This window comes from Pelmatolapia mariae, linkage group LG18 (assembly GCF_036321145.2).
Source record: "Pelmatolapia mariae isolate MD_Pm_ZW linkage group LG18, Pm_UMD_F_2, whole genome shotgun sequence".
Classification (NCBI taxonomy): Eukaryota; Metazoa; Chordata; class Actinopteri; order Cichliformes; family Cichlidae; genus Pelmatolapia; species Pelmatolapia mariae.
In genome coordinates, this window is record NC_086243.1 from 3,527,758 (window position 1) to 3,800,000 (window position 272,243).

The following is a 272,243-nucleotide window of genomic DNA, read 5'->3' on the forward strand; positions in this document are numbered from 1 at the left end:
ACATGACCCCCTATGAACAGGCACTTTGGTGAAAGTGGGAAGGAAAAACTTTTAAACTTTTAACAGGAAGAAACCTTTGACAGAACCAGGCTCAGGGATGGGCGGCCATCTGCCGCAACCAGGTTGAAGTGAGAGAAGGAAGTAGTTGTAAGCTTGTAAGAAGTAGTTGTTTAAGTTCACTCTCAAGTTCACGTTTTAACCCAACCCACAATCTCTTGCTAACCTTCAGCAAGCTCAGCGAGCGGTTGTGGCTCGGGTGGGTTCCACCAGTTGGAAGGTAGGTGGTTCACTCTTCAGCTTCTTCAGTCCACATGTCAAAATGTCTTTGGCTAAGGAAATTGAATGCCATATTGTCCCCAGTGGATCCATCAGAGTGTGAATGTGTGTGGTGGTTAGAAAGTACTTAAAAGAACACCAACAGAGTAGAAGACTGCTAGTAATTACCACCATATTTACCATATCGGACCAAACAGATTTAGTTTACGTTTATTAATGATGATGATTATAGTAGTAGAGGATCTTCTACCTTCAGGTGTTCATTCCTGCAGTAGGATTTCAAAGACTGGCAAGGTGCACAGAAACTGACATATACCAAAATGACTCCACCATTCTGCATTCATCATTCATTAACAATGCTGTTATTAAAAAGTCAGCAGCTAATCTTGAACTAGTCAACTTAAACAGCAACTACTTCACAAAGCCAGACTGCAGATTTTGGTTTATTTTTTCAGTGTTTCAAATCTGACTGATACCATCAACAGAATGTGTTCAAGATAAAACATAGAGGTTTTGGAAAATCTGTATTTTGTGTTCAAGAGATATCAGCTGAAGTTGAACTAGTGCTTGCCTTACTTTTTCTTACTTTTTCATAATTTACAAGTCATTAAGAATACATTCTTACATATATTTACAGTGGCGACTTGGAAAAAGGCAAATATCCTTTAAGAAATTAGGATAACGCTAAAAAGAAGTTTCCATAAAATTGAAGTTTCCATGTTATATTTGTAACAAATTCATGGCGATATTTATCATTTAGAGTACAGTCAAGTAGAAAAAGAGATTTTTCTGTGGTCTGTAAGGGATTTGAACCCTAACCTTGTGATTACTCCATAGGAACTAGAACTGACATGAATGCGGCAGTCTAAAGCCAGGCATTGTCCTCAAGCGTTGAAATAACTGCTCTTGAACAGCTGATGTGCATATGATTAGCTGAGTATATCAAGCAGATAAATTTAAAGATTCATTCACTCATTCATTCGTTCTTTGAATCCTGTGGATGTGTCAGCTTTGTTTTAGTGAGGCTAAAGGCAGGAGGTCCTGACAGAGTTGTCACTGAGGAATCAGTGGTAGCTGATGACAGGATGCCAACTACATGTATCAAGACCACCCTGCAGTGTATACAATAGGGCTAAAGTTGGGCTATGGTGAGTATGTGGTAATAAGAGAAGGGTTTAATTTACCCATATCACTCAAACACTTAACCCTGCTATCATACTGGAGGACTAAAGTGAAAGCAATTTGCACGCAGTGACATGTCACACCATTCTCTCTGCTGTGTCCAAAAGACAAAGTAACGTCAATGTGTGGTTTCAGAATGACAGGTTTAATAATGCTTACAAATTAGTCACCCAAAAGTTAGACTTTCACAAAAGTAAGCACTGACTAAAACTACAAATTAGACATCTTAGACCATAGGCCAACCCAAGCTTAAGAGTGATGTTACCAGCAGTCATTAATGCTTGCTTAACATGGTTCTTATAGTTGCACAGAACAAATTCACAGCATTGAGGACATAATTTGTGTTTGCCCACAGAAACCATCCAAGTAACACAAGAACCTGAACCTGGTGACATTAGCTGGGGTGATGTTACTTTGGGCTGGGCTACTTTGAAGATGGGGAGCAGGTCTGTTACCGCTTGCAGACAGTTGCTGTCTTTAAAGTGATTGTGGTGCGTCAATGCAGTGCTAAAATAGCAGTAATGCAGCCAGTTTCAGCTAAATTGCGTCAGGTTTAGCAATTACATCTGTAATCTGTTTTTGATAATGTTGTGACTAACTGTGATAATCAGTGAAAATTCCCTGCTCAAAAAAGGCCCAAATTCCTGACTTTAATTTTATTACATGTTAATTTTCCATGTAAAAAGTACAATGTAAAATCTGGTTAAAAGAAATTTACATGATCGATCTTACCACACGTGCACGCGCACTCACCATCAGCACATCTACGACAGCCTCACAGTGCACTCAGACATATAGGACACACACACACACACACACACACACACACAAGCGCGCAAACGCTTGCTGAAGTTAATATCCACACACATAATCAGACAACACCACTCTCGTCTACATATTGCACCTCTATGTAACCTCGTGCACTTTTTTTTACACTCGACTGATGTCTGTCTTTTTTTCTCATTCATTTGAGCATCACATGTAGCGTGCAACATTAGCTATACACACACAAGTATGAGCATACTAGTCACATGGAATGTGCATGGAGCTGTTTAACCAGCTTAAAAAACTACAGGCAGACAGACTCATAGACCTGTCACAGCTACAGATGAAATTAAAACATGATGAGATTTTATAGATCATTGCTAAAAGATGAAGATTTTATTCAATATTTTTGGGCTTAGACAGTGATGATGTGCCTGAAACATCAGCATCTGTTCTCTGGGAAGCAGGGAAAGCTGTGATGAGAGGTAAAATAATTTCATTCTCATCAGATAAAAAGAAAAGAGTTAACAAATGTATTCAGGAATTAGAAGAAATCATCAAATCCTTAGAAGAAGTCTGTCTCTTGCCAGGGACAGGAAATGCTGAACAAAATACGTAAAGCAAATCTAGAATTAAATAAAATTATTAACATAAAAATTTAATATGAAATCTTTGCTTGCAAATATTTGAACATGGTAATAAATCAGGTTGATCTTAAGTGAACCAGTTAAAGTGAAAATAAATAAATAAAAAACCTGTTTAGTTTAGACAATGGGAAAATAAATAAGTTAACGACTTATCTGGGAACACAGTATATGACCCTAAAAGAATAAATAACACCTTCAGAGACTTTTATAAGACTTTATATTCACTCATGTAAACCCATCTAATGACGAAATTGATCAGTTTCTTGATGTTTCTTGACATAAACCTTCTGAAATTATTAGACAGTCAAGCAATAGCACTGGAATTACCGCTGACATCAGGTGAACTCCAGGAAGCCCCTGTTTACCCAATAATAAGGCTCCAGGTCCAGATGGATTTCAAGCAGATTTCTACGATTTCCTGCAACATTCCATGTTGCAGGAAATCAAGGAAAATGGCAGACTACCACTAAATATGAATTCTACCAAAATTAGTCTCCTGCTAAAACCAGGAAGACCCTGTATTTCCTATCAGCTATCGCCCAATATCACTTAAAATAATCTGCAAAGCTCTCTCAAAAAGATTAGTGAAGATAACCCCCCTTTTAATACATCCTGACCAAACTGGTTTCATAAAATCATCCTCCAGTAAAATTATAATTCATGTTGGCAGCAATGACACTCGGTTACATCAGTCGGAGGTCACTAAATTTAATGTCTTTAATGTCAGATACTTCATCACATTAAATGTCTTTCTGAAAGTGCTGTAACTAAGTTTAAGAATATAATCCACCCACTGTTGTCATCTTCAATGCCCTGCACCAACACAGAGCAGCTACCTGAATGCTACTCCCACAGAGGTTGATTATCTTGCTTATAACTTTGCCTCCTCACCTTGTATGACTCTAGATACTGTAGATCCTGTGAAAAATAAGGCTTCACATCAAAAGTACTTGACTCTGTGGTATAATTCTCAAACACGTAACTTAAAGCAGATAACTCGTAAGCTGGAGAGGAAATGGTGTATCACAAATTTAGAAGATCATCATTTAGCCTGGAGAAATAGTTTGCTGCCCTCCGTAAAGCTAAAACATCTTACTATTCATCACTGATTGAAGAAAATAAGAACAACCCTAGGTTTCTCTTCAGCACTGTAGCCATGCTGACAAAAAGTCAGAGCTCTGTTGAGCCAACCATTCCTTCAACATTAACTAGTAATGACTTCATGAATTTCTTCAAAAATACAATTTTAACCATTAGTGAAAAAAATTACTTATAATCATCTCACAGATGTAACATTATCTACAGCTACTTTCAGTACCATTGATATTCATTTAGAGTCTTTTTCTTCAATCGATCTTTCTGAGTTAACTTCAGTAATTACTTCCTCCAAACCATCAACGTGTCTTTTATGCTCAAAGAAGTCCTGCCATTAATTAATGCTTCAAGCTTAAATATGATCATCCTATCTCTAATAATCAGCTATGTACCACAGAACTTCAAGCTAGCTGTAGTTAAACTGTCTTGACCCAGCACCCTTTAGCCAATTACAGAATAGACTTTATTCCGTTTGATACATTAGTTAAACAATATGGATTATCAAAACTGGATTTGTTGAATGTCAAAAAATTAAATCTATTTTAAAAAAGAAATTTAAGCCTAATCAAGTGAAATTACAAACAACAAGAAAATGTGGTACAATTCCTTTATCTCAAGACCCCCAAATTACTGTCTAAAATATACAGGACACTCTCCAAAATAGATGAATCAATATCTCTTCCTATTGCAAAATGGGAGTCGGAAAACTTCTGGTCTCAGATACGTTTGAAACCTTTAAATTGATTAGAAATTCCAGTCTACAGTTACTACAATACAAAATACTACATAGAGTGCACTATACAGGTCAAGAGAGCGTAGTTGTCCCCTGCTTTGGTTATTGTTGTTAATGTGGCGGGTGGGCGGGGTCGTTTTTTTGCTTGTTTTTTTTCAGCATCTGTCAGATCTGGAGTTTATAAATTAAACAGTAATACTTGCAAAGCTTGACTAGGAACGACTGCAGTTAGTGTGATTTGCGCTGTGATTTTTTTGAAGACACATTGCCTCCAACCTGGCGACCTGTGCAGCTGCTTTGCGACTGAGTTGCCCTGAGAGTGACCAGTGAAATATTTCAACAGAATCACCGAGCATAAACAGATATATCTTAATCACAAGGAGGTCGCTTCCTATTTTTGCTGTATAGTGACTGAATCATAAACTTAAAATGAAAGTCTGTCTTTGTAAAATCCATTTGATCTGTTTGTGGTGATTACAAAAATAGTCTGACTAAAGCAGAGGAAGTTTGGGGTGGGGTGAATTTCACAGAGTGAATGCAGCTGTGAGAGGCTTTAAATAGACCAACAAATCACTTCAGTGAGGTGTGATGGGTGTAAGAATTTGCTACCAAGAATAGCATCTAATAATACCCTGCCTGAACTGACAGACACAATATCATTAATACAACCAATACTCTCAGAAATATGTTTTTGTACTTACAATGAGAATGGAACTAAAATCCTTGAGGTGGTGATGCAGTATAGCCTCCTCTGTTGGCATTAATTTGCATATGGCCAGGTGTTAAAAAAAAAGTTTTTATTAAACTAAGAAATAGAACATTTCAGGATTGCAGTTTTAAAATTCAAGTGTTCAGAAGGCTATCCTGTGGATGATTTCAGTATTACTATCAGTCACAGGTTAATGTTCAAACATCTTTCAGTGTACTCAGAATTGAATTAGACATATTTGAAAATTTTATTTTAATGTAATTTTGCTCATGCTTAAACATTCTAAATATTTTCAAGTTTTAATTTCATATATAGAAATGTCATTCTCGCTCCCGCTTTCTCTCGTTACAGTATACTCATCATCTATAAGGATCCATAATCTACAAACTCTGAGTGTGCAGAAGATCTCTGAGACATCTTGTGAGACATAATCAAATCCAACCACATGTAAAATCAAAAGTGGAACTTCCTGTATAATAACTGAAAAAATACAACTGTTATTAGAAAGTGTATTAGAAGCCCATGGCTCCAAGTCGTCTGTCACTTGTTCACCATCAGTACAAGCTTTGGTTCAGTGAGTCATTCCAAAACACTCACCACTACTGAATCACCAACCTAAATCCAACCTCTTCCCAGAAAAACAACCTCACCTAGAATCAAAGGGGGTCATTTAATTGCTGGAGTTTAGGCTGTAAATCAATCTCTCTGTGCCCCTTTGATTGGCACAGAGAGCATTGTAAGTCTTTACCTTACAATATAAAGCATGTTTAGTTGACTGCTGTTGTGATTTGGCACTATATGAACTTCTAATTGTTCTCGCACAATCTCACAAACCCTTTGAAACAGTTGTATCTGTCAAAACCAGATTCACCCCACATGACATCAAAAAACAGAATGTTCAGAGCTTGGAAAAGCTTTTTAATCCCATGGGGCTGTGTCGGAAATGTAAAAACCAAAAAAGATGTATACAGTATCATGCACAAGATTTAAGCCGATCTATGACTGATAGTGTTCATTGCGTGTTTTTCTATCCAATGTTTTTACTGCATTGGGAGTGTGTTTGGGATCATTGTCAGACTGAAAAATGAAGCTGTTACCAATCGGGCACTTTCCAGGTGGGACTGCAGAGTGGATCAGCTAATAGCTCACTGGAAATCACCTTGAGCTAAGTGCCTTTTGTATGCTTTGAATGATTCATAGGTCAGTCTTCAGTGGCTTAACAACAACAACAAAAAACATTCCTTTGAAAATAGTCTGTTACAATGACTTGACTGAAAAAAACTAACAAAGCAGTCAAGACCTTCAGAAAGCCTAAAAAACTGTTGCTCATGACGAGCCTTTAAAATAACAAAAAAAAATAAGCAAAGTGTTAGAAAAAAACGGGGTGGCTCAAGTCTTTAGCAAAGTATATCTCTATCTTTAATTTACTTAATACTATCCAATTTCACTTTTTACTCATCCAATATAATTATAAAACCTAAAACATGAAAAAATATGAGAAAAATGTGAAAGGGCACACTTTCCTGAGTATCTGAAAGTCCAACATGTATTAGTCTCATACTATACCAGGTCTGTTTTCATTGTCATTCCATGTAAAACTATTTCAGCTTAACATGGTTATTGGCTCACATTTAATCTGAAATTACTTTCCCTTAGTTTGTTTTCAGTCGCTGGTATCAACCTTGTGTGCAGAGCTGTGCACTCTGAAGTGCATCAGTTGTAACGAGTCATTATTAACATCATTCGCGACAAGTGTGAACAGTTCTGAGTTGTATTTTAGAAATGACATCTGTGATGTATTTTTAAACTTCCTTTATTGTTGTGTCTCATGTGTAACACAAACATGTGTTTAAGACAACCTGCAAACTGTGCCTAACTGGGTGAAAACTGTATAATGTTTTGCTAAGATTCCATCTGCTCTATGGGCTGCTGAAAGTTGGACTGGTGACAAGGAGAAAAGTCCAAGCTATGGAGGTGCACTGCCCATGGCAAAAATGACTGAGTCATTGTAAACTATAAGTAAATAAGGTGGCAATTTGTGCCTTTCAAGTGTCATTCTGTCCTTTTCGCCCCTTCTGCCCAGGCAGTAAATGGAATCTGGTTTCCATCCATGACTAGTCCCCACTTGGAAGAAGAATTCAGTGCAAGAGATGACAGGAAAAAAGTGTGGCAGAATTAGAGATAGAGAAGCTATGTTTGGGTGAGTCACAGATGAGTTATGCTGCAGAAAGTTCCTGGCAGTGTTCCCAAAAATCACATTATTTGGACATGAGAGGTGGAGACAAACAAGCAGAGAGGGCAGCCAGACATCATGAGAGCCATGGAGAGCCCTGTCATAAGTGATGAAAATGATGGTGGTTACCAAGTAAGTGTGTGTGTGTGTGTGTGTGTGTGTGTGTGTGTGTGTGTGTGTGTGTGTGTGTGTGTGTGTTGTCAGGTCAGGGTGGTGCCCTTGGCCTTGTAAGGTAGGGTTATCTGGGGTTATATATTTGATCCCTGCTTTGCCTGCAGGTCTACCAGCTGCTTTCTCTTCACCTGGCCTCTGTAAGTCTGGTTATACTTTGCATGCTGTTATCATAGTTTATTTTCCCATTGTCCAAACTAAACAGGTTTAAATGTGGTGTTATAAGAGCTTCTGGTCCTATTTAACACTTAGCTAACACTGGACTGGTGTACTTTGTATGGCTGTGGTAGGTTATCTACTAATCTAGAAGGTTACTGGTTCAGTCCCTGGCTGCTACATGCCAAAGTGGGCAAGAGACTAAACCCTGAGTTGCTCCCATCTGAGTGTGAATATTAGATAGAAAGCACTTAGATGTAGAAAAAATACTTGGGTGACTGAGACACGTTGTATTCAGCACTTTAAGTGCTTAAGTATTGTAGAAAAGCACTTTATAAGATCCAGTCCATTTACAAGACCCAAAAGGATGTTGCCGAATCTCATTAAACACTCTTTTTCTCTGGTTACTGCAGGTGAACCATCATTTCATACAGTGAAGTCTGAGCTCACTTGTCATCTGAGTTGAACCCATTGGTAAATGATCTTTCTTTAAAGTTTTTATAACAACTTATATTACAGAGTCAATTATATGGCTATATATTTCCATCAGTGGAAATTCTATATATGGTTTGGACAAAGAAAATAAGTTAAATTTTCATTTGCATAAGTGTGGAGTGCAGTAATTTTTTAAAGAAAAGAAAGAAAAAGTATCAAGCTCTGAACCAACTCTTTGCATGTATATTAGTGCTGTGATGGGGGATGCAGAGATGTCTGTGTTTGGGGCGGCTGCCTCGTACCTAAGGAAGTCGGAGAAGGAACGTATGGAGGCCTCGACGCGTCCTTTTGACATTAAGAAGGAATGCTTTGTCCCTGATCCAGTAGAAGAGTTTGTGAAGGCAACCATCACCAGCCGAGATGGAGACAAGGTCACTGTAGAGACCCAGAATGGGAAGGTTAGTTCGTTGCTGTTTTCAGCATTTTGTTTGCCCTCATTCTTATCGCACAGTGAGATTGCAGTTAAGTCAAATATAATCTTACTTAGCCTACCTTACATACTGTAGTGGTAGGCAATCGATTGCCTGGTCCACTTGATCATTCAGTACACCACTCTGTACCATAAAACTAAATCTATCAGGTGATTTTGATGAACTGGAGCCACTCCAGTAACCAGGTCAGTTAGAATACAGTACAATACAGTTTTATTTATATAGCACATTTAAAAACCCGAAGGCACACCAAAGTGCTTCACAGTAATATGGAGAGTCAGCATAAGTCAATAACAGGGTACAAATCAGGCACTAGCACAGACAGGATAGAGGCACTAACAGACCAGAAGAGTTAGATAAATACAAAATCCGCTAAGAAGACAAAAACAGCAGTAAAATTAATAATAAAATAATAAATTTAATAAAATTTAATAAAAGATTTAAAAGTTTAAAATTTAAAAGATTTAAAAGGGTATTAAATGGTCAGGAAAGCCAAGTCAAATAGATATGCTTTCAATCTTGATTTAAAGGATTGGATAGAGTCCAAGGCTCGAATAGAAGCAGGGAGGCTATTCCAAAGGTTGGGTGCAGCTGAAGCAAAGGCACGATTGCCTCTGGTCTTCAGTCTAAACTTAGGTTGGGCCAGGAGTAATTGACCTGATGATCTTAATGTACGACAAGGAGTGTACAGATTGAGGAGGTCAGTGAGGTAGCTGGGCGCAATGTTATTCAGGATTTTAAAAGTGAGTAGCAAGATTTTAAACTCAATGCGATATCTGATTGGTAACCAGTGTAGATCAACAAGAGCCGGAGTAATAGGGTCAAATTTTCTAGTTCCAGTAAGAAGGCGAGCCGCAGCATTCTGAACGAGTTGCAGCCTTCGAAGAGAGAAGGCTTGGAGACCACAGTAGAGAGAATTACAATAATCTAACCTGGAGGTCACAAAAGTGTGGATAAGTTTTTCCAGGTCCCTGTGTGGTATATAATGCTTAGCTTTAGAAATCTGGCGCAGTTGAAAAAAAAACAAAACAGATTTAACTACAGATGATACTTGCTTATCAAGCTTAAAGGAGCTATCCAAATAGACACCCAGGTTACGCATAGAGTCAGAGAGAGAGTTCGCTAGGGGCCCCAGCAGGGCAACAAGCTGGTCTCGAGGAATATGGCTGTCGAACACCACCAGTTAGAGCAGCACAGGAAACACATTAGATGTGAGTGCATATGAGTGCATGTCTGGGAGAAAGTGATAATCTGAGTGCAAATCTATGAATGATTTAAAGTGTTGTCCTTAAGTGAGTGTCAGGACAAGTTCAAACGGAAGCCTGTCTACTAGTGCAATTAAAGTCTCCACTCACAGCACAAAGCAGCTGAGTGATGAAGCGAGGTATTGCTGCCATCTGGCAATGACAGCCTGTGGTATGCACTGTAACACTACACAAGTAATGCTGACAATAACAGGGCAGAACAAGCAGGTAACACAGACAACAGGAGGTTAATGTTTGGTTTCATAACCCAAATCATCAAAACACATTTTATTTTCTTCCTTCCAGACTGTGACTGTCAAAGACTCGCAGATTCTGCAACAAAATCCTCCAAAGTTTGACAAGATTGAAGACATGGCCATGCTGACCTTCCTCCATGAACCAGCTGTGCTGTTTAATCTCAAAGAGCGTTATGCAGCATGGATGATCTATGTGAGTAGTCAGCAAGTCAAAAACAAGGAAAACCTGGTAAAACCTATTTGCAGTCATTTACATCTGGTGCTTTCGCCAGATGAGGAGCAGCAAAATGTTCTGAAAAGAACAGGAATGAGATGGCATTGATTAAATCAGACACAGCATGAAACTGAAGAGATTGGGTGTAAGTGGGTTGCAAAGAGGATAGCAGATGTGTAAGAACTGTAGGCAGGCAATAAGCGATCGGCTGGGGAACGTTGGCATGAAGATGACCTATGAACTGTTGTTAAGCTTGATATTGGGGGCTGCCAGAAATATTCAGAAGCTTCATTTTTTTCTAACTTTGGCAAATATTGTATTCCATTAACTAGGAATATACTTAAAATGTTAACATAGAAGCAAGAGCTTTTCCCCCCAAGCAGTCAGAGCCCTCAACTCACTACCACCAAAGGACAAACGCAAACACTTTTACAAACACCTTACAATACTCACCAAAAAACTCAAAAACTTCCACAAATCTACTACAAACTAGGAACAATATGCTTATTTGCACACCTCAGTCACATAGTTACTAAATTACTGAATCTAAATTATACTATATTTGCACATTTTGCATCTTGCACGTCTTCGTCCTGTCTTGTGTACAATATCCTGACTCACAACTTGAACCTGGTGTTCATTCCTACTGCACAATCATCTCACTTTACTGTAATTGCACATGACCACTTCATATTGCCTCTGTCCTGTCTTTGTTTATTGTACATAGATATAGTTAGTAATAGTACTTTTTATCTCTTAACTTTACCCAAATTTAGTGAGTTATTATTTATTTGTAATTTCTAGTCTCATATCTGTTGGAGATATGTTTTTTATATTCTTATAAATGCACGACGGGGGGCTTGGGGTGAAGTGGCATTTTAGTACACTGCATTGACAATAAAGACCTTGAATCTTGAATCTAGACACAACAATGTTCTAGGAGTTACCATCAAATGATTGTCCAAAGCTTGAAGCATATCCAAACACAAAGTTCTAAATTAGAAATAGAAATGCATTTATGCCTTAACAGCAATGGTTTTCTTTATATTCTCAGACCTACTCTGGGTTGTTCTGCGTGACTGTCAACCCCTACAAATGGCTGCCAGTCTACAATCAGGAGGTGGTTCTTGCCTACAGAGGAAAGAAGAGGAGTGAAGCGCCTCCTCATATCTTCTCCATCTCTGACAATGCCTACCAGTACATGCTGGCAGGTACAGATGGATATTAATAGATACAGTTTGGGTTAAGTTTTGGGACATATACTGAAATAACCTTTGCAAACGTACTTTTTTGCAGACCGTGAAAACCAGTCAATTCTGATCACGTATGTAAAGTCTTGGATACACAACACAACATTATTCTACAATATGGTGCATTTACGTATTGATGAGTGACTTTGCAATTACAGTGGAGAATCTGGTGCAGGAAAGACTGTCAACACAAAGCGAGTAATCCAGTATTTTGCAAGTATTGCGGCTGGAAGTGTTAAGAAGGACGCAAATGTCAAGGACAAGGTAAGTAATAAACTCTGTCTTAGGTCCAAGAGCTCATCAATGCAAATGCAAAGTACCTCAAACCCTATGTTATCAAAACATGTTAGGCTTTTTAAAATTGTTCTTCAGGGTAACCATGGAAAACAAGTAAAGAAATAGATATTCTAATTGACACTAACCAAAAGAATTTTTCACTTTTAACCAGGGTGACAGGCTTGGATTGCTTCTCATCAATGATGATGGCTTAAGACCTGTAAAGACTACAAACGTTTCTCCTGATTTCATATAATCTGCTCGTAAAGAGATTCTTAATTTAAAAAAAAGAAAAAGAGATAACCTCTAAATATTCACACATTTAACAACCACAGTGTTCCTTTATGACAGGGCACCCTGGAGGATCAAATTATCCAGGCTAACCCTGCTCTGGAGGCCTTTGGCAATGCCAAGACCATTAGGAATGACAACTCCTCCAGATTTGTGAGTGTCAAATATTTTTACAACTGAACTGTGAATATTGTGAATATTATGTTTCTATGGAATTAGTCAGTAAGAGGATAAGTTATCAAGGAATATTTTTAAATGCAAATATTATCTTTTCAGGGTAAATTTATCCGAATTCACTTTGATACCAGGGGAAAACTAGCCTCTGCTGATATTGAAACATGTAAGAACAAACATTCTTTCAACACTTATATAATATTTATTTTGTCACACATAACTCGATATACAGTATATTTAACACATGGAAATACCTTCTACTTCACGTTTGTCAGACCTTCTGGAGAAGTCTCGTGTGATCTTCCAGCTCAAAGCAGAGAGAGATTACCACATCTTCTACCAGATTCTGTCCAACAAAAAGCCTGAAATCTTGGGTTAGTGCACAGAATGGTATAAAAAAAGAGCTCAAACATAGGCTCTATATTGTCACGTGCCCACCTTTATCACCTTTTTTCATTCATTTTTGTGTCTTCCAGAGATGCTGCTGATCACCAATAATCCCTATGACTATGCCTTCATCTCACAGGGGGAAACCCAAGTGGCCTCCATTGATGACGCTGAGGAACTCATGGCAACAGATGTTGGGCTCTCACTTATTGCTATTTTGTAACCTTTAACTTGAATTTAATAAGTCCATATGTCGGTCTAATAAAGCAGTCCTTAAAGTTAAAAAACTTTTAGAAGTTTTGGACCGATTACTTAAAGTGATATTTTCACTTTAAGGATGTTGAGACATTATTGCATGCTGTTCTACAGAGTGCCTTTGATGTGTTGGGCTTTACGCAAGAGGAAAAGAACTCTGTGTACAAGCTGACTGGTGCCATCATGCACTATGGTAACATGAAATTCAAGCAGAAGCAGCGAGAGGAGCAGGCAGAGGCTGATGGCACTGAAGGTACAGTGTGGTTCTATTTGGCAGTTTGGCACAGAATCAAACCAGAGAGTTTCAAAATATTCTCTTTTTTTCTTCAGATGCTGACAAAGTTGCATATCTGATGGGCCTGAACTCTGCCGACCTCATCAAAGGTCTCTGTCACCCAAGAGTCAAAGTAGGAAACGAGTGGGTCACCAAAGGACAAAATGTTGCCCAGGTCAGAGAATAAGAGAAGGCATATTTAAGTACAGTTATCTCTAAATGGTTAGATTTAGATTCAAAAGATTTTAGAATTAAATGAGGAATACACCCTCCTTGCTTTGTGGCTTCTTGTATGGTCCTTGTGTTCCCATTCCACAGGTGAACTATGCTGTTGGTGCTCTATCAAAAGCTGTTTATGAGAGGATGTTCCTGTGGATGGTAATGCGAATCAACCAGTCACTGGAGACCAGGCAGCCTCGCCAGTACTTCATAGGGGTGCTGGACATTGCCGGATTTGAAATCTTTGATGTGAGTAATCACAGTAAACTGCATCTCTCCCAACATAATATGTACGGAAAGATTAAAATTGAATACATTTTCTTTCTTTATTTATTTACAGTTCAACACCTTTGAGCAGCTGTGCATCAACTTCACCAATGAAAAACTGCAACAGTTTTTCAACCACCACATGTTTGTACTGGAGCAGGAAGAGTACAAGAAAGAGGGCATCGAATGGACTTTCATTGACTTTGGCATGGATCTGCAGGCCTGTATCGACCTGATTGAAAAGGTGAGACCCTGAACTATTACATGTTCAGCTCAAATATGGTATTTCAAAAAAACGCTCATATTTTGCCCTTTCACTCATAAATTGCAGCCCATGGGTATCATGTCCATCCTTGAAGAGGAGTGCATGTTCCCCAAAGCCAGTGATGCCACCTTTAAAGCTAAGCTCTATGACAACCACCTGGGAAAATCCAGCAACTTCCAGAAGCCCAGAGTTGTCAAAGGAAAACCAGAGGCTCATTTTGCCCTGGTTCACTATGCTGGAACTGTTGATTATAATATCAACAACTGGTTGGTGAAGAACAAGGATCCTCTGAATGAGACTGTTGTGGCATTGTACCAAAAGTCTACCCTCAAACTTCTTGCAACTCTGTTTGCAAATTATGCAGGAGCTGACTCAGGTACAGCTGGATGAATGTCTAGTTTGAAGATATTTGTAGGGTTTCTTGTCTAGAACTAACACCACATATTTTCTCAACAGCTATGGCTGAAGCTGTCGAGGGAAAAAAAGAGAAGAAGAAAAAAGGATCCTCCTTTCAGACTGTGTCTGCTCTTCACAGGGTACTGCTTATGTTTTATTTTTCTTGGACTAAATGGTTTTTACGTACAACTATCATTAGTATTTTTAAATATCTGTTTCACCTCGTTAAAGGAGAACCTGAACAAGCTGATGACCAACTTGAGGTCGACTCACCCTCACTTTGTACGCTGCATCATCCCCAACGAGACCAAGACTCCAGGGGCCATGGAGAACCCTCTGGTGATGCACCAGCTGCGCTGTAACGGTGTGCTGGAAGGCATCAGGATCTGCAGAAAGGGTTTCCCCAACAGGATCCTCTATGGAGATTTCAAGCAGAGGTATTACCTCATTAAGATCACAGGTTGGAAATGCTCCCACATACGAGATACCCAGTCCACAAGAAAAACAAACAATCTTTCATACTGTCTAAGATGTCTAATATATGAAATGGGATCTTGTTAGTGCTGTCAAGAACAGTACTAGTTCTTGTGTAAAATATTTTACTGCAAAAATATTTACATTGACAGATATTGTGATATGCAGCCTAAATTAACTAAAAAACCAACAAAATAATCCCAAAACAAAACTGTAAAAGAATACCAGAAGGACCTACTAAGGATTGTTGGAAAGGGCCCAATATAGGCTTTAACTGATAGGAGCTCATGAGTAACTGGTTTAGAGTAGTTGGATTTTTTTTTTCACATTAAAGTATGTTTCATTTGTAATTTAAACCAACCCTAATGAGCCACAATCTTTACAGATGTATTTCTAAAATATCCATGTACAGTCTTTGAAGACTGAAAAATTGAAAAACTCATTTAGTATGGACAAGCTAGATGAGTTACCTAAGTTGCTAGCTTTAAGCTCTTTAGTGCAAACCCATACTCAATTTCTTGAAAAACTATAAAGAAAAATGCTTCCAAATGAACATGTCATCAAGTTTTCAAAAAGAAAAAAAAGTTGAAAAGTATATGAGTACATTCAGCACAGATTTTCATACTTAAAAATATTTGAAAGTAGTAAATTTACCTAATACATTAAGAAATTCACGTTCTGTTTTTCAGACATGTATAAAGACCCCTTGTTGACTCTCACACCAATTTAGAAAGAATCAGACATTCCATTATGAAATTACATGAGTTCAGAGTATTATTTTGCAGTTTTTTTCTTTTACTAATTATGCAGTAAAATATTTTTATACAAGAAGAAATTTGATATATTAGACACCTTAGAGAATATGAAAAACACTCGTGTGCTTCATTCTACTTTCAGTAGGGGTATCTCAAAACTTTGATAGCATTTCCACCGCACTATAAGCACAAGTTTACATCATCATTTTCTAGATATCGCATCCTGAATCCTGCTGCCATTCCCGAAGGCCAGTTCATAGACAGTAGGAAAGGAGCAGAGAAACTTCTTGGGTCTTTGGATATTGATCACAACCAATACAAGTTTGGGCATACAAAGGTATCTTCTCAGGTGTTACTCATATCAGTAAAAATGTCCAAAAATAAAAACAGGATTTTCCAACCTTAAAACCCATTGCTGTTGTTAGGTGTTCTTCAAGGCTGGCTTGCTGGGTCTGCTTGAGGAGATGAGAGATGAGCGTCTTTCCAAAATCATCACAGCGATTCAAGCCAGATCCCGTGGTCTTTTGTCTCGCATTGAGTATCAGAAGATGGTGGAACGCAGGTATCTTCTACAGCCACGTGATACTGGTCATGAAACATTCAGTAGTTACTGTTTTGTGATTTTATTCTTAACTGAATCCCTAATTTACTTGAAAAAACTTCTAGAGATGCTTTATTAGTAATCCAGTGGAACATACGTGCCTTCATGGGGGTTAAGAATTGGCCCTGGATGAAGCTTTTCTTCAAGATCAAACCTCTGCTGAGATCTGCTGAAGCAGAAAAGGAGATGGCCAACATGAAGGAGGAATTCCTAAAGCTCAAAGAAGCTTATGCAAAATCTGAAGCTCGAAGAAAGGAACTAGAGGAGAAAATGGTGACTCTTCTCCAAGAGAAGAATGACCTGCAGCTCCAAGTTCAAGCAGTAAGAATGACACCATAGTTGTATATTGTTTTAAATGTGTCATTAAAGTGAGCACTAACAAGAATTCTGTTTGGTAGGAACAAGACAATCTATGTGATGCTGAAGAAAGATGTGAGGGGCTGATCAAGAGCAAAATTCAGCTGGAGGCCAAAATCAAAGAGCTGACAGAGAGGCTGGAGGATGAGGAGGAGATGAATGCAGAACTGACTGCTAAGAAGAGGAAGCTGGAGGACGAGTGCTCCGAGCTGAAGAAAGACATTGACGACTTAGAGTTAACTCTAGCTAAAGTGGAGAAGGAGAAGCATGCCACTGAGAACAAGGTACGACTAATTTGATATAATCTGACAACGAGGGTACGAAAAAGAGTCATGTGTCTAACCTGTGCACAGAATTTGTAATACCATCATTTACTTGCAACAGGTCAAGAACCTTGTTGAAGAGATGGCTGCTCAGGATGAGATTATTGCCAAGCTGACCAAGGAAAAGAAAGCTTTACAGGAAGCTCATCAGCAAACTCTGGATGACCTGCAGAGTGAGGAAGACAAAGTCAACTCTCTGACCAAGGCCAAGACTAAGCTGGAGCAGCAAGTGGATGATGTAAAATATAAACTTTTTGAAATTATGCTACTTAGATGACACTATATTGGGGATTAAGCTATTCAAAAATGCTATAATATTTCATTTTTGCCATAAGCTTGAAGGATCTCTTGAGCAAGAGAAAAAGATTCGAATGGACCTCGAGAGAGCTAAGAGGAAGCTAGAGGGAGATCTTAAGTTGACCCAGGAGTCTGTGATGGATCTTGAAAATGACAAGCAACAGCTGGAGGAGCGTCTGAAAAAGTAAGCATTCATCTCAACATTGTTCAGTCAGTATCATCACTGAATACCATGTACACTGTTTTGCTGCCTAACACTGACAAGAAAAAATGCTGCAGGAAAGACTTTGAAATCAGCCAGCTGAATAGCAAAGTTGAAGATGAACAGGCCATCATTATTCAACTGCAAAAGAAACTGAAAGAGCTACAGGTGACAAAATGTGCACTGTTTTTGTCTTAACTGTATTTTTTAAAGTACTGACTCATTTCAACATGTTATTCTCGCACCAGGCTCGTGTTGAGGAGCTGGAGGAAGAGCTCGAAGCAGAGAGAGCTGCTCGAGCCAAGGTGGAGAAGCAGAGAGCTGACCTGGCCAGAGAGCTGGAGGAGATCAGTGAGAGGTTGGAGGAGGCTGGAGGAGCGACAGCTGCCCAGATTGAGATGAACAAGAAGAGGGAGGCCGAGTTCCAGAAACTGCGCAGAGACCTCGAAGAGGCCACTCTGCACCATGAAGCCACTACTGCCACACTCAGGAAGAAACAAGCCGACAGTGTTGCTGAGCTGGGAGAGCAGATTGACAACCTGCAGAGAGTCAAGCAGAAACTGGAGAAGGAGAAGAGTGAGCTCAGACTGGAGCTGGATGATGTGGTCTCCAATATGGAACAAACTGTAAAGTCTAAGGTAAGTTTAAAAATGTGGTTGGTCACTCTTCAAATAACAGATTAACATCGAGACTGTCTGTGAACTGCTTATATTTCTTTAAAGACTACACTGGAAAAGACCTGCAGAACTTTGGAGGATCAAATGAATGAATACAGGACCAAGTGTGATGAATATCAAAGATCCCTTAGTGACTTAACCACTCAGAAAGCCAAGCTTCAAGCAGAGAATGGTTTGTATTATCCTGTGTTCACTTAAAATGTCATATGCATTTAATACAGAACAATGGAATATAATGAACTTGAACCTCTTTAGATGAGCTTTTAAGACAGATGGAAGAGAAAGAATCTCTCGTTTCTCAGCTGACTAGAGGAAAGAATTCCTATAACCAACAACTTGAAGATATAAAGAGACAGCTAGAAGAGGAAATAAAGGTATGCAAAACTAGTATAGATCCAAATAAATTAAAAATAAAAACCCAAGCTGCAAGATAATTGCCCCCATTATACATATATTATATATATATCCATCCAGGCCAAGAATGCATTAGCCCATGCAGTGCAGTCTGCTCGCCATGACTGTGACCTGCTCAGGGAGCAGTATGAGGAGGAGCAGGAGGCTAAAGCTGAACTGCAGCGTGGCATGTCCAAGGCCAACTCTGAGGTGGCTCAGTGGAGAACCAAGTATGAAACTGATGCCATCCAGAGGACCGAAGAACTAGAAGAGGCCAAGTAAGTTAAATACAAACAAGAATATTAATCCAAACTGTGAAATATGATAAAGTGCTCAAAAGAAGAACAGTAAAGATAGGACCACGTGCTTTAAGGCCTGTTTATACCCGTTTATACTATCAAATGGTGGCGTGGCATGTTGTGCACGTCCCAGTTTTTACAACCTGCTGCGCGGGTACCACGGATGGGTTGAAGACACGAGTGTTTGATCTTTAGTGCCATTTCAATAATGTATCAGTACAGAAGCTCTGAGATTTCCAGATGATAGGTAGAGAAGGTATACGTGATAAAGCGAGATCTTCTGGAGGAAACTTTGAAAGCAGTTACAATTTTTTTGTATCTTTTTTTTACTCCAATACCAACGCTGGTGCAGAAGACTTTGCTGAGTGGCGACAGCTGTGATGACGATAATTATGTCTTCAATGGTTTGATTTGAGTCGTTTTGATCTAGGAGTTCAAGTAATGAGCATACACCCCAATGTCCACAGTGCACATGGGGTCCTTTGCTGGATGTCGTTGCCCCAGGATGACAGAAAAACAACAATACTAGTTGGTTATATTCGAAAGTTAAAAAATGCCGCGTACATAGTTGACTTCTTGTGGTCATCTGAACAAATGTAAAATCTAACATTTTCTGAAAGGAAAGTGTTGTTCCTGAAGCTCCCTTTCAGGCAAAAACAAAACAAAACAAGCTTCTAATATGTAATTGGAAGCAAGCATAAGCCTTCGATAGATTTTTATATCTACAGAAGGCTACAGAGTACAAATGTTCAATAGCTAAATAATGGCCCAAAATATAAAAACACTTGCATTTCACTTTTAGAAAGAAGCTGGCTCAGCGTCTGCAGGAGGCTGAGGAGGCTGTTGAAGCAGTGAATGCTAAATGTTCCTCTCTGGAGAAAACCAAACACAGGCTGCAGAATGAGATTGAAGATCTCATGGTGGATGTAGAGAGGTCTAATGCTGCTGCTGCTGCTCTGGACAAGAAACAAAGAAACTTTGACAAAGTATTTTTCATATTTTATCGTTAAACTACTGCAAACATATTAATCATTAAAATCATGCTTTCTGTTCTTCATGTTGAACTATAAACCTGGCATGTCTGTGACGAATCTTGCTTTGTCAAAGAGTTGTTACAGTGCAGATACAAGGGAAACTATGGAGAGGTCAGTGATTTAAACCTAAATTCATACCATTTCACTATCTCAATGTCTATCTCAGATTCTTTCTGAGTGGAAACAGAAGTATGAGGAGTGTCAGTGTGAGCTGGAGAGCTCCCAGAAGGAGGCGAGGTCTCTCAGCACTGAGCTCTTCAAACTGAAGAACTCCTATGAAGAATCTCTTGAACATTTGGAGACCATGAAGAGAGAGAACAAGAACTTACACGGTAACTGAATGCACAGTCACAACACATGCACACACACACATACAGGTACAAAAGAAAAGTACACTGAACACAACCACTTTCATACACAGAGGAAATTTCTGACCTCACTGAGCAACTTGGTGAGGGGGGAAAAACCATTCATGAGTTGGAGAAGGTCCGTAAGCAGCTGGAGCAAGAAAAGAGTGAGATTCAGTCTGCCCTTGAAGAAGCAGAGGTGCAACTAAAACCTAACATCCTCCAGTCTCTTATGTATATACATGTATAACTTTAAAAAGAACAGTTCAAAATATGATTTCACGACCATCTTAGGGTTCTCTTGAGCATGAGGAGGGCAAGATTCTAAGAGCTCAGCTTGAGTTCAACCAAATCAAGGCTGACATGGAGCGTAAACTGGCCGAGAAGGATGAAGAGATGGAGCAGAGCAAAAGAAACCTGCAGAGGACCATCGAGACCCTGCAGAGCTCTCTTGAAGCTGAGACTCGCAGCAGGAATGAGGCTCTGCGGCTGAAGAAGAAAATGGAAGGAGACCTGAATGAGATGGAGATCCAGCTAAGCCAGGCCAACAGGCAGGCAGCCGAGGCTCAGAAACAACTTAAGGCTGTTCATGCGCATCTGAAGGTAAACTAAAAAGTAATTATTTCTCATGTTTCTATTTCTGTAATGGATTATTTATAACCAGAGGATCTAACATTTTTCTAGGACACACAACTTCAGCTGGACGACTCTCTGCGAGCCAATGATGATATGAAGGAAAACATTGTCATTGTTGAGCGACGCAACACCCTGCTTCAGGCTGAAGTGGAGGAGCTGAGAGCAGCTCTGGAGCAAACGGAGAGAAGCCGCAAACTTGCAGAGCAAGAGCTGCTGGATGTTACAGAGAGGGTGCAGCTACTGCACTCACAGGTGACACAGACAGAAAGGTTCATATTAAATTGCTGACCAAAGGTACTGCATATCATACGACATCATTTGTCTTTGTTTATTGTATGCAGAACACCAGCCTGATAAATCATAAGAAGAAGCTGGAGGCTGATACATCCCAGCTTCAGAGTGAAGTGGAGGAGGCAGTGCAGGAGTGCAGGAATGCAGAGGAGAAGGCCAAGAAGGCCATCACTGATGCTGCCATGATGGCAGAGGAGCTGAAGAAAGAGCAGGACACCAGCGCTCATCTGGAGCGAATGAAGAAGAACATGGAGCAAACCATCAAAGACCTGCAGCACCGCCTGGATGAAGCTGAGCAGATCGCCATGAAGGGAGGCAAGAAGCAGGTGCAGAAGCTCGAGGCCAGGGTGAGCACTTCTTTTACATATCTGTGTTATTTCTGGGAAATTAAAATTTTCAATTCTTGAAAGAAATTCTTTGGAGAGTTATCTGTATTTCATGTCCCCAACCAGGTAAGGGAACTAGAAAATGAGGTGGAAATGGAGCAGAAGAAAAGCAGTGATGCTGTGAAGGGGGTGCGTAAATATGAACGTCGCATCAAGGAACTCACCTACCAGGTTTGTGGAAACTATCAGCATCCTTTTCCCAGGTTGAATTAAGCATTTTTTGTAAGTTTGAAACCATCCATCCATTTATTTTCTTCACTACTTATCCAGTTTAGGGTTATGGGAGTGATTGACAGAGCCCTTACAGAGTACACCCTAGACAGGTTGCCAATCTTTCACAGGCCAAATGTGTAACCTTGTTTCTCATTTCCACAGACTGAAGAAGATCGCAAGAACATCATGCGGCTTCAAGATCTAGTGGACAAGCTGCAGCTGAAAGTTAAAGCCTACAAAAGATCTGCAGAGGAGGCTGTAAGTGTGGTAATGTTTGAGGTGAAGTCTACACGTGGTGTCATCTTCTGTCTCCAAATACTCAGGTTTGTGTCATTAACCTTAACAGGAAGAACAGGCTAATGTTCATCTTGGCAAGTTCCGCAAGATGCAGCATGAGCTGGAGGAGGCTGAAGAGAGAGCTGACATCGCTGAGTCTCAGGTCAACAAGCTTCGTGCCAAGAGCCGCGATGTCGGATCCAAGGTTTGACGCATGCACTTTGCAGCATCTGACCCTGACACGTGCTGCCCTCTAGTGGCTGATTTAACTCGTTTGCTGCTCTGCTGTTCGTTCTTTAGCACAGATAGAGTATGTGTTCTGTCAGTTGATATCACTTTGTAATTATATATATATATGTGAGTTGCTTTGTTGCACTAAAGCCGCACTAATCTGGAGACCTGACAGCTGTTTCTCTTCTTCTTTTCCAACCTCCCCCGGCTGCTACAGAAAGGGTTTGATGAGGAGTGAAGCTTTGGAGTCAACAGAAACCCCTTTGTCTGCTGTGTGTTATAGATCCCCTCAACTATCACTATTTACAACCTGTAGTGCTAATAAAATCTCATTAAGCTGTTGCACAACATTGTATTCGTTCTGTTTTTTTCAAAGTGGGTTCATGACAAATTGTACAAGACTTGAATGACCTCTAACACATGCAATATAATGCAACAGTACATGGATTATACTGTATTAACTGGTAGTTAAAAACATAAAATTTTATATATACCCATTAATGGTGAAAATGCAGCTACAATGTTCTAGCTGCTAAAAAATATTGATGTCAAATACATTTGAAGGCGTCCTCCCTTCACTCACATTTACAGTAAATAAGTATCTTTGAAGTAGATTATAACATAAACCATGAGTCAGGTATGGGTTAGTGGCTCGTAGTTAACACATTTAGGTTTCATGTGACACATCCCAGTTGGATTCTGGGAGTAGACACAGGTCCATCCACAAGGGTTCACAAGCTACTGTGGATAGATATATGATAAATGATAAATGGGAGAATTGCTTCGGGTCAATCCAACAGCTGAAAGTACCTGGGTGTGGTTGGGGATGGATTAATCTCGACTTCTCAGCTTTGTTGTCTGCATTTGTAATTGTACACTGGATTAGAACACACCAGTGTACAATTACAAATGCAGACAAGTGTTCAGTTAAATCTATAATAGTGAAACTGACCAGACCATGCTGAGGGGAATACACCATGAACAATAATCACTTTTAATAAAATGCGATAAGGAGAGGCTTCAGAACAGATTCTGTCAGCGCTGTGAAAACAAGGAAACAGCAGTTGTCTACACTTGCAAAATATTGGCTATTGCAATAACATTAAAAGCAAGTAATGTAGGTCTGTAGTTCTTTACTGGAAAGGTTTAAGTCACGCTAACACATGTGCTATGGTGTAAAATCCAAAGCACTGGCATATTTCAAGCTTTAGGCCTAAATGGGAAAATTAGAAGTCGAGTGAAGAAGTAGGAAATAATAGAAAAGTTAAATAGCGAGATAGTGATGATAACTAAAAGAGACGAGAGAAAAAACAAAATTCATGTTCTTAAAATAGAGGTCAAGAAAGCCCAAGAGCCTGGACCTCAAGGTCAAACATAAACCAGTGCTCATACTTGGACCTATTGTAATACCGCCTGTAATCACTTGCAGCTGGTCAGTGAATCCCTGCCCAGATCTGTCTGTTCCAAAGGCCTGGGGAGAATTCCAGAGGATTAACAAGCAAACATCGACAGAAAAATAAACACAATGGGATGCAATACAAACTGCACGTCAGGAGCTTCATGCTTAATTTAGCAGGTTCGACTCTGTTGGTTTATTTACTTTTTAAGCAATTAATGTATTTTTTTTTTTTTTTACAGTATCTTGAACATAATGTTTGAAAATGCAGCTGTTTCTGATCCCTAATAGTTGCAATGGTGTAGAGGCACCATTGCTTTTATCATTTACAGAAACTGCTAATCTTACCTGTGAGCTTTGGGGAGCTTTGCCTTGGTGCTGCTGTCAGGTCTTAGTGGTTGTTGTTTCCGCTGGAGACTAAATATTGATATGAGGCAGGAGAGGAGGAGGGAGGAGAGGGAGGCCCCAGACTCCCTTTGTGTGAATTTTAGGGAGCCCTTTGTCTTCTCTTATTACATCCCATATCTTTAACTCCCTGTTTGGGCCCACAGGTACAGAGGTTTGTCTATGAGCTAATGAAAGCAGATTCACACCTCTGCTCACACCACATACAGCACAGCATGCGCTGAAGATTATCGGTGTGATTAACAAGATATCGGAGCTCACGCTCGAGTGATTAAACAAGCCATGAATGACACAGCAATTCCCTGCTTCTGTAATTAGACCACATATGAAGCTATATATTAGACTGTACCTTGAAGTTCTCAATAGAATCTTCTCATTTTTTAATCTTCTAATTTCATCTGATCTTTCATTGTTGAAATTCTTCCAAACATTTCTGGTTCCAGATCTAGACAGACTGCGAAACTAACCCACAATGGCAGTGATAACTTTATTTACACAGCACTTTTATAAATACTTTACAGTGAAATACAGAGTAAAGCACATTAAAAACATTGTTTTTATGTAAGTGGGCTTTTTTCTTTTAAAAAATCATAATACTCACTGGTACAGTTTGCAACAATAGCTGCCTGTCGTGTGGACGTCCTCTGGGCCCAAGGCCAACCTTGTATTTAATTAAGTGTATGCGGTGACAATGTGTATTTGTTGTGACATAAAGAAAATATTTCAGTCACGTTTGACCTTTAAGGTTGATGTTATCTCCACTTGCTCTTTAGCAGGGCATGGAATCTCTCACTTCCAGCTGACGCCAGCTGTCAATAAGAGGGCCGGGGAAGTTATCAGAATGGAAATAATCTCAGCTCTTGTCAGCAGCTGTTGACCCTTCTTTTATCTCTTAACCTTTCAAGGAGCTGTTATTACTGGTGCTAGTGGATGGCTGTGATGAGTGCTATGCATAATGTATGCGTGTGTGTAAGTTGCACAATATTAAACAGTATTATATTGTTAAAGTTATACAGATAACATTTAATGGGACTATATATCAGTAGGTTTGAGTGGTGGGATTATACTTAACAGAGTTTTAATGCATTCTTTTTTTCTTTGTTACTGTACATACCATATCATTATTATGACCTAAAGTAAATCGTGCTACAATGTTGAAGGCAGTTAAGCTCCGACTCCACAAAGAAGCAGGGACATTCTCACTTGATAGGCTGTGGGATAATATCTGTCACTCTCAGGAGATTTATGTGAGACTGAGATCAGTGTGAGACCATCATCTGCTACAGTTGATCCAGGCTGCAAGCAATAGCAGCACCCTGAAAGCCTCCGTGGCTGTTCTCCTCGATCAAGTGCCGCGTTCTCAGCAGGAATTTCACACAGTTATCTTTGTCCTCAAAGTTACAATGCCATTTAAACGGGGCTGTAACCATGGGGCCAGCTTTTGCTAGCTGCTGCCTGATAATGGGAGGTGCCTTTTACAGTAACCTTTGCACAACACGACCGATTCAGTGCGATGCTGAGCCCTCTGGTGTGTGTCATCATCATTGCCTTTCAATGAATCTCAAGCATGTCACCTGTGGCAGACCTCTGTCTGTGTTACTCCGCACTTGTCGCCTAGTTGAGCTCAAATGCTTATGCTCTTTATTTAGACTGACTCACTCAGTATGTGATGTCTGTTTTTGTTACCACAAAGCTCATTCTGTGATAACTACACACAATACGATGCCTCTCCCTAAGCTCCGAGAGTAATTGAGAACCATACATAACATACTTCTCTAAAATATCTCCCCAGATACGTTGTGCGCCGTCTTTTGTGTTTCAGCAACATCCTTGGGATGGGAAAATATTCAAAGGATGCTCTTTTGCTCTAAGCAGGGATTACATGGTTACACATTTTTCACTAAGGCTTTATTTGGGGTTATTTTCACACTTTTTCTCATTTCTGTTTCCACTGTTGTTTCAGTTTTTATTTTTTATTGCAGTTAGCGTTTGTTTTTGGTGGGTTTCGTAATTACTATTATCTAAGGGTGTTTTTGTAAATTTGCACAATTTTTAGAAAAATAGATAAAACATAAAAACTACTTCTGGCTGCACCACATATTTGTTTTGGCAGTTTTATAGCAGATACTACAAACTACACGCAAAGCATTTTTTATAATAATTGTTTTAAATTGCTAAATGACCTATATTTTGTAAGTACAAAATTTTGCTTCAGTTCGTTTTCATTGTTAAAGTTATTATTATTAGTTACTACTACTACTTATTATTATTTTTATTTAAATGATTTTTTTCACACCTAGTTTATAGTTGGGTTTTAGACACTACAACTACCTTGGGTTTCATGATAAATAGATAATGCTGACTTATTTATGTTTCAATCTGTAACTCGCTTATTTCTGATCATATCAGAGTAAATTATTCAAAGAATACACAAACAAACAAAACTGATACATAATAACTAACTTAAATCGCCTCCACTCTGAATTTTAGCAAAAAAAAAAAAAAAAAAAAAGATAAATTCAGTGTTGTCATCTACTTGTCTTACACTACACTGACACAGACACACACAGGGGGTTTTAAAACGGGGGTTTTTCCAAATCCTTTTTTATGAAAAAAAGGATAGCACTACTAAGAGCACGCCAAGTACAAGAGTTTATCCAAAAAGTCTAAAATGTTGTAGAAAAGTTGATGACAGGAGAAATCTTTTTTCAAAATCTCATGTATGTGTGGGCAGGGCCTTAATAAGGATTTCATGATCTTTGTTTTTTTTTATTTAATTTTATTTAATCACCAAGTATAACAGTGATGTGCACAAAGAACAGCTTTATGTTAGTATTTGTCCTATAATGAATATATATATATATATATATATATATATATATAAATATAAATATATATATCTTAAGGTTTTACTAAAATATATTTTTGGTAAGGGTTTTTAGACCCCTGCAGGATGTGTGTAATTGACACATCATTTAAATACATTTAAACATTCTTCACCCTGTGCTAGTTCTGCCTGTCTTAAATGAGGATGTCGCTGTTCGGTACGACATGTATTGTTCCTGCAACACAAGCACACTTAAGGGATGATGACAGAGGAATTCCTCCCCATGTCTATTTAAAGATTGAATTGTGGTCCCCTGGCTGCTTGAGGATACCTATGATTAATCGCCGCACTGCATGCATGGAGCTCCTAATATGGCCTCGTTGGGAGACTCCATCACTGATAAGACTCTATCCCGCTGATTTCTATATTACCCTCCACCACTCATTAACCACCTCCCTTCACTAACTCCCAGCCCAACCAGACACAAAAACATTCCTGGGCCTTAAAGCGCTCCTCCATATTTGGCAGAGGGGCTTTGCTTATAAGGAGAACTCATGGTGAAACTCCAACAGGTCACCATTCTATCTCAAGGTAAGGCGTGAGGACGGGTGCTTACAAACAGAGAAATTAGATCTTGATGCTATAGGCTTATCTGTGCCGCAGACCAGTCTCACCATTTTCCATTATATCTTTCCTCAGGACCAGTACACCTCAGTCTTCTCAGTAAGGATAAAGGTAAGCGTGTGTCCAAATGGACACTGGAGAAAAATGGAAATATAACGTTATATAAAAAATTTAGGAAAAAAAATCTTTATCTGCAGCATAAGTAATTTGTCCCTTTTTGTTGTACACAAGGTGAAAAATGGGTGATGCTGCCATGAAAGAATTTGGGGCAGCGGCCCCTTACCTGAGGAAGTCAGACAGGGAGCGTCTGGAGGCCCAGACTCGCCCGTTTGACATGAAGAAGGAGTGTTTTGTTCCTGACCCCAGTGATGAATATGTGAAGGCTTCGATCACCAGCCGTGATGGGGACAAAGTCACTGCTCAGACTGAGAAAGGGAAGGTGAGTGATTTGTTGGCACAGCTGCTCTTCATACAGCTGGTTTCCTAACTAAGACCAAAATGGTGTGAACTTATTTTTCCTTTAACAAATGTAGTATAGATACAACCAGAAAAGTCATTTTCTCCATGACACAGCTGAGCTCAGCTGAACATATATATGAAATTTTGTTTATTTTGTCAAACACACTCAGAAGCAAGAGTACAATAAAAATATATTTCAATCAACCTTTTCCCACTTAGGATAAACTTTGACACCTCAAGGTAATTATGTGTACCATTTTTAGGACCAAGTAGTAAAAGGTACAGCTTTACATAATTTCTTCTATATTTTGAGATGCAATATCAGCAGACGGTGGCTGTAGCCCAGGAGGTAGGGCAGGTCATCTACTAATTGGAAGGTTGGCTTTTGGTCCCTGGCTGCTCCAGTCTCCAGTATGCATGCCTAAATATCCTTGGGCATGCATACTGAACGCCAAGCTGCTCTCTGATGTGTTCACAGGAGTATGGATGTGTGTGAAAGTTAGATTTTCCTTGGGTGTAGAAAAAGTGCTTGTATTAATCGGTGAATGAGGCTTTGAATGCTTAAGTAGAAAAGTGTTATATAAGAAATTTACTATTTTACAGCCTCTGTTTGGCTAAAACACACACACACACACACACAAAGAAAAATATGTAAAATATTTATTTTTTCCTTAAATGTTAAGGTTCTTATGCAAAGTGGATGAAAAGCATTTAAAAGACTCCAACAAGTTCACACTGTAGCCTTGCAGCTGCGAGGATCTGCATTAAGAACTTCCAGACTAGCTGGTTAACTCTAAGACATGAAACGGATAAAGCTTTGAGTCAACAATAAGACTAGACAAGAGCCAGTCCAACCATGAGTGCATTTATGTAATGAATGGGTACTTTTGCAGCCTTTTTAACAAGCCAATTTTTGTATTGTCACATTAAAGTGGATAGCCATAATTAATTATGGCTGTCAAAGGTACAGCAGTCCTCCAGTGTACTCCTGTTCACCGCACTGACCTACTGTGTCCTTTTTTGCAGACTGTCACAGTGAAGGAGTGCGATGTGCACCCACAGAACCCGCCAAAGTTCGATAAAATTGAAGACATGGCGATGTTCACCTTCCTCCATGAACCAGCTGTGCTGTATAACCTCAAAGAGCGTTACGCAGCGTGGATGATCTACGTGAGCTGACAGCACAACACGCTAACTGCCCTCCCACAAATTCTACATGTTTAACACTTTGCTCTTCTCTTTTCACCAACTATTAGACCTACTCTGGGTTGTTCTGTGTGACTGTCAATCCCTACAAGTGGCTGCCAGTCTACAACCAGGAGGTGGTCGTTGCCTACAGAGGAAAGAAGAGGAGTGAAGCTCCTCCTCATATCTTCTCCATCTCTGACAATGCCTATCAGTACATGCTAACTGGTAATTTACCTTCCATTGTTGAAGTTTGTTGAAATTAAAATAAGATTTTGTAGTAAGAGTTGTCCTAAAATACTTATATGTCCTGCTCTTTTACAGACAGAGAAAATCAGTCAATTCTCATCACGTAAGTCATTCATTTTGACTCCGTTTGTTTGATCTTGGTAATTACAGTAAATCATACAGTGAGAATTTTACTAAGTGGCATCTGGAAACCTTTCAGTTTTTGCTGACATGCTCGATGGTCTACTTAACCACAGGAATATTAGCTTAAGTGGTACTTTGTCAGTTTAGTATGTAAATGAAGTCCTTGAACAGAAGATCTTAGTATGATATATTGGAAAGATTTAATGTTGGCATCATTTCATTAATTTAATAGGAAAGAAATTCAAAAGAAGGCTTTAAAATGTCGCTAATATCTCTAAAACAGTTAATACGTATTGCATATTCTAATGAACTCATATAGTGCTTTTCACTTGTTGCCATAGACAAATCAAGTACAATGAGAGAGGGTGGCTTATTATAGAGATGATTGGATTATCTACTTGAGTTCAAGGCGAGGCAACGGGAATAGGGTCTGAGTCCATTCTGGCTTGCTTTGGTGAGGGACAGGCTGACAGATAGTTAGGTAGGAATCTCTGTGGACTGTAACGTTTGCAGGCAACACTGTCATCTGTAGTGAAAGTGGGAGCTGTTGGAAGAAAGTCTGGAGAGGTGTGGGTGAATGAGAGCGAGACAGGCGGAAAGGTGAACATACAAGGAGAAGAGATAGCAAAGGCAGATGAATTTAAATACCTGGGGTCAACCATCCGAAGCAATGTTTTTGTGTACAGGAGAGGCGAACAACAGAGTGCAGGCTGGGTGGGTGGAGACGAGAGCCAGGGGCGATTTGTGACAGAAGGATTGCAGCAAGAGTGAAAAGGAAGGTTTCCAATTTGGTAGTGAGACCTGCTATGATGTATGGTGAATAGTTTTAGGTGGCAGAGTTGACAATGCGAAGATTTTCTTTGGGAATGACCAGGATGGCCGAGATTAGAAATGAGCACAGCTCAAGCTAAGCAGCTTGGAGACAAAGTTAAAGAGGCGAGACTAAGATGGCTTGAACATGTGCACAGGAGGGATGGTGGATATACTGGAGCTGACGTGCAGGGAACAGCCAGAAGAATAATGTGTCCTGTTTGTTTGATCATTCTATTTGTGTTTTCAGTGGAGAATCTGGTGCTGGGAAAACTGTCAACACCAAGAGAGTCATCCAGTACTTTGCCAGCATTGCAGCTGGAAGTGGGAAAAAGGACACAGGCTCTGAGAAAAAGGTTTGAATCTTCAATTTACAGGATGTAGAGCTTTTCCTGCAGTGTAAGTGTTTTGAATAAAGGTTTTTCTTTTTTTTTCTTAGGGTACTCTGGAGGATCAAATCATCCAGGCTAACCCGGCATTAGAGGCCTTTGGGAATGCCAAAACCATCAGGAATGACAACTCCTCCAGATTTGTAAAGTTTTGTTCATAACAGTAACTCATTTGATTGTTGTTTTTATGCTTAGGCTTGTACTGTATCTATTTGTCTTGAGTTTAGACTAGTCAGTAATCAGGCAGAATGAAACTCATGCCTGGAGTGTTACCCTTAGCCCGGATTTTCTAGATGGAAATCTATGTGGGGAGGCTCACCTTTATCACTTTACTAGTTACACTTCCGTCACTACCTGCAGTTACCATGTTTCACAGCTTGGTGAAGTTGTCATACTTCTGAAAGTATAATGTGGTTCCTAAATACTCCAGGTATACAGTAATATTCTGACACTTGGGCTCTTAATGTTTTTTTCCTTCGTACATTGCAGGGTAAATTTATCCGAATTCACTTTGCAGCCAGTGGGAAGTTGGCCTCTGCTGACATAGAGACATGTAAGTCCCTTTCCTGTGCTTTCATCCAATTTATTTCTATGTTCGCAATGATCAGCTACCTACATAATGCAAACATCTTTACAGATCTGCTGGAAAAGTCCCGTGTCACCTTTCAGCTCAAGGCTGAGAGAGATTATCACATCTTCTATCAGATCTTGTCTCAAAGGAAGCCTGAGCTTCTCGGTAAATAAAAACCTGAGTTGCGAGAACCAGCAAAAACACTCCTGTAGAACTAAAATGAAAAATCCAACTTTGGTTCTCCTTTTCAGAGATGTTGCTCATCACCAACAACCCTTATGATTATGCCTTCATCTCTCAAGGAGAGACAACAGTAGCCTCAATCAATGATGCTGAAGAGCTAATGGCCACTGATGTGAGTAGAAATGCAACAATAATATGCAACTGTGCCGCTATTAAGTCATATTAGTTCAATTAATACTTTGGGTATTCTACATTTAAACCTGACAGGCTGTAAATTCAAATAACACACAAAAAAATTCACTCCAGATGTCAGCTTTAACTTTATATTTCTTTTAGGAGTATTTATAACCGAGTATCATTAAATCATGAAATGTGAGCGAATACAACTTGAATAGACTGGATTAAATATCTGATGTCAGATGACAGTCCTAGTTTAATGCAGGATTTTGAAGGCTCAGAGAGCAAATACCATGTTATCCCCGGATCTTCCCTGTAACTCTACACTGTACACTCTGATACTATGTAAAAATAAGTAAGAAAATACCCCTTTTCTAATTTAGGATGCCTTTGATGTGCTGGGCTTTACTCAAGAAGAAAAGAATAGCATTTACAAGCTGACTGGTGCCATCATGCACTATGGGAACATGAAATTCAAGAACAAGCAGCGTGAAGAGCAGGCAGAGGCAGATGGCACAGAAGGTGAGAGGAGCTCTTTCAAAGCCTGAAAGTTAAAAGTGTCAGTATCTGATGCTTACATTGAAAGAATTAAATTTGCATGTTTTTTCTTCAGATGCGGACAAATCCGCTTATCTGATGGGCCTGAACTCTGCTGACCTCATCAAAGGTCTCTGTCACCCAAGAGTCAAAGTAGGAAACGAGTGGGTCACCAAAGGACAGAATGTACAGCAGGTAATAAGATGATCAACAGCTGAATAAGGTTTACATTATGGGTTTATCTGTAAATTCTAAAGCTACAGGGGGATTTCTGCATTAGGTGTACTATGCTATCGGTGCACTGGCTAAAGCAGTGTATGAGAAGATGTTTCTGTGGATGGTGGTGAGGATTAACCAGTCCCTGGACACCAAACAGCCCCGCCAGTACTTCATTGGTGTGCTTGACATTGCTGGATTTGAGATCTTTGATGTAAGAATCCTCAATTCAACAACAACAACAACAAAAGAAATAACACAGACAGGACAAACACTAGTATTAAAAACGAGTATACTGTTGTCACTTTATTTACAGTTCAACACCTTTGAGCAGCTGTGCATCAACTTCACCAACGAAAAACTGCAACAGTTTTTCAACCACCACATGTTTGTACTGGAGCAGGAAGAGTACAAGAAAGAGGGCATCGAATGGACTTTCATTGACTTTGGCATGGATCTGCAGGCCTGTATCGACCTGATTGAAAAGGTGAAACATTGTACAATTACATGTTCAGCTAAAACTAATACAAATATAGTCCTTAACAAACACTTATACTTTCTGTCCTTTAGCCCATGGGTATCATGTCCATCCTTGAAGAGGAGTGCATGTTCCCCAAAGCCAGTGATGCCACCTTTAAAGCTAAGCTCTATGACAACCACCTGGGAAAATCCAGCAACTTCCAGAAGCCCAGAGTTGTCAAAGGAAAACCAGAGGCTCATTTTGCCCTGATGCACTACGCTGGGACTGTTGATTATAATATCAACAACTGGTTGGTGAAGAACAAGGATCCTCTGAATGAGACTGTTGTGGCATTGTACCAAAAGTCTACAGTCAAACTGCTTGCAACTCTCTTTGCAAATTATGCAGGAGCTGACTCAGGTAGGTTTTAAAAAATTAGTAGCATCTTAGTTTACAAGTGATTATTAAAGCATCATGTAATAAGCTACTGGCCCAACCCTCCCCTGCCCACTTTCCCACAAACAACAACTGTATCTTACAGCTGAATCTGGTGGGAAGGGCAAAGGTGGAAGCAAGAAGAAAGGTTCTTCCTTCCAAACTGTATCAGCTTTGCACAGGGTAATATCAGTATAATTTTACATATTATAAATTGGTTAATAGAAACATTATTCCTGAATTTAGGATATTAAAAGTCATTTCGAATTGTAATGTATTTTGAAGGACAATGGCAATTCTTTTCTCTATGATGTGCTATCAGGAGAACCTGAACAAGCTGATGACCAACTTGAGGTCGACTCACCCTCACTTTGTACGCTGCATCATCCCCAACGAGACCAAGACTCCAGGGGCCATGGAGAACCCTCTGGTGATGCACCAGCTGCGCTGCAACGGTGTGCTGGAAGGCATCAGGATCTGCAGAAAGGGTTTCCCCAACAGGATCCTCTATGGAGATTTCAAGCAGAGGTATTGCATTCCACTTCTTGGTCATGTGTCTTTTCAAAGAGAGATTTTAATCTCAAAGAGCTTTTGGGTTAACTGATGTTTATTTAAAGAAGAAAAGGATCACATATTATACAATTCCTTAAAAAATTATAATACTAAGCTCCTAGACACTTACACCTGTGATTTTACAGATATCGCATCCTGAATCCTGCTGCTATCCCTGAGGGCCAGTTCATCGACAGCAGGAAAGGAGCAGAGAAACTTCTTGGGTCTTTGGATATTGATCACAACCAGTATAAGTTTGGTCACACTAAGGTATCAAAAAAGTCTATCTATCTATCTATCTATCTATCTATCTATCTATCTATCTATCTATCTATCTATCTATCTATCTATCTATCTATCTATCTATCTATCTATCTATCTATCTAGTAGATAGATAGAGAGTTTGAAATATCTGGTAAAAAGTAAAAGTAATTCAACTCTTCAACACTAATACATTAATGTCATTCGTGCTTCTTAAAGGTATTCTTTAAAGCTGGTCTTCTTGGCCAACTTGAAGAGATGAGAGATGACCGTTTATCCCTCATAATCACGGGAATCCAGGCTCGATCAAGAGGTCTGCTCGCAAGAGTGGAATTCCAGAAGATTGTTGAAAGGAGGTCAGACAGACTTAAATATAAATAAGCTGAAAGGAGCAAAAAAACTGTTATTGATCATAATGAGTTTGGTTGTACTAATGGTTGATCTTTGACAGGGATGCACTTCTTGTGATCCAGTGGAACATACGTGCCTTCATGGGGGTTAAGAATTGGCCCTGGATGAAGCTTTTCTTCAAGATCAAACCTCTGCTGAGATCTGCTGAGGCAGAAAAGGAGATGGCCAACATGAAGGAGGAATTCCTAAAGCTCAAAGAAGCTTATGCAAAATCTGAAGCTCGAAGAAAGGAACTAGAGGAGAAAATGGTGACTCTTCTCCAAGAGAAGAATGACCTGCAGCTCCAAGTTCAGGCTGTAAGTCTAATCACAGTATTCCTTATACACTCAGCCATGGATATTGTATCTTATACGCTAATGAATATCATCAAATATTAGGAGCAAGATAATCTTGCAGATGCCGAGGAAAGATGTGAGGGGCTGATCAAACACAAAATTCAGATGGAAGCAAAAGCCAAAGAGCTCTCTGAGAGGCTGGAGGATGAGGAGGAGATGAATGCAGAACTGACTGCTAAGAAGAGGAAGCTGGAGGACGAGTGCTCCGAGCTGAAGAAAGACATCGATGACTTAGAGTTAACTCTAGCTAAAGTGGAGAAGGAGAAGCATGCCACTGAGAACAAGGTACGACTAATTTGATATTTCTATTTCTGACAACAAGGGTATGAAAAAGAGTCATGTGTCTAACCTGTGCACAGAATTTGTAATACTATCATTTACCTGCAACAGGTCAAGAACCTTGTTGAAGAGATGGCTGCATTGGATGAAATCATTGCCAAGCTGACCAAGGAAAAGAAAGCTTTACAGGAAGCTCATCAGCAAACTCTGGATGACCTGCAGAGTGAGGAAGACAAAGTCAACACTCTGACCAAGGCCAAGGCTAAGCTGGAGCAGCAAGTGGATGATGTAAGAATTATAATGAACTTACCCACTTTAGTTTAACTTTTTGATTGGTGAACCAATTTCCTTTGTATTATGGAGACATTAGTTTGCTTCTTTCTAATAACATTCAGCTTGAGGGTTCTCTGGAACAAGAAAAGAAGATTAGGATGGATCTTGAAAGAGCAAAGCGAAAGCTGGAAGGAGACCTGAAACTGACCCAAGAGAGTCTCATGGACCTTGAGAATGACAAGCAACAACTTGAGGAGCATTTGAAAAAGTAAGCACATTCACATCCTAATAGTTCCAAACAGATTAAGTAAAGATATATAAGTAGTGCTATAAGTGATCTAGCCCTTCCTTCTTCCCCACAGGAAGGACTTTGAGCTCAGCCAGCTTAATAATAAAATTGAGGATGAGCAGGCCATTGCCATTCAGCTTCAAAAGAAACTGAAAGAGCTTCAGGTAACGACTTACTAATATGTGATGCTATCACTGGTTTAACACTTATTAGTGAGCAAAGTCTTTAACAGTGATTTTGGTCTAGGCTCGTATTGAGGAGCTGGAGGAAGAGCTCGAAGCAGAGAGAGCTGCTCGAGCCAAAGTGGAGAAGCAGAGAGCTGACCTGGCCAGAGAGCTGGAGGAGATCAGTGAGAGGTTGGAGGAGGCTGGAGGAGCGACAGCTGCCCAGATTGAGATGAACAAGAAGAGGGAGGCCGAGTTCCAGAAACTGCGCAGAGACCTCGAAGAGGCCACTCTGCACCATGAAGCCACTACTGCCACACTCAGGAAGAAACAAGCCGACAGTGTTGCTGAGCTGGGAGAGCAGATTGACAACCTGCAGAGAGTCAAGCAGAAACTGGAGAAGGAGAAGAGTGAGCTCAGACTGGAGCTGGATGATGTGGTCTCCAATATGGAACATATTGTGAAGACAAAGGTGTGCTAAAATCATATTATTTGGTAATTTTTTTCTCCAGTGTTAACATAGCCATGTTGACATAGATATAATACATGCATATTGAACATTTGTGTTGAATTTCAGACTAATCTAGAGAAAGCATGCAGGACACTGGAAGATCAAATGAATGAGTACAAGACAAAGTTTGAAGAGGCTCAGCGCTGCATCAGTGACTTCAACATGCAGAAAGCAAAACTTCAAACAGAAAATGGTATATTTTTCCTTTACTACAACCTACATGTAGCTGGTTTGTATGATAGAAAACACTATCCACTTCAATTTTGTATAAAAGTGTTTAAACCTGGAAAACTCAATTGTTATTCTGAAACCAGACAAGGATTTTTGTGTTCTTTGGGTCTGAACAATAACAATCTACATTTACCATAACATTAGGTGAGCTCTCCAGGCAGCTGGAGGATAAGGATTCTTTGGTGTCTCAACTCACAAGAGGGAAAATGTCCTACACTCAGCAGATTGAGGATCTAAAGAGACAGCTGGAAGAGGAGACCAAGGTGAAATAAAGTTTCAGTGCCGGCTGACAGCACCAGACAGTTATTTCCTAAAAACTGTCACCGCTTCATATAACTTTCTTTTAACAGGCAAAGAGTGCTCTGGCCCATGCAGTGCAGTCTGCTCGCCATGACTGTGACCTGCTCAGGGAGCAGTATGAGGAGGAGCAGGAGGCTAAAGCTGAACTACAGCGTGGCATGTCCAAGGCCAACACTGAGGTGGCTCAGTGGAGGGCAAAGTATGAAACTGATGCCATCCAGAGGACCGAAGAACTAGAAGAGGCCAAGTAAGAGTCTGAAATTTAAATAGATGGTTTATTATCCTAAAGAAACTTTACCGTTCGTCTATCAGATCAGCTTTTTGTTTGTATTATGTTCCTACTAAAATGTAAGACGAACAAAAAGTTTGTCTGTTGGATGACCAAGCAGCCACTTGTAGCAGTTGAATTCACAGTTTAGTTATCCACCACACAGCTGCGTTTGAATTAAACAGCTCTGAATAATGATTTCTTAAGGAAAAAGCTGGCTCAGCGTCTGCAGGAGGCTGAGGAGGCTGTTGAAGCAGTGAATGCTAAATGTTCCTCTCTGGAGAAAACCAAACACAGGCTGCAGAATGAGATTGAAGATCTCATGGTGGATGTAGAGAGGTCTAATGCTGCTGCTGCTGCTCTGGACAAGAAACAAAGAAACTTTGACAAGGTGAAACACACTGAAGTGTTTGTGACAAAAGTATCAATAGGCAAGGTGGCTTCTAAAGCCTTACACTAGAAAAAATCTCAGCACCCACAGGGGCTATTTAAGCTGAATATAAACACACGTAGTGCACAGTGTGGTAGTTTTAAAAATCCACAACAGGCTGCCCCCTTCTGAGCACGTTTGTTAAGATTGAATGTGAACGTTATAAATGCTGTCTTTCCTTGAGTACTGTTTTTAATATTGGAATAAGTGGTTTCATCAATCTGGCAAACGCAGACTTATTGTTGGCCTTTGTTACACTGCAGGTTCTTTCTGAGTGGAAGCAGAAGTATGAGGAGTCTCAGTGCGAGCTGGAGAGCTCCCAAAAGGAAGCGAGGGCTCTGAGCACTGAGCTTTTCAAACTGAAGAACTCATATGAGGAAGCTCTGGATCATCTGGAGACCATGAAGAGAGAAAATAAGAATTTACAGGGTAGGATCTGCTGGTGGTGTTTGTGCACAGGATCTGTAGACACAGCAATAAACTTTAAAGTCATCCTAATCGCAGTGTTTGACATCCCATAGAGGAGATTTCTGACATCACTGAGCAACTTGGTGAGAGTGGCAAAAGTATCCATGAACTGGAGAAGTTACGGAAACAACTGGAACAGGAGAAGAGTGAGATTCAGTCTGCTCTCGAGGAAGCTGAGGTACACGCTGTGAATAATTAATAAGACATTTTTAAGTAAAACTACCTGCCATTATGTGTAATTCTGCAACTTCTTGCCCACTAGGCCTCTCTTGAGCATGAAGAGGGTAAGATTCTAAGAGCCCAGCTTGAGTTCAATCAAATTAAAGCTGATATTGAACGCAAACTGGCCGAGAAGGATGAAGAGATGGAGCAGTGCAAGAGAAACCTGCAGAGGACCATCGACACCCTGCAGAGCTCTCTCGAAGCTGAGTGTCGCAGCAGGAATGAGGCTCTGCGGCTGAAGAAGAAAATGGAAGGAGACCTGAATGAGATGGAGATCCAGCTGAGCCAGGCCAACAGGCAGGCAGCCGAGGCCCAGAAACAGCTTAAGGCTGTTCATGCGCATCTGAAGGTAAACTAAAAAAAGTGAAATAATTTTCAGATGTTTTACATTTAAACTGGGTATAAATTTTAATGTGAATAATGTTATCTCATCAAGGATTGCCAAATTCAGCTGGATGACTCTGTTCGGGCCAATGATGACCTTAAAGAGAACATTGCCATTGTTGAGCGACGCAACAACCTTCTTCAGGCTGAACTGGAGGAGCTGAGAGCAGCTCTGGAGCAAACGGAGAGAAGCCGCAAACTTGCAGAGCAAGAGCTGCTGGATGTCAGTGAGAGAGTGCAGCTACTGCACTCACAGGTGAGTTCTGTTTACTGCAACCATGCAGATGTATGAATACTTTTTCTAAAGTGCAGATGGACACTTTTTCTCATATTCTTGCATTGCATACCTTAATAATATACAGAATACCAGCCTGATAAACCAAAAGAAGAAGCTGGAGGCTGATACATCCCAGCTTCAGAGTGAAGTGGAGGAGTCAGTGCAGGAGTGCAGGAATGCAGAGGAGAAGGCCAAGAAGGCCATCACTGATGCTGCCATGATGGCAGAGGAGCTGAAGAAAGAGCAGGACACCAGCGCTCATCTGGAGCGAATGAAGAAGAACATGGAGCAAACCATCAAAGACCTGCAGCACCGCCTGGATGAAGCTGAGCAGATAGCCATGAAGGGAGGCAAGAAGCAGGTGCAGAAGCTCGAGGCCAGGGTAAGAATCACAAGTACACAAATGTGAAAAATCACAGGTATTTTTTTTTAACTTAATTTAGTTTACTGTCTTTTAGTTGATGCGTTTTTATTAAAATTGTAATAAATGTTTATACTTAATGTATGCAGCTTTGAAATTTGTGGTTGACCAGAGTCTTTGTAGAAAATGATTTTTGCATCTTTTCAGGTGAGGGAGCTTGAGAATGAGGTGGAGTCGGAGCAGAAGAAAAGCAGCGAGGCAGTGAAGGGAATCCGTAAATACGAGCGACGCATTAAGGAGCTCACATACCAGGTCTTTTTTTTTTAGACATTTTGATTACATAAATAATTAATATTCATATATAATCATATACTTTAAGATAATTGACTCAGTCAGTAATTTCTCAAATCAATTATTATTATTGTGAAATCTACACAAATGAAAACCTGCTATAGTTAATTTTGTACATTGATTCAAGTTTCCTTAACGTCAGCAGCAAGTCCAGGGTGTGACTCTTATTAAAGAATTTAATATCTTCACATTTTTACCTTTACTGTGTTTCAGTTTCAGCAACAGGAAGTTAATAGCACATTTAATGTATAGATGTGTGATATGAGTAAAGGGGTCTTACTTGACATAAAATATTAGACGTGCTGCTTTATCTTAGGCAAATATACATTTTCAGCATATACCAGTCATAGGAGTCCTCTTATCTTGCCCCTTTATACACAGATTAATAAAATAATTCCCACAGAGTTTTCAGAAATATTACAAAGGTTCATTATTTTCTCTCATCTGTCTCCATGGCTTACTCAGACTGAGGAGGACCGCAAGAATATTCTGCGTCTGCAGGATCTGGTTGACAAACTCCAGCTCAAAGTCAAAGCCTACAAGAGAGCTGCAGAGGAGGCTGTGAGTTTATTCCTAACAAAGTTGTCTCTAATAAGTTGTGCACTTTGATTTTTTCCTCTTTCTTTTAACCTAAATATTCCTTCCCATACATATACTTTAAGTTTTCCCAGTTTTAAACATAGCTGTTCGATACATGCCATATCATATTTTTGCTGCAACACAAACATTTTGGCTACATCTGTGCCTACACCTTTTATTTTACGATCATGTGGCTTCAAGAAACGTCGACTCCCCCATGCCTCTTAATATTGTGAACTGTGTTGTTTTTGAATCCTGTAGGAAGAGCAGGCCAATACTCACCTGAGCAAGTTCCGTAAACTGCAGCACGAGCTGGACGAGGCTGAAGAGAGAGCTGACATTGCTGAGTCTCAGGTCAACAAGCTGCGTGCCAAGAGTCGTGACGTGGGCTCAAAGGTAAGCGGCTACTCTAGTTTTCAACCCCTGTTATGATGTTCATGATAACTCACCACGTCATTATCAGTTCAACACGATCAATTTCAAGTTGTTTTTATTCTGCAATTTGTAAAATGGCTCATTAAAAAAGGACACAATAAACACATTCGAAGCGATGCTTTAAAAATCCATTTATTTTGAGTTGTATGGTTTGTTTTAGTGGCATTTACATTAGTGGTTGGTTAGTGGTGCAATTTATTTTATTAGTATTATTATTATTTTATTATCTCACAGAAGCCTTCTTCATTTGTCTAATTCAGGTGACAGTTTTCACTAAAAATATGTAGTTTTACATATTTGTTTTTTTACGAAGTTAAAAAATAAAAAATATAACAGTATATGAGTCATAAAAAGGGCGGAGGTTGGATGTAACAAACAGCTTTTAGCTATCTCCTGCCATCCACTAAATATATGTATAGTTCTTTTTAAAGACCTCGTGATTAATTTGTGTGTTTATATATTTCCAGCTTTTGGACAGATACTAATTTGTCCTCTTATGCAGTGAGTGAAGCTTGCTAAAATATTGTCTGTGTTGCTTTACTTACCCATATTTTTACCTTCTTAAAAACAAACAAATTAAAACAACAACAACAACAACAACAACAACAACAACAACAACAAAACAAACAAAAACGTCTAAATTTCCAGTTATAGCACCATAATTCAGATTTGGAATTAGCTAACTCAGTGAGTTAAAGACACACCTTGAGCCTTAAATGTGGACAAGCTTTTCAAGATTTTTCAGCTACATTTCTTGTCTCATGAAACATTCGTGTTGATTTTGTCCAAGCCGACATGATGCAATAACAGAATCCTGACCCACGCGCTGATGTTGTTTTTGCCAAGTGGTTGTTATTCTATGATATCAGTGCACTGGACAGCGATCAATGTTGCGATGTCATCATAGAGAGTCCTGCTGATTTATGTTATTTGCTTATTTTACTTATTTATTCTCAAGCCTTCCTTATTGGTTAGATTTTGCAGTGTGATTTAATAACATTGTATTCTCTGCAAATGAAAATGGTCATTCTTGAAAAAAAAATCAATAATAGTCTAAAATCAAAATATTAATCTTGTAGATTAGAATAGTTGAAGAAAATATCAGTTTAAATGTCAAAACAATAAATTCTTCTTGAGGTAGACACTGATATGATGAATTGAGGACTATTATATATAATATATAATATTATATAACAAAGAATAACAGAACAAGGAAGGTTAAGATGTATTTGACGGGCGGAGGCTTTTACAAATTTCCCAAAAGTGCCCCAAATATCCCAAACTCAAGCACAGCGGCAGACAAAGCAATACTTTATCTTCATCAGTGTCATAACTGAATTTTAAGCCCAGCTCTCACTGTTGGTGCTACTTGCAGTATTTTCAGTGAATTTGTTGAATGTAAGATCATTGCTGGTATTTAGAATTTAAACATGAAAATAAAATAAATGTCTTTTGAGTAAAATGTTATCTATGATAGAAGTAGAGATAAAAACACATTTTTGGCTTAGCTGTAACTTTTTAGCTAGGCAGGTTATAAATATTAGTATAGAATGAAATGATAAGTAGAGACACTCATCAGCTACACTCAACTATGGAAGCCTATGCTTCTCAGTGAATAAAATTCGTTTCTATTGAGCTAATATGTATTTTAATATAACAGTGGTTAGCACTGTTGCCTCACAGCAAGAAGGTCCTGAGTTTAATTCCACCATCAGGCCGGTGTCTTTCTGTGTGGAGTTTGCATGTTCTCCCCGTGTTTGCGTGGGTTCTCTCCCGGTTCTCTGGCTTCCTCCCACCGTCCAAAGACATGCAGTTAGTGGGGATAGGTTAATTGGAAACTCTAAATTACCCATAGGTGTGAATGCGGGAGTGAATGTGAGTGTGAATGGTCGTCTGCGTCTATGTGTTAGCCCTGTGACAGACTGGCAACCTGTCCGGGGTGTACCCTGCCTCTCGCCATAAGACAGCTGGGGTGGGCTCCAGCCCCCCAGCGACTTTGATACAGGATAAGCGGAAGCGAATGGATGGATCGATGGGAATATTAGTTTTAAGACAGCAACTACTGGTGTACTTATTGTGCGACACATTTGAGTGTTGTTAGTCCTCAGTCACTAATCTGTCTCTCATTGTTTGCTTTCTTATCATTCTTCATCACAGAAAGGGCTAGATGAGGAGTGAAACTCACAGACGGCCACCTAAGACCTTTGGGATCTTCTCTATTGGTTCTCCTTTGTCTCCAAAGTAACTGTAGAATAAAGCAAAGTGCATTCAAATTAACGTGTGCTTATTCATTTTTAAGTAGCACCACATAAAGTCATCAATAATAACATATAAAACTTACATTTCACGTGTTCATCACTGACAAAATACCAATGTTTTTGAAGGTATAAAAATTCTATAAAGTACCAAAAGAATTTAAGGACAAACTGATATTAAGTGTAAGGTGTTACCACATTAACAATATGTGAAGCTAATCAGTTTACTAATCACTATATTTTCTACACAGGATCATGTTTGGGGTGTGATGTTAGGTGGGTAACTTCTGCCACCTTGTGTTGAATTCTGTGCTGTTTTCTGATATTCATTCACGGTTGCAGCCGCAAATCTGCAAAGTTTTATTAGCTGTTAGTGGGTATTCTGAAAACATTTTCCACCCTATTTACAATCATTTCATACAGCGTATGCCACAGAAATAGATTTCTGCAAATGCAGATTTCATTCTGTGTGAAGCCTTTAAAACTCAGTCCAGCAAGTGTTTGAGATTTATCAAGCTGACGGTTACTGCAGTAATCAAAGTAGACAAAAATATGTTTAGGAAAAAAATAGAAAAGCTATAATGAGAGTCTGTATTCAAGTAAAAGTGCTTGTATGTCTCTTACTCAGTCTTGTCCCATACCACTGATCCTGATGTCTTAAAATTAGCTGCAAAGCTTTTTTAGTGAAGAGACATCATAATGTGACACGTGTTCAATGAAATACCTGTAACGTTACCACTTGTTGTCTTATGCTACTATTTACACAAGGACCATTGGTGAGTGTGGAGGCAGTGCTAGAAATAGTTACTTTCACTAAGTAAAAGGAGAGAGAAAGAAAATACTCTCAGTTTAAAATACTCCAACAATATGACTGAATAGCAGAAAATGATTGAATAAATATGATTAAAATCTTCCCTAAAACCAGAGGAGGACAGTGTTAGAATCTCTACATGCAGAACAATGAAACAAACACATTATTTACTATATTTATGACAGAATAAAAATTGCATTTTTAACTTTATATCTGTGTGTGTGTTTTTTGTAACACATTATAATCTGGTCAAACATAAAAACACTGTAATTAGTTGAGTATAATTGTTGTAACATAATATCCTGATGATTTAGACCAGGCTGTAATTAAACAACATTGGTTAAAGAAGCCTCGTGTCTAATGCACTAAACAACTGTTGGACATATCTCAGCTTTGCTTACAATCTCTCGCTGTGATATACGGATATTTTAACGCTGTAAAACAAAACAACTAATAAGAATTATTCTTTAAAAGACATCATCAAGTTTCACTGTGCTACTTTCAGAGAAAATATATCACATTAAATCCAAATATAGATGGAAATAAACCATATAAACACACACAAAAAAGAAAATAGAGTATGTCTAAGAAAATAAGAGCACATTTTACAGCAAATGTATTCCTATTTGAATCTTTGACAGGCTTACCGTTCATTATGCATCTGCAGCAGGACAGGAGAGACTGAAGCACACCTTCTTGTGCTGTCAGTGGTTTAGGTGAAAGCTGACCCTGATCTAACACACCTGTCTTTCAAAGGTCTTCACTATTAATGGAGAGATTATAAGAAAATAAGTGAATTGCTTCGTGTTATTCTTTCCTATCCAGACTTTGAGACACACACAACCATCTAAGCTGTGGCTTTGTTTGTCTTTCCTTTGACTCTTTGGGGCTTGACAGCCTTTTAATACCGTCACCTCTGTGCTACAGGCTTCTGTGTGTCAACTACTTAACATCTAGGCCTTTGATGTTTAGAAATACTTTAGGATTATTAGACAGACACCCCCAGCATAAAGTGACACCATTTATTTTTTCCATGAAAGAACAAGTGACCTTACCTTAGAGGGGTTAGGCAGCTAGATGAGGGATGGAAGCCAGGAAGGGACCAAAGAGCAGATGAAGATTTCCACAGGGGCTTAAACAGCTGAGAATGAGAATGAGTCCAACAATGTGAAAGCAATCTCTGATCCACTGGAACACTGCTCTGCACCACAGTGAAGGTCATTCTCATTTTACCATAGGAAACCAAATTTCTAATTCCCTCATTTATTAAGGGCTGATAATGGAGATCTGTCTGCGTCACATAAAGGAGATCAAAATAAAATCTATTCTCTGCTTCTCCCCACGACAATGTTCATCTAATTTTAATGTTCAATAACTGTGGGCACAGAAAATACTTGGCAAAAAACCCTAATAAGCTAAAACTTCCCAGTGCTTAAATGCAAACATTTAGAAAACACCATCAAACAGATACGTTTCAACATATGGAGTATTTTCAGTGATGTGCACCTGTTACCCCCCGTCCATCGTGACATCAAAGAATGCACTTCTGCTATACTGCCGCCCTTCACAATCAGAGAGAAAAAATCCAGACAAGAATTTCACAGGGTTATCTTTGTCCTCAAGGCCAAAGGAGAGGGAACAATGCCATGACGACACTGTGAGACAAAGGGTGAAGACCAAACTGGGCAGAACAGTGGTGAGTGATCCCTGACCTTAGCTCTCACTTGACAACAGCTGCTATACTTTGTTTCAGCAGCAGTGACTCCAGAAATGCTTTTCACCTTCCTTTCACATGCCTGACCTTTGCTGAAGTTTGCCTTTCTGATTAAACATCTTAGCATGAGCAATGAGGCCAAAGCTGTTCAAGAGCTACAATATTTTAGGAGCAAATTAGTCATATTAATTTTGCTTGTCTACTTTGTTTGGAATTTGGAAAAGGGGCATTGAATTGACCGGTGCTAAGTAGTAAAATCAAAGTTACTGTTTGTAACCAGGTTTTGAATGAATTATGAATTATTATTTTTTGTCATAACCCCTGAATCTAAACAGACGATTTGCTCTTGGTTTTGTTGCGTTGCCTTGTATGCAAGTTGTAATCAGGAAAGATTATCAGCTGCTGTAAGCAAACAACCAACACCATGTGACATTAATGACTTTATAGAACGGAGGCTGTAGATTCTTCAGACATAGTGAATATTCTAGTAAGTAAAACCCAGACAAATATAAATATTAAGACTGAAAATATGACTTGAAGTATTAAACTGAATTTCATCAGTATTACAAACAATATATAAAGTTACCCGTTACGAATTGAATGAATAAAATAAGAGTCACTTGATATCAAGCCTGTCCCTGATCCCCACCTCTTGCCCTCCCCTTTCTTTGTCCTGTATTGTTCTCGCCCTGCTTGTCACAAGGTGAATGCAACAAATAGCAGCAGTACAACTTACCCAATTAGGAGAATGCTTTTTTAATGTGTAACCTTTCTCCAAAAATTCAGGCCATATTTGGTGGATAAAGAACCTTTATTAAAGGACGAAGGGCAGATGTCAGCTGCAGGGCTCATCACTTCACTTGATTGAAGGTTTAGAGTCAAAGGTAAGCAAAAACATTTACATATAATTTAATGTTCAGAATAGAAGGTACTTTACATGTACATCGTATTAGTGTGGGGTAATAAATTATGATGCTGTGTGGTAGTGGTAATGGAATTGTTCTTGTTTTGCTTTTTCTTCTGGTCTAAACAGCAAGTCCTGACAGATCCTGCTCTTCTTTTTGGAATCCAACCCACCCTAGGTAAAAGCTGTGCTTGGTTTGAGTTGAACAGGAATGACCCTCAGTTAGGACATACATCTTTGTGGTTTAACTAGAAATGTGCAAATTTTATTGTTAATACTCTAAGTAAGTGGGTGTTTATTCTCATCATAGTTTTTATGGCATAATTCTGTATTGAAATTCAAAGTATTGAAACATGAGTTTTGAATTGTGTAAAGATTGTACGGCAGCTTGAGGCAAAGCTGAGATTTTGTAATTCGGCAATGGAAATAAAACTGACTGAAAGTCTTTTGCCTCTGTACATATTAGTTTTTGACTGACACCACACTATTGCAGCAATAAAAAAATGTGTCATTACTATTTACACCAATCACCCACAACAGTAAAACTGCCTAATGTGTATGCCGTCTCTACACTGCTAAAATCACTATGGTGAGGGACGTGAGACTTCTGGGGGTGTGGTGTGTGGCGCTGTGACGTCATCAGTAGATCCTCTGGGTCCTGGGTAGAGGTGTGAGGACTCCCTGGATTGTGTCAGAGCATCCTGTGACTGCTCCATCAGATTCTAATCTTGGGTGTTTGAAGGATGCATCAACACCTAAAGTTAAAGTGCTTGTGGATGCTGGGGAAAGCCTGTATTGTCATGAGTGGGTGGGTGGGTGGCATTCTTGGTCTGCAACAACAGTTATGAGAGTGGTACGTGTGACACTCACATGAATGTCATAATACAAGATTTTGCAGCAGAACACTGCATTGTAATGACATGATTGCTGTTCTTCTGTTTTGATGTTGTAGCTTATTCCTGCATCTCTTCACACTTTACCTGGTAACTGATGGCTAAACGACTGCAGTTCACACCGTTAATAATCGTCAATGAATGATTCTAGCTTGCATTCATTGTTAGAGACTAAAGTTCACATTTGTAACAGGTTGAAAAATGGGGGATGCTGCCATGAAAGAGTTTGGGGCGGCGGCTCCTTACCTGAGAAAGTCAGATAAGGAGCGTCTGGAGGCCCAAACTCGCCCATTTGATATGAAGAAAGAGTGCTTCGTTCCTGACCCTGAAGTTGAGTACGTTAAAGCAACCATCACTAGCCGCGATGGCGACAAAGTCACTGCTGACACTGAATTTGGAAAGGTGAATAAAGTTCAGGTTCTGCATAAGTGTGTACATGTGTCTACAAAGGACTTTGGTTCTGTTTTGGTTAACATGGCTGTAAACTGTTTGATTTCCATTTGCAGACCGCCACAGTGAAGGAGTGCGATGTGCATCCTCAGAACCCGCCTAAGTTTGATAAAATTGAAGACATGGCGATGTTCACCTTCCTCCATGAACCAGCTGTGCTGTTTAACCTCAAAGAGCGTTACGCAGCGTGGATGATCTACGTGAGCTGACAGCACAACACACTAACTGCCCTCCCACAAATTCTACATATTTAACACTTTGCTCTCCTCTTTTCACCAACTATTAGACCTACTCTGGGTTGTTCTGTGTGACTGTCAATCCCTACAAGTGGCTGCCAGTCTACAACCAGGAGGTGGTCGCTGCCTACAGAGGAAAGAAGAGGAGTGAAGCTCCTCCTCATATCTTCTCCATCTCTGACAATGCCTACCAGTACATGCTGGCAGGTACAAATATCCCTTTTAGTATTCATCTTGAATGACATTTTGTTTGGACATTGTCGCATTTTCCCCTGATTTTCTGATATTCTCTTGCTGACAGACAGAGAAAACCAGTCAATCCTTATCACGTAAGTAACTTTACCAACAAGGGTCTTTTCAGCAGTTAAGAGTTATACTTCTTGGTCTTGAAATGTATGTCTTTTTTCCACTCAGTGGAGAATCTGGAGCTGGAAAGACTGTCAACACCAAGCGTGTCATTCAGTACTTTGCCAGCATTGCAGCTGTCCCAAGTGCTGGGAAGAAAGATCCAGCTGCAGAAAAGAAGGTTTTCAAACATTTTCAGTTCAATTCAATTCAATTCAATTCAATTCAATTCATAGGTATGTGTATAGCACCAAATCACAGCAACAAGTGCCTCAAGATGCTTTTCACAATCAAAATTCCACTTGGGAAGCTTTGCACTTTAGATCTTGTCTTTGATTTTCACATCAGGGAACCCTGGAGGATCAAATTATCCAGGCTAACCCCGCTCTAGAGGCCTTTGGCAATGCCAAGACCATCAGGAATGACAACTCTTCCAGATTTGTGAGTGTCTTTAGATTCTTCTTTCCCTTTATCATCTTCATCTTCTTCTTCTAGCTACTCCCTTTAGGGGTCACCACAGTGAAATATCTGCCTCAACTTCACTCTATCCCTAGCATTCTCCTTTGTCACACCAACCCTGTGCATGGCTATATGATGATAAATGACAATACCTAAGTGGAACAGAATAAACAAAACTAAAATCAGCTTTTTTCCACCTAACAGGGGAAATTCATCCGTATTCACTTTGACAACCGAGGAAAGCTGGCCTCTGCTGACATTGAAACTTGTAAGTAACTGTGTTTATGTGGAACATTTGAAGGTAGACTTAACTATTACATGCAACTTATCTGTATACCAGATAAGTTACAAATAATTGATTTCTCTTACAGACCTTCTAGAAAAGTCTCGCGTGACCTTCCAGCTCAAAGCTGAGAGGGACTACCACATTTTCTACCAGATCCTGTCTCAGATAAAGCCTGAACTTCTGGGTACACAGTCATTAACCTTAAGAACTATCACCATATGGAAAACAGCTAGACATTTTGTAATTTTATATTTTTCTATCTCCTTAGAGATGCTGCTCATCACCAACAACCCTTATGACTACGCCTTCATCTCCCAAGGAGAGACAACAGTAGCCTCTATCAATGATTCTGAAGAGCTGATGGCCACTGATGTGAGTAGAATCTTAGATGCACTGCAGCAATTTTAGTCGAAAATTCAAAAGCAAAAAAGAAAATAGCAAAATTAATTTTTTGATTTTTGTCAGGAAGCCTTTGATGTTCTGGGCTTCACTCAAGAAGAGAAGAACAGTATTTACAAGCTTACTGGTGCAATCATGCACTATGGCAACATGAAGTTTAAACAGAAGCAGAGAGAAGAGCAGGCAGAGGCCGATGGTACTGAAGGTGAGAGAAGACTACAGTCAGACACGATCTCTGTGGGCACTGATGACTTTAAATCAAAACTGCTATTTTGCCACAGATGCTGACAAAGCAGCTTATCTGATGGGCCTGAACTCTGCTGACCTCATCAAAGGTCTCTGTCACCCAAGAGTCAAAGTAGGAAACGAGTGGGTCACCAAGGGACAAAATGTCGCCCAGGTGAGATAATATGAAACTTTTGGAGAATTCCAAAATAATTCCCTAAACTTGATCAAGGTGTACTTTTATGCATTTCCTTGTTAGGTGAACTATGCTATTGGTGCGCTGTCAAAGGCAGTATATGAGAAGATGTTTCTGTGGATGGTAATGAGAATCAACCAGTCCCTGGACACCAAACAGCCTCGCCAGTATTTTATTGGTGTGCTTGACATTGCTGGATTTGAGATCTTTGATGTGAGTTTGGAAACATTAAATTCTTCTTATATGGTAGTCCTGGATGTAAAATACAATTTAAATCATGAACATACTGTTGTCCGTCTCTCTTCAGTTCAACACCTTTGAGCAGCTGTGCATCAACTTCACCAACGAAAAACTGCAACAGTTTTTCAACCACCACATGTTTGTACTGGAGCAGGAAGAGTACAAGAAAGAGGGCATCGAATGGACTTTCATTGACTTTGGCATGGATCTGCAGGCCTGTATCGACCTGATTGAAAAGGTGAAACACTGTACAATTACATGTTCAGCTAAAACTAATACAAATATAGTCCTTAACAAACACTTATACTTTCTGTCCTTTAGCCCATGGGTATCATGTCCATCCTTGAAGAGGAGTGCATGTTCCCCAAAGCCAGTGATGCCACCTTTAAAGCTAAGCTCTATGACAACCACCTGGGAAAATCCAGCAACTTCCAGAAGCCCAGAGTTGTCAAAGGAAAACCAGAGGCTCATTTTGCCCTGATGCACTACGCTGGGACTGTTGATTATAATATCAACAACTGGTTGGTGAAGAACAAGGATCCTCTGAATGAGACTGTTGTGGCATTGTACCAAAAGTCTACCGTCAAACTGCTTGCAGCTCTCTTTGCAAATTATGCAGGAGCTGACTCAGGTAGGTTTTAAAAAATTAGTAGCATCTTAGTTTACAAGTGATTATTAAAGCATCATGTAATAAGCTACTGGCCCAACCCTCCCCTGCCCACTTTCCCACAAACAACAACTGTATCTTACAGCTGAATCTGGTGGGAAGGGCAAAGGTGGAAGCAAGAAGAAAGGTTCTTCCTTCCAAACTGTATCAGCTTTGCACAGGGTAATATCAGTATAATTTTACATATTATAAATTGGTTAATAGAAACATTATTCCTGAATTTAGGATATTAAAAGTCATTTTGAATTGTAATGTATTTTGAAGGACAATGGCAATTCTTTTCTCTATGATGTGCTATCAGGAGAACCTGAACAAGCTGATGACCAACTTGAGGTCGACTCACCCTCACTTTGTACGCTGCATCATCCCCAACGAGACCAAGACTCCAGGGGCCATGGAGAACCCTCTGGTGATGCACCAGCTGCGCTGCAACGGTGTGCTGGAAGGCATCAGGATCTGCAGAAAGGGTTTCCCCAACAGGATCCTCTATGGAGATTTCAAGCAGAGGTGTCTGTTAGATACATTGATAGTTGGAAAATATAAAGATAAAGCAACATCAAATTTCTTAGCTATCCATCCTGCTGTGTTTTTGTGGTTTGACATTTTATGTAATATAAAATAAAGTTGAAATGCTCACTTTTTTTTTCCAGGTATCGCATTTTAAACCCAAGTGCTATTCCTGAAGGACAGTTCATTGATAACAAAAAGGCTTCAGAGAAGCTTTTGGGCTCTTTGGATATAGACCACAACCAGTACAAACTGGGTCACACCAAGGTCAGTACTGATAGAACAAATTTTGGCATATGCTGTTATTCTTGGTGTTATCATGTCCATGATGATAATAAAGTGGTCAAGAGTAATTCTAACACACACACAAAAGTGCCTTCAACATGGGTTTCTTGATCTTAGGTATTCTTCAAAGCTGGGTTGCTTGGACTGCTGGAGGAGATGCGAGATGACCGTTTAGCTCTAATCATCACGAGGATCCAAGCAAGATCCCGAGGTGTTCTGGCAAGAATTGAATTTCAGAAGATTGTTGAACGCAGGTATTTGGTACAATAAAACTCCGATTTCAAATCAATTCAAAGGTTACAGGAAAATGGAATATAAAAAAAATGACAAAACATTTTACTAAAGGTAGTATTCATCTTCCTTTCATTAACTGAAAGTCAAAAACACTGATAGGTTGTGTGCTATGGTCTTTAGTTTGAGGAGGTTTCACAACATTACTTTTAGAATCAGGCGAAGTCCAAATGTTTGAACCAAATGAGTTTGGTGTAAAAGTCCTCTGACACTGTATTATATTCTCAATACCTTACACTATCCTAGCAAGCTATTGTATTTTCCTTGGAACACTGAAAACATATTCATAAAGGGCACAAATTAAATAAAGAACGTAATTTATTTATTCATTAATGTTGGGTCTGCACTTCAGCAGGCCCGCTAGTTCAGAGACTCATCACCCATGAACCATGAAGAAAGCAAGACAACAACTTAACCGGTTTTTACTTGATAGCAAGGGAAGGCTGGTCGGAACCAGGCTCTTGGCGCTGAACACTGAACACTCAACACTGTGTGTGTGTGTATACATGACTTCCTGCCACACAATATATGCTTACAACTGTTTAACCACATTTCCTAGTTATCCAAAGGCCATCTCCCCACACCCGTATATGGCCTAACTTTAATGGTTCACCATATACAAGCATAGGCGAGCCCCTAAATGGCCGGAAGTGAACATACTTCACAAGATAAGGAAACCAGAATCTACCATGGAATGTGCCTGTGGTTAAACATTACAGCTTCCCCACCATTCAGCAGGCCGGGGAGGAGAACAAAAGAATATCTAAACATGCAGTTTAAGGCAAGGTTTACAAATTTAAGTACAACAATGGCAACATTTAACAATTTACTCTGACAATTAATATTTTCAGGTTTATTTAGATATAATGGATACTTTCACATTCACAAACTGAAGACTGAAAAAACGATTCATTGACATTAAATAAGCAGAGTCTGGAGTACTACAGAATTTTTTACAAGTCAAATGTCTGCAGGGATGCTCTTCTTGTGATCCAGTGGAACATCCGTGCCTTCATGGGGGTCAAAAATTGGCCCTGGATGAAGATGTTCTTCAAGATCAAACCTCTGCTGAAGTCAGCAGAGACTGAGAAAGAGATGGCCAACATGAAGGAAGAGTTTGCCAAACTGAAAGAGGCTTATGCAAAATCAGAAGCCCGCAGGAAAGAACTCGAAGAGAAAATGGTCACTCTTCTCCAAGAAAAGAATGACCTGCAGCTCCAAGTTCAGGCTGTATGTTAAAGGATTGTTTCTTACAGTATGACAACAAATATCAACATCACATGTATTGTGTGTGTTTGTCGGCTTAATGTGTATGTCATACTTTTTGTCTTCAGGAGCAAGACAATCTATGCGATGCTGAAGAAAGATGTGAGGGGCTGATCAAGAGCAAAATTCAGCTGGAGGCCAAAATCAAAGAGCTGACAGAGAGGCTGGAGGATGAGGAGGAGATGAATGCAGAACTGACTGCTAAGAAGAGGAAGCTGGAGGACGAGTGCTCCGAGCTGAAGAAAGACATCGACGACTTAGAGTTAACTCTAGCTAAAGTGGAGAAGGAGAAGCATGCCACTGAGAACAAAGTACTTGATATTTCTGTTTCTGAAAACAAGGGTATGAAAAAGAGACATGTTTCTAAACTGTGCACAGAATTTGTAATACCATCATTTACTTGCAACAGGTCAAGAACCTTGTTGAAGAGATGGCTGCTCAGGATGAGATTATTGCCAAGCTGACCAAGGAAAAGAAAGCTTTACAGGAAGCTCATCAGCAAACTCTGGATGACCTGCAGAGTGAGGAAGACAAAGTCAACTCTCTGACTAAGGCCAAGACTAAGCTGGAGCAGCAAGTGGATGATGTAAGAACTTAAAAAATTAGACTTTTAAATAATAATACTTATTTACATATTTACATTTTATATATATTTACTTTTTTCCCCACAGCTTGAGGGGTCTTTAGAACAAGAAAAGAAAGTCCGTATGGACCTTGAGCGAGCAAAGAGGAAGCTTGAAGGAGACCTCAAGTTAGCTCAAGAAAGTATCATGGACCTGGAAAATGATAAGCAGCAGCTCGAAGAGAGGCTGAAAAAGTAAGAATTAAGAACTGAACTTCTAACACAGTTTTTCATAACAAAATTATTTTGTACGAGCAAAATATATTTTTTCCATCCACAGGAAAGATTTTGAGATTAGTCAACTGAACGGTAAAATAGAAGATGAACAAATAATGAGTGCCCAGCTCCAGAAAAAACTGAAGGAGTTGCAGGTGATAAAAGAATAGAACAAAGTGTGAAAAGTGTTGAAAAGTAACTTAGAGCAAGAAAATTTCATGGCATGGTGTGCCTTGATTTTGGTCTAGGCTCGTATTGAGGAGCTGGAGGAAGAGCTCGAAGCAGAGAGAGCTGCTCGAGCCAAAGTGGAGAAGCAGAGAGCTGACCTGGCCAGAGAGCTGGAGGAGATCAGTGAGAGGTTGGAGGAGGCTGGAGGAGCCACAGCTGCCCAGATTGAGATGAACAAGAAGAGGGAGGCCGAGTTCCAGAAACTGCGCAGAGACCTCGAAGAGGCCACTCTGCACCATGAAGCCACTACTGCCACACTCAGGAAGAAACAAGCCGACAGTGTTGCTGAGCTGGGAGAGCAGATTGACAACCTGCAGAGAGTCAAGCAGAAACTGGAGAAGGAGAAGAGTGAGCTCAGACTGGAGCTGGATGATGTGGTCTCCAATATGGAACAAATTGTCAAGGCAAAGGTAAGTTACTTTCAGGTATTAGGGTTTGTTCTCATTGCCAAATCAAACATTAATTTTATAATTGTGTACATGATTGGCCATCTACTGCTTTTTGTTCACAGAACAACTTGGAGAAAATGTGCAGGTCTCTGGAAGACCAGATGAATGAATATAAAACAAAATCAGAAGAGGGACAGCGTGTCATCAATGACTTCACCATGCAGAAAGCAAAGCTTCAAACTGAGAATGGTATGCATTAGATTTGAACAGAATATTTTAGTTGTGCCAGTGTGCGGTACTGAATTTAATCTTATGTTTAAATAAGGTGAACTTTTGAGGCAGCTTGAGGAAAAGGATTCTCTGGTGTCTCAACTCACGAGAGGAAAACAGTCGTACACTCAGCAAATTGAAGACCTGAAAAGACAGCTGGAGGAAGAAGTCAAGGTAGCAAATAATCATCAGTGTAACCTCATTAGGTAGAGACCATTGGTACACCCAGTGCATAAAGATACACTTTCTTTTAGGCCAAGAATGCATTAGCCCATGCAGTGCAGTCTGCTCGCCATGACTGTGACCTGCTCAGGGAGCAGTATGAGGAGGAGCAGGAGGCTAAAGCTGAACTGCAACGTAGCATGTCCAAGGCTAACTCTGAGGTGGCTCAGTGGAGAACCAAGTATGAAACTGATGCCATCCAGAGGACTGAAGAACTAGAAGAGGCCAAGTAAGCCAAATACACTAAGTCCACTAACTCAGCAAAGGTAAAGAGCGTTTAACCACAAATACATATTTTCATAACCTAGAAAAAAGCTGGCTCAGCGTCTGCAGGAGGCTGAGGAGGCTGTTGAAGCAGTGAATGCTAAATGTTCCTCTCTGGAGAAAACCAAACACAGGCTGCAGAATGAGATTGAAGATCTCATGGTGGATGTAGAGAGGTCTAATGCTGCTGCTGCTGCTCTGGACAAGAAACAAAGAAACTTTGACAAGGTTTTCATCTGGCGCTTATTATTTCACTGAAGCGGAAGGTCAATCTTTTGTCTAAAATGAAAACTTTCTTGTAGGTCTTGGCAGAGTGGAAACAGAAGTACGAGGAGTCTCAAACAGAGCTGGAGAGCTCTCAGAAAGATGCCAGGTCTCTGAGCACTGAGCTCTTCAAACTGAAGAACTCCTATGAAGAATCTCTTGAACATTTGGAGACCATGAAGAGAGAGAACAAGAACTTACAAGGTGACTTAATTACCCATTAAAATCATACATGAACAGTTTGTTCACAGTATAACTGCATTTATCTTTTTTACAATATGCCCTCAGAGGAAATATCTGACCTCACTGAACAAATTAGCGAAGGTGGAAAGAATATTCATGAGCTCGAGAAGATTCGAAAGCAGTTGGAACAAGAGAAGTCTGAGATACAGACAGCTCTGGAGGAAGCAGAGGTAAGCTGCTGCATAGTGGCCTTTTTCAAATTTGAAAGATTTTAGGTTGTGAGTATTAATTAATTACAAGTTATGTAGTCATTGTGTCTAATTTCTATTTGTGACAGGCCACACTGGAGCATGAGGAAGGGAAGATTCTCAGAGCCCAACTTGAGTTTAACCAAGTAAAGGCTGACATTGAGCGCAAGCTAGCTGAGAAAGATGAAGAAATGGAGCAATCGAAAAGAAACCACCAGCGAACTGTGGATACTCTTCAAAGCTCTCTGGAGGCTGAGACTCGCAGCAGGAACGAGGCTCTGCGTCTGAAAAAGAAGATGGAGGGAGACCTCAATGAGATGGAGATCCAGCTAAGCCAGGCTAACAGGCAGGCAGCTGAGGCCCAGAAACAACTTAAGGCTGTCCATGCCCATCTGAAGGTCTGAATAAACGAGCAGTTCTACTTCTTTGAAACAAAAATCAAAACCAAAGTGAAACATCAGTTAAAGTTTTGGGTTTTTATCTTCAAGGATACTCAACTTCAGCTGGACGACTCTCTGCGAGCCAGTGACGATATGAAGGAAAACATTGCCATTGTTGAGCGACGCAACAACCTTCTTCAGGCTGAACTGGAGGAGCTGAGAGCAGCTCTGGAGCAAACGGAGAGAAGCCGCAAACTTGCAGAGCAAGAGCTGCTGGATGTCAGTGAGAGAGTGCAGCTACTGCACTCACAGGTAAGATATAAAGGTTGTCTTTGCGACACATTTCTGCTCAATTGTGTAAGCGATTGTCACACTGATAAATGTGTATTTTTTCAAAACAGAACACAAGTTTGATAAATCAGAAGAAGAAGTTAGAAGCTGACACATCCCAGCTTCAGACAGAAGTCGAAGATGCAGCTCAGGAATGCAGGAATGCAGAGGAGAAGGCCAAGAAGGCCATCACTGATGCTGCCATGATGGCAGAGGAGCTGAAGAAAGAGCAGGACACCAGCGCTCATCTGGAGCGGATGAAGAAGAACATGGAGCAAACCATCAAAGACCTGCAGCACCGCCTGGATGAAGCTGAGCAGATCGCCATGAAGGGAGGCAAGAAGCAGATTCAGAAGCTCGAGGCCAGGGTGGGTATAATACTTCAGTCTCTCCCTATAATCTCTTTGACTACAGCATCTATATATCAAATAAATAGCTGGTCTAAATTTAAGTGATGTTATCTGAATTTTGTTGTGGGATCTGAATTTTATAGGTCAAGGAACTTGAAAATGAGGTGGAAAATGAGCAGAAAAAGGCCAGTGATGCTGTGAAGGGAGTAAGAAAGTATGAAAGGCGTATCAAGGAGCTTACTTATCAGGTAACTTTGATTCTGAACCAAAGTTAGCTTGTCTAATGGAAATTATACTCAGAAACAAAACTATGTAAAAATTTGTACTAATTAGACCGAAGAAGATCGCAAAAATCTAGCACGTCTTCAAGATTTGGTGGACAAGCTGCAGCTAAAGGTCAAGTCCTACAAGAAGGCTGCAGAGGAAGCTGTAAGTTATACAGATTTTAAATACCGCCCTTACATCTGACCACTGACTGAATATTTTCTTTACAAACAATATTGTGTTTCTACTCTACAGGAGGAACAGGCCAACAATAATCTTACCAAGTTCCGCAAACTTCAACATGAGCTCGATGAAGCTGAGGAGCGAGCTGACATTGCCGAGTCTCAGGTCAACAAGCTACGCGCCAAAAGCCGTGATGTGGGATCAAAGGTTTGTATTTGTACATGTTTAAAAAAAGTGTTAGTCCGGAATAGTAGAACTCTTAGCATCCTGCTGACAGATCACCAACATAAATTCTAGCTTTTTATTTCAAGTATCATTGACAAAAATAAAAGCGAAAGCATGCATTGTAGTCTTACTGCAGAATCACTGTAGAGTGAGCACTGACTGTTTTCACTTCATTTACAATCCAACTCTTCTTTTCAAATAAAAAAGGCTCACTAATGATCCTCTTTTTCCCCTCTTTCTTGGTTCAGAAAGGACTTGATGAAGAATGAAGTTCACCTTGAAATGATCATTTCTGAGACACCTCTTGTCCTGCAATGAAGTCTCCCTATGCATGTGTTTTTGTTTAGTAGAATAAAGTTAATGAGCATCTCAAACAGTGTTGTGAGTTTCATTGATAAAAGCGTTTGCTGTTTATACTGGTGAGAACCAAACTTGATTTTACAAAACAAATAAATATAAAATTCGAACCAAACTAGTAGAAAAATAAGATAAAATTAATTAAAAGGATAGCAACAAAGATAAAGTAAAAGTGTTATGTTTTAAATGTCTATTACTGGTATTAAAGAATTGCATTATAAGGAATGTATCAGTAATTTGACTGAATTTCCCTATAGATATAGTAATATGTAGTTTTCCCTCTCACACTTCTTTCCAATGAAAGAAGGGAACAAACTGGTAAATTCGGATAACAAAGTCAGTTGTACTTACTGTGATTTCAGACAAAATCACAAAAACTAATACATTACAATAAAAAAGCATTTTGGTATTCAATATAGTAGAGAATACAAAATTTGAAACCATGGTCACTAAATCAATTTCTTTGAGCTTTTAGAAATAAAAATGTGTGGCAGAAAACTATGTGTAGCTTATCAATGACAAAGTCTTTCCCATTGAGACTATTATTAATTCAATTCAATTTATTTATATAGGGCCAAATCACATCAACAGTCGCCTCAAGGCGCTTTATTTTGTAAGGTAGACAACGGTGTTATTACTAAGCAGCTTTTATACCTCATTCATCAGAAGTCAGTTAAACATCAAATGACCACCAGATGGCGCTCACAGATCCATTTCTTATAGTTTGATAAAGAAGGCAGTTGGAAAAAGTCATGTGAAAGTAATGAAACTTACTCACATGTTACATGATAAGAAGAGTTTGCTTTGTCATTTTCTTTGGATTTTCAGGCATTTTATATGTTTTATATTTCCCTGTAGCATGACATCTAACATTTTTTTTAAATGTTTTTTGGGTTTTCTGGATTTAAATGAGATCAAAATAGGTGACAATGGCATTGAAGAAGACTTTAAAAGAATAATTAGTGACATGTGAAGAGAGGACTGCAGAATTCAGGTTGATTGATTCAAATAAGAAAAGAAATCCACATTTTTTTGTATAACACTTACTTAAATGACACTACCAACTAGAAAATGCAGAAGAATTTTATGAATGTAGTCTTGAACTATTATTATTATTATTACTCTAGGAAGCTCCTAAGAACAATATGCTTATGTACAGAACTGTAAATGACACAGTGCTTGATAAGTGAACTACAGTGAGACATTTCTACTCCACATGCACCCACAATAGATAATTAACAAAACAAGCTCACAGACTACTCTTTTTGCATAAATAAAAGCCATCTTCTCACTACTTCTTTCGGGTATAGAAAATTGGACATTATCCAGAGACACAACCATTTATTTCTGACTATTTCTTTCCATTTTGATATGACTACAGGCTAACATACTAAACTATAAAAGTGAAAACTACTAACCTTCACATCAGTAGTAGCGCCCATTCTTTCTTTTAACAAGCACTCTCTTTTTGGAGCCAGACTGGGGAGGGCCATTTGGAGCACAGGATACAAGCAGACTTGACAGACTGGCAGCAGATAATCTGGTCTTGGTGTGTCCTTCAAGAGGAAATAGTACATTGACAATATGAGCATATTAGGTCTAAAAGAAATGTTTTCTATTTTTGCCATTTCTGCAATCAGAAATTAGAAGTTCTGCATAAAGTAAAACAAAAAGTTGATAATAAAATCTTTAAATGGCCAACAGTACCTTTTCAATATTTCATCAGAGGATCTCTTGGTCACTACCTCATCTGAAGACAAGCAGTACTCTGGACTTGATCCTATAGAGAGGTCCATAGTCTGAATGAGTGAGAAGAGGACAAGGGAGGAGAACAATCAACTCCTGTAAGCCTCTGCTAAAATTCAACACCACTTAGAAGTGACCTTTCACCGCAACATAGGACAAATTCTGCCAATAGCTTTGCTGGCTCTAGTTTCAAACTTAAGTGAGGCAAGGTGCCTCACACCTTCTTTTGTGTGCTCATGTGATCATAAAAGTCAAAGACACAAAGACCGTGGACAGCTGGGAATGAGACCTTAAATGGCTGGAAGAGTGCTCTCCTAGAGCCTGGAATAGACAGAGGATAAGTAAAGGAGAAGGAAATGGGATCTGATAGAAAGTCACATAATTGAGGTTCTAGAAGGATTTAATTTATGCCAGACCTTCATCAGACCTTGGTAAATGGTAAATGGCCTGCGCTTTACTAGTCCCTAAGGACCCCAAAGCGCTTTACACAACCAGTCATTCGCCCATTCACACACTTCATCAAACAAAAAAAACAGCAAACAAACAAAGAAAAGAAACTTATGAGAAACTTTGAAAGCTGATTTGCCCTCCTTGTCTTGCTTTAGAGGTTTCATTTGTAACACATACAGGTTTATTTGTTCATGCATTTTGCACTAAACGTAGATTAATTTAGTATATTGCTTTATATAAATGATATATTATCCCACAATACGCTAGCTATAGTATATATAGCATATTGTTATGTTCCCTTGAGGTTATCACCTGTTGCTGCTGGTCAAAGAAAAAATACAAACCAGTCTCAACTACCTGCGTCACAAGCTGTCCCCAAGCTATACTCTGAACCGCCAAGCCCTCAAAGGCAGCCAACAGGAATTTCACAAGTTATCTTTGTGCTCAAGGATAAAGGGAAGAAAACAATTCCATGTCAACAGAAGCCAGCCAAGGGCACTTGCTGCATGTCACATCTGATAGCAGGTTGAAGTATATAGCTACATAGTCAGGGGTCATTTGTGCCCTCTCGTCTTTTGTTCTAGTGGCAAAAAAGTTATTTATTTAATAGAAAACTAAATGAAATAAAAGGTTTGCTTCATCTATCCTTCATCTGGAGAAAGACAAAAATAATTTGCATTCTTGTGAGAAGAGTTATGACCTCTAAAATTAAATACACTTTGCATGTAGATCTCTTAATTTATGTTGGGATAAAACCTTTTGCAAAATTAATCAATCAATACAAAAATGAAATTAAACGTTCACATCTGTGTGTATTTCCTTATATCTCTGTCTCTTTATCATAGAGACAGAGTTCAAACACAATATGAATAATTTTATAATAATAATAATAATAATATAACAACAATAACCAACAAACAAAGTCCAGCATCAGGAAAGCTCCCAATGCTCTTCCACCAGAAATCATATTGTCTAGTTATTAAAACTGTGTAGAGGAAAGGGGAAGGCAACATTATTTGTAAGACCCAAGAGATGTACATTCAAATACAACAAAAACCCATTTTATATACTATTGTAGTATTGATCTGCTGAACGGACCAAGATTGTTCAGAAACAGCTGATGACGAGTTAACATAGAATATACACACACGTATTACATGTGACACACTATTAGGGAGCTCATGCACCTTGATCAATTAAATATGACTTACTGCAAATTTTAGCATAGCAACACAATTATACTACTCATACTGCTGAGTGAAGACCCCACAAACACAACACATGAAAGTTGCAGTGAACCATTCATATGCTTGCTTGAACTGCAGAAAGATAACAGAAGCTAAATGAAGAATCATATTACAGATGCTCTTTAGTAAAATAGAGGAGTTATAATTTTGTTAATATTAATTTGGTACAAAACTTACAGCCCCTTGTTTCCCTTTTTTCATGAAACATGAACTTGGGTTGGATTGCATTGCATCTGAACACATCTATTGTTGGTAAAGAAAAGGAAAGAATGCAGAGTGACCAGGGTTAGACTAAGGGTGTAGATCTAATTGAGAACAGTGGTGAGTGATAATAAAGGGACTTCACAGCTGCGACCTTGGCCTTGTCTTGCCTCTCTGTAGACAACAGCTGCTCTTTATTCTTCCTCTTGAAATGTATTTTACATCCTATTGCTTTACAGACTATTGTTGAACTTTAGATCTCAAGATGATTAAAGTGACACAAATCCTAGCCTACTTTATTCATATGTTGAACAGACTACAGAGTGCAAAAGTCTATGACATGGTGGCTCTACCTTCTAATTAACGAATATCCCTTTTTTTCATCCTGAAAAAAATCTGCCTAATTATTGTTCCCTAAAATAGAAACCCTAGTTAAAATATCTGAATCTCTATCTCATGGTGTTTTGGCTTACTATTTGTTTTAAACCTCCTTACTATTATTTGCTGAGACAAATAATTAATTAGATGCTGATACTTAGAATTAGACACACAGACAGATGATAGATAGATAGATAGATAGATAGATAGATAGATAGATAGATAGATAGATAGATAGATAGATAGATAGATAGATAGACAGACAGACAAACAGACTACCATCTGCCCTAGCCTCCCCCACCTCCTCTTTCACCCTTCTTTGTCATGCCCATGTGGGTGCATTAGTCTGTTGCTCACAAGGTGAGAGCAGCAAATAGCTCCTCCAGGCTCTACCCAATTTGGAGAATGCTTTTTGTGATAGACAACCTGGATGCCATTTCTCTGATATTCATTCCCATATTTGGTTGACCTACAACCTTTATTAATGGAGAGGTAGCCTGGTCAGCCACTGGATCAGACATTTCTCTTAAGGTTGACAGTCAGAGGTAAGAGAACACCCATGCAGGTATAAAAGTTTTAATTATATTAAAATTTCTGCTGCTAGCTATATTTTGTAATAGGTTAGCAATTTATTTGAGTGACAGGACTCCTGTTTCTGTGAACCTTGCTGTCAAATTTCTAATGAATTTGTGATGTTATATGTGATCTTTGGTTCTTTTCTGTGTACTTCATATAAATAGCACAAATTGTTACTTCCTGTGGAGTGAAACGCCTTAGGTAAAATTCAAAGCTACATTTCTTGAATTTCTGAATCAGTTAACTTAAATGCATTTTTCTATTGGTGCATGTGTGTGTCAGAAAAGAATGGGCATTTTTTGTGATTATGTCTGTTTGGGGTTGCTGGTCTTAAATACCCAAACACCTCAAACACCTTTAGTAGTTGTGTCTCATGCAAAGACCTGCTGCATAACACATTAATTTGAGCCTTCTGCATACTAAAAGTTACCGGAAATGCTTGATATACAAGAATATAAATATTTTTTGTTGTTTTTAGAAATTCTTTTACTGTCTCTGTTACTAAACCTGCTTTGTGTGCATTTTTCCTGGGTCTTACATGAATTTGGGTAATATATGCTTATGCTTATTTACATTTAATAGACATTTTTTTAAAGGTTCAAATATGGGGGATGCTGCCATGAAAGAGTTTGGGACGGCGGCTCCTTACCTGAGAAAGTCAGATAAGGAGCGTCTGGAGGCCCAGACTCGCCCATTTGACATGAAAAAACAGTGCTTCGTTCCTGACCCTGAAGTTGAGTACGTTAAAGCAACAATCACTAGCCGCGATGGTGACAAAGTCACCGTCGACACTGAATTTGGAAAGGTATATTCATCATATCAGTTCCATTCAAATGTATTTTAGTTTTTAGCTTTGTGTAATACCTGGTACTTCTTTTTGCAGACTGTCACAGTGAAGGAGTGTGATGTGCATCCTCAGAACCCGCCTAAGTTTGATAAAATTGAAGACATGGCGATGTTCACCTTCCTCCATGAACCAGCTGTGCTGTTTAACCTCAAAGAGCGTTACGCAGCGTGGATGATCTACGTGAGTTACCAAACTTGAAAGTTATCTTTAGTGAAATAACATTTTCGCATCTGAAACAAACTTTAATATCCCTCTCTTTACATGACAGACCTACTCTGGGTTGTTCTGTGTGACTGTCAATCCCTACAAGTGGCTGCCTGTCTACAACCAGGAGGTGGTCGTTGCCTACAGAGGAAAGAAGAGGAGTGAAGCTCCTCCTCATATCTTCTCCATCTCTGACAATGCCTACCAGTACATGCTGGCAGGTACAAATATCCCTTTTAGTATTCATCTTGATTGACATTTTGTTTGGACATCGTTGCATTTTCCCCTGATTTTCTGATATTCTCTTGCTGACAGACAGAGAAAACCAGTCAATCCTTATCACGTAAGTAACTTTACCAACAAGGGTCTTTTCAGCAGTTAAGAGTTATGCTTCTTGGTCTTGAAATGTATGTCTTTTTTCTACTCAGTGGAGAATCTGGAGCTGGAAAGACTGTCAACACCAAGCGTGTCATTCAGTACTTTGCCAGCATTGCAGCTGTCCCAAGTGCTGGGAAGAAAGATCCAGCTGCAGAGAAGAAGGTTCTTATGAGACAAGATTTTCTTAATGTTAGACAAACAAAATATAGTCAAAATATTGCTGTTTTTCAAGGTTCTTTTTTGTTTAACTAAATCAGGGAACCCTTGAAGATCAAATCATCCAGGCTAACCCTGCTCTAGAGGCCTTTGGCAATGCCAAAACCATCAGGAATGACAACTCCTCCAGATTTGTGAGTGTCTGTATCTGGCTGATGTCAGACTACTTGTTTACATTCATAAATGAAGTTACTTCTTATTCCAAAAATACAAGTGAACACACATTTTCCTCCCAGGGTAAATTCATCCGTATTCATTTTGACAACCGAGGAAAGCTGGCCTCTGCTGACATCGAGACCTGTAAGTAAAATTAAGATAATCCATGTATCCTTTTTCTGAGCCATTTTTGTTTGGTTGAAGGCCTCTGCAAATATGAACCAAGAGTGCTTTAACCAGGCAAAGCCTGTTTAAAACTGGGGGATTATTTCATAATTAAACATTTGAAAAACTCTATTAAATTTGTTACTGTGTGTCACACTTTCATACCATTTATGATAACTCATTCAGACCTTTTGGAAAAGTCTCGTGTGACCTTCCAGCTCAAAGCTGAGAGGGACTACCACATTTTCTACCAGATCCTGTCTCAGATAAAGCCTGAACTTCTAGGTAAGTTCAGGACAGGTGTTTGATTTGTACTCAATCATACATTTCATAGTGAAATAAACATTTTCTATTTAATTTTAGAGATGCTGCTCATCACCAACAACCCTTATGACTACGCCTTCATCTCCCAAGGAGAGACAACAGTAGCCTCTATCAATGATTCTGAAGAGCTGATGGCCACTGATGTGAGTTGAATCTCAGATTCACTGCAGCAATTTTCGTCCAAAATTCATTTAATAAAACAAAAAAGAAAATAGTAAAATTAATGTTTTTGATTTTTGTCAGGAAGCCTTTGATGTTCTGGGCTTCACTCAAGAAGAGAAGAATAGTATTTACAAGCTTACTGGTGCAATCATGCACTATGGCAACATGAAGTTTAAACAGAAGCAGAGAGAAGAGCAGGCAGAGGCCGATGGTACTGAAGGTAAGAAATATAATTATAACATAATAGATTATATTCAAATAACTAGGCACTCTGACGCCTGACTAATGCCAGACCTGTTGAATCAAGGAATCACTTAAATAGAAGCTAAACGGAACCTAACAAAGTGAAGGATACAACAATTTAAAAAAAACTCTAGAACAGACGACATCTATCAGTCTGCAAAGGGTTAAAAATCAATTTCTTAGGCTTTGGAACTGCAAGAAGCCATGGTGAGAGCCACTATCCACCAGAAAAACAGACAACTCTGGGGGAGAACAGTTAAAGTACAATGTAAAGTAAAAAATACTGAATGTGAATGGATGATGTTATTTTTGTCAGAACGTCTTAAACTGTGTAAAAGAAAATATGCAAAAAATGTATCACCGTCACTATTTCTCAGATGCTGACAAAGTTGCATATCTGATGGGCCTGAACTCTGCTGACCTCATCAAAGGTCTCTGTCACCCAAGAGTCAAAGTAGGAAACGAGTGGGTCACCAAAGGACAGAATGTCGCCCAGGTACAGAGTTAAAGGGGGATTTTGCCAGGCTTTGATTTAATGAAAACGCACCATTTATTTTGAATCACATATTTCCTTTCTAAGGTGTACTACGCTATCGGTGCACTGGCTAAGTCAGTATATGAGAAGATGTTTCTGTGGATGGTAGTGAGAATCAACCAGTCCCTGGACACCAAACAGCCTCGCCAGTATTTTATTGGTGTGCTTGACATTGCTGGATTTGAGATCTTTGATGTGAGTTTGGAAAAATAAGTTCTTATAATCTTATAAATGGTAGTCCCTAATGTAAGGATGCATTTTAAATCATGAACATACTGTGGTCCATTTCATTTCAGTTCAACACCTTTGAGCAGCTGTGCATCAACTTCACCAACGAAAAACTGCAACAGTTTTTCAACCACCACATGTTTGTACTGGAGCAGGAAGAGTACAAGAAAGAGGGCATCGAATGGGAGTTCATTGATTTTGGTATGGATCTGCAGGCCTGTATCGACCTGATTGAAAAGGTGTGACACTGGACTATATAAAAACATTTCTATTTTTATCCTAGTGTTTGTGCATGTTATTCTTAAAATTAAAATGTATGTTAAAATTTTTGTCATGAAAATTGTTTTTCTTCATTATATTTATCTTAGCCCATGGGTATCATGTCCATCCTTGAAGAGGAGTGCATGTTCCCCAAAGCCAGTGATACCACCTTTAAAGCTAAGCTCTATGACAACCACCTGGGAAAATCTAACAATTTCCAGAAGCCCAGAGTTGTCAAAGGAAAACCAGAGGCTCATTTTTCCCTTGTGCACTACGCTGGAACTGTTGATTACAATATCAACAACTGGTTGGTGAAGAACAAGGATCCTCTGAATGAGACTGTTGTTGGTCTTTTCCAGAAGTCTAACCTTAAGCTTTTAGCCTTGCTTTTTGCCGGATATGCAGGAGCTGATTCAGGTATTTTGACATCCCATAGTGAAAATTAGAAGTCAATAATAATTTCCAATAACAACAGTACTGTAATCAATTTTTCTACAGATTTGAAATGCCTCAAAAATCTGTTGTGATCTGTTGGTTCTCTCAATAAAGTTTGACATTAATTTTTTTTTAGCTCAGGAATCTGGTGGGAAGGGAAAAGGTGGAAGCAAGAAGAAAGGTTCTTCCTTCCAAACTGTATCAGCTTTGCACAGGGTAAGATATGTACACATTTTTATTTTTTAATGTAAAGGAGAGATTGTACTGAGTTATACATCATGACCTCAGCAAGAATTTCTCATTGTTTTGATACAGGTTCAAAACTTTGTTGTGATTTGCCCAGTTTTGAAGTTATAGACACTGAAATTAACGAGGCGACACAAACCCTTTATGGGCTGCATTAGAAAGGTCAACAATCTGACTAAAATCGACTATGGCAACTACTTTGTAAACACCCAAAAGGAAACTTACATACTTACTGTACTTGGTGTCAAAAGCAATAGCAACAATTTACATATGAAAAACTTTCAGGAGAACCTGAACAAGCTGATGACCAACTTGAGGTCGACTCACCCTCACTTTGTACGCTGCATCATCCCCAACGAGACCAAGACTCCAGGGGCCATGGAGAACCCTCTGGTGATGCACCAGCTGCGCTGCAACGGTGTGCTGGAAGGCATCAGGATCTGCAGAAAGGGTTTCCCCAACAGGATCCTCTATGGAGATTTCAAGCAGAGGTTTGAGTTTTCTTAAAAAAATGCTTATTAGTATCCATCCATCCATATTAGTATGTACTTAAAAAAGAAACAACTCTTTCATCTGTTGTTTTTCTAACAAAGGTACCGTATTTTGAACCCTAACGCCATTCCCGAGGGACAGTTCATTGACAACAAGAAAGCTGCTGAAAAACTTTTGGGTTCTTTAGATATAGACCACAACCAGTACAAACTGGGACACACCAAGGTCTGTATTTGCATGCTTATAGAACACTTTGAACAGAAACAAGCTGTTACTGACTCTGCTATGTGTTGCTGTAAAAGGTGTTTTTCAAGGCTGGGCTGTTGGGCCAGCTAGAGGAGATGAGAGATGACAGATTAGCCCTAATCATCACTGGCATCCAAGCTCGATCAAGAGGCCTTCTGGCAAGAGTTGAATTCCAGAAGATTGTTGAACGCAGGTAACTTATCAAAGCTTGGTCAAATTCTGTTAGCCAACTCAGTTTATGTTGTGCAGCACAGTGTCAAAACAGATTTGCATCATTAAAACCTATCATCTGTCCAGTATACAAGACATATTTTCCACTGAACCATGTTTTATCACTGAACAAAATAACAAAATGCAATATGTTCATGGACTTATGGACACAAAATACGGCAACTGTCATTACATACATGCTTAGGAGAATGTTGTGAGGGTTTGGTAAACAGTATATTAAAAACATATTTTTAATGAAGGATTAAAGGTGGGTGGAGTTTTACAAACACTGATTATCTGTTGTCTGCAGGGATGCTCTTCTTGTGATCCAGTGGAACATCCGTGCCTTCATGGGGGTCAAAAATTGGCCCTGGATGAAGATGTTCTTCAAGATCAAACCTCTGCTGAAGTCAGCAGAGACTGAGAAAGAGATGGCCAACATGAAGGAAGAGTTTGCCAAACTGAAAGAGGCTTATGCAAAATCAGAAGCCCGCAGGAAAGAACTCGAAGAGAAAATGGTCACTCTTCTCCAAGAAAAGAATGACCTGCAGCTCCAAGTTCAGGCTGTATGTTAAAGGATTGTTTCTTACAGTATGACAACAAATATCAACATCACATGTATTGTGTGTGTTTGTCGGCTTAATGCGTATGTCATACTTTTTGTCTTCAGGAGCAAGACAATCTATGCGATGCTGAAGAAAGATGTGAGGGGCTGATCAAGAGCAAAATTCAGCTGGAGGCCAAAATCAAAGAGCTGACAGAGAGGCTGGAGGATGAGGAGGAGATGAATGCAGAACTGACTGCTAAGAAGAGGAAGCTGGAGGACGAGTGCTCCGAGCTGAAGAAAGACATCGACGACTTAGAGTTAACTCTAGCTAAAGTGGAGAAGGAGAAGCATGCCACTGAGAACAAGGTACAACAAACCTATTAATGACTGTCATTGTGAAGTTAATCTGTTACTTAAATGAACCTGTATTTTGGATATAGGTAAAAAACTTGACTGAGGAAATGGCTGCATTGGATGAAATCATTGCCAAGCTGACCAAGGAAAAGAAAGCTTTACAGGAAGCTCATCAGCAAACTCTGGATGACCTGCAGAGTGAGGAAGACAAAGTCAACTCTCTGACTAAGGCCAAGACTAAGCTGGAGCAGCAAGTGGATGATGTAAGAACATAGACTGACTTTAGTAGTTAATGAACAATCATTTTAATATATCAGTACCATTGTAATAATATTTATTTTCCCCCACAGCTTGAGGGGTCTTTAGAGCAAGAAAAGAAAGTCCGTATGGACCTTGAGCGAGCAAAGAGGAAGCTTGAAGGAGATCTCAAGTTAGCTCAAGAAAGTATCATGGACCTGGAAAATGATAAGCAGCAGCTCGAAGAGAGGCTGAAAAAGTAAGATGAGATGGGCAGGTTTACAATGAAACAATAAAAACACATTTTAGATTGTGCCTCAGGTGAAACATTTTTATTTTATATCCAAAGGAAAGATTTTGAAATCAGTCAGCTGAATGGTAAAGTTGAGGATGAGCAGGTGATGAGTGCCCAGCTCCAGAAAAAACTGAAGGAGTTGCAGGTAATGAATCAAACAAGACCCATGAAAAAGAAAAAAAAAAACATATGGTTTGGAGGAGTAAAATTAAATGTCAAGGTTTGCTTTGACTCTGATCTAGGCCCGTATTGAGGAGCTGGAGGAAGAGCTCGAAGCAGAGAGAGCTGCTCGAGCCAAGGTGGAGAAGCAGAGAGCTGACCTGGCCAGAGAGCTGGAGGAGATCAGTGAGAGGTTGGAGGAGGCTGGAGGAGCGACAGCTGCCCAGATTGAGATGAACAAGAAGAGGGAGGCCGAGTTCCAGAAACTGCGCAGAGACCTCGAAGAGGCCACTCTGCACCATGAAGCCACTACTGCCACACTCAGGAAGAAACAAGCCGACAGTGTTGCTGAGCTGGGAGAGCAGATTGACAACCTGCAGAGAGTCAAGCAGAAACTGGAGAAGGAGAAGAGTGAGCTCAGACTGGAGCTGGATGATGTGGTCTCCAATATGGAACAAATTGTCAAGGCAAAGGTAAGTTACTTTCAGGTATTAGGGTTTGTTCTCATTGCCAAATCAAACATTAATTTTATAATTGTGTACATGATTGGCCATCTACTGCTTTTTGTTCACAGAACAACTTGGAGAAAATGTGCAGGTCTCTGGAAGACCAGATGAATGAATATAAAACAAAATCAGAAGAGGGACAGCGTGCCATCAATGACTTCACCATGCAGAAAGCAAAGCTTCAAACTGAGAATGGTATGCATTAGATCTGAACAGCATATTTTAGTTGTGCCAGTGTGCGGTACTGAATTTAATCTTATGTTTAAATAAGGTGAACTTTTGAGGCAGCTTGAGGAAAAGGATTCTCTGGTGTCTCAATTCACGAGAGGAAAACAGTCGTACACTCAGCAAATTGAAGACCTGAAAAGACAGCTGGAGGAAGAAGTCAAGGTAGCAAATAATCATCAGTGTAACCTCATTAGGTAGAGACCATTGGTACACCCAGTGCATAAAGATACACTTTCTTTTAGGCCAAGAATGCATTAGCCCATGCAGTGCAGTCTGCTCGCCATGACTGTGACCTGCTCAGGGAGCAGTATGAGGAGGAGCAGGAGGCTAAAGCTGAACTGCAACGTAGCATGTCCAAGGCTAACTCTGAGGTGGCTCAGTGGAGAACCAAGTATGAAACTGATGCCATCCAGAGGACTGAAGAACTAGAAGAGGCCAAGTAAGCCAAATACACTAAGTCCACTAACTCAGCAAAGGTAAAGAGCGTTTAACCACAAATACATATTTTCATAACCTAGAAAAAAGCTGGCTCAGCGTCTGCAGGAGGCTGAGGAGGCTGTTGAAGCAGTGAATGCTAAATGTTCCTCTCTGGAGAAAACCAAACACAGGCTGCAGAATGAGATTGAAGATCTCATGGTGGATGTAGAGAGGTCTAATGCTGCTGCTGCTGCTCTGGACAAGAAACAAAGAAACTTTGACAAGGTTTTCATCCGGCGCTTATTATTTCACTGAAGCGGAAGGTCAATCTTTTGTCTAAAATGAAAACTTTCTTGTAGGTCTTGGCAGAGTGGAAACAGAAGTACGAGGAGTCTCAAACAGAGCTGGAGAGCTCTCAGAAAGATGCCAGGTCTCTGAGCACTGAGCTCTTCAAACTGAAGAACTCCTATGAAGAATCTCTTGAACATTTGGAGACCATGAAGAGAGAGAACAAGAACTTACAAGGTGACTTAATTACCCATTAAAATCATACATGAACAGTTTGTTCACAGTATAACTGCATTTATCTTTTTTACAATATGCCCTCAGAGGAAATATCTGACCTCACTGAACAAATTAGCGAAGGTGGAAAGAATATTCATGAGCTCGAGAAGATTCGAAAGCAGTTGGAACAAGAGAAGTCTGAGATACAGACAGCTCTGGAGGAAGCAGAGGTAAGCTGCTGCATGGTGGCCTTTTTCAAATTTGAAAGATTTTAGGTTGTGAGTATTAATTAATTACAAGTTATGTAGTCATTGTGTCTAATTTCTATTTGTGACAGGCCACACTGGAGCATGAGGAAGGGAAGATTCTCAGAGCCCAACTTGAGTTTAACCAAGTAAAGGCTGACATTGAGCGCAAGCTAGCTGAGAAAGATGAAGAAATGGAGCAATCGAAAAGAAACCACCAGCGAACTGTGGATACTCTTCAGAGCTCTCTGGAGGCTGAGACTCGCAGCAGGAACGAGGCTCTGCGTCTGAAAAAGAAGATGGAGGGAGACCTCAATGAGATGGAGATCCAGCTAAGCCAGGCTAACAGGCAGGCAGCTGAGGCCCAGAAACAACTTAAGGCCGTCCATGCCCATCTGAAGGTCTGAATAAACGAGCAGTTCTACTTCTTTGAAACAAAAATCAAAACCAAAGTGAAACATCAGTTAAAATTTTGGGTTTTTATCTTCAAGGATACTCAACTTCAGCTGGACGACTCTCTGCGAGCCAGTGACGATATGAAGGAAAACATTGCCATTGTTGAGCGACGCAACAACCTTCTTCAGGCTGAAGTGGAGGAGCTGAGAGCAGCTCTGGAGCAAACGGAGAGAAGTCGCAAACTTGCAGAGCAAGAGCTGCTGGATGTCAGTGAGAGAGTGCAGCTACTGCACTCACAGGTAAGACTGGAGAAGACTTGATACAGAAACTATCTATTGAAAATATATTCAGGAATTTTAAAAATCATATTTTTCATCTGAACACCAGAACACCAGCCTGATAAACCAAAAGAAGAAGCTGGAGGCTGATACATCCCAGCTTCAAACTGAAGTGGAGGAGGCAGTGCAGGAGTGCAGGAATGCAGAGGAGAAGGCCAAGAAGGCCATCACTGATGCTGCCATGATGGCAGAGGAGCTGAAGAAAGAGCAGGACACCAGCGCTCATCTGGAGCGAATGAAGAAGAACATGGAGCAAACCATCAAAGACCTGCAGCACCGCCTGGATGAAGCTGAGCAGATCGCCATGAAGGGAGGCAAGAAGCAGGTGCAGAAGCTCGAGGCCAGGGTAAGTCAAAATCGTGTTAATGAAGTCAAATCGATATAATAAATTAACAAATCATCAAACAAGGAAAATATTTAGTATGTTATAAGTAATCTTTTTGTTCAACAGATCAGAGAACTGGAGAGTGAAGTTGAAGTTGAACAAAGGAAATCAAGTGATGCCGTCAAGGGAATACGAAAATATGAGAGACGGATTAAAGAGCTGACCTATCAGGTATTTTTGAGTCACCTTAGAGAATGGGGGAAGAAACAGTAAAAATTAAATTCATATTTACTTTGACTCAGAGAAATACAATTTTTTTCTTGTTTGCTTCCAGACAGAAGAGGATCGTAAGAATCTTACCCGTCTGCAAGATCTGGTGGACAAGTTGCAGCTAAAGGTGAAATCCTACAAGAAAGCTGCTGAGGAAGCTGTAAGTTGTCTTTGCATTTTTTTTTACACACTAAAAAAGCATTGCACGTGTTCATCATTTCTTCTCGCCTATTAATCATATAGAAATATAGAAAATATACAGCAGGTTATCTTAAGGATATTGTGCTTCTGTTCTACAGGAGGAACAGGCCAACAGTAATCTTACCAAGTTCCGCAAACTTCAACATGAGCTCGATGAAGCTGAGGAAAGAGCTGACATTGCCGAGTCCCAGGTCAACAAACTACGTGTCAAAAGCCGTGACGCAGGGTCAAAGGTCAGTACCTGTACATTTTTTTTTTAAAAAGTGTGTCTTTTTCTATAATGACACATCGCATGTATTTGTTTTAGGACTTTAATAAAGATTTTATTTGCCATCAGAATCCACAGATACATTTCACAGTTTGCATATAACTGCACGTTTAAAAGTTAATTTTACAAATATGTCCAAAATTGAATTTACAAGACTTGAATGTTTTCAGTTTTGTCACATAGTATAGTCAATTAAAGTGAACCATTAATATGTCCAATAATACTTAACAATATTTTCTCTCTTGTTTGTGTCTCTGTTTCCAGAAAGGTCATGATGAGGAGTAAAGCACATGGTCTGAATACCTGTTTCTGAGACACCGGATGTATTAGTAACGGTGTCTCCCTATGCATGTTGGTTGGTCAGTAGAATAAAATGAATCTGCATCTGAAACTGTGTCTTGACTTTTTTTGTTGCTTTTTAGTGACAGTCCTATTAATTAATATAAGAAATTAATAATTAATATTAATTAAGAAATATAACTAAAAAAATTAAACTGTAAAATGTAAGTACAGCTTGAATATAACATTATACTGCATACACTTTTCTCGAATAATTTGGAATCAAGAAAATGTATCACACGAGTGAAAATGGCTATTAAATTGGTTATTAAAAAAGCAGAGTGGATATCATGTGATACAATCTACAGACTCAAAGATTGATTGAGTTTTTGATCACAGAACAAAAAATACATTATGACCCAGCTGTATTCTAAGGAGCTTGGAAAGAAAAGTGTCTGGACTTCTTAAAGTTTCATCTGAGAAGCTTCTTCAGTTCTAAGAGCAAATGGTGGAGAGTCCCATATTTTAAGCCCTATGGGAGTGTCACCAAGAGGGTCGTGGACCCCCTATTGATCCTCTACCTAATCACACGAGCCAAGGTGTGAAAACCGGTGTGGGTCACAATCAGCCAAGGATTCGGGTAAACCCATTCTGATACCTGCCCCACCCTATCATGTGATTTCCTGAGGTCAAATGGGCCAGGATGTGAGTGGGCGTTAAGGCGTCTGGGAAGGGATCTCAAAACTGGATTATAGATGCCAGACAGTTAGTGTCTAAGCCACCGCCTCTGTTCAAGGATGTTCGTTCACAGTGGACTTCTTTCACTCCTCTTTCAAACCATCTGTCTTCTCTGTCCAAAATGTGAACCTAGTTGTATCTTTCATATATAAGTTAATTAATAAATAATCATTAATTTCTTAATGGAGGAGTGAAAACAGTTGATAAAGGTTATATGATTCCATCAAACTTCCTCAGGAGTTGAAACTAGGCAGCTTCATGTTAAACAGCTTTATGGGATGTTTGTTTGTGTGTCAGTGTTTCTCATGATAGATTGGCTAAAGTCTGGCTGGACCTATGCTGTCTTTTGAATGCATTGTTTCTAGACAATGGATGGTGGCTGAGTTTTCCCACCTAATTAACTAGTGAAAACATTGTTTTATGTAAGGGGTGCTACACCACCCATCCAGGAAAGAGCTATGGAGATATATTAAATTGATGCATTCTTTGAAATGTATATTGGTTGTGCATGTTTTGAATTTTTTTTTTTGCATGTTTGTGTCCTAATAATGTAAAATAGAGTAGTAAAAACACTGATGACAATAATACAGTTTTATCATGGTCAAATACTAAAGTATAATCATTAGAGAAAAATAATACAGAAAATACTGGTTAAATACATAAAGTGACTATGGCACCTAGCTCATGGGAAGATTGACAAAATATCTTGATGATCAGAACATGGCTTTTCATGGATACAGGCAAAGCTAGGGCAGACAGTATGGTAGCAGAGCACAATGCACGTGTTTCAAGTGTTTCTTCACTCAGGAGTCACACACTGATGAACTTCTCATCATGCCCTGTGCATCCAAACACTATAATGTTTAGCTCCCTGCTCCTCTGAACAGCAAAAGAAACAGCCAAGATATTTTTGAATTCATCATGTGTACTATAAGCACAATACACACAATTACGTCAGTTGATTCTGATCGTCTGATAGCTTACGCCCTTTTTCATGGATTAATTGATTAATCTGAAATTTCCATATCCATTTTCATGTGTGACAGTATGCCTGTTTACAAAAAGTTTGGTAACTACACTATAGTTAGAGACATGAATGAACCTAAGCAACTTAAAATTCACTATTTTCATTGACAAAACAAAATTAAAATGTTATCTTTCAATTAGTAGTTGTAGACATAGAGGTTCCCTGCAATACTCCACAGTGCCACAGCACCCTCAGCACTTCCAGCAGATTTCTAATTAGCTTCAGCTCTTTATTGCAAAGAGACCATGTTATTTAGAATTTGTCCTACTTACAAGGGTAACTTATAATAATGACCACTGATATAGACAGTAGTCTGGCCTTTTATCCACTGCGTAATTAAACCATATAATCAAGACCTGCTCATATGCACATATCTACATTGGCATAGTTAAGTGTCTGATTTGTGACCTCTTATAAAAATCCAAACAGCAATTCTCCCAAGAACTCACCTTTGGTAGTGACATGCAATTCCCGAGTTTGTCTCATTCCTCTGGTTTTCCCATAAAAAAAAACCTTTAAAGGAAGGAAAGGGTAAGAAAATTTCAAACAACTTAAATTATTTTAATTCATGCAACATTCTGACATAAAATAAACATTATCAAGAAATTCCTGCTTCATGGATGCAAAATATAAAGAAACGAGGGGTAGCTCAAAAACTTTTCCACATTACTGTGTATAAAGAAAACTTTGGATTTGCAACAGATATTAGAACAACAGTGATGCTAATCTGCTAAACAGATAGAATAGAAATAGAAAAATGTATATGGTATTTATATTTATAGGCATTAACTGTACACTAAATATAAAAAAATACATTATATAAAGATTGATGAAGTTCAACCATACCTTGCAAAGTTAATCTGTTCAACAGAAATTCAGTCTTCAGCAGCAGACATATTTTTTAATGTACAGAAGTCTTCTAGAACTGACTGCAAAGACACCAAACACTAACTCCTTTATTGTCTAACTGAAGGCAAGGAGAAAGGGTAATACAAGAGGACATATGGAGGCAGGGACCAATGCTCAACACCTCCTCAAGTGACCTTCAGTAAATATCAAGCATTCTAAGAATAGCAACCACATCTGAAACCACAGTTGGCTCAGACTTCAAACTTAAGAGACAAGGTGCCTCACACCTTCCCTTCTATATACATGTCATTGAAGAAGACAAGGATACAAGGATTCTGGACAGCTGGGAATGGGACCTTTGACGGAGCCTGGAATAGATTAGAGCTAAGTAAAGGAGTTCAGAAGTTTGGTATGAGGGCTGACACATTGCTAACATTATATACTGTATGTCCACTGTATGGAGACTGATCAATAGAATTTCCTGTACATGTGTTGCAGCAAACCCTTGTTTAGTCATCCTTTATGGTTGCCACAGCCATAATATTATGCAAATGTTAATATTAATATTAAATCTGACACATGTAGTTTTATCTGTGTTCCCTACATCAGGTGTAGTAGTGTAAATGTGTATAAACCTGTCCAAACAAGTGCAGAACTGCTTCGGCAAGTGTTGTTAGAGGATTTGCATTATAATTTCATGTAAGGAATACCTCAGTGGGGTAAACTGTCTGTAAGTTACAACAGATGAACCTTGATAAGCTAAATAACAAGAATTATGCACAGTTGGTTGAAATTTTTTTTCACTTTAGCCATTTTGTACATTAAATATTGAAGTCTAAAAGGTAACAATTTATAACACGAAAATAACACGTTGTTAGCATTCTACTGTTGTTTTAGAGTGTGGCTTGGTGCAACAGTGAGACATATTTCACTCATAGTTTAATCCTGGGTGAAATACTACATAGCTGAGCAATCCTAGAGTTCCAATATTTGGACACATTGGAGAAACACTGGGATGTTTCTGCCTACAAATACATATCTGACAGCCCAAATTGATGTAAGTTTGCTTGGCTAGTCAGTAAAACCTGAGGGCAGTGTTGTACAACCTTGACTTGTATTCACATGTTTACACATATATCCAGAATTTTATTCCATCCTAAAGGATCACTTGTCTAGTCTGCACATACTAGGCTGCTATCATATCTGGTTGGTCTACTTAAGGCGTGTCCTTTTTCACAATTTCTGACTTTTGGTGGGTTAAATGTAATGGTTACATATTTACAATAGCTAGGCCCTTAAAATGTCTTTCAAGTAGTTTCACCATTGTTATCATCTAGATTAGATGTTTTGGTTCTGTATAAAAGCCTTGACCCACCCCTCATCTTCTTTATTCAATTTTGCTTCCAAATAGCAAAAATATTTAAAGTGGTGTTGAACAATAGTTCTCTAGTTTTTCTAAAGGTCTGTTAAAGTTTTTCTCCAGAGATTGACTATTTTTTTCTAATTTTCAGTTGATTCCATGTACCTGACCATTTTTAAAGAATGGGGGTTTTTTTGTGTTTGTTGTGTTTTTAAGCCACTTAACATCATAACAATCAATTCACAAAAAAACAATTTTAAATTGTATCTTTAGGCATTTTGTTTCCAGCAAGGTGATTCTCAGATGAAAATTCTGTAAATTATGTGTGCACGAGAACTATTTACAGCAGATAAAGAGCATATGAAAGTCATGTCCTGAAGAAATAGGAAAAGAATCCAGCAAAGACCTGAGAGATGCATCTGGCCTTTCAGTTCTTCATCTACTACTTGCTGGCTATCAAGATGCCATTCTTAAGGAAGAGAAGCGGAGAATGATAAAATGGTGAACCCAAATTTGAAATTTTTAGTTCAAATCAATGTATCGATTAGAGGTCAGGTACAACAGTGGGTGTCTATAGCCATCTTTAGAACATGGTGGCTTTGTCAGGGTTTGGGGTTGGATTTCAGCCAGCGGTTCTGGGATCATGTCAAAACTGAGTGAATTTTAAATGTAGAAAAGTATGGTCAAATTTCGATCAACCATGCAATACCATCTGGACAGCATTTGATTGGCAACAGTTTCATTTATTAGACAATGACCCCAAACACACTGCAAATGCAGGAAAAGAAATTACCGTATTTTCCACACTATAAGGCGCACTTAAAATCCTTTAATTTTCTCAAAAATCGACAGTTTGCTTTATGTCCCGAATTCAAAAATGTTGAGCAATGGAACAAACCAACAGAGGCCCAGAAGAGTGCAATCAAACGATGAGTTTATTAAAACACCCGCAGGAGAAGAAGTATACAGCATCACACCAGCACACATCTTCTGCTAAGAATACACTTGAGAATACTTTTATAACATCAGGGTTTACGCCCCTTCTTGCATCAATTGCACATCAAATACATCGATTACAGTAAATGGTTCATCTTAAATTTCTAAAAACAGACACAGGAGTTCCTCTTTCTATCACACCTTCCATACATGGTAATAAGTTTCAAGCCTAGATGGTCCCTGAGGGCTTGTCCTTTTCTTGACTTGTCTTCTGTCATCTGTTACCAAGCAAACTAAAATGCAGTTAGAAGCTAAATGAATTTCAGGCCTTTGGCCTGGCAGGTTTCTGGATTATATGTGTTTTGTAAGCGTGTATGCAGTTTTATCCTTCTATGCTCCAAGTCACTTACACAATAGATTGTCTGGACATCGCGCCAAACAAAGCTTATGACCTTCAATTAATTGACTGAGCTTCAACTCTTTAATAAGCACAAAATGCAATGTGTGTATACCATGATTATGACCGCACCTGTAATAAAAAGGTTAATATGGTGGCAAACATCTTTGATGCAATATCAATGCTGTAGGTTATACTATTGATGCAATGTTAATAATGCAGGTTATATTATAGCAGTAAAATAATTTCTGTATCTCCACACTTATAATCCGGTGCGCCTTATGTATAACTTCTGGTTGTGCTTACTGACCTCGAACTGATTTTATGTGGTACACAGCCCTCACAAATCTGTCAAAAAATGTTTTAATACGACTTTGGTAAGCTAAGAAGCCGCACCACTTGATGGATTGTCGGAGCATTACGGCTACTGTAGTCAAGAGCCTCGCAGAGTAATCTGGGTTCAAAACTCTGTTCGCTTCAGGTCCCAAAGTCAAACGAACCCTGCGGCATCACTGAGAGTTAAAAACTGTCTAAATTCTTTCATCTTTAATAACATGATCAGAGTTGCTGCTTTACCAGGTGTAACAATTAAGTTTAATATCCAGGCATCCATGGTAACTTACTGCATTCTGTTCTATGTGTAGGATTGGACGACAACCTCGCGTGGGTGGCAGAGGAAAACTGCTTAATGAACAACAGGAAAGAGAGATTTGTAACATGGTGATGGCAAATAATGCCATCACATTGAGACAGATCCGTGATGCCATCCTTCAGGACAATCATATATTCCAGAATATAAACACAATAAGCATCTCCACAATAGACCGGGTTTTGAAGAAGCATCAGATGACAATGAAACAAATCTACCATTTGAGAGGAACTCTGACAGAGTGAAGGAGCTGCGCTACCAGTATGTAAATGTAAGTCAGTTACTGGTTGTCTCTCATTATAACCTTACCTGTAATCACAGTAAGCAGTAGTTCACTTATTTGGTTTCAATACCTCCTTTACCTGATTTCAGAATCAGTATTTGCTGCATCTGACTTCAACAATTTCAACAGAAAACTGCAGTTTACTGTATGATACAATTCTCATTATAATCCTTATTTTGTTGTCTCCCAATCAAATCTATCGCCAGTGTTAAATTAACACTACAGAGTGTCTATATGTGTCCACACTGTTGAGTGTTAAATATAACACTGTTGAGTGTTAAATGAACACTTTTGACAGTGTTGTATTTTTAAAAGTAACCTAGTCAGTTTTCAAGATTTACAATGACTAACACAGAGCAGTGCTGATTTTCTAACACTGGAATATTTCTAACATTTTGAGTTATTTTCCAGTGTTCAGAAAATCAGCACTGCTCAGTTTTATTCATTGTAAATCTTGAAAACTGACTAGGTTACTTTTAAAAATACAACACTGTCAAAAGTGTTCATTTAACACTCAACAGTGTGGACACATATAGACACTCTGTAGTGTTAATTTAACACTGGAGATTTTGCTGTGTAATACTGTAGGTTTTACTGTAACATCTCAGTGAGTCATCAGTATTTCCCACTCCCCTTTCTATCAAATACCCCTGCAGTACTTCCTCATAGGCCTATCACTAGTTTAGAACCACTGGAGTAGTGGCCTGTAGTATATTGAACCTGTGGGGGAGAACACGTAATTGTCTAACTGTAGTATGTGACTCTTCTGTATGACTGATTTTATGTTCTTTACTCTATTTTAGAGAATAATGGCATTGGAAGGACATGAGACCCCTCACATCCTGGTGTTCGTGGATGAAGCTGGCTTCAACCTGGCCAAGGGCCGAAGACGTGGCCGTAATATTATTGGCCACCGGGCCACAGTGGATGTCCCAGGTCAGCGATATAACTATGTGTGCTGCCAGTTCTGAAAATGGTGTGGCCACTCACATCCCCAGTCTTGGCCCATACAACACACACAAGCTCCTCATCTTCTTGGATCGCCTTTATACCGATTTTATCCCTGAAAATGAGAGAGGTCTCATAGGGCCTCACCTACCCATTTATGTAATTGTGTGGGACAATGTCAATTTCCACCATAGCCCACTCATTAGGGGCTGGTTTGCAACACATCCAAGGATGGTCATGGGGTTCCTACCACCTTACACTCCTTTCCTCAATCCGATAGAGGAGTTTTTCTCTGCTTGGAGGTGGAGAGTGTATGAGCATCATGCTCAGGATCAGCCGTCCCTGCTCCATGCTATGGACGCAGCGTGTGACGACATTACAGGAGATCAATGCAGGGGATGGTTGCGGCATGCACGCCGTTTCTTCCCTCGTTGCATCGCAAGAGAAAGTATCCGCTGTGATGTGGACGAGAATCTGTGGCCAGATGGACAACAGCGTGTAAATAATCAGGAGGGTGAAGACAGTGGACAAGAGCGGGAGAATGAGTACAGCGACCACTGAATAAGTCCTTGTTTTTTGATTTTGTGTTCATACAATTTACTACTGTAATGTACATTTTCTTTTTACATATGTATGAAACTTTCTTTGCTTGTGAATATAAAATGGTTATAATTTCCTTGGTAGTGTGAGTGCAATCTGTGATGTCAAACCTTGGAGGCTACTCTTCTGTTGTATGTTGTTGGTCCTCTGCCATAGTGACAAAACATCTAAACATTCTGTATGGCAGTACTCACACAATGCCAAAGGGATGATGCATTTTGGGGGCACTGACTATTCAGATTAGCAAGAAATGTAGTTTTGACACATGAGTGAACTGTTTTAGGAGAGATACGAGCTTTTGCAGGTGGACCATGTTGTTGTGATCAACCATCCAGGTTTATTTTGACAAAAGCACCAAGAATGATGGGAATGTCCGATCTGTGTCGAGAAATGAGTCAAAGCTATTGAGAAGGATCTTTGCCATTTTGGAGACACTGACTGTTTAGATGAGAAAGGGATTTAGATTGAAGCCTGAGTGAACAGTTTTGGAAGAGATATGAGCTTTTGCAGGTGAGCTATAGTGCTGTGCTAAACTGTAAGAGTGTTTTGCCAAATGATCTTAGAAATTTGAGAATGTAATTTCTGTTTCAAGAAATGAGCCAAACCAATGGAGAAAAACTGTAATATACTGCAACAACATGGGAATAGAGCAGCTGCGAGAGAATTCAACATTAATGAATCAATGGTATGGAAGTGGACGAAGCAAGAACAATGAGTTGAGTTATCTGACTGTTTTGTTTCACTTAATGCGCCTTATAATCCGGTGCGACTTATGGTCCGAAAAATACGGTACAAGAAAAATGAGCTAAGTTCAGGCTGTGTCAAAATTTGTCAGTACTGTCACATTTTTAGGCAATGGCTTAATTTTTCAGCCTGACAATGATCACAAACACTCTGCCAATGCAGTACAAGGATGGATAGGCCTCCCCAGAACCAGTGCCTCAACATTATTATGTGAAATGGGAAATGGGATAAGGAGCAGTCTACATCAAGAAGGCTGGAAAACTATTTCTGAAAAATATTTATATCTGAAGACTACATGAATGATGTTACTGACGGTCCCATGCACAGGACCTCCACTGCCATTAGCCGACCAAAAGTGGGTCGCCTTCAGCTGGTGGAGGTAGCAGCATGGATTATTAGACATTAAGTCTGTTTGGACCAGCATTTACCACCTTCAGACTGACAGGTTGGTGGAGCGGCTTAACAAAACCTTAAAATCCATGATTTGTAAGTGTAACTGGGATTGCCTGCTAAACCCTCTGTTGTTTGCAGTGTGAGTGGTCCCCCAGGCGTCTACTGGATTTTCTTCCTGGACCTAATCAAAGAAAACTGAGAGGAAAGCCTAAGCCCAAGCGAAATTGAAATTCAGTACGCCCTGGACCTAAGACCAAAGCTGCACGATGGGTAGGTTATCAACCAGAAAATACGGTCAGGGCCAGGATTGTCAGCAGCACCTGTACAATGCTCAGACAATTTTCACCGTGGGACAAAGTGCTTTTTTTGCTCTCTTCTTTCAGCTCAAAGTTACTTGCCAAACCCACTTGCCATGTGAACACATGGCATGCTGGAAATGAGGGTGATAAAAGAGTGCTACAGTGCTTGGTGTAGCCCTAAAGTTCTGGTAAAGACATATGGGTCTATATGGGTCAGTGAGCTCCTGGACCGGTTAGGCACTGCTTGTTTTTTTTATCATGCTGGATTTGACCAAGAGATATTGAAACTAGAGACTGAGAGAGACTAAGAAAAAAACATCCTTCTCCACACCATGCAAATTCTACCAATTCGTCACGCTCGCTTTCGGCTTGCTCGGATCCCCAGTCCCTTTCCAGCGCCTCATGGACCGAGTACACCTGCTGCACCCTGTACATGCTGCCACCTATCTGGTGGTGTCTGATGTTATCACCCACAGTGACAGGTTAGGTCTGACATCTCTTGGGCCTAAGTCAGGTGGTGGAAGTATGTGACAGGTTGTGATCTGCTGCTTTTAGTTGAAGATGCCTTCTCTATTTCAGTAGTCTGCTGGGACTGGTTGAAAGAGGAGCACTGAGCTGAGTTGGAGTGGCTGCAAAGGAGTAGGCTGCGCCAAGCAGTCGAGATTCCTACAGCCTGAGGATTGTGTACAGAGTGTGAATAAAGTGCAGCTGGCACCAAAATCACAAGTGACGCCTCCCTTGTGTGTCGGAATAAGTCCTTCAGTAACATCGGACTTGTTATAAAGTGGTTGGAGACTTTAAAACAGTACAGGATCAAATATGATAATACTGTTGACAGAACTATTGGATTTGTGCACAACAGAGGTATTTCAATTGGTAGCATCAAGTTAATGGTGTAAGCCATCATTTTTTTATATTACGATAAAAATACAATTACAAAATGATTGTGCTGCAGAAGTTTAACTGTCTCACAAGCATGTCTGTGTAATTTTTATATAAAATTCACATTTAAAATAGGTTGCTTCTTGCCTTGCCCTTTCTTGCATTTGTTGAACAGGACAGTACAGTACAGTATACATTGTTGTTGTTCCCTAGTTCAAATGGCTGTACAGTATATTATTGTCCGTCACTTAATGATCACCTGTTGCAGCTTCTCTGTTTGCTCCTCTGCTGTGCGTCAGAAGTGGTTCCTAAACTTTCCACTAAATCATCACTGCGCTGAAGGCAGCCAGCAGGAATTTCACAGGTTATCTTTGTGCTCAAAGATACAATGTCATGCCAGAAAGCAAGGACGAGGGGAGAAGCAAGTGGACATCTGACTTCTAGAAGTTCTGGTCTCCACACGGCTTATTTTCAGCTAATCTTTATTATTCATTTTTATTTAATTTCATATTTGTGGTCAACAGTGACCATTATTAACCCACACCCAACTTCGATTGTCTCAGTGGATGTCCAAAGTTCTGTTTAGGATGTTCACTGGTATTTTTTAAGAGTACTATTGGAAAGTGCATAAACCATTCATAAGATATATGTCAAATGTTTTGTGAAAATAGTTATTGTTTTTTCACCCAACTTCATTGTCTCCCTATTTGCTTACCTGGTTCTTCATGCCCTTTTTACAACCTCTCTGTCTGCCACAATCACACATTGGCTTTTTAATTAGATGTTCACTGTTCACTGTCTTAACTGTTTCTTTTTGCTCTCTCTCCTCTGACACATCCTGACTTGAAGTCACCTGGAACTGAAGCTGTAATGTAAACACATAATGAAGCCTAATTAGCCTAGAAAAGCAAAATTTTAAACAAACCAAACTAATGAAGTAAACCAACTCCTTGGCTCTAGCAACTAAACATGTCCAAAGACCAGCATTTCAGAAGGTTCAAGTTAAGATAGTAAGTCACAGCAATGTCCCCGCATTCTCAGAACGGTTTGCACTTTTGCTATGTTTCAGCTAAAGTGTGTTTTATCTGCACCACTGATTTGTGTCATCAAATTACTTTTTTGTCTTCTTTCTATTGCAGCAACTAAAGTATTCCTTACTGAAGACATCAAGAGCACCCGACAAGCACCGACTCCAGTTAAACATGTTTTCATTTTGTCCTTTCTGCAGGTGACGAGTCAGAGAATAACCCTTGTCCAATTTCATCATCCACCACTAAAAAGAACTATAGAAACAGTACTAATAATTTATTGTATTTTAGTGGTAATACAGTCAGGTAAATGCATTATTGGAAGAGGTAGGGTTTTCATTACCCATCCTAAATTGGGTAAATGGATTTTAAGGGCGATCGTGGCTCAAGAGTTGGCAGTTCGTCTTGTAATCGGAAGGTTGCCGGTTCGAGTCTTGGTCGTTGTGTCCTTGGGCAAGACACTTCACCTACCGCCTACTGGTGATGGCCAGAGGGTGCGATATGGCAGCCTCGCTTCCGTCAGTCTGCCCCAGGGCAGCTGTGGCTACAATGTAGCTTGCCTCCACCAGTGAATGAATAGTGGAATTGTAAAGTCCTTTGAGGGTCTCGAAAAGCGCTATATAAATGCAATCCATTATTAAAGTTTGACAAGTACCATCGGTTACTATTCATTTATGTAAACAACACACTAATACTGCAGTCAAACTTTAATTATATTTAGAATTTAATTGTTTATTAAATTTTCCTATTAATTTAAAATGCTTTGTTCATCTGGGTCCTCCAGTTCTCCTGTGCTTCTGCTATCTAAATCAGGTGGGTTGTAACATGATACAGAGGGTAGCAGCCAACAGGACGACAAAGCCAAAAATATCACACTCGTTCAAAGTGGGTACATTTGTTTAAACAGACCAGACAAACTACATGCTAAAATGTTATAGTTTGCTAATATTTCATGTGGTTAATACAGCAAAAAGTTTTGAAGCATTTTTTTCTGATTTCATAAAGTTAGATCAAAATAACATTAAGATCAAAGAATTTACAATTAACTAGTTGTTTCTGATTAATATCATTTTTGCTAGCATTGATTAACATGTTCAAATCTACTGATTCACTGAAGTATAATTTCATTTGTGTGTGCTGATAGCTCACATCACACCCATAGCACACTATCTATTACATGCCCCCAGGGTGTTTTCATCTCCCTGCTTTCATCTGTAAAAAGCACCATTAGTAGATTCTGGTACTTGGTACTTGGCAGTTGGACTACATAGAACTGGGCAGTGAGCACAGAGCCCACCAGAGGACGTTGGGCCCTCAGGCCACCCTCATGGAGTTTGTTTCTGATTTTGGTCAGAGACACTCACACCAGTGGTTTGGGGGTCATTTAGTAGCTCTGGTAGTGCTCATCCTGTTCCTCCTTGCACGGAGGAGAGCAGATAATGGTCCTGCTGATGGGTTAAGGACCATCTACAACCCCGTCCAGCTCTCCTACAGTAACTGCTTGTCTGCTGGAATCGCCTCAATGCTCTTGAGATGCACAACAAACCTCGACACCTGAAAACCTCACCTGTAAAACATCCCTGTTTTATGGGTTGTCTCATTGTTGCCCCTCTAGTGCAGCTGTTATCAATTTCATTACCACCAAATGCATCAATGGTTTAAACTTGTTAACATTTCTTATCCACTGACAGCTGCTGATGTCCTTGTGCTGGTGGAAAACAATCTGTGAGAGAAATGTGTGAAGAAATGACACAACAGTGAACTTTTGCTCATCTTTTTATTTCTTGATTAATATTCACATCACTAATTAACAATTAACCACAATGAACATCTCTTTCATACCAAATATTCAGAATTGAAAGGGGAGATGAGCTCTATCTAATAGGACAGATGCCTCTAACAACCAGCAGTTGGTTTGTTGTCTTCTGCATGCTCTTGCTATGGTGTTGCGCCCTACAGAGTAATACAGCACACACACACACTACAGTGGGTTTATTCTACAGTGCTGAAAAGTAGCTTCTTTTTGCCTGCTGCCTCTCAGGTTGAGTAAGGGCAAGCAGAAGACCAGAATACAATACACACACTTGTAATTTTCCACTCCACTTGACATTTAAACAGCTGGAATACTGGTTTAATTGGTAGCTGCTGTATATATGGTAAAGGACAGAGGTAAAATCAGCTGCTTTTCAGTGCTGTGGTGCTGATGAGCCACTGCAGGTGGGAGACGTGGTTAGGGGCTCCAGATATATCTACCAACACTACTTTTGAAGTGTTTGAAACTTTGCTTAGGATCAGAAGCACTTTTCTTTTACTTTACAAAGAGGCTCAGAATGGTCTATTATTTTTGTTATTGACAGTGGGAAGATAATTTGGTCCATGACTTGCCTTAATTCAGTCCCATGTTGGTAGATATGTCAAGGTGTCTACACAGGAGCTGTTTAATGAAGGGTATTACTTTCTGGTGGTGGTAGGCAGAAGAAAGGACTCACCAGTGTGTGTCAGTGCAGTTCACACCAAATGTTGCCAATTCTGAGGCGTGTCCTCATGTTCTCTTTATGCAAAGCTTCTTCAGATCAAATCTAAGTGGACACACACTGGTTCTCTTCCTGCCTGTCAGTTTGAATCTGGTAAACAGTGTTTTCCATATGTGAGCTATCTTCCAAAACAGAACAGAGACAAACCTCATACATGTATTCATAATCTTGCATCTTTAATACATTTTTAAAACATTCTTGAAACTTCAGCAGCCCTTTTCTTGATGGAAAAAAGGCAGACTCTGAAAAAAAGTACACTTTTCCTTCCCTATGCTTTCAGTCTTACCAGAATGTCTTACCTCAACACTAACTAAGTTTATGAACGTAAATGCCCGTCTATCAACATCCACTACACCCTGTTAAGAAGTAAGATTTTTTTTTTCCTGTTTTTTTTCTTCTTTTTATTTCATTTGAACTAATTTGAGTTACACGTGGAGTGATAAAAACATGATGGTGTCTATATACAGTGTGAAATACTAGTGGAAGGGTGGTATTCGAGTGCAATAACTGGGAGTTCAAACGGACATCAGAGTGAATCTGATTCTTACTTTCTGTCCAAGCTCCAAAGTAACATTAACTGTATCACACTCTTGATGACTGTAGTAAACACTGAGCATATTCCCATGGTTCTATTAAAACTTTACTAACTTAAGGGTCCATTGGTTTCCTTACTGAATATCCAAAGACAAGACTCAAATCACAAAAACCTCAGCTGGACTAGATTGCATATTTGAAACTGATAAGAATATTTGAGCTCTTCAAATCTCCAAATTCCTTTCATTTATAAGATAAGGCCATATTATATTTTTCATAACCACTTACCGAGTAGGCTCCACCATCAATCTTTTTATCTGTTAACTTGGGACCATTGATACAAGCATGTTGTAGGCTACTGTCTGGCTCATAATCAATGGTCCCAAAAAGCTGCTCCTAAAGAACTTTGTAAATTAACAAACAGCATTTTTTCACATTGAAAAGTTTGTGTATACTCATAAATACCACAAAGTTGTGTACAAATACTGGTCGCCAGGGTGGAAAGCCTTAAATATTTTTGAATTTTTCTGTTGTTATTGAATTCTTTCTTTGATTTAATGTGTTGCAAAATGAAACAGGCTTAAAGTTCATAGCTTTAAAGAGGGCCTGTGGGGCTTTTCTATTTTCTGTCATGTATAGAACTTAACTTGAATAACATTATATTTGTATTACTTTAGAAAATTTACCTTACCTTAGATTACTTTGTCCAACTCATAGGATCCATCAATCAGAACAAAGCTGGTTTAAAGCCTTGTTTCAGGTATAGGATGAAGTGAGGGACTGCACAAGCAAAAGACCAGCAAGGATTATTTTGAACTCTACTCTAGCGCAAGAATATAAATATGGAGCTCAACATGATTATAAAAGGGCCACTTTAACGCTCTTGATTTCATAACATCAGCTTTTGTTATTTAACACACTGTATGCTAACATTAAAATCTGTATGCTAATATTAACACACTGTATGCTAACACTGAAACCTGTTCTTGACCAGAGATAGTTTTAAAGTCAGCGCTCTCAGAATAAATCAAACAAGGGGCCCACTGGCTCCTCCAAAAGGTCATTAAGGACCTTGAACGGACTACTTACAGAATGTTACTCTGCAGCTTGGCCAGAAAATAAGAAGCAGGGAATGTTAACAGGGACAACATGAGAGCAGACTGGAGAGCTGAGTGTCAAATTATCGTAGCCACAAAAATCCAGATCTAAACACACAACATCAGCTCATCCCACCAGATGTTCACGCATGGAGCTACACCTTACTTCTTCTTATATATACACGATCCACAACCCAAAGTGCTTTCATACTTTTGTTCTTCTGCTCCAGAAGAAAGTTGGTTCACATTATTAATTTCACATATGACCCACGCATATGTCATGTAACACATGTTACTTTTAGGCAACGCATGGGAATGATCTGGAGGGAACAACACAATATTGAATATTCTTAAATGGTGCTTTTAGTTGTCTTAATTGTTGACTATTTGATCACTTGCTCTTTGAATATTGTAACGTCATCTAGCTACCAAAACTGTTTTGTTCCCAGAAGCACACATGTACAGTACACTGCTGACAATGTTTACCAACATACAGTGAAGCAACTTTAATATCACTTAAGTCCATCAATAAAATGAACAAGACTATGTTCAAGTGCACGAGACTTTTGAGTTTTCTGGGGAACTGTACATAATTTGTATGATTATGATAATATTTAGTGTTCCAGACACAATAATATAGTGATAGCTTGAATGAGGGCAGAATGGAAGCCTTCTGCAGCGTCTCTAATAGTGATGTAAGCTTTCTCACTCAGCCTTTGTTAAGAGCCAGACTATCAGTGTTCCAGAGGCTAAGCAGCGCTCTCTACAGGATGGATGCAGTAGTAACACTTCACACATCTGACAACTATGGGAGCACGCCACAGACATGTCACTAATCCCTCAGTGTTTTCAGCAGAGACCATCCCAGCCTTTTAATGCACGCTGAGCACACGGGGCCTGTCCGTATTACCGGGCTGATACAGAGCGATGCTTTCAGTGTGCAAATCAAAGTCACATCACAGTGCTGGCTTATTAGAATCTAAACTGTACCTAAAACTAACATGTTTGATTTCTTAAGATAGCATCTGGAATTACAACAAAATGAGCACACTTGGCTTTCAGTTGATTATTTCCTATAAAGCATTAAGCCATTCAGGTTTTTTGTGTGTGTACTGTGATCCCGCGCATTATTTTTATAGCTTACACTCAATGGGCCTCATTATAGTATCTGCAGGCTCCTCTCGGATGTGCTTGGCTGAAATACTGCTGCATTCATGGCATGTTGGAACTGGGCAGTTCCCGCTGTCCAGTTTACTTTAAGAGTTTCAATTTTTACATTTTTTTTAACTTTGAGGTTTTTACTTAAACAAAACTTTAAAAAAATCACACAAGCTAAGCACTAAAGCAAAAAAACCCAAACAAAAACTATTTAGCTCCTTCTTTTTACACTACAGATGTAGGGTAAACTCATTTATACGCCAGAGAAGGCATTTCATCGACTGCTACTGTGGGTAGTCACGGTGGCTAAATAGCGCTCAGTAAGTTCAATCTACTAGACAGTCCAGTCTAGTATAAGTAAATCACTACAAAGGAAACTCTGGTGTTAGATCAGCCATGAATGCATTATTTCATTTACGCAATCTCTCTCCTCTCATAACTACTGGATAACATCAGTGGTTGTCTGTCCTTCTCTATCTGAACGCCCTGTGCATGTGCAGGTAACTGGAGGCTTTCCCTACACTGTATTGCTGTCAGAGAACTGGAGTGAGACACGGGTAGAGGTGACAGATGAGGAGGTGGTGCAATGAGGCGATGATACCATCATGAAAATGGTATAATAGGAACATCACACTGACACAGCTCATCACTATTTGAACAATATCGGCATAGACCACCAAAATAACAGACAAACAAAAAAAGAAAAACAATAAAGAGTTGCTTTGATTCCAGAACAAAGAAATGCTTTGTCATCAGCACACCACCTCCATTTTTTCGGTGGTGCTTTGTGTTTGTGTGTCTATTTGTGTATGCACACCAGCAAGCATATGTGTGCTTTCCTGTATCAGTCTGTGCTTATGTGTGTGTGACTAAATGGTTTTATGGAGTGGGCTCTACAAAGCACCAGCAGGAGGGAGGATTTAACTAGAGGTTGTTGCTCTGCAGCCCCAACCCTCCACTGGGGTCAACCACATTACCAGGAAATGCCATACAAGCTCAGGGTGACTGCTGAGGTCCCTCATGATGGGTGCAGGTGAATGAGTGGGTGTGAAGGTTTGCAATCACTGCGGGAGCCAAACAATGATGTTGATTTTTAAGTGTAGTGCCCTTCAAAGCTCAAATAAAGACTTGTATGTCTTGAAATAGCTGTTGATTAAGCTAGTACTTGAATACCTTCATCATCCCAAAACAAAATATCCGCAGTGCTGATATATCAGGCGAGTTGTGCTAAAACCACGTGTCCAGGACTGATCTGCAACCTCATTTCCAAAAAGTTGGCCATGTGTAAAATGTAAATAAATGCAGAATGCATTGCTTTGCAAAAGCACTGAAATACTAGATGAAAAAACAGAAGTCAAAATTTCAAAGAAATATTTTTTAAAATATCCATTACATTTTTAACATCAGCAGCATTTTTCAAAAAAAGTTGGATCACCTTAAGGAATTTTTTGTAATTGTTGAAAAATGTAAGTCAAACTTCTGCCACTATGGGGCAGTGTTTCACCAGTGAGCGTGTAGATGCCTTTACCCAAAGTGTTCTTAATTGCTCACCTGGTTAAATAAAGCTAACAGTGACTCATTAAACCCTAGTTCAGCTTGAGTGAATATCCCCACAATATGCTTTCAAATGAGCATTTTCACATCAAACGGCATTTTAATGATCTACAAAGCCTTCTGCCTTTTTTGGGAAAAGAGGTTGTAAATCAAAGTATTCAACTTCCTCTGGAGAATGTGGACAGTAAGTAACAGAGAAAGAAAAAGAATTGTACTCATTTATCTAAAGCAGAAGTTTTTGTTAGTGTATCCTGATACATGAACAAGTGTTAACAAATTCAAATGACTTAATACTGCAGGTGGCTTGGAATATAGCAAGCAGAAAACATGCTGTAGAGTTAGTCATCACAACAGCTCTCTGAGCTTCTACATTTTTTTACACTGTGCCAGAGATTGTGCCCTATAATTTCAATCAAGTACTAAGAAAAGGAAAAAAAAGCTCCCGAGCGTACCGAGGTGAAATAAAAGCTGATGTTGAAAAACAGCTGGATCCCTACAGTAGCTTCCTCAGTTGAAAACTCCTGCTCTGTTCTCTCAGCATTGTCAAGACGACTTACTATTAGTCAGCGGTGAAAATTTGCAAGGAACCATTTGGCCTGTATGGACATGCCAACCATAGACCATCACACAGATTCCACAGATCTACACTATAATGACTCTGAAATGGAGACATTTAATGTGCTGGTGTGACTGAATGTTTATAAAGAATCCTGTGACACTGTGATTGACACTGTCCACCATAAGTGCTACATTACATTATAGAGTGCATGTGTTCTGTGCCACTCCGTTTAATTCCAAGGTTTATTACCATCCTTCAATATCACTCCTTCAGCTGGAATTTATATTCACTCCTTCAAGGTCAATTAGAGAGATCTTAACTTTAAAAACACTTGGCTCTGAGATCAAACACAGATTTTTTGTGCCAAATCCTCTTTGAGCCAAAACCACCCAGAGTATCAGCAGAGCTCCTGTATCCTCCCTCTTGCTGCCTTCATAATGCACGAGTTACATCGCTGAATGATTTCAATTGTACTAAAACCATCTGACTTTTGAGAAGCTACAGCACTGGTTTTAAAATCCATCTTCAGATTTGCTTCCAGACATCTCTCTTCATAGCCGCTCGAGACCAGATTCATTTTGTGCTCTTTGCAGCCACGACTACAAACTGTTAGCGTCATAATATTAAAATTCAAGGAATCATTATTGTGAAGAACTCTGAAGAGACAAACTGGTGCACTGATACCAAGAGAAGTAACGTGTGATGAATTGTAGACTGACCTGTAATGAGACGTCTGATGACCTACGAATGGTGCTGTTTTTGTTAGTTTGGTTTTTAAATGTCAAAGCCTGCCAGAGGGTCTAGAACAAAGCTCCATTACTGTGATCTGAGGCAACTGTTTTCACTAGTAGGGTGAACATTCTATGAGAAAAAGTGGCTATGGTCAAGATACTTAATAGAGCACTGATTGATTGATTGTGGGATTATTGCTTTGGGGTTGTTACATTTGGGCTTTAAGGTTGGAATGACCTTGGTCAGTGCTTACAAGGAAATGGCATCAGTGGAGAAGCTGGTGGAAACCTGCACAGAGAAACATGGACAAACAGCAATTACTTTTCTCTGTGGTAGGTGGGGCAACCCAAGGGTGACAAGGGGCCAAAGGTTAGAGTTGGTAGCAGGAAGCTGGCAGGCAGATCCCAGAGAAACACTGAGAGGCGATCGGTCAGTTCGGTGCTGCGGTGGGCAAGATGAAGGGCGGGATCAGAGGAAAGTGACTGCGCCGTGGTAGTTGGTTGGTCAGTTGATTGGCAGGCCAGCGAGCGCCATGCGTGTCCCACCAAAATCTGCGGGTCATTGGGACTCAGTCTGAGGTGAGACAAGTTAAAGAAGAAAAAACAGATGAAGCGCAAAACGAAGAGAAAATGATAGAGATACAAGGATGATAATCTCCAGAGTTTGTTGTTTTATCAGCCTTACAGACTCTAGCTAATGTCTGCTGTGAACTCATATGAATTATGGGGCAAATGATCAAAATGACATTTTTAAAATTGTATTAGTGCTACAGCCATTCATCAATTAAGATGAGCTTAGCAACAGCAACAGTGGCGGAAGTCTGTTGTCCCTCTGAACTCGGGGAGTCTGGAGACCAGCTGTGCTAAAGATGAATTTATCCACCATGACTGGCTCATCTTCACTCTGAAGGTCTCCTCATAATTTCATTTCATAATCTGGTAAAAAGGTGAGCTGGTTTCACTACTCTATCTGACATGTAAGCAGGGAGCGGGTATATGTGCTCATTCATTCATAAACACACACTATCTACATTATGTATTTTTAATTTACTCCTATTGTACATGTACCACTATTCATAATTTTTATTTTAGGGATCTACAAGAATAGGTGTATATGCTTTAATGTTGAAAAACCCCATTACTGTTGTCATACTGTAGCTTCCCTCTGTACTTCTTTTCACTTTTCATGACACATGACAACAATAAAGCAATACTGGTTCTCTACATATCACCGACTCTTATAAAAGATGGATGTAGCCACTGTGGCATGGCTTCCTTGTTAGTTTAAACATTACAGGTTCCCCCATCTTGTTGTTTTGAAACTGGATGTGACCAGCGTGAGAAAGATCTGAGGGAAACTACATGTTCATACTGTCTGAAAGGCCAACCTTCACCCTCTGCTTCTCATTAAAAAGGACTGTAGGTTTAGGGGACTTCAACATTGGCTCCCAGGCTATATCTTTTAGATAGAATCTGGCAGAGACTTGTGATTGAGAAGTTAGTACTATATATGACCACATATTCAGTCTCTGGTTGCACTAAAAGATATGAAAAGAGTGTTCAGTTTATGTATATTTTGTTTTGAGCTGGGGTTTTTCTGTCATCTTACTTACCAACCTAACCAGCTAATTTTACTGTTAGCTATTCATTTTGCCTGCTTGTCCAAATATAGTCATGCATATTTTAAAACCCCAGAAAGGCAAAGACCAAAACGCTATATTCCATTTCCTATTAACTGGAAATAGAAAGTGAGAAAGTAAAAGAGGACTGCTGAATTTGAATACAGCAAGTATGAGAGAAGCATACAGATGCTAACATACAGTGGCTTGCAAAAGTATTCGGCCCCCTTGAACATTCCCACATTTTGTCACATTACAGCCACAAACATGAATCAATTTTATTGGAATTCCACGTGAAAGACCAATACAAAGTGGTGTACATGTGAGAAGTGGAACGAAAATCATACATGATTCCAAACATTTTTTACAAATAAATAACTGCAAAGTGGGGTGTGCATAATTATTCAGCCCCCTGAGTCAATACTTTGTAGAACCACCTTTTGCTGCAATTACAGCTGCCAGTCTTTTAGGGTATGTCTCTACCAGCTTTGCACATCTAGAGACTGAAATTCTTGCCCATTCTTCTTTGCAAAACAGCTCCAGCTCAGTCAGATTAGATGGACAGCGTTTGTGAACAGTAGTTTTCAGATCTTGCCACAGATTCTGGATTGGATTTAGATCTGGACTTTGACTGGGCCATTCTAACACATGGATATGTTTTGTTTTAAACCATTCCATTGTTTTCTGGCTTTATGTTTAGGGTCGTTGTCCTGCTGGAAGGTGAACCTCCGCCCCAGTCTCAAGTCTTTTGCAGACTCCAAGAGGTTTTCTTCCAAGATTGCCCTGTATTTGGCTCCATCCATCTTCCCATCAACTCTGACCAGCTTCCCTGTCCCTGCTGAAGAGAAGCACCCCCAGAGCATGATGCTGCCACCACCATATTTGACAGTGGGGATGGTGTGTTCAGAGTGATGTGCAGTGTTAGTTTTCCGCCACACATAGCGTTTTGCATTTTGGTCTCATCTGACCAGAGCACCTTCTTCCACATGTTTGCTGTGTCCCCCAAATGGCTTGTGGCAAACTGCAAACGGGACTTCTTATGGTTTCCTGTTAACAATGGCTTTCTTCTTGCCACTCTTCCATAAAGGCCAACTTTGTGCAGTGCACGACTAATAGTTGTCCTATGGACAGATTCCCCCACCTGAGCTGTAGATCTCTGCAGCTCGTCCAGAGTCACCATGGGCCTCTTGGCTGCATTTCTGATCAGCGCTCTCCTTGTTCGGCCTGTGAGTTTAGGTGGACGGCCTTGTCTTGGTAGGTTTACAGTTGTGCCATACTCCTTCCATTTCTGAATGATCGCTTGAACAGTGCTCCGTGGGATGTTCAAGGCTTGGGAAATCTTTTTGTAGCCTAAGCCTGCTTTAAATGTCTCAATAACTTTATCCCTGACCTGTCTGGTGTGTTCTTTGGACTTCATGGTGTTGTTGCTCCCAATATTCTCTTAGACAACCTCTGAGGCCATCACAGAGCAGCTGTATTTGTACTGACATTAGATTACACACAGGTGCACTCTATTTAATCATTAGCACTCATCAGGCAATGTCTATGGGCAACTGACTGCACTCAGACCAAAAGGGGCTGAATAATTACGCACACCCCACTTTGCAGTTATTTATTTGTAAAAAATGTTTGGAATCATGTATGATTTTCGTTCCACTTCTCACGTGTACACCACTTTGTATTGGTCTTTCACGTGGAATTCCAATAAAATTGATTCATGTCTGTGGCTGTAATGTGACAAAATGTGGGAATGTTCAAGGGGGCCGAATACTTTTGCAAGCCACTGTAAGTCTGCAAACTATAGTAAACCACACATTGGACAATTTTCCTGTAGTTTTGAAGATATTACCATAAAAATAATAGCAATCTTAAGTTCCTCAGATGCTGAAAGTGTATTAAGACTATTATTTTGCACCTGCAGGCAACAATCAAATTGTGTGCTATTCTGTGTTGATAGGTGAGATCTCTTAGAAAGTCAGCACAAGTGGCTCTGAACAAATAATACCAGGCTGTCAGGCAGATAGCCTCAGGTAGCCTTATCTAAAGCACTATCAAAATAGCTTAGGCAGTTATTATGCCTGTGTGGTACAAGGTGACACAGATAAATAGCTAAAGAAAATCCTTGATTCAAAGCAAGGCATTTGCGGTTCAGTAGCAGTGTTATATCCACAGAATAAACAGAAACAGAGTAAATGCAACAGAAGACACTACAATTGAGTTTTTGCAAATTCTCAGAACAGTGACTTTCAAGCTACATATTGCTAATAAGTGAACAGTAGGCCATTTAAGCTGTGGATTTTCCTATATACTGAAGCAGCATTAGATGGGGTTGTGATACTTTGGAGAGGTTTGCTCCAGCCAGGTGTTGGAAAATACATAAAAAGTTAAAAATCTTGGTTAAATTATCTATTGATTGTTTTCAAACAAAGTTATAACAGTGTAATTGTCACTTCAAATGTACAATGGAAAGCATTAAAAAGCAAGCAGAAGAAAGAGTTTTTACCCACAACTTACTGTTAACTTTAGCTTACAGGTGTTAGCTACAGCATTAAAAGCTTTAAGGAACAATTACCTTTTTTTCTGAGATTTCTTATAGTTGTACACCTGAACCCTCCAGATTAAAGTCCCTACATTTACAGATTAAGGGTTCGCAGATATGAGTAGCATAATGTGAAGTGACTGGCTGGGATTAAGAAGCCTATTCTCATTTATTTGGCACTTCAGTAGCACACCTGTCATAATTGTAAAGTGTATGTATGCTCAATAAAAAATGGAGCCAGTGTGTGTGAGTGTGTGCCTTTACACCCACTTGTCTCAGTGATGCATTTCTCTGCACTGAGGGGCTCCCTCAGTCCATCTCCCCCAAAAGGAGAGGGTGTGGTTTCCTTCATGCTGTTCTCCTTAGCAACACCTCCAGGTGCTGTTGCCTTAGCAGTGACTCCTGGTCCTGTTGTCTGAGTGACACTTGGGGGTGATGATGTTTTCTGCTCAGTTTTCTCTTCCTGCAGCCAAAAATAAACACACAGTTCGTAGGGGTCAGACAGAAACATGGGCATACAAAGTTTGAAAACTCTCATGGTGGCACACGGTGGCCAGTAGTCGCACAATGAATCAGCAGAACCACAAAAGCTAATTTTCTGTGAGCTGCTAACACATGTTTAACTGTGTTTAAGAGTGACCTTTTGTCCATTGGTCTCTCCATTTCCTGCCCCCACGTTGTCCATAGATCCAATCTTAGACTTAGCCTTAATGTTTAGCTTATGGGACTCAATCTTCACATCACCACCACCTGGGATTAAAAAAAAGGAAAAATTAATATGATGCCATTTGGGTTTAATGACAAGAAAAAGCACAAATGTTTTGGGATGGACCTGGCTTGTGTTTGATGTTGTCCTTGGAGCCACATTTGGATGTCACCTTGCTCACATCAACCTTCTTATTCAGGATCTGCACCTGGGGTGGAGTACATAAAAATCTTGTCTTTTTATATTCTAAGTCATTCAGTACAATGCACTTTCACTTCAGCGTCCACTCGAGGCCACTTTAGAAAATCGCTATCATTCATTATACTGCACCTGCCACATTCATATAGAGGCGTGACATTCCAGACAATGCAACAGAGTATGTGAAATAGACTCACAACTTTTTTAACCAATCATGCTTAATTTCATGTTTCATTGTTTTAGAAGGTGCCTTTTTGTTTTGTTCGGCAGTGCTCCGTTTGTGCAGATAAATCAGGACGAGCTGTAACTAGAATGTTGGAGAAGGCAGTTTTTAGACTGTTGTCACACCATGACTGTAGAGTAGTGCGTTGGCAGCTGGCACGATGACCTGCCTCACAGCATGTGCTAAAATCAGTCAGATTCACATATCAGATGACAGACTGGAGAATGAGATGACCATAACTCTGCTGATAAAATTTTATTAGTAACACAAACTGTCAAAACTTTTTGTTGGACCCATAGCTTTCCCTAATGTGAACGGATATTAAAGAATAGAAACAAATAGTTAAAATCCTTAAAAGCCAGTTTCAATATTCATAATGTCATCTTCCACTATAAAAACACATCAGTGATGTAAGTAAATACAGAAAATGTAAATGTTGGTGTTTTTTTTCCTGGATTTTGCCTTGATATCCTGTCTCTTTCCATTAAAATGAAACCACCATAAAAATTAGACAGTGTTCATGTCTTTTTTAAGTGAGCAAGCTCAAATAATTATTTTATTCACTGTAACATTTCATCACCAAATGAATTCATGCACATCTCCAAGACAATGCGACACAGTTTGTGCTTCATTCAGTGGTTCTACTAAGGTGCAGCAGCTTGCAGATGTAAAATGTATCCCCCAGCATAGAAACTGTATCACATCATGTATAAAGCATGCTTTAACTAAAAGAAACAGTGAAAACATCCAGATGATTTTCAACCAACGCTCTGAACATAACCTGCTCCCGACAGCTTTAGTTTTTAAATCTCTCACCTGGAGACTCGGTGCAGTTTAAAGGTTTGAGGGTAAAGACTAAAGATAAAAAAAGGCTAGGCTTAGTCTATGTACAAACCTGATATGAGGTCTGTGTATTGTGTTTTAGTAATGCTAAGTTGTATCTAAGAACTTATGTTTAATATTGATGCTCATGAGGGAAATGCGAAGACTTTAGATGCAGCTGAAAAATGTTAAACCCTCAAACTCTCGTGGCAGAGGTCCAAAGAGCCTTCAGGGAATGCTGTTGGTCAGCAAGTGGTGATTTCACACCTGTTGATCTCTAATCTGAAAATAACCAGCTCCTTCGCAGTTCAAGTTCACAGCATACGTTTCTATGGCAATATACTCCAGTAAGAAATGAATAATCTTCTTAGTATAGAAAACTCAGGATGAACGCTGAAGTTACCTTGATAAGATTAAATCCTGCTTCATAGTACAGGCCTCTGGGCACCATGTCGTCACCATGAGTCAACCACAAAGCTCTACATACCAAAGTATTCTAGAGTCAAACATGAGGCCTGCTACAGCTAATTCTTGGCCATAATTATTTAATGTAAAAGGACAATAATCCCAAGCAAACCAGCAAATCTATAACAGATCTTAAGAGAGCTGTGTATAGACAAATCCCAATAAACTTCCAAATGACTGTTTTAATTGGTAAGCACTAGTAAGTAAAAATGACAGAAGGTATACTTTCTTTTTACCATGACCTTTTACTATGACTGCATGTCCCCACACTGAAAAAACCCCCCAGTTTATTTGAGCTGACAGAGCAAAGTGGTGGTTTTGAGGATAGACTGTGAAAGATGGAAACGGTCACTGTGACTCTGGTTTTCATTCATCAGATTCAACAACCTGGCTGTTATACCCTGCTTTATCACCTGTTTTACTCCAAATTGAGAACATAATCTCATCAGTTAGCAGCAGGTTAATGTATTAATGGACTTCTGTACAATCAGACCTCTTTTTCAACTACAGGAGTTGCCCCCTGATGGCCATTAGAGGTTTAAAGGCTCTTCTACAGTGGCTTAACTTGGAGACTAAATTAATCTTTTGTATATACTCTGTGGTTGTGAGAGATGGCGATAGTGAAGCAGGTTTTCAGACCAGGTAGAAACAAGTCCTGAAAGGGTAGGCATGAGAACCTGCGGTCAGTTCATTTACTGAACATTAAACTAAACCCGGAGGCAAACCGCAAAGTGCACTTGTTTTTATTTTTGGAATTGAACCTTGGAAAATTTTTTTGTCAGTCTCACATCTTATGGGTGCTCCTATTTACTAAATTTGTTTGAAGAGATCCAATCGGAGAACACCGGAGGACAGTGCAATGTTTATAAGTCAGACTGATTCAATTTCTTACCAATATGTATGAGATTATTTGGCGATTGTTTAAACAGGAATTTTGTTTTGCAAGAGCAATACTGTATGAATGTGTAAATATAGACCCAATACAATATGCATCCCCCAACGATGGACCTAATTTACATACCAAGAACATAAATTCCCATTTTATCTCTTTGTAACAAATACACCTGCTAGGTGAGTACAAGGCACAAGGGGCATTCCCAACTGATCAACATTTTGAGCAAGATAGTCCAAATTAGGTTAAATTAGCATAAAATGTGAGAGTCTCCTTCCAGCTTCAGCAGTACTTACATTGCCACCTCCAGGGACATGTTTGATATTGTCCTTGGAGCCACAGCGAGAAGTGACGTGGCTGAAGTCCAGCTTTTTGTGCACTATCTGAACCTAAAGACAAGCAGGCAGACACACAGACAAGCAACATGAGGAAAGAAAAAAAGACAGAAAGAAAGAAAGAAAGAAAGAAAGAAAGAAAGCAGATCAGCTGGCAGGTTTAGTTGACAGGAAACAGAGTAGCCTTGTACTGTAAGTATGGAAGACTTTTTGCTATTCATTCTTTATAGAAGCTCATTGATGGTCTGCACATGAGACAGCAAAAATGCTTTTGGTACATTATGTGACAAACCATCAAAATGAGAATGTTAATGGGAAACATTCTTAGAAAGAATCAATGCAGATTCTTACAAAAATGAATGCATAATTAGCAAAAGATGAGAATACTGAGTGAATAACAACAGAGCGCTTCCATAAACAGCAATAGCTACAAAAAAAAAGCATAAGACAAACACTCAAAGATGAGAGAGAGTACATGCAAGAGAAGAGTGCCGTGGACAGTAATTTTGTGTTAACACATGCTGCTAAAAGCAAAAAAGCAACCGCAAGTGACAGATTCAGAACAACAGAGGGCACAAGGTGGTTTTAAAAAGATTCAAAAATAGACCAGTTTGCAGAAAAACCTGTTGTTCTGTCTGAAGTGCTTTCAGCAGTACACTACAAGCTGGAAGAACATGTTATATGGTCAGCTTCTCTCCTTAGTATTTCAGCTTTGGCTACAAATGAGATACATAACTGAAATGTAAAAATCTCTGGCTCTCTTCCACAGCATGTCTTTTGTCCTGTCTTTCTTTTCTCACCCCAACTGGCTGCGGCAGATGGCCGCCCCTCCCTGAGCCTGGTTCTGCCAGAGGCTTCTTCCTGTTAAAGGGGAGTTTCTCTTTCCCACTGTTGCTAAGTGCTTGCTCATAACAGGTTGTCTGATGTTAGAGTTTTCTCTGAATTATTGCAGTGTCTTTACCATACACTATAGACATAGGTTTGAGGTATAAGTAGAAAACAATTATACTTATCCAATTTAAATCTGATGCTGTTTGTTTTTTGGGGGTTCACGAAACTTTAAGAAGTCCAGTCACTTTCCTTCCAAGCTCCTTAGACTACCATGACCTGGATGGCTGAGAACCTACCTGATTGCTAACCTGAAACTGCAAAAGGAGGCTGTCCTAAAATTAATGTGTTGAAGGCATATCATACTGTGGGGCCAAAGAGCTCAGTGATCCGATTGATGTGACATTGAATCTTGAATCTCCCTCAGCAGATGGCCTGTGATCAACCAGTAAAGTTTGCTTCTACCTGTGGTAGTGCCATCCAGTGCTGAACGATACAGGTAAGGTTAAACAATTCAGAGTTAAGTAACCTGGATTCTCCCTGCCTCTTAGTGAGAAATCTAATAAGTCAGATCAGATTTGTACTGATACCAGAAAGTGAACCGCATGACAAAGCCTGAATGATACCCTTTGCTTAGGATGGAGTATTGTGTAGAGTGGGCTTGCAGTGCACAATGAATAACTAAACTTAATCAGGCTGGTTAACACTGAACCTTGCGGGTCTCTCTGGGTGTGAAGCCTATCTGGACAATCTGGGTTTATATTCTGAATTGGGGCTGAGTAATATGTTGCATATAAAAGACATTTTTGAGCAAAGCAAACTTGACTCAACCTGCCAAAATGTGACTTTGGTCACTTTTAAACATGTTTTTTAACATGTTATAATTGATTTGTATCTTGTTCTGTTTAATCTGAACAAGCCCCTAAAAACAGTCAGGGATCACTGTCGGCCTCTCTCGGTTTTTATTACCACTGTACATTTTAAAGCTCAGTTTTTAAAACCTTGTGATGTAACTACAGCCCAGCCCATGCAGCAGTATATTAATGACTAACCTCGTATTGTGGATGGATTATCTCAGTTGTTCTCCTGACTGAAGTTTGGTCCGTTTACAGGATCATGCCATGCAGTTGCATTTGTCCCTAACCCTCGTGAACCCTCGCGTTAACTTTTATCGAGCGGAAAAAAGTTAGCGTTCATCCTCCAGCTTCACTGTGCTAATGTGTTTATATTATGCTAACCATAGCTGTGTAGCTAGCCACCATGTAGCACATCATTATATATGAGCTAGCCCAACTTCAGTAACCCTACAGACGTCACTGCTGTTTAGTCTCCTGTCTTCATTTATGTCCGAAGTGATAGCAGAGCTGTATGTTTTAATTTTTCAGAAATCCCTCAATCAGAACGTGGTATATTATTTAATCTTAAATTTTTTTTGAGACTTCCTACGTACCACTAGAGGGAGCCCACCTACCACCAGTGGTACGCATACCACGTTTTGAGAACCACTGGACTAGAATATACAGTGTCCTACTCCTTCAAGACGTTTAAGCATCACCAACAGACTTATTCCAGTATTAGGAAGGAGGGACTAGCAATGACCCTCACCTTAAATTACTTTGAGGTGTAGAGTATACAGGGCCCCATTCCTGACTTCTGATATTTTCCATATTTATCAGACTTACAAATTTCATGTCATCAAACAAATTTTGCTATTAGATAAAGACAAGTAAATAGATGTATACTCTGTACAGAACTTCTGTCAGTGAAATGTATGTTTAAATTGTTGTTGCGTTTGCACTGTCTTGTATCTCTATCCCATGTAGCAAGCAGGTCTGGCCCGGATCTGGTATCAAGCTGGCACTGCTGGCTGACCTCTGGCATGGTAAGACATATGTCATCCAGATATGGGCCTGGCGTAGATGGCACCGTTTTTGTGATGGCATGCCACATCTGGACCGATTGTGGATTGGTTTATGTGGCCCAGGCTCATAGAAAACAGGTCTGGCCTGGATCCGGCATCAAGCTGGCACTTCTGACTGACTGGTGTCATGGCAGGGTGTATGTCAACCAGATGTTGGCCAGGTCTGGCAATGATGGCACTGTTTGTGTTCCTATTTTCCTATTTTAGTTAGAAGACCCAAATGCCATGTTGCAATACTATACTGCTATGGTAGCCAACGTTTCAAATGCAGGTTTGACAGGTTTGTGAGTGTACACTTTATCCAAAACCTAGTGAGGGTTTACTCATGTTTACCACTGTGTGGCTGTAGCTCAGGAGGTAGAGCCGGTCACCTACTGATCGGAAGGGTAGTGGTTCGATCCCTGGCTCTTCCAGTCTGCATGCCAAGAGTATGAATGTAGTTAGGAAGCACTCAGTTTAGACAAAGTGTGCGAATGTGACATGTTGCATAGAGCACTTTCAGTAATCTGGGATAGTGAAAAGGGCTATATATCAGACTCCATCCATTCATTGTCTGAACAGAGTTACTTTTCCACTATTATATTCTGGCGCATGTTGTTATTACATGGCTTGATTAAGGTACACATTAGGCTGACATCTGGGGCCAGAGCTGGAACTGTTCTGGGCCAGCACAGGACCACCAGTGTGTCTGCTGCTGGTCCATGTGTGGGCCACATCTGGCAAACCAGATCCTGGGCCACCAAAGGGCCGTCATTCTTTGCGGTATGTGGGCCATGTGTAAGCACGTTGTGTCGGCCAGATCCGATCCATACCAATTTTGCTATGTGGGATCGTTCTGTTCTGTCTGGTGTTGCACTGTTTTTTTGCACTCCCTGTGTTGACTGTCAGTTATATAAATCACCATAATTTTGAAGGAACGCTGTCTGATTTCACTGTGACTACCACTGCACATGGTTGAAATGACAATAAAGCCACTTGACTTGAAAAAATACCCTTCATAAATAAACTTTAATTTTTAATTACCTTTTAATAAGAATTAACCCAACTACTATCATTAGGGCCGGAGCATGAAACGTGCGAAGGCCCTACTGTAATCACGTCTAATGGCTTTTTGAGGCCTTTAATCTGCTTGAAAACTCATGAAATTTTGCCAAGAAGAAGCCCGCCATTTTGAATTGAAGATGGCATTTCAGGAGATTATTCATGGTGTTATATTTTTGCCAACTCCTCCTTGTTTTTTTGTAGGATCAACTTCATATTTGGTTAGTCTCAACTACAAACCTGGGTCATAATGTGGAGTTTTTGAGTTTTCGTCAAAAAGCATGGCCATGGCGACACAGCAAATGTCAATCATCTTTCACTTGCAGACAGCTGAGAAACTGAGGGGCTGCACCAAGGTCCAGTATATGATAAAGAAGGATTATTTTGAACTGTGAATCATTCAAAGCTACTCTAGTAAATTCCCAAAATAAAAATATAGAGCCAGAAATGGAAATAATAGGCTGCCCTTTAATGTCTTCATCTTTTTCACAGCCTAAGGACTGTGGACTTTGGACTCGCTAGTGTGTCCAAAACTTTCTCAGGGAAAATAGTCAAAGCTTTTAAGATGTTAAAGATAAGCCACTTTGATGATGAAGAATCAAAAGCAGCCACCCTGTCCTGCTTCTATATAAGCTAACACCAACCTGTTTGTGTGATATCACTTTGATTGGCTCTGTCGCTGCATTGTAAAAAAGCCCTGCAGCAAGCCTAAGACGCCTTCCTCCATTCTCTCTGTCTCTGTCTTAGTGTTGCTTCTCCAGGATGAAAATGGCATGATGACGCAGGTGGCACCAGCAAAGGATGACTCACTGAGCAGTGAGTGCACATACACTTAATGCGTAAGCACGAACACACACAAACACACACACAAAAAGCAGCAGACTCCTCAGTTTGTATTCCTCACAGATAGCGCATCATAAATATCCTAATTGATTTCAAGCAGCTGCATAGTTCTTGTTCATCATGTCTCCTTAATATCTAATGATTCTCATGCTATGCTAGATAAAGAAGCAGGATGATGAAAATATTTTAGTAAATTACCGCTAAAAAGTGGCAACCAAGTGACACTTATCCATGAGAGGAGACCACATTTCAAAGAATGCAACATCAATTTCAGCCAAAGATAATGCGTGAGATTAATTTGCATTTTGTATTTGTACACATATCATGTCTTCTAGCTTTTGTAGCTAACGGTACACACTCTGTTATACTACCCATGTTCTGTATTCATTGCAGTGGATAAATCTTAGCACAAAGAGTAAGTGAATTTGTGTTTGGTTGATTATTTCTTTGTTTCTAACAATGCTTCTTGGCAATAAATCTTATATCATTGGAAACCCTGTTTATTTCCCATTAAATGGTGTCACATTTGTAAGAACAAAGCATTGTTGGGTAGAGCAGCAGTTGGGTTGTGTGTCACACCCATGAAAAACTTGACAAAGCCAAACAGCTTATTCTGCTATTGACTCTTGTTTAGTGTTGTTTATTGGATTGGGTGATTGAAGTCTGAAAAAACAAGACATACTGACAATTTATCAATTTAACAACCGGGGGGGAGGCTCAGTAGCATGCGGAAGAACCACACACAGCTCTCTGGAGGTAGTGATCTTGGACGATAGAGTTCGCTCACAGATTGGGTAGAGTAGCTTGGGTAGGCTGTTCATGCAAGAGTGACCAACACAGCCACATTTGCTGACAAATGCATCTGACAGCAGCGTGTGATTAAGCTGGTGGTCAATCACCCAATCCAATGAGGAAGTGCAAGGCTGTTGTGGCTCTGTGTGGTTCTTCCACATGCTACTGAGACTAAAATAAAGAAATTATTAAATGGCTTTCCAATGGTATAACAATGCCAAGAAGCACTGTTACAACAAAGCAACAATTAACCAAACACAAATTTCTTTAAAGTCAATTCAATTTATTTATACAGGGCCAAATCACAACAACAGTCGCCTCAAGGCCCTTTATGTTGTAAGGTAGACCCTACAATAATACATAGTTTTTAGAAAACAGGATTTCTTTACTTTTTATGCTACGTTTATCATTGGACAACACAAAAGAATAAAAGCAGCAGGGTGGCTGCTGAACTTGCTGCGCTCCACTATCAGGTTGCTGCCTTTGCTATCAGTGTAATAGAAACAAGCTAGGTATGTAGCCAGCAATGTTTGAAAGGTTCATGTGTGCATATCTGTGAGCATGCAGACTGGGGAAAAAGGCACAGAGGTCATTTAACTTTAGATACATTGAATGGTCATGGGTTGTAGGTCATAGGACAGGAATATAAAGGCTCAATCAACTACGTCAAGTATATTTTGCATCAGCTATATTTTGTAGAGTAACAGAGGACAACTTGGGGGAAAGCATGTATTACCACATATGCATGGATGATGGTGAAGATCAAGTTGGAAAAGGAAATAGTTTGATTTTTTAAATTTTTTCACAATATAGTATGATGTACATGTAGCAGTCTTTTTGAGGAGTGTTTTCATATCATTTTGTTTTCAAGTATTCTAAGATGTCATTTTGAAATTTAAGTTTGTTCAAGTAAACAAAGGCTGATGCTAATTATTTTGGGCCTTTTAAGTGACACAAAGTGAATTCCTTTCAAATGTGAAGCATGAAAACATTTTTGCTTGTTCTCTTTATTTTACTACTAATTAACTAGAAAGTTTGGTGACCGTTTTATTAGTTTTATCACAAGTTAAAAACCCTGCATATTGAGAGATTCTTTGCTAGAGTAAAAATGCATTCAGTTTTGTGTGCGGCACCAAAAACTCTGGGTACAACTGCAGACATATTACGAAATTGCTCACGTACACTATCTTGTCTCATCACCTAATATTATGAACACTATTTCTTTGTGACTCTTGATCAAAAGGTCTCCAGTACATAGGCTAATGAATATAGATGATACAGGAATACATATATCTTAAAAACATTTTACATTCACAAGCACGCGTGGATACAAACGAAATGTTATGTAGAACTGTAAGAACTGTAAAGTCCATTGTCCAAGCATGTAGAAAAATTGTATGGCGTTATTTTTGTGCAACTATTCTGAGTGCACATAAAAAAATTTGAGCGCACGTAAGAAAAAATTTGCAGGTGCAAGTGTTGCATTTTGAGGAGAAATTTATTTTGAGCAAAGAAAAGCTAAATTTGAGTGAACAAAATTCATTGCAGCGTGCAAAAACTGTATTTCAGTGTTTGCTATTATCCATACACACACACACAATAGCAGCCCCTCTCGCTCAGTTTTTGCATTTGCGCTTGCTCGCAATGTGTGTTGCTTGCGCTCTCAACATTTCTGCCCGTGTGCGTTCAACTCTTTCTGTACACCGTTATATTTGTGCCACAAAACCAGCCAATCACAGACTTGGATGCAAAAAATATCTGATTGGCTGTTTTGGTCTCCAATCAGCTCGAAATGACGAAATGCAATATCCCAGAATCCATTTCGTCCAAAACTCAAACGAGGCAGTGGTGAAGGAACACAGAGCGGCGGAGTTTGAAATATTACTCTTTCTGGGTCACAAAATAAACTTTTAAGATATTTTCATGCGAGAATGGTGCTGTGTAAACTTCAAATATCTGCTCGATTTATCAAGACATCACACATTTGCAAAAGTGCTCTAACGTTTTCGGAGATGCCTGTTACCCACCAGCTGACTGGGTGGTCACTCGGGTTAAACATAATATATAAGGCTGAACTGACAAAAAAATCACCGACTACACCACCAGGTATTATAGGAAAAACCATAAAGCCTTTGAACTAAAACAAACGCTGTTGTGACAGTGATGTACACTGTCTTGTTGGTATATATGTATGATTTGTATCACCTTCATGTTTCCCTCTCAACACATATCCAAACCGGTATCATGACCAGCAGCTTTTACAGCTGTGGCTCCAGCAAACATCAGCTGATACTAGAAAGTAATATTAAATACATTCTAACAACAGCTTATCAAGCTTGAACGTGCTGCTGTTGTTTAGCGCAACATCCGCTGGTTTCCTCTTTCTGGCGCAAAGTGGGCGATAAACAAACAAGAGAGACGATCAACTGATCATTGATCAGTTTCATGATTGAAGTAGCAACAGGAGAGGGAGGGAGAGAGAATGAGAGAAGAACAGGCAGTTGTGCAGCAAAAACACAGAATAGCTCCAGCTTAGTGTCTTTTTTTCATTCTAGCTGAAGTACAGGACGAATCGCGTTCCTTTTCCCCTCAATACGGATGTATTGTAATTGGTCCAGCCCAGAGCTGATAATGACCAATTGGCTAATCCACCACTTTTCATTGTTTATACCGTTACAAAAGCAAACAAACAAACAAACATAAAAATGAAAAATCACCATCAGCCCACCGGGCAAATGCCCAGTATGCCCAATGGCCAGTCCAGCTATGCGGTCAGCTGGTGGGTAACAGGCATCTCCGAAAACGTTAGAGCACTTTTGCAAATGTGTGATGTCTTGATAAATTGAGCAGATATTTGAAGTTTACACAGCACCATTATCGCATGAAAATATCTTAAAAGTTTATTTTGTGACCCACAAAGAGTAATATTTCAAACTCCGCCACTCTGTGTTCCTTCACCACTGCCTCGTTTGAGTTTTGGACGAAATGGATTCTGGGATATTGCATTTCGTCATTTCGAGCAGATTGGAGACCAAAACAGCCAATCAGATATTTTTTGCATCCAAGTCTGTGATTGGCTGGTTTTGTGGCACAAATATAACGGTGTACAGAAAGAGTTGAACGCACATGGGCAGAAATGTTGAGAGCGCAAGCAACACATAGCGAGCAAGCGCAAATGCAAAAACTGAGCGAGAGGGGCTGCTACTCTGTGTGTGTGTGTATGGATAATAGCAAACACTGAAATACAGTTTTTGCACGCAGCAATGAATTTTGTTCACTCAAATTTAGCTTTTCTTTGCTCAAAATAAATTTCTCCTCAAAATGCAACACTTGCACCTGCAATTTTTTTTACGTGCGCTCAGAATAGTGGCACAAAAATAACGCCATAAAATTGCACATTGCTTACCATTTGCATACAGATTCATCCTTTTTCTGTTGCCATTACTCTTTTTCTTCTCATTCGTGAACCTGAATAACCTCTTGGTTATTCACGATTTGTTGTTAAAGCACCTACAAGCCTCTATATTAAGGCAATCCAAGTTAAGCCAAGAAATCATTGGGATTTTTAAACATTTTAAAATAGTATTCCAAGTTCTTAAACTTCACTAGAATATTATAAACACACTGAATATATTGCATGAAAGAGTAAAGTCAGACACTACAAGACTCCCTCTGCACTGAACTGTTTACTCCAAGCAAATTTGAGATTTTAAAACTTTATATAACGCAGTTAGAGCCTGTCCAGAACTGCAATAATGACATAATATGATATTGTCCAATAATGATTTTAAACAATTACACTTATTAATCGAGGTACTGGTGTTAGAAATTAGCCTTAGAGTTGTTGTTTTTTATACTTGTCTCTTACAAATATACCATACAATGAAACCTGCTTTAGTAACAGACAGAATATGCAGGTGCATGTAGGAATGAACAGCAAGGTGGAGTGTTGTTCGAGATGTTGAGCAGGTGGTGCTTGTGATGAATGCAGACAGAAGGGTGAATGTACTGGGGTGTGAGGGTGTCAATGGCAGGGACTCACTCTGGCCTTGGCAGCAGGGGTGGAGGGGTCTGATGTCTTGTTGTTCGGGGTGGAAGAGACCTGAGGAGACAACCAGCCCCCTGGTCAATACAACCTCCAACCAACCACACGCTACACCACAACGAGGTGGAGGACATGGGTGTGATCAAAAGAATGCAAATGCCTGGACCAATTGTGTGAGTGTAATGGATGTTAGAGCTACTTAAAAAAGAAGCCGAAGAACCAAATACATTAACCAAATGTGTGGGTGTATGAATAATATTATATAATTGATAGTAGTGGCACCGGTTAAATGTTAGAATTTATTTTTGGGACAATTTAGCATGAAGATCCGGAGTATTGTGCATTCAGATGGTAGAAAACTGGAACAGATGGAGCCTTTTTAAAACATGACATTAGTACAAATGTAGTAACATTTTTCTTCTGTTAGTGACAAAAGCTAATCAAATACCATCATAAAAAAAGAGTGTTGGATTATTTATACAGTCTGAAAACAACAAATCAAATGTCACATTTCTGGAGTGTACCACTGCTCACATAAACAGCACTGATATTATTGCTAAATACTGAGGTGGGAAAGGCTATTAGTCACATAAACTCCTCCTGAATAGAAAATGTAAATATATGAGAGACAAAGCAATTTAGTATCACAAGAGACTGAATGACTCAGTGCCAGTAATTATGATGCAGGGCGGCGATGTGTTTGTGTAAAGAAGCTTTCCTAGAGTAAAAGCGTGTTTTGAAAAGCAGGGAAGATGCGCCTGCGAAACACAATGCCTGAAAGAGTGAATGGAGCGGTTAAGTACAGTTCATAGCAATATTTTCTTCTTCCAACTGCTCTTTTGTTACACACAGAAAAGTACAAGGTCAGGGCAATTTCACAGAACTATTTGCACAGAAAGCAACACCTCCTTTTCTACAGTAATCTAACTTTAATTGGCCATACAATCATGACTAAACGCTACAGGTTGTGGAAGTTAAGCGTTGCTGAAAAGGTGCATGGATTGTGTTCCCCTGAATGGGAGTAGCGGTGACGTCTATGCTGGATACAACAACACCCAACCAAACACTGCAGTATGACCAGGCAGGAGAAAGTAATGGAATGTAAATGGATGTGAAAGGAAGATATTAACATAAATATTTGTTAATCATTGTGCACCTATTTTGGTGCACAGAAAGACACTTTGTATTTGCAATTTCAGAAAAAGTCACTACAGACACATGGAAATGAAACCGATGTAGCTAGTGCAAAAGAACGCAAATTAACTTTGACTATCTAGAAAAACACAAAAACATACAAACAAGTGGACAAAATGTCAACAAGTGTAAGAGGAATGCAACTGTTAGTTGTGAGAACATTTAAATATAATTCAACATTTTGCAAAGTAGACGTTCTTGATGAGCCCCGATTATCTGAATGATCAACATAAAGCTTGAACCCATTAGCTTAGTTATTAGCATTCAACCCTACCAGAACCTCTGAAGCTCAAGAATAAACATATTTTATTCTGATTTCATTGTGTGTGCATGTACGTAAATTTGCCTGACTGTATTTTGCTACTCTTTAGCTAACACTAAAACTATTAGATGATGGGGTTAGCCTAGCATAAACTCATAGATGGTATAAAAGACGGACGTAGCTAGTGTGACATCAACCATTTTCATGGCTGCAAAACAAAAGACGATGCCACCAGGAGCTGTAGGTGCGAAACACTCATTTGTTAATGACAAGTCATTAGCCAATTAGCTTGCAATTTTATAATAGACATAATTCTCGATTTTGAAACATGATATGACCAAGTTTTATAAAATTGACTTAATTTTTTATTCAGTATGAACCAAAACAAGTGAACGAGCCTATTAACCTGTAAACAGACAGCAAATCACTGTCCGCTGGCCCTCAGGTAAAGCACTTTACGTACACAGCGTGAGGCACTTCCCCATTAGCTTTTTTTGTTTTTTTCATATCAAGCCACGTCCATGTTTTCTACTATCTATGCATAAACAGAAAAGTCTAAGGAGCTTGGAAAGAAAAGCGTCTGGACTTCTTTAAGTTGCTTGAAGACGTTTCACCTCTCATCCGAGAAGCTTCTTCAGTTCTAAGGTCAAATGGCCGAGAGTCCCAGATTTAAACCCAGTGGGAGTATCCCCCCAAAGAGGGACAAAGGACCCCCTGGCGATCCTCTAATCACATGAGCCAAGGTGTGAAAGCGGGTGTGGGACCTAATCAGCCAGGGTTTCAGGTGAGCTCATTGTTAAACCTGGCCCCACCCTATCATGTGAATTCCTGAGGTCAGATGGCCCAGAATGTGAGTGGGCGTTAAGGCGTCTGGGAAGGGATCTTGAACCAATGTTCACATTTTGGACAGAGAGGACAGATGGTTTGAAAGAGGAGTGAAAGAGGCCATCTATGTCCACTGTGAGCGACCATCTTTGAACAGAGGCGGTGGTTTACGACACCAATTGTCTGCCATCTATAATCCAGTTTTGAGATCCCTTCCCAGATGCCTTAACACCCACTCACATTCTGGGCCATCTGACCTCAGGAATTCACATGATAGGGTGGGGCCAGGTTTAACAATGAGCTCACCTGAAACCCTGGCTGATTAGGTCCCACACCCGCTTTCACACCTTGGCTCATGTGATTAGAGGATCGCCAGGGGGTCCTTTGTCCCTCTTTGGGGGGATACTCCCACTGGGTTTAAATCTGGGACTCTCGACCATTTGACCTTAGAACTGAAGAAGCTTCTCGGATGAGAGGTGAAACGTCTTCAAGCAACTTAAAGAAGTCCAGACGCTTTTCTTTCCAAGCTCCTTAGACTACGATGACCTGGATGACTGAGAACCTTCACAGACATAAACAGAAAACATTCACTGCTTAAAATAAAAAAAGACATATTAGCCATTTCCCTGCTTCTGTTTTCCAAGCTTATCCAATTGATTTCCAGCTCGAGCTTTAGTAAGCTCAAAACATCTGAGAGAGACGTCAAACTTCTCATTAACTCCCAACAAGAAAGAAAAAAATCCCTGCACATTTTCCAAAATGGCTACTTTCTCAGCACAATATTGTTCTGAGGCAAAACCACTGTCTGACGGACAATAGAGAAGATACAGAGGATAGAGTGGACTGACACATTATTTCACATGGCAGGGCAGACAGAGAGAGGATGATGCCTGTGATTCAAAGCGACGGCACACCCCTTCCTCTAGACACACTGTCACATAACATTGAAGGGAGACGGACAACACAGTCGTGTCTCTGATCCATGTCATGACATGCTGGGCAACTTTAGGGTGGTGGAATACAGGTAGCATGCATGCTTCCTGTTCTGTATGTCATTCTGAGATAGAACATCATCTGTCAGAACATTTGCATTGCAGCAAGATGCTGTTAAAAAGTGGATATTTCAGAAAGAGGAATAGGTTAAAAGATTGATGTTAGATGGAAGCTGGAAAACGAATATAGAGTTGTAAAGTTGCTATTTTCTCAGTTAACATGTACACGCCCTTTAAAATGCCCACAGTGCAGAAGTGACGTTTCTGAGTTATTGTTATTTCAAATGGTGTCAAATTATATCCACTCAGTAGCTCATGTGAGGATTGCTTTTCTCTCTTACTAGTGTTCTTCTCTACTGTAGGTCTAACCATAGCTGCACCGTGCCAATGGCACTGCTGTACGGCACTGCAAATATAACTGAATCCAGTGTATTCCGCAGAGTCAGAGCATGCAGTCATCTGATCGTTTCTGCACTCCAGGCACAGACATTGTTTGTACAGAATTATGAGGATCCAGGAACACATTTACAATGTTTCAGGAAATCTACTTCTACTGCAAGAAAGATTTGCAGTACTGTTCTGAGAGTTTGTACCAGGACCTATTATACAGTTAAGTTTAAGGCAAAACACTTGAAATACTTTGAATTCAACATTTTTCAACACTACTTTTATCGATTTAAAAATGTTATCTGTTTCAGAATGACCAGGAATTAAAAAGAAAAGCTGCAAATTAACTACGAAATATGCAGAGGTTAAACTAAATATATTCTGACATCCAATCTCAATCCCAGAGTAAAGGAATTAATTCATGTTATTATGCTGTATAACACACATGCGCTATTTAAAGTACAAACCACCCAGTGCCAAATCATTCGCTGTTACAAGAAAAGCATTCATTCATGAATCTTGACAGGTACATCACTGTCCTGAATTATTCATAGTCCTCTCTTGTGCTGTCTCTTTGTCTTACCTTTCCTCCACCAGGCTGGTACTTGATGTTGTCAATAGAACCAATCTTGGAACGGACGTTCTTTAGATCTGGTGTCGGAGCATTGATGGGTCGGGGGGTGCGGGGAGCACGGGGAACGGCTGGTTTCTTATCCAGGGGAGTCTGCTTGGGCACAGGGGGTTTGGTGATGACCCGACGGCGGTGAGTGGCACTGGATTCTCCATTGGTGGAAGCAGCCGGGGTAGCAGGAGCGGCGGTTGAGGCTGGGCGAGGACGGGCTACAGAGAAACAGAAAGTATAATAAGTATAATTTATATATCACTATAATAGTATAATAATTTATATTCTAGTATAATATAGTAAAATTTGTGAAAATGTAAAAGCCTACCACTATGTCATTTACTTCTTATGAAAGTATGCATTGTTTTTCCTTCCCACTGTTGCCAAGTGCTTGCTCACAGGGGTTTGTCTGATTGTTGGGGTTTTCTCTCTGTTACATTTAACACTTATACAATAAAATATGTCACTTAATTATTTAATCTAACATACTTATTGCTCTATATTACCCCAGTTCTACCAGTGTTGTGACACTTCTGCCAGTGTTTGAATAAAATCATGGGGGACAAAATTTTCGGGCTGCCTTCTCCCACGTTTGGGCCCAGAATTTTGTGTTACCATGCTGGTCCCTGCTTTGATAAAATACCTCAAAGTGGTCCTAAAGTAGATACAGGGACCTGACTGGTAGAAGAAGTACTGGAAATACCCAAGGAGTTTTTGTAGTCATGGATGTCTGTGAAACTAACTTACAACTGCATGAAAACGTGTGTTTTGTGTAAGTTTGTGTATTCCCCCCCCCCCCAAAATTAACCTGTCATTTTAAGTATTTTATGTTTCTTACGTGTAGTCTTGGGTTTCTTGGCCTCACTGGTCTTGTTCTCAGTCTTGTCGTTCTTGTTGGCTGTAAGTGGAAAACAGAAAACAGTTTTTCACCATAATCTTTAGGTAGTGATACAAAAAAAATAATGAGGCATTTCCAGCCTCAGGTGGCGCCCCTCTAGCCGTTCCAAAATTAAGGCTTAAGGTTGCGAGGAGTTAGGGTACTTATTTTAATGCTCCAGAAAGAAGAGGAAGAAAAGGAATATAGAATATATATTAGGTTAAGTGAAAAAGAGTGGAAAAGTGAGCATGAAAGGTGTATATATATGTATATATATATATATATATATATATATATATATATATATATATATATATATATATATATATATATATATATGTACACCCTGTTGAATAGGACACTTCTTTTCACATTAAATTATAGTAATGATCCAATAATATGACAGACAACATTAATGACTAGCTTGAGCTGAGACTTCAATATTCAGCATCTCATGAGGTATTTGTTTATTCTCAAGTCTGTGGACACCAAATCAAAGCTATAAAGAGAGTGAAGAATAGACATGTACATTCACTGCTGTTGTCACCTCCTGTCTAGCTGATGTTACAGAAAACTGTTAACCGTACTAACACACGGTAAATTTAGAAGTGCTAAATCACGGCTCTGCCTTTCTTACCTTGCTGTAGAGTTGTTTTCTTACTTGTTATTTCCGAAAGACAAGGAAACTTGGATGAACTTGTCACATCTTGTAATGACCAAAAATATTATTATTATAATTTTTTTTTTGTTTTCAGTCGATATTTTTTTTTTAGTGTCGTTTGGTTTTGGTTACTTTTCGGATTAGTTTTGATCATTTTAGTTTATTTTGTAGTATTTCAAATATTTATATTTACATGCAATATTTAGGCAAAGTAAAATCCATTTAGAATAGATATGATTACACAGACCCGACAACCAAATCAGCTGATTTACAGACTGATCAAATAATCAAAGACTAAAATTAAAAATGTTTTGTTAATATTGTGTTTAATTAAGCTTTGTGAGTGCACACTATTGTTTATCACTATATTATATGTTTCTATATATTGTAGTTTGAATTTATCACACCTACTTTTAGGTTTTATTGGCAAGGATGTGATTACTTAACTGATATGTTTTGCCCATACATATTTCTTTTTCTACAATATTGCAGAGCTGACTGCTTAAAGGCAAAATGAGACAGAAACTCAACAACTTCTGGTGACATGAAGTTTGTTAACTGCATAACATGAGTTTCCAGTAACAGTATGTACAGTTTTTGATAAAGCCACAGTATGTAATACTGCTGTGATGTGACAGAAACATCATGGACTTGGACGTAACTGTTGACACTGGGGCAAAAGTCTCAAAATGTAATGGAGCACTCATGCAGCTAAAATGAAACATAAACCCTGCAGCACATAACACCTATTGCTGTGAACTGGGTGACTGAATCATATTGTGTGAGGGTACACACAAAAAGCTCATATCTCCCTTGCTCTGAGAGGTGAGATACTGTTTGTCATGTGCAGACGAAAATACCAGTTGGGCTCTTCAAAAGCCAGCACTTGAATCTGATTAAGTCTAACATATGGTAGCAATTCAGTTAGCCTGTTGATGCAGCCTGGAGCAGCGCCAGTGTGCAATGTAAGTCACTGTTTGAGCTAGAGCAGCAAGTGAAGTTTCCTGTTGCAGAGGATATGTTGAGATACTGTAAGGAACGGCAGATTCTATTGTATATAGTATTTTATTCTATTCTATTCTGTACAGTTGTGTACAGTATATTATTCTTATTGTATTCCAGTGTTCTCTAATTTTTGCTATATAACTTTGCACTGTCCACTTTCTGCTGTGACAAAACAAATTTCCCACGTGTGGGACTAATAAAGGTGATCTTATCTTATCTTATCTTATTTCATATCATGCAAACCGGTACAGTCAGATATGCTGCAGGTGCAGCAAAGGAACTGATGCTGCACTGTATCCTCGTACCTGCAGTCTTGCCTGCAGCAGCTGCAGAGGAGCCATTCTTACTGGCAGTTGTACGGGGAGCGGGCGTGGCCTTTGGCACAGGTGGACGTTTTTCCCCATTTTCTGGAGTCTGAAGAAAAACCAAAGAAGAGATAAACAGCTGTGTTCCTGAATTTTATGTGTATGACTTTGTGTATGACTGCTGTGGGCATAAGGAGTGTTTTCCAGGCTTTTATAGTGCAGCCAAATGCAAGTAGAAAATGAAAGTGACAAGAGAAAAGAGGAGGCTAAGGTTTTAACACTGGGAGATTAAAAAGGACATTTGCGACAGATGGTGGCTGATATCTGGAACCACATGGAACAATCAGGGCTTTTAAAATGATAGTAGGCAAGAGATTTGTATGAAAACGCTCTCAATCAGTGGAAGACCTGTGTCATCCAAGCATGGCCAACAAGAGGACATTATTAATAGCATGACCACAGGATTATACAGTATGTTTAATTTCAGAGTCCATAATCCAGGGATCTTCAACTCCAGTCCTCGAGAGCTGCTGTCCTGCAGCTTTTAGATGCATCCCTACTCCAACACAGCTGAATCAGATGGCTGAATTACCTCTTCAGTGTGCCATCAAAGTTGGCAAAGGCCTGGTAACAAGCCATTAATCTGACTCAGGTGTGTTGGAACAAGGATGGATCTAAAAGCTGCAGGACAGTACCTCTCGAGGACTGGAGTTGGAGGCCCCTGCCATAATCTAATGGGCAGTGGTGGTTACATCGATCTTTCATGTACGGGTGAAATATATATTTTAAAATGTGAAATGGCATGTAAGGATCCTACTTTATAACTCTGAAAGACATATCTAGATATTAATGTAGCCTGAGAGTCATCCAGTCTTTACCAAATAAAGACATAGCTTGCACTGAAGAAATACATGTAACCTTGTGTCATATACTTACCTTGGCAGCCTTAGCAGAGCTAGTTGCTGTTGGCGGCCGCTTGGCAGCAGTAGGTGTAGTTGCCTTGGGTACAGGGCTTTTTTTATTGGCTGAAGCAGTGGTGGGGGAGGGGCGTTTGGCCGAGTTGGCCTCGCCATTTGTGGAGAGAGTGGATGGGCGTGATTTGGCAGAATCTGGTTTGGTGGAACCTGCATTAGGCTGGTGATTATGAAATTAAAGAAGCCAAAATAATAGTAAAAAAAGGAGGAGAGCGCAGAAAAGTAAGGAATAAAAAGAAAGACAGAGATAGAAAAAGAAAAAGCTGCAGTGAACTCAGCAATGACTGCAATGACAGCGTGATATAGCAGCCCAGCCAGCAACCATAGATAATCATAAAACAGGCCATAAATTATAAAACTGACTAAGCAATTTATAACCAGCTTAGAAAGGTCATGATTACTAAATAATGAAATTACAGGCCTCAAATGAGATAAAATGAGCAGTAGCCCACAGCTGCATGTAATATGGAAATTCGATGTCAGACACTGGACAGATTCACAAACACGTCAGCTAGCATGCAGTTAGTGGACAGTGAGTTTCATTTGTGTAAGCTTATGATGTAGAAAGTTGTATGAAAACTCTCTGGCCTCGTGGCTTTAACGTAAACAGTTAGCTTAAATGCTACCTGCTGGGAACATGTCAGTATGGAAGCGGTTTATTTGCCAGTTGGTCACTAAAGTTCTTTGGGTTTTTCTCTTTACTCCTAAATTTATACTCATTTACTCCAAAGGTGATAGTCTATTATGTATATAATTCTGTTCTGTATGTATACACCTGTTTCATTAACAGTAAAGCAGCTAAAACCGATTAATGAAACAGGTTCAATAGAGGGGAAACAATGAGACAACCTGAGGCAATACAAATGGTTTTACAGGTCAAGATATTTTTTGTCAAGAACATTTTTTTTGTCACTACTAGGCTCAGTGTAACTATTACTAGTATGAGACAATAAATGGACCCTGCCGAGGTAGCACAGATTATCCAACTCCACCAGAATGGCACATCAATACATGCCAGTGCCAGAGGTTTACTGTGTCTAAAGAGCATAGAGGAGATTCCAGGAAACAGGCAGTTACTCTAGAAGAGCTGAAAAGGGTTGGTTCTTAAGCCATCATTAAAACCGGCATTTGATCCTTTGTCTAAGGAGGAATAGGACGAGCACTGTCAGAACTACAAAATGACCCCCAGAGGCCACAGGTGTGAATGTTTCTGACCAAACAATCAGAAATACACTGGATGGCTCAAGGGCCTGACGTCCTCTAGTGGGCTGTATTACTGTTTGTCCATCCATCTATCCATCTTCTTCCGCTTATCCAGGGCCGGGTCGCAAGGGTAGCAGCCTAAGCAGAGAAGCCCAGACCTCTCTCTCCCCAGCCACCTCCTCCAGCTTGTCCAGGGGAACACCAAGGCCACCAGAGAGATATAATCTCTCCAGCGTGTCCTGGGTCCCAGTGGGTCATACCCAGAACACCTCACCCAGGAGGCATCCTTGTCAGATGCCCGAACCACCTCAACTGGCTCCTGTCGATGTGGAGGAGCAGTGGCTCTACTCTGAGACTCTCCCAGATAGCTGAACTTCTCACCCTATCTCTAAGGGAGAGATATTGCTGTCTGTAATATTCTTCAACATGTTGCTCAACATCAGTTTGGTGGTGGGTCAGTGATGCTCTGGGAAGGCATATCCATGAAGAAAGGCACAGACCTCTACAGGCTGGGAAACAGCACCCTGGCAGCCATTAAGTATCAGGATGAAATCCTTGGACCCACTGCTGGTGAAGTGGGTCCTGGGTTCCTCCTGATGGACGACAATGCCAGGCCTCAAGTGGTAAGAGTATGCAAACAGTTCCTGGAGAGTAAAGGATGATTGACCCCAACGCTCACCTGACGTGAATCCAACAGAACACCTCTGGGACATTAGGTTTCAGTCCCTTCGACATCGTCAGGTTACACCTCAGACTGTCCAGAAGCACAGTGATGTCCTGGTCCAGATCTGGGAGGAGATCCCCCAGGATACCATCTCATTGGCAGCATGCACACAAGCACGCGGGGGATGTGCATACTACTGAGTACCATTTTGAGTTGCAGTGAAATTTCACACATATATATATACATATATATATGTGTGTGTGTGTGTGAAATTGCAACTCAAAATGGTTGTAATTGTGTGTGTGTGTGCACGCGCGTGTGTGTAATGTAGTCCTGTCAATCAGAAAATAAAACAATTATTCTAACTGGCGCACATCAAACGCTATTCACACCAAGGTAGCTTAGGGTTACCACCTATGATGACATGGGCCTCAGAAGGTAAAATACTGGTGTGACCAAGACTTTAGACAGACACACACAGACCTCCCCTAGCACACACACAAGAGATAAAGGAAATATGTTTCTGTGATTTCTGTGATCAGCTTCTGCAGCATTTGTAAGCAATTGTGTGTCTTGCTCAAGGACACTTCACAGGCTTTCGTTGGAACTGTGGGAGGTCAGACTTGTAATTATCAGGTGACTGCTTTTGCCACGATGACTGTGCAGTTTGCGTGCTGGAAATGTGCGTAGATGACACTAATTATTCTCTTTATGCGTGTCTGTATGTGACCCACCTTGCTCTTGCTGTCAGGGCTCGGCAGGGTCTTGCTACCATTCCCTGTGGGAGACTTGGCCGTCCCTTTCACTCCCTTCTCCTCCTTCTTCTCAGCTGGCTTCTTCTCCTCTTCCTTCTTCTCATCTTTGTTGGTCTTCTCCGGCTTGTCCACCTTTTCCGCCTTCTCATTGGCCTTGTTGTTTTTCTCCGCGTTCATCTTCTCTAGCTTCTCCTCGTTTTTGATTATCTTCTCAGACTTCTGGTTCTTGTCTGGGCCGTAGTCCTTCTGCTGTTCTTCCTTCTTGTCAAAGTTGTCAATCTTGTCCGTTTTCCCAGACACGATGTCTGTCTTCTCCTGCTTGTCCTTGTTGTCAGATTTAACTGTGAAAGAAAGAATGCTGTCATTAGCGTCAGACTATTTTAACAAACCCTGTTGCATAACGAGTAACAGGATGTGACTGGAGACAAAACAGCCCACATATATAAATTCAAAATTGTAACAAAATTCTAATAAATGTCATCAAATATCAAGATTCTGTTCAACTTACAACATGATTTTGAAAGCTGCTTTGCACTAAGCAAAAGGAGGATGTACATTAGGTGCAGTCTAGTTCATATTCTCAAAATCTCTATATCTCTAGCTTTAAAAAAAAAAAAAAAACACCACTGCACTTTACAGGAAAGGCCAGAGTCATCTCTATTTTCTGAGGCGGCTGAGGTCCTTCAACAATCAATCTTTTGGACAATGCTCAGGATTTTCCGTGAGCCTGTTGTGGCCAGTGCTATCCTGTATGCTGTTGCATGCTGGGGCAGCAGGTTGAGGGTCGCAGATGCCAACAGACTCAATAAACTGATCCGCAAGGACAGTAATGTTGTGGGGATGGAGCTGGATTCCCTTAAGGTGGTGTCGGAGAGGCGAATGTTGTCCAAGATAAAGACAATGCTGGATAATACCTCCCACCCACTCCATGACGGGCTGGCTAGTCACAGGAGCACGTTCAGTGACAGACTGAGATTACCAAAAAGCACCACTGAACAACACAGGAAATCATTCCTGCCTGTGGCCATCTCCCTGTACAGCTCCTCCATCTAACACACTGTAAACACTGCAATAGTTACATCCTTTTTGCACATGCTCTTTTCTACTCAGCAATGTTGCTGTCAACATTCTTGACATTTATTTATAATCACCTCCGTCAATCCTTGATATTTATTATTGAGTGATTTGTATATATTGTACTATTTCTTAAATTTCTTAAATCTGTAACATATTGTATTGTTAAATAGTCTTACTGATAGTGATTATTTTGGCTTATCTTACTGATATTTATACTGGAGCAACTGTAACCCACATAATTTCCTTAGCGATTAATAAAGTATGCTGATTCTGATTCTGATTTAAGATAAGTGCTATCTGAGCAGAAACCATAAATCTGTTTTAACATTTTACTTTCTACAAGGTTAAATAAAAATCAGTCTCACAAATCAATCATCCAGGCATAATTTAAAACATTCTGTATGTTTTAAGCCAGCGGTTCCCAACCTTTTTTGCACCACGGACCAGTTTATGTCTGACAATAAACCAGTCCGTTTATTGTATTTATCGTGGATAAATACAACAAAATAAAACCAGTACTGGTACCAAAAAAAAGAAGATTTATTCATAACACACGGGAAAAGACCCAGAGAAACTGAGTTAATGATAAAAAACGATAAATACCCTGAAAACCATAAACTGAAAACCTCAACTCTCGCGGCCCGGTACCAAACGACTCACAGACCGATACCGGTCTGTGGCCCAGGGGTTGGGGCCTGCTGCTGAAAAAAATAAATAAAATAAAAGACAAATGTAGTAATGAGTAAAAGAAACCAAAGCTGAATGCTGGTAAGAGATTTGCTGACTTATCCACCCATCCCAGATCTTCTCTGAGCTTTTTCTGGCACTAACAATGTGCACTCATTATTTGTTAAATGGCCCTCGTCATATCGGTGTAAGCAAAGGCCATCTGAGGCTATGAAGAAACCATGTCTGTGAAATGATAAAGATTATTCTGTCCTGTGAAATGTAAGAATATACAGTGACATACAAACAGGACCAAGCTTGAGCACAAATTTTAATCCAGTGTGGCACCTAAATGATGACACAGCGCTAATGTTGAAGGCTGTGTTCACCAACAAAATCCATCACATCAAATGATCTTCTGGTTGCAACTGCACTTTTGTTATTTATAGATTTGAATGTCCACATGGAAGGTTTTATGTAGGTCGAGGCAGCAGATGATTCTGGGTCTGGCTGGTAAACAGGCCAGCACCATCTATTTTATTGCACTGCCTTATGTAAGAGCTTGCAATGGTGAGGCTGTATCCTCACAATAATCCATGTCAGAGGGGTCGAACCCTATCCAACCCTGAACCCTTTTTAAGAGTCGATCTGTCATCTTTTTTATGAACTAGATGATTTATATCTCTCTTATGATTCATCTATAATTAGATTTTATTTGTCTTTATTTGTATTGTACTGTTTATAAAAAATACAAAATATCACTGCATATTTAGCATTACAAAATATCTAAACCGTTTCTTTTAAGAAACACCATCTATCATTAAATGCTTAATAACTACAAAGTGCAGAGTACTCTAACAGACTGGAGAATAAAACTAAAACAAACACAAAATGAGGTTCCAGCAGGAAGGTTTTAAAGCTGCATTTGCAAGTGAAATTAATAGGTTGTTAGTCTCGATTTAAAGGTCTCAATGGTGATCTTAATAAATTATTCCACAACAGCAGAGCTCTACCACCAACTGAGTCCTTAATAATCTGGGAGATACTTAAATAGCTTGCGCCCTGTGATCTGAGTTATGGTGGAACATGGAGACCAAAAAAATGATTTCCAACAACAGTGAAAGGAGGGCTGTGTTATGGGCACAGTTCTTCCGTATCTGGTTACCATCGCTGAGGATGATATGGCAATCACTGAGTGTAATTTTCTAATACATTTTTGTAATCATTCATCAATAGACTATCTTCAGCACCTCTCCCAAGAGTGAAAATCCTCAAATTAAATGTGGCGTGTTTTTCTTGCTACGAGAATGACAGAATGACATCATGAAGAACAAAGAGTACAAAAAACACCTGAAGTTTGGCCTAAAGGGATACTTCTACATAAAATTTCCACATTATTTGAAACTTTAAACATGTTAAAGATGAACATCTGCCACTGTAATAATACTCGTGTTTACATAAATTGCAGTGTTTTTCAGTGTGTGACATGGTTATGAAGCACCTTTGGCGGTAATAACTGATCCACAGAGGAAAAAGGACAATAAAGTGAAAGAAAGAAAGTAAACAGGGATACATGAGGAGAGCAGAGGGGAATAGTTAATGAGGTCGATGGGGTTAAGGACACAGCCGGCGGGGCTGAGGGCTGGGAGCAGAAAACGACAGAGGCCTTTTGTTGCCATCAAGACACATCTTATGTAACTGTGACAGTGGAAAGGCCTGGCTGTGCTGTACCCTAATGCCTCCCCCCCTCTTGCCCCCTGTTTACTGTGCGATAACCGCTGTTCCTCCTTTCAACCGATGGCAGCTTGCTGCTGCTGTGCTTTCTCCAACAATCAAGCAGCATCCATGCCATGAAAAAAGATCCATTTTCTTATGTTGCTATTAACTGGAGCTGCAAACTAGCCTGCAGTAGAGATCAAATCAGGCACAAGCAGTAATGAGCACAGAAAGTTGCCACATGAATGGCTCACGTGTGCCGGTAAGGTGCCACAGTATGTTCAGCATTCAGTGCTACTGTCCTATTTATCCTGCTGCTTCTCTCTTTTTACTGGTTGTCAGCCCCAGTGATTTATTTTGTGGTGGCTTATCAAACTGTAAATGAAGTCACTTCCTGCCCTGGAAGGTTAAGCTAATGTTAATGCAAACGCATAAGTTGCTGCAGCCGCTTCTTAAAGAGGCCTACTTTGTTTCATTAATTTTAATGGCCTTGATGGCCGAGATTTATTGCAGAGCTTTGGCCCGGTCTGATTTTGGTGAAAATAAATCAATATTATCCATTTCATTCATATAGCAGCAAACAAACTAAAAGGAGGAATTGATGACAGAAGAAATGAAGCATCCTGACCTCTTCAGCTTCAGTGAACAGCAAAGGTCCATAAAATGTGTCTCTTATTCCAAACAATATTACTCAGCCTCTTTTTTTAGTCTTTCAATAAAGGCAGAAATCAACACTGAGTGTTATAGAAACTTCTCACAGACAGTGAAATCCAGCCAGTGCAAAAGAATACTGAGTTGGCAGCACACTTCATTAACACGTTCCAGTTTGATCAATTAGATCAAAATCAATGGAGCAGAGGCACACATACTGTCCTTTTCATGCCACACATTCCTTTTCTGTGGTGCCTGCGTTTAGCCACAATAGAACTTTACTAGTGATAGTTCAGCAATACGAAGCACAAGATTCAGCGACAAGCTTTCTGTGGCTTTAAATAACCTTCTTAAAACCTTCTTCATACAAGCCTAGAGACTGGTTTGTGATATCCTGGTAACCAAAGTGTGTAGTCCACAACCAGGTGGCAAGTGGTTGTGGGAGGTATAGCACGTACAACCACACTGGCTTACTTAAAACAAATGCTGGTCACACAGCTGGTGACCAGCACAAGGAGGAGGTGCCAGGCTGTGGCTGCATAATGTTCTTCCACGTGCTACTGAGGCCCCCATCGTTAAATGAATAAATCGTTGCCAATATGTCCTCTTTCTTCAGACTTCAATCATCCAATCCAGTAAACGAAACAATGGCACTGGCAGACAAGATTGAGTTTTTCATGGGTGCGACCCAAATACTCAACTCTGGTCCTCAACCCATAAAAAGGGGAAACAAACAGGCTTTCCAATGGTATAAAATTTAGTGTCTGAAGCATTGTTGCAAGAAATAAACACAAATGTCCTCATTTTTCGCATCTATAGACTATGGGCTTCTATGGACAAAACAGATTTCCCCAGAAAAAGTTGATCTGCACCGCCATTGAAGCCCCAGTCTTCACATGTGAAAAATACATCCGGACACTCATCAACCAATGTGCAAGATCATATCTGCTAGACATGAGATGAAACCCAATGATGAAGAAAACCCATTCCCCCTCACTGAATTGCCTTATTACATCTCAAACTAGAGAAGTAGATGACAATTAAAAGAGGCTTAACCTTAGAAATAATGAAAATGAATTACATCCAGAATAAATCTGAATCCCCTTGGAGGAAAATATCCTTTGGCCAGACAGCCTTCACAGTAGGATCAGCCTTGTTTTCGATCCAGCTTCTCTTACAAATATATTATTGCCATCGCTATCTTCTCTTTGTAGGTAGTCTTGACTGTATGTAATCTTGCTAAACAGCAAGCTTATCTGGTCTGCTGTCATTGGTGTTGCCATTTGTCTTTTATTTCTCTAGTGAACAGAGGTTGCCCGAGGGTCACTGACCAGTCTCTATGCCTGTGTGACTGAGACCTATTGAATGTTTACCTTTAGCTGTTCAGCTGAGTTTACTAGTTATATGTTACCTGAATTATTCCTTAGTGAATGTGAAAAAGGTGGTATATATATATATATGTCATCTGACCTACATGCTGCAAGTATTAAATGTGCTAGAAAGGTGTTCTTGTGGGAGGCGAACCAAAGGAGCCTTTTATGTGGAAAGTGGTGGCAAAGAGGATCTGTGCTGTCTCAGCAATGCTATGTATGTAGAAACCTGTGTGTTATCCATTTTATATCTGCTTTTAGGATCTCAGATTGCTAGTGTTTGTTGGCTGGACTGCATTGTGGTGATATATGTGTTTGTAGATCACAGCATACAATTTGCTGACTAAAATGTCAAATACAGAGAACAAAGGATACCATCAAAATTATTCTTTAGTTACTCAGTGAAACTCAACAACATGGACCGCAGACACATCAGGACTGCTCTATGGTTTCCACTATATTTCATACCCTGATTAACAAACTGGTGGTTTTATTGCTCGGTTTTCACGGTCACATCACTGCACCCTGCCACACCAGCAATATGACTCATCCAACATGAACAAGTCAGATCATCCATTATACCATCATACCATGCTACAGCTGCTAGCAACCAACTGCACATGCTGGTGTCTGTAAGTAAAACAGAGAGAGAAAGAAACAGCTGACTGCTGTGTAAATCAGAACATGGCCATAAAGAGACACAGAGATTCTACTCACTGTCATTCCCCTCCTCTACGGTGCATACCTCCACCTGTCCAGGCTCTCTTCCTCCTGCTCCCTGCTTACAGTACAGATCACAATGAAGTCTACAAACTCCAAACTCCAAACATCATTGTCCACGGAGACTCCTGCCTGACCTCATCTGTCAACCTGTCCAACAAGAATGGGCTCAAAGCAAGGGCGTAGATTTGGCATGGACGGAAGGGACATGTCCCCACCAATATCCAGCGATTATTGAATTGTCCCCACCAATAATTTGATCTCTTCGAGTAAAGAAAAGCAAACCCGATAGAAAGAAAAAAACGATCTGTCAACGTCTCATTCACCTAGAGGTGCAGAAAGAGTTAAATTACGTTCTCTACTGGAGTCCTACCTCATGTGACAAATATGGCCAATGTGATTGGCTGTGCCTTTCAGGGAGCTCTGTTTAGTTTTAGCAGCGGCAAGCCTGCGCTGAGAGGACCTGCAAGGAGGAGAGGAGGATGGCAGCAAAAAGGAAGAACCTGGATATAAGAAAGTATTTTTCAAAGAAACCTGTAAGTTACTTAAAGTCAAGTTAACTCATAAAATGTGTCCGTCATAATAACGTTACAGGCTATGCTAGGCTTTGGCCCACATCAGTCTAAAATTGTATGTAACCATGAATAACGTGTTTTGGAAACTAACTGCACAACAGGCAGCACTATTAGTTATCTCAGTCTCAGAGTAGCATTTCTAATTTTGATTGAAACTGTCAGAGAAAACGGCAGCCTCGAGCAAGCCAGGATATTAGTTTACAGAGGCCGTTAAAATTATATGTCTAACGTTAAAATGTTGGTGACACAATAATTTCATCCTAATGGCACTGACATATTCATAGGGTTAATTTTTGAGAAAAAATATCATGAGGTAATCTTGATTTTGCAAATATTCCACCTTGTAGTGCAGTTTGCACAAATTGTTTTAAAAATGCACTCACCCTACAAACATTACTGATGCGTCAAGATCTGCACAAATTGACAGAAACACTGAAGCAGCTCCACATTTTATTCTTATTGTCATGTATGTCCTATTTGTCAGGTGACAGAAGAACCAACACAAAGCTCAGAGAGCAATGGTGATACAAGATCACAGGTGAAATTGGATGATGACTTGTTGGTTCATTACTGTATTTGAAGCACATGTGTGACTGCATGTATGTGGAATGTCTCACTGTTATTTATCAGGTGACAGAGGCAGCTCTGCCATGTTGTAGCTCGGACAGAGGTGAAGAGGCGAGGTCACAGGTGACTGACTGATGATTTGGTGCTGTAGATTAAATAGTATTTATTATCATGACAATTGTTAGGCTGCTGATGTAAATTGATTCATTAGTGTATATTTGACAAAGAATCTGAATTGACATGTCTCACTTTTTATATGGCACGAATCAATGTGTTATTTTATCAGGTAGCAATATGTCCTAGTGCAGTCAGAGGGGAAGAGCCAGGGCCAAAGGTGAGGCACATCACGCACATAATAATAATTTTAATCTGAGGATAAAACGTATCTACTGAGGCTGAAAGAAGCTTCAGTGTCTCAGAAGACTAAAAACATGGCTAAGGTTAACAATGACTCAAATGAGATTAAACAATGCTGCTGTATGCCATGTCCACCAGGAGAGGCTGGACAGTATAGATGTAAAACCAATGTGCCAGCAGTTTATCTCAGTTAACGAGAGGAGAAGGCATGTGTTTGGCTCCTTCACATAGTGGACATTGAGTTGTTGTGTGTGGCACCAGTAGTCCATGTCTGTTGCTGTAACAGTAGTTCATGTTTAGAATAAAAAATCCCAGCTCACTGATTTGATCGGGGCAATAGTGTGCCTAAATGTTGCATAATTTTGCTGAGAGATCTTTTACTTTGTGGTAATCTTAGATGAGTAGTTTTATGGACAAAAACCAGCAGGTCATTCAGTGTTCCCTTAGTGCTAATGTATCAGAGATGTTGGTGTATTATAACTGAAGTAAAGTTGTTAAGTCCTTAAAGTCATATTCTTTTATTGTCATGACTGTATTTGAAGCTATTTTTATTTTTGTATGATACCTGATTTATATGGAATATAGCTGAAGTAAACTAAAGTCTAAAATACTTAGTCAGTCATTTGTTTAATAGTAATTTAACATTATATAATTCACACATAAAACTATGAATTGTAATTTTGAATGGCTTAAAAGCATGTAGAATAGCATATGTAGGCAAATATATTTCTCCTTTTGTTATCAAGAAGCAAAGACAAAAAGGAAAAAAAAAAAGAAACAGGGCAGGGTTCGGTGGTTGACTCATCCGTCCCCACCGATGCCAAAACCAAATCTACGCCCTTGGCTCAAAGTAGATACCTAATGTCATACCCTCCCCACCATGACCCATCACCACTCTCTTACTCCACCACCCTCACATACTTCTTTACTGCTCCTGACTTCCTCATATAGTACTAGTTTTTTCTGTTGGACAAATTATAAAATTTAATGTTGAATTTAAAATAATTAAAACAATGAATAACACTAGATATTACATTTAATACTTAATTGAGCTTCAGTTAACAGATATTGTAGCAAACTAACAATTTAGTAAATTGTGTTTATGAAATTTTGTAAATTGTAAATGAAGGTGGAATAAATCAGAGCTTTGTTTCACTCCTTTCACTGGCTTTGTGGCTACACTGAAGCACAATACAAATTGTTTAGGCTTATGAAAGATGACGGTATGGGTTAAATATATGCTGTCCATCCATCCACCCATTCGCTTATCCTTTTTCAGGGTCGCGGGGGGTGCTGGAGCCTATCCCAGCTGTCATAGGGCGAGAGGCGGGGTACACCCTGGACAGGTCGCCAGTCTGTCGCAGGGCTAACACACAGGGACAGACAACCATTCCCACTCACATTCACTCACACATTCACACCTAGTGGCAATTTGGATTATCCAATTAACCTATCCCCACAAGCTGCATGTCTTTGGACGGTGGGAGGAAGCCGGAGTACCCGGAGGGAACCCACGCAAACACGGGGAGAACATGCAAACTCCACACAGAAAGACCCCGGCCTGATGTTGGAATTGAACTCAGGACCTTCTTGCTGTGCGGCAACAGTGCTAACCACCGTGCCACCAAATATATGCTGTTCACATCATTAACCCTGCAAATTAAAAAGCACTTAAGTATAATGTGCCTCATTGGTTTTAGCCTCACTGTTACAAAAAGCGACTTTGTAACATTTGTGGTTATAACTGTTAGCATTTAGCAAAACGTATTCAGCTAGCAAAATCAAACTAACAAAACATGAACAGAAGATGCCATTTCCAGATTTTCTGACAACAAACCAAACCAGGAAGTAAAGTACTTACTTTATGTAAAAACTGTTTTGCTGATTTATTTGATTTTGTTCTGACCTCCAGTTAAAAAACAAAAACCATGATCTGATTTGGGCTACAGATAAACCAGCTGCTGTTATGTCTGATGAACCAGCTGCTTTAGTTTGCTGTTATTAACGGGAACCACTGGTACTACCAAATTTAGCAGAGTCCAAAAAGAGCTTTGAGTGCCTAGTTCGAGCACAAAACACCTATATAAGTACCAGTCCTAGTCCTTTGAATGAGCTCTAAAAACCACAGGCAGCTGCTGTAAGCTGTCTTGTTTGAGAGTCCAAGCTCATAACGAAGCTTTTGATGCCATCAGCTGAAAGATGTGTCTTAAATGAAAGCTGCCGTTAGCTGAGCCTAACTGTTCTTAATATCTGCTTATTTTCAGTCTGTGTCGTGTTAGCTTAAGATTTGAGCCTTGCACTTGTCTGCCCCCTCCCTTCACAGTTGTGTACTTTGTCATGCGTGTGGTACGTGTAGCTGTGAGTCCCTTCTGTGCTGAATGAAGACAGCACCTTAAGTTGCAGACATGCTGTCTGTTGTGAGTGTGTCTGTGTGGGTGTGTGCCTTTAGAATCTCAAAGATTCACGTCAGTGGAAGCTGTTCACCTACACACACATACTGTGTGTATGAACAAATATGCACACACACAAAATGCTAGAAATAGCCGCTCTATATTTGAATGAGTACAGTCAGTGTCAATGTCTAATCAATGTTCCAGCTTTCTGTCAACTGCAGGCTGCAAAACAAAACAACACACTGAATGGATGGATTAAACAGTTAGAGGCATGCAGTTATTCTAAAAGTAAACCAGCAGAAGCCATTACAATAAGAGCAAATGGTACATATTAAATATTCTCAGATTGGGTCTATTCAGCCTATTCTTTTATGTTTTGTCACACAAACACTTCCAATGATTGATACTCACATTAAACATGGACACAGTTTCAAATAATGAGGTCAGTACAAGTAATCCCTGCGAGCAACTGGATCAGGATTTAGACTGCACTAAACACTATGATTCAGGCAGTTTTTCCTACTCTTGGATCTGTATGACATCAGTGACAGCGAATAGCCTTAAAAGGTCATCGCAGGCAAACAACTCTGGCTGATCAAACCTTTCACGAAGGGCAGCCAATCAAAAAGAAGCCTTCAAGTAAACTAAGGCCCTGACTGAGATAAACGAAGATTATTTTGAACTATATATCATGCAATGGACTGACTCCTTATAGCGCTTTTCTACTCTGTCGGAGCACTCAAAGCGCCACATTTACCCATTCATACCCATTCACACAAGCACTTTCTTCTATGCTTTTTAAGTACTTTCTACCTAACATTCACGCACATTCACACTCCGATGGATCCTTCAGAGAGCAATTTGGGGCATGCACACTGGGGGAGCCAGGGACCAAACCACCAACCTTCTGATCAGTAGATGACCTGCTCTACCTCCTGAGCTATAGCCACCCCGCAATGATGATGAAACAAAAGCATGTGAAGAGAACAGGCAGAAGATTATGGGAGAACACTGTTATAGATGATTTGTTGTTATAGATAAAAGGCTATAAAAAAGCAAATTATCTATAACAGAGTTCTCCCATAATCCTCTGCCTGTTCTCTTCACATGCTTTTGTTTCATCATCGGTCTCAACCTGTGAAAATGTCCTTTGAATATCTCTAGGCACTCATAAAAGAATTCTGCACCATGATCTATGTTAGACACTCATCAGATAAGATGAAACACGATAAAGATGTGATGTTATTTCCCAGACTGATTTGCCTTATTCCATCACCTGTTAGGAGAAGATGTCAATTAAAAGAGACTCAACCTTTTACGTTTTTTTTATAGTATGAGTCCCCTGGAGGAAAACGTCTAATGGCCAGACAGCTTTCACTGTAACACTGACCTGGTTATGGATCATACCTCTACTTCAAATACAACATCGTGATTCTTTCTGCCCCTTTGCAAGAAATCTTATAACCTGGTTAAACAGCAGGTTCATCTTGTCTGCTGTCATTTCCTTTATTCTTTGACATTCTGTCCACATTATTTTCAGTGTGTTTACTAGCCATGCAACTTAGCTATACATTTATTCCAAACTTAAGTTAGTGGTCATGTAAGATAACCCTCTCATACCTTCATTACTCCACATATTGACATGTGCAACTGCCATACACTCCTTTCAACTCAGCTCATTAACTTGATTAACTGCTATCATAAACTAGAATGACACTAGATATATGCTGTGGATAAAAACTGGCTTCTGTGAAAACTGAAACTGATATGGCAGCCTAATAAAGAAATAAAGCCTCTTACTGAAATGTAAAATGCATCTCTTTTCACTCTGGCTTATTGTCTGAAAGGAAGCCACAGCAGACAGCTAAATTTAGCCAAATGCAATTGTGCTGTAATGATATGTGGTCAGTTGAAGTGCAGAGGCAGGAAGGGCAAAGAAAGATCTGCTGCTACTCACGAATTTAGGTGTATAATGTAAATGCTCCAGTGACATGCAACCCCTAAGGAAGATTTTAAATTTAATTGAAGTTAATAAACTCTACTGGCAAGGCAAAACCCTCTACACATTTAGTCTTCATGGTTTTGCTTTTGCTAGTGTGGGATGCCCCACAATATACAATGTGGCTATGGGTTGAAGTAACACTATTAATTTAGTTACCTTGGGCTGCTCCTACAAGTTTGCAATGCCCATCACACCAAGTGCAATACATTTTTGTGAAAGCAGTGGGCGTAGCTACTACTACTACATTGTCACAGTTTTTCAAGAATGCAAGTACACAGCATGGAAATAAATAAAGCCAAAGCAGAAGTGCCTAAAACTTTAATTTTTGTATAGAAGTCTGTGGCCTTAATAAGCTCATTTTTTCTAATGACTTTGTGGGTTTAGTCACTAGTTTCAAGTCAACATTAACAGGAGTCACAAATGAGGATACAACAGGATGTGCTCACTGGCAAACGGCTTGCGTTCGTTACCCAAGCCATTAGAAAATGAGCATGCAGGGTCACTAAGGTCTCACAGTGAGATCTACCATTGATGGACTTTTTAAAGACAGAGCCATTTGATGGCTGCGATAGTCTTTGGTTTTGCATGTTTCTACTTTTCTGTTTGTACAGCAGCATCTAATCTCACTATGCCACACAGAAGCAAAGAAACATGGTATTCTTTAACCAAAACACTGGATCTTATTAAGTTCACCTTCTGGCAGATGAGGCATTTTACATGCTACCAGATGTCAGCAAAATGTAGAGAAATATACAAGACAAGTATACGTTGTATAAACTGATTTTTTTTTGTAGAACATAAATATTATTCAGTCAAGCAAAACACGTGACTGTGTGCTGATTGGTTGATGCATAGTCATGGCCTCCAGTGACTACAACTACACACATAGAGGGAGTCAAGAAGTCTTACCCGCTGTGTTTAGCTTACTATCTTGAGAGACGTTAGCTGACGCTCCAACAGGGGGTGGGACAGGAATTAGAAAATTGCTCTCGCAGCTTCCATGATGTCTCTTTGGGGGTGGGGAAGACGGCAAAACAGGAGATGTTATTAATGGGGAAACCATCATTGTCGCCATTGCAGCAGCCGCCTCGGTGCCATCCGTGACCGTAAGTGAGCGCCGGACAGCCACGTGTGGGTAGGGCGCCCTGGTCAGCCATGCTGTTCCTGTCATGGCAAAATTCAGCACATTTGGTGCCATCACTGGTGAGCCTCCCATACTGGTGGGGTATGTCCCTGCCATTACCATGGGAACAGACAGATGTGAACAGTCAGACATTGCCCGTCTCACTGCAGCCCGCTGTGGAGCATCACTACTATGGTTTGTTTTTGTTTCTCTGTTAAATGGCCGACACGATCCCGCTCTGCCATCCTCAGCGCCATTTAAATCCCGGCACATTCTGGGACTTGCAACCTCGTGCTCTTTTTCAACACTAATATCCTCTGATGTCCACGATCCTGACGTTCTCTTTTCAGTATGGCTTGAGTATTCTCTTTCCAATCCACTCTGTCCAACACTAGTGGTAGTTTTGTTTGCTGAGGCCGCAGGTGGGTCTGTGGTTTGTGCAGTAGTGTGACCAGATTTGCTCAGGGTTAAGTCAGCAGATGGAAGAGCAGTCTCACCAGGTTGTGTATGAACACTTTGCTTTTCTAAATATGGCTTGAGGATTTGGTTTCCAGTTGTACTTGCAGGAAAATTTTCTCTGTGCTTTCCGAGTAAGTTCCCAGATGATTTCTTCTCATCGTCTTGACTTCCAAGACTTAAGTTGGTGCTTCCAGTGAAGGAAGGGCTTGTTGTGCTTCTCTCCCCTTGGCCAGAAGTCTGTTTTGCAGGAGAAAGTGAGCCCTGGCCCTGGACAGCCAAATCATCTTTGTTGCCTGCCTTGTTTTTTGCTTGCAGATTACTTTGGCCAATGTTGGGCTTGGGTATAGGTTTAGGGTCCAAGGCTGAATTCAGAATGGATGTCCCAGGTGAGAGAGAAGGTGAGGGTGACGAAGAGGATAGGGAGGAGTGGGAGGACAGGGGGCTGTTGGGACTTTGTCCTGCACTTCCTAATGACCCTCCTGCCTCCCCCACCCTAAGTCCACCCTCCCTCAATCTCCCCCCTTTGAACTCCTCATCGTCGATTTTCTGTGCCGGTATGTTGAAGGTTTGGGCACCTGGAGCCTCGGCCATCACTCTGGATGATGTACCCTCCATCCTGGCTTGCCCTAATTTCACCTGATCTTCCATCAAAGTTATTCTGGACCCTGCCTGGGCTGCAGTGGCAACCTGCCCCCCCAGTGCCATCTGGCCTTGGCAGTACCAGTCACTGTGGTGCATAGAGACTGGACTGGAGGGAAACAGTGGAGAGGAGGCCAGGAGCGCAGGGACGCTGACGCCAGAGAGAGTGCTGGAAGGTTTGTGTTGTTGATGCTGCTGCTGGTGCAGCTGCTGTTGATAATGCCCACTGAATGGTTGTCCAAACCCGCTGCTGCCACTAATAATCGCTGCTGGTATTGCGTGTCCTTTTTTGTGTCGTTTTTTTTTCTTCTTCAGAGTTTTTTCTCTCTCTCCAGTAAGAATCGTTTTACTCTTGTCCAGGAGGCAGATCTGTCCTCGGTATCCAAAGTATCATGAGCTTAGAAAGCAGAGGAAGCAATGCATCCTTTCTTTTTTAAAGTGATGCCTCCCAGTTTGTGTGTTGACGTGCCCAAAGTGCATGTGTGTGTGTGTGTGTGTGCACAGTGCATGTGCATATAGGTGAGGCAAAAGAAGTGTGTGTGAGTGAGTGTGTGTGTGTGAGTCTAGTCGTCTCAGCTTCTCTCTGAGCACTGCACTGATCAGCTGTGGGGGTAAATTGCACCTTGCTCTCTCTCTCTCTCTCACTCGCTCACACTCTCTCCCTATGTCTTTATCTCTGTTCTCTTCCTCTCTCTCTCTCTCTCACTGACATCACACAGTCACATGACAGCCAGGAATATTCCCTCATTCGCTGGAGCGAGATTTCAGCATCCAACCCCTAGTGACAAACATGCACAGGCATACACACATGAAGACAAAGATTGCATACTCACATGTGGGGAACATGCATGCACACATGCGCGCAAGCAACAGATCAATGGCTGCCACAGTCACTCGTCTGCCAAATGACAGCCAGTGTTCACATGTTGATACATGGCGAAAGACACGCTGAAGACTGTAATCATCCTGGTGAGACTTGTCTCCCTGTTGTATCAGCCAGTGACTGGCCACAAAAGCAGACAAACTACATAATAAAATTTACCACAGTGACGTCGTGAAGTGCCACCCAAAAGAATTTACGTCTGAACCTTGCACTCTTGTCTCCATTAAATTTGTGCCTTCAGTTAAATTGTTTTGCGCTTTTCGCATTTTCCCTGTGCAAAGATTTTATCCACTTGACATGAATTACTGAATCAAATCCTTTCATTACACTTATTACTTTAACTGAGGTTCAATTAATTTATACAGGGGCCAAATATAGCTGACATTTTAACAACAGATGACAATGTGACAACTCTGAACTGCAGACATGGGGTTTGGGACAGAACAGCATGCAGCCCAATGGAACTTTAGCCAACAATCTGGAAATCTTCTGGACATTTTCATCATGTTTTTAACAGATCTAGGCCCATTTTCAGTTTTAGTGTTGGGGATGTCCCATCACCAGCCGTGTGATAGCATTGCCTTCAAACACCACAACCAGCTACTTCTTGCACACACATGGAAGTTTCAGTTGTGAGCAGTGTTGGGATAGTTATTCATGCTGCTGCCTAAAATGACCATGTTAAAGTAATTGTCACTAGTTAACACTATAAACCTTAGGCTATGGCTCCACACACCAACAAAACCAACAATACAAAGCAAAGTTAAAAAACCAGACCAACGACACTTGAAATGCCACTGTACTGTAGTGAGTCTACTTTAGAAACATGAACAGGTAGAAATGGAGTCTACAATGCTGCAAGTCTAACTGCTTATCACTTGCCTTAATTACATGTTGATAGGCTGTATTCTTGACTAGCATCTTGTTAGCATTAGCCAAAGTTGTGTTAGCAGTATAATGCAGTTATATCTGTCCTGGAAGCACTTTGCATTCTTATCTTCTACTTTTGTGCAATAAAAATTAAAAGAAATATTTTCACCGCTCAAAACCTGTAGATCACTCAACCATTTCACTCCTCCCGGCAAATAAACTGAAACCAGATGATTAAAGCAAGAAAACACATTATTTTTTTTCCTTCTTATCCGCTAACTTGCACTTAACTTTGTAATGCAAGTCACTACATATTTGTAACTGTAGCGAATTATTCCTGTTATTATTGTTAAGAGATGGATCAGCATACATTAGCTAGTGTTTTATGGACAAATGAGCTTCTTTGTCAAAAAAACAAAAACAAGAGATCAAAAAGGGCATAAGTATTAAATCCTAAAATATATTTAATAGTATATTTGCAAAACCTACAACACACTCTGGCCTTTTTTAATGTAGCCCTTTAGCTCCATTAACTTCTATTCATGAAGAATTATCTTGCAAGTGACCTCTGAAGCATCTCCGGATGAACTGCAGCCAATGTCTCTACAATGGGATTAACATAAGTGCCACCCATTCTGCAGCATCTCCTCATCTTGTGTTAACTAATTTGAGGCATAGCAACGGTTACTCTGCTGAAAACGCATGCAAGGCATTCATAAAGAATACTAGACAAGGCTAAATGTTCTTGGATTGAAATTTCTGGAATATCTAGTGCTATATATATTTTTAAGGTTCTTGCTTGCCTCCATTTTTCTTGTTGTTACTGGAATTCAAAAAACAGAACAAAAACAAAATAAGTAACAATAAGAGGATTGTTATTCCCATTAATTATAAGGACAATAATAAGAATTCTTCTTCTTCTTGTATTCACAAATAAGAATAATAACCGTTTAACAAAATTAGTTTTGCATATGAAACAATATACACTGCTGTACTGAATGCAGGGATGGGAATCCAGAACAGGTTCCCAGAATTATTTGTCTGCTTGCCCGTTGATCCCGCTTATCAGTTCCCCTTGTACTTGCATTACAATTAGGCGTTTTCAGTTCGTGTGACAATAGTGACACAGTCTACAGCAGCGGTCCCCAACCCCCGGGCCTCGGACCGGTACCGGTCCGTGAGTCGTTTGGTACCGGGCCGCGAGAGTTGAGGCTCAGGTGTGAAATGTATGGTTTTCAGGGTTTTTATCGGTTTTCAGCATTATTTTGTTATCGTTTTTATCGTTAACTCGGTTTTCCTGGGTCTTTTCACGTGTGCTATGAATAAATCTTCTTTTTTTCGGTACCAGTACTAGTTTTATTTTGTTGTATTTATCCGCGACACCTTAAAGGCTGGTCCGTGAAAATATTGTCGGGCATAAACCGGTCCGTGGCGCAAAAAAGGTTGGGGACCGCTGGTCTACAGCACAGATATGAACATTACTTTCATTTTTCTTGCATAAAAGGACAAGAGCATGACCGTAAATTGCATCCAGGACAGAAATACCCACATTTTACTGCTAACATAACTTCAGTTTTTTGTAAGGACCTGCACAGACAACATGCTAACCCTAAGTTATTCAAGAACCCGCATGATGTTAAAGCTGAGTGAATACCCCAGGCCAGCAACCACTGAACTTCAAGAGGTGAGAAGCAGATGAGCAGTCAGATCCATTTCTACCTGTTCATGTTTCTAATGTAAAATTACTGTCACGATTACTTTAAAGTCTCTTTTTGTTCATATTTAAATACTAGGAGAAACATATGTGTATCCTCATTAGGATAGGGATTGGTGTTGGTGTGTGGGACTGATGGTATGATGGTATAAATAGTAATTATTAGACAATGTGTCAGAAGGTGATTCTACAGAGTAACATGAACGTAAAGTAACAAGCGGCATAATGACTTACTTTCTGCTGAGAGTAATTAAGTCAAGTACTGTGTTACTTTTTACAAAAGTGTTCTGTGTATTATGTGTAATAATTACTTATTGTGAGTAATGACCCCAACACTGATCACACCAAAGAGGGGAAAAACCTCCAACAGGCACAAACATTTGACCCACAGCATGTAATTCATCTGCAAGAATCTAATGTCTGTGCTGCTCAGTCATGGTGGTGACTCTCAAAATGGAGCAATAAGAATCGATAGGAGAATCTATAAGGAATTAAATGAATAAGTGAAATTGTGGAATCACTAAATCCTTATCAATTCCCATCCCTAGTAGACTGTGAATGTTTTAGGTGACTGTGCACATGTAGCACATATATCACTAAATTATCTGAGGTGAAAGTAACTTGTCAAAAACATGTCCCACATTTAGTAAATATATTAGTATAAGAGATGTTGACCAGATGAGTAATAAATTCCACTGAACATTGTGCTTGTTTTATATTAATAGTGATGCAAAATGGACTAGTGAAAGATCTGACTGATAGCCAATTAAGACTAAATAAGAAAATGAATGAATGGATATCTCATCATGTAATATCTACCATTTAAAGAATATCTATATTTAAAGTTAGGGCAGATAAGTATATAAGAGAGTGGATAGGAAGTTTTTTTTTAATTTGATTTTTATTTAGAAAAATAATAATTTTATTTATGAAATATAGCACTATATTTTTTATTTATATATAGCCAAATTACAACAAAAGTTGCCTGAAGGCGACTGGTTGGATCTTTTAATGCAACATGGTCATGGCGAAATGAGTAGTGTCTGTCTTTTGTGCATGGTGGTATTAAGTGTCACCAAGAGCGACTCATTAGGTTTGATTGCTCTGTATGCCTGTGTAATACTCAAAGCATAAGGCAATGGTGCCCTTATTATAATGACATCCACAACACACCATTAATTAAATTAAGATGAAGTCCAAACACTTCTCAACGTTAGCTCATTAAAAATATGGAAAATCACCATGGAACCACGGCATGGCGAGCTGATGTAGGCTGTAAAAAAGGATTTTTAAGAGTTGTGCAATGGTCTCTGCCTAGGACAAACCTTTGTAAGGAGGAATAGAACTCTTTCATCAGCTGTCAGTATTACATTACATTTCTCTGTAGGTTTGTTCAGCAAAGTGAAATTTCCAGGCACTTTCTAGGCATTCAAATGATGCTGTTTCCAGAGTGACCTGACATTTTGTGCTGCACTCATATCACAAACACCACGTGCACTGCAGTGAGAATAAATTGACTTCAAGGAGTGCAACCATCTGGAATTCAGTATTCTCTCTTGGCACAATCTACTAGAGATTCTTATGGTTGCCTAAAGGCAGAAGTAACCTTTCCAAAGGACCAAGGTCATGTTCAAAAGGGGATATAGCTCTCGTAATATCCTGTATGTACATCATGGAACTCTAAACTGCAATGATGACTGTCTTGGACCAGCAATGAATGGGAAAGTCCTGGATATATTAGGTAATAAATGATGGTTGGTTCTCTTAGCCAATATCATGTATGTGGAGGAAATGTGCAGGTGTTAAGGCCTGACTGCTTTGGAACGAGGCTAAATCACAACCGCTAGATGACTGGGTTGGAGCATGTCCAAAATGGCAAGGCAAGCAGGGTGTTTCTGATCAGCAGCACTGAGTACATACAGAGGTGGAAGCCACTACAAACTAGCAATCATAATCGATTTAACCCTTTGAGATCAAAGTTGTCGTCTGTGCTAACTTCAGTCCTTACCCTAACACTAACTCTAACCCTCAGAGTATGTAATTTAGCTTTTATTTAATTGTTTTATCAAGTTTTGGCAAACAAAACAAAGAAAACAACTATTCATACTGACACACATGAAAAACTATTTACAATTTTTGCAAATAAGTATGTTTTGCCCTCCTCAAAAAAGGGGTTAGGGATACCAGCGATGATGACTTAGACCTCAGTCCCCAGGCAGCTGTCTCCTGCTAATGTTTTGGTGCTAGTAGTATCAGCCAGCAGTGTTACCTTCATCTTAACATCTGAGTCACCAAATAACCTGCGTGGCATTAGCCTTGAATTTTGTTTTACCCACATGCTAAACTGACAAATATTCAGAAACTACAAGATGTCGCATTACAAATTAAATCTCATACATTTTTTCTATTAGTGTAGAATTGTTCCATTAGGGAGTTCCAGGCAAAACTTTAATGAAAAACTGAACCAAATCCTATTCTATCATTAACACTAACCCCTAAAGACTAAGCGAAGAAAAGGTAGCATGACCAAGTCCCATTCTGAAGCCTGAAGATGAGCATTTTTGCCGTCATCTTCTCTGTGTTTTGAAACTGTATGTTATGAATGATAGGATTAATAACATTATTTTACAATGAATTTACAAAACTAGCTTACCAAGGTCAAGGTCAAGGGCCTTTTTCTTATCGTCTTCTAAAGGACCACAGGAGACACCCCCCCTGGTGGCCACTAAAAAGAACACAGGTTTAAGGCACTTCTTTGTTGGCTTCGCTTTTCAGACCCGAAAGCTACCTTCATCTTTTTGTACTGCCTATGGTTCAACACTTAAAATAATATTAAACGATTAAAAGTACTTTAGAAAGACAGAGAATGTAGTAGAAAGCACTACTGAATATGCAGACAGTAGATAATCTGCCTCTTAAAGCAACTTGGGGCAGTCGAGTGTCTCCATCAAACACCACTTCACCCCTAATAGACGCCAGGCCTGTGCCAAAAGAGCAAGAACAGCTCATCAAGCGTGACTGAAAATGAATGAGTATTATTACATAATTATCCATAAACAATTTGTCTAGTGTAACCACATGAGAGGAAGACATTAGACCGTTGCATAGCTTCAACAGACTTAGAAAGGATAGGTATTATGCAAAAAATCCAGGCAGCACTTATGTTTGAGTATGGTTTAACTCACAACTGGGTTCAAGGTTTAAAGTGTGACAGATGACGACTGCCACTTTGTATTCAGTCCTTTGTAGGTACTTGTTGAACTATCAGATCTGAAGGCTTTGTGGCCTGTAGCTAATACTCCATACATCAAGTTTCACTGTGTTGCTAGAGTACAGTGCAGTTCACCATGATGACAAGGAAACATATAAAAGTAGCATGAGGCACATAGTTAATATTTCATAGCTTTGTTCTTTCAACACTTCGTTTCCCTCTAGTACAAAAAAGAATATTACCACTTCTGTCTACTGTGACACAATCAAGCTCGTTTCAATCAATGAATGAACTAAACCAAGGCTTAGTATAAACAGATATATACAGATTATTTTGGACTTTGGACTATGAACCTTTAAAGCAGAGATGAAACAATCTTTTAATGAAACAAAAGTTGGATCGTTCACGTTTGGGCAGAATCTTGCACATCTACAGGATGCCTGTTTCTTTTGTGTCTCAGTGTCAGTCAGTGATGTTAGCTTAAGCACATTGTGTTTTTCTACACTTGTAATTGACACAAAAATCCAACCCCATTTTATTACCAGTTCAGGAAACCAGATAATTATAAAGACATCATGTGCTTTTTTCCTACCAATTAAGTCAGGCTGAATTTATAAATATGAGAATCGTCTCCTTGTGACTGACATGTGATGTGAGAAACCCTCTACCTTAATTGGCTCCATGAGCTGTGAGTCAATACCTCTGCCGATGCCGTAGCAGCCTTGATCAAGAAAGTGTGGAGAAAGTTGACGCTCGCTCTAAAAATATGTGTATGAGCTTTGAGTTATAGCTCAGAGTTACAGCTTTGACACAAATTGGACCAATTTAAAGGTTTCTAATTACCTGAATTGCTTCAATGAGTCATGTTTAAAAGTCACTGTAGATCCAAATTCTGACCAAGTTAATTAGAAGGCTGAATCATGGGGCTAAACTACATAACCACCATCCCAGCATGGATTGTTTCTTTTACCAAACACAATATGTTTATATTACAGTTTTGTGGATTAATATTCTTTAAAAAATGACATCAAAGTCTGGCTCCTTGGAGGCAACACATGAAGAAATGAAGGGTGGCTCATTTCTTTGCAGAATACTGCATATGTCGTTAAAACAGAATATCAGATTAGTTTATATGCAGATATGAACCAAAATGAGGTCTCTATGTCAGTTACCGACCTATTTTTCTCCCTAACCTGACATCCATCTCTGCTGTTTGTCCTATTTGACTGAGAGAAGAGGGGCTTTGGAGAACTGCTGTGAAACATCCAATATTTGCAAGTTACTCTGAGAACTTGACAGTTAATTAAAATCCACTTGGAAGGTTTTTTTTACTGCTAAAAATGGAATGATACTAATAAAAAACGGATTAATAGTTAGTTTGTAAAGTAACAATTTTTCATTAATGAATATTGTGTGGTGGGTCTAATAACATTATTGGATGACATTTACAAAACTGAAATCGGTTAAAATTCTGTTTCACTGCTTTCACTAATACAAGCATTGACATTTTACTAATGACACAACCATTCAAACATTAATTACAAACTTACTAAAAATGATTATTATTGAACTTTTTTTAATAGCAAAATAACAAGATACTGAAGTTTAATTAACTATTATTTACTATTTATTAACAATGATTATGTAAAAATGTGATGACCTGTATAACGTTGAGTAACTGTCTCCTGGTTTTACTGCAGTTACTTTGACTTTCTCGCTGTTTGTGCCACACCTTTCCCAACAGGCGAGTCACTCGATACTTACAGGTACAACCCCATGCTTCCATTTCTTCCTTGCCAGATTGTCTCTCAACAACATCACACAATCGCCACACTTTCCAGCCTTTTCACAGTGTTCCACTGCTTCTCTCATGCCTGACCTCCTGACAGTTTTTGACTTTTGCTTTTGCATAATTCCCATGAGTTTTGCTTTTTTGGAGTTTTGGGAATATTTCTAGTACTCTGCCTCATGTCTGCCTTTGTTACTTTGTTTGCATGGACTGCTTAACTCTTAGTTCAGCCATTAATTAAAGAATCTTAATTTTATAGACTAAATAGCTGCAATTATTTGGCATTATTAGGCCTAATTTTGCCTATGTTAGCATACTTTAATTACTGTTGTGATTTTTAAGGCAGAATACTGTTCAGGTATGCACATTGTTAAAGACATTTTTTCTTTGCAAACCAAATTAAAGTTAAATAATATTTTCAATATTATCTTCATAGGCAAAAGGAGAAATGATAGCAATGAGCTTCAATATTTGATTCCTTTACTCCAGCTCCTTCCAATCCTTTCCAATCTTTCTTTTCATTAGTATGCTAATGGTACATGGCTGTACTTTGCCTATGAAAGGCCTGCTGTAAATGCAAATTTAGCCTGGAGAAATTATCTCTGGAAAATTTGATGAGTAGAAATTTTAAGTTGTTAAATACAGCCTCCTGAGTGTAAATGTAAAAATCTGTACTTGACTAAAACTTTGGCAACTCAACCACAGAGCCACTGGAGACACAAATAGAAGCTTGAGGCAGCAAAACAAAATCACATACGTAGACAAAGCAGCAAATGAAATCTTATCTAGTCTTGTGGCGCAGTTTATCGGAGGTGGAGGTCACAAGCAGCTCTCTTTTTGAAGGTCGAGGATAAACTGGAGACGAAGGCAGAACATGCCACAGCTGGTTGCCCGTGGCACAGATCAGAAAAGGGAGAGAGAGAGTGAAAGAGAAACTGTGAGCAGTGTGGAGGAGGTGGTGGTGGTGGTGGTGGGGAGGGGGATCTTGTCAGAGCGTTTCTATTTTTAACTCTTCGACCTCACTGAGTGTCACACCCAGTCCACCCCTTCTCCATCCCTCACTTGCAGAGTCTCTGTGTTTCCACGGCAACCGCCTCCTATGTCTCCCTGACAACGCCCTCCCCAACCCTCCTCCCTCCCAAACTACCATCAATGCCGACACCCCCACAGCCCCCACCCACACCCAAATCGTCGATGCAGTGATTATTATGGTTCCGCAGCAACGCGGGGAGTCTGGGAAGGACAGGGAAAGACGTGATGTGGATGGAGGAGACAGTAAGGGCAAAGAGGGAGGGAGGAGGCAGGGGAAGAAAATGAGGGATGGAGGGCATTAAAAGAAAGGACAAATAGAGAGAAGGAGGGTGGGTAGACGGGGAATGAGGAAGACAGAAGATAAAGATGAGACATGATAAAGGGTAGAAGAGAAAGCAGGAGAATGGTAGGAATAGAAAGATTAAATAAAGCTAATACACTGAGGAAGAGACTTAACCAGAGAGGGGATTGAGGCTACAAATAAAGAAGAAAACTGGGGTGAAGTATGGAGGTGATAAGTCGGGAGAAAAGGAGGGCAAGAAGCAAAAATAATTTCCAAAACCTCCCCCTTAGCCCACTTGTTGTTCCTATGACTGGAATTAATTTAAAAGCACCACAGAGATTTTTAATTAGGAAAATTAGAGCTGATAAAACATCAAAGACAATATATTTTGTCCTAAAATAAGAAAGAAAAAGATACATTTTGAGACCCAAATAAGCAAATAGAAGACTGGCAAATACTTCTAGCCTCTACATTGCAATTTTTGTTATGTGCCAGTGAGTCAGAATTGGCAGGAAAGCAGGGAGATGGAGCAACTTTCAGATGATCTACAGGCAGCAGATGGGAAGGAGTGAAAAAAATTATAAAAATACAGGAGAAGGAGGAATAGTGCAAACACTGGGATGCAAAGGGCAGAGGAGAAGACAGGTAAAGATGTCAATCTTCAGTCCAAAGCTGTTCTTTAGAGGATCTAAGTCTTATGTTGAGCTCACTTGTGAGTACAATTCTGCCTTTCAGAGACTGTAAACACTACTGGGAGATAAGCAACCTTACATAGTCATCACGTGACTGAACCAAATGAGCCGTCATGATGAGTGAGCAGTCAGATATCTAAGCAAGGATAGTTAGGTGAAATACACGTTTCCAGTCTCTACATTAAGCTAAACTAACAGGTTGAAGCTACATATTTGTTAGACAGATATGAGAGTAGTATCAATCATCTCAAGGTTGGGTGCATGTTACGTTTCTTCCACAGTGTGTCCTTTGTCCATCAGTGAGCCTGATTCTGCCAGAGGTTTCTTCCTGTTAAATGGGAGTTTTTCCTTTCAACTGCCGCCAGGCGCTTGCACAGAGATCTCATAGTTGGTTTTTTTTCTGTGTTACTGTAGGAACTTTATCTAATAATATAAAGCGCCTTGAGGTGACTGTTACTGTGATATGGTGCTAGAGTTTCTACAATCGACAATGGTGAAAGCGAACATAGATCACATCACTCCTAACTCAGAATTTCTTCACAGTTTCTGGTCATAGAGTATGAAGGACCAGGATTACTTAGGATGAGAAATAATTAGCACATAATTATTCATTACCAATAGAAAAGATGGTACTGATTATGCAAACTTACGTAATTCTAACATAGCTGAAATTTTCAAATTCACCATGTCCTTATAATGAAGCTTCTGGTGCTGAGTGATCACGTTTACCTTGATATTGAGTGCTCTCTGGTTATGGCTAACAATGTCAAAATGTTCAAAAGTACATTTTACTCAAGACCATTAGAGTTAAAAGAAGACTGATACTTTTTTCTGTATTCATTAATATTTAGTGGCAGGCTCTGTTCTGAGACATTTGTGACAGTGATTAAGTCAGAAACAGCATGAAAGGAGGAAGGTGGGTAGCAACTGTGACCTATTTATTAATTCAATCATTCATTTTCTTCAACTTATCTAATTCAGGGTTGCGGGAGGGCTGTCATTTATCTCAGCAACAGGGCAGGAGTTGGGGTACACCCTAGACAGGTCGTCAGTCTGTTGGGCTGGAGCTGAGATAGAACGCCCTAGCACATACTCAGTAAGATGCTGAGCCATTAGTTGATGTGGGCTGTCTATTTATGTAAAACAAATGCAGCTAAATGGAAGCTGCTGTGTGTAAAATGTTACTTATGCGTAAACGGAACCATTACCAGCAACTTCAGGAAACATATATATATGACTAATGCAGTGTTTGTCTAATTTAGCAAAGCTGTTGCTGTACCAGTGTTAGCCTCCTAGCACCAGTGATGCTGCTGCTTACTATTGTTACGAAAACAAGTCTGCACCGATTAACTGGAAACAGTTAGCAATGGCTTTAAACACTTCTTCAAATTTTCCTAATTAGTGCTTAGACAAGCAGCGGTGACAGCTTTGTCAGTGGATAGCAGTCGCACATGCATAACAAACTCAATCTTAATTGCCAGTTAAAAGAAAAATCAGACACTGAAAACACTGAAAATAAATGTGGAGCACATTTGTGAATAAAAAGTGAAATGCAGCCCAGTTTTTTCTAATACAAAAAGTTGATAACAGCACTAAGGTGACTCAGTCAGATGGACTCTCTCCTCTCTGTCCTCTGTCCTACATTTTAGACCATAAAATGCTTCAAAAATAGAACCAAAATTGGATTTTTGCCAAATGAATGTGGCGAAACAATGCTTTGTAAAAACTAAAAAAGAATATTTACAGTTATGCCGAAACACGACAATATTATGATACCTGCGCATGTTTCTTGGTGATGATTTCAGAGAGTAGTGGTTCATAGGTGTAATTTCTGTAGCAGGCACCTGGTGGAGCCAGTGAGCAGGGCTGAGATTCTACAACAACAACCTTCTTAACAACCGACACAGACTGTAACATGACTGTATGCAGTGTTACACAGCCAACCACAACACACTGGGTTTCCCGGTGGTTATCTCAATTTCTAGAATTTGCTTTGATTTAATCTCCCTAGCTCTCTCTCAAGGACGAATCCAGGACACAGCATCAGGTAAAAGATGGTTGCCACTTTGCTTTGCATACCAGAGACTCTTTGTCTCACACACACACATTGACACAGCAGGAACGACAACAATTTCTTCTTTCTTTCGGACTACATGCACATTGAAAAAATGAGGGTGTGTTCGCCTTACATAAGGGTGAAACAGTCACTGTCATCAATATTGTATATGAGAGGAAAGATGCAGAGTTAAAAATAGATGGAGTCAAGATAAAGTCAGGAGAGAGAAACTCCCAGGCTGGCTGGGTAATAAAAACATTCAACCTGCGCAGTCTGGACCAAATTACACAGAATGAAGAGACTAACACACAAGGTCATTAACAGCAGCAATTTTTAATATCTAATATTTAATATTTGATCACATCGGAGCACAGCAGCAACCATACAACCAGCCACCATTTGGAGGAAGGGTGGCTGGTTGTCTTTAACATTATTGAAATACTACTGTTAAAAATATATTTTAATCATTTAACCTGCAATCACTGATTCTATGTTGTTGTGGATATAACCATGCCCATTTTAAACAGTCACATATAAGTTGTGTTTCAGGTAAACTCAAACAGACTCTTTAATAGCTCCATTTTTGATCTCTACTAATTTCCAAAGGAAATAATGTACAGTTGTGGTGAAAAATGTACATACACTCACCGTGGACATGAATCTCACAGTAATTTTTGACTTTAAATTATTTATTAGAGCTGTTCTATTTCCAGCATTAGCGTTTTTGCCTCTCAGCAAACACAGAAATACAAGCTACAGGATACAAGTTGGATGAGGAAGATTCACTATAACTGTGGTCATTCAAAAAAAACATCAATACATCACTATGCCTCACATAGTGACGGCAGTCTCACAGTAAACCACGAGAAATACATGTGAAATGCAACACAACTGTCTTCCAAGTACTGTAATGTGTAGTGAACCACATTAAACACATCCTGTAACAAACAGCTGAATAAATTTGTGATTTCAGTCGTTTCCAGCTTTTGTTAGGAAATGTCATTGAGATTTTTGGTAACACTAAATCGTAGCAATCACAAACCATAAAGTTTTCTGCAAACACAATGGGAAATGTGCAGTTCAAATTTGGACTGTGGAATAAAAACTTAAGGAAAAATCTGTGAAAAATCATCACAGCCCTGCAAACATCATCGCTGTATTTGTAATACTGAAGAGTCGTACATGATGTGGGGCTGACTTAGGCACCATAAAAATCAACCCATTTAGAGAGTGCCAAGTATCATCACTTACATTTATTTAGTCATTCAAAGTCACTGGTTAGTTGTTTACTTATACCTTTATGAAAATTAATTTTAAATATATTTTCTATGAGATTTCTGGTTTAAACATTATTCTCCAGGTCAAAACTGGACTATAAATGGACAGATCCGGGCATTCTTTCCATGTACATTAGTGAGTTCGTCAGACCCCATCTTACAAAGGAGGGAATGAACCTTAGACTTGAGATGCATACAGTGTACAGTTTTCACCTAAAGAAAGTAATGTGGTGATGTATGCTGGGCTAGGTGGATGAAATCTCAAATTAGCTTTAAGAATCTTAAACCTAAAGGAACATCCCTCAGTTCACTTTTAGAAATAAAATAAATTTTCTGTGTGTTCTGTGTATTTAAATACTTCACTGTCATCCACATTCACAGTAATAACAAACACAGGGACAAGCATACTAAACATCCCCAAAATGATCTGACATAAGGATGTGCAAACTTCCTCGAGTCAGAAAGAAGAAGAAGTGAAAAGGGAAACTTGTTCTTACCTGTGGAGGTTACATTGTTGGTGGCATTATGAAAAAGAAAAAATGGGAAGGGAGAGAGAAAAAAATCAAGTTTACTCGCTTTAGAATTAACTCCATTGTCTTATACACAATTCTCCAACGTCAGCTCTAACAATCCCTCTGCTTTAAGACCTCTCTCGCTAAAATAAGACTCGAGTATTAAGTCATGTACCTGAAAACTTTCGCTCAGGCCAAGATCTGTGTGGAAGAGACAGACGCAATTCTAGCTACTTGACAAAACCTTTTATCTAAAGAGCATTAAACACATATTTCACCAGGAGTGTCAGGGTGGTTTAAGGTCGGGACTAAAGCGAAGCACAGGGAATTACAGTAGAAAGTAAATCTTCATAAGGAGGGTACGAGATGTAGTCTGTAGCGACAGAGTGATCAGGCTAGAATGCAGGCATTTTAAGTAAGAGGAAGGAGTACGAGTGAGGTGCTATCAGGGTTTTTCTCAGGTTACAGGAGGCAGGCCTTACCAGGCACTGGACAGTAAACTGCAGGTGGCTGGTGATTGGTTAGATTTGGATGGATATGCCTGTCTGTTGTAATAACAACAGGGGGAAATCCTGTTATGTGAAGGTTACTTCTAATCAGGATAATAATGCAAAAACAAAGATTGTAATCTGAAGTATGACCTGAGCAAAAATATAAATTCCTCCGTACCTACAAATTAACTTGGATCTATGTTTAAGATTGGTGGTCCTGAGAGGTCAAACAGACTGCAACTTAAGAAAATACCAGTAAATAGAAAAATACTACAAAAACACACAAAACACAACAGAAGCTGAATAAAACAGAGTGGAACTAGAAAAAAATCTCACAAAACAAGAGCAGAGAAGTGTTACGATATGAATGTGACAGAAACCAAAACATGTGAAGGACTGCACTGAGACATGCATGAGAGAAACAGAGGACTCTGTGTGTTTTTATCATATGATTCACATAAAAACTGCACATATGTGTTTGCTATTAGCAGTTTACTGTTAGCTTGTGAATTTTGTAACTGTTGCGTCCACGTTGTTGTCTCCCCAAAAACACTTCTGTTGTGTTTTTAAGTTGGTTTTTTTGTGCCGTTTTTTTTCTGTTTCACTTGTGTTTTATCCAACTTCTGTTATGTGTTTTACAGCATTTTCCTCTTTGCTGGTATTTTCTTGAGTTGATCACATCAGAGCACATTGCTGCAGTGAGGGCCACCGTTTGATCTTTCTTTAGATCCCCTAATTCTTGGCCAATGAAACATAAAGAATAAATTGAAGTCCCTTGTTACAAGATTTAATCTAACAATGAGGGACATGAAAATGGTTCAGAGACCGATACTTGACTTTAATATGAAAATATGGTCACTCACAGGTGACACATGGGTAACTTTATGATGAAGGTCACATCCTGTGGCTCAAAGTAGAAGAAATTTGAGGATTTTTTGGTTCATTTTGGGGCAAATACTACATTGTAGAGAATTTAGAAAATAGCTGAATGGAGTAATGCATCTTTAACATATAACACGTCATATATAGTTTATAATAAACACCTGCAATAGAATTATAGCATTTGAAAATCACTGCGAAAAGAAAACTTTAGAGGTGAAAAAATAAAAAACTGGGTTTTGTGCCTTATCGACCTAATAAATAAATGAAAGATGAATTTGTAACACATTTTCCAGTTTTCTTGTTCACAACCATAGACTGTGTATAAAAGACGGGCATAGCCTTTGCATCTGAAAAATCAAGTGCTTTCTGATACTCAGGAGGTGGTAACTCCTGGTGTCTAAAGGAAGTACAGAAGTCTAAGGGCTCCCTCGCTCTGTGACCTCAGCTGACATTTTTCTGATGATATTAGTTCAGATAACAAGGTTATGCTTTAGTTCCAGCCTGATTTTGACTGACACATTGCAATCCTATGACTGTGCAGTCCTGCTTAGTTTCACAGTTTGGCATCAAAAAGACAAGATGGCTACAGCAAAAACACTCCTCTAAAGTTTGCAAATGAACGAATGGCATCACAGTGGCTACATCTTGTCCATCTTTTATATGACGTCTATGGTCACAGCCACACCTTGCCTCTTCTACATACACTAATTTGCCTCTATGCAGATGATTAAAGTCTACAATGTTACTGACTGAATCTGAAAGGCATTGACAAAATGGCTTTTCCATGCAGCGACCCAGGTTATGTGTGTTTTTACAGACAAAAAGGAGATAGTGGGAGGTTACATAGCAGCTGACAATCACATGAAACAGTAGACAGTGGAGCAAGCATAGACGGCAGCAGCTATCAGCAGCAGGTCAAGTATTATCAAATTGTTATGATCACAGTAACAGATACACAGAGGCAGGCAGAGGAAAATCCAATCAGACAGTTTACCCTGGCAGGTTTGTAGGGCCCGACCAGCACAGTACATTTGTGTCCCATAGTCATGCTGGCAGCATAGGATATTAATATATTTGGACACAAATGAATTTCTCTCTGCGATATTTTCCAGATTATATTTGCAGTAGTAACAAAGAGCAGATGTTTATCTGTCGTAAAGGTAAATATCTTAAAAGCTAATTAAAACAGAAGCTGTTCTGGATATATCTGTCGGGCCCCGGTTATTTCGGATTCGCAGGGGACAGGATCGAGCACCAAGCAGGCAAAGAGCCATGCATACAGGAAGACAAACATCACTACTTCTTACTATCCTAGCCTACAATCACTTTTCTTTAAATTAGCTCCATGTTATTCATAATCTTCCCTGTAGTTCACCAACCTTCCAATGGGGGGAGCTGTGGCGACGAGGACTCCTGGTGGTCTGAGTGTGCAGGGAGAGAGGGAGGGGCTGCTTGGGTGATGGGAGGAGGGGGTGTGGCTGAGCTAAGGGACACTGGTACGCATTTGGGGGGAGTGTCTGGTGATGACGATGCAGGGGTGGCTTCTTTCTTACAGGAAGCAGCTGAGGAATTAAGAGGTGTGGCTGAAGTGGTAGAGGATGCAGGACCGGCGGTTCCCGTGGAGGCCACTGCTGCTGTTCTAACAACAGGAGTGGCCTCCGAATTACTGGGGGTGGCTGTGCAGGACATTAGTGTGGCTGAGGGGACGAAAGGCTTGGCATCGACGTTGAGGGCCGATCCAGCTATGGCTGCTGAAGGGTATGTTTCTGCTGAAGTTAAAGGTGATGGACTGGTGGACACAGTGGGGGGAAGGTCTGAAGTGCTCTTGAAAGGGTTGAAATCAGAAGCGGCTTGTGAAGCAGGGACAGTGGTTTCTACTGGGGTTGACTTTGTGAGGGAAGCAGGAGCAAGGGAGGCTGTGTTGGTGATGGGGGTGGTTGTCTGGGAGTCGGGAGTGGAACCCGGTGGGGTCTGGAGAACTGAATCAAGGAAAGAGAAGGTCTGGGAGACAGGGCTTAGGTTGTCCCCTGTCATTAGTGCTAGGCTACCGCTGACATCCCCAGCTAAACTATTCTTGGTGACTGTACTAGCAGCTGTGCTAATATGGTTTTCAGGTTTGGCTGACATTTTCTCTTCATTGGGCTTTTGCCCATTTTTAACAGACTCAGAAAAGTCATCTAAACACATAGGCTCGTAGGAGCGCGAAGACAAATCTGATACTTGGCCAACATGGGAACAGTTGGTAAAACTTGTGGGTATCTGTTCAGGGGCAGAGGGTAGAGTGGGGCTGGGGATGGAGTTTGGAGCTTTGGGGTCACTAGAGCCAATGTCAGCACCTGCAGCCCACTTAGGGGCAACTGTAGCTGGTGTGGGAGAGACAGGCTGCTGTGGAGCTCCCCACTCCTCTGGAAGTCTTGCCCGACTCTTAGTCTTTCTGCCTTTTACCCTACCCCCTCCTCCACTCTCTCTGATCTCCCACTCCCAGTTCTCCTCCTCATCTTCGTCCTCCTCCACCTCCCTTCTGCCTTTATCCTGCATCCTGCTGATGTTATTCTCCTGGCTATCCAAGAAGTCGTAGACCTCATCACGGCCCTTCCTCTTCTTCTTCCGTCGCCGCTGCTGCTGCTTGCCGGCTTCATTCCCTGGCCCTGCTCTGTCAGGACTGAGGGGTTCAGAGTTGGAGGATGTAGCACTGCTGTCATCCACTGAGCCGCTGGGAGAGAGGATGGGAGCTGCCGAGGGGGAGGGTTTTATAAGAGGAGGAACCAATCACATACTGTGTCAGAGAAACACCTGATAAAAAGCCATCAGATTATGGTTACTATAGCTGTACTTGTTATTTCAGGTTTAAATCTGATTTAACTGGGTGTACCAGCTATTTTGGTAAATAACTCTTGCATCTATGACAGTGAAAGTAATTTGATGTAAGGAAGATTATAGGATTACTCTAAATTCATGTTCAAATATGAGTTTTTATGAAATAAGCTAAAGCAGACATTTTTCCCCCTCTTACGCAGTTGGGTTAACTTATGCAAGATATGTATCTTACCTTAGAAAGGGTTTCTGTGGTTTCACAGAACCCTTCTCATATCCTAAGTTGTGCTGTCCAGGCTGACATTTCTTAACTTCATCAAAGCCCCCAGTCTGTTGTGTCTACCATTGCCAGACGCTGCTATACAATCAAAATGATTTAACGACCATTGTGGTTGACGATACGTTAAAGAAGCTACACAATTTTAGGCTAAAAACAAACTCTAACCAGCAAGCTGTCTTGTTAATAGTGCTCTTTAGTGGGTGCATTACAAGAGCTTAAGCCCTCACTGTCCTTACTGTTGCACTGACTACCTGTCCTTCAACATGATTCAGGTAGTTTTTTGTCTAAACCAAAGTAATTAGAGTAGTTTGCATCCAGAGTATTCCCTGATGTGTACTACATGTGAGAAAGGACGTGTGTGAAAACTATGCCAACATAGCTAACTAAAAATTGTTCGAAGTTCAGGTTTGATAATAGCTACAGACTCTACAAAAGAAAAATACCACATTTAGGCAGCGCTACTTCTTGGTCCTTTCAAGTTGCACTGAGGGCAGCCTACTCTTTAGGCCATCTTTGGGTACCAAAAAGGTATCACATGAGTACATGGATGAGGACTACCTGAAGAGAGTTAACTTCAGTAGATATCTCTGCAATGCAAGTTAGAGGCATCTCTGACATTCAGTGATAGCTTTTAGTTCTTGGCATCCTGTTAATAAGTTCAATTATGCACATTAATTGAGCAAAGCTGGACTAATTTCCTACTAATGTTAACTTTGTTTATTTGTAGAGATAAGTGGCTTCTATGAGTTTATCTTACTGAACTGTACTTATTCTCATTGCTTAACAAATACTGTAAATAATAAACGTCTGTTATTACTGTCACCTGGAGCCTTGACTCATCCCCCAAAAAACAAAGAACAGACATTTTTGTGGAACATAACTTATATTAAAATTTTACTCGTTTAAATTTATTACCTGCTGAAATATTTCGGTGTGGTGTACATACACTGTAAAATAACAACCAGATGAAGACAGATCATTTTTAGTGACATCACATGATATGGTTGGACAGGAGAAACACCTAAGCTGGTACTATAGAAGTTGTATTAGCAATGCATTTGGACAGCACACGTGGCTATATGTTATAATACGCAATAAATTCCCGCCTTGCGTACTAGTGGTATGCCACATGCCAACCAGGAAATGCACATAAAATCATGAAGTGAAGTTTGTTTTGCTGGGTTGGTTTCCAGTGATAGTAACCATAGTCTGACTGCTCTTAGGCTCCTTTTAGGCACAACATTTTCAACAATTTATTGCGGTAAGTTGTATGTGATGGTGCCTGCTTTTATAAATACATTCAACCTGTATTTGCTTTACTCACCTGTTGTTTTGTCTATGGTTCTGTAAAGACTATAATAGATCATACGTGCATAAAAAGTTTTATAGATGCTGTTTTACACCAGGCATTAGATATATTTGCTTGGTGTCCCAGCTGCCTGGATTTGACTGGATATACTGTTAACTAAAATTTCACTGACAACAACGTTTGAGGGAACCTTTTAGGACCAAGTTAGACTGTGATTGGAAGTCTACATTTGTGTGCATGTGGGGTAATGTTGTTTTTAGTTATTACTCTTTTATGATAATAACTATAAAGTAAAATGAGAGGAAGTCAAAACTGAAAGTTGGTCATATAGTTTGGTGTAGATTTCTGTTTTCCAAATTACCAGTGAAGTCTGAAAGGAAGTGCCAGTCAACCAGTAAATGTGTGATGCAAGTGTCGTTTTGCAGAAATATGCATAATTCTCAATATTTAAATATCATCATCACCACCATCCAGGATACAAAGTTGCTCTTAGAGGGAGGACGCACACACGCCACAGAAAAATAAGCACACTGTGAGAGCAATGCAACCTTGAAGCAACTTAAACAGACAAATATACCAAGCACAGTTAACACAGGATCTAGCATGCAAGAACAAAATTAAAAACATGCGTGTCTACTAAGTGCACATTCAAACGCACTCAAATCACATTAAGCATTAGGAACGCACTGCGGAATCACAAAACGATCAAATGGCAGACAAAGCAAAAAAATGTTCAGCCTGCACTGAAATGATCTTCTTATTTGTCTGTTCCCACTATCTTCTCTTATTTGAGGAATGAAGGCATCGCAGTTGGCTCTGGCTTTTTCCTCTGAATCCATATTTCTCAATTATTACTGACAAGCACGTCATCAGCTCAGAGAGAACAAGAAACAGAAAGATGAACAGACAGAAACAGGCAAACTGTAAAATAGTCTATGACTGCTCATCGGCTCTTCTTCCAGTCTAAAATATTATTATTTTTTCTAGTTTTCATCATCCTAACTGCAGTCTTACATCACTGCTTATTAATGGAAATCCAGAAAAAGGTGCAATCCTCTCTAAATCTGGCACCTTTCCCAGCATGGTTTAATTGATTGACTTGGCTATTTTCTCCCAACGACCTGATGCTTGCCCTGCTATAAACAACACTAAGGGAAGACAAGACCAGGGATATTATCATCTATATTTAATAGGATAACATATTTAATGGGAGCACTTCTTAATCTGGACTCTGGCAAACCGCCATGAAATACATTAAGGTTGGAGCATGGGCTGCTTTGAACACATGACCCATGCAAAAACACAGTATGAGCTGTAAGTTGCCAAATTCTATTTAAGGGTTACCGCAGACAGAGCAGGAGCACAGTGGACTGCAAGCCTTAAACACAGGATAGTAAACACAGAAGAACAGAAGCATGTTTGGAAAATGTGTCATCAGTATCCTGCAGAAATATCCCCACACTGAGTTGTAGACACAACTTAAAAAAACACACAGAATTTGTGTTATAAATGACTATTTTTCATACTTATAAAGCACCTCAGCGATGACACTTCCATGAGTGTAAATTCCTAAATCGTGCCTATGCCTAGACAGATCCAATTTAATCCCCCTGCGAAAAAAAGTAACTTTAAGTAACATGTTTTTGTTTTTTTGCTCTTTTATTGTTGCTTCATTAGATACCCAGTGATGTGAGACAGGAGGAAGTGGAGGGGCATGACTCGCCATCACCCCAAATCTGGGTTTCTGTTTTCTGCCTGCCGACAGGGATGAGTTATTCATGCTCACTGAAGCTTAAAGATAATGTGGGACAATCAAAAAACTAACTTTTAAAATGTTTCTGGCAATTCTGTCGATAGCAAATTATGATTTCAGCGTCAATGGAATGACATTACTGCTTTCTCACTTCGTACTTACAGTTAGTTAGAGTGCGTCTTTGCCTCTGGACACCACCACAGTGGGTTTTAAATAATTCAATCAAAATGTGACTAAAGTGTAGACTTTTATTCAAGGGTTTTACAAAAGGATTGCACTAATTGTTTAGGAATTACAGATGAATTACATTAGGAATTCTACACTACATAGGCCCCCATTTTCTACATAGAAGGATTGTTTTTAACGCCTGGATGAAAGTCTAGAAGAATATCTTATTTCTTTGCCTTGAGAAAATCTTTTCTTTTGCAGCAGACTGTTGATTTAGCCACTCTGAAAGTGTTTGCTAGCTTCTTTTATCTCTCTGACAGGTTTATTTGGATTTGTCAGTCTGACGATGGCCTTTCCTCACTTGCATCAGTATCTCATTGTACCACATATTTGCAGTTCCAGTGAAAAGCTACCCAAATATATTAAACACTTTAAATCAACTACAGATGTTTTAGCTGTTTAATCTGTCATAGAGTCTCATCCCAACACTTAATGCAATTTATTTTGTTAAACTCTTAAATTAAACCTGAAAGTCTGCACTTTTATCACATTTGCTTGTCTTTTACTGTGTGTACAACTGTTAAGAGAAATTGAGGGACAGCAGATGAGTTCTGAGTGAGGCGACAAAGACCTAGTTTTGGTTTTAGGTGTTGCTGGCATCTGCTGTTCCACTTTTACACTATTAACTGCTGGGACACCAGATAAGAACACAACCACCTGTTTTCTTGCCTTTTACAACAAGGAAAAAAAAACAAACCTTGAAAATGAATAAAAATAATATCATTTTTAGCACACATTGGCACAGACTATTTTGTAATGCTCTAATTTAAATAAGAGGTTTTTTTTTTTTTGCACAGTCAAGCCAGAATAAAAAACAAAGATCCTAAATAAGAGAAAATTCTTTTATTTATTTCTCAAATTGATTGGTTGACTGATTGATTAATTGACTGGAAGCAGCTTTAAACGAAGTATAATTTCTATTCACTACTTTACTGACTTTAATATTGTGCTATCTACTGTACAATATAAAGCGCCTTGAGGCGACTTTTGTTGTGATTTGGCGCTATATAAATAAAATTGAATTGAATTGACTGTATTATCATGCAGGAAGGTTACATTTTTCTCAGCTTTTTTCACCTTGGTTATGTAAAACCGTGTTTCCCAGCCTTTTGGAGCCACGGCACATATTTCACTTTAGAAATATCACACGGCACACCACCAAAAAAAATGTCACAAAAAGCATTTTGATAATTTTCCCCCGCAGACCACAGTGTTGGGTGTACTGTAATTAAATTACTTTTCCACTGAAAAAGTAGAGTAACTAATTACTGTTCATTTTTAGGTATTTTAATTACAGTTACTTACAATGTACTTGCGTTACATTGTAAAATAATTAAATTCGCTGAATATCATTATTTAATTTCAATAATTTATCTTCTAAACGTAGAAGTAAACTCTGCCGCTTTAACATGGCTGTAGTGCAGCTGCACGTCATTTCACGCCAGTTTGCTGCATAGTCGTATTCTAAAGCGGAAGATGTCGGACTCGGTTGAAGCGAGTGGCTGTTTTATGAAATGGACATATTCCCGTCTCTTCACTTTTCTGAAACAAGCAGACAAGAATATTACAGTAATATGTAAGCTATGTCCTGGGGAGAAAAAACTATCGGCCGCTGTTAATAGCACGAGTAATCTACTGAAGCGCCTGACACCAGAGCATAGACGAACACTTCTGAGTGATCCTTGTTCATCATCCATGGATAACACCGCGGCAACTCCTGCTAAGCAGGCAAAACTTGATTTTACTTCAGCAGCACAGAAAGCGTCTGAAGGTGAGCTTAAAAAATGATTGCAGGCTACATTGTGGAAGAGATGCTACCGCTGCGTACTGTAGAGCAGCGGTCCCCAACCCCCGGGCCACGGACTGATACCGGTCCGTGAGTCGTTTGGTACCGGGCGGCGAGAGTTGAGACTCGGGTGTGAAATGTATGGTTTTCGGGGTTTTGATCGGTTTTTAGCGTTATTTTGTTATCGGTTTTTTCGCTAACTCGGTTTTCCTGGGTCTTTTCACGTGTGTTATGAATAAATCTTCTTTTTTTCGGTACCAGTACTAGTTTTATTTTGTTGTATTTATCCGCGACACCTTAAAGGCCGGTCCGTGAAAATATTGTCGGGCACAAACCGGTCCGTGGCGCAAAAAAGGTTGGGGACCGCTGCTCTAAGCGACCAGCGTGAGTAATGGGCAGAACAATTACATTCTCTTCCACTAGAGGGCAGTACAACTTGCTCTAATTAAATGGGTTGCCAACTGCCAGTAAAACAGAAATTACATAATAGTCATGCTCTGAGACCATGCAGCTTATAATAGCAATAGATAAATATTTGAAAAGATAAAGCAGTCAATCTGACCTGAGTCCTGGAGAAAATTCTGACCCAGATGAAGGCCCTAGCATGAGTAATGGTCAGAAGAAAGCATACAAGGTATACTGGGGACAAACTGAGCCCATTCCGCTATACCTGGTGCGCGGGGGAAGATTATCAAAATGCTTTTTGTGACACTTTTGGTTTGGTGGTGTGGCTTAAGAGTCCTAATCAAGTAGAACCAGATAATCTTCCACGGCACACCCAATCATTTCTCGCGGCACAGTGGTTGGGAAACACTGATGTAAAAGGAGAGGGACCAACCACCAATTTTCAGCCAGTAGGAGAAAGCTTCATCAATAGCCAAATAAAGCTAGCTAGCTCACAGCTTCAGATTTTTATCAGGTATTGACATAATGCACATTGTGATGTTCTTTAGCTTTCTGGACATATGTTTGTTGTCCTTATTTGAGAAGAATTTAACATAGATAAGGGTCAAAGGCTCAACAAACTGTAATTATCTGCAAAATATGTTAGCTGCTGCAACAATTGTGGTGTACAAATGCATCCATTACAGTAGCCTTTAATGGCTAACAGCTGAGCTCACCTTTGGTTTTAGAAGAGTAATTTTGAAAGTATCTAGTATATATTCATCTGTGTCACTGATGCATCAGATCTGCTGAGAGACAGGGACTTAACTCAATAGAAGCTGTTACATAACTGTTAGCTGGCTTTAAGCTAGAAGGACTATCTTTAGTACACCAACAAGCAGAATACAGAAAGGCTAATGAATAAAAATATTACTAAATGTTTAATGAGTTCTGCCTAAAATGGAAACTTAGAAAGTCAGTGTAAGAGTTCAAGTGTGGGCTTTAGAGCCCACTTTTTTTTGCAGGCCATTTTCTTTTGACTCTTGATGGCAGGGTTTGATTTCTGGCTGAATCTAGAGTTAGATGTAGATGACAACATAATGAAGACATATAAAAGCATTTGCAGGAGAATATGCATGTTTCTATTCTAGTTTCTAAAATGTAGTACAATTACATGAGCAGGAAAAATCTGATGCACTGCTCTGGGTTTGTGTTACCTGGCAACAACAAATTTAGTTGATACCCAGTTGCTACAGATTATGATAAACATTAAAAATTCATAATAAAGACAACTAGAAATGTCATGAGGTGTACTAAATCTACGTTAGGCTACTATTTTCTCTTCACTGCAGGAACTAATGAACACTGTGTGGAGCTATATTATTTAAAATGGTCATAGTTTCATTTGTCTGTTGATCCAGTTTGTCGATTGATGATAAGGACAGTAGCTGGGTGCACAGAGTGTAAAGCAATAAGGTCACCAGCAACAAAACAGCAGAGCTGGGTGTGTTCCAGTGACGGTGAAAACTAGAAGAGACTGCCCTCTGCTGCTGAAAGCATGCCCTGTGTGATCAGGGTGTTACTTCTCCTGTCACCACTGTTCCCTCCTGCTCTGTCTTTGCGTCTCTTCAGAAGTATTAAAGCAAGAATAGCATAACATCTCAGCTTTTATTAAATTAAATGTGAGCTATATTCATGGATTTAGACTTTTACGTTTGAGCTGCAGCTCCACTTGTTGCTATAGCTGTGTTAGAAATGCAACCAAACCCATTTGGTCTGGGAAAGTTTATGAGTCCTTTATATATTATCGATATTAAAGTGAATCAATATTAAAATTTTGATTCACTGATCCTTCACTCCCCCCTCCCCCCTCCCCTGCTGCCCCAGAATGCAGTATTACATGCAACCAAGCTCCAGTGTGATACCTGCAGAGTGATTCATGGAATGGATTCCCATGCCACCGGAAGAAAATGGATCACTGCTTTTAAAGGGACTGCTCCCACCGGTGTTACTGATGGTTTTGCTTTCCACACCAAAATGGCTTGAACTTTTCGGGGTGTCCATAGCTGGACTCATTCCCGTCTGGCCAAGAGTAGTGCTCATACTGGTCTGGAAGGGTGGCATGCTGGACCCCATGGTCCCTCCAATCCCAGATTGAGAAAAGCCTGATGGAGAGAAACAGCAAGGAGCTACATCACCAACAGGAAGCTGTCTGTTTGAATGTTGTATACTTTATATACTCATACCACATGCAGCTGGGAGAGAAGTTAAATACTGATGTAGATTAATCCATCAGGCTATACAGGATCCTACAGCAACAGTATGTGAATGTTACTGTTACTGCACTGAACAACCCTAAAGACACTATGTGTAGAAATTTGCTCCCCAACTGAAAGAAACTGCCACTAAAATAGTAACATTTCTAAAAAAGAAAATACATGAATAAACAAAGTGAAATATTCTATAATACAAAAAATATCAACATATTATTTAAGAACTTAAGTACTTACTACCTCCAGATTATATATTTCCTTTACATTTGCCACAATGTGTCTTGATCACGGACATATTCAATAATTCACTATCAAGAAATGAATCATACAGATATAGCTTTTTAGCTAGCAGCAATGATCATGCAAACAGAGGCTACTTATTTATTTATTTCAGGGGGAGTGGAGGTGGGGAGGGATGCCATTCGTGGCTGTTACAGCATATTCATGAGACCACTGGTGTGTGCAGTCATTTGTTTTATAATCAAGTTCTTAAATATTATTCATAATAAAATTAAATATAAATATTTACCAAGAATAAACAAGTGACGCGTGAAATAAAATACATTTCAGATTTCTTTAGCATCTCAGTTTTTGCAGTGCTGCAATGTGCAGAAGATTCCAGCATACTCATGTGTCTTTCTAACCAAAGACAGTCCTGTAAAAACTAAGTACAACATTACTGCTTACATGGAATTAAGAGTTTAAGTAGCAGCCACATGCTGCTGATCAAGTGGACTTAATTAACTGATCATCAGCAAGTGTGACCACCTCTATAAAAGCAGAAGTTTTTGCAATTTGCAGGTCTGGAGCACTAAGGTGTCTGTTAACACAATGTGCAAGGATGGATGTCCCAGCAAATTCACCCCAAGTTTTGACCGTTCAGTGCTCAGAGAAACTGCAACAAAAGCAACAAAAACCAAGATCTACATCTCAAACTACACACGCCTCACTTAGCATGTTAAATGTGAAAGATCATAACAGCACAATTAGAAAAGGTATAGCTTGTTAAGAAGGGTTTCCAGGAGAAAATCTCTTCTCTCTAAAAACAACATGGCATCTTGGCTTAGGTTTGTAACGTTATATCTAAACAAACCACAAGACTTGTAAAATAATGTCCTTTGACCAGAAGAGACCAAAGTGCAGAATGCTGACTGCCATGTTTGGCAAAAACCAAACCTGGCATATTAGCACAAATCCCTCATTCCAACTGTCAAGCACTGTCTTGGAAGGGTGATGATTTAGCCTTGTTTTACCTTTCAGTCACTGAGAAAGCTAAGAACGCCTCTCTATAAAAATGTACATTATAGTCAAATGTGAGGCCACATGTCCAAGAGCTAAAATTAGGTAATGCAATAGGACAAGGATCCCAAGCACACTAGCAACAACACAACGGTGAAAAGGAAAAGAATGAAGGTGATGCAAATACCCAGTGGAAACCTCAACCTGACTGAAATAGTGAGGAAGAAACTTAAGAGAGCTGTGCATAAGCAAATCCCAGCAAAGCACAATGAACTGAAGCGATGTTGTAAAGAAGAGTCTGAAAAAGATTCTCCCTCTTGGGGTGTACTTAGTTTTGTCAAATGACTGCAAAAACTCCTATGAACACTTTCTCTGTCACATGTAATTAATTCAGTGTCTAAGTGGTTTGTCTGCTCGGAGATTAGCTGCCCACATCTCTTCAATAGGTTTGTAGGCTGCTGTGTTGCACTGACAGAGAGGTAGAAACTGTTTGTAGTGTGATGACTGTGTGTGTAAAGTAGGCATGTTTCAATTATTGAAAAAAAAGACTTCAATTCTGAACTGAACAACTGCAGAGGTTTCTCGGATGAGAGGTGAAATGATAAAGCTTTCAACCCCAAGAATATTATCCCAGCTGTTGGAGCATGGTAGTGGTAGCATCATGTTCAGGGGCTGTTTTTCTACCAGTGGCACAAGTACACAGAACAGAGTGGATGTAATTGTGAATGAGGCAGACTCACAGAATTCTTCAGTATAACCTTGAGTTAAACACACAGAAGCCAGCGGTGAAATGGATGAAATGCATCCAATTATAATTCTGCCAAACGCCTTTACAGCTTTTGATTAGTACTAAAAGTGCCTGGTGACAGTAAAACTTACTAAGGCATATTTAAACAAATATTAGATATGCTATATGCAGGATTCTGACCATGTATGTGCAATTTTAACCCCATTTTTATTTTAAAACCCCCACAATAAAGTAAATACCAGAATCTGCACCAGATTCTTGAGTCTTTTTATTTTATTTAGATTCAAAGCAAGAAGAGACAAAATACAGTGACCTGCTACTTAGTTTGCAGTTAAAGGTATTCATGGCACAGAAGGTGAAAAAGTAAAATGGACCTAGAAATGAGTCAGGCTTGCTGCTGTCCTTTGTCTTGTTCAGGCTCCACTGATCTGTCATCCCACGCATAGGACCTGACCAAGAGAAAGAGCCGGACAGACAGAGGCAAAGAAAATTGGCAAATGGAGAAAGGACAGTGGGGACCGAGCGTCAAAGAGAGAAGCAAAATGAACAGAGGAGTGGAAAAAAGAAGAAGACGACAAGGAGCAGGAAGAAATAAAGCAGTGGGACAGAACATAAACAAACAAATGGGCAGAACAAATGTCAACCAATGCAAATAAAATCAGCATCTAACTACCTGCATTTTATTTTGGTGCATGGAGTAACAAAAACTGAATACAAAGATATATATGCAACAAAAAATGTACAAAAGCCTCAAACACCACACAGCAATGGTTTTTGACAGGATACTTTCAAATTGGATGTTTTTTTCCTCACTGTTTCCTTTGTCCATGATTCCTGTGCAATTGATGCATGATAATAAATTGCGTTGCATACTTACTTTAAAATCCCCACACGAGAGAAGATTGGAAAATGCAAAGTATTTGCTCAGTAAAGTGGCTGCAGGTTAACCAACTAGAGATTTCAGCTTTTCTTTCAAAGGAAAAACATTCCTCTTTGCATTTTAACAAGCAACAAATCCTGAATGAGGTACAGTAACCTCAATTTATGGTATAAATCAGTAACTTTGGTACATAGGTCAACTGCTGAAGTCTTCTGTTAGCTTCAAACTTTTTAATGCCTACATTTTGAATTTAATTCACATATGGTAGAGCAGGTCATCTACTAATTGGTAGACTGATGGTTTGATCCCTGGCTGCTTCAGTCAGCATGCCAAATATCCTTGGGCAAGATATTAACCACAAAGTTGCTCTCTGCTGTATCCATCGGAGTGTGAGGGTGTGTGGATGTTAGATAAAAAGCAGTTACATAAAAAAGCACAGAAAAAAGTGCTTGTATGAATGGATGTGAAGGGTTGAATGATGCAATGTGATTAGTGAGAGCTTGATTTGTCAATCACATGCCATTAGCCAATGAGCATACCCTGCATAAACCTCCTTTTGACAATTTGAATGACCAGATTTTAGAAAATGCCCTGAATGACTGAGCCCAAAATTAATCACCAAAGCGTTTACAGAGGTTTTCTCCTGTGACTGTAGGAGGCAGAGTGATAAAATTACTATCTACTACATGACTTTCAGTCCATTCACCCTCACCAGACAGGTAGTCAGAGCTGAAGGCAGGCTGTCCTGGTGGGTCTTGGCGTCCTCCTGATGACATCATTGATGACATCATCCCTGGACCTGAGGAAATAAAGAGCATTATCACTGTCATCCTCAACTGAATATATAAGAATATAACGACTGTCTCTTTAGTTTTCTAGTTTTAGATTTGCAAAGCGTATCTGTATATGAAGAACCTTTGTTACAGCTTTATGTTTTTCATAACACTGAACAGGAGATATATTTATTTTTCTTTGTTTTACTTTTGCACTAGTTGTAGTTTCCCATTGTCCCTATCATACAGAGCGCTCTGCTGGGTCCTTTTAGAGCGCTCCACATGGAGAGCGAGACAGTGCACCTCAGTCAGTCTGTATGTAGCTCTGCTCTGTCAGATGTCTGCCCATCAAACTGCTTCCCAAATCCTGCCTCCACATGCTGTGTGTGTCTTTGTCCTATCATTTGACAGTGAAGCAAGCAGACACAACACACTGCTGAAGGGACTATCACCATGGTTACGCAAGTAGAAGATGACAGCATCTGTGGTTCCCCTGGCAACACAACCTGTCAACAGACGTGTCTTAGAGGATCGATGCATGTTCCCAACAGCTGAGGCACACGCCAGGACTGAACTAACACACTCACAAGCGCATATACAAGACAGAAACATCACCACTATTACAAACACATGGGACACGAAGAGCCAGACTTTCTTAGCTCCTTCGAGTGCTGCAAAATGAAAGAAGCTGAAAGGGTAATATAATATGTTAAATGAAATAAATGGAGGCTTTGCATCCATTAATTCCCCTTAGCAGCCGAAAATAAAACTAGCTTAACATAATAATTTTGTCATCTTAACAATGAAACACGAGCATTAACTAAATAATACAATATTTACTCTACCAGTGGCCATTACATCATTTACTCCAAGTCTGACTTGCACAGTTATTTTACTAACAATCACAAAATCATGTTGAACAAATAAAACCAGCTGTCACTTATAATTCTATATAAATATTACAAAATAAATCACTATATGGTTTCAATGAGATCTACTATGGTGGTGGATTCTAACATATAGTGCATATAATATATAATACAGTCAACTAATGCATAAGGACAGGATGAACTGAGGGGCTGCACCAAGAACCCAGAATAAGATAAGTATTATTTAGAACATGCAAAGGTACTTGAGTGCAATCCAAAATGAAAATAGCTGAAGCTGAGAGAAGCTGAAATAAAATGAACTGTGATCTTTGCTTCTTGCACAAACAGCACAAATTCTAATATGTATCTGTCCGTGGTCCTGAAATATACATATGAAAACTGGCACTGCAGCTGAAAACCAAAACTGACTGAAGCTGCACGTCACAAATGGCTGCTTTGTGTCGAAAGTAGAACATATTGTTGCTTTGTATACCTGAATGCACATGCATTGGTTTTGACTGAAAAGCTGTTTTTTTTTTTCAGATGTACTGAGGGGAAACAGGGACGCATACTTTTGGCTCTGGCCCAGTAGCACTGTAATGGTGGATACTGTGAATAATTAACAAGTGTGCATTAAAGGGAAGCTTTGGTCCACTGGATGAGTGTGTCTCTGAGAGCCAGTGTTCCTTTGTGTCTGTGACCATTTTTGGAGTATAGAGCAGCACACAGAAACACACACAGAAGCACTAACTGCAGAGTCATTCTAGACACAACGTCACAGCATTTTTTTTCTTTTTCTGTCTGGGTTCCCTTTGAGTAGATTTCTCTTCATCTGCCAGTCTCCCATATTTTTTTTTTCCCGATTACTATCACACTTTTACTTACTTTTGTATTTGTGTTATTACGAAGTTACTTAATGTGAATCGCTTTAAAGAGAAAGATGGACCTATTAGATGATCCACATCTCGGTGATAATTTGGAACCAAATCTGACATGTTCACCGCTTAGAAAACGAAGCTACATTTCCAACAAAGGAACTTCCTTAAACTTTCTATGAACCTATGCTTTGCCACTGCATGAACCAACTGATCCGAGCAGAGTTGGGAAAACTGCCCATAAGAAAATAAATAACTACAAATAATAAAATTTTAAGGAAATCTGTTTATGTTTTGTGTCTAGTGAAAAAAAGCAAGTATATTAGAAGAACAGATTTCTGTTATTCAGAGTCACCAGATATCTATGTCAGTCACTTTAACACGCACTACAGATCCTCTGGATAATATAACCAACGTGAACAAGCTAAATGTGTCTTGTCTAGTCATTTTGTGTTTATATTAGTTATTTTGTGTTGGGTTGATAACACAAATTGACTAACAAGTTAAGAGGTAGATAAACACAGGCAGAATCATCTTAGCTTGTAGTTTTTCTACATCTATTTATTATTTCATATTTGGTTTGGTTTGATTTTCTTAAGGTCGCACTTCATATGACCTTAAGAAACTCAAATTTAGAGCTGCCAACGGTATCATTAGTGGCAGTTGTTAACAAAGGAACAATATATGAACATCAGTGTGTGTTAAAATTAGAGATGGACCGATCCGATATTACGTATCGGTATCGGTCCGATACTGACGTAAATTACTGGATCGGATATCGGAGAGAAATAAAAAATATAATCCGATCCATTAAATATCAAAAAAGCACCTCACAAAACTTGCGACACGGCATAACTCGGCTCATAACCGTAGCACGTCGGAGCAGTATGCATCACGTGATAGAGCGGCTGTGTGTATTTGTAGCCTCACTACCAAACCGGCATTTCATCTCCAAGGAAGTGATCCCAGAGAGAAGTAAAGTAAGTGTGTAAGTTCATCTCTGAATGTTTGTAAAGCATTCCCATGTTAAGCTTAAAAACCGATATATGGAGCGACTGCCTCTCTCTCTCTTCCTCCTTCTCCTGTGGCTACTTCAATCATGAAACTGATCAATGATCAGCTGATCGACTTTTCTGTCGCGAGTCCGTCTCTCTTCTTTGTTTTTGGCCCACTTTGCACCAGAAAGAGGAAACCAGCAGCTGAACAACAGCAGCAGGTTTAAGCTTGATAAGCTGTTGTTAGAATGCATTTAATATTACTTTCTACACCAGGATCTTTTTCTACGCAGCTGACGGCTGGTAACTGTGCAGGGGCGGATCTAGCAAAGTTTAGCCAGGGGGGCCGATAGGGCATGAACAGGGAAAAGGGAGCACAAAGACATACTTTTCTTTCTTATTCTCATTTAAAGTATCTAGCTTTTAATAAATAATTATCTGAATCTTACACCCAAAGTTTTAATCTGATGTAAAATGTATAGAAGTCCATTACTGTATATAGTAACTGTTAAGTCTAATATACCCTAGTAAGCTATACTACTTTTTCCTTTGGGAAGATACCATCTGTGCAGTCTGCACTTCTGTTGAAGAAAGATGTTGAATCTATTTAATTATTCTTGAAAAATAATTTATTTCTGTGCATTTTTTTTCTCACACTGCATCAAATTAATGTTGATTACGTCGATTAAGCATCATGAGGTGGAGGGTGGGGGGTGGTTCCCTATTTTTTTTTGCTGGGAGTTTGCAACCCTATTAGTTAGGTTGCTTAATATTTCTGCTAAGTACTCTTTAAAATACCAGAATAGGGAGGATGGAGTAGGTTTAATTTTATTAGATTGGCCAGTGTTGCTGAACTATGAAATACTTTGGGTGCAGTGTATTTTTTACATACAGGTATAACAGAATAGCTTTAGTGTTGTTGTTTATTTAAACTTGAGTATGAACTTATACAAAATGCAGCAAGATATTAAAAAAACAGTTTTATTGATTAAAAAACACACTATATCGGATTCATATCGGTATCGGCAGATATCCAAATTTATGATATCGGTATCGGTATCGGACATAAAAAAGTGGTATCGTGCCATCTCTAGTTAAAATCTTAAATAAAACTCAACTACAGACCGTAGACTCACCCACCAGTTAGTGAAGTCCTCTTACTGTCAAACCGAGAGAATGTTTACGCTCATTGTCTGACATCTTGCCATTGTCAAAGTTTTAGCGATCATATTTTACGCAGCATGACTTAAATCTAGAGACCTAGTTCACAATGTCATCAGGAAAGTTGTGAGTTAAGCAGGAAGCCAAGGAAACAAAAGACTTCTGTACAACTGGAAGTCCAGAAGAGCCACCTTCTGCTGGCCATTAGAAAAATTGCAGGTTTAAGGCGCTTCTGCATTGTTCATCCATCTTTTATATACAGACTATGTTAACAAGTTCAGCTGCTGTGAAGCTTTCCTCAGAATCACTGATAAAAAAAAAATACATACCAAATCAATGAAAGGTAACTTTATTTGTTTTTCTTTCCTTTTTCATACAGTATAAGATGCACATGCACATGTTTACAGTACATTGATAGAAAAAAATTGAAGCATTTGTCATCGAGAAGCTATGGGTGCTACATAGATATAAGGTGCATGCAGCTGATAGACTTATGTGAGTAAATGATAAATATGTTTTATTGTTTTATGTCTGAAAAGTTTCACTGTTCTTCCCTCCTCTTGTATCCCCTACTTCTAAGACACAGACACACAAATACAAACACACAGACACACACACACACACACGCACAGCAGCAGCAGCAGCAGCAGCAGCAGCATGTGCGTGCAAGCACAGTCAGAGGCCAGACAGCCCTCTGAGGATAGCAGCCAGTATCAAGCCTCAAGGTCAAACACCTCCTTTTTTTTAAACATTATTTTTATGTCATTTCTGCATCACTGGACTGGAAGCCCTTTAAAATTTTCTACCAGCAGAAACAAGCCAAAAACATAGCAGCAGGGAACCACCACTAAAATAGCCCTCACTGCATAGTTTGAAGGAATCCAGTTTGATGGGCTTCCCACTGTGCTGTACACAGGCTTATTGCACCACAGTGTCTGGCACTTTTGCGCCTCTTATTTAAACTATCTTCAGCTGTTATGGAGGGAAGGAAATCACTTTAAAAGCCAGGTTAAAGTCACAGTCCAACTGATAAAAAAATGCACTACTCTGGAACATATGCAAATCAGATAGCATATACCAATATAACAGACAGATGACATACATATTCATGTGAGAGATTGATATAACAGGTGAGGCTAAGATTCAAGACTTTTATACAAAAACAACCTCTCAAAATAATTGTACTGCAGTGTAAATGAGACAGTTAGTATGATAATTACTTTAGATGACAGTCAGCAATATCACGCTTTCTATGCTTGATTTGTAATAAAGCATTTGTTGCAGCTCAGTTGCAATGCTTTTAGATCAGCTGGATTAGGAGATCTCAATGCCAGTTCACGTCAGCTTTCTTTTGACTTTCATTTAAGCTGTCTAGGTCTGCCTAAAGGTGCAGTGCATCTGCATACCACATTGCAACCCAAATTTCCAGTTCTTTAAAAGGATTAACATTGTTCAGGTCCTATAAAAGCACAGATGTGAACATCTCTGGAATACCACTTTAAGGTTGTTGAGAAGGAAGCCACAACTCAAACATTTCTTCTGCAATGTCATAGTGCATATAGTGCTGCCTGCTGTGCAGTGCCTCTGGGGTGGTTTGGGCTTTGTTAAGTGCACTTTTTCCCATCGTGGACTATATCTTACAGGGGTGAAGGTAACCATCCACCAATACTGAACTGAGATGCACTTCCGCTCTATTCAAGAGTAACGATTCCAGATAACTGCAGCCAGGCTGAGGGCAATCCTGCTGCTGTATTTATAGACATCTCACGGGTCAGTTTAGGAAGTTTAGTATGAAAGTAGTCCTGAACAAGAATCACTCAGAGAGCACTAACCTCCACCAAAGCAGATCACTCTCTGGACAGTATTTACTGGATAGTAATTATTTAAGAGAATATTGATGCATTTTGTATATTGATTTTGTTTTCTTTGTTCTTTTTAAATTTACTTTAAAAAGTTTATAGTGAATTAGGAATAACTCGTAACTTAAAGGAAAGGCAAAAATGTAAACGTGAGGTCGGAGGTCAAATGTTTGAATACAAACTATATACAAGTGATATTTAGAATCCTTATATATGAGTACAGTATAATTTCCTAAATGTTGTCAATACAAGCAAATGGTGTGTTAGTCTGTGTTTGCAACTAAAGTCTTGAAAAAGCTGTTGTCTAATTTTCCTCTTGATTGTGAGTTCTCTGCTGCATTTGTGTCTCTCACTGGTTGGTACTCCTGCCACCTCTGTGCACTGCTTTATGTTTTACTTTATTTGTAGGTTCAAATAAAAGATCATTTGATATTACTGCCAGCTTCAACACCTGAGTGTTCCCTGACCTGTGACATAAAATGAAAAGCTATGATTAGTCTTGAGCAAACTCTTAATCTGACTCATTTTTCAAATTTGTTTTGAAATGCAGTCAAATGCTTTCAAAGGGGCCCGCCTATAATAGAAGGGAGCTTAGAACTATGTGAGATGTGCAAATCACAAGGGAGTACAGCTGGGACAGTATTTTACCCCCAAAATTGAGAGATCTTTTACCATCATCTTCCCGATGTTATCATGCTGTCTTTGGCCTGTTTCTGCTACCTGCCACTAGTTTGTGGAGCTAATATTGGCACGCACCTGCTGCTAATATTCGCTCCATACCAAGGACGGAAGAGGTTAGAGTCAAACTGCTGCAGCACATTCTCAGTCACAGCTGTCACTATGTCTGGAGAGACACAAGCACTTAAGAGTCGAGTTTAAAGTTTAAAGGGGCAGACAAGAAAGCCAAGAAGGCAATGGATAGCAGTGGGATGTAAAAGAGAGGAGAGAGAAATGGTAATGGAGGCAGTGAGCTATTAGAGGTTGTAAAGCACAAACATTTTTAAACTGAAGGATCAATCGTAATTTAATTATAAATGTATTATTGTTTGTTATTGTTTAGTGTTGATGTGAATAAATATAAATAAACATGATGATGAAGATAAGCGACAGCTTGCCTGCCCAAGTTGAAAACACAGGTTAGATTTATCGTAATGCCAGGTATTTCCTTCTGTAAAGATGGCAAAAGCCTTCTAAAAGCACTGAGTGGTAGTGATTTTACAGGATGACATGAAATAGCATTACATTTCCTTAAATTCATATTCTCTGGCTAGTGTTTATCTGCTGTGTGTACGTGTTTAAGTCAAATAAAGCAGCATGCCTGAAGATGTATGGTGCATGAAGGACTAAGTTTCAGGCCTCTATATTATATAAGTCACAAACCTTTAAAGAATTGCAAACAGCTTTATTTTGAAATAAGACACTGGACTTCGTTTTTGGCAAGAACTGCACAAAAACAAATGTGCTAAGGACCCTTTTGACTGCATGCCCTGTGTCTTGGTCTGCTGAACCTCAAGCAAGGTAAACGGAGCGAAGGACAGAGGCTGGGAAAGAATGCCCTCAGGCGAACTTCATTAAATAACCTCTGTAATGAATTAAAAGATGAACTAGTGGTTGAGATTTGCCTGCTTCCCTAGACTCTCTTATACCTTTGTGTATTAGGATTCATGATCACATGCGGGCACATCAGGAGACGCAAAACGCCAATTCCCAGAGTTCGTTGCTTCGGGCAGAAGCACTGCTGATGCGGCTGAAAGACATGAGGAGGTGAGAAGTGATTCTGAAGAGCAGCCAATGCAGCTCAGACCCTCTCATCAAACCCCCGCTGAACACCACCATAGATTAGCGGCCAGTGAGTGCTTATAATGCATAAGAAGGGTCACATGGGACATCAACTCCTCTCCCATGTGGCCAAAATGTTGCACCTTTACTTTAATGATTGCCTGGTGCAAAAATGTAATGTTTCCATGGTCAGTGCCCTGGATGGTCAACACCTGCCTGACATCACTCATAAGACCAAATCTGTCACTCTCTCCCTTTCGGGTAATCACATGGAGCAGAATAGTTTCTACATGTTCAAAGCACCTCTCACACCTCTCATTCTGGATCACCCCGGCTATGTTTACACAACCCCTGCATTGATTGGAACAAACACTGGATATCCGGGTGGGAACCAGCTGGATGCATTTCTGGCTGGTCCGAGACTGCAGACAGCTGCAACAGTTCCTGGGATTCGCTAATTTTTACCATCGCTTCATCTGGGATTTCAGTCTTGTCTTGCCTCTGACCCAACTAACCTCTCCCAAAGTTCCCTTTCAGTGGTATCACCCAGTCAAAGCTGCATTCAAACTTCTTAAAAAAAAGTTTTGTTGCAGTCTCTCTCTTGCAGAACAGAATGACGATGTCCTCACCTTGGAGGAGTTGAGACACTGGCTCGAGGGGACCGCGCACCTGTTCATAGTCTGGATGGATCACAAGAATCTAGCCTACCTACAGACAGCTGAACAGCTTAATGCCTGACAAGCCAGGTGGGCCCTGTTTTTTACCCATTTCCATTTTTCCATAACTTACAGACCCAGTTCCCACAACGTCAAGCCCGATGCTCTGTCACAGCAATACTCCAGCTCTGAGGACACGACCGGAGAAACTACTATTTTGCTTCCCTTTTATAGGAGATTGAGTCCGCTATCCTGGAGGCCCAACAGTCTGAACTCGACCCAGGTAACGGCCCGCCTAGCCGGCTCTTCATTTCTGCTTCCGTATAATCTCAGGTATGCCACTGGGCACACATAACTAAATTTACATGGCATCCTGGCATCCACTAGACCTTCACCTTCCTATAGCATCTCTTTTGGTGGCCTACACTGATAAAGGATGCTAGAGAATATTTCTCTTCCTGTTCTATCTGTGCACAGAATAAGTCTTCCAGCTCTCCTCCTGCAGGTCTGCTCAGGCCCTTTCCAACTCCTGGACAACCCTGGTCCCACATCGCTCTCAACTGTGTGACTGGTCTGCCCCCTTCCAGTTGAAACATGGTAATACTCACCACAGTAAATCGCTTTTCAAAAGATGCACACTTTGGCGCCCTACCCAAACCTTCCGCAGCACTGGACACGGTTCAGCTCCTCACAGACCGCATTTTCTGCCTCAACAGGATCCTTCTTGACATTGTCTCCGATCGCGGCCCCCAGGTCACCTACCAGGTCTGGAAAGAGATCTGTTCGGCAATCGTCATGAAGGTCAGTTTGTCATCTGGTTTTCATCCCCAGACCAATGGCCAAGCTGAACAAAACAATCAGGAGCTGGAATCTAAACTCCATGCACTGTCTCCACCAATAACCGCGTGGACCATGCAGCTTGCCTGGGTGGAATACACTCATAATTGCATGACCTCTTCAGCAACTGGCCTGTTCCCTTTCGAGGCCTCCTTGGGCTACCAATCCCCGCTCTTTCCAGGAATAGAAGGTGAGCACTCTGCCCCATCTGTTTAGCATCATTTGTGCAGGTGACGCCGTATCTGGAAGACCACGCAAGCAACCTTCCTCCAGACCAAGGAGCAAAATAAGTGGAATCAGACTCCTATACTCCTAGGCAGAAGGTCTGGCTCCTGACTAGGGCCCTATTCAAGCAGAATCTAAGAAACTGTCCACAAATTTTAGTGGTCCATATGAAATTGAGGCCAGATTGAGGTTAACCCCGTCTCTGCTTGCGTGAAGTCTCTGCCCCCGCAACATGCACATCAACAATGCTAAAACCATATCTCTCCAGTCTTCAGTGTAAGGAACAGTCATGGGATAAGGAGGGGGTCCTCCCTGGCTCGTTGGCTTGTTTGTTGTCTTCTCTTTTCTTTTCTTTCTCTCTCTCTCTCTCTCTCGCTCTCTCTCTTTCTCTCTTCCCTCCTTCGCCTTGCTCTTTGTTTATTTTGTTCTCCCCACCTGGGTGGTACTCACTGCGGGTTCCTCACTGCGGGACCTCCCTGGATTTTTCCCTCACTGTGGATAGCCTGAGTTTCTGTGAGTGATTGTTCTGTGAAGAGTGTTTGATGACTGGATGTTTGTTACCTGTCCCTGGATCCCTGGAGTCCCGTTCCTAACCAGCACCATTGTATATAGCAGTTTGTAATTGCACTGTAAATAAGCACACCTAACTGTGATAACCTTGAGACCTGCATTTAAGTCCTCACTGGCAAACATGATACCTTGTGCCTATGGTGCTCAAGTTAGTGACTATTTTGTTGGTTTTAGCTTTTTCATGGGTTGACCAATATTAATATCTAGAATATCACTCCTTGCACCACAGCGCTTTACTAAGTTTTGAAATCTTCTTGGCTATGTTTTACTGCTGTCAGAGACAAAGCTTAGCAGTACAAAGAAGTAGGGGCAACAGATGACAGAAACCAAGCAGACGGTGCCGGGGGAAATGGGAGATGTGTTGAATTAACTGTTGTTAATATAAAAAGATACGCACAGACAAATTAACCAGAAATCACATGAATGACACAGAGCAAAAGAATGGTCTAACAGAAGTTCTATTTTCCTCTGTAGAACTCACACTCTAGGTGCTCTGTAATAATAGACGAAGCCCATAGTTAATAATGAGCATAATCAATTAAAAAAACCTAACAGGATTAAAACTTTGGGAGGAGTAAGTCCACTGTCCTATTAAAGCCGTGGCAGTGGTCTCAAATTTGCTTAGCGAGAACAGAAATCAAACCTAGAATTTGTGGTCCATTAGTCAATAAATAAATACAATAAAATGTTTGGCTGTTGAAGCTTTATTAATCTAACAACAAGCTAAATATCCACTTTGGAGATGCAGTTAAAAAAATGCATTATAATGTGTGCATTTATTGCCCTGAAAGTTTTTACACATTTTTTATTTTAATGTTTTTTGACTCTGCCATAGTAGCTTTGAATGATTGATGGTTCAAAGTAATCCTTATTTATTTCATGTTGGGCCCTAGTGCAGCCTCTCAGTTCAACCTCAGTCTGAAACAAGTTGTTTTAACTCCCCAACTCCACTAGCTAAGACAGAGGTTCCCGAAGTGTGGGGCCCACTCACAAAAAAAAAAAAGAATGTTTGGACACTGCTAGCATAATGGACAGATTTTTGACGGGGCTCCCACACAAACGCAAAGCAGGAGATGAAGCATCGCCAAATATGTTTCCAAACCAACCTCCTTCCAAGCCAAAGACTAGAAAATATGATGAAGCAAATCTTCCCTTTGGCTTCACCTGCACAAGTGCCAAGATAGGTCTCTGTGATAGAATTAGTTTTCCCTGCGTCGGAAGCACGCGCTGGCCTCTTCAAATCACGGACAAACAGTATCCCACATTTTTTATTTTTAGTTCACAAACACTTGTTGTAATGACTAACTACTCCATTTTGGAGATGTTCTTTATACAGTAAAGTTACAGTGGGATCCAAATAATATCAGGCTGATCCTGACACAATTTGTTCCCCGGTTCAAATCACAGACAAACAGTATCTATGGGCTCAAATTGTGGTCATAAATATTTTGTACTTGTAAATCAGGATTTGTATGTGTAAAAAGAATTTGTGTGTGTGTAAAAAAGATTTGTGTGTGGACTTAGCCAAAAAATACATGTGAAACTCTGCAAGTTACAAGTACGAATTTTGACCCTATTTTTCTTCCTTTCATCTGATTGGTCAATGTCATGTCAATCACAAATTTAACTATCCAATCAGAGATCAGATGGGTTTGGCTGTCGGAGGGGCGCTTTTTTGAACTGCAGGTCCTTGAAGGGTAATACAGTTTGAAGCTGGAGGATCTCTATATAAATATCCGATAGAAGCTAGGTCCCCTAACTTTCAGCAGCTGTTGAAAGGATAAAGTTGTGGTATATCAGTGGTTAGAAATACCATTATTACTTTAGGATTAGTTTAACACAAAGTCAGGGCTGACCCGGGACCATGGCTGTGAGTCACAGTGGGCAGCATAAAGGTCCTTTCACATCGGACGCAGGATGTGCTGCTAATGCTAACTAAAAGCAAGGGATCCAGAATAGTGATGGTAAATTCGATTTTTTTTACTGAATCGAGTTTTAATGAGTCACTCACCAAAGTGAATCGGGTTTCTTGAGTCATTTGAGTCACTGAGTCAGTTGACCAGAGAGTGCAAAAATGTTTATTTTCACTCAAACTTAATTTGTTTCTCTTTTAATGTAAATCCTACTGCTAAGATGAATGATTGTAAAAGAAAACAACTATTTTCTTTAGAGCAAAAAAGAACAAAAAAATTCTAAAGGGAATATTTTTTTATTTTTATTTTATTGGTATTTTCCTTAAATGTGTCAAATATATATTTTCTCATCTAAATGTCCACTGAGCTGTGAGCCAGGGGGCGGTAAAGTGCCTTAACATTGGTTGCCAACCAAGAAGAAGAAGAAGAAGAAGAAGGAGGAGCTGTGAGCCAGGAGGGAGGGGGTGAGTCAGTGAGTGATTCGTAACAGGAAGGGAGGGGGTGAGTGAGTGAGTGATTCGCCTTACGCTATGATTCAGCACAGCAAGGGAGGGGTGAGTGATTCAGTGATTCGTTCAACTCGTTTGAGCTGTGAGCCAGGAGGAAGGGGGTTAGTGAGTCCTGAGTGATTCGCTTATGCTATGATTCAGCACAGCAAGGGAGGGGGTGAGTACCTCAAATGTGCTGTTAGCATGCTAGCTGAGCGATGCTACTGTGAACCGAGGAGCTACTGTCTTGATGTGAGCTTCTACTCAGGGTTTTTTCTTCCAGTTCAGAGCAGGAATGTTTTTGTTAATAAACTGGCTGTTGTTTTTTTCGCCACAATTTTAATTATAAGCTAGATATATTTCTACTAATGGAATTAGTTTGCTAACAGCAACAGGGATGAGTCAGTGAGTCAGTTGCGCTTGTGAATCATGATTCACGAGTCAGTAAAGTGATTCTCGAGTATTGAACGATTCGTTCACGAATCGAACATCACTAATCCAGAATTTGTTGCGAGGGCTGCTGAGCTCTGTGGGTTTTTGCAGCGTGAATTTTGAGTCTATGTACTGTATAGCCTGTATAATAAATAAATATGTAGCCCAATAAGTATAAAATCCAGAAAGCTACACAACATGGGGCGGTGTTGTTCAAAATGTGCTCTGGCACAATCATAGGCATGGCTTGCTGCTGAAAACAAGAAAAAAGCCGGTCCTGCTATGGGCTGAACCATTTGTTAATGGTGGAGGGGGGTAATACTATACAGTAAATTTATTTGTAGAATTTATATTCACTGTTAACTTTAACTGCACTCAAAGTGTTAATGGTATCTTATTTTAACCCTTTAAGACCTACCATAGAACCAAGTCCGCCAGAGCTTATATTATATTTTTACATACTGTAGTGCCATTTTTGGGAGCTATACATCAGTACAACCATTATAGCCCAAATTGTAATAATATGTATGCATTAAGTGCATAGTAATTACATAAATTGCAAAAAAGTGCAATAAACTACAAAAACATTGAAAATCGTTTTTGTTTTTTTAACATATATTTCTGGTTAGAGAAATTTAAGAGGCTTATTCCTCAAAACTGAAAATACAAAAAAGTTGCACAAAATAGTTTCCCACCACAGGAAATTTATTTTGAGTGTCTTCATAGTTTTATTTTTGAAATACACCAATTTTTATATACTGCAGGAAAAACGAAAATAAATATTATAATGCAAATTTGCAAAAACAAAAAGCATATGCATCAAAATAAACTATATCCAGCAGTGCAATTTGAGTTCTAAGCATCCCAGAAATGACACAGAAAGTCATAAAGTCAAACATAACTTTTAAAAACACCAGTATAGGCTTATAAGGCCCTGAAGGTAAAAAACTGCATTTCCGCGAAAATGACGTCACTTCCGGTTTCGGGCAGGTAATGGCAGACATGCGAGAGTTCGCGCTGACGTCTATTCCAGCGTAGGAAGTGTTACGAACAGTTGACTGGATCGGCAAAGCGTGTTTCTGGAATATAGACCCCTACACTTCAAACAGAGGTGATCCAGTAATGCTACACTAATGAATTAGACTAACTATTCACTTTAGCTAAAGTTATTAAGTTAGCTAAAGAGTTGGGATGCTGTGTAAGACATAAATAAAGCTAAAATACAAAGATTTGGACACTGTTTTGCATGTTTCCCTACTGTAGGGGTCTCTGCAAACATACAGGGCTCTGACAGGATGACAACTTTGGAATTCTACTGGAAACAGTCGATCATATTTGTTTGTCAAAGCTGAATCCAGGGCAAACTATGCTAAATTGGCGTTTTTAGCTAACAGCTACAATAAGCATAAAAGTTACTGTACGGCTATCATTTGTTAACATGACGCTTGTTCTTATACATGTAATACATTTATTACCAACCTGAGAGTTTATCCGCTGGTCATTCGACATGACGAATGACTTCTGTCTTAAGTCTTAATTCAGCTCAAGATGCTGTAGAATCCCGTCAGTAACACTTTCGGTCCGCTAGTAAAACGTAGTTCTATTAATCTGCGCTCGATTACTCTTGAACGGGAACTGGATGTAAGTCCCAAAAAACTGAATTTTGGAACTGAAATTGAATTGTAGAACTGAAACTGAATGGTGAGAAGTGAATCTGAAATTATTTGAGAACTAAATTTTAAAGGATAAAATACAGTTTCAAAGCGAATGAATTCATTTTCAAAATATAAAATTCTATTTCAATTTAGTGATGATCATTTTCAAACCAATAAATTTAATTTCAAATTAGGCTAATTCATATTCAGTTTTTAAAAGCATTTATTCAAGTTACAATTCAGATTCAATCCGAGCAATTCAAATTCAAATTTAACTTATTCAAATTCAGTTTCTGATGGCACAGATTTCTGCCCATAGGGATGCCCCCTCTCACTGACTTCTTTACAAGCCAAAAGTAGATGGAAAAATGATCTTTTAGCCTTCTTTACCCAAATGTGGTGACATTCACCACTTTAGTCAATACTAGTGAAAATTAAAGTGCAATCTTTTTTTCGGTACTGTGGCAGGGGTGTGGTCTTTGGATCTGTTGTGGTGGAGAGGTGGTACGGTAAGCTCACGGTGCGATGACAGGTGCGGTGGCGCGTGCCTGTAATCTAAGCTACCCCGGGAGGCTGAGGCTGGAGGATCATTTGAGCGCAGGAGCTCTTTGCTGCAGTGGGCTATGTCGATCGGGTGTCCGCACCAAGTTTGGCATCAATGCCGAACTTAGTGCGCATAGTCCCGTGAGCTTACCGTATCACCCCTCCATTGCAGCAGAGACAGAGACCACTCCCCTGCCACAGGTACATATAGCCAAAGTCTTTCTTGTGAAGTTACTGCTGCCACAAGGAGAGATACAGAAACTTTTTTCAATATCTTATGTTTTTCACTTTTTTTGTCTAATTAAGCTCTTTATTTTGAATTTTGTTTTACCTTTCTGAGCTATTTTATTTCTATTATTAAGTTTGCTTGTTATTCATGTTTTGGTTGATTAATAGTCACCAAAGTTTTGGTGATAAATAAAGCGTATATATTGCTATAGATCTCACTATGCCCCCAATACCTTGTAGAGTACAATTTAATTATTTTAATTTAGAGCCAAGTTGTAATAAACAAATTCTACTTTGACTTTTTCTCTTTTATTCATATTTTTTTTAAAATAATTCTTAATATTATTACTATTATTATTATTAACAGAGCTCAAAGTTTGCAGTAAAAGCCATCTGAGTTTAAAAACTGCTCTGCCTGTCTTGGTGGCTTTAGGATGTCACATCTGCTCAGCTGTCAGTCAATCAGCCATTTCCAGAAGTGCTGTAAAAGCTTCGCTTATGTCATATTCACTTCAACAGATAAGCTGAACTCAGCACACACACATCCCTATTATTGACAGTGACAGCCAAGGTGTGTGCGATGACCTCACTGCTGCCTTTGCTCCTCCACTGTACTGCAGTCGCATATGACCTCAAGGTCCCGTAGCACAACACACATACACATACAAATGCATGCACTCAGGAATGCAAAACGCCTCAAATGCAAACGCACATTCTCACTGGGTGTTTTCTTTTTACATGGGCACACACAAACACACGCAATATTCCAAGAAGGTCACTCCTCTCTCCCTCCCCTGTACTGTGAGACCACACATACAGTAAAAGCATACTCCTGCAGGGGTGTGTTAGTATGCCTCAACAAACACAGCCACATCCCAGCTTGATAAAAACATGAGTTGACTGCAGTAGCTTCCTATCCATTGTGTTACACCAAGAGCCCACAGTAAGGTAAACTTCACTCTGCTGTTAAAGTCACTATACATATTCAGTCCAGTTTAATCCCAAATTGGGCCAGAACACTAAAATTACTTCCTAATAAATCATTTCAATAAAAACCCTCCAAATTGTTCCCCTTTTATTCAGTGTAAAGACGTTTAACTACCAAAGAAATAAAAAAAAAAAAGCAACACTACAAAGAAATGTTACTTCCACAGAAAAAAACACTAAAAAATTACAGAGAAGACATTGGCAGCTCATTACTCAGAGTTTGTAATGTTTTTCTATAAAGTGGTTTTAGATATTTGTGCTTACACACGATGAAACATACACAATTAGTACAATAACTGTGACAAGATCAGGCCTAAAAGATACATAATAAAGTGTTTTTAATCTCTTGTTATTGCTGCATAAAAACAGTCATGGTAAAAAGAATATACAGGTTTTAATTTAAAAAACCACCTTACTTTAAATGCAACATCAGACAAACAACACATGATATATTACATCATGTTTTTATTTACTGAACAAAATGTAGAAGCGGTGTGTAAACTAAGTGTACCCCATGATTCAATAGCTTATTGATCCTCAAGCGAGGATGTTTCTGTATGACTTTTAGTCTAATCACTGTGAAAGTATTTTGTACTTACAGTGGGCTTATGTTGCAGCACAGTGGAGAGGATGCTACTGTAGGTCAGAACATGAAGTAAGGATTATTTTGAACCATGAATCATGCAAAGCTACTTTAGCTTACAGTGCGCATGTTGCAGAAGGTCCAAATGACTTCTTATTACTGTATAACTCCTGATGTGTCAAACCTTAGACTTGAAAGAGTATATATATGTATAAATCTGGATTTAACAAATGCTGAGAGTACTCCACACTGGGTCATGACTATGCACTGGTAAATTATCATGTGCCTGGTTGAGAGGAGATGACAAGAAATTGGTGTTAAGGCATCATTAATTAAATAATTTAATTTAATAATTATTATTATATTAATTCAATATAATAATTATTTATTTAATTATTTATTATATATGATATTTATTTGTTTGAACTACACTTAATACTCTGCTTTTCTTTCTTAAATTAGAATTCTGATTGTACTGGTCTTGATCTTTCCGCTGCTATGTGTAAAGTGAGATAAGGCCACTCGTGTTCAGTCCACTCTAAAGCAGTAAAGTAGGTGCTGTTTGTGTAAAATGAGGTGTCAGGATGAAAAACGAGGCAGAACTAAAACATGCTGTCCTCAGTGACATTGAGGACACATGAGCACCTGGCTTCATATTCAGCTCATATTACAAAAAGGTGTATTAAAGGCCTTCATCCCAGCTGAGGCCTCAGACATTACAACTTCCACATTAAGAGCACAGCAAAGGAAGAGTAAACGCCTGCTACTACTGAATAACAGAAATTGAAGGACATGGAAAAAACAATGCAGTTAAAAAAGCAGAGAAAACAGAAGCTGAAGAGAAACTCCCTTGTCTGAGACATTGATTGATATTGTGTCTGACGTGCCTTCACCATCCACCTAGAGATGTCAATGTGCCAGTCTAACAAGTCATTATGTAAAAATGACTCGCCAAGTTCCTCTTAATATAGAATGTATTTGAACTGCAGTCAAGTTATGTTATTCTCTTAATGTTGGCCATGTTAAAACAGCATTTTATCCTGTATAACATTAAGGCAGCTGTTAGAGTTCATTTTTGTCCATTTGACAGATTGTTCTCCTATCAAATAAGCGCTCCTCCAAACTGGAAGAAGTCCTGATATAAATCCTCCTGGAGAAAAACTCCTAACTTTGAAATCTTCTACTTTTTGGAAATGTAATGCAATGTATTTTCTGGTATACCACTCAAATTACTGACTGGCCTGGCTACTACTGACGATCCAGAATCAGATTTTTTGCCATGTAGGTTTTTAGTCTGATCAACCAAAAAACAACCGAAGTCACTGTAATCAGTGCAGACAGATGTTTTTTTTTCAGTTGTAAAAATTATTCTTAATGAACAGGTCAAAGAGTACAGCTTTCAATGCCCTTTATGAATTATGTTACCGAGTTGCTTTAAGAAAGTAGTCTTTGAATTGTAATTCCAGAGAACTACTACTCTAAATACAAGATTAATTGTGTTTTCTATTAAATTGTTTTACTATTGAAACTAGGGCTGGGTGATATGGCCTAAAATCCATATTGCGGTATAATTTGAAGCATGTGCGGTAATGATATATATCGCAATATATTCTTTTCTTCTGTATAACGTATTTTTGTACTATAAGGCACACTTAAAATCCTTTAATTTTCTCAAAAATCAACAGCACGCCTAATGTATGAATTCTGGTTGTGCTTACTGACCTCGAACTGATTTTATGTGGTACACGGCGCTCAAAAATCTGTCAAAAATGTTTTAGTACGACTTTGGTAAGCTATGAAGCCGCACCGCTTGATGGATTGTTGGAGGATTATGGCTACCGTAGTCAGGAGCCTCGCAGAGTAATCTGGGTCCAAAACTCCGTCCGCTTCAGGTCCCAAAGTCAAACGAACACTGCGGCATCACTGAGAGTTAAAAACTGTCTAAATTCTTTCATCTTTAATAACATGATCAGAGTTGCTGCTTTACCAGGTGTAACAATTACGTTTAACATCCAGGAATCCATGAAAACAGAATTTATTAAATTTAATGGAGTTAGAAGTTAACAGGAAGTTAGCTCGCTAGTTTCCACCTAAACATGATATAGCATGTATTGACTGAAAAATTCAAACGTACAGCTCTGCTATCACTTCCAACACAAATGAAGACAGAAAATACACAGCAGTGACGTTTGTAGGGTTACTGAAGTTGGGCTAGCTGGTATATAATGATGTGCTACGTGATCGCTAGCGACACAGCTATGTTAGCATAACATAAACACAGTGAAGCTGGAGGATGAACGCTAATTTTTTTCCACTCGATACAAGTTAACGGGAGGGTTCCTGATGGTTAGGGACAAATGCAATCGCATGGCAGGATGCTGTAAACGGACCAAACTTCAGTCAGGAGAACAACTGAGATAATCCATCCACAATACGAGGTTAGTCATTAATATACTGCAACAACATGGGAATAGAGCAGCTGCGAGAGAATTCAACATTAATGAATCAATGGTACGGAAGTGGAGGAAGCGCAGTTTTTGGCTTTCATCATATTCCAAAACGTGTTTCATCTCTTCGCTATTACTGTTGTCCGGCATAATTTGCAGATGATATTGCTTGCAGCCGCTGCGATACTTTAAACCAAAACAGGCGCAGCTTGATGACACCACCAACATGCGCTATCGCGGTAGAGCGGTATAGTCAAAATCTCTACCATTGGCCAAATTCATATCGTTTCTACCGTATACCGTTTATAACACCCACCTCTAATTTAAACTATTATATATCTGAAAATTGCACTGCTAATATTTTTATACAATTTCGATTACTTTTTACTCTATAAAAGAAGACAGCAGTGTATAATAAAGTCTAACAACTGGACTGAGCAACTCAAATTGAACAGTTTACTGACAGGTTTGTCATTAATGAAGTTTGGAACATCGAACAGCAAATCAAGATATGAATAACTTATTTTAACTTGGGTGCAACTTTTGCATTTAGATTGCATTTTCTTTCCAAGTCAATTAGGCATGGAAAAAAGTCGGCCTCGAATGGACATTTCAGGTCTCACTTGTGTGTCTGATGCATTTGAGGAGTTGTGATATGACAACATCAGAGAAACCCCTGTGGTAAAACATCTGCTCTCAGACACAGTATGATCCTCTCTCTTGGACAGGAACACTCATATGACCTACAGGCCTACTGCGTATAGTCACCAATGCTTAGATGTTCTCGTTGTGTCTCCCTCCCCTCCCCCAACAGTCACGGCAGATAGCTGCCCTTCCCTTAGCTTGGTTCTGCCGAAGGTTACTTCCTGTTCAAAGGGAGTTTTTCCTTCACACTGTTGCCAAGTGCTTGCTCATAAGGGGTCCTTTGATTGGTGGGGTTGCTCTCTGTTACTTTACATTGCAATATATAATGCCTTGAAGCTAATGTTTGAATTGCATTTCAATTGAAATGAATTGCAAAAATTGAATCTCATGCATGGGCAATTCCATCTCAACTCATCACAGTTTTAAGACCTTTTCTGGTCAACCATCTCTAATTTGAATACAGATTTTATGTTCCAGTGACTTCTGCAAAATTTTGCCTTCATATCTTTTTGCACAATGACAAACGAAACATGCAGAGAACTTTTTATTCACAAAAATGAAGTCAACTATACTTTCATCCAGCCTATGAATTAAGCAAATACCAAAAAAGCTAAAATATTAGTAGTGCACTAATTATGCCTGGAAAAACTGCATTAAACATATGCATATTTTTCATTTTTGAGATCAACTCTACTTACCATTTACAGGCCTAACATTCATTAAAACATACATTAAATGTAGCTTTTTCACAACTCTTGCAGCATTCATTCTGACAGTCATAATTCTGTTTGCCTGTAGCACTTGACTAGGCTTGGTTTGTGGGGGTCAGAGTAAGAGTTTTGTATCAGACTACTGATTGTGCAAGGCAAACTAAAATGTTAACATAATAAACTGCTTATAAATCATCAAACCATGTTGATATCATCAGGGTTAACTCCTGTTAGAGGTAGACTTCATTGTTTCTCATACCCAACAGAGGACAACTCCTCTGGCTGCAAAGGTCAGACTGTATAGATGTCTGTGAAAAGACATCACTTGACTCTGTTAAAGAGAGATACAGTACTGGGTTGGGTGTGGGAGTATGAGCAAGGGGAAGATCGAGTATATGTCCTTTAGTTCCCAACATGCCGTACTAGTGCCATAGATTATGGTGTATGCATTATTTTGGCTCCTTAAAGCTCTGGATTATTGCAAGTAAAACACTAAAAGCCAGACAGGTTCACTTTCAACTCGATGGATCAGGCTGTGCCTCAAGGTGGGTGCTAATTATGGCTTTGTGTGAGCATGTGTGTGTGTGTGTGTGTGTGTGTGTGTGTGTGTGTGTGTGTGTGTGAAGGCAATGATGCTAAGGCAGCACTGTCTCCAGACCGACAAAGCATGACAATGACAGGAAGGGAGAGAGACAAAAAAGAGGGATGGAACAAAAACTGAGAGAAAGAGAAAGTGAAATAAAAATGAAACTATGAAAAAATGCAGAGAACAAGCCTGAGAGAAAAGACAGACAGTCCTACAGCCAGTTTCAGTCTAGACAAGGTCGTCCAAAGTGTCATTTACACTTTAAAGCGATCTTTAAAGCGACACACAGTCCCAGGAAGATCCCTGATAGCCTGGATACGTAGAGTATAATCTGAGGAACATGAGCTGTCCCTGTTTTATATGAACTTAAACCATTCTGAATTAAAGAAAAATCTGTGAGTATATGTGAGCCTTAAAAAACTTAATGATGATGCTGAAGTATCTTCATTATCATGCAAAAGATAACTAACAATGAATTATTTAGAGAAATGTTATTGTTATTGTTATTCTTTTTTCAGCCAGCATACAATTCTGAATAGGGGATGAGGTTCGTTACTAGATTCATTATTCCCTAAATCTATAAACAATTAATCTGAAATAAGTGATTATGTAAAATAAGGACATACACTGGCATTTTTTTAATTCATATCTGTGCAATATTATGTGACATTGTTAATTCTTGTTTTGGTAATGTTTCTTCTTTTTTTTTGGTTTTGGTCATATTTCTGATTGCCCATTTGGGGGCCCAGCATTAAATTCTTAATTCTTTATTTCTTTTTGTTTATTTATTTGCAAATAGCTACTTCCTACTATCCAACCATCTGGCTGGATCTGGTTCATACCAATCATTTGTCTAAAGAAGGCTAAGTTTCTCTCTTAATGGATGTTTGGTTTCCAAGTACCTCTTTAGCTTGGTCCCATGGTAGCATTAACCAAATAGCTATAAACTCGAATTCTATGAAAAGCCTCTCCATCATTCTTTTTAAAAAGAGGAACGAGGGAGCAGCAGCTGTAGGAGACCTCCTAACTAGTGCCAAATATGTGACCTGAGGAGGCCACCTCTATCATCTAATGTATCACTACATATCCATAACCATTGTTTCCATTTGACAGTTTAACAAATCTGAGTACAGAACAGTTATCAGTAGGTCTACATGCTGTGCTCGGTGATACCACAGATAAATAAATGTCACAGGTGTATGTAAAACATACAAACATCACCCAACAATCTGTGGTTATGGTTAGCTTTGCTTTAGCAGTGCTCTGCTTTTTATACCCAGCATTTGCCAGTTGAAACTGGAAAAAAAACTACCTTGTAAAGGGACCCTGGATACTGGTACAGGCCCACACAGCGACTATAGACTCTACATGTAGACTCAACAGAACTGAAATACTGCTGTAGTCCCTTGTTAGCACAAATCAGCCACCTTGAAATTTAGATAAATCCCTCTCTCAAGGCTATAATAATGCATGTCTCTGTGTGTCTATGAAGCTATTGTGTCTTCTCTATTTAACTCTGCAGACTGGATGACTTCTTTGCTGTCCTTCCTTCAGTATTCTCTTCCTCACACCCTGTAGTTAGCTATCCATTTTACTTTGCTCTTAACCTTGATGCTCTAACATTTCCTTCTTTCATTTCTCTATGGTTCAATTATGGAAGGAAGGCAAGCTGTCTCAAAGCTTATCTCTCCACTGTGCCCTCATAGACAATGTTTGTATACTTTAAAACCACTATATAATATCTACTGCTACCATATTTATTTACCATGATGTAGGGAATGAATCACAGAAAAATATTCAGGCAACAGTTACTGTATACACATTTTTACAAGCATCTCAGATTTATTTATTTATTAAAAGTCAGTAACCAAGCAGTTTCAGACACATTGTGCTGACAAAAAACAATCGAAATCTCCTCCCCTGTCCACCAGTCGTTCTTAACATCTAGTGATATGTCTTCAGTTCTCCATATTATAGTACCGCAAGCCAGGAAACATTACCAAACTAACAGGACAGTTGTACTCCACCATTTTCATAACACAGTTTTGATCAACTCAACATCTATGGAAGATTAACATGGTCATGTCATTGGTGGTATTTTCATTTGAATCACAGGCTTGCGTGACAAATTATCATTTTGAGGCCAAGTCAGCTTCAAGTTGCTTTACTTTTTCAGCACATTTTGTCTGATAGTTTCTCTTTACACTCAATTCCTTACGCACAGCAATCTCTCTTTGTTTCCATTTTCAGGGAAAAAATATTGCAATTTCCATCCCTCCCTCTCTCTTTAATTGCTGGATCTCTTGGCCACCAGTATTATGAATCTCACCACAGTTAACAGAACTTTATCTGTGCTACATTACTTCCCTGAGATCCAGCCGCCTCCACACTAACTAATGTTTTCCTACAGCTTCGGACAAATCTGAGGTGACTCTTTCACCCATCATCTTCAAAAGGTGTCAAGTTAATAACATGTTAGCAGTCACAAAGGATACAACGCAGCCTGGGAAATTATTTCTTCTATTTCTATAACTAACTATTTCTTCTGTGTTTCTTTAAGAGGTACAGTCTGAAAATGAACTTTGACCCAGAGACGGACTGTCTAAAAAAGGATGGTGTCAAACTGAATTATAGTAAGTGTTGGATCCAAGCTGAGTGCCAGAGGTTCTTCAAGTGATCAGGTTTCTAACATGACAAAAAAACTAAGCAGCATACAGTCTCCAATCCAATCACCGAGTCCTGTACCATAATGTTGCCTTTCTGTTTCTATTAAATTACATATATTATCATATAGATATATGGTAGACTTTAAAATAACTTTAAGATATGGTGCACTACAATAACAGCCATACACAGACGGCACAGCTTCATTATTAAGCTATCACTTACCATCAGATTGATAAGATGTAACTCAGTTTAAAAGCGCTGCAAGCCTAATGTTATTTCAAGCAGGCCATGAAGTCAAGCTTAGTTGCAATCCCAGCTGATCTCAGTGCCAGCACACATCAACTGATGGTTCATTCTACAGAACCAACTGGTAAATACAGGTTGTGTTTTTCAGTTTTTCAGAGTGAACTGGACGCCAGTGCGAGGCAGACAACTTAAATTGAACCCTAGTGATGCCAAAATATCTAAATATCTAATGGGTTACCAACCAACCCATTCAGCCAGAAGATCACATGAAGAAAATCACTATGTCTATGTTTAAATGCTTGTAGCAACTTACCACTCTTGGTGTCCTTTCCATCCAGTAAGGGTCGGTAGTCACTCTTGGAGACCGTCTCCCCAACTTTGTCATCGTAGCTCTCTTTCTCCAGTGAAGCCACAAAGTCTCTCTTCAGAAGGGCATCACCAGGGGCCCCACCTTGGACGCCACCGCCACCCCCACCCAGAGCATCTCGCAGGCTCAGGTCCATAGTCCCGTTACTGGAGAGAAAAGGGACAAAATTACTTATATTAATTTTTGCTTAATGATATTTTTCTTCACCTTTGGTCAGGCGCCCATGTTGCTCACTACACTTATAAACTTTATCAGGCAGTTTTTAGGAAAAATTCTCCCAAGTTCTTTTTTTTAACAGAGCAAGGGATTTTCAACATATGATTTATTTTTTAGAAAACGTAAATTATTTCTGTCTACAGAAAGTAGCAGGAATATTTCAGAAAAAGTTACCTGGGTAAATATTAGTAAGCAACTTGAAAACAGACCTTTTTATTGAACCATTTACTTCTTTTTAAGCACCTTTCAAATGCTCAAAGCTTGAAAAATCTAGTCAAAACTGAGGAGCATCTTTACTCACAATATAAAAGCTTCACAAAGGGCCTGAACTGTTACTTGAGAAAGCATCATGCCAAAAACAAAAGAAATCAGTTCAGAGTTGAAAAAAAAAAAAGAATTACTGATGATGAGATGAAACTATAAGCACAGATATGTTGCTTATGTGCGAAGAATGAAGGAAGATCACCGTCCCCACAGTGAAACATGGTAGTGGGAGTATTATGCTGTGGGGATGCTTCAGTGCATCTGGAACTGGGAATTAGGGCTGTGCGATATGACCAAAATCTCATATCCCGATATAAGACATCTATCGTCCCGATAACGATATAAATCACAAAGATTCAACATTTTCTGTAAATGCTGTGAATCTCGGGCAGTTCGACTTGCGTGAAGTGTTTCCAGCTGGGCGTCGTGTACCTGGAGTCGAGTGTTTTAACCGATGCATGAAGCGATACATTTTTAGACATAAGTTGTAACGGCCGCCGTTTTCTTTGTGAGTATTTATTACACGGCGTGCTGCGGGGAAAAGCCTGTTCTAACGTGTGAGTCTAAGGTTTATTTTTTAGCACCTGGCGACTCTTTTTTGCTTCTCATCCGTAAATAATCTGCTCTTTCACGTGATTCAGTTTATTTTGAAAAGTCTCAACAGGATCTTGAGCTTTATTGTGAAAGGTTTATGTGGAAAATAAACAAGCGGACACGCGATGGTTTTACTGTCGTTGTTGCTAACGGCAATGCATAAAAACAGGCGCTTGTCCGTCGTAGTGTGGTTATATTAAATATAAGAGAAAGAGAGAACTTTGAAAAATTAATATAGCCACTACAGTGACCATCAAAACGATGAAAAAAATATTGCCGTAAACAGTTTATTTTGCGACACCACTAAACAAACGATAGCGTAAACTGAAACGATAGATGTTTTTACATCGTCATCTGATATATATCGTTATATCGAACAGCCCTACTGGGAATCATATTAATTTGGAAGGAATCATGAGGAATACTGCTTAATTGCTTAATTAAATGCTTAATTGAAGCATCTGTTCAGCAAGCTCCAATGTGGAGAAAAGTAGAGCGGTAATATACAGTACAGCATAAAAAGCAAATATGATGCAAACAAACTAATCCATGACACAGAGGCACAATTTGACTGACAAACCGTTTCTGGAATAAGATGCATCAAGGAAGGAAATAAGAAAATGAAATGCACTCCATCCTGACATAACTTAAATCAATATGTTCAGTTAAGAAATTACCCCTTACAACTTTCTAAATCCCACAAATACACACTGCAGCCCAACACTTAGACAGCATGACCCTATTACAAACTCTTCTTTCTCCCTGTCCTTTATTTCTGTTTATCCCTCCATCCACACTCGCGGCAAACAAGCTGTCATTGTCTTGCAACTGTACCAAACACACACACACTGACACTCTGTGGCCAGCAGCCAGGATGAGGACATACAGTAGAGTGTTAGCAGGCCTTGAGAAGAACTGTAGGCCATTGTTTCAGGGGTCAGACACCTTACAGTGGTCACCACACACAACATTCCCAAACTGAGAGTCACTTTGGGGTTCTTTAACAGTCTTGTTTTCTCTTGTTGGTTTTCACTGTTGCGCTAATCCACATGCAAATGTCTTATTTTTTCACTCTCCTCTCGTTTTTCTCATAAACATACATCTTTTACCAAAAGTGTTCATTCCAAGTACTTTGTGTCATAGTCCCACACATTCCTCCTGACTCTTCCTCACACAAACACAATCAGGATGTACTCAATAATGCCATCATTCTAATTTTTAAAATGAACTATCCCTAAATAGAAGCCTCCATTGCCCTCCTAGCGTATTATACTGCAATATTTATCGCTTCATTGGACAGGTTTCATAAGCCAGAACATTCAGTGGCCTGGACTTGGGGTTCTTTGGGGGGGGGGGGACTTTTTATTTTTGCCTCATTGAATCTGTCTATCTACTGTTGTTACTCACAATAGCAGACATTTTTTATCATTACTGACATACAGAACTATACAGAATAACAATTAAGTTTTGTGTCTGGAAATGCAACCCATACAGAAGCTTATCCAGAATTCCAATTATGGAAAAGCTGCAATGACCTTTATGTTTTGAAGGTAACAGTGTATATAATTTCTAGATTCAATACGAAGATTTACTTACAGAGAATTACTCAAAACAATGATAAAAACACTAAAGATGATCATAGGACTCTGCAGTTCTGCTCAGTTTGAAGCTGCTTTTTGTCTATTTATGTCTGCAGTACGCAGATATTTTCAGATGAAAAAGCTCTGATAAAACCAATGTGCATTACATCCTCTACAGCATGCATAGTTAATGAGTGGCTCGTGAATAAGCTGTAATAACTGTATTACAGCTGAGCTGCAACACTGTAAAATGTAATATTGTGTTTAATTAAAAATATTAAATAGGCTGAACTCAATTTTTATCAATTTGTTATTAGAACTCAATTTAAATAACTTACCAGTACTTTTTATGCAAAAACGCTGATAAACTCGATTAATTTGAGTTGTCCTAACTTAGAAAAACTAAGTAAGCTGGAAGTTTTGCTTTTCAGGGCGGAAAGATGAAAGATGTGTTTTGAAAATGCCACGTGACTACCGTCCTCCTCCCTCGCGGATCAGTCCGCATGTTCACGGTGCATTCTTTATGGAATATGTTGAGCAAACCCGGAGAAGCTTCAGCTCAAGAGACTATTGTTGTCATTACTGTGGATCTTTACCTGATACACTGACTTGGTGAGTAAATGTTTACTCTTATTCAAACTGATTTTGTGGCTTCTCTTAGTTTAGCACCAGGTTTAAAATCTTGCTAGCTAGTTAGTGTTAGCCTAGCATTGCTGCTGCCGCTGGGCTCATGTTACTTAAAAATTAACACCACAGCCTTAAAAACCTTACATAAAACTATGTCGGTGAAATTTTCTGTTGATTGTTTGAAATAAATAAGTGAGATAAGAGCCCAGACAAAATTCTTTGGGAGGTGCAGCCGTTAGGGGTAGGGTGGGTGTGGGGGGTGGATAACAGAGCTCTCCGAAAACCTGGAAGCACTTTTGCAAATATGTGATATTTTGATAAATTAAGTAGATATTTGAGCATTACACAGCTACATTCTCGCCTGAAAATATCTTAAAAGGTTATTTTGTGATCCAGAAAGGGTAGTCTGGGGAAAAGGAGGATCGCATTTGTCGGCCACGGTTGTCGGAGCCTGTGCGTACTTGTAAGCGCGGCAATGGCGGAGGAGCGCGGCTAAAAACTTATTACTTTTTCTGGGTCACAAAATAAACTTTTAAGATATTTTCAGGCGAGAATGTAGCTGTGTAAATTTCAAATATCTGCTCGATTTATCAAGACATCACATATTTGCAAAAATGCTCCGACGTTTTCGGAGACGTCCATTTTTTTTATGCTTTGTGGCAGCTTTAGAACATCTGTGGCATCTATTAATGCCAAATCTAGCCTTTATTTAACAAAATAAGCAAACTCTATGTTACAGTGATTGCACAGCCATTAAGGATCAAATCAGTTTCTGAAATATGTTCTGTTTTTTTCTCCCTCTGCTTGCTTCTTACTGTCTTTGAGGCTTGGGACCAGCACTCCTGCTGTTGGACAGAAAGACATCAGTAAGTATTTTGGTTTTCCAATATATTAGCAACTGTTAGTGACATTTATATTAATCAGGCTGAACTTTAATCATACTTTAGATCAGCCTGTTTTACTTATTGTTTTGTTTGTGCTTTGGTTTGGGGAAGTTGTTTCTTTACTGATCTTTTCCTGTCTTCTGTTATTAGACTTGAGATATGACTGCACTATGCTGTTGCTGTGACTCCAGTTAATTCTACAAGACATGCTGTGTAAGTAAACAAACAACAACAGTTTGGTCTGCATTTCTTCAAACTTAGTTTAGAGAGTCTACACTGTATATAGTGAAGTCTGCAAGTTTTCGAACAGCAAAATTTGTTTTGTGCCCAAATCATTTTGCACATCATTAGAATGAAAGTTATTGCCCATGTTTGCATAGCCCTTTTTAAAATAATGCTTTCATGACATTATTGTGTGTAGGGTGGTGGTCACAGCTATCCAGACTGACAATTGGGACATTGAATGTCACCTCTCCGGTGGGGAGGGAGCCTGAGATTGTCTAAATTGGAGTCTGTTTTATACCAAATGCAGAAAAAAATGTTTTAAGAAAGCAATTAAGTTCATGTTCCAAAAATATGATTGTTTGCTTGCAGGTCAACAGGAGAGATGAGTCCTCCATCACAGATGGTGTGGTCAGTGAAGATGGTCGCCTGCAGGTTCAAGCTCATTGCATCTCCAACCCACATCCACTGTCACTGTACTTAAGGGAAGTTAAAGACTTTCTTCTGCACCTACATTTGGATCACCTCGATCCATGACAGTCATTCAGGCAGTAATGCCTGGACTGGAAACAAGCATCCTTAAAATATTACAACATTCCAGCTCCTGTGTTGGAATGAAAAACAAATGTGTTGTTTAAATTAGAGACTGCACTTGTGACAGAACAACAAATATTTTATTTTGATTATATAAGTAATGTAAGTACAAAACAAACTTGTGGTAGGCCTAAACTTATTTTCAGAATAATTACATCTGAGACTTTGTTTCATTGTAAGATTATAACAGTGATGGCAATATAATTGTTTGTTGTTCAGCAGAACAGTGTCCAGTATGTTGGCTGTTGTACTTTGTTGTGTTTGAAAATAAAAGTTGGGCTCATTTTAACATCATTACAAAAATTGTTGTTAATTATTTTTAATCATATTCAGGTTACCACAAATTGTTTTTTCATTTAGTTGAACTTGAAATGTTTGTCAGTAGGTAAACAATTAGTATTGTCAGAAAGTCAGAAATATCAAGTTATTCTTAATACTGCAGACTTGCAATGTATAAGTTGTCCTAACAGTCATCTTAAGTAAGCTTTACTTAGTTTTTTTGAGGCAACGAGTTTCCATAATTGTTTTGAGTTCTGGGAACTAACAAGGCTGTACAGTGTACTCAAAATGAGTAAGTTGCCCTAACTTGGTCATCTTACGTAAACTTGATCCAATTTTTTTGAGTTCTGGGAACAAATGAGCTTGTACAGAGTACTCAAAATAAATAAGTTGTCCTAACTTAGTCATTTTTAGCTAAGCTTTACTCAATTTTTTTGAGGCAACGAGTTTCCATAATTTTTTTGAGTTCTGGGAACTAATTAGATTTTACAGTGAAGAAGAGTGAATCTGGCTTATATATTTCTCATAACAGGACTCAATACACACACATTGAGCAAGGGTTGTAATATAAATGAAACGGGGTTACGACTAGGGGTGGGCGATATAAACGATATACGATAGAAACGATATAGATTTGGCCAACGATAGAGATTTTGACTATATCGCTCTATCGCGACAGCGCATGTTGATGATGTCATCAAGCTGCGCCTGTTTTGGTAGAAAGTATCACAGCGGCTACAACCATTATCATCAGTAAATTATGTTCTCCTGACTGAAGTTTGGCCCGTGTATAGCATCCTGCTATGCGATTGCATTTGCCCCTAACCACCAGAATCCCTCACGTTAACTTTTATCGAGTGGAAAAAAAGTTGCCGTTCATCCTCCAGCTTCACTGTGCTAATGTTATGCTAACATAGCTGTGTCGCTAGCAATCACGTAGCACAACATTATATACCAGGTAGTCCAACTTCGGTAACCCTGCAAACGCCACTGCTGTTTAGTTTTCTGTCTTCATTTATGTTGGAAGTGGTAGCAGAGCTGTACGTTTTAATTAGTTTCAAAAATCTCTGTCAGAACATGGTATGAAATGTTCAGGTATAAACTAGCGAGCTAACTTCCTGTTAACTTCTAACTCCGTTAAATTTAATAAATTCTGTTTTCATGGATGCATGGATGTTAAACTTAATTGTTACACCCAATAAAGCAGCAACGCTGATGATTTAATTAAAGATGAAATAATTTAGACTGTTTTTAACTCTCAGTGTTCGTTTGACTTTGGGGCCTGAAAGGGACGGAGTTTTGGACCCAGATTACTCCTCACTACGGCAGCCGTAATGCTCTGACAATCCATCAAGCAGTCCATCAGCAGGCTTACCAAAGTTGTACTAAAACATTTTTTTAACAGATTTCTACACGCCAAAATCGGTTCAAGGTCAGTGAGCACAACCAGAATTCATACATACGGCACACTCTCGATTTTTGAGAAAATTTAAGGATTTTAAGTGTGCCTTATAGTGTGGAAAATACGTTATACAGAAGAAAAGAATATATCGTGATATATATCGTTATCGCACATGCTTCAAATTATATCGCGATATGAATTTGAGGCCATATCGCCCAGCCCTAGTTACGACACAAAAAAAAAAATCAGGGCCATATGTACAGCTAATAATTTTGTTTTAGAAATTCTTTATACATGTAAAGGGGTCCATACACTGCCAAAAGGGTTTTAACTGGATTTTTAACACTGGTTTTACTGAGATCCCAATTTTATTTTGGATGCCAAATTCTTTTGTATAGCACAAAAAAACAAGATTAAATTACAAACCAAACCAAAAGAAACCCATAAAAATTGGGTCAAAATGATCAACTACAAATGAAGTGGTTAGATTGTTTCCTCAAGTAAATGCAGCAACATCACAATGTATAATACATATGAAATAACATTATCTTAAGGTAGTACTAGTACTAGTAAAAGTTAACAGCTGGTCATGCTCATCATTTTAGATGCAGAATAATATATTCTGTTTGTTTTTAGGTAGTTTTCTAAAAATGTAATCTGCAAAGTCAACAGTTACTATACCTGTGAACTTTATTACAATGTTGAAATGTAGTGGATAACTACAAGAAAGTTGCATGAAACAGAGACAGTTAAGTTTAAAATATGTGAAAATAAACATTCTGTGAATCACATTTTCTTTTTTTTTCTTTTTTTTACAAACAACATTATTTCAACAGGATGGCTACAATCAGTGGGTTCTCTCTTAGAATAAACTTTAACATCAGTGCTACACATCTGTATTATCATGTTACTATGTTGGCAAAGAAAAAACAGTACATAAAGTAAGGAGGAAAAAAGAAAAAGCTGATAGTGACGGTAAGACTGTTGAGTGAGCTGTTCAGTTCTGAAGGATTAAAAACTGTCTTTCTACCCGAAACCCACCACCTCTCCCTGTCTGAAGCCAACCGTCTGCTACGTAATCACTCCACCCTCCAAACCACTGGCAGTCCTCACACAAGCTAAGACACACAGACTGGCAGGAATTTAAACACTTTGCTGTACCGTCATAATACAAGTGAGATTAACCTGATGATAGTTTTGTAACTGTGTGTGAGGTAACGCGAAACATAATGTCAATTAAGCTCTATTTCCAAATTGCTGCCTTTTTCTGCTTTACATAAAAAGGGTATTAGCTAGGTTTTGTAATTATTTTGACCAGGCTGACAAAGTTTTCTGGGAGGAGTTTGCATTAGAGATTTTTCAATCTTGAAGTATCAGTAAATAGAGTAACTCTTAGAATTGCAAGAGTCATTGAACAAAAATGTCTTTTCATCATTTCAATCACTACAACATTAAACAACAATTTATGTAGAAAAAAGTAGAAAAAAATGCTTGCATCAGTGGGTGTGAATGCGTGAATGAGCTATGCTGTCTAAAGTGCTTAGAGTGCTCAGTCAGACCACATAATCTGGTCCAATAAAACCAAACAAAAAGGGAAATGTCATACTAAAACTAAAAATGTATACTGTTACATTTCTGCTATAGACTCTGATGCATTCTTATAACTATAAATGAACATTTGTGATGCAAAAAAGTTATTAACAATCAAAATCAACAATTAAACTATCAATTGGTTGGAAAGTGTTTATTTACAACATTCTTAACTGTCACAGTTTATTTGATCTATTGAATCTGTAAGTTAGCTCACATTCTAATTCTAATTAGTGTCTAATTTTTATTGCAGTTTTATTGGAGAGAGACAGAAGATCAACCAAAATATCCCCCCACAAAACAAACTATTATATAAAAGTTAGAAGTTAATTTGCATGTCACTGAGTGAAATATTTGATCCCCTACAATACAGCTAGAATTTTGGCTCCCACAGATTGGCTCAATCAATTGTAGATGATCTCAACTTTTTACGTGATTAAAGCACACCTGTCTACAGAATCAATTTCCAATTCCAGCCTCTCCACCACTATGGGCAAGACCAAATAGTCATATGGTAAATGAAGTAGTTATTATATAGGCCTTTTCTACTCTGAGAAGTCAAAACACTTTATACAACTTGTCTCATTCACACAAGCACCTTTTTCTGTTTTTCTACACATTTGCGTACTATCTAACATTCCCACACATTCATACGCCAATGGACTTCCTGAGCTACATATACTTGGATGTCAGGACCTAGAATGGGTCTACAATCCAATTGTAGGCCCATTGTAGCCTTCAATCCCTGGGCTACAAAACTATCAGCAATAATAAACAAAGTGCTGTACAGCTATTTGAAACTAAAAGGATAAATAAATAAAAGCAATACATAGCAATACAAGTAAAAAACACAATACAAGTTAAAAACAATAAGAATTTAAAAACTAGAAGGCATAGAATTAAGACATGTAGGATAGGTTGAACAAATGTGTCTTCAACTTAATTTTAAAAACCTCCACAGAGCATGCCTGTGAAAAGAAAAAGCATGTTCTCCAATTGTCTTTTTTCTGGCTCTAGGAACCTTTAGAAGGCCAGAGTCCTAAGATCGTAGAGCACGGGATGGAACATAAAGGTGTAAAAGGTCGGAGAGGTATGAAGGTGCCAATCCATTGGCCTTGTAGGTGAGCAGCAGGACCTTAAAATCTGCTCGAACCTAACAATTCTAACAATGAAGAGATCTCAGTAGAGGGGTAATGTGCTCAAATTTCCCAGTTCTTGTTAAAATGCAAGCAGCTGCATTTTGCACCATCTGTAGACCTCTAAAGCTTTTCTTTGGTAGCCCAGAAAGAAGAGCATTACAATAATCAATACGTGAAGACACAAATGCATGGACAAGAACCTCTGCAGTGTCGCTTGGCAAAACTTGATTTTGAATCTGGCTATGTTCCTCAAATGATAAAAGGCAGTCTTTGTTATCTCTTTAACATGAGACTCGAAGGAGAGCACCATGTCGAACCACACACCCAAGTTTTTTACCTTGTCCCTGAAATTTATGACATTGTCATCAGTTTTCAAGATGAAATTTTGGGACAAGTACTGAAGTTTTTTGACAAGTACTCTGTCTTATCAGTGTTTAGGAGCAAGAAATTATCTGATAACCAGCCCCTAATTGCAAATAGACAAGATTCTAGTTTAGACACTTCAGCACAATTTCCAATGGTTAAAGGAACATAAAGCTGCAGGTTGTTAGCGTAACAATGAAAGGTTACATCAAAAGAACGTAAAAGAACACCAAGAGGCAGCAGGTACATAGAAAACAGCAATGGTCCAAGTACAGAGCTCTGAGGGACCCCATGCCTCACTGCACAGGTCTCGGAGAGATCATTTTTAAAACTAACAGTCTGAGACCTCCCAGACAGGTAAGATCTCAGCCATGATAAAATATTTCCTGTAATTCCAATAAAATGTTCAAGCCTATCCAATAAAATACAGTGATCCACAGTGTCAAACACAGCACTTAGATCCAGCAGTAATAAAGCTGAAGTGCGATCGTTGTCTGCATTTACCAGCAGATCATTTATCACTTTGACTAAGGCTGTTTCTGTGGAGTGATTTGGTCTAAAAGCAGACTGAAATGGTTCAAACAGATTGACAAATGCTCAGTGAGCTGCTTAAAAACCACTTTTTCAAAGACCTTAGACAAAAAAGACAGATGTGAGATGGGTCTATAGTTTGCAACCATGTCAACGTCCAGCCCAGGCTTTTTCAAGATTGGTACTACCACAGCTGATTTAAAACATTCAGGGAAGACTCCGGTTGTCAACGAAGTATTTAAGGGAAACAGAATGTAGGGTCCTAATACTGACCACAGTTCTTTTATAGCCCAGGCTGTTAGAGGATCCAAAGAACAGGTTGCACATCTGGCTGTTTTTACAACCTTAGTTAATCCAGATATGGAAATAACCTTGAAGTCAGAGAACAGTTTATCAGCACCAACAGGTAAAGCAGCTGAGTAGTCTAATGAACAACTCGAGGAGGGAGTAATCTGATTCCTAAGTGTTTCAGAAGCAAGAAGCTTGGTAAGAAGTTTACCAAGATATTATCTAAATCCTGTAGATATTTTTTTGTTGATACAGTAGTCTGATTCTTTATCAGTTTCCTTACTGATCCTTTCACAACTTTCCATGTGGAACAAAAGGTACACCTTTTCAGCATTATTGCAACTGTGTATGTTTCTGGGTTTGACCCAACCTCCAGAGTTTTAAAAAAAAAGCTGAAGCTCAGGAAGTAGAGCAGGTCAACTAATTGTAAGTTTGGTAGTTCAGTCCCTGATTGCTCCCAGTCTACATGCCAAATGTCTTTGAGCAAGATACTAACCCCAACTTGCATCCATTGCAGTATTAGTGTGTGACTGGTAGATAGAAAGCACTTAGAAAAAAGTGCTTGTGTGAGTGAGGACTGTTACATAAAACATTTTGAACGCTCAGGTAGAGTAGGGAAGCCCTATATAAGAACCAGTCCACTTACCTTTTACCATTATAGTCTATTATTTATTTGCAAATTATTTTAGCTTAGCAGATATGTGTGTCTGTGTGTTACACCGGAGCTCTTTAAAGGGGGAAGCTTGACAACCAAGCTAGCTGCCATTAGCTGACAACTTAGCACTGATGTTCTTTCACTCAAATGACGTTACTTCTGGTTCCAAACATACAGCAGCAACAGCACTGAGAAATCAAATAATAAGTGATGACATCCATCCTTTACACTCTTAATGATCAGCATGAATGGTAGATATAGACTACATATAAAACTTGCATATGACTCAAATGTGCAAGTTGAGTTTGATATATTTTTGCAATGTGCACTTATCAGAAAACTGTGCCAACATTTAAAACAGGAACTGCTGAGATTGATAAGAATTTGGAAGCTCTTCTCAATTCCAATCCCTACGCTTGTTCTCAACCAAAGCCAGACTGATAGTTCTGACAAAAGCAGAAAACAACTTGACCACTTTTATTCTGATGTAACACAGAGGCGTCAGGGAAAACAATACTAGCTAGCTAGATTTTAAAAAGAGAGATGAAGACCCAGCTGAAACTGATTCTATGATGATGACAGGCAGCATGAGTGCCTGAGAAGTTGGACTAAGACTCAATTCGCTATCAATGATTATATTGGGATTTACACCAAATTTGGTACTTTTGTGCATGTCCTAAACATATGTCAGTGTGCACACAACGTTCCATTGTTAATATATTATTATATAGTATTATATCATATAGTGTTCCTAGGAAGACAAGCAGCTGGGCCCAGTACATTGTGAGATTACTGGTGACAGCCAGGGGCTTGAAGTACAGTGGAAGTATAGTGTGTGCGGCTGAGCTGTAAAGCTGCAGCACGAGTGTGTGAACAGCAACCGTTAATAAAGCAAGTATGCTGAAAAGCACTGAACTGTGGACCGGTCTGCTGCGTGATTACTACACAGCTACGTCCATAACGTAAAGTAAACCTCTGAGCTACAGCAGCAGCATAAGTCAGCTCATCACATAGTTCAGCCACAAACAAAACTGGTGATTCGCTTCTCTACACCGCTGACTTTAACACTTCACGCTTACAACCGTGACTATGTGATTACTGTTTTGTTCACCACAGACGTCTGCATGACAGAAGACTCAATGCAACCAGGTGGAGAGATGGACTCCAGGACACTATCAGTTACTGTCAAGATGGAATTCACACAATTTTCTTTTACACTGTAATTTTTTTCATTCACTTCTCCTCATCTGTATGTGGGTTAAAATAGATTTACAAAATTGGAATGAATACATTTCTGATTTTGTTACACATCTGGCCAAGTTCTCATCTCACCACAGACTAGAAAACACTTGTTTTCATTACACAGAAAGATACAAGTCAGTTTTTCAGCTAAGCTGTAGGTCAATTCAGCTCTGTGATGACTCACAGTACAATATCTAAATCTGTGCTAATGATGTAACAGCAGTGAATGGAGAGGTTAGTGGCCCCGGGGAGATACACTTTCCCGCATTCACTGTGCTCGTTGGTGGCTAAAAATGGCAAAAAAATCATATGCATTTGCACTTCTGTTTGGCTTAGAAGACCACAAATTTTTGTAGCTACAGTATTAAGTGCAGTTACCAACACATGGTTATATTCAGGATTCTGGTTTATTATGACATTTTATGAGTCAACATAGCACATATATTCATTTAAATACATCTGTGCATCCAGGCTCATTCACAAAAAAGTAGAGGAGCACATCGCTGCTGTAGCAGCACTGTCCAGCTTTTCAGGAGCTCAGGAACAGCAAATGGACAACACCGCAGCTTTGTCAGTTTTGTTTTTTACACAGAGTTCAAGGCATTGAAAGTAGGAGTAATAAGAAAAAAGAATAATGCAAGATGTGTGTACTGAATTTATTGTCATTTTCCAGATCTAAGATCAAGAAGGACACTGTAATTTGGTTTGACATTGCATTCCACCAAATTTGAATCCTGGCTGCATCTCCATCGACCTGTTTCATATAGATTTTCACTTTGCACAAAAAAACAAAACAAAAAAACAAAAACGCAAATGGAACAAAACACAAACTCATTTAACACTGGTATGAGATTTGTACTAGTGACGTCAAATACCTTGAGACAAGGTGTGTATTTCAGATGGAACTAAACATAGCTGGATTGGTGTATCTGTACCTTAAAGTAGGAAAACAGCTGGCTCAAAATAATAAAAAAAAAAAACAACAATGTCTGGTAAGGGACAGTGGGCTGTATGCTCTTCCACCATCACAGCTGCAAATCGCTATTGGAGACTAACCACATGGTGCCATATCATCAATCAAAACACAATGCACATATGTATTTTGAAGCTCTACTGATCTATACTTTCATTTTAATGAAAGATCAAACAACTATATCTAATGTGAAGCAAGTCATTTGAATGATGACTCCACAGCAAGCGGTAACATCTGAGGTTAAATAAGTTCTAATAAGTAGTTACAAATTGTTATGTGCAGCTTTAGGGAAATAGAAGGAGCTCATCCACACTCACTACTCGGTGATCAAAGTCGATTTCATCTGCGTGGTTACATGCCAAGCAGGGATCTGTCCCACAATGACAGGCAGCTCCTCTCAACAGCTAAGATGACACAGCTGGCAGATGTGGAGGATAAATATGTTCCCTAATTTAATTGGGAGCAAGTAATCTAGAGAGCTGAAATGTGTCTGAGAGTCCATTAACTGATTTAAAAATGTTGACTCTGAAAGCAATACCAGTTCAATCGTGGTTTCATCATGCTACGTACGTTTTCTTGCTTTTCTCCTTTTATGTTTTTAATAAAACCTGGTGTGACAAACGCATGGTCCTGACAGCAGGAAAACAATGTGATATGAAAACAGGAAACATGTAGGTAACTATAAAGAACCATTCTCATTAAAGAATCAGGACAAAAACATCATATCAGTGATATAAGAAGGTTTCTGTTTTTCAGACTCATGCCATCAAAACGTGTTAACAAAATCCTGTCATGGCTGCCCAGCCAGTCGCCATGGTGACTCAGCAGCTCCTCACTGTCTCCTCCTTGATGGGCACAAGTTCTGACACACCCACACACATACATGCACAGACTGTCTCTGATGAGCAGCAGTTTATATTACCGATGATAACACACACACACACACACATACATACACGTTCCAGTATATGAGGGTAGGTGCAGACAAGTCAGCTAAATCCAGATTACTAACTGCGCAAACCTGTCAAGTGTGACTTTGTGTTGTGTTTCAGTTTCTGTGTGTGTGTGTGTGTGTGTGTTGTCAAGGTACTCAAGAAAACAAGAAGTGCACAGATGATATGAGCTGGTGAAGTTGAATAGAGGAGAACAAATGGAAACTGTAACAGATCTGCATGAAATGATACTGTATCTTTCCATCTCACTTTTTTCTTGCTGTGTGCATACTCTGATTTCATAGATTTTTCTTTCTGTGTTTTGTAGCACATTCATTCACATTCAACAGAACACTGTTTCTATTACTTTCTTTCATTCTTGGTCCATTAAGGTGGGCCTATTATGCTTATGGTTTTTTTTTCTGGAGACATATATACTGATTCAGTGGTGGAGGTTCGTGTTAAACATGGCCAAGGTTTAATAATGAGGTTGATGTATGCACAAATAGTGAAAAGCAGAAAAAAGCAGAGGCTCATTAGACTGTAAAAACTTGGCTTGGCTCAGTATTTTTTTTACTTTTTTGTTCAGTATGATGTCAAAAGAGAGGATATGGCTAAGACAGCCAGTTTGTGTGCACAGCTACATGTTATGTACTAGCAAGAATTTGGCCTAAAGAGAGGAAAAAAGGGAGCTTTAACATCTTGTTTTAGATGGATGATTACTTAAGAAACGGTACCAAGAGTAAGAATAAGGTTTATTTTGAACTGTGAATCATGCAAAGCTACTCTAGTAAAGTCTAAAAGTAAAAATGTTGAACTGTAAATGACCATAGTCACATTCATCTTTTCATAAATGAAAGCTTGATACATTTAAACTAAGCAGTTGACAGTCAAATAAGAAATGTCTTTGTGTTAGGCTAGTAGTTACCAATAAAGTTTCCAAGTTTGCAATCCAACTTCAAGAGACATTCTGTCATATGATGTCAAACATCAAACCAAGCTTGTGACTGAGAGGTCACAAATCAATAGCTAGTGAATGTGTGGTTTCACTGTCAGATCAATTCATCACGTCTATTTGCAAAAACAAGCAGCAACAGCAAAAATGCTCATCTTAGGCTTCAAAAAAGGGACTCGACTAATTGAGTGACAACACAGTAGTCACTCATCTAAGCATACTGCGTGTGCTTAGTGACATGTGATTGATAATGAATTCAGTTTGAGGAACAATTACATTGAGTTCATGTGTCCTTTTGTATTCAGAACTGCGGTTCCAATTAACTGAAAAGCCATTAGGGATGACTCAGCCAGTGAATACACTGCGTTTCGGACCGCTGAGATTTGTTTATTTTATTGTTTAAAAATAAACATTGTGACTGGATGGATATGGAAGGATTGGATAAATTTCAACTTATTTTGAGCAGCTAACATTTTTCTGCACCCAAACATTTAACTGGGATGAACTGTGACTGCACTCCAGACTTTGGGTTTAAATAATGAACTCTTGCTTACATCCTGGGAGCAGGGTGCATGTTTTAATGCCTTAAATGAAGGGGACATTTTATACTCATCCCTGCCTCGCTCTGCTGTACTGGCTGATGGCTGGTCTGATCTTAAGCTCAGTAGGAGAGAAATAACCTTTGCTTATTTCAAATCATGAACACATAATAATGGAAGCTCTCAGAAGGATGAATATGAAGATGAGAAAGGGACACAGTGTTTCCCATCATTCCTGGTTCAACTGCCACATGATGTCAGGTCTGATTTGAATCTCCGCCTCTTTTCTCCACAGGAAAAACTGACCTTTGTTGTTGCCTCTGAAGCCTTTGTTTGATCTATTCACTGAACCTCTACTGTACAGTTGGCTCACTCCAAAGGCTACATGGACAATCATTTTTGCACTGTGCTTGATATCTGTTGGTAAAATTACCACTTGGTATTTATCTTGGCCACATTTAAGTAGCTCATCTGGGTGATTTGATAAAGATCATGAAGTGTAAATTAGTAAATGGATAATTGAGTTACTAGTAATGGTATTAATAGTAATACTAAAGGCTCTGTTTAAATGCAATCTATAATGTTAACCCATCCGTCAATGCACAGATGTCACTGGATATCCTGGATGTAACAGGGACTGATCATCACATACAGCAAGTACTTTAAAATCCAATACAACGCCAGCCTTTCCCGTTCTAAAGGTTTCATACACAGTGTTATCTGATGTGCATTCCCATTTGAAGCACTTTTGTTCAACGCCAAGCCCTCAAGCAAACTGACAGTCCTCACAGAAGAACTGCTGTCTTGCTAACTATTAGAGGTTGACCAATTAAGCTCTTTGCTCTTTCCATCTTGAAGTTACAGCTATCAATCAACCTTTAAAAATGCACTGAACTGTTTATTTTGAGATTTAGCAACGACATTTCTCTTAAAAGATCTGTCTCACAAAGCAGGAAAAGTGCTTTAATGTGATCCACTTTTAACCAAGGCAGATCACTATGGTAACCACAAATAAGGCAGCAGCACCAGGTCTAAGTTCATACTGTTTAACATGGTCACCTCCTCACCAATCCTCACATGAACCAAATAATTTGAAGATAATAGTACAATCAAAGCACATAACCTGATATTTCCAGTAGCGGATAACATGTGTGCAGGATTAAAACACTACATAACAATAATGTTTCTTTCAGTGACTGATATATTTCATCAGACATAATAAATGTTTGAGGGAAGTTAACGCACCTTGTCCCCAATCTGGCAATAAAATTGGCTTCAATAATAAATGAAGTATAGTGAAGTTTGTTGAAAGTCTTTAGAGGAATTCTCAAAGTGACTGGTGTAACACATTAAGGATCCATATATTAGCAAAGTGAAAAGCTGACTGGATAACATTAAAATATTCAGAGGGGGAAAACTTATAAATATATAGAATTAATGAAAAGTTAATTCACTGTGAATTCATTACTAAGCAGGAGTGAGACTGCAAGCACAATTTCCATTTCAGTGGATTTACAGTTAGTCTTGACATAATGTTTTGAAACGTGTCAAGATGAAAGTTTGTGGAATTTAATAGACAGTTTATTTCCATGTGTGAGTGACACAGTTGCATTATTTGACTTATGTTGTCACTTAAAAGCAATGCAGCAAGCTGTAAACCCAAATTTGTCACACAAACCAAGGGCTTATAATCAATGTTCCCTCTAATTTTTCACGTGTCTGAGCGAACACACAAACCTCCTGAGCGATCCCTTTGACCACTGTGAGCGACATCAGACGTGTGCACTGTGGTCATGCCGGCATCTAATCCATCCAAGTTACATGGTTTATTAAAATAATCCAATTACAGCATTTACATTTATATTAGATTCCTTTTAATTAACTGCTTTAGCCCACTTACAATGAAAATGTAAAAAAAAAAAAAAATCTAGTCATTGACCTGTGTAGTATGTTAACACTATTGGAAGTAAAAGTAACTTGAACTCCAATTTTGAAAACACAACTTTCTTTCTTTTTTAAAAAAGCTCTGACTTGTATTATGAGTCTGTGGTCTGGGAGAGAGTCCTGTAGCTCTCTGTCTGCAAACTATAGTATATAATGACCAATGCTGGTGTGGAGGTATGTAATAACGACAGGAGAGGTCTCAGTGTCTCACTCCAACTTTATTAACTAACTCTCTACAAAGAACTTCACATACAGTAACCGCCAAAATCTCCACACCAGCACTTCCCTTCAACTCGGGTGTGAGTGGAGCCACCTGGTGGTCCGCCACACATACCCCCCCCTGAACACACAGTTAGGTCTCTATGCAGTCTAAGACCCTGGGCCTAAGCAAACGGCCCGAACGACTGAACCTGGGAGGGAGAGAAGAGGCAGAGGAAGGTGAACGAGGCTGGTGAAGGCGAGCAGGAAAGGCAGGAGGAGGCTCAAACGCTGGTGGTCGGGGGGGTAGTCCTGGGGGGAAAACCAGAGCCTGTTAACCCCGTCGAAGGAGGGCGGCCACGGCGAGGGGCCTGAGCCGGCACTACATGACTGTCCGGAAGAACATGTGCAGGTTTAAGTCTGTCAACACACACAGTCTCTCTACGACCCCCAAAATCTCCACACCAGCACTTCCCTTCAACTCGGGTGTGAGTGGAGCCACCTGGTGGTCCGCCACACTGGACAATTAATTATATAGTTACTTCTTCAAAAAAGTAACTCAGTTTGGCAAACAACAAAGATTTTGCAGCTATTTTTTTTTTTAATGCAGCCAAGGCATTTTTAAATAAACATTTCAAACTATTTACAGAACAATCAGCTGTTCTGCATCAAATCTGATGCCACACAAATTATTTGTGCCACTCCAAAAAATAATTTCTGTCCACTATGAGATAAAGGAGAACAACAGCCTGATGCCTGCAGGCCTGACAACAGGAGATGTATCACTCCTGTAACACCTGTAACATTCAGCAGTCGCCTCATTGTTCTGACACACACAACAAAACTATTGACTACACTACACACTAACTACACAAGATTTGCACTAAACGTCTCAAATCTCTCACATCTCAAAGCACCGCTGTCACTCCTAAAACTTCCTCCCGTTTCTTAACAACTAGATGCCACGTTGCCATATCATTTTTTGATTGGTCGACATGGTACTTTTTTGGACGAATGGGAAAGGGAGAGGGGGGTGGAGTTTGTTTTTGTTCACAGGCGGAGAGTAGTGATGGGATTTCCGGCTCTTTTTAGAGAACAGGCTCTTTCAGCTCGGCACACTAAACAGAGCCGGATCTTTCGGCTCCGAACCAGCTCTTCAGGTTGTTTTGTTGCTTTAATTAATTTATTATTAACAATAATATAAAATTATGCACAAAAGGAATTACTAATGTAAAAAAAGTGGTTTTATTTATATATGTTTACATATAAATATATACAGAGGCCCCTAGAGACAAAACACATACAAACTCCAAAACCCATTTCTAGCGTTAACTGAACTTCAAAACAGAGCTACCTAGATCACTTAAATTACACGTTTGAAAGCATATGTGTATTGTTTGTGTATTTATACACAAGCACTCATATATATTCAAATAATTTAAAAAAATGTTTATTTACCTGTTACTACCACACACCAAATCCGGTTGTTGGTACTTGCTGGCTTGTGTAGCCACTAGATAACAAAAGCTCAACACTGGGCCTAGCATTCTGGAGCACTTCTGTTGTGTTTTCTACGTGTTTTGGAGTTTTTACGTGATTCTGAGTTTTTACGTGATTCTGAGTTTGTACATGCTTCCTGGTTTGTACGTGCTTTGACTCTAGGGGCCACCGTAAATATACTTTTATTTATTCACTCCACATAACATGTAACAAATAAATCATATAATACAAAAACCAACTAGTCACAGTTCAACTTTTAACTATTTAAATTTTCAGCTTTTTCCTTTTAAACAAATTTTAAATGAAACAACACAAAATGCTGCAAAACACAACACAATTAAATATAAATTAAATATGAAAACAAAAAGAAGATGCATATTCGCTGTCATATAGGCCTGCATGAATAAACTTTCTGAATCCTTTATCATCCGCAACTGAAAATAGTTGTGGATGATTACTATACCTTTCTAATGTGATGTTGTTGTCCCTGGCTCTCTTTCTCTCTCTCTGTTCCTGTGCTATTGAGAGTGTAACTACCGCCCCTCCCCCCTCTGCCCAGCGCAAAGCACAAGGCTCGCATGCCGAGTGAAGCAGAAAAAAGTGCGAGAGAGAGGGCGAGAGAAGGGGAAAAAAACAAAACCCACAGCTCGCGATAAGAAGCCAGCTAGCGTCGTTCACGTCAAAGATCCGGCTCTAAGAGCCGTGTCGGTGGTGACCGACACATCACTAGCAGAGAGTGCTTTCGAGCCTCTTTTCTCATAAAACGCCGTTTTTACCGTTTCTTCCCGCAGTAAATATAAACAACGACAGTATTCAGGAAGAAAACCAAACATTGCATATTTTTGTTTATCACAACTCTGGTTTTACGTGGCCTATCAACACAATTTAAAAACTGGTATAAAGTCCCCACTTTTTCCGTCTGTCCTGCTCACATCTCCAATGTTTGTACACGTTGTCATTAATGTGGCTTCACTCCACAACAGCCACTCCGCTTTGCTAGCTAAAAGACCGGTGTCTGACTGTGCCAGCAGTGCGCAATTGCGCACGTGCGCAGCTTAGAGGGAACATTGCTTATAATCCATCATACACAAAGCAGTATTATCTTTCATTAGCTGTTTCATTATCTGATAATTTACCTACGGTAATTTTATCCTTATTATTAATGTTATTTGGTCTGACATTTCAGCTAGTATTCGCACTATTTTCAACAGCTAGTTGCTTATTTTGACTGCTGGTTGGTGTTTGTGTTACCCAAACATTTTTGGTGAATACACATTCCTTGTGCATGAAACATGGGTGTTTAGAGATAGAACAGCAATCAGCTGGAAAGGACTACACACTGTGCATTTAATCATTAGCTCTTATTAAACTCTGGCTCTCTTCTACGGTATGTCTTTCGTCCTGTTTTCCTCCCCTCACCCCCATCCAGTTGTGGCAGACGGCTGCTCCTCCCTGAGCCTGGTTCTGCCGAAGGTTTCTTCCTGATGAAATGGGGTTTTACCTTCCTGCTGTCGCCAAGTACTTGCTCACAGTCTGATCATTGGAATTGTTCTTTATATATTGTAGGGTCCTTACCTTACAATATAAAGCAACTTGATGTGACTGTTGTTGTGATTTGGTACTACATAAATTAAACTTAATTGAATTGAACTAAAAAGCAAAACAAATTGCTACAATAGGGTAAAATTCTCCATAGAGGTGTACGGAAGCCCAGAGTTAAAGGAAAACTCCTTATGGGTGCATCTCTTCCAGAAGCTCCTTACCTAGGACTCCTCCTGACCGTAGGACTTTAATAATTAGCAATATCATTCACAACCGTTACTACTTTTTTTGTAGACCACTAACTGTTGGTAATCTAGTCATCTTTTCCACTGTTACATTCCTCTTTACTTAACAGAAAAAAATAGGAAACGTCATAGTTTTGGATAACAAATGAAGTTCATCTTGTAGTCCATAGATTTTCTTTACAGTTCCAGAAAAACCTAATGGCTACAGAATGCTATCACTCTTCATATCGCCTGGTTTCATACTGGGCACAAACACTATGAGATAACTCCATGTTTTGTTACATAATCTTACATTTTTTACAGAATTCTTACATTTTAACAAATTTCCCACCTGTGGGACTAATAAAGGTCATTTTATCTTATTTTACAAACCAGGCCTATGAGATCGCCTGGAGAAACTACAACATGATTAGATCGTATCTCTACAGTACTAGCTCTGCCTGGCTGACTTGTTGACTTACTGAATGACAACAGAGCTTACACATTTCCTGCTAACAACTGATTATTACTGTCAATGCTACACTGTAAAATGACTTATATATATAGTCAAGGTTTGACCAGCTCTATAATGATATTGTTTGCTTGGTTTAGTGGATATATAACTGCCTCAGAAAAGCCTACTGCCTTACAAATGATGCAAAAATGTTAACTATACCTAGCTGGGTGCCCGCTGACTTCCGGGCTACTTGGTTGATCCCTTTGAGAGGGATTGGATGTAATCCCACCAATCCCTGAGGCAGAAATTATGGCATCATCATCATTACAACGCTCATGCATTAAAACATCTCCGATAATCCATCTAGCTTCTGTGCCAGCAGTCTCAGGCAAAAAAATGGCCTGACGTTTTTTACATTTAGTATCTCTGTGATTCAAACATTCAAGGAGTCAAAGGAGTTGAACTGACATGCTTTTTTCATTTATATATTCATGATCTGGGATTTTCATGCACCTGGTCTGGAATCTGGATGTTCTCCTGATTTGCTACTCTGCAGTTACTTGGACTGTGTAGTTCTCTGCACTCTCACCTACAAAAATTACTTCCTGTTTGCAAAGATTTAGAATATCTGAGCTCAGTTTTAATCTGAACTCATCACATATACACTCTTCAGGTCCCTTACTGTCAAATTTGAGGTGACTGGCTATCCATTTAGCATCATTTATTTTTTAGCATGCAGAGTTAACACTTTGAATGGGTTTGTTTTAGCCCAAATAGCGTTCTTTTTCTAAACCTAAGTAAGCAGTGTTGGTGCCTAAAGCTAAGAAGTGAGAAGAGATAAAAACTGCAGTCTCCTGGTCCTGTTTTTAGCATTCGCCCTTGGCATCCAATAATACCATCATCAAAGGATATCTTATGCCTATGTGTGAGACACCAGGGGCTTTGACAAAACATGACACCATTGGAATGAGAACAGTTTAGCTAATAAGCCACTGGAAGTTTTGGTCGTTTTGGATACAAACATTCTACTCGGCCTGTTCTCACAATTCAGTGAGTTGAACATTTTAAGTCATTTCAGATTAAATGACAGTCTTTGCTCATTGTCATAAACTTAATCCTAAAGTATGTCAGTTAGAATATTTGAGGGGGGGGGGGGGGGGTCCCTGATTGCCAAGAACAATTTTGATAATCATTCTTCCAAGTCTTAGTAATCAGAAATCACATGCTCTAGTTAAGGGTCAGCTTTACGGCTATTTAGATCTCGGGGATTACATTTTTAGACTACGACTACGTACAAGGGTTGCTGTGACTCAGGAGGTAGAACAGGCCATCTAATTGGAAGGTTGGTAGTTTGATACCTGGCTGCTCCAGTCTGCATGCCAAAGTGTCCTTGGTCAAGATACTGAAACTCAAGTTGCCTGTCCCTAATACACTGATCAGAGTGTTAGATAGAAAGCACTTAGACACCAAAAAAAGTGCTTGTGTGAATAAGGTGTATAAGGCACTTTGAGTGCTCAAGTAGAGTAGAAAAGCGCTCTCCAAGAACCAGTTCATTTACTATATGTTAATACTTGCAAATGTGACTTTGCTTAATTACCTATTTAACTCAGAACACAGAAAAGAAAGATCCATCAACCTCTTTTAAGTCAAATACAATATCACAATATTAAAATACCTGAACGATATTATATACGATAATTTTAAGATGATAATGCAGAACAATGACATTGTAGTTTGAGTTTGTTGTTGTTATAATCAGCAACAAAATGGAAATGAGTTGGTGACCGTGGTGACTATCAATCAAATGGCAAAGTCTTTTCCCCTTTTTAAACATTACGATTTTCTGCATCTTCACAATCTATAGAGCAAATAATTAACTGATCAAACAGAAACAGCGATCTGTTTTTAATGAAATGTCAGTTATAAACAAACACACAACAACTTTGAAATACAGTGTCAGATGAGTCTGACTGGTGTAATGAGAGTACATTATTTCAGATGTCCCCAAACACACTGAGCATGTCAAAGTGACATACGCTCTATACCGTGCACCAGGCTACAGATGATGCCCACTTTATGTAACGGGGCAGCCACGTTCTTCGGCTTTAGAGATTTTACTCAGCATTGCATCATGTAGCTTCTTTGGCTCCAGCTATCACACACAGAGCAGATATGCACCGTTTACTCGAACCTTAAATCTATTTCTACTTTGAGTGCAGAATAGAGACAACCATTTTCCCATAGTATTCCCACAGACAGTCTACAGTCCTGTAGCTCAATGCGGTTTCACATGTGAGATAGAGAAAAGGCAGAAAGAGCCCTAGAGGAGAAAAAATGAGCATAGACGAAACAATGCGCTCTAATCCACACACACACAGCATGCAGAGTGTGTCTGTGCGTGTAAGTGTGTATGTGTCTCGACTGGGGGGGGTACTATGTATAAAAATCAGATACTCTTCTATCCTTTATATAACAAGGCCTTCGCTGTACTGGAGATGCATCTGTTTCACCATAGAGATAAACATCATGTAAAACCTACTATGGTCCCATGTAGGAATATTATAATGACAGAGGTGCTGGCTACATGCACTGAGACCACTACAATTAATTACTGGCTTACTAATGAGGAGCCAAAGCAGGACTATCGGAGGAATCTGTTTTGGAGTGATTTTTCAGCAGGAGGGGTGTATCATCCCGACTCTGCGGCACCACCATAACAAAGAGACACGAATCCACGGACCTCTGCATGAGACACTGAACCCCCCTCACCCCCCGCCACCCCGACTCTTTCTCCTCCTCACACGCCCACCATCCTCTCCCCCATTGGGATGGGAAACACCGCGCACAGCGATGTCTCCAACTATGATTCCGCCATATCATAAGCTAAATATAGGCCTGCATCCGTGCCACTGCAGCCTGCAGACCTGAATATAAATATGGCACCAATTACATTTCATTTATAAAGGCCCACGCGAGGCTGGCGCATCGCCAGGATGCAGAGAAAACAATCGCGCGATGACACGTCCCGAATCACGTTAAAACAGTGAAACTCACCGTGTGGATGCGTCCCGAGTCTCTCGCTGAACGTGTGTGTTTGACAGTAAGAGTGTGTGATGGGGAAAATCTCTCCACCTTTCGGTGCTTGCAGAGCAAACTGGTGCCAGGACTGAGACGCAAGCCACGCCCCTTTCCCCGGACAGCTCGACCAATCAGGAGCCTGGAGCGTCAAACGAGGAGTCTTCAGAGTCTACATGCGGGAGGGGAAGCTGCCGCCTTTACGGACCGCCGGTGACAGCACTATTTGTTTTGGCTTGATTATTTAGAGATTTAATCGTACATCTCAGGGGGAGCGTGTTAATATGAAAACACGTACAGTGGTGACAAATTAGAGAAAAATATGCAACCGTTGGTCTCCACATTGAGGGGCTCTGGTTTCTGTTTTATGTGTGAGGGCATTTTGCTTCTCTCCTTCTGGGAAAGGGACGATAAAAAGTTGTTCAGGGAGAATATTTTTGTCCTGTAATTTCTAACGTGATGAAAGAAGTCTCTTAAGTAAACTACTTCCTCAATATGCATTTTTTTTCTTCAACAAAATGTATTTTTCAATCCCAAATATGAAAATGAATTATAATTTCATACAACTAAATCTTGTGTTATAAACGTAATTATCCTTGACATTAAGAGACATACACAGCAACCAGAGACTGTATATAAAAAATGGACATTTGGTTTCTGAAGTTCTCAATTTAAAGTCTAATATTAGTGCTATAAGTGACCATAATGAAGAATAAAAATATTTAATATTCATTCATTAACGTCTTGATGCATTCTCAATCATCCAGGAAAGTAAATCTCCAAAAGTTGATTCTGTTCATCTGGACGTAGCGTTTTGTGGGAGAAACGTTTCGTCACTCATCCAAGTGACTTCTTCAGTCTCAACTGACTGCAGGTTTCCCCAATCTTATAAACAAGACCAAATCAAAGGTCTTTGATCAGTGGGTTTTGGTCAGTGGGTTTTGGTCAGTGGTTGTTGATCAATGGTCATGAGAATTTGCATAATTAAGATTAAGGAACTGACCTCCCAGCCCATTGTTCCTTCAGTGGGCTGGTTTCAGTCATTATGCAAATGTACTGTTTATAAGATTTGGGGAAACCTGCAGTCAGCTGAGACTGAAGAAGTCACTTGGATGAGTGACGAAACGTTTCTCCCACAAAACGCTACGTCCAGATGAACAGAATCAACTTTTGGAGATTCACTCATTAAAACTGAACCACAAACCTTCTGCATGGGCTGAACCATGCAGTAAGTCATATTATTTCTCAGACAACCCCATTAAAAATGCTCCAGAAACACTATAACAAAGAGGGCTAGTTCACTTTGTAGCTGGTGTTGGTTGCTAGTGGACATTCTAGTCTCAGGTTACCCAGGTACATGGGATATTGTATGATAAAATGTTTGAAATTATCTTTTTGATCTGCAGTTTCCATCAGCTTTGCCTGCCTTGTGTCCTTTAACTTTTAATATTTTCACATTTGTTAAGATGATTGTGTGAGCTGTTAGCGAACCAGAGGACTGAGTGGCTGCTGGGGGACACAGAGGTTTCTATAGGATTATCTAGGATTATGCCTTCCATTTGATTCAGTGCAGTTTGTTTGTAATCTCCAAATAACACATATTGTTTACAATACACAAGCACAAAAATGGTCAACAAGCAAAATATCAAAGTAACAAAGTTCCTATAGAACTCTCCTTGAAGAAAGTAATTGTGTATTTCCACCAGTCTAACTCAATTCAGACACTAATAATCGTGTCCAATCTTTGTATATGATTGATAACAACATGTACCTAACTGATCCCCTAAGCCAGGATTTGTTAGCGCCTATTGTTGACTGTTCTTATGAATATATTCATCACAGTTGGGGGCACCATTCATCTGACACCAATCACTATCTATTACTTACTTCATAATCTCATCTATTGTTATGAAATGACGAAATAAAAGAAATGAAATGAAGAACTTGATATGTTCATTAATAAAAGTAGCTGCTGTAATTGAACATCGGCATATTCTTACTTCAGTCAGATCCAGAATTGCCAGTAATTTTTGTTTGGTGGCATAGCTCCACATTCACATGTTGAAAGCCAGAGAGCTACAGCAAGACCCAGCACAAAACAGAGCAGGTATCAGTGACAACAGATATGTTACACTGATTAAGTCAGAAACAGTATGGCAAGTGATGTTGGGGGTAGAGGTGGGTTGCAAAGAACTTTTTTATCCATTTGCAGACACACATTTTTTTTTATCCCCAAAAGAGCTGAGAGGAATGCTTACAATAGCAGTTCTTTCATTATTCATTGTTGATTCAAAAATATCATCATTACACATAAAATACTGATTAGTATTGTATCAATAATACATGTACCAGTTTGATCTGTTCTTGTATTAATAAAACAAAAAACAAATTTTATTTGTTCAAATAAAATTTTGAGTGATTATCAGGAGGGCATCCTTGAAAAAGTAAAAAGTTCTAGCTTTAAACCTGTTCTGAACTCATCCATTTCTGATTTCCTTTCTCGACTGTAGTTACTCCTGATGGGTCAAACCAGGAGGCATGGCCTCAAGATTCTTGCAGAATAGAGGAGTGGTTTCTTCTCATTCACAGTCTGCGTGACAGCCTCTCCTCCTATTACCCTCCCTTTTCCTCTTCTGCTCTGATGAAGTGTTATGTAATGTCCCTGTCTATGTACATCATCCCCCCTCCTCTCTTTCTATCATCAGCATCTCTGGTCCTGCCTTACCGAAACTCAATCTGTCACACCATCTATCCGCTCAAGTCTCTCTCTTTCCTTTCTGCTGTATCATTCCTCCATCTCACTTTTTTTGCACAGTTTTATTCATTTTGTCCCATTCCTAAAATCCTCTCATTAAAAAGTAAAAGACATGACTAGACACTTAAAGTTGCTCTTCCTGTCACTGTGCAACGAGCCCTTCTCTTACACATCTTCAGAATTCAAATATCATAAAAGCTTTTATTTAATGAATTTGTTAAGTAACCATTCAGTTCGAGTTCCTGAAGTTTAATGACATGTACTGTTATCTAGTTGCTCTAAATTGAAGGTAACCCTTTGAGGTCTAAGTCGTCATCAATGACAACCAATCTTTGCAGCTGAAATATGAAGCCAGTGCCAATGCAGCAAAAACTTCAGTTTCTCCAGGTGCCACTTGAGGCTGGCTCCAAGCAGTAGCGGTTTTAGATACGGGCGACATGGGCGGTTGCCCGGGGCGGCATCGTGGTGGGGGGCGGCATCACGGGCATCGGTAAAAAAAAATGCTCGTACTCATGCTGCCCCGACATCATGCCAGCGCATATTGGGAATGGCATAGGCACCGATCGGTTTTCTATCGCCAATTTGCTGGGAGTAAGGGCGCCCTCCGTTTGCGAGGTGCGCCTGCTGCTTGCGGCACAGGGAGGAGAGGGCGGGGCGGCGGGGGATTCTCTGGTTGGCTGGAGCAGCATCTAATAACCAACTCGCAAAATAAAATAAAATAAAAACATACAACAAACACGAAAACACCAGACATCATGATACAGACTTATAATTTGCACCGATGTTTTTTCGAAATTCTATACGCGAAAAGTGAGCGCGAGAGCCCTCGGTGCGCCTGCTCGCTGCTGAAGTCAAAGTAAACTTTATTGTCATCTCCGCTACATACAGTCCAGTATATAGAGAGATGAGATGACGAGGCTCTAGTGACAGCAGTGCAAGTAAACAAACAATAAATATAAGAAGAGTAAGAAAATAAATATACACTTTAGGACCAGGGGTAAAGGGATCAATAACAATTTAAAATGTATATTTTATATTTTGTTGATTTAAAGTCTCACACACAACCCGTTTTTAAAGTTTAAAAAAAAGAGAAAAGAAGAGGAGGAGTGTAGCGACTTCCACAGTCACTAGATGCCGGGGATGGAGCCTGCCTATTTGCCTGACGCGCTGTCAACTTCACGCAATAATGCGAGAGGTGGAATTGCTTGCTTGTTTATTAAAGTGCTTGAAAAGTTTACAGAGCAATGTGATCGGCTCGCGATTCAAACTCTTAAAACATCACAGCTCTAATGCAACAAGGGGAAACTCGTTGTGCTGCGGTCAACAAAAACTACGGCTACCCAGCCCTCCTCTCTGTCAAAATCAAACCAGTGAAAGACAGACTGACAACGCCCTCTTAATGTCACCGCTAGCACCCACGTGACTCCCGTTACACATCACCATAGCAACCAAACAAATGAAAACCCAGTGATCATTAAAATTCAATACATTTAATTATGGCTCCTACAAGGAGAAATGAGCAAAAGATACAGGTAAGCAGATGTGTCATTGGATAATGGCAGGTCATGTATCCTAAAACATTAAGAATCAGAATACTTTCTTAATCCCTAAGGAAATAATGTGGGTTACAGTTCCTCCAAGAAGAAATGGTAAAAATAGTAACAGTAACAGACTAAACTCCAAACAATATATACAATAATATAATATTAATTAGTCAGTGTCAATTGTTGATTTGTCCTGTTCTCATTGTATGACGAATTATGATGTCTGTTTGGTAGCCGTTTGCATACTATGCATACTCTCTCTCTCTTCATATATAGGGTCATATATGTGTGTGTGTGTGTGGGGGGGGGGGGGCGCCAGAGGGCGTGTTCGCCCGGGGCGCCAAACAGGCTAGGACCGCCACTGGCTCCAAGGGTTGGTCTGAGATCATAGGCTGCCATGATACAATACTCTTTGAAAAGCATATTTGTAGCCCTGTACACCCTAAAAGTTTCATCTTTCATATTAGCTCAGTTTAAGGTGATTTTTTTTATATTTCCTCCACCTCTACACAATAAGCTGTACATATTGAGCCACAGTAGCTCGCAGTCACTTGAAGTAAAAAGCACTTTGAGCGCTCAGTTGGAGTAGAAAAGTGCTATATAAATACCAGTCCATGTACCATGCATCATCTAGGGGTGTGAGAACAGTGACCCAGTGCTCCAGCAACATAAGTCTGTGTGTCTCTGCCTCGTGTCCACACAGTTTATGGTATACAGCTCGCTAACCTAGCTACTTGATGTTAGCGGATAAAAGGCAGCTTCTGATTGCAATACACCAACACAGCAGTGACAAATGCAATAATGTTTCCAAATGATTGTGATGTTTTAAAAAAAAATTCTATCATTATTATTATTTTTATTATTATTATTATTATTATTTTTGGCTGAGCCTGGTTCTGTTGACGATTTCTTCCTATTAAAAGGAAGAAATCACCACTGTCGCCATTGCTGGAGTTTTCTTTGTATTATTGAAGGATCTTTACCTTACCTAAGCACACCTTGAGGAGCCCGTTGTTGTGATTTGGTGCTATACAAATAAAATGATGAGAAATAATCAATGCTAGGACTATCTCCAAAAAGTTGATTCTGTTCATCTGGACGTAGCGTTTTGTGGGAGAAACATTTCGTCACTCATCCAACTGACTTCTTCAGTCTCAGCTGACTGCAGGTTTCCCCAAATCTTATAAACAGTACATTTGCATAATGACTGAAACCAGCCCAGTGCTAGGACTAAAATTAAAACACCCAAGCTGGGACTTTTTCTAGTACGTATTCTCTAAACAAAATCTAAACCCTGTCTCTTTGATGGAAACACATGCAGTTTCTTCAAAAGCCCTAAATCACTGAGGAAAACAGTTTTGATCACAAGGTATGGAACTGTGCCGTATGGATGTTTGTGAGGTGACTGTAGCTTAGGTCCTAAGCTACCTCCTATGCCTTAGGAGGTAGAGCAGATCGTCTACTGATTGGAAGGTCTGTGGTTCGATCCCTGGCTCCTCCAGTCTACATGTCAAATATCCTTGGGCAAGATACTAACCCCAAGTTGCTCTCCGAAGCAGCCATTGGAGTATGAATGTGTATGAATGTTAGCTAGGAAACACTAAAAGACTGAGTGAATGTGGCATGTTGTATAGAGCGCTTTGAGTACTCCGGGAGAGTAGAAAAGCGCTATATAAGAATCAGTCCATTTAACCCTCTCGAGGCAGGCGTTGCCAATTTGCAACAGTTAAAAACTAACAACCTGATTACCCCACATACATATTTTATGAGGTTTTTTTACTCAGAAGTACCACTGCAGGACTTGGTTGTGCATTAGCAACAAAAACTTAATTTGAGCCTGAGAGGGTTAACTATGCCACATTTTATCAAATGGCTTAAAGATCTCTGTCTAAATAAATGAGTAATTTTGGGTTGATTCCCATATGATTAAACATGCAACTATTTTGCTGGTAATAACTGAAATGAGTAAAGAAAATCAACAGCCTATTTATGCAAGATAATTCATAATTTTATTGGGGGGGATGCAAGACAATAATAATAATATCAACAGACTGATTCATTATCAAAATAAATACATGCAATGCTTTTAAAAACCACCACACTTCACTCACCTACAATGCTCCTTATACATGGAATAATTCAATAATAGATTCTATTCAGAAATAGAATCTGTAAAAACAACATATCTCTATGTTAGCCTTGTCATAAACTGACACCTTGTGCAGGATGTACCCCATCTCTCACTCTGTCATGAACAAGTAATATATTGATGCTCCTGTTCATGTATTTAGAATACCATTGTAAAGTTCCATGTAGACGAAGTTTGGCTTGAAAACTAGCTCCTTTTTCCACATACAGGCATATGTCCTGGTTATTGGTGCTCAACTACTGATCATTTTAATACAGATGCAGAAGATAATCATATAAAAGGAGTTCAGCATAAAATCTGCTATCAAATCCTGCAAAACAAACAAACAAAAAGTCGGTGGCCACCTCTGAATGTGAGGGCCCATGCAGGATTTAGGCAACACAGACCAGTTGTTGGAGCTGCAATCACTCTTTTTTTTTTCAGTCTGCACCAATCTGGAGGGGTTTGGCTTTTTAACCATCTGATGACCTAAATAAAGAGTGAACCCCTGCAGTGCTGAGGCTTAACTTAGGGATTGACACACTAATTCTGTGGATATACCATGTTAACTCTGGCTCACGCATAAAATCACTTTTATATGAAGGCTTAAACACAACACAGTGAATACATGAAAGCATTCTCTCTATCTATGGATAATGATAAGTAATATGTCATGAAAATGGCACATTTGCTGTTTTTGGAGCATTATATGAAAACATTTGAAGGTTATTATAGGAGAGCTGGTTTGATTATTGGCAGCATTGAAGGGGTCTGGGTTGGGTAGGAAGGAGATTTAGAGAAGAGAAAGGATTTGGGGCGAGGCTACACAGGGGGTGTCTGGGTTAAAGGGGGTGAGGGAAGTGAAGACTGTAAAGCATGGGTGAGGAACAGGGAGGCAAATAGGCAAATACAAGATGTGGTTGGTTCTGGCTCACTGTAGGTTTTTATTTGTACTACAGCTGATCCTTGACATTAGTCTTGTGCTTTCTCTGATATTTCTGTCCATTCTGTAAAAATTTTATGGTCCAAAGTTTAGATATACATAACGATTGCTGTGAAATTGTAAGCTTTTTTAAGTATATGTCCCAAATTACAGATACTGATTCGATTCTGCTCTATGGTAAGAATGACCAGTGAAAATTTTAGGCTTTTGTCTTTAGTTTCTGAGATATTCATGCTCAGTCATTGTTTTTTATTTTTCAATGTTCAAAAAAAAAAAAAAAAAAAAAACCCACACAAAAGAAAGAAAGAAAGAAAGGGGATCTTAAAGTGACTGGATGAGCCTTTTTTAAAACACAAGAAAAGCATATGTTTAAACCACTTGAAAAATGACAAAAAAATCATATGCAAGGTTGGATCTTAACAAGGTTCCAAGTAGAGCTTCAACATGCAACAAGAAGAAATGTGAGTGAGACAAAATATTTTTTTGAGCACGCAATTTATTGAAAACAACACTTAAACCGAAGCTAATCAAAAGTTTAAGATCACATGCGTTTAAAAGGCCAAAACTGTGCAGATATGTGGATTCATTGTTATTTTCTGTCAGGTAGTCACACTGTCATGACATTCTGATGGCAAAAGCAAAAAAATGTTCCCTTTTTGAACATGGTCGGGTTGTTGAACTGCATGAGCAGGGTTTCTCTCAGCGCGCCATTGCTGCTGAGGCGGGACACAGTAAGACAGTCATTTGGAATTTCTTAAATGATCCTGAGGGTTATGGAACAAAAACGTCAAGTGGAAGACCCCAAATAATTTCACCAGCGCTGAGCTGAAGGATCCAATTGGGTATCAGTCAAGACACTGGATAATCCTTGACCCAAATTAAGGCCATTACTGGTGCCGACTGCAGCCCCATAACCATCAGACGGCATCTGAGACTGAAGGGCTTCACAAACGAAGAACGTCTTCAAAGGCCTCGTCTCCTTGAACGCCACAGAACTGACTGTTCTGTTCTCTTTGCATGAGAGCACCAAACATGGGACACTGAAAGGTGGAAGAAAGTTTTATTCTCTGATGAGAAAAAATATAACCTTGATGGTCCTGATGGTTTCCAAAGTTACTGTCATGACAAGCAGATCCCACCTGAGATGTTTTCTAAGTGCCACAGTGGAGGGAGCACCGTAATGGTCTGGGGTGCTTTTTCCTTCAGTGGAACAATGAAGCTTCAGGAGGTGCAGGGGGGTCAAATGGCTGCTGGTAAGCATCCCTCATGACTGAAAGCCCTCGTCTGTGTGGTAACGACTGGGTTTTTCAACAGGACAATGCTACAGTACACAATGCCCGCAGGACAAGGGACTTCTTCCAGGAGAATAACATCACTTCTTTGGACCATCCTGTGTGTTTCCCTGGGGATGGATGGGAAGGGATGCTTACAAAAACGGACAACAGTTCCAGACTTTAGATACTCTTCATGCGGCCGTCTTCACCACTTGGAGAAATGTTCCCATTCACCTCATGGAATCTCTTGCATCAAGCATGCCGCAACAAATTTTTAAAGCGATCAGTAGAAACGGTGGAGCTACTCATTACTGAGTTCATGTTTAGAACTTTGATTTCTGTTTTGGGGGTTTACAGGGTTTTTTTTGGAGGTGTGATCCTAAACTTTTGATCAGCTGTAAAACAGCCTGTTTCAGTTTAAGTGTTGTTTTCAATAAATTCCATGCTCAAAAAAATGTTATGTCTCACTCCCATTTCTTCTTGTTGCATCTTGAAGCTCTGCCTTGTTAAGATCCAACCATGCAAAATATGATTTTTTTTTTGCCATTTTTCAAGTGGTTTTAAACTTTTGATCGGGACTGTATGAAGTAAAAATTTCACAGCAAACATTATATATGTGCAAACTTTGGATCATACATTTTTAGCCAAGCTGGAGATACCAGACTAGACAACTGAAAATTTAAAAACTTTGGTGATTTGAGATGGGACAACGTAAAACACCTACAACAACTCATAATATCAGAAATAATCTCATTTGGAATTTTTTTTCCAAAACTCAGCTTGCTACTGAGAGTACGGAGATCAAAAACTATATACGAAATATTTGTGATTCACTAAGTTTCATTTTTCTGATTGAAATACAACTTCCATTCATCTATTTTCTTTTGCTCATCCAATTCAAGCTTGAGATGGGGGTCTGGAGCTTGTGCCAGCTCTCATGGGGTACACTCTAGGGAGCAACAGGCCTAACAAAATGAGAATCTCCAGTTCACCCAGTGGTTCCCAAACTTTTTTTGATGGGCCAACTTTTTTTACAATTAAAAATTAGCAGAACAGCAGTAAAGTATCTTCTTGGTAAATCCCGCACTTGATGGCGACTTGTACTATTGGCTTGAAGTTGGCTTCTAGGGTTTTCTTCCATGTCCCCATCGAATTCCTAATGAAAGCTCTTAGGCTCTTGTTGATCTTGTATGGTTCTAGCTGTTCCAGGATCGATGTGTAGGGTGTTGAATCACAGGCTTTCTTGTAATCAATCCAGGTGGTGCACAGGATAGTCATTTTGGTCTTACAGTCTTGAGTGACTGCTCTACTTATCAGAAGGAGGTGTTTTGCCCCTTTGGTGTTTCTGCCTGTTCCTTTCTGGGCCCCACTCATGTATGGAGCCTGTTCATCTTAGCTGATATTATACCTAACTGGAGCTTTCATGTTGTGCTGAGGCAGGTTGTTGGCCAGTAGTTGGGTGAGACTGGTCCCTTCTGGGGGACAGGTGCCCAGGTGCTCATGGAGTGCAGTTAGCTTTTTTAGTCAGTAGGTGTGAACTGTGTCAGGACCTGCTGCTGTCCAATTCTTAAATCTTGAGAACCTCATACGGACCTTGTTAATCTGGGTGACGTCTGGATCGGCATAACTTTAGACTTGAGTAATTACTTGGGTGAGGTGAGGGAGGATAATGGAGAGGGGCCACTGTCATGCCTACAGTTCTGAGTGTATTCAACTCTAGGCTTTTCTGACTGCGTCACAGGGCCAGCTGCGGAACCCCACATATGTATGCAGACTAATCATTGTCTGTAACTGTCAGTCATCTGCAAAATTTACGATTTTGACAGATGGGTCTTTTGAGGTGTAGATCAGCTCTGAACCCCTTTTTGCTTACAAGAGTGATGAACAGGTTGACAAATGAGGTCAGATAGGTGTTTCTGTGGACTATGATGTCTGTAGACAATGTTGTGATCAATTATGAGAGTAGGGAGCAGGTGGAAAAGAAACTGGTGAGGTAGAGGAATGCTCTGGAGAGAAGAGGAATAGTCAGTAGAATGAAGGCAGAATACATGTGTGTGAATGAGAGGGAGAGAGGTGGAAACGTGCAAGTAGAGATAGTGAAAGTAGATGAGTTTAAATACTTGGGGTCAATCATCCTAAGCACCGGACAGTGGACAAGACAGATGAAGAAGAGAATGCAAACAGGGTGGAGTAGGTAGAGACAAGTGTCAGGGCAATTTGTGACAGAAAGATAGCTGCAGGAGTTTACAAGATGGTAGTGAGACCTGCTAAGATGTATGGTTTGGACACAGTGGCACTAACAAAAGGAGACTACTGAGGTGAAGGTGACAAAGCTGAAGATGTTAGGATTTTCATTGGAAGTCACCAGGATGGAAAATTGAAATGGGAGTGGTTTGGAAACAGAAGTAGAGAGACAAGACTGAGATGGTTTGGACCTTTGCAGAGGAGAGATAGTGGATATACAGTGGTCCCTCCCTATAACGAGGTTCACCTTTCGCGGCCTCGCTGTTTCGCGGATTATTGTGTGCAATTTTGCATGTTTTTTTTTTGTTTTGTTTTGTTTTTTTTCAGTGCATTGTGTTCTGTGTCCCAATTGGCTGTAGATCAATCAATCTCCTCCGTGCCGTGTCTCCTGTACAGTACAGAGTGCGTTCAGCTTGTCAGATTTACATAAATCTTCGATCGCTATGTTATGGCCGTGGCCGGCTGGATATTTGTTCTGTGCTATGTCTTTAAAGAGCTGGCGGTGGCTCATTGGTATGGCGTTATTTTTGTGCCACTATTCTGAGCGCACGTAAAAAAAATTTGAGTGCACGTAAAAAAAATTTGCAGGTGCAAGTGTTGCATATTGAGGAGACATTTATTTTGAGCGAAGAAAAGCTAAAATTGAGTGAACAAAATTCATTGCTGCGTGCAAAAAATGTATTTCAGTGTTTGCTATTATCCATACACACACACAATAGCAGCCCCTCTCGCTCAGTTTTTGCATTTGCACTTGCTCGCAATGTGTTGCTTGCGCTCTCAACATTTCTGCCCGTGCGCGCTCAACTCTTTCTGTACACCGTTATATTTGTGCCACAAAACCAGCCAATCACAGACTTGCAAAAAAATCTGATTGGCTGTTTTTGTCTCCAATCAGCTCGAAATGACGAAATGCAATATCCCAGAATCCATTTCGTCCAAAACTCAAACGAGGCAGTGGCAGAGGAACACAGAGTGGCGGAGTTTGAAATATTACTCTTTCTGGGTCACAAAATAAACTTTTAAGATATTTTCATGCGAGAATGGTGCTGTGTGAACTTCAAATATCTGCTCGATTTATCAAGACATCACATATTTGCAAAAGTGCTCTAACGTTTTCGGAGATGCCTGTTACCCAACAGCTGACCGGGTGGTCACTCGGGTTAAACATAATATATAAGGCTGAACTGACAAAAAATCGGCCGACTACACCACCAGGTGTGTGTGAGTGTTATTAACCCTCTGGGGTCCACGGACACGCTGCATCTCCAAATCACATGACTGATTTAAGATGACATAACAACAAGTGGCAGCCACGCTGAGTCTTTCAGCCCGTGTTGAAAGTTCGGACTTCAAAGTATACACCGGGTTTTAAATTTGGGAGTGACGGTAACGGCAGCGAGACAGAACGAGTGAGAAAGAGAGAGTTTTTAGATGTGGGAGATTTGTGACGTTTGGCGTGGGGTGTACAGTTAGTGTGTTGTGTTGTCTTGTGTAGTTATCAGTAGCGATTCTAGGATCAGAGCTTTGGGCGTGCTGAGCACCCAGAGAGCTGCCCAGCCAGGCAAGATAAACTTTAGCCATCACGACGAGACTTCTTCCGTGTCTCTGTCAGTCCCTGCATCCCTAAATGTCTCCAGTTGTCCCGAGTCCTCCCTGTCCTCGTTGTCTGTTGTCTTCGTCTCCGTTATCGGTCATCAGAATTTTACCATCTCTGTGCAAGTCTGCAAATTTCTTTATTAAATCATAAGATTCTTAAATTCATCAAGTCTCTCTGTGCCTGGGTCCTCGTCACAAAACATGACATCACTGTTTTGTACATTTTAACACAATTTAATCCCCACGTTTGTGAAACACTTTTTTGAAAAGTCTGTAACGAAACCATCAAATCTGATAAAGGTAATTTAAATGCTGCAAAAGAAGAATGGATTGGAATAAAACAAATAAATATACACATTAATTACTGGGGGAGAATAATGAATGATGATCATGGTGAGTAAAAAGTAAACTGAGTACATTTTTTGGACAGAGATTCACTTTTAATGTGTATGTATAATATAAAAAATGCTCTCCAAAAACAGAAGAGTCTTTGAAATGTACAAATGTACAAAATATTAATAAAAAAATTATAAAAATGGAGGCAACTTTGCCTATGGTACAATGTATACAATGTATGAAAAAATCTGCAGATACTAATTTGACTAATTTACTAATGCTAATTTTGTGTTGTAAGATTTATGAGTTTCGTGCTTTCATAGTGGTACTTGGGAGAGCTTGACACTTTCTCAGGTGTTACACACTGTAAAAAGTTTGAGAAACACTGATAAGGTAAGTGTGTGTGTGCTTTTGGAAAACATTTAAAGCTGCTGTACAGAATCTTTGAAACAAGCTAGCTTAAAACATCTTTAGAATATGAACAGAGCACTCTGCTTCTCTTTACAGCTCCTCACTCCACCAGGGCTCTGTTTGGCACTTTCTGATAGTGTGCAAATGTGGTGCACGTACTGCAGCAGTCATACAGACAACTAGATGGTCCAGAAGTTGGCCTACCTGTTATTGGTTGAGGTTTTAGTAGAGATGTGGCTGAAACACATAAAAATATATCATTAATTTTAATCTCCCCATTCAATGATGATGTTATGTTAGAATGTTGTTAAAGAGGGTGAAAAATGTTTCACCCCAGTTTGTTTTGCAGATTCTGTATAGCAGCTTTAATATAGGGAGAAGACAACTTCCAGATTGTGTGAGTAAAATAAGGTTTTATTTCTTTGTTAGTTTAACAGTTTCTGTTTTGCCTGTCACTATTCCCTGTCTGTTTTCTTACCAGGTTCTTCCTGACCTTGTACTTTCTCCTCACGTTCCCCTCTTTCCTCTCTCCCTCTTTGGACCAACAATCATACACAAATAGATTGTATTCAATTGGATAAAAAAATTACATTAATATGAAAAAAAAAATACCATTAAGATCACTAATGAAAAAGTCCTCTCTCAGTGTACTTTCAACCAAAAGGCAAACTACCAAACCACGTGTACATCTAATAAAAGATATAAATATTGAAACACTGATCCAACATTATCCTTTATTGACGGATCATTTGATCTTACACTTTTACCTGAATGTGGCTCCTTTTTTTGAAAAAACTTCCTTATATCCATTATGAACCTGTCTGTCTCTCAGTACACACAGGAAGTCCAACACCCATGCACACAGACGGCTGTTGAGTCCTAGATCCCTCAGCTGAACAGTCTACCGGGCACTATTGTGTTGAATGCTGAGCTGTAATCAACAAACAGCATTCTTACATAGTTACCCTGTTTCTTGTCCACGTGGCTGAGGGTGGTGTGCAGGACGTGGGCGATGGCGTCCTCCGTGGATCTGTTGGGTTGGTAGGCAAACTGGAGCGGATCTGTGGTGTCTGGGATGGAAGAGGAGATGGCTTTCTTCAACAGCCTCTCGAACACCTTCATAACCACCGAGGTCAGTGCAACTGGCCGGTAGTCATTCAGGCATGAGGGCTTGTTGTTCTTGGGGATTGCAATGTGTGTCACCAAAAGCACCCAGGGGTTCTTCATATAGAGCGAGAAGATCCAGGTGCATCTTCAGAACAAACTCAACAGATGACAAGCTCCTATGTCAACTTTTCAACTGCAACCACTCAGACATGTGGGCATATTGGGGCCGGTCATGAAGTTGATGCAGTTTTTTCTATTGTTCCAGTTCAAGTTAAGAGCCAAAAGAGCAATAAAATTCTGCAAACCTATGCATTTCTGGATCCTGGAAGTTCAGGTACATTCTGCACAGAAACCCTGGCAAAAAGATTGAATCTAAAGGGTAAAAAGACCAATATCCTTTTGAGAACAATGAGTCAAAATAGGATTGTTAGTGCACAAGTTCTGTCTGTTCTCAAAGTGTCTGGTTTGGAAGCAAATGATTTCATGGCGTTGCCAGATGTTTTGACTCAAAAGACCATGCCAGTTTCTACGTTGAATATTCCCCAGCAAGGGGATATTGATCAGTGGCCTCATCTTAAACCTGTTAAACTTCACAACATTGATGCAGATGTGGAGCTACTGATGCTTCCAACGTTTTAGAGCCATGGAAGGTGATAAACAGCGTGGATGGTGGACCTTATGCTGTAGAAACCAAAGTTGGCTGGGTCATAAATGGTCCCCTGCGCACTGGAAGTAACAGCAGAAATAAAAACAACCGCACTGCTGTAACAGCCAATAGGATTTCGGTTGAGCATCTTGAAGAAATGTTGATTAAACAGTACAATCATGATTTTAATGAAAGATCATCAGAGGAGCAGACTGAAATGTCCAGAGAGGATCTGTGTTTCATGGATATTGTTAGTAGCTCAATAAAACTTATTGGAAATCATTATCACATTGATTTGCCTTTCAGGAGAGAAGGTCCCAGCTTGCCAAATAACATCTGAGTCTCAGACGGAGACTTGAAAAGGATGCTCGTTATAAGGATGAATACACTGCATGTATAAACAACATGCTTGAACAAGGATGTGCTGAATTTGTGCCTGCAGATTAGTTGCAGAAAAGTGATGGAAAGGTGTGGTACATCCCTCATCATGGAGTGTATCATCCCACAAAGGGCAAATTGAGAGTTGTATTTGACTGTTGAACAACTTATAAAGGAGCATCATTGAACAGTCAGCTTCTACAAGGACCTGATCTCACAAACTCGCTGGTTGGAGTTCTGATCAGATTTAGACAAGAGCCTGTTGCTCTAATAGCGGACACTGATGACATGTTTCACCAAGTTTGTGTCTCAGAAAAACACGTCAACTTTCTCAGTTTCCTGTGGTCTGCACAGGAATACAGGATGAAAGTGCATTTGTTTGGAGCGGTATCTTCGCCAAGCTGTGCAAATTATGCTCTACAGAGAACTGCAGATGATAATGCACAAAAGTTTCCAGCTGAAGTGGTTGATACTGTCAAAAGAAACTTTTATGTGGATGACTGTTTGAAATCTGTTGCTACAGAAGAGGAGGCAGTGCACATGGTGAAGAGGCTGACGGATATCTGCACTAAAGGAGGATTTAAGCTTTCAAAATGGATCAGCAACAGTCGCACAGTGCTCATGTCAATCCCAGAGGAAAGAAGAGCAAAGGAAATTAAGGATCTGGATTTGGACACAGATCAACTTCCAGTTGAGAGAGCACTGGGTTTACAGTGGTGCATAGAAACAGACAAGTTCCAGTTCAGAACCTCCCTGCAGGACCGTCCAACAACCAGAAGGGGCATTTTGTCTGTGCTCAGCTCACTGTATGATCCTTTGGGAATCTTGTCTCCCTTCAGTATAAACTGTTGCTACAAGAGCGTTGCCGACAAAATTTGAAGTGGGATGAAGTTATTCCCCACTCTCTTTCTGAGCGGTGGCGTGATTGGCTGGAGGATCTCCAGCTGATTTCAAAGTTCAAAGTGGAACGTTGCATTAAACCAAACCAAACCATTAAACGCAAGTCAAGATGGTTATGGAACAGTGTCATATTTAAAATTGGAAAAGAATAACATCTCACATGTTGCCTTTATCCTGGGAAAAGCTAGAGTTGCTCCTCTCAAGCAAACTACAATTCCCAGGCTGGAATTGACGGCTGCAGTTCTTGCAGTTCGAGTGAGTGAATATGCTTCTGCAAAAAGAGTTGCAGGTAAGGTTGGAAAAATCAGTTTTTTGGACTGATAGTACAACAGTACTGAAATACATCTCCAATGAAACCAGAAGATTTAATACTTTTCTTGCAAACAGAATTGCTGTCATTCGAGAAGCAACAGATGTGAATCAGTGGAGATATGTTTCTTCCAAGGAGAATCCTGCAGATGACGCATCCAGAGGCATGAGAGCTGGGGATTTCCTCAAATGTAGGACATGGATAAATGGGCCAGAATTTCTCTATAAGTCAAAGGAGGAATGGCCTAAACTGGATGTGGAGTACAGTGTAACTTCTGCAGATGACCCAGAGGTCAAAAAGGACCTGACAGTGAATGTCATTGTGAAGGAATTACAAAATCCTACCAACTATCTTATTCATTACTTCTCGTCTTGGGCAAAACTTAAAATCTCTGTAGCCTGGTTTTTAAAGCTGAAAGAGGCCTTGGTGTTGCTGGGCAGAAGAGGAAAGAGTTGCTTGCTGCAGATTTGAATAAGAATGATCTGGAAAGTCAGAAAGAAGTGGAGACAAGAATGGAAAGATTTAAGATCACTTTGAAGAAAGGAAATCTGAAAAACACTACAAAAGACCAAGGATAAAGGAGGATTAGAACTACCTAACTTTCAGCACTACTTCTTAGCCAACAGGCTTCAATTTATCTCAGGATGGCTAAAACATACCTTCTTAGACGAACCTTGGCTAGATGTAGAACAAGCACTTTGCAATAATCTAGAGATTTCAGATCTACCATTTATCAGCTCAAACATCCAACGACATGAATACTTCAAAAGCGTCAACATCAGCTCTTCTCTGACAGCATGGTGGGAGTTTCTAAAATTGACAGAGTCTTCATTAATCCCATGCAAACGTGCACCTATCTGGAACAACCCTGACATATTACAAAACAATAATATGATAAACTTTCCAGATTGGAGTGGTAAAGGAGTCAAATACTTAGAACATATATTAGAAGGAACAGAATTTATTCCATTTGACAGACTAGTTATACAATATGGGATCAACAAGAAAAGATTTTTAGAATATCAACAAATTAAATCCATAGTAAAAAAGAAATTTAAACCGGGTCAAGTTGAACTACAAACACCACCAAGTGTGGTTCAATTTCTTACTCTTAAAACCCCAAAATTACTATCCAAAATATACAGAATGCTTTCTAAAACAGATGAATCAATATCACTTCCTATTGCAAAATGGGAAGCGGATTTATCAGTTAACTTAGACCAAAACTTCTGGTCTCAGATTTGCTTAAAAACCTTTCATCTAATTAGAAATCCCAGTCTTCAATTAATTCAATACAAAATTCTACATAGAGTGCACTATACAGGTCATCGGATGTTCAAGATGGGCTTTACGTCTACCAACAACTGCTCACACTGCCAAACCAATTCACCGGACAATTATATCCACGCTCTTTGGTTCTGTCCACCAGTTCAGAAGTTTTGGCGTGAGATATGTGAAGACTTATCAAAGTGTCTGAAATGTAACATTCCAACTTCTCCTTTAGTATGTTTGTTGGGCAGCTTAGATAATGTCACTACGGAAAAGAATATAGCCCATATGGTTTTCACTGCCCTATGCATAGCCAAGAAAACAGTCCTCATGAACTGGAAAAATAAAAATAATCTTAATTCTAACCAATATAGAAATTATCTATTAGATTACATTAGTCTTGATACAGCCTCTGCCACCACATCAGATCAATTGCTCTGGGCTCCTTTGATCAGCTCCATCACCTAGTGGGGGTGGGGGGTCATAGTTTGGTCCCACAGGCTTAGGGCGTCGGGGGGTTCCCCAGGAGCATCTTCCTTGGAGGGCTCAACCCGGGGTTGCGGTCATGGCCAATTAAGGGCTCTGTTGGCTCTTAGGTGACGGTTTCCTCGTGGCTGCGTGCAGCGGGGCTAGGGGAGGGTCTGTGCTGATGGATTTGGGTTACTGACCTGGTAGCCTGGCTGCCCCTGGGTGGGTCTGGGACGGGCGTGGGGTTCTGGGGGTGCTCCGTCTCTGGGCTGGGGCCCTGGCTGGGCCTTGGAGGCTTGGGTCCTGGTTGGTGTGTCGCCGGGGTTGTGGGCTGGTGGGTGTATGGGGGCCCAGCCCTGGCGCAGGGTGCCGCCAGTGCATCGAGCCACCTGGGGGGCTCTTCAACTGGTGGGGGAGGCTGTTACATCTTGCAGGAGGTCTCCTCTCTTCAGGAACTCACTCTGCAGAAGGGGGAGATACAGGAGAGGTGGAGGAAGATCTCAATCTATTGTCTTGTGTAGTCTGGAAGATGAGTGGATGACGGGGTGGGTGCAGTTTTCTCTGTGGTGGGGTCGGGTGGGCTGTCCCGGGCTCTGTGGGGCCGGGCGGCGCTGCTGAACTGTGCCCCGGTCCGGATGGGCCTGGGCCCCCTTTTCCTGGCGGGTTGCAGAGTATGGGGGTGCCTACTGGGGTCAGCGGGGGAGCTGGCCGCAGGGAGGGGTCACTTGCCCCTCCCTTCCTTCCCTCCCCATCTCCAGCTGCCTCCCTCTTCCCGCTCCACCACAATCACCCACACATGCAGGGCCTTGGGGTAAAGGTGTGTCACCAGGGTGCAGGGGAGGCATCCCCCCCTCTGTCCCCTTCTGGCTGCCTCTGCCTCAATTTTATCTCATAACTTAGACATTCACATTACTCACACTCTCATAACACATACATATAGGACCTTGGGGGTGGGCACGCTACACGGAATCCAAAAGACCATCAGGGTGTACACCTCACCCCTGGCGTCGTTGCCCACCTCTCAATTTTAAATACACGTAGACATTGAGGGCTATCAGGAGGGGCTATGCGCTTACCTGCTGCTCTCTGGCAGGTAGCTCCATGCCCTCCTGGGTTTTAAATGCACCTTAGAACACACATACATCAACACTACATATGAGCGGGTGGAGGGAGGTTTGGAGTCTTCACACACCCCCGTTCTCTGCTGCCTGTTGGAGCGGGGGGGCTAGGAGGAGGAGTTGGCCGTCCGATTGGGGTCTGGAATGTGGGGCCTCCCTCTGCTGCCGAGTCGGGGCAGTCTGCTTCTCTCCACCCCAGGGAAAAGGGTAACACTACCTGGGTCTGGGTGCAGCTTCCCCCTCCGGGTGCAAGGGTACCTAGACCTGGGGCTTAGAGTACGCTTGGGGAGTGTGATTGTGTGTACAGCGTCTCTTTATGTCTGTCTCCACGTTGGGTGAGTGTTGAGTAATTGCATATGAGAGCATGAGGGTGGGAATGGATGTTTGTATCTGTGTGTGCCTGTATGTCTGTGTCTATATGTCAGGTCGGGTATCAGACGCCACCTCTCTGGGGACATCTCAGGTCCTCCAAGGTATGGAGGCCTATCTCCCCCCACCACTTCCCCTGCCAGTGGCAGACGCCCTCAGACATCGGTGCATTGGTGGTTCTTTGTATCCGGGGATGGGAGTCCAGGTACACACCAGCTCACTCCTGGTGGCTGCTTGTCGGGGCCTGGAGCCTGGGGCTCGCTCAGGCCACTTCGGGGGTGGGGTGCCCTCAGCCTCTCAGCCTGGGGCTCGGTCACTCTGGCACAGCTGGCTGCCGGCAGAGCTCACGGGCACGTCACTGCAACTCCCCCCGGCTTCTGCTCCGCGGCTGCTGAGTGACCCCTCATCTGGGGCTCTCCTCAGCTCTTTCTGGGATAGTGGCGCGGCTGCCCCTCTGTTGGTCTTCCTTGGTCTCTTGTGTTCTGAGGGCCTCTGGATGTCTGGAGTTTTGATCTCCTCCATACCTGCTTCATGCCCCTGATTTTACGCCATATCCATCAAAGGTTGGGACATGCAGGAAGAGCGCACATGCTGTCAAAACTGAGACAAAAATACTGGATAGTCAATGCAAATTCTGCTGCCAGGAAAATCATCTCTCGTTGTATCATGTGTAGACACAACAGAGGAAAGTTTGTTGAACAAAAGATGGCAGATCTGCCTGAAGAGAGAGTCCTGCCAAACACAGCTCCATTCACAAATGTTGGAGTGGACTATTTTGGACCTATAAGTGTTAAAAGAGGACGAAGTCTCCTTAAAAGGTATGGAGTTCTTTTTACTTGTTTGACCAGTCGTGCAGTACATCTGGAGATTGCATGTACACTTGATACAGACTCCTGTATAAACGCTGTGCGGGGGTTCATCTGTAGACGAGGCCCAGTTTCAACCATCAGGTCTGATAATGCTACAAATTTTGTTGGGGCGAATTGAGATTTGAAAGAGAGTTTGAATGAGCTGAACCATGCTAAAATCCCAAATGCTTTTGTTCAGGATGGCATGAAATGGAACTTTAAGATCCCAGCAGGCTCTCACCAAGGCAGTGTATGGGAGCGCCTCATTCGTTCCATAAAGAGTATTTTAGCCTCAGTTCTCAAAGAACAAGTTTTGGATGATGAAGGACTCCGAACAGTCTTCTGTGAGGTTGAACCTATATTGAACGACAGACCCATTACCAGAGTTTCAGATGACTCAAATGATCTTGAAACACTGACACCCAATCACTTCTTGTTGCTGAAAAACAAACCAGTTTTACCACAAGGACTGTTTGATCAAAGTGATCTTCATGTCAGGAAAAGGTGGAAACAGGTACAGAGTTGTAGGCAGAGTTTTCTGGAAGACATGGCTTTCTGAGTACCTACCTCTGATGCAAGAAAGACAAAAATGGACGAGGACTAAAAGATGTCTTATACCTGGAGATGTTGTTTTGATTCCAGACGCTACAGCTCCAAGAGGATCATGGATGATGGCGAAAGTCTTAAGTGTAAACCAGGATGCAAAAGGCTTGGTGCGTTCTGTGAGACTACAAACAAAGACCAGTGTTTTGGAAAGGCCAGTGGAAAAACTTCTTTTGCTACTGGAAGCCTCATCTTGAAGAAAATAATCAACGAAGATTAAGGACCTGCTTAAGGGAATAGCTCCTCCTTTTGGGATTTTGAAGTAATTGTGATTGTATGCACAATTAGAGGCCGGAGTGTTGGAGCTATTTGTTTTTTATTTTTATTATTTTGAAATTTGTTAAACTTTGTTGTTAGTTTACTTATGTTTTTTGGTTTATTTACAAGTTTTATTTGTAGGTTAATATTTGTTTCAATATTTGTTTTGTTTTGGTGTTTACCTTGTTAAGTCAGCCAGTAAGAGCTGTAGGGCCATTTTTTCTATAAATAAATAGACTGGTATAGGACCAGAATGCACTGGGGTGGGTCTATGTTTTTTTCTTTTTTTCTTTTTTTACCAGAGCAGGAGAAGCAGCAGGAAGTAACAAAAAATGGATCTTGTTATTGCTTGCCAAACTGGATGAATAAACCATAAAAACGCAACTTTCAAGTTTGGACAGTGGACTTCTTTTGCCTGCGTACAAAATATTATCTCAGTGCAACAGTGGCTTGTGGATTTCTAATTGTGGAATGTTTGGTTTGTGAAACAAAAGGAATTGTCACTACAGAAGGTAGAAGGTACCGTATTTTTCGGACCATAAGGCGCATTAAGCGAAACAAAACAGTCAGATAAGTCAAACTTTACTCAACTCATTCTTCTCTTCCTCTACTTCCGTACCATTGATTCATTGATGTTGAATTCTCTCGTAGCTGCTCTATTCCCATGTTCTGGACCTAAAAATAGGGTTTGATCTTTGGTTTCATTCTATAATACTGGACTTATTTTTCTATGAACGTTTGAACTTTGAGAGTGTTTAAACAAGAGAGAAAAGTGTGAAAATGTTAAGGCCTGTCTGAGAAAAGTGTATAAAATGTGTAGTGAGGGGTTTTACGGCCTTAAAACATCTATAATAATTGTAAAAAATAAAGTTGGCTACTTCGCGGATTTCACCTATTGTGGGTTATTTTTAGAACTCCCGCTATAAACGAGGGAGCACTGTACCGAACAAAAAATGTTGAAGATGGAGCTTCAAGGCAGGAGAAATAGAGGAAAACCATAGTGAAAATTCATGGATATACTTAAGGAGGACATTAAAAGAGTTTGTGTGACACCCCTAAACAGGGTACCATTCAGTGGCATTACTTTCTCTACTGGTGAGATCATGCCATTGTTTCCTTTATTCTTATTCATTTGCTTTAAGTTCATATCGCTCAGAAATAATAAGTAAACCATTATTTTCACCATGCAGTTAACAATAACTAATCACAGATAGTAAAAAGCAAACATTCTTCATGCTCAAGTAAAGTGAAACCAGAAAAGCTATTGGAATTTACCGTATAGATACTCTTTATTGTCTTCCTCTTAATCTTATAACTGAATATGGAATCATCCTCACATGCAAAGTCCTAAATCAATTAGGCCTCATCATACCTTAAAGATCTCATTGTAATATTTTATACAAATGCTCATACATTCTCAGAGGTAAGAGTTCTTATGGTTCATAGAGTTTCCAAAAGTAGAATGGGAGGCGGAGCCTTCAGCTATTATTGCTTGAGGTCTCTTCCTGTTAGCAGGCACTTCTTTCTCCTCACCGTTGCTTATTGCTCAGGACATCAGGTCACTGGGATTTTCCTTCTATTGTCGCAGAATCTTTAACTTAACAATCAGAATACAAATACTATAATAATATAAATAAAATTGAATTGAATTGAATATAGTGATAGAAAACTGCAGATGGACCAGATTTAGGCCAAACATTTATTGCTATTTAGATTGCATATCTGTGGTTTTTTGTGTAATGATACTTATTATGATGTTTTTCCAACAGAGTCTGTTGCGCATTCCTTCCATGTCTGTTACATGGCGTTACTTTTATATGACTTTGTATGAATGTTTGACAATAACAATTTAATGGAGAGGATTTGAAACCCAATATTTTTTTTGCTTGTTCTTTAAAATTAAAATCTAAATAAGATTATCTGAATATATGAATGAAAAAAAGGGACTCACAGTGCTGGCATTTGGCAGCAGCTATGCAGCAGTTTAGTTTTACAGAGCATGGGTAAGGAGGAGGAATATAAAGAGGGAAAAGGGAGGCAGCTGAGAAGATTAAAAGCAGGAGTGAAAATAGAAGCAATAAAAGGAAATGGTGGAATATGTTTGTTTTAGTTTTTGTTGTTTCTTACAAACAGCATGGTTTTTAGTGTAAACATGTTTTGAGCTTTTCTCATTCAGCTCACAGTAAAACTGTTCTTGAGGAAATTCATCGAGAAGTTAGTTTAATATAAATTATGTCATTTTTTCTTGGTTACCATAGATTACAACCAATAGCCCAAAATCAGTAGGCTTTAGAGCTTTACCATATTAGGCTTAGTGTCGGGCTTTTAAAAACCCGTCTGAAAACACATTTTTACTCTTTAGCTTTTAATAGTGACTGAGTATTATGTTTTATTCTCTGTGTGTGTTTGTTCTGCTTTTTACTTTTTTACTATGTACAACACTTCGGTCAACCTGTGTTGTTTTTAAATGCGCTTATAAATACATTGACTGATATTAGATAATTGTTAAATTTGTTTTTATTTTGCTTTTACTTTCTTTGAATGATTTTATCTGCCTCATATAGTCCAGTGAAACAGTTAACTCCAGTTCCTGTTACAACTGAAAAAAACGAAGAGCACAATCTGTGAGACAGCAATTCAAATGCCACGAAACCAGAGCTAATATGAGAGGAACATACACCACCACCTAGCGGACAATAGGGGGATTACGGCTTTAAAAAAATACTTTAATATTTTATCTTTTTTAAGGGGCCGAAAGGGCATATCATGAGGTGAGTACAATAATGGATGGATTAAAATATTTTTTGCCTGCTACATGATATTTATCTTTGACACTTGCTCAATCAAAGACGGGTTGATAATTATGATGTGGTATACAGTTTGACTGTCTGCAGGAAAATCAGTGTTAATTTCTAATATTTTAAGGCAAAGTGAAATGATCCTTTATTCCATCTCGTGTCAGTGAAAGTTGGTCATCTTATTAGTGATGAAAAGTGATTTGTTCACACAGGTCATCAGACTAAGCAGCTTTCATCTGTAATTCTTACACAATTATGGGGGTTTGTAAACTCAGAAAACATAAGAAATTTAAAATAAAAAAACCCAAAACAACAACAACACATAAGAAACAGACAACCACATTCACACCTATGTAACCCCATCATTTCCGTAGGGATTGTGAAAGTATTCTGATTCTGAGGACAATTTAGAATCACCAGTTAAACTAACCCCACTAACTACATGTCTTTGGACTGTGGGAGGAAGCTGGAGTGCCTGGAGAGAAGAACCCACACAAACACAGACAGAACATGCAAACTCCACACAGAGAGGCCCCAGACAGATGGTGGAGTAAACAATGCTTACCACCGCGCTACTGAGCTGCTGAAAGTCGACATAGGACAAAAATATTTTGTTAAAGAACTGGGTTTTTTTTGTTTGTTTTTTTTTTGTTTTTTAATTATTTTTAAATATACTATAACTCACTTCCAACAAACTACATTAATTGTAGTGGACCTTACAGTAATGTTATTAACATGTTGGGAAAAATAGCTCAAGCCATAACTTCTACTCACTTGGTGAGTGAAGTATTTACAACATTTTTACATGGTGATGTTTTTAACTATTGGTCAGAACACTTGGCCCGACTCTTGATGTCACTTGGGGCTCTGGGCTTTTTTGCTGGGGAACTTCCTGTGATGCACTGGAAGAAGAGGAGCACACCACTCCTCTGCTTTTATTTCTTGTGTGTTTGTATGTCACTATTGCATGCAATTGACTTTTGCTAATTTTCATCTGTATTGCTTTGCTTCATCATAAGGAGGTTTATGTTATATCTATTTGTTTTATTATATTTATTTGTTGGAAAATAACAGATTTTTCTGATTTTTTTTATATTATTAGTGTGAATGCTGATTAAGCTTTCACAGTATTGAGATGTTATTTTAGCCCCTTTTCAATTAGTACCTACTGGGGTCGACTTGCCACGAATCGACACGACTCGACTCGGATCAACTAGTTTTCCATTACAACCCAGTAGTACCTTGTTTGCATGCTTGTAGGTACTGAGTAGGTACTAATGGAAAAGGGGCTTTTTAGTCTGTACATTTTGGGGGATTAAAGCATTCAACTTCAACTGGAAGAACATCAGACATTGGTGGACTTTCAGAAGGAGGTTCTTCACTGGGAAGTACATTGGACATTGGTGGAGTTTCAAAAGGGGGCTTGAAGATCTTGGATATGTGGTTCTTTGCTCCCTTTTCCAATCTAAAGTTCCCAACAGACGTTTTGACCTTCAGTAAAATGGAGCCGTGGGCATGTTTTGTTTGTGTTTTTTTAATATCTTACTAATTTCGGAGAAATTACTCTAAAGCTTCTCCTCATGCTTCAAAGTCTATTTGGAAAATGTGGACATCACAACCATTAACTGATGTATAAAAGTATGTGTTCAAAGTTCCTGCCGGAGCCCATGGAGTCAGAAGTACATTAGATTATTCAGTGTCTGTGGCAAATAAATTCAACTTATCACCAGAACTGACAAATATATTCAAAGTTAACACACAACATATTGTGTGAAGACTGCAGTGAGACATCTGCAAGTTTAAAAAACTATTAAAAACTAATTAACCTCCTCATTTGATGCCTCTCTTACTCTGTAATTCACTCACTCACTGATACACACACACACACACACACACACACACACACACACACACACACACACACACACACACACACAGCAGATGTTTTGCAAATATTCTTTTTTTAAAATATTCATTTAAAATACATAATTCCACTCTTAAAGTGATTTAAAGAATAGGAGATTTTGGCTTATAGGTAAATGATTCAGTGTATTTCTGTTAAATTTAACAAGCTTCCCAAATATTTCAGCAATTACAGGATTTCAGCTAAAAATCAGCATTCACACTGCATTTTCATCAGGAAGTGCATTCTCCAGTTATATTATGGTTTACATTTGGGATAAACCTATTTACTGCCTTTTCTTCACTTTACTGTTTGTGTAATTACTGCTTTCTGCCTTTGTAGGGCAGCATTTTCATTTTCTGAACTCTAACCTTGGACTACATGAACCTACTAGATGCCTTAAACTGAATACTTTAAAGGCTTCAGTGACTGTGAACTGAAATTGCCCTGGAAATACCGTAATTATATTGAAATAGAGTCAGCATTAGCTTCCATCTGCTAAGTTCAAAATTGTATTATTGTTAGTTCAACTTTAAACATTAAAATGCATCTACGCCATTTGGATTTAGATAAGTTCACTTCTAAATTGCTTCTCAAAGCACTCGGTATATATATTTTGAAATGAAGGAAGTAAAGGTAACCAAATACGCCTTGATGTGTCAGTCGGGCTTCTTGCAGACACGCAGGACTAACATTTTTTCCCGCATGGAGTCTTACTCTCTCATTCTTTCATCAATCCATTCATTCTTGTTTCCTCTCCTGCTCCGTGTTTGTATGAATAAGCCTCCGGGTGATCCATGCTTCGTTGTTGAATATGTTACAGCTCTCTGCTTTTCAGCACCTTTCCACTCTTTGCATTACTTTGTGCAAGTCAGAATACAAACAGCCCCCCAAAAGGACAAACCCTCCACCTCACACAACATGTCCAAGGTAGGAAGACAGACGTGGGAGTGACAAATGTAAAACTTCCTCCTAGATAGGGCGAGGAAATGTGCACGAGTATGTCTGCCATTACGACTGTACACTCACATTCACATCATGAGAGACAAAAAGAGAACATTACCGGCCTCAAAGAATCTACCAACTTTGTGAGACACAAGCACAGGAAATATGTCTCTGTGTTTTTAGTATGGGGAGTGGTGATAAAGACCACATCCAACCTGTTATGCAGTGTGCTTCTGTGTAAAACAAGGAAAACATTTTGGTGATTAAACCAAACATGAAAATGAAAGTAACTTAAGACACAATACTGTGCATAGTATTTGATATTAGTCAAAATCCTGTGAGAACCATGCCACACAAAAAAAAAAACCCTCATGTGGATGTAGCGTTTTCAGTGGGAGAAGCGTTTTGTCACTCATCCCAGTGAATTCTTCAGACTCACCTGACTACAGGTTTCCCTAACCTTATAACACATATTTGCTAGGGGTGCAACAATACTCGTATCGATATTGAACCGTTCGATACAGTGCTTTCGGTTCGGTACGCATATGTATTGAACAATACAAAATTTTTAATTTATTTTATCAACTTTTCTTCTGACGATGCTGTCTGTGTTGAGCGCTCAGTGGATCTGCGTTCGACTTATCCGCCTAGGCTGCACTGTCGAGTGTAGATCCACTGAGCGCAGTGCAAGCTAGCAAGACAGAAGTTGCTCGTTGCAACATGGCAAATTGAACCTCCCCCACCCTAATTCAGATCTATGAAGTATGACCCTGAAGGTAAGCGCCTCATGGACAAAAGTAAAACAGTATGTCGGATGTGCCACGCAATGCTCAATTACATTGGTGGGAACTAGTGCGTTAGCGCAGTTAGCTTGTTAACGGAGATTTGCCGTGTTGTGGCGTTAACGTCATTTCAACGAGATGAATGCTGACAGCACTAGTGGGAACACAATGAATATGACTGCACATTTACGCCGACATCATCCTAGTGCGAAGACAAGTGGAAGCAGACAAAAATAACAAGCACGCATGCTACAAACTTTACCCGAGTCATTTAGACAGCCGTTAGCACATGATTCTCCTTATGGGGACCTGATATGTTTAATATGCTGCTGAGAATATACCCCAGAAGAAGCTATAGTATAGCTTTTATTTTGGAAAGAGCCATTTCTCTGTAATAAACTCTCTTTTTCCAAAGATGAGTGATTTCTCGATCAGATAGATTTATTACTTTGTTGTTTCAGCAACATTAAATTTAAAAACTGTACTTTTGAGTTAAACTATATATTTATAATTTTAATAAATGACAAATTAAAAAGGCATGAACATTTTTTTGTATCGAAAAAATATCGAACCGTGACACCAAAGTATCGAACCGAACCGAACCGTGAATTTTGTGTATCGTTGCACCCCTAATATTTGCATATACTGCATATACTGAAACTAGCACCACTAGCCAACAATGGGCTGTGAAGTCAGTTTTTTAACCTAAAAAAAAAAAAAAGTGAACATAGTTCAGTAGAGTCATGCTTGCCACAACAGAGAACGTTACACGCACATAAATGTCAGATTTAATGAAAGAAAATGTAGGTACATTTCTTATCAATGCAAGTTCTTTTTACTAAATTAACCCTGTAAGACCCAACCCATCAAAAAATAGCCAGAAAATTCTGTTTTTTTGGAACTCAGATGTTTATTAACCCTGTTTATTAAGAAAATTCACAATTTTCTTTTGTTATATCATTTTGTGTATGATATAGTTTTATTATATATTTATTATATATTTTTTGTATCACATTTGATACATTGGGCGTTTTTGGCAAGTTTCTGTTAACAACAATGTTAATTTTAGACAAAAAAAGAGTTTTGTCTATAACATGGCAAGTACTGATCATGTTGATGAGCTAGAGGTCTCAGAAACTCATGTATCAAATATGATACAAAGGGCGTTATAGGGTTAAAGAACATAAAATTGGTCTTCATGTAACAGGATATAATGCTTTAAGACCCCTCAAGGAAATTTCTTGTTTTAAACAGATTGACTCAAATGGGGGTGCAGAAGACCAGAGTTGGGTTTAAGCTACCAAAAGATATTAATTTGATCCAGGGGAGCATGTGGTTGTGTTGACAGGCAAGCAAGAGTAGAAGGGCTGGCAGACTGGACAGGATCAGTAGATAGTGGGCCCAGAAAAGGGAATCCGGAGTCCAAACAAAATAAGAGAGCACTGGCAAATACAGGCTTTGAGTGTGACGCATGAAAAATTAGCAGACTTCTCACAGTTTTAGTTGAATTCTTACCATTAAGAGTCTTCTTGATTTCAAAAGGCCTAATATACAGGGAGAACTTTTTTTGGAATTAGTTTTAAAACTAGGGTTTTTTTTTTTGACTTGATAACTACTTCTTGTCCATTGTTCAGTGGTGGTTGGAAAATGTTTTATTACTGTTGGCAGTGTGGAGCAGAACGACTCTGGTTTTCCAGAACTCTGAGCAGCAGAGGATGATGTTGATTGCTGAAGACCCAACGGCCGAGTACTCATTCCTGTTCTGCTTCCTTGACATCTACTTGATATCCGTCATCCGTGTAGTTGGTACATTGTAATTTAAATTCTGTGGCTACACTTGATGTACACCTAATGGGTTCTGGGCTTATTTGCTAACATGAGTTTATCATGCTAACAATCTGATGACAAAATTTATATGACTGGAATCTGAGCTGACCTAGGGGACTGTGGATGTGGAAAGTATATATGCTTTAATTTGACCAGGCTGAGTGTAGGAAGCTTCTGAAAGGCAACCAAGTGAGCAACGTCAGAAGAGTGGTCAAAATGGATAAAAATAGTCATATCGGTGTCCAAGGGAGGAAGTCACGGGGAACTGTGAGAGAATGGAGAGGGTGAAGTAAGCACATGATGGAAGGTTAGGTAGGGGTTTCTCTAACCCAGTGTTAGACGATGTTAGAGGGTCAGATGTGTTCTGACCCAAACCCTGAAACCTAGTCTGAAACAAGTCAAACAGATGTTATCTCAAAGTGAGGTTTCCCCTTTTCACAAATCTCATCACTCCCAGGTTTCAAAAACCCAAATTGAGCTTGAAAGTATACACACACACACACACACACACACACACACACACACACACACACACACACACACACACACACACACACACACACACACACACACAGCTCTACTGAAAAAGTGATCTGTGCTAGATCACATGAGCCACAGTAAGTGTGTGTAAGATCTAATTACTATAACACAGCCACAGAAACTAATGCTATTTCCTGTCTTTTATGTCTGACAGTTTGCACATTTATTTATTACAATGGAAATGGTTTAACAGTGAAGATTAAAGGATTTGGAGACTTTCCTGTGACCTTTTTTTCCCCTTCAAAGTGCTCAGACACACCAACATCCTTCATGTATGAGCAGCAGATAAGTGAGTTAGTAACACAATATAATAGATTCAATGCTAATGATCAGATTTTATTTTTATGTCAGCATTTGTGTCACTGACAACATGCTGACAACAAGCTCTGCAGGTTTATTTTGAAAGGTCAAAGTAAGCGACTATGAGTCAGAAGTGTGTGTGTGTGTGTGTGTTTGTGTCACACACACACACACACACACACACACACACACACACACACACACACACACACACACACACACACACACAGGTATTCCTTTGGGGCAAACCGCAGAGAGCTTTATAAACTAACAGAGGAATTTTAAAGGGAATTCTGTATCAAACTGGGAGCTGGTGAGAAGACTTCAGTGTTGGGGTAATATGTTCAGTAAATGTAGTAAATGTCAGAACTCTGGCTGTTGCATTCTGAACAAACTGAAGTCGTCCTACTGAATGCTCAACAACAAATACAGAAAATTAAAAATCAGAGACATGTAATTACTTCATAAATATCAGCATATATTTAAATTGATGATGCTTTTTGTGACGGTAAACTCAGTTTTCAAAAGTTTGAAAGTGCTTAGCTGGTCACTATAATGCATCTTTTACTGCAAGGATCTCAAAGTTAAAAGAGGCTGAATTCAAGTATGTAAGTTAGTAGCAAGATCAGACATATCTGCTCTGAGGACATCGGAGAATGCAGAGCGGGCTGAGGTCTTATTGGGATTACCTCTACAAATGTTGGTCATGTTTAATATTAAACACATAATATGCCCATTTGATTTAAATGGCCATGAACTAAAAACATTACAGTTTGTTTTGTTAGAATTCCTGAGCTTTTAGTTTTTTAGTTCATTTTTCTGAGCACCTTTAACTGTTATGTTTCCTCTTCATAAAGATCTGTGCAGCACGTGCAATGACTAACTCATCTCACTCACTCGGTTTGATTCAACAAATTCAACAAAGAGTTTTGACCTTTGGCGCGCGCACACACACACACACACACACACACACACACACACACACACACACGCACGCACACACGCAGACACACACACACACAAACCAAGACTACACAAGTCTGTAATGATTTCATCATGTAGCAGGATATCCTACCACCATTATATAAACACTCCAAGAAGGTGCAGAGGTCTCCTCTTACTTCCCTACCCTTCCTCACCCCTCTGTATCCCACTCTCCTCATTCACTCTCTCCACATATCCCTTACCTCCTGAACTCAGACCTTTTGGGGGAGGTGGCAGCACGGCAGCAGTAGCTGTCTGGTACCTTTGTTTCTTCATTTTGGTTACACAAGGTGATGTTTTACTTTAGTCCAAATGGGTGAGGAAATTCCAACATCTCTTGACACCACTTTACTGTTTCCTTTACAGCTTCCATTGTCATGCAGTAAATAGTTTTTATAAAACTTAAACCCTGTAATATAATGTAATAAGACCTCTACATCATCAGTGTGTGTTTTTTTCCTGAACAACCTGAATACATTGCATGATACATTTTCAAGCAATAAATTACAGAAAAAAGACAAATTAAAAGTCACATGTACAAATTAAGATTTAATTTCTTTCAACGAACTGTCAGAAGGTTCATCAACAGCTCAGTTAAAAAAATTACAATTTTCTGGAAATTATTTTATGGTTCAGGCTTTTCAGGGTTTTGTGGGTTTTGTTTTGTTTTCTCATGGTCACCAAGTGGTGACTGGTGGTCACAAAAACAGTAGATTTCTATAAGAAAAAAGATCTCAGCTTATATGATTTAATGGGATCTCTAGTGAGGTTATGTTCTTGGTCACTAGAGTCTTTTTTTAAATAAAACTTGATGTTCATTCAGTAATTAATAATTAAGAAATCAGTTCCCAATCAGAATAAAACAGGCATTAAACAGAAGTTAGTTAAAAACAATTATGAGATGGAGGTGCAGTGTTTTATATAATAAGCTGAAATGTGATTTAGGAAGCCTAGCTTGCGTAGGAGCCACTGATTCTCGATTTGAGTTGGACGTTGACATGAACTGTGATTTATAAACCGTGCTGGATGAATCTAAGTTGCAGATAAAGTAAAGCTAGCATGCAGGCTTGCAGTTATTTTTATAGGCATATGCTTGCACCAACTAAAAGGTGAAAATGAAACAAAAGTGGTTCGCATCGAGATACAGAACCTCTGTATCTCGATGTTGGTCTCAAAGCTACTGTAATTGTATTTATGAAGACTATTTTTAATGCTTTTTGGTTGAAGCATCCCATTGGTTGCTGTAACAGCTGTGTAACTAAAGAAACTTAAATGTACATTAAAGTGAAAGGAATTCTGCCTGCAACAATATATGTGTGCCAAGCCATCAAGTCATCATTTTCTCACCTAAACAGAATGGCAATGGCAGTTTTATTTATTAGCAAATTTGCTTACATGCAAACTCAATGTACTTATCACAGAAGATAAAAACATTAAAACCAGTGTAAAATTTAAAATACCTTAAGGCACAGTTTGCATATTCTTCTGCAAAGGGCTGAGGTGTAAATTCCACTCATTTGTGGGCAGTGAATGGTTCTTACAAATTTCAGGTCTTAGTGTAGTTCTTGGTGTGTAGGATCACAGACTGGTTGCATGCTTAGATCTAACAGTGTAATGTTAGGAGATGGTTTGTGTTGGCCACCAGTGTGAATAAATTACTAAGTGGTCCCATTCCTTGAAGAGAATCATCTTCCACTCTGCCAGACAGAGAGGGCCTCACACACTTCCTTTGTGTGAGTGTGTGTCCCTCTTGGCTTAACACCTCCAGGCAGAGACAGGATATTGATGTCAGTTTCATTTTTTAAAGATTGACAGTCTGTTTCTTTTCTCTTTTTTGTGTGTGTTTGTGACAGCTGGTGTGATTTTTAGCATTTGATTTTGGAAATAACAACGCTAACATTCTGTCTTAACGAGTGGAAAAACTGTAAATACAAGTGCAAATAATATGTTTAATGTAACAGTAAAATGTTCTGGTCTTCCTGGACCTGGAAAAGGCATTCGATCTGGTCCCTCACGAGCTGATTTGGCAATCGCTACAAACCCATGGTGTCCCAGAAGCTTATGTGAAACGGACTTAACTGCTCTATTGCAACGTTACAAGCGCGGTCCGATGATCGCCAGCCTTCCCGATCACCGTCGGCATCCACCAGGCCTCGGCCCTCTCACCCCTGCTGTTCATCCTCTGTATGGACACTGCGATGGCCGACTTGCAATCACCCCCAGACTGACGGCACTATCACCATCAAGGGCGAGCCACTGACCAAAGTCACCAATTCAAATACTTTGGGTCCCTCATCACCTCGGACTGCAAAACTTTACCAGACGCAGCGTGGATGAAGTAGCGTCAGGTCACTGGAGTCCTGTGTGACAAGGGAATGCCAATCTACCTCAAGGGGCAAGTCAACAAATCGATCGTGCGCCCAGTGGCACTCTACGGCTCAGAGTGCTGGCCAGCGACGACCAAGCACGAGCACGTTCTTCACACCATGGAGATGAAGATGCAGAGGTGGCCCCTGGGTCTCACATGACTCGACCGAGTGATGAACGAAGACGTCAGGAAACAATGGGGAGTGGCGCCGATCACGGACAAGATGCGAGTGTTGAGTCTCCGATGATACGGCCATGTTGTCCGTTGCGATGATAATGCCGTTGCGAAAACAGGCCAACGATTAGACCGGGGGCAGCAACAGGCCACGAGGAAAACCAAAAAAGCGCTGGATGGACCAAATCAAAGACGATATGAAGGCTGCAAACGTCATACCGGAAGATGCTCTGGATAGGAAGAAGTGGAGGAAGGTGTGCAAAATAGCGGACCCTGCATCCATCAGGACATGAACTGCTAGGAAAGACGAAAAAGAAGAATACAACAGTAAAACGTACAGCAGGAGGCTTGGCATTGGAAAATGCAGGGACCTCTGTATCTCCAGAACCTCTGTATCTCTTTTAGCATGTGGCATGTGCACTAATGCACAGCCATTTTGTCATGACTCCCACTCTGCTCTTTAGATCAGAAGTTGGTCATATGATGAGACAGCAGTTGCCTAAAGAAAGACTGAGTTATGTGTGTTTAAGAGTGCAACATAAAGGGACACCACAGGGATAATTGCTCTTTGACCCCTTGAAGTCGACTCTTATTATCATTGTGAAACAGAATTCATCAAGCAAAGCATTGTTCATCCACTAATAATATAAATAACATGAAGTGTGTTTAGGACAGGGGTATCAAACATAAGGCCTGGAGGCCAGATTTGGCCTGGGAAAGACTCCAATCTGGCCCACTGCATGACATTGGTAAATGTGAAGGGAACTGCATTTTCACAGATTTTACAGATTTTCCCACCATGGCCATTCACAATACACCAAAGTAATTAAATGATAGATTCCTGTAATTTCCAACTTTACTTCTCACAATTTAACCCCCAAAAGTCATGCTGACAGCATCTGCCAGCCTCAAGGACTGCTGCACACTGGTTGTACAAGCACTGACAGCATCCCATTCACTCATTTTCATTACTGACACTGGATTGCCCAATCAGACCAACCCCTCCGCTACCTTCACTGTGCGCTCACGGAGCTTGTAGAAAAAATTTAGTGTAGATCAAGTGGTGAAAAGGTGGAGTTGAAAATCTGAAAATCGATGCAGCAGAATGTGTCAAATTACTGTGAGCAGTAGTACCAGCAACAACTAGTAACCAGGCCTCTCAGTCACAGGAGGCTGTTGCTGCTAGCACCAGCTGTGGAGCAGTGAGGAAGAAACAGAGGAAGATGAAATTCATGTGGTAAGAAAATTCAAGAGATTCAAGGATTCAGGTAAAATGAAAGGCTACTTTGTAGCGTTTAATTGCCAGAACAACTAAGAACTAACCAAACAACAGTATCAATATGAAACATATGACTGTGACTTGATCCACTACAAGTTGATCGCGATGCTACTGCTGTCGTGAAGCAATAGCATCATTAATCAGGGTGGTCTGAGGGATTGAGATCACAGTTTTACATTTCACTCTCGTGGCCTTGTTGAAAAACAATGGATAGTTTGATGAGAAAGCAAAAATGTGTGACTGTTTAAATAAATGTTACCATTTATCTGAACTGAGAATATCTAGCCCAGAAGAACAGATGAAACCTCTTGCCTTGGCTTTGCTGTAAGCACTGCTAGTACATGTTGTCTGCTTCTCTTTATCTTCAGCATCTCCACTAACTCTTCATCTCTGAGAGCACCCAGCCATAACATGGAGACGTCCCACATGAAAAGTATGTTTTTGTGTGGTTGCTAGAGTGTGCGCGTACACACAGAATGCTTATTGCACAGACAGCCGTACCCCACACACATAAAATCACGCACATGTGACCCCTATTTACCTTTCAAATGTAGCAGTTTGACTTCTGTCTGAGCCTGCAAATTGACTTTATCATCACCAGAACAGGATGGCAGGTCAACAAATGCAACGGAAATCTGGGGAGAAAAAATAACAACAAAAAACAAAAACAAAAAAGATGAGGTAAGCAGGTAACTGTCTCTTATTTAATAATAGTAATAATAATAAAGAGATTAGAAAACTACAGATAATTGGAGAGATAATTATGAGTGTGCTCTGGTTTGATTTCACAGTCTGTTTCATGACCTCGATGTTCATCCGCAGAGCTGTCATCAAAAAAGAATATGGTGTTCTGGGCTAAACCTGCAATGGAGCTGCTGCAACATCCTTCAAGAGGTCCAGCCATCCATCCTCTTCTGGTTGTCCTTATTAGGGTGATGGGGGGGTGGCATCCCAGCTGCTACTGTGAGGTCAAACTACAGAAACAACAGCAACCCCTACCTGCTAAGTTCTTTGATCCAGCATCCTGTGAAAGAAAAGCAGACTGCCACATATGTAACCTGAAGATTTTTTTAAATATATAATTTAGTTGTGCATGTAAGAAACTATCTTGTTGTACATGAACTCACTTATATTAGTGTTGCATTCATTTATAATATCAAGTTTTATTTTAACCACTTTGGTGGCTTGGATAAAATCCTTTTTACAAAAAGTTGCAGTTAGTGAAATTAAACGACCACCACAAAACAGCACTGAAGTATTAATTGTACAGGAAATGATTTTGTTTTTTTGTTTTTGTTGTTGTCTTGTTTAAGTTTGTTATACGTAATCAGGTTTACATGGATGCCCTTCCTGACACCAGGCCAAAGGGATTTGGGTATCTGGCTGGAACCAGCGACCTTTCACTCGGCAAGTAAACATGTAAACATGGCACTATAAACCACTCTGCAGTAGTCTCTAATAACCATCATTAAGAACTAATAGGCTAAAATGTGACAAGTTGGGAGTGAGACTAGTTTCACTAAAGGAAACTAGTCAAAGCTGTTGGTGTGTCTGCATATCCCTGACACACCAACAGCTTTGACTGAATGGACTCATCGATCACGAATCAATAAGCTGTTATACCATACATAATACCATATATCATTTTTAACATAATTACTTTTTTGTTTCACAATCTACTACTACTACTACTAATAACAATAGCTAATAAGTACAATATTATTACTGATTTGTAAACATATTATTTATAATTGTAGTATAATTGTTTAAATATGTTCTAAGGTTTAAATGACGACCAATTTAGTGGTAAATGGTAAATTGATTGAAGATAAATTATTAGCCTACAATCCATAATTGCCTTTTCAAATAGAATCTGGTTGATTAGATTATTTATCCTTGGAATATCAAATAAGTAAACCTTATTACCGGGTCCTTAGTCTGGCCTTTCCACATTTTTGAACTTTGAGAAACTATTAATAAAAATTAAATGAAAACTTACATTGCCAGTTTGGACAAGGTGATTCACTAAAGTGTTTTGCTATGATATGAAAATAAAAATTTTGCAGTTAGTTGTGGAACAGTAGACTAGATTCATTTAGTTTGTGTGAGTTTTCTGGCCCACCAGACAATCCTGACTGTGTCACTGCCCAGCCAGAACCTACTGGCCTATTGTTTGTATACCACCCAGCCAACTGACCGGACGTTTACCTCCATTACCTCGAGATGTTTACCTCCACAGTCGGACCAGAATAACCTGTCACTCAGCGCTTACTATTCACCCGTTTCCTCCAATAGCGTGACTCTGTCCTAAGAGGGGGGGGCGGGAACTGGATTAAAACAGGATAGAACGAGGAAAACAAGATGTGACAGAGAGGAGGGTTTCACAAAGGACAGGAAACACAAAGACATGTCAGAGAGAGCAGGATGGAGAGATGGAAGGACAGATAGAAAGAGGATGGCTGAGAGGGAAATAAGGGAGAAATGGTGAATGTGGGCTTAAGGAGGGAAATGTATGAGACAGAGTTAGAATAAAAGAGAGGAGGAGGAAGGAAACTGGAAGGACAGATCAAGAAAAAAGAGGAAGAAGGTCCAGATGGTTTAATGAAGAAAGAAATAAAGAAAGGATAAAGGCAGCCAAAAATATTTTCCTACAGCTTTGAAGTCCACTTTTAGTTCCAAAGTGGTTTGTTGTGATTATGATATGATTCGATAAACAGCGGTGCGTGCCCCGGCAGATAAAGCGATGAAAGTTTTCTAAAACAGAAGTGACTCAGAGGTTATGGTTTTTAGCAGCGTTAGTCAGCAGACTGACAGACGCAGCTTTGATCAGCATCCAGGTCTGATGAAAAACGTCAGAATATTACACCCTTAAAAAACAACTGGAAGTAAACAAATGTGTCATTATCTGAATATTTCTTTAGAAGAATTAAAGAGAAAATAATAATTTAAAGATTTGACTTTTGACTTGAGGATTTTGTAGATGCATGTTTCATAGTCAGTATAAAAGGCAAGCAGGTTCACTGTAAGAAAAGAGAATTTATTTAAAATATAACCAACAAAAGACAAACAAAAACATTGTCTCAATGATGTTTTGTGACTGATACCCTGCTAGTGTCTTAGTAAGGTGCGTCTGTGTTCTTTCTCTTTGATTCTTACTGATTTTTCTCATTGTTGATAATAGTGATGGACGTAACTGATTTTGGGGGTTTCTTTCATCATCTTTACGACTGAAGTACAATTGAGTTGTATGGACAGTGTTGTCTGAGATGACCATATTAGAGATGTTGTCTGTCCCTGATTTCAGTCAGATTTGAAACTCGTGTCAGATATGACAGAAACTAAGGAAAACACAATGGATCCCTGTTAATGCAGCTATAGTATTTGTAAAAAACACAAAAAACAACCCAATTACATTAACATAATGCAACTGAATGGAGGTTATCGTTTGTTGAAAAGGGTATTAGATACTGCTGAAAGCCCTGGAAAGGGGTACAAGTTATTTATTTTTATTTGTGCCCTGTGACAGACAAGGACCTGTCCAGGGTGAACCCTCACTTGATAGATTTCGATTTGCTAAGTCAGCTTTCATTGGCAAAAATAATTTTTCACAGCGACTTTAGGTTAAGGTGATGTAGGGGGAACCAGGGGAGCATGTTTTAAATATGGCTGACTACAACACTCAATTCCAGACACCAGCAACACTTGTTCACTTTAGTTGTAACCTGATATCTCTCTCTCTCTCTCTCTCTCTCTCTCTCTCTCTCGCTATATATATATATATGTATATATATATATATATATATAGATATATATCTATATATCTATATAGATATATATATATAGATATATAGATATATATATATCTATATATATATCTATATAGATATATCTATATAGATATATAGATATAGATATATATAGATATATATAATACCATTTAGTTTTGCATTGGAGCCTTTGCAGATGTATTAAATAAAGTGTGAGTGATAAGAAGTGCCTGTTTTAGATCCTTCAACATAGCTTGATAGGAATCCAACATTCTGTCCAACATACGCACACACTTGAAACGCTTCACAGCAACATATCTGTGTGTGCCAGTGGAGGGATACAGAAATGGGATGAAAATGTTCTGTCAGCACCAGCAATAGGCTTTCAGTGAGTTTGGAGTTTGTTTGTTCGCTGTGTCAGCCAATCAGCTGACAGACAGAGCTTTGAAGCTGAGGTTTCAGCTCTCAGCATCAGAGTGAGGCCTGAAGACAAACTTGGAAAGAGAGCTGAGAAAACTTGTGCTGCTTTGCGTTTTACTTGAAGTAAAGACTGTTTTGTCTAATAATGGCTTGAAAAGGACACCCTGTGACCACAGGTAAACTCAACAAATACAGCAACATTCTGCATTTTAGTTCAAGGTAACAGCAATAACCTGTAAAGTGGGCAAACTGTGGAACAAAACGGTGACAGGAGTAGTACAGTGTTAAAATGTACTGTAATAATATTAATCATATGAACTATTATTATTAACATTATTATTATTATTATAGTAAGATAATACAAATGAGATTAAAGTAGGACAACTGCAATATTGTTAATATGCTAACCACGCATGAAAATCTTTTTTATTCAGAGGTGTACAAGTAGAAAAAAATAGTCACTGTACAATAGCAATGTGAATAAATGTACTGTTATACTGGTCAGGATCTGTAATAAAAATCTGAAAAATAATGGATAAAGTGTGGTGTTTAAACTTTAAGGACCTATATGAACCCTTTAGCTCAATAAAATGCATCCAGATGTTTGCAGTAGTTTGCCATTTAGTCCTTGAACTTATCAGTAAATGTGGTGCATATCTTGCTGTCGCCACACACCATGCATGTTCACGGTGCTGCATGCAGAAATGTTCAGCATATGCAGGTGATGATGGTAGTGCAGGTTACCATCATGAGGTAAAAAGCAGGGAACAGCAGACAGAGACACAGTGGCACAGAAATAGTAAAAGAAAGGAAGGGGCAAGACAGACCACAGGAGAAGACAAGGACACAAAACGCAGTGGAGCAGGAAGGAGAAAAAAAACTTTTAACCATGAAGGACCTTTAAACACCTTAATAAATAATATAGACTGTTGAAATTACTAAACAAACAAACCCTCTGTCAAATATACGAAGCAGTTTGCACCCAAAAGGCTCACAAACACAGCAAACATTTTAATAAATCTTTTACTGGAAATCTAACACCACAGTAAGAGCCAAAAACTGAAACTCCAGCTTCACAAAACAGATGGTTGATGGCCAGAGTGAGCTGTGAGGTTATTTTAGAAAAAGCACAACTGGTAGCTTATCTTGTGTAGTACAAAACTCATTGTATTACAGTCCAGTGACATGCATCTGAGGTTAACAGTTGATTCTAAATGGTTGTCTGTCTCTGCGTGTCACAGACTGACACACTGTGTACCCTGCCTCACGACTGCTGGGTGACACTCCAGTCTTTCCTAAAAACAACAGACAACTTTTTACAGTCTGTAGTTGTGACCTTAATATTTTTTATGTGTTTTTTAATACAAAACATTTATTTAATGCCTATATATAATCCATCAAAAATATGATGATGGACATGCTTCAGTTTAACCTTACACTTCATAAAGATGTAGACTGCTGTGTCTAAAGTGGCAACAAATAAAATAAAATAAAATAAAAATGCAGCTCTAGCATATAAAAAGACTTTGGGGCAAAAATGCTTTTTTTTTTGGTAAAACTTTACTAAAGCCTGGTAAAACTTTACTAATGCAGTAGTGTAGTAAAGCAGAACTTCTTTCAGTATTTAACCTTTTAACCAAATGCATAAATAAATCTGGGGGATAAGGAGGAGACAGTTCAGCTAGAAATTGAATATTTTGTTCCATTTGTTCTTTATTCTGATCTGTGCTTTTCAATTAAATATTGGATAATTTTTCTTCTTCTGACCTCAGAGAAAGGCATTGAAATGTGCTGTTTACATTGCAGACATCTGACAAATGACAGTGGAAAACCAACCACAGATGTGACGTTTGTCATTGAGCAACACCCAAAAATATTCGTAACTGCTGGTTTAATCTTCAGAAATAACAAGAATTTTATAAATCTATAAATCTTTATAAATCTGACAAAGCAGGTAGTACTCATAGTGTAGTGGTTTAAACTCAACAAGCATAAATTCTCTGGTTTGATTCCAGAAGGACATTCAAATCTCTAACCCTAACCCCATAAGGAAGGGCTTCCAGTGTCAAAATCTGCCAAATCAAATATGCTGAGTTAGCCACCACAGTGATCCCAACACAGTGAATAAGGGAGCAGCCAAAAGAAACTTTAAAAAGCACAGTAACTATTTGCTGCTGCAGAAAATGCAGTGATGAGGGTAGTGGTCTAAAGTGGCTATTTCCAAAATGGAAATAGCCAGGGAATCAACGAGTATGTGAAAATTCTTAATAAGTACATTTTGAATAACAAGCTAATGTTACTTTGTTTCTGCTATTCGTTTTTGCTTTTGGTCAGAACCATGTTTACCACTGTGTAGCATCCTGTTATCTATACAGCAGTCGAAATAAGTTTAAAAAGACAGCACAGTCACAAGATTGCAAGTAAGACAACACAACCTTTGTGAATCACTCCTATTAGCACTATTTGGGGATCGCTCTCACTTGCCATTTTGCCCTGTTTAGGAAATCTGGCCCATTGTGCGGATGGCAGCATGTGTTACTCTAAAATGCGTATTTACCTTTCAGCGCTGGTGATAAAATATTACACATTATTTTCAGCCTATAGTACCACTTAGCTTTCTGGCCTTTTGTTGTCCCTGTCCCAACTTTTGAGATATGTTGCTGCCATCAAATTCAAAATTTGTAATAACATGTTTCAGTTTAAACACTTCTATGTACTACTGTATATAAAATATGGTTTTATGAAATTTGCAAGTCATTGCATTGTTTTTTTAAACATTTTACACACTGCACATTTTCACAGGTTGTTGGTGTGTCGTTACAGAGGGATACTATAAAAACAAAGAATTCAGGTCTTTTTAACCTCCCCAGATGCATTACAGCATTCTCCATTTCAATATGTGAGTGCCGACATCAAAGAGACTGTTGTTCGTTTCCGTTGCAATACAGCCACTGTAAATCAGAGGCGACGACTGACCGCACTAATCTCAGAAGAGCACTAGCACGTTAGCTAGCCTCTGAGGAGAGCACACTGTTTCCTTTGGAGCAGAATGGGGAGCTTTGAAAACTCCACAGGCTGAAACGGAGATTCAGTGAGCTTGATGTGAATGACGGGTAAGCAAAACATCTCAGCTAAACTGAAGCCAATGAGAGAACAGGACCATGAATGCAGACTCACGCTTGTTGCACAGTCCATTGCATTGTTTTCATCTCCTCTTTGCCACTTGAGAACTTTAGACTGGTAATTATCAATCAATCAACATCTCTGTACAGTGTTCAGCACGACATCACTCCCTTTGAGCTAAAGATAGTGTACTGAAAAATAAGAAAAAAAGTGGAATACAGCAGCATAATGAATTCCATCCTCTTCCACTTATCCAGTTCTCATTTGCAGAGTGCCTATCCAAGCTGACATAGGCTGAAAGGCGGGGTACCCCCTGGACAGGTTGCCACAGAGATTTATTAAATTTTTATCTTGTTAATTTTAATAACCAACAGAACTATAGAAAGACTTGATGAGAATGAGAAATTCTTCCATTGTTATATTAGTCTTTAAAATATTTTCAGTCTCACAATTGAGAACAAGATGCAACACAAACCTTACAACCACATCAATATTCAGACCAGTACTCCCTAGAATGTACTGAGAGCCCTTGCATGAACATGCAATCTGTCTACAGAAAAACACCTGCATCGTGGTTGGCTCAGTCAGATATACTCGCAATCCTTACAACATGATCACATACACTGCCACCCAAATATTTTGGGACCTTTTTTTCTCTTATCACTAAAGTGATAAAAAATGAGTGTTAGAATTGTCAATTCAATTTTATTTATACAGCGCCAAATCACAACAACAGTCGTCTCAAGGTGCTTTATATTGTAAGGTAGACCCTACAATAATACATACAGAGAAAAAGCCAACAATCATATGACCCCCTATGAGCAAGCACTTTGGCGACAGTGGGAAGGAAAAACTCCTTTTAACAGGAAGAAACCTCCAACAGAACCAGGCTCAAGGAGGGGCGGCCAATCCTAAATCCCCTTAATGATTAATTTGTCTGTGTACGTCCCTTTTCAGCATCTATTGCTTGTGTTCTGTTACCAAATGTACCAAATTTGTCCTGGTAAAGGACTGAAGGATCATTAGAAAATATTTTTCTGCCTTAGTGTCTGGTACCTCAGCCCTTGAGAATTAGTTTAAAGGCAAAAGAAAAAAGAAAAATGAACTTGTCCTAAACTCATGTGAATATTCTTGTACATTGCAGCTCTTCCCTGTGGGAAATTGTAAAAAAAAAAAAGAAAGAAAAAAGAATCAACAACAAACAGACCAACAAACAAACAGACACACAGGACAAGTAGCTCAGGCTTTTAGAGAAACAGATGCCTTGTAGCTCCTCCACAGGCGGCTGCGGTATCCATAACATCAGACTGTGCTAGTCTTTGAAGTGAAGTGATGCAAGAAAGAAGCTCATCATGCTTGTGTCAATGTTACTTTACTTTACCCATGTCTAGAAAGTTCTAATGCATTTCCTACAATGTTCTCTTTACACAATTTAACTTTTTAAAGATACTGTAATTTAAATCTGCAATCTCATATATTTTCATTTTTGAAAGGGAATACATGAAGGAGGAAGAAAATAGCAAAATGATGAACTGGAGGATGAAGAGGAGATGAAGAGGAGGAGCATTCATTCATTCACACATTTATGCAATGTGCTTACAACAGAACACACGGGTGTATTTGATCTTCTGAAATACAAGAAATACAACAAGGACCTAGCTCAGGACCGCAGTAAGACTCTCTTTACTGTATCAGTTAATGGCAATCCCAATAAAATGAAACTAAATGAAATGCCTCTAGACCAGAAATGGCTCCCCAAGGCCCAGGAATCATCATCATTTCTCTGCATGATGTCATTTCCCTCTGTCAGAATACACCTCTACCCAGCCCCAAGCTGTGTCGCCCGGCAGAATACAACTCATCTGTCACTAGATAATGAGGCCCAGATGTGGTACTCCTCTGGTTACCCTGGCCCCTACCAACTTATCCTTGACAGAGCAATACAGTACCCAGAATCGTGCTGTTTATTGTAGTTGTCCCAGTGTACTGGAGATTTTTTGGAGCTAAAATAAAATAGGAGAAGGTAATGATGTAGAGATGGATGAACATTATTTGCTTATAGACCTTACGGCTGGCTGTCACTTACATTAGCTGGCAGTCTGAATTACTAAATTGCTTTATCCTATCATGTTTTTTTGTTATCATTTTGCATATTATTTCCTTTATGGTCTTTTTGATTTTACACTGAATAAGTTGGGGGTTCCTCTTGCATGTTTTTAGACCTAGTACCTCACTTCTAGATGAAATCTGGGTGTTTGGCTCTCTTGTGTTGACTCTGGTTCCAAAAGTGAACCTATCCACCAGAACTAAACCAATGTTTGAAAGCATGTTTACATTCTAGTAGATATGGAAAAACAACTTCCTAACAACCTTAACGTGTGTGAATTGTTTTTATATCATTTATCTCAGTGCTAGAGTTAGTGGTGTGGCTAATTTAATTATCAGGTTTTCCTGAAATAATGCAACCTGCTGTCCACTAAACTTATCGACTGTGATTCTCCCTTCAGTGCCGGTTGGAGCATTTTTAGTGGAAGTACCTGAAAAATAAAAAATCTGGCTTGCTATGTGGAGCAGACGTTTCAGACATTTGGTCCAAAAGTAAAAAAGTGGACTTAAGACGTTTGGAGAAAATCGTATAGTGATGTTCACACTAAATGACAAGCAAAGTTTCACCACCCATTACTGATTTGAATACAGTCATGTTGGAAACCCATGAATATTCAGCCCAGCAGCCAACAGAACAAGGAGGTTGTAGTATTTGTTTTAACTTATGATGAATCCTATTTTTCTGCTCACTTCTCTCTAACTCCCACCTGGAGAGCTACGCAGATTTTTCACCCAAGTTGAAAAGATTTGACACGCACAAATTTGTGTCATGTTAATAAGTCATATTTCACAGACTGTGTATGCAATCACGTGTCACAAAAACTTTGTATTTGGTGAACATACCAAGAACCTTGTGCTCTGAACGTTAGGTAGCTGTTGTGTGGCTTCAAAACTATCATGTCACTTGTTAATTTCATACTGTTAATGTATGTCAGCGACCTTACCCCCATGCTTAATGTTTTTCATGGAAACATGACAAAACATCCATCCATCCAAGGATTCAGGGTGGATTCAGGAGACAGACATCCTCTCTACTTTTAAGATCAGGCTTAAAACTTTCCTTTTTGATAAAGCATATAGTTAGAGCTGGATCACGTGATCCTGAATCCTCCCTTAGTTACACTTCAATGGGCTTAGACTGCTGCTTCATATTAAGCATCATGTGAAGCATGATGCTTAATATGAAGCAATGAGCGTTTGTTCTCCTCTCACTTCTTTTCACTCTGCATTTAACTGTGAGTTATTATTAATCTCTGGCTCTCTACCGCAGCGTCTTTTGATCCCGTTTTCCTCCCCTCAACCACAACTGATCTGGGCAGATGGCCACACCTCCCTGAGCCTGGCTTTGCCTTAGGTTTCCTTCTGTTAAAAGGGAGTCTTTCCTTTCCACCATCTCCAAGTGCTTGCTCATATGGGGTCATCTGATTGTTGGCATTCTCTAAGCATTATTGAAGGGTCTTTATCTTAAAATATAAAGTGCCTTGAGGCAACTGTTGCTGTGACTATATAAATAAAATTGAATTGAAATTAAACTGAATTCAGTTACAAGCATTTGCTTTTTGACCCCATGTAAAAGTCAAGTTCACACAACGTTGGTGGATTTATGTGCTCACATCTCTCTCTGTCACACACACACACACACACACACACACACACACACACACACACACACACACACACACACACACACACACACACACACACACATTCTCATTTTTATATCTTAGTGAGGATATGTAATTGACATAGTGCTTATCCTAACCCTAACCATCAAAAATGAAGGATTAACCCTTACCCTTAGCCTAAACCACAACCTAACTGTAACCCTGACACTAAAACAACATTTTGACTCTCAAAAATGCCTTCAAACTCATGAGGACAGGCACTTTTGTTGTCAAAGTGACCTTTGGTCCCCACAGGTATAGTAACATTCCAGTTTTTGGTCCCCACAAAGGTTTCTAAAGAGGTATGCACACACACACATATATATCCATGCACACACAAAGTGCTGCCCTGCCTAATTGTAACCGTCTGTAGAGTTTCCAGTGTACAGAATGAAAGGACCACCGTCTTCCAGTCATGTTCTTCCATCCATACCTGTCACGACTAAACACTTCCTGCCAGGGGTCAGATAACCTATGGAAACCTAGCAGTTGGCGAGGAAGGTGGTCTTCTCTCTCAACCACATGTTCAGTGAGCAGACACGACGCACACAGTCCCAATCGATCTTTCAGCAGCAACTCTCTCTGACATTCAGCTAAATCATCTCAGATAAACTTGCACACAAACACACAAAGATGTACAGAGACACACCCGTACTGAGAAAACTTCCAAGCAGCGAGATAAGCCATAGCATGTCACAGGCAAACTAAAAGCAAAAGCTGCCTTAAACCAAAAATAACTGTGTGTTTTTAGGATGCTGGGATGTTTATGACCAAAGAGGGAAACCAAGCCCATTGACAAACACTGCCACTGCTCACGAACCCTGACTTAATGACAGTAAACTTGCCACTGTGTAGGGGAGGGGGACAGGGCACCAGGCTTCTGTCCCTGCACAAAGGCCAGTAGTTATTAGAATATTTTACAGTGACATTAAGACAAATAAAACATTTGCTTGCATAGTGTTGATGCAGTTTTTCAGTAAATCATTCTATGTATGAATATAAATGTTTGAGAACATCTCACATGTCCTCAACTGGAAGCTTCATTGACATGAGATTGCTGCAAATAAAATAAATAAAGCCTGAAGAAAGCTGTAGAAGGTGCAGGGGGTAACTCTTTTGCAAAAACAGTGTTTTCTGTTTAAGAATGATAGCCATTCATGGCTTGACTTAGCATGGAACACACTGTAGTTTTACTAAATGTTCATTAGCCTGAGCTAATTTTGGCAGAACATTTAAGGTGGATATTTAAAGTGAAAGGAAAGAAAAGCAAGATCAAACTAATTCTGCTACAAAGATTTCCTTAGCTTTACCACGTGCTGACTGTCCGACTATAAATTTTCAAATTTAATGTCAGATGTCATACAAATGCAGACAGGGCAGTTTTTGTTTTGTTTTTTGAAGGAGCTGAACCATTCAGTTCAATCCAGATTTGTAGAGAAGAAGCAAGTAAGGGTTTGCATGTCTGTAATCAGTATCACTTGGAGATAAACATCCTCTTACATCAGCTTCAGTGTGTGTGTTTAAGAGAGAGAGAGATGAGTTACAGTAGAGTTCTGTTTGCCCAAGGGAAACTACACCTTAGAGAGGCATTTTGGGTCTCTACATTGGGTGCTGATAGGCAGGTTAGGCCATTTTCAAGAGTTTTTCCAATTACAATTACTCCCAGATATTTTCTGGTAACATTAAAAATCTTTTTATGTAAAACTCTATGAATATTCTAGACACTGAAGATTCTTTTATAACAGATTTTTTGTCAACACAAGAGGTTGGAGTCCTTGTTTCAAAAAGACAGGAACTTTATTAGATTTAACTTTTTACAACATTATCTGTCATTTTGGTGTACTCTGAAGTTATAATGATATGAAGATAAGTTCCATCCATCCATCCAGGCTGGAGGCTATCTCAGTTACCATAGGGCAAGAGGCAGGGTACAGCCTGGAGAGGTCAGCCTGTCACAGGGCTAACACAGTCACACTCACATCCACAGCTATGGGCAATTTAGAATCACCAATTAGCCAAATCCCTCCACTTGGTTGTTTTTGGACTGTGTGAGGAAGCCAGACCACCTGGAGAGCATGCAAACTCCACACAGAAAGGGTCCAGTCAGATGGTGGATTCGAACCTTCTTGCTTGGAGACAAGAGTGCTAATCACTGTGCAAATGTTGCTGGCCATTCCTCCAGTAGGGCAAAAAATATCAGAAATGCCTGTTTCACTGTAAAAGGTTATTATGTTCATTTTAATGACAGTACCATCTTATGACAAAGATACAATGCTCTGTCTGTTAGACAGTTTAACAAGTTTATGTTCCTAGAAAGTGCTGACAAAGACCGTTCCATTTAATATGTTCATACATTCTAATAGCTATTTCAGAAAAAGTCCAGATGACATCCATTAATAACTGAATGTTGGTGGTGTTTCTACTTTCATATTTCACATTATAGTTTTTAAAGCAGACTTTTCTGTTCAGGGTTAAGCACACATCAAGCCATTAAATTCCACCCCAAAGATACAATTTTAGAAGTCTGAGGGGGCTGCGGTATTGGGTTGCATATGCAGATAAGACCCGAAGGAATTCTTGACCTGCCTCTTGATTCTCCATTCAGAAAGTGCCTTCTGAGAATGTTTTCATTCATGCCTTTTCGACCCCAGTCTTTGGTCAGCCTTCATCTTTACTTAATGTCTCACAAGGTAATCGTCAAAGAATGGATGTGTGTATGTGGGGGGGCATGTCTCTTTTTTAAAGGGGACAATAAAAGGTACATGAAAAGTCATGAAAGTGTTATGATAATATTGCAATAAATAGCATAACTTTCAATATTTATTTATAGTAATAAATATAGACACACTGGGTGTTATTTCAATGCTGCACAGCAAAAGAACAGCGGGGTCACTTAATTTAATTCATTAAAACTGTTGTTCTAATGTACTGTGAGCAGTTTTGAAGGATTAAATCAACAACTTTAGCTGCTGCTCAGATGGTGTGGATGTCTAAATAAATATAATTCAGTGCCCAAACACAACCTGTGATGTTTTCTTTAGGTCCCTAATGACAAGGAAGGAAAAGATGAAGAGTGGTGATAAAGTCCGACTGGGCTTAACTGAACCTATAAGTGTCTCTCACAGGAAAAGATCTATGAAAGTTCACTTTTTAGGAAGATTTTCTCGAAGTGTTGCAGTATGTTTTATACCCAGATTATGAGAAATAAACTAAATGATATAAACCGAAATCTTGTGATTCCATATAAAATCCTGGGTTAGATGTTTTCAGCTGACAATCTGTCTGCTGTAAATTCACTTTATAAACTGTCAGTGTGCAAATATTAACATTTTTCCCAAGTACAATACTGTAAAGTCGTTTTCCAGTAAATAACCGTGTATTACATTGCGTCATGGGAATTTTCCAAATCAAATTCGTTTTACTGGACCTATTGCTATATTTTAAGCAAAAATGTGAAAAAATATATTCTAAACATAAAATTTTGGCTCATTTCTTTGTAATTTCAGTCAACAATTTGTAATTTTTCACTGACTGACATTGATATCTATAGTTTTGAGGCCTTAAAGCTCACGATTCATCAATATCAATGTAAGTATTTTTGTTCTTAATTTAACAATAACGATTTAAACAAATCTACCCGAAATGGAGTTCTTGCTACAGCGGGCGGTCTCAGACTAACGCAGTGGGAAGTGCGCCGGTCTTTCTCTGTCGTTTTTTTTTTTTTTTGCAACAAGTGGTAAGAAGAGAAACAAACGTCTGACCGTCACAATAAAGCAGGCGAGTCGGCAGAAGCGCGGTGGACTAATAAAACAAGGAGGGTAAAACAGCGAACCGCTGCTGCTGCTGTGAACATCTGGCTGAACGGGGATGCTTCATGAAAATGTTTAACTGTGTGTCCAACAGCGTGGTGAGTACAAATCTATCATTAAGTCACATTCTGTAAGTTAATCACAGGTAAAACAAACTTCGTACAAGCTTATAATTATTTATTATTATTATCATCATTATTATTATGTTTATTTCGGAAAATGAGTTACACAATATTTTCAAACAGACTCGTTACATTTCAGCTGCCGTGTATCCCAATGCTCATTTACAACGAACAATTGACGTATGTGGGCCAACAACCTAAATTAGCATAGTGAAATTTTAAGATACCCCAAATATAATGCAATATTTGAAGTTAGAGGGTTCAGCGAGCTTTTTGCCGGTAAAGTATTTTGTTTTTGAGAAAGTCAGGTACAGGCTTCTAAAGAAGTGACACATTTTCTTCTATTTGCATAAGTTACGCATCACAGTACATAAATAAAATAAAATGAAATATAAATATTTATTCATGCAGACGTTAGCAATATAAATACAAAATAAAGACGGGCACCTTCACGTTTCGTATTTTCGTAGCCTACGCCATGTAGCTACACTTTCAAAAAGGTAATAGAAAGGGGGGGGGGGGAGCCTGATTTGTGACCTGACTCTGGAAAACTGTAGCCAAATGCAAACTGTAGCGTGAGCAGCATACAGTGGTCTTTATCCTGTGCACGTGCGTTACTAAACACACAATTAGTCAGAATTAAATTCAGCTGTGCGCGAGGCCGCTCTACGTGCGGTCCCGCGAGCTGCTAATTGAACATATACGTCTTCTTTTCCCCAGAATGCTAATAGAATATTTTAAGTCATGTGTGGGCTTCCGTAATAAAAATAATATTTAGCTCGACACCATGACTGGACCCATGTCTACTTAAATAAAATAAATGCACACTCATACCTATAGAACGCGAAGGGTAATCTCTGTGGTTGTCATATGTCATATGAGAAAGACAGAAGTTTTACTAGGTGCCAGTCAGGCTAGTGCGTCATTCCAGACTTATGGCTGACAGCATGTCAGAAGAAGAAAGGCCATCGACGGAGGTTGTTTTCACTCAGCTACAACAAGGACATATTTATAGCGACACAGTAGGTGTTTCACTGTCAAATTAACTGCGTTTTCTTTTTCCCGTGGGAATAACAGCTTTAGACTGACACAGAAATTGCAAGGAGCACGCGTGAGTGTACGCATTTGAGTAGCACCAAATGTACATAAAACAAACGCATTTAGCTTACTGACAAAAATTCTGAAAGCGTTTCTTTTTTCCAATTAATTTTAAAATTGACTTATGCTCCTAAATTTCGTGACACATTTGAGGATATTTTTAAAAGTGTAAAGTTCTTTTTTTGCTGTCCCTTTTTAATCATTTTGATTTTTATTTATTTATTTTTTTTACTTTGGGGACTGTTATTTCTAATAGGGCTCCTCTGGTCCCGATGATATTTTTGAGGAGGACTCTTACTCTCCGTCCTCCCTCTCCTCGTCCTCTTCGTCTGCGGTCCCCACCGAGGCCTGTGTGCAGGGGAAACCGGTGTGCACCTCCTGCGGCCTGGAGATAGTGGACAGATACCTCCTGAAGGTCAAACTAACATACTGTGTCTGGCCAAAATATCACTGACAACACTACCAAACTAGGCCAGTTTTAGTACAAAGCAGTCCAGTTATCAGTCTTAGAAAAAAGGGGGGGAAGTAGTTCAGATATTTTCAGCACTTGTCAGCTTTCTTTAAATAGAGTTGTACAGCAAAGTTGCCTCTCTTTATAGCTAAATGTGGATTTGATTGTCCTACAAGAGGAATTAAATCATTTTGAAGGTTTATTAATTTTGAAAACTGATATAAATATATGAGCTAGCCTAAGCGGAACAAGTATTTCTGCAATTTTACACAGCACATTAATGCTTCGTACTAATCTTCACCCTCAGAAAATAAAGTAATTAATTTTGCCTGTAGATTTATGATCGCCTTGTCATTGGGGTCACAATTCTTAAGGTACAGCTGTTGAACACTTGGCATGGGGTCCTCTTTGTGCTTTAGAGGACAGTACTGATACATTGACTTTTTAAAAAAAATATTTGTGTTTGTTAAATTAAGATGCATAAATCTCATTGTATCTGTACTGTCCTTTAAAGTACTCCAAGGAATTCTATTTAGCACTAGAGAATAGATACCCTGGCAGAAATTATGGAATCACAACACTAGGAACATGATTATTCAGCTTTTTTTTTTTTTTTGCTTTTTTTTTCTTTTTTAACTTTGTAGAAAATAAATTAAAGAGATCCCTTAAAACATTTTATTTATTTTTTAAACAATTCTGTGCCTATAAGGACAGAATTGATGACTGTGCAGTCAAAACTGATTTGGCTGATTAAAGCTTTTCTGTCTCTGGATGTACATTTAGTATTATTTTGGAATTGGAATCACATCACAAAAGGCTTATTAATTATCAAATGAGAACAATAATATCTCAGTGCATTCAGAAAAATAAAAGCATTACCAATAATTCCTCCGGTCTTTAGTAATGATGATAGAATATACTTTGGAAGGGTATTTAAATAATTCTAAACTCTGTCAAAATTTGAAATCCTAGGTCAATAATCTGTGCTGGCACGTGCGCTGCCTCTCATGCAGTGTGTGTAAGACTTCACTGGGCCGACACGTGAGCTGTTACATCAGAGACAAAGAGGTTTTCTGCAAACTCGACTACTTCAGGTACATCACACACGCACACCGCCTGTGTCCTATATATGCAGTTAGTTCTATTCTAAATGTGAATTGTATAAAATGTCAGACTGTGGGAATCTGGAACTGGAGAATAGTTTAACATTATGTTAAACATATGATGTTTTTTGTTTTTTTTCTGTCAAGCAGTCAAAGGACACACAGGTTTGCTATTCAAAATGTAGCTTTCACTTCACCACAAAAGATCATAAAGATTTTATCCAAAACATGAAGGAATGAAAATGAGCTTAAACAAAACAATTTGGCTAGAAGAACAAGAACACTATAACAAAGTGACCTAACCAAACTGCCAGAGGAAATCATTCTGAATGCAAAGAGGTGGGGACTATGCCCCCTGTTATTTTTTAATATAATTTAATGTAAGATTTTGTTGCATATATGATATTCATATTTTTATAGTACACATCTAGTCTTTAAGTAATGATATCAAAGAGCATAAAACTATCTGATCTGTGTGTTACGTGCATGAATTAATTTTAGTCAGAATCGACTGACTGGTGAAAATATTTAGCACCTCGCAATTGGGCTGCCTTTTGCTTTCAGTTTTTCAGAAACTTCCTGTCATTTCCATCCTGTTTAAATTTTGACTAATAGTTAATATTTGGCAGAGGGAGACTATTCCAACTGAATAAAACATGACTCTTAAGGAAGTCCAAATAAAGTATGACACATCAACTTCTCTTGTTAGGGGATAAGAAGGGCAAGCTGCTGCAGCTTATCCCCAAATGCATCACTGGAGAAGAATATGTTTGTTTCAAATGAATTGTCTGGTCATATTCATCACATCTGCGATCAGGTACATATGCACTTTGATCTCAGATGATGATTGATATCAGCCCTCATGCAGGGTCAGGGCTGGGCTGCTACACATGCAGCACATACTGGGGCATGTAGGCAATGTGGGCACAGTGAACTGACAGGAAAGTCTAAAAATGTCAATGGATTATGCCTTAGACATTATAATCAGTAACAAAATCTTGTCTGGGTGAGGTTTTTGGGTTTTTTTATTTTAAGTACAGGAAAAAATGTAAATGACATTTTTTTTTAAATGGGGTATCAAGGATGGACTGAGAACCTGAAGAAAGTCTTTCATAGATAAATACTGATTTTTTTTTTCTTTTATCTTTTTCCTTTGTTCCAGGCGGTATGGGACTCGCTGTGCCCGTTGTGGGCGTAACATCCATTCTAGTGACTGGGTGCGTCGGGCGAGAGGTAGCACCTTCCACCTGGCTTGTTTCTCCTGCACCTCGTGTAAACGCCAGCTTTCTACAGGGGAAGAATGCGGACTTCTGGAGAATCGAGTCTTCTGCCGGCCACACTATGATATTATGATAGAGAATCTCAAACGAGCCAAGGAAAACAGTGAGTGTATGGATGGACAAGGGTCCGATCTGAATTACAGCAAACAGTAAAATGATTGTGAAACTAATATTACACCCCCCCTCCCCCCAAAAAATGTAAAATTCAACTTTGAATTTTAAAGTTAAGTAAAAGACAAGCCTCGTGTTTAGCCTGCTTCTTTCGCAATAAAGAAAAATGCATGCTTTTAAACTTTGCAGCATCTATCATGCTGTTAGCTAATTAGAGCTTTTGCTGTAGTGCTTGTTATAATTGTAACCAATTAATGTAGTAATCCTCAGTGAAGAAGTCAACTGACACATGTTCACATAAATGTCATGTACAGACCACATGCTCATCTTACTGAGGTATGTCATTTCTGCTGCCATGTAAACTATTTTTTGGAAGTCTTTCCAAAAAAAACTATGGTTAGAATACTCCAGAGATTACAGTACAATGCCATGCTTGCTTGCATTGGCATTTTAGTTTCACTCGAACATCAAATATTTGAATAAATGTCTCAAGGATAGAAATGAAAATATTAGAAGTTCTTAGTAACACCCACTTTGAAAATATATCTGTACTGCTAACACGAATGCTTCTGTCTGTCACAATATCACACCGAACCTTAACAAACTCTGCAGTGAGACAGCTGAATCCTCCTGTTACCACTATGTCACACATACTGAAGAATGATATAGCCTGACCCTGTACAAAAAGACACCTTTCTAACACATGGGTCTTCTAGATGGAACTCGTGTTCCGGTGATGTCCGCAGGGCATCTGATCTGAAATGGGACCAGTTGTTTAAAATGTCCTTTAATCCTGTTTTTCTTAAAGAACAACCAAAAAATGAAGAGATGGCAGACAAAGATGACCTCAGCATTTTGCCCAAGCCAGCTAAGAGGGCCAGGACCAGCTTCACTGTGGACCAGTTACAGGTGTTGTCCACTTTTTTTTTTTTTTTCTTTTTGCGTGCTCACTCCTGCTTTGCCATTAGACCATTTACACTTAAAAGTGTCACAACAAGTACAACCACTAGCATGACTGACTAAAATAAAAGCACTTTGTCTTTTTTGATGTCTACATCTTTAATATCCAGTGACTACTTTGTTCTTCTGTGAGAGCACTGTTAACTGTGAACACTGTTGAGTTACTGTTTTAATTTTAAAGTGATGGCTGTGTATGATTGTATGGTGACTAGTGAATGTTACTGGGGCTCTGTTTGCTGAGTGTGTTCAGAGGAAAGAACAGTATAAGCCAGTGATATTTGTTCAGCTTATTTTGATGTTTTTCTGCCCTCTAGTGGCATTTGAGCACCATAGCACCCTGCTACCATGGTTTGTTAAAATAACAGTGAAACTCATCTTAGATTTCAGTGATGTAAACATTTACTCATCTGTCATCCCCACTTGTTTAGGTGATGCAGACCCAGTTTGCTAAAGATAACAACCCAGATGCACAGACGCTGCAGAAGCTGGCAGAGAGAACTGGACTCAGCCGCAGGGTTATTCAGGTAAAGCAGACCTGAATGCCAATACTAAACGACTGCAGGGAGGTCCTGCAATAAGGTGTCACAGGATTAAGTGAGCAAATTTAGCAGTCCCTTTAAAATAATGCATGCTTAGTTGGTTGGAGTGAACAATTTGGGTCATAATTAAATTCTGTGGGTGGCAATTTTTGTAAGAATTTTAAAGTTTGCAGTAACTGTCAGATTTCTTCATAACTGGTCATAACATAGGTGTAACTTTTGGTGCCTTGCTTTGCGCTAATTGTTGGATTAATGAAAACAGTTAGAATCTGGAGCTAAATCCAGAATTTAAAATGCCAGCAAGTAACATAATGAACTTGCAAAGTTCTAGTTTTTCCTCAAGTTGAGAATAGTGAGAAATCCAGGGTATTTGCACAGTTGATGTCTAGACATTTTTCTGTGTGAAGAAAAACAATCTCTGCGCTTTCAAAGGAAATCATCACTCCAAGACCAGCAATTAATCCAGGCTTCTTTCATACAGGTTTGGTTTCAGAACTGCCGAGCTCGTCAAAAGAAGCACATTAACCCAAATCCTACCCAGTCAACCATGATGACATCACTTGCTCCTGATCAGCTGTCTCCACCGTTGATGGATGATCTCCAGTATACCACCTATATTTCTCCAGATGCACCTCTCCTCACCACACTGACCTATATGGATGGTAAGCAGTGTTGTGAAGGTTACTTTTAAAATGTATTCCACTACAGATTACAGAATACATGCCCCAAAATGTATTTTGTAACGTATTCCGTTACGTTACTCAATGAGAGTAACATATTCTGAATGCTTTGGATTACTTAATATATTCTCATGCTTTTTACAACTACATGAATGTACTATTGCTGTGTGATTTATTACTTTTACTGAAGGTTATTTGCCATACCAACTAGATTTTAAATCTTAATATAAAATGAGTAACAGTAGGTTGACATTAGGTAAGGCTGCACTTTTTGCAGCGATCTCGTATAGAAAAATATTCCACACCTGTAAAACAGGTTTGCGGCTCTGAACCGTAAAGGCGTAAAACCTCTGCCTAATGCGTCGGGTTCCGTGTTGGACTCGTAGCCGAAAACTAGCTTTACTTTGTTGTCTGGGTCAACTTTGCTAGCGAGAGACAGAGAGAGGCGTTGAAAGGCTGCTCCAACGGAACTTATTGTTTTGGAGGAAAACACGAACACGGTGTACATTCGAGTCTTAATAGCTTACTTACAACTGGGCTCGTCAGGCACACTTTTTGGCTGCAGTGGTTATTATTATTATTGCTCCCATCTGCCGTTTCTGGTCGGTGACAACTCGTACTTTTCCACTCTCCTTTTTATCCCTCCCTCGCTCACAGACACATAACGGGTATGGCAGTCCATTCTCCCTGCAGCACGGACTACACTGCCCATGAGGCTACATTCTTTAAGGCGATGCCTGTAACACTCTGGCTATTTCTTTCATATGAAATAATTTTTGTGAATAATTTTTTAAAATATTTCTTCATGTCATTGCGGGCCGCAAGTAGAGGTGACATGGGCCGAGATTGAGACACAGGTATTAGAGCCTCTTAATGCGTGTTTT

General features: G+C 39.5%; 6 protein-coding genes across 13 annotated transcripts in view; 5 read left to right on the forward strand and 1 right to left on the reverse strand.

The window, feature by feature from the left end:
- The first annotated feature begins 8,659 nt into the window (after window positions 1-8,659).
- On the forward strand, window positions 8,660-22,692 carry LOC134616291 (myosin-7-like). 4 transcript variants are annotated; one of them, XM_063461038.1, is made up of 37 exons: window positions 8,660-8,860; window positions 10,444-10,587; window positions 11,663-11,819; window positions 11,905-11,932; window positions 12,017-12,122; window positions 12,486-12,578; window positions 12,702-12,765; window positions 12,875-12,973; window positions 13,076-13,179; window positions 13,356-13,494; window positions 13,572-13,690; window positions 13,834-13,983; window positions 14,075-14,245; window positions 14,333-14,642; window positions 14,723-14,802; window positions 14,894-15,099; window positions 16,105-16,228; window positions 16,317-16,453; window positions 16,558-16,813; window positions 16,891-17,133; window positions 17,234-17,410; window positions 17,508-17,653; window positions 17,749-17,839; window positions 17,920-18,309; window positions 18,394-18,520; window positions 18,604-18,722; window positions 18,823-19,019; window positions 19,843-20,026; window positions 20,241-20,406; window positions 20,496-20,620; window positions 20,716-21,024; window positions 21,106-21,309; window positions 21,399-21,695; window positions 21,801-21,905; window positions 22,110-22,205; window positions 22,294-22,428; window positions 22,672-22,692. In XM_063461038.1, the coding sequence occupies exons 1-37, from the start codon at window positions 8,660-8,662 to the stop codon at window positions 22,690-22,692; spliced, it is 5,820 nt and encodes a 1,939-aa protein (XP_063317108.1). The 4 variants fall into 4 exon arrangements, with proteins under 4 accessions (XP_063317108.1, XP_063317110.1, XP_063317109.1 ...); XM_063461040.1 differs by lacking the exon at window positions 22,672-22,692 and having other exon boundaries at window positions 14,333-14,647; window positions 14,743-14,802; window positions 22,294-22,434; XM_063461039.1 differs by lacking the exon at window positions 22,672-22,692 and having other exon boundaries at window positions 14,735-14,802; window positions 22,294-22,434.
- Window positions 22,693-27,944: 5,252 nt separating this feature from the next.
- Window positions 27,945-43,101, forward strand: LOC134616290 (myosin-7). The gene is made up of 37 exons (XM_063461037.1): window positions 27,945-28,145; window positions 29,192-29,335; window positions 29,422-29,578; window positions 29,675-29,702; window positions 30,783-30,888; window positions 30,972-31,064; window positions 31,411-31,474; window positions 31,559-31,657; window positions 31,744-31,847; window positions 32,236-32,374; window positions 32,466-32,584; window positions 32,670-32,819; window positions 32,922-33,092; window positions 33,176-33,485; window positions 33,607-33,683; window positions 33,823-34,028; window positions 34,199-34,322; window positions 34,533-34,669; window positions 34,765-35,020; window positions 35,102-35,344; window positions 35,450-35,626; window positions 35,734-35,879; window positions 35,974-36,064; window positions 36,147-36,536; window positions 36,642-36,768; window positions 36,951-37,069; window positions 37,157-37,353; window positions 37,582-37,765; window positions 38,068-38,233; window positions 38,326-38,450; window positions 38,535-38,843; window positions 38,931-39,134; window positions 39,241-39,537; window positions 39,724-39,828; window positions 40,333-40,428; window positions 40,708-40,842; window positions 43,039-43,101. The coding sequence occupies exons 1-37, from the start codon at window positions 27,945-27,947 to the stop codon at window positions 43,057-43,059; spliced, it is 5,817 nt and encodes a 1,938-aa protein (XP_063317107.1). The 3' UTR covers window positions 43,060-43,101.
- A 4,558-nt stretch (window positions 43,102-47,659) lies between these two features.
- On the forward strand, window positions 47,660-58,217 carry LOC134616293 (myosin-7-like). The gene is made up of 37 exons (XM_063461043.1): window positions 47,660-47,860; window positions 47,965-48,108; window positions 48,195-48,351; window positions 48,446-48,473; window positions 48,559-48,670; window positions 48,838-48,930; window positions 49,153-49,216; window positions 49,320-49,418; window positions 49,503-49,606; window positions 49,700-49,838; window positions 49,915-50,033; window positions 50,118-50,267; window positions 50,362-50,532; window positions 50,616-50,925; window positions 51,047-51,123; window positions 51,263-51,468; window positions 51,612-51,735; window positions 51,871-52,007; window positions 53,019-53,274; window positions 53,379-53,621; window positions 53,720-53,896; window positions 53,982-54,127; window positions 54,213-54,303; window positions 54,397-54,786; window positions 54,888-55,014; window positions 55,091-55,209; window positions 55,290-55,486; window positions 55,566-55,749; window positions 55,824-55,989; window positions 56,074-56,198; window positions 56,306-56,614; window positions 56,705-56,908; window positions 56,998-57,294; window positions 57,420-57,524; window positions 57,610-57,705; window positions 57,796-57,930; window positions 58,197-58,217. The coding sequence occupies exons 1-37, from the start codon at window positions 47,660-47,662 to the stop codon at window positions 58,215-58,217; spliced, it is 5,823 nt and encodes a 1,940-aa protein (XP_063317113.1).
- A 5,290-nt stretch (window positions 58,218-63,507) lies between these two features.
- On the forward strand, window positions 63,508-73,895 carry LOC134616292 (myosin-7-like). The gene is made up of 37 exons (XM_063461042.1): window positions 63,508-63,708; window positions 63,787-63,930; window positions 64,019-64,175; window positions 64,270-64,297; window positions 64,383-64,494; window positions 64,590-64,682; window positions 64,785-64,848; window positions 65,056-65,154; window positions 65,233-65,336; window positions 65,437-65,575; window positions 65,976-66,094; window positions 66,179-66,328; window positions 66,430-66,600; window positions 66,730-67,039; window positions 67,194-67,273; window positions 67,589-67,794; window positions 67,897-68,020; window positions 68,098-68,234; window positions 68,562-68,817; window positions 68,922-69,164; window positions 69,239-69,415; window positions 69,503-69,648; window positions 69,739-69,829; window positions 69,927-70,316; window positions 70,418-70,544; window positions 70,621-70,739; window positions 70,820-71,016; window positions 71,096-71,279; window positions 71,354-71,519; window positions 71,604-71,728; window positions 71,836-72,144; window positions 72,235-72,438; window positions 72,527-72,823; window positions 72,929-73,033; window positions 73,137-73,232; window positions 73,372-73,506; window positions 73,806-73,895. Exons 1-37 carry the CDS (start codon window positions 63,508-63,510, stop codon window positions 73,824-73,826), a joined length of 5,826 nt encoding a protein of 1,941 aa, XP_063317112.1. The 3' UTR covers window positions 73,827-73,895.
- A 12,816-nt stretch (window positions 73,896-86,711) lies between these two features.
- Window positions 86,712-214,830, reverse strand: map4l (microtubule associated protein 4 like). Of its 5 annotated transcripts, XM_063461915.1 has the most exons (17): window positions 214,701-214,830; window positions 189,859-190,058; window positions 165,529-165,615; window positions 164,311-164,385; window positions 161,602-161,841; window positions 152,502-153,854; window positions 121,095-121,456; window positions 118,456-118,653; window positions 117,520-117,628; window positions 115,510-115,569; window positions 114,633-114,889; window positions 110,387-110,446; window positions 100,881-100,973; window positions 98,111-98,192; window positions 97,919-98,028; window positions 97,549-97,741; window positions 86,712-93,694 (listed from the first exon to the last, which is right to left on the reverse strand). In XM_063461915.1, the coding sequence occupies exons 2-17, from the start codon at window positions 190,046-190,048 to the stop codon at window positions 93,690-93,692; spliced, it is 3,474 nt and encodes a 1,157-aa protein (XP_063317985.1). In that variant the 5' UTR covers window positions 190,049-190,058; window positions 214,701-214,830; the 3' UTR covers window positions 86,712-93,689. The 5 variants fall into 5 exon arrangements, with proteins under 5 accessions (XP_063317985.1, XP_063317986.1, XP_063317988.1 ...); XM_063461916.1 differs by lacking the exon at window positions 164,311-164,385; XM_063461918.1 differs by lacking the exon at window positions 118,456-118,653.
- A 51,254-nt stretch (window positions 214,831-266,084) lies between these two features.
- Window positions 266,085-272,243, forward strand: part of LOC134617280 (LIM/homeobox protein Lhx8-like) — a 6,692-nt gene continuing 533 nt past the window's right edge. The window contains exons 1-7 of the mRNA XM_063462488.1: window positions 266,085-266,159; window positions 266,492-266,650; window positions 267,659-267,780; window positions 268,952-269,172; window positions 269,989-270,089; window positions 270,569-270,664; window positions 271,161-271,341. Of these exons, the coding sequence (XP_063318558.1) occupies window positions 266,085-266,159; window positions 266,492-266,650; window positions 267,659-267,780; window positions 268,952-269,172; window positions 269,989-270,089; window positions 270,569-270,664; window positions 271,161-271,341 (955 nt within the window). The remainder of the gene's footprint in view (window positions 266,160-266,491; window positions 266,651-267,658; window positions 267,781-268,951; window positions 269,173-269,988; window positions 270,090-270,568; window positions 270,665-271,160; window positions 271,342-272,243) is intronic.

What these genes read in the sequence shown, in the direction of transcription:
- LOC134616291 (XM_063461038.1), top strand. Translation starts at nt 8,660, where the DNA reads ATGGGGGATGCAGAGATGTCTGTGTTTGGGGCGGCTGCCTCGTACCTA. An exon ending in AAGGACAAAATGTTGCCCAG is followed by an intron (nt 13,691 to 13,833) that starts GTCAGAGAATAA and finishes CCCATTCCACAG; the next exon opens with GTGAACTATGCTGTTGGTGC. An exon ending in AGAGAACAAGAACTTACACG is followed by an intron (nt 20,407 to 20,495) that starts GTAACTGAATGC and finishes TTTCATACACAG; the next exon opens with AGGAAATTTCTGACCTCACT.
- LOC134616292 (XM_063461042.1), top strand. Translation starts at nt 63,508, where the DNA reads ATGGGGGATGCTGCCATGAAAGAGTTTGGGACGGCGGCTCCTTACCTG. An exon ending in CTGGATTTGAGATCTTTGAT is followed by an intron (nt 66,329 to 66,429) that starts GTGAGTTTGGAA and finishes ATTTCATTTCAG; the next exon opens with TTCAACACCTTTGAGCAGCT. An exon ending in AAAGCTTCAAACTGAGAATG is followed by an intron (nt 70,545 to 70,620) that starts GTATGCATTAGA and finishes TGTTTAAATAAG; the next exon opens with GTGAACTTTTGAGGCAGCTT.
- LOC134616290 (XM_063461037.1), top strand. Translation starts at nt 27,945, where the DNA reads ATGGGTGATGCTGCCATGAAAGAATTTGGGGCAGCGGCCCCTTACCTG. An exon ending in ATGACAACTCCTCCAGATTT is followed by an intron (nt 31,065 to 31,410) that starts GTAAAGTTTTGT and finishes CGTACATTGCAG; the next exon opens with GGTAAATTTATCCGAATTCA. An exon ending in TTATGCAGGAGCTGACTCAG is followed by an intron (nt 33,486 to 33,606) that starts GTAGGTTTTAAA and finishes TGTATCTTACAG; the next exon opens with CTGAATCTGGTGGGAAGGGC.
- LOC134616293 (XM_063461043.1), top strand. Translation starts at nt 47,660, where the DNA reads ATGGGGGATGCTGCCATGAAAGAGTTTGGGGCGGCGGCTCCTTACCTG. An exon ending in CTCGAAGAGAGGCTGAAAAA is followed by an intron (nt 54,128 to 54,212) that starts GTAAGAATTAAG and finishes TTCCATCCACAG; the next exon opens with GAAAGATTTTGAGATTAGTC. An exon ending in TTCAGAAGCTCGAGGCCAGG is followed by an intron (nt 57,295 to 57,419) that starts GTGGGTATAATA and finishes TGAATTTTATAG; the next exon opens with GTCAAGGAACTTGAAAATGA.
- map4l (XM_063461915.1), bottom strand. Translation starts at nt 190,048, where the DNA reads ATGGACCTGAGCCTGCGAGATGCTCTGGGTGGGGGTGGCGGTGGCGTC. An exon ending in TTCCATGAATCACTCTGCAG is followed by an intron (nt 153,855 to 161,601) that starts GTATCACACTGG and finishes CCCCCTCGGCAG; the next exon opens with CTCCCATCCTCTCTCCCAGC. An exon ending in ATGTCCCTGGAGGTGGCAAT is followed by an intron (nt 98,193 to 100,880) that starts GTAAGTACTGCT and finishes ACTCCACCCCAG; the next exon opens with GTGCAGATCCTGAATAAGAA.